Here is a 288358-nt window from a genome sequence, read left to right as displayed (position 1 = left end):
AACCATGGGCAAGTTCAAAGAGACAAAGGAAGAGAAGGTCAACTTTTATTAGGTTGCAGGAGGACATTGGGAGAGGGTTGTTCTGAGTAGAAGCTTGTTGGAGAAGAACAACATGAGTCAAGGTTGTGGCGGGTTCTCATTGGCTGCAGGTGGTGGGTAGTGTGTTGTTGCTGGGCAGGGAGGGTCCTGCCTTGTCTTGAAGGAAGGAGATCAATTCGTATGTGAAAAGTGCCTTTCCTGGTGGAAATAATTATCTTCCTTTTTCCTGCTGGTTATGTGGCTGCAATGGATGGTGCTTATAAGAGAATACTTGCTTTGGGGTTTCCTGACTCCCCTTTTAAATGAGGTTTCTTTATTTATATTCACCGTTCTTTCTGCAGCACATAGAAATGTATAGTTCTGTTTACCCTAGCGCATTATACACTGAGAGCTTTAGTTGTGTGTGGCTTTGAAAAGAAAGGATCTGATGGGGAAGCAGCTGAGAGGAGGACCAGGTCAGGGGTGAATGAGTCATACTTCCAATGGGACTTGTGCCAGCTCCTCGTTCAAAGTAAATATATCCCCTACATCCCTGAATTAGTGGCCTATATGGCTGGAATCAGACACAATTTTTTCTAACAGTTTTTAGGCCTTCTATATTCTGGTGGGGTTTATGGAATATATTAGAAGGCCTTTGGTTTCTAGTCAATATCTGTTGAATGTTACCATTAGTAAAAATGTGATTTGGGAAAAAATGACTTTTCAGAAGCTTTGATGTATATTGTCATTACAGGGCTTTGCCTTTTCATGTATCTTTGTGGACTGTTAGTGCGGGGCCTTACTACTAGGCTGATACCCTACCCATCTGGGTGGTTTTAGTCCCACTCTGAGCCTGTATATGTATTTAGACTACCTCCTTCCCAAAGGATGTGAGGTCTGAAATGTAAGAGACTGTGTCTGGAGAACAACTGGAGGTATGGAGTTCATCAGTTTATCAGTTTATCTAACAGTCTGTCATCTAGTATCAGAAATGTCAGTAGCTTTTTGAGTTGAGAAGAGGAGCATGTGCAAAGGACAAGGAAACCCCCCAGTACATCATGCCGGGAAAATGACAGAAGCCGAATGTTGCTCGCTACTGTTTGAACCTCACCCTACTCCAGCATGGGAGCCGTGAAGGTCATGAAGCATTGGAGAGACTTGGTTCTGATTTATATTTTAGGAGATCAGTAACTGAGGCAGCCACTAAGAGCTGGAAAGTAGAAGAAACACAGGCAGAAATACCAACTTGGGAACTCTCGTAACTTCGCTAAAAGTTAATGAGAGCCCACGGGAAGAGGGTGAAGAGGACAGAGGAGGAGGAAGATTTGAGAAATACTTAGGTTGTAGAACAGATGAGAGATTTGATGTGATAGGAGCAAGAAAGAATAGTGGAGGCTTAGACTGATGTTCCTAGGCTTGTGTTAATTTCTCACTGCACACGGAAGGAGCATCAAGGATCTAGAGATTGGCCTTGTGACATTTTAAGTTTGAGGTTTCTGAGGGAAAGGGATTCACATTTATTTATTTATTTATTTATTATTTTTTTAAAAAAAGGTTTTATTTATTTATTTGACAGAGAGAGAGGGAGAGATATCACAAGTAGGCAGAGAGGCAGGCAGAGAGAGAGAGGGCGGGAGGTAGGCTCCCCGCTGGGCAGAGAGCCTGATGTGGGGCTAGATTCCAGGATCTTGAGATCATGACCTGAGTCGAAGGCAGAGGCTTAACCCACTGAGCCACCCAGGCACCCCAGGGATTAACATTTATTAACTACTTCCTGTGCACTGTGCTGGAAACATTACACCTATATTTTCTTTTTATTCCCCCCAATATTATGAAATTTAATAATTTTGTTTTAGGGGTGTCTGGGCTTCCTGCTCAGTGGGGAGCCTGCTTCTCCCGCTCTCTCTCTCTACCAGCCTACTTGTGATCTCTGTCTGTCAAATAAATAAATAAAATCTTTTAAAAAAATAATAATAATTTCATTTTACAGATGAAGAATCTACCTGTGGTCCAGCTTCATTAAATTGCCCGATTCCTGTGAATAACACATTTCCATGATTAAGGTAGTAGGTACAGATCTGCCAGTGACTATAATTCACACACTTCCAGGAATGAGTGCTGGAGGCTCAGTAGATCCTGAAACCAGAGTGTCTGGGTTCATATCCCACATGTGCCAGTATTCAGCTGTGTGCTCAGAAACAAGATCCTTAAACATTATGTCTCCTTTTCTCTTTGATTTCAAGAAAAAAAAAAAAAAGGGTGGGGAGGGAAAGAATGGTACTTACCTCATATAGTTGATTTTTGAAGTTTAAATGAATATGTGTGTGTCATGTGTATATCATGCGTATATGAATAAGTACATGTATATATATCATATGCATAGTTTTAAATATGTGCCAAGTTCTAGTAAGTGACTGCTAATACTATTACTATTACTAGTGCTATGAGTTGTGCATTTAAGGTGAAATTATTTCTTAGAGATTTGAGATAAAGGTACTGAAACCGGGAAGAAAGGTTAGGTTAAATACTATAATATAGGTCATGATTAGAGTCACTGCTCTAGAAGGTACTACGTTCTTTTTTTTTTTTTTTAAACATTATTTTGGATGTATAAAAATATGAGTTTCTAGAAGAGCGCTTTCTTTTCTAACATGCCTTATATTTCCAATACAGTAATTCCTCCAAAAGTTTATACTTAAAAAATCTTCACTTGTGCTTTTAATATCTTAAAACTCCCTTTGGTGTCTTTGATAAATTGAGTTTATTGAGGCTTTTCTAGAAATGCTTTAGGGACTTTAGTGAGGAGGGGTGGGGGAAGTGGTTTTTGTATGTAAGCATAAAGCACAAAGCAATCTTTTTCAGAGTAATATAATAAGAGATCCACTGAAGCCCTGATGGATTCAAGCTCCAATTCCTGCACAGTATTTCAGAAGAAAATTATAATAAAAGGAAAACACGAGCACTATAGATATATGAAGCTTGGATTTGCTTTCAGAATCATCTTAAAGGGATAGGATCTGGTAACCTTAATTGCCCCAGAAATTCTACCTCTGTCCAAGCTGTTGTTATGGTAATACTATAAACTCTTGATTTTGTTAATTTATTTGTTGATTTGCAAATATCTCTTAATCTCCTTTTAGGTTCCAGATATTGTGTAAAGGGCTCAGATACAAGACTGACCAAGGAACCGTTGCAGTTAATAAGGGATTAATAGTCATGTGAGAGAGACAGCTATGACAGGGGTTACTAAGCACCTGGTGTTAAACGTTACACAAAATAAGGCCTAACACTGTTGATGGGTAAGAAAGTCTTCCTGGAGGAAATGACAATCAGTGGAGTCTTTAAGGATAGGCAGGGTTAACCAGATAGAATGGAGGAAAGGAGGGAATGATGTTTTAATTAAGGGTTAAGAGTGAAGTTAGGGTAAGAGGAAAGTCATGCCAATTAGAGATGGCCCCACAAAGCCAGGAAATTCAGCCTTTCACATTGTTGTTGGAACATAAAAGGCAAGGCTTAGTGAATTCCTGGTGAGAGGAGGAGAGTCTCTCCACCAGTAGTGGAGAAGATGGAGGCAACAAACATGGACATATGTTAGAATTATTTACTGTTTTAGCAAAGGAGACTTTCTCAGCTAGATACAAAATTCAGAAGATAAAATTGCAACACTTTAACCACATATTTTTTGACAAAATTTTGTTCAGCAAAAAACCGTAAAGCCATATGCAAATAACAGACAAAGATGTAAATTTCTTGGTGTGCAAAGTGCTGTTAAAAATCAATAAGGAAGAGGCCCCTGGGTGGCTTGGTTGTTCAGCCTCTGCCTTTGGCTCAGGTCCTGACCTTAGGTTCCTGGGACTGAGCCTGCATCAGGCTCCCTGCTCTGCGGGAAGCCTGCTTCCCCCTCACCCACTACCCCTGCTTGTGTTCCCTCTCTCGCTGTCTCTTTCTTTGTCAAATAAATAAATAATATCTTTAAAAAAAAAAAGAAATCAATAAGGAACACCCATGCTAAAGAATGGATTCTTCCTCCGCCAGGAAGAGAGGGGTCTTGTCCTTCTGCAGACCTAAATCATGAAGCAGGCTTCTGGGGTTGGCCTGAATCTTCTCTCTCTTACCTGCCAGTAGCAGCACTATGTCATCTGGTTAAGATCGTAAGTTTGCCAGTGGGCCCCCAAGCCCATAATAGAAAACTACTTAGTTTATCATGTCCTCAACTAAGTGATATGTGTAGGTTGATGTATACAATGATCATACATTTCATGTCAACTATGGGGTGTGTTAACTAAGAAATATATATAGGGTGATGAAGAGAGTAATTATACATCAATTATACAAACTATTAACTATATTTCTAATTTACAAAGACAGGAAATAACCTTCTCATTGGACCAGAGTTTTTTTTTTAAACAAATATTTCTATATTAAAACACGAGGATAATATGTTTTACAGATTTAATTCCTCTTGGAACTGGTATCAGCAGACTTATGGAATTTCCAAAAATAAAATTTTAATTTAAGAATTGTAGGGGTGTCTCTATCCTACCTCACTGGATGCCGAGGCAAACATCCTTCAAATGTATGACCCAGAGGGGAGTGAGGTGTGCACCCTACCATTAACCTCACACATGGTCCAGTTTATTCATTTCTCCTCTAGAAGAAATATGTAGCTTCTTCCTTCTTCCTGCCTCTCTAAGATACTGAGATTAATCTGTTCCTTTGTATAAGAGCAGCTGCTTCAACAAGGCAGTATACTGGATTTTCATGGCAAGGATAATTGGTCAGAACTTTGTATGTATTTACTTTGATTTCCTTTTGTAAGATATTAGATATACTTTAATAAAGGAGATAAATTAGAAAGGGTCATAAAAGGAAACAAAATACCATTTCCTATTACACATATTGTATATATTTTCAATATCTTGTGTTCTCAATAGAGGATTGAGTCCCCAGATCTCATTGGAAAATATAGATTGCGTTTGTAAACTGAAAGTTTGGCTGTAGTTTGTGAATTTAACTTAGTTATGAATTTTCTAAACTAGAATCAATTCTGTTCTCACTCTTAACCACAACAGAAACGAATATGTATTTGAAGTCTTAACTTGCTTGCCATACTTTAGACAGCCTTGAATGAAGTGGTCAAATTCCTATATAAAATTATAATTGAGAAAGGGAAAAAAAAAAAAGGCAATAAAAACCAGAACGGTAATCCTTAGCAACAGTGTTTCAGCTAGGTGCTGCTTGAAAATTCAGGAGACTGTCTTCAGAATACTTTTATATGTTGCTGAAAGAAAGTACTGAAGCTAATAGAGCTGCAAAGGAGAAACAGTTATTCTTAAATGTCATCTATTTGCTGGACCTGAACTGGGTAAGGATTCAGACTTGATTCATTCAATTATTGTTCCCAGCAGTGTTCTCACCAACATATTGCTTTTTGGCTGCTCAGGTTAGCTGAAATAAGATTGGGCTCTATGCAAGAAGGACTGCAAGGAAAGAAAGAGGTTACTGGCTTTAAAAACTACCAACAGTCCATTTTATAACTCATGTTATTTGAATGAGTTCAAATATAAAGCTTTTTTTTTTAAATTTCAGAAAACAAAGCTTATAGGAAGTCATAAAATTGATATTAAATCCAAAATATGAGTCTGAAGTGTTGTCTTTTTTGGATTTCAAAGTAACACTCTAGTTTTGTGATATATATTTTATAGCATACAGTGTCGGAAAAAAATGCACAAGTTAGAAACTAGTAGAATTAGGTAAACATGTTTTCCATCAGTATTATACCATTTTCTCTTAAAAAATCAAATATTTGTAAAGATGTCTCATGCATCAAAACTACTTGACCATATTTGAAATAGTTTCCTGTGTTCCTAGAAAATAATTTCCTAAAGGTGTCTTGTTTATTAATTTTTGTAATAAGCCTTGTTTAGTATAGTTCTAACTATATAGTAAGTTTTTAGTAAATTTGCACCAAACTGGACAGATTTGAAAGATTTCTGACTTTGACATAGTCATGGGTTAAGTACAAAATTAGCACCATAGTAAAATTTACGTGAGTAAAGTAATTACGTGAGTAAAATAATGCAAATGTAAAATTTGCATTATTTGCAAATTTAAGAAAGTACCTATTAGGAAATTATTGACTGTGGATTCATTAAAGTTACCCAGACAAATAATTATTTGGCATCTTTTCTCCCTAATGTGCCTAGATGTATATTTTAAGAGTTATTTTACTTCTAACCTTACAGCTGTACTTAGAATATTATATTTCACCAAGTAGATCTCACTGATAGTTCAGTGTTACAGCTGATTGATTATTAAAGTTATTGTACTGGTTCAAGACTATGCCAAAAATACACAGAAAGTAAATTTTGAAGGAATCTGAGCCACTTTGTGATGAGAAAAACCTCTCCTGTGAGTCATTTCCTGTTATTATCTCCTGTAGGGAGTTTTAGAATTTTATAATTTTAATGAAGTTTATAGAAGAGTACTTCCTTAGAGGGTCATTAGTCACATATAAGAATTCTGTCAAGTTTGACAAATGAGTTTAAAAAATAAATAAATGTTGGTAAAATGTATTATTTATAGCTGTTTTTCTGCTCAGTGATTTTTATTGTGTTGCCTCTTTTCTACCTCAGTAATACAGAGTTCCTTAGCCCCTGGAGAGTGTAGATTTCACTCTTGTTCTTGTTTGTCTTACTGTACATCTTCTCGTGGATTTACAGATAGAATTACATCCATTAAAACATAACATTAATACAAACTAGGTATAGTGAAAGCCTTTACAAATCATAGGTAGATGATGAAGTGAATATTAATCTTCCTCCACAGCCATTTTGTTCAAGGTGTTTCCCTGGTCTGGGAGTTAGATAGAAAAGATTGATAACATTACTGGTGGTATTTTCCCCATCACGTTCTTGGGAAAGAGCCCTGATGACCTTCAGAGAGTACCTGTTACCAGCCCTAATGGAGCCTAGTGCTCTTTGAGGCTCTGCTTCTCTGCCTTGTAGCCCCAAATTAACCAACCATTACTGATTATTTTGATTGTTAATTTTCCAACATTCCACAAGCTTATTACACTAACTCAATTTAACAGAGTAGAAGAAGACAGGTCTTATTTATCTAAAAGAGTTAATGAGGGTCCATAGTAAGTCACTGTGATGTCCAAAGTAGACCAGCTTTAGGAGCCTGGGAAGTTGCTTCAATGCTATAGAGTCCCAGAATTTGATACAAAAACAATTTAAAGTCTTGATTAATTCTATATCTTTCCAGGGACACCTGACACACTCATAGAATGGACCTAAGTCCATAAAAATAACCACAGTGGCTTCACATCTGATTTTATAAGACAAGGATGATTGCAAATATTTGATTCTAATAAATATATTCCAAATGTGTTCTGAAGTAATAATGCTGAATAGGATTCCGAGGTCAAATAATTATGTTGTTGTTGGTTGTGTGAATATTTAATTAGGTATCTGAGAGCTTTTTATTATGCTCATACACATTGTGATTCTCCAAGCCTTATTTGACTATAGATCTTTATTTTTTATTTTTTAATTAAGATCATCCACTTACTTGGGAAGTTCATCAGTAAATATCCTTTTCTACTTCTGGTGTGGGCAAGGGGAGGGTGTATACATAGCACATTTTCTCAGCTACAGATTTCCAAGGCATTGAAAATAAAGAATTCATGATCTCGTGTAGTGACAAAAGCAAAGTTTGTGCATCTGTGGTTTAAGCACTACAAACCACAATGTTAGCAATAGATTTTCCATATTAAACTGTTCTTGTAATGAACTATGTGGTACAAAATGTTGCTAAAGCTGTCTTTAATTCTCTTACTGCTTTGGCTTCATTCTTTCCTTAAGGCCAAACATTCAACTTGAGATTTGGAAAATGTCTTCATTATGCTAGAATGTAACTGTTCTTTCAGTTCCTAAGGAGGCAATAAACATTGCCAAAGATCAAGATAACTATTGTATAGTATTGTGCCAGCCCAACAGAGGTCATCTGAAGTTGATAAAATCGCTCCTGTGGGAACAGGGACCTTTAACTTAAACAATGAAAGCAGCTATAATGTCTCCAGTGAATTGACCCACTCTATAAAGTTGTTTTAAAATAAAAAGCATATTTTTTCTGGTTGGGATGATCTTTTCTACCAAGAACTGTCTTGAAATTTTAAGTGAGTTTAGACCCCAAACCTTTCAAAATGAATTCGTAGTACTTTTGACTCATTGGGTAGTAGTTCACCTTTGTAGAAACTGCTAGAAAAGCCCATCTGTGGCATCTGCAAAAAGGCTGGGGCTGCCACTCTGCCAGACTGCAAGTGAAGCTTCTCTTCCACCCCTCCGTGTGCCTACTTCTTTCTGTCCTGCACCATCCTCTTAACACTTGTGTGGCAGCATTTCAGGCATATGAAAAGGCAGGGATGGAAATTCTTGGGAGCTGGAGCCCTGACCAGTGTTCTGAATTTCAATACCTTTTCAGGAGGTGGGCCTGAATGAGGAGGCTCTTAAGCCCACTTTAAATGGATGGCCATACTGCTGTTTATTAGCTCTATTTTAGCAGCAGCCTTACTATTCAAGTAACTCTTATGCTAATGGTAGCTAATTTACTTTATTAGATGAAAGCACTAATGGAACTGTTTAAGGTGTCCCAATTGCATTTGGGTAGTCTGTTTGTCTGTTAGTCTGGTTTGCCAGGTGAAATGAAGGTGAATGGTGAAAGGAGGTAAGGGAACCCAGGAAGGTAGAGATGACCTCATGCCAGAAAAGGCATCTGTACTTACCCAATGATGTCCCCTTTGTAACTTGTGCTATCATTCATGCAGCTTGTATTTACAGGGGATCTAGAACTCTGTGCTGCTTCTACCCATGGAATCCAACATGAGTGTCAGAAGATGGCGTGTTTAGGTGGCTCATAGTCCTTCTTTGCCCAGGACTGAGGGATTTCCTGGGACACAGAAAGCCTGGGTGTTAAATCAGGGTAGTCTGGGGCAAGCTGGCCATCCTGGTCGGTAAGCAGCTAAATACTCGGGCTTCCCCTTTCTCACTTCCCAGCGTAGAGCTGTGGTAGTTCAGTGGAATGAAGAGATCATGGGTCATGATTTTTAAAAAATCAACACATCATCACTTACTTTGTGACTGAGAGAGTTAACATTTGTGACCCTCAGTTTTTATATTTGTAAAATGAGGATGATAAAGTTTATATTTCACAGGATTAAAGGAGTCAAACCTTGGGAAAAGATTCCTACCAGAGAGCACTAAGTAAATGTGAACTTCTTATTTTCACAAGTGTTGTGATCCTTGAAGCTGTAAGACACCTTATTTTTTTTTAAGATTTCATTTATTTATTTTAGAGAGAGAGAGAGCGAGCATGAGAGAGAGCTTGAGAGGAGAGAAGTCAGCAGGAGAAGCAGACTTCGTACTGAGCAGGGAGTCTTAACGTGGGACTTGATCCTGGGACTCCAGGATCATAACCTGAGCTGAAGGCAGTTGCTTAACCAACTGAACCACCCAGGCGCCCCGCCCCCTGCATTTTATTTTTTTTAAACAAAATACATGTAAGTCATGTAAGTCCACATTTCCAGTGTAATACTGACCCACTACAGGCTTTAAGATTGGACACCAGAAATGAAGTCTTATATTTAGGAGTTATTTTACAGTCCTTGAATATATCTGAGCAGTGGTCTGTGAGATTTTGTCTTACATTAGGGGGACAATTTTTCCAAAGAAATTGTCTGCATAGCATCAACCAGTTTTGGTGTGGTTAGCCTGGTAGCAGTAAGTCAACTTCTTAAATTCACAGTAGGAAAAAGTCACTCACTGCTTTCTTGATTTTACTGTGTATGTTGTGTCAAAGTGGTAGATCTGATAACTCTAAGGTGAACCCTTGTGAATTCACAGAGCAGCTCTGGGTTATATATGGCACATTTCAATGAAGACATACCATTTTATCTTACTTCCATCAGCCCCCACTTTTCAGGAGTGGACTAGACTCACTAAGTCTAAAAATATAGCACCTTTCTGGTATAGAAAACACATCTGCTCTGTGATTCTTAATGATATGTGGTCACATATTTACATTTCTGAAATTTGTGGATTTTTTCCCTCTACATACTTTTGTTGATCATGGACTTTAAAGTGTGTAATTTTGCACATAATTAGACATCTTAAAGACAAAGAAGTAGAGTTTAAGCTTATATCAGTAAAAAATCAATGGACTTTGTCATTCTTTAAACATTTTTTTTGATCCCTGTGGTTCTATGCATGTATTTACTTTTTAAAATGTCAGCAGATATTATTAAAAGGCAGCAATATTAAAAATTTGGTATACAGATGTTTGATACGGGGAGCCATTGTGGGGACCTCTCATATATTCCATCCTCCATCACCCTGTGTTCCATCCACTCTAACATTGTAACTGCCTCATGCTTGTCACTGCCTCTGGCTTTTGCACATGCTGTGCTCCCTTCCTGGAATGCCCACACTACTCTCTTAATTACTTAGCACATGTTTATTCATCAGTCACTACCTAGCTCCAGTGATCTCTCAGTATAAAACTTTCTCCAGGAAAATTAATGTAGTGACTTTCTGGAATTTTTACCCAGGGCTATGAATACCAGGAGATAGGGATTAGTGGAGATCTGTTTTGGGGCTGCCCACCATAACAGGTGTGTGCCAAAAGTTGTGCTAGAACATCTATGATGAGTTTCTATTGTCTAAATGTCTTTAAAATAACCTGAACAATGGGGTGTCTCGGTAAACTAAGACCTAAGTGAAGAAGCCTCAGTTCATAGGATATATCTTCTAATAAGTTTGCCATTAAACTTATAGGCTAGCCTGAGCCACCCATACGTATGCACTTGACAACCAATAGAAACTCATCACCGATGTTCTAGCACAGCTCGTAGCACACACCTATTATGCTATTGGTAGCCTTGTGTAATTCCATTTTCTAGAATAATTTGCTTCCAGGTCTGTACCTCAACCTTTAAGGGATACCATTTCTGCTATTAGATTTTGGAAGGTTCTCACTTTTGTTTTGGTAGCAGACTCTCTCCTTTGTTGGCTTTGATGAATCAGCAAGCTATATGGAGAACATCTACATGGCAAGTAACTGAGTCCAGAAACCTGCAAGAAATTGAATCTTGCCAACAGCCACGTGATCTTAGAAGCAGATACTTCCCAGTCAGTCTTTCAGATGAGTTGGCAGTCCTGGCTGTCACCTTGACTGAAGTTGTAGGAGAGAGATCCCGAAGAAGCCAACCCAATGAAGGGTGTACCTGGACTCCTGACCCACAGAAGCTGTAAAATAATAAACATATGTTTATTTAATCCTATAAGTTTGTAATTTTTTTACATAGAAATAGTTAACCTACAATACCCCTCCCTGATTTATTCATTCAACCATCTGTTCATTCACTCCACAAATGTTGATGGACTATTTATTATATGCTAGGAACCATGTTGGTATTGAGGATGTGACAGTGAATGAAGCAGATATGGTTGTTGTCTTTTTGGAGCTTATTATTTAGTGAGGACATATTGTCAGGTAGTAAGGTAAAAAAGTAGAGAATGAGGATCATGGGACACTTTGTGTGTATATGTCAGAAAAACCTGACTAGCAATGTTGGTATTAGAAGGCTTTATCTAAGAAACTGACCTTTCATCTGAGGTATGAAGAGTAAGTAATACGTCAAATGAAACATGAGGGAAATGCTCCAGGGAAGAGGAAGGCATGTTTGATGACCTAGAGATGAGAGTTTCAGGAAAGCATAGAAATTCTCTACCTTTGGATCTGAGAGAGATAAGCCTATTAAAATAGGGGTCACATCTTGAAGACCCCCCAGAAGCCCATTTTTCAAAAAGAAACTATCTTGAAATGGGGCATCATAGACTGCTTTTGACAAGTAAAGAACGTGATCACACTTTGTCCTTGGAAAGAGCATTTTGATTGCCCTGTGAAGAATGGTTTGTTAATTGGTCAGAGTTCAGTTGAGGAAGCAGTGCTATAAAGATTTTATAGGGTTAGAGATTTGCTATAGGAAATGGGCTTTATACAAATGTGGGAGAACCAGGGACCAAAAGATCTGGAAATGGAGCTCTGTGAGAAAATCTGAGAAACCAAGTGTACCCAACCACTGGAGGGAGACTGAAGGGGTTGTTTATGGAAAACTCTATGGAAAGTGATTGTCTCTGTGTAGCTCTTTCCTCTGGGGTCCATAGAAAAGGATCTGATGGTGGACCTCCGGTGGGAAGATGAGCTGGGCATTCTCCTGTTCTTTTCAAATTTTTCTATTGTCTGTAGCACTCATCACCTGCTAACCTACTACATAATTTCTTTCTTTATGGTGTTTGTCTTCCAGTTAGAAATGTAAGCTTCATGAACTTAGGGATATTCGACTGTTTTGTTTATCCTTTTGTCCTGAGTAGCCTAAACATATCCTAAAATAGTACTTGGCTCATAAGAGACAAATAAATAGTAAATTTATGTAATTTGTTATAAAGGTGTATGTGAGGTTTTCTTTGGGGGGGGGGGTGATAATTCTCCAGATTCGTTAATTGGCTCTATTTTGCTTATGTAAAAATGATAAAAAGTTATCTCAAATATAGAATTTTTAAAATGCTAAAAGTTTATATATTGGATTATAAACATTTTAATATTTTTACATGTCTTGCTCTAGAGTTGAAAATCAACCTAATTTGTCAAAAAATATATATTTTTTTAACTTCACAAATTCAGGTGATGATGACTACATGTATTAAAATGAAAGGAAATTATGCTCCTGGGAACAAAGGATGCATATGGGAACAAAGATCATTTTTCTTTTTCTGTAATATTTATTTTCAGTTTATATCTGATCAATCTATTTTGGATGATTCACTTTCCAAAAATGAAGCACTCTTTGTGGTTCTGCATTTCCATATTATTAAACCCTTCTGGCAGTGGTAATTTTCCTAATCTCTAATCCTTGTAAAATTCTTATGCTTGTTTTGTATATTGGGACTTAGCTCAGGAAGGAGACATTTTCTGTTTCCACTAGAACTGACCTCTTGTTAAAATAGAATCAATTTCAATAACTTGTTCTCCTGAGATAAAGCCACTTTGAAGCTTTTTGAATAACTTGCCATCATATTTCTCTTTATTGGTGCTCAACAATTTCTTCTGCCTTGAAGTCTTAATCCATATTAATGTGTGAAGATGTGCCTAGTTTTGATTTATAGATTCAGGTGTGGTCGTTCACTCCTTGCCCCTTGGGAGGCCCAAAGAAGAGGTCTTTTTGAATATGAGCTTGTTTTCATACATATACAGTGACTTTCTGGGACTGTGTTTGTGAAAATTTTGCTGGAAATGAATGCAGGGATTATGGAGTGGGGGTGGGGTATCATTAGGGATGAGGATTAATAGTCATTATTATATCATTAATTATGTCATTAATTATATCTTATACCTTCTTTGCTTTGCTCTTTCTCCTTTACCTCTGCCTTCATCCTAATTCATCTAGTCCTGTGCCACAACCCAGAGCTCTAGACTGGCACTGGAGGATGAGGTGGTGTGATGAGATAGAGTTTGGGTTAAATTGTGGCTTTGCCGATCTCCCGTGGATCATGCAGTAGGTTTTGGATTGCTCTTCTACACTTATTCTTGCCCTTTTCTCAATTCAAAACATGGAAGCCAGCATATTGTTTTTGCAATGTGAATCTGATTTATCCTCACCCCATCTCATAAAATCACTTTTTAATTCCATAGCTATTAGGATGAACAGAATTCTTAACATTTTTTATACAGCCTTCTATGGAATGTCATGTAAGTATGTCTCCAGACCATTTTGGTACCACACTTCCTCCTATTATATTTGGAACAGCTACACTAGCCTTAAAATTTTTTTTTTTTCTTCATAGTGTAGATTTCCTTCTACATGCTGTTCCTTCTGCCTGGTATACTTGCATCACCCTATTCAACCTTAGCTTAGCTAACTTCATTTCTTCAACTTTTCTTCAGAAAAGTAACTCCTAATCTCCTTGGCCAGTCAGTTATCCCTTGAAAGCTCTTGTAGTTTAGTGTACATCTCTGTAATAGTATCGGTGGCTATTGTCAACCAATAGGTATGCAACTTGACAAAGTTGCTCTTTAATTGGTAAAGTCCAGAAGAATAGGAACACTGTTCAATTTCTTATTACTGTCTAGCTTCACCACCTAGCACAGCTTCTCGCACAAAGTAGACAGCCAAAAAAAAAAAAAAAAAAAAAAAGGCATTTGAATGAGTGAGTAAAAGCACTAAGTGAGCACTTTTCAGATTCCATTCCTTAATTTCTAGAATAGTAAGTGTAAATTCCAATCTTCCCTTTATGGCTAAAGCACTTGAAAGAATAGAAGTATTGGAAGAAAGTGCTAAAAAGAAAATAATGAATGGGCTAGATATCAGGCGATGTAAGTTTTGGCATTGAATCTTCAATCTGATACTTAAGCCACCTTAAGCAAGACTCTGCCCCAATGTTATCTTTAACATGGAAATAATAATAATGACAATAACAAGAGACTAAACTTTGTGAAAAATTTACTGTATGTGGCACACATCAGACTAAATGATGTAAAGACATAATCTCTATTCATCCTCTGAGTCCCTATGAGCTGCATATTAATATAAAAATAAATAGTAGCTTCTACCATTCATCTAGTACTGTGTGCTCAGCACCATTTTCAGCATGTTGTATAAATTACTTAATCTTCTGTAGTAGAATCAGATGAAATATTTATGAAAAACACTCATAAAGTATACATCAGAATATAGGTGTCAGATAATTATGTCTGTTTAATCTGATTAAAAAGTACATTTTACATAATATGGATATTAGTGGTGCTATATTATAGCTAGTATACTACTTGCTTCTTTTGATTTAGAAACTCAGAATAAATTCTGTATGCTTAAAAGTTTCTGGACTAAAACTATTTTTCTTTTATGCCCTCTTTTACTATGATCCATTGCTACTCAATTTTCAGTTGTGAGAATTTTGGCATATTTGACATTGCATATTTAGTATTCACTCCTTTTTAATGCTGCATGGCTAGAGGGAAATACTGTTTTACATTCTTACCATGTGAGGTAACTGCAGAGAGTCGATAAATTATTTTTATACCCTTGAGGCCTATAAAATTAAATTTTAAATATGTTCACAGGCTTAAAACTCAGAGCTATTGGCATATCATAAACAGGTTTCTCTTACATGTATTCTTGAGATATTTCATTAAATTAAAAATAATTACTCATTCATTTCACCAAACTGTTTGAGATAAAAGAGACAAATGACCTCTGGTCATTTTGAATTATTGCAGAAAATACTTTCAGTAGTAGCATCTTTTCTTAGACTACATAGAATCCTATATTTAGGTTGAATATATTTTCCAGTTATGCACTAAATTGCCTTCTGTATGAAACCTTATGGGAAATAAGAAGAATGGAGGAAAAGTATTAAAATGTTAACTTATTTATTGTATGAAGACTGCTTTTCTATTTTTCTTTAAGTTAAAAGTGTATAGCTTAGAGCTTTCTTCAAAGCACAAGTTCTTTATTAACCATATTTGTGTCAATCAGTACTTTAGTAATTACCTCGAAGTATTGCTTCATCTTTGTTAAAATTTTTTTTCCTAGCAAATTTTTCATAGTCCCAAATTGCCAGCAGCAATAAAAATAGTGTGTAAAATTACATTGAGTTTACTTCCCCAGTAAGGACAGTCTGGGAAGAGAAAGACTTGGTTTTAGTTTTACTGCATGCATAATTGAGTTTTTATATTTCATCATGTATAAAACAAGGAAATTGTACTAGAATTTCATTTACTCACCAGTTAAACACAGGATTCATGAATCTTACTGGGTACCAGGTGTTGTTCTAGATCCTGGGAAAGACAAAATTCTTCATGAAGCTTACATTCTAGTAGAAAGATAATTAATGATAATAATGATAATAATAATCATAATCTATGATGGAATAGCATTCTGCTATTCCCTGTTTTTTTGTGGAACTATTTTTCACCTTCTTAATTTGAATAGGATTTTGTGTTTACATTTATAATTTCACTTAAGTTTTGTCATATCACTTGTTTATAAGGAGAGATTCTCTTTGTTATGTCCTCAAAAATTGGAATCACGTTCTGAGAATTTTTTTTAATAAGTTGCAACACTCAATGAAAGTTTGTTGAATAGATGAATGCATGGATAAATGAGTTGATTAGTGGAAGAGGAGAAATGAGTAAGATTTTTTTTTGGGTATAATCTCTGGGCCATAAACTCTGTGTGTAGACTATTCATGAGTTTCTCAGTTAAAGCTACATTCCTTTACCTTAGTCCCTTAAGAAAGTAGAATAGTGCACCCCACACATCTTCTCTCTTTAATATTTTACTAGCATTCTCAGAGAGGTTAAATAATTTTGGTAAACAGTGAGGATCCATGCACATATACATACATAAAAAATATAAAATTATATATGTATACACACACATATATATAAAATTTAAATTAGATAATCTCTAAGAAATAAATATGGAAGAAAGGCTCAAAGTCCTTATATATAAAATTTCTTAATTTTACATGCTTTTTAAACTTTTTAAATAATTCCTATCTATATGGTATTTTCTTCCTCAAAATCTCATAAACCACCATTTTTCACATGACTAAGTTAATTATTCTGTTTTCTTATATTCATTGATCATAATCACTTATTTGGCAGTATGATGAATTTAAAAGACTAAGATATATAACCATGATAAATACAACTAAGGGCTATTTAAAAATTCGTGAATTAGAAGTGGGCTTGATGAACTTTTTTGTGAACAAAGATAATCAACATCAGTAATAGCCATTCTCTTGATTTGGTGCAACAGGAATTGAAACCTGGCAGCATGTTATCAGCCAGGCAAGAGGGCATGGTCATGCTGGCATTCCTATTGGTAAGAGAAAGAATTGTAATAAGGAAACACCAAATGAAATGCCAGAAGACCTGGCCATCTTTTCTGATGGACAGTGAGTCCTAAAACATTTCAGAAAGACTCTCTTTGACATTTCCTCTCCCTTACATAGAGGAAGGCTCTCATTTTTCATCTGCACAGTAGTCAGGGTTGCTTAGGAGCAAGGCTACTCTTTCAATACTGTTAAATGTAAGAAAAAATTTTAAGGAATAATTACTACTAATTATATTAGTTTTATGAATATACATTTTATTGTTTTTAAAAATGGCATTACTTATTTTTCACTCTCTTTTTGAAAAATTTGTTTTAAAGATTTATCCATTTATTTGATAGAGTAAGAGAGAGAAAAAGAGCATGAACAGGGGGAGGAGCAGAGAGAGAAGTGGACTCACTGTTGAGTAGAGAGCCCATGTGGGGCTTGATCCCAGGACCCCGGGATTATGAGCTGAGTGGAAGGCAGACACTTAACCAACTGAGCCACCCAGGTGCCCCTATTTTTCATCTCTTAAATGCATTTGGATTAGTAATTTTATAAGACACCTATTTTTGTATGAAATCTTTTATTCCAAGTGCCCTTTTATATGTGTAAGGATGTATATGTCTGTCTGTCTATATCTATCAAAAAGTGAAATCAGGCAAGACAAAGAGGAACAAGACTAAAACAAGCAGAAGAAAATGAAAAACAAAAATTAGAGCAAAAATCAATGATGTTAAAAACAGGAATAAAAGAGAGAAAATTAAAAAAAAAAAGTGAAATCAGTAAATTACATGAGCATTGGTAGAATTATTCTCCCAGAACTAAGTTCAAAGTGTCAGATTTGAATGGCATTATGCACAAGTCATGATGAAAGATTTGTGCTTTGTTGGTGCTAGTGGGATGGAGTTTTATCTAAGGGATATAGTCATATAACAAATTCAAATACCAAATGATAAAATCTAATGTCCTTTTATGGTGAAATTTGTCTTGATTAAAGCCTTGAAAGACAACTTAAAGGATTTATTTAGTTGAAGGGTATGGCAATAGGAAATCCAACTCTGTTTTTTTTTTTTTTTTTTTTCAAAATAATTTGTTTGGCATAGGACTTTTGTAGGTAGTTAGGATATGGTAATAATGGTTCGTTATTTCCACAATGTGAACCATCAACAATTAGACCTACATCCTGGGCTTTAATCTAGGGAGTTGGGTGTCTTTCTTAGGTTAGTTTGTAATGCCAGTATTACTTCATATTTAACTACACATTTACTCATTCTGTTACTCTGTTCTTTCTGATGTTTCCACGTTTCCATCTTGGATTATTTTTATACTTTCCTAGTAACCTCCCTTTAATATTCCTTTTTGTGCAGATCTCTTTGGTGGAATTCTCTCAGTTTTCTTTGTTTTGTCACATCTGAAAATATTTTTATATCATCTTCATATCTGGAGAATATTTTATATGTGTGCGGGGCACCTGGGTGGCTTGGTGGTTAAAGCCTCTGCCTTCAGCTCAGGTCATGATCTCAGGGTCTTGGGATCGAGCCCCATATCGGGCTCTCTGCTCAGCAGCGGGCCTGCTTCCTCCTCTCTCTCTCTGCCTGCCTCTCTGACTCCTTGTGATCTCTGTCTGTCAAATAAATAAATAAAATCTTTAAGAAAATATTTTATATGTGTGCGGAAATGTAAATTGGCAACTTTTTTTTTTTTTTTTTTTTAGTACTTTAAAGGACTTGTTCAATTGTCAGTTGAGTTCCATCATTTCTATTAAGAAATCATCTGTAAAACTCTTCTGTCTTATTTTCAGATTTCCCCATTTGGCTTCATCAGGTTTTCTATAGTGAGACTAGATGTGATTTTCTTTGTTTTTATTGTGCTTAAATGCAGTGCTTCTTGAACATGTGGATTGCTATCTTTCTTAGCTTCTGGAAAATTCTTACTCATTTGCTCTTCAAATTTCTCTCTCTCTTTTTTTTTTTTCTTTCTGGTTTCTTTTTTGATCTCACTTGACCACATTCCACATCTCCTATGTTTCTTCTCAGTTTTTTCATTTTAAAAAAACATATATTTTTGTTTATATATTTTGACTATTGCTATTAAGATCTCTGTTTAAAGTTTTACCATTTCTTTTTTCATCAGCTTTTCCTTTCAAGAACATTTTCTTTCTTCATGAAACAAAGTTTTAAAATGCATTTAGTAATTTTTGATGGCATATTTTACAGTTTTTGTTTATTGGAAATATTTTAAAATTTATCTTCATTCTTAAATGATAGTATTTGGTATTAAATGAAATATTGGCAATTATCTTCTCTCAAGACTTTGAAAATATCATTTCACTGTCTTAGTATTCTTTTAATCCCAGTGGCATTCCTTTATATTTACTCTGTTTTTGTTTATTTCTCTCTGGATATCTTTTTTTTTTTCTTTTTAAGATTTTATTTATTTGACAGAGAGAGAGAGACCACATGTAGTCAGAGAAGCAGGCTGAGAGAAAGGGGGAGAAAGGCTCCCCACTGAGCAGAGAGCTGATGCAGGGCTTGATCCCAGGACCCTGAGATCATGACCTGAGCCGAAGGCAGAGGCTTTAAACCACTGAGCCACCCAGGCACTGTATATCTTTAATTTTAGTCATAACATTTTTATTTCTAGAATTACTATTCACTTATATTAAAATATGCCTTTTAAAAAACAATTTTCTTGGGGTGCTTGGGTGGCTCAGTCAGTTAAGTATCTAACTCTTGATCTCAGCTCAGCTCTTGATGTTAGAGTTGTGAATTCAATTCCTGCATTGGGCTCCATAGTGGCCGTGGAGCCTACCAAAAAAACAAAAACAAAAACAAAAAAAATAAAAAATAAAAAAAACAAAAAAATGCCAATTATCTTATTGTTCTCAATTATTATTCCATTGTAATCTATTTAAAGCTTTTAAAATACTTCTTTTACATTCTGAATCTTATAATTATATTATATGATGTTATAGGATATTTAATTCTGCTATTGGTTGTTTCTGCTAACTCTCACTGATGGTATCTTACTTTTCTGAAGTGTATGTAGTCTTATGTGTTTACTTTATATGTAGCATGGATATTTTTCCTCCAAGAATCTAAAGAGTTCTTGATATTTCTGTGCTTCTTTCTTGGGAAATTTGTCTTTGATTCTTCCAGATGCTACCACTTTAATTTTCTCTTAGACCTTGCAGATAGAATAAAATAGAGTTACATGCTTAGCTGTGATTGAAAAGTTTTTTTCATCTAGATTCTACAAAATGGGTAAAATTTCCTTTTTTTTTCTGTTTTCTGACAGTATTTTTTTCTTAGTTTTACTAAGACTATACACTCTGAGTCTTCCACCTTTTCGTAAGGATCTCATTTCTAACACTCCACCTTATGAGATCCAAAATTCTGCTACTTGTACTGAAAATGACCAAAAACCAGACTCTGTTTTACTGAGATGAATAAATCATCCTTAGTCATGCCTTTGGAGTAAGTGTATATTCTTACATATCCTTGTATTCTTCCTGGTTTTGCCCTCTTAGTTTCTTAAGAATTCAGCCATGTCTTTCCATGACATTTGCTAAACTTAAATTTTTTGTGTTGGAAATTTGTCTAGGTATCTCTTTTGCCATATAGAAACAGAGGTTTTCTTATAGAAAAAGAGTATATTATTGAATATACTCTTTTACCAGGTAGCTCCTCCAGCAATTAACTGGAAGTTATTTAACTTTTTTTTTTTTTTATCAGTAAAATAAAGATGATCAACTTGTCTATTTCTTATGCTTTAAGGGTCTAATGGGATAATACATACATGTAAAGTTCTCTGAATAATGCCAGACACATAATAAGTTGTCAGTAATTGTTTGCTATGACTACTATCTGTACCATTACTGTTACTGACCCTTTGAAGAGATTGATTTCCAGGTATTTCATTGTTATATTGACAATAATGATTGATAATATATTGATGAATGTTGATAATAATTACTGATAGCTTTCCTATGCCACACTTTTCATGAGTGCTTCAATCCATGATGCTAACTTATCTTTGTTTTTTTCAGTTTGAAAATGTCATCTATTCCAAATTCCAACCCTTTATAGTAATGTCAGACAGATTACCATCCAGTCTGTCTTAACACATCCCTGGATGTGGAACTAAAGGAATATATTTTGTTTGTAGTTATCTCCTATACTCTACTTTCGCCTATCCTTCTGTGTCTGGCTTATGGAAGTGATACATACAATAATATAATGAGCCAGAAGTTAAGAAAAAGGATGTGATTTCTAATAGCCATTGGACCATGACACATCATTCCCTAGGAAAAGAGAGAAGAAAGCTCAGTGAAGAAATAAAGAAGCATGTTGTTTCTCTCATTTATCTTTGGACTTTTTCAGGCAGCAGCTCAGAATGGTTCCTAGACCCAGTGAGACTGTATTCCTGCTGCTCATGTGCTTTTAAAAGGTCAAATAAGAAAAAAGTACACTTGAGAGTGTTTCTGTTGATTCATTTAAGATTCTTTTTTGATTTAATGCTATAGAGGCCAGGATTAAATATCCTTTGAGGTTATGCTCATAGATATGCCATGTTTTATTGACTTAACGCTTCCCAGGCTAACACAGTAAAACAGGTGTAGTTTTAAGCCTGATTGAGTTTAGGCCAGTTAGAACATCTAATATTTTTGTTTCTTATTGGGTTACCCTTACCATGGCATTTTCACTGCTTTGCTTAAAAATATGAGAATGAGGAGAATAGATTCTGTTTTATTTCTCTGCTTCCGGCATAGTTTTAAAACTCTCATAAAATAATCAGGGAAATTGTGTCCATGAACAATTATGAAAAAAGCTATTCAAGCTGAATGCCTCTAAGTGAAGCTTCAAGAATGTTGTTAATTCATTGTAAGACACATTTCTGATGAGAATTAGTATAAAGGAAGACAAGAGGGCATACCAGAACTCTAGAAGCCCTAAAGAAGTAGAAAAGCACTCATACAACAACTTCCTTTTCCTCCTTCAAAATTTTGAATGGAAAATATATGTCTCATTTTCACTTATTGTGAATGAAACAGGCATTCTCAGATGAAGCCTGGCTCTTTTAAAATGTAAGCTCTCTCCTTCACCATCACAGCAGAGATGAAGCCTGCCACTTTTCTGACAATTCCAGCACACGGAGAGAATATAAGTTTTCACATCAGCACTTCAAAAGTTCCATTTTCTGGTATACTATTGTGATTTTTCAAGGATTAGCAACATTTTCAGTGGTGTTAAAAAAAGACTTTTTTCCCCCCTTTCCTGCAAAGAGTACATCTATAGTAGGAACCTTTTTTTTCTTTTTCTTTTTGAGAAATCCCATTGATTACCATTTATTCATGAATGATTTAAAAATTTTTTAATTTTGGAAGCACAGACCTGTGATTACAGAGGTTTTCATTTGAATGTCACAGGGATTTGTTGTGTCTAAATTTGAATTCCTTGTCTTTCACCAAACTCTGCTCTTTTCATACTGAATGAATATTTCAAATTGGACACACTTCCACCTGCCCCATCTACTAAATCCTTTCTACTTTCTACCTCCAACATAGATCTTAATCTTCTCTCCATGCTGATCTACCTGCCGTTCCTGCTACTGGACCCATGGCTTCAGATCTCACTACCTTTTTATACCACTTCCTTTGCCTGGAATTAAAGTCTCCTTCTGGGCCCCTTTGTGTCTCCTGCTCATCCTTTTGGATTCCTAACTTTTTAAGGAAATGATAATTTAAGATGTTCTTAGTCCAGAAAGAGAGACAGGCAGATAAAAGAATATTTTAATATAGAAAAATGTAAGAACTCTGTTACAGTAATTTGCTTATATAATCCTTTCCTCTTTGAATTTTTAACTTTTTGAGCTCATGGGCTGTGTCTAATTTATTTTTGTATGTTTGGAGCTTCACATATTAATAAATATTATATGTTTTTTGCTGAATAGATATACAGTAAATGTTTACTGAATTACTGTAATTTCCATGACCTACAATTATAAAAATAGTTACTTATACAAGTATTAGTAATATTTCTTTCATTCTCAGACAAGCTCTAGTCAGCAGCTCACTGACAAAAGATTCTTATTTACATAAGATTGTAAATTCTGAAACAGAATCCCAGGTGCTTTCCAAAATTAGCATAATATATTTTACAGATTCCACCACAGACTGTTTTTCAAATGCAAAGTTATAGCATTAAACTACAGATGAGTCCTTAAAAGTGAATTTTTATATAGATTATTTCTTCTCTACACAAGGCAGCCTTCTTTCCTTACAGACTCTATATCGAGTTGTATTTTGCTGTTGGTCAAAGGATTAGAAGACCTAGTTTATAGTTCTGGCTTCTCTACATGTTAGTTATATGGTAAATGAAATTTGCTTTTGAGGTTCAGTTTTCTTAATCACAAATGTAATAATAGTATTTGGCATGATTATCTTGGTGAAGCCCAAATGAGCTAATTAATGCACATAAAAGTATTTTGAAATATGTAAGTTGCTGAGAAAGGACAAAGAATTTTGATTAGGCAGAATGTACTAGTTTTGTTATAATGATCAAAGAGAAGAAAGTAAATATCTTAGCATAAAAATAGATAATATTTCTGAATTTATTTGATAAAAATTCTTATCAATACTTATCAGTACTTGTATTACCATAATACCAGTTGTTTTACTGCCCGTTGACAGTGAGCTAGAACTCAGGTGAATTACCTCATTTAGTTCTAATTACAGATGAAGGAATGATAACTGTGGTACTTAAATGGGGTGTCTCTCCTGATGAGATGAGGGCCCCAAATGTGGGGTGACTGATGGGTGGAAGCTGGTGGTGGGGGCTGTGATAAGAATTCACTGAGGCAGAACAAAGGAGATAGAAGTTTCCTGATTATACTGCCAAGAGCAGCAGGCAGGACGGCAGAGGAGAGGCTGTCTGCCAGGAGGCAGTGGGTAGGAGCCATTTTTAAAGAGAGCAGGTAAAGGAGGTATGACAATGTATAAGAATTCTCCCTTTTTTGGTAACTGTGCCTGTTCGTAAGTAGCCCATTGGTCTCTTAGGGCCTATGGATATTCTGAGGTGGGTCGCCTGATGGACCTGTCTGTATGCAGCCAGATGGTCACTGTGATCCTTTCTGCATTCCATTGCTCAAGTCTGTTTGGCTAAAGCAGCCTCTACAATAACTATCCCATAACTACCCTATAAAGAAACTGAGTATTATAGTTTACTCAACGATAAGGTTACTCTGCGCTATTGCCAAACTATAGCATCTGCTAAAAAGAAAACCACAGGCCCAAGATGGCATCATTTAACATAATACCTAATTTAACTGCAGTTTCATCCTCCCCCAGAAATGTACTCTTAACCAATGAGTTTCAGGAATTTTTCAATCAACACCAATGGTTTCTACCACATGGACTCTCTCCATCTTCCAAAGGAAAATGAAAGATGAGGTCATTTGCAGGATAAGACCTCCTGCTCCTCTTCTCCCTTGCCCCAAGAACATGACCTTGCCTGGAACAGTCATTTTCTCTTGCTAATAATTTCTTGCCCCATTCTTATTCTAGAGAAACCTTCTATTTCATACAGCTCCTCGGAGTTTCCCTCTACCTCCTAGATAGAATGCTGCCCAATTCATGAATTGTTTAATAAAGCCAATTAGATCTTCAAATTTACTCAGTTGGATTTTGCTTTTTAACACATTCAAACTAATTTTACTCTGAGTTTTATAGTGGTCATTGTAAAGGGTGGGGGGAAGCTCTAAAATACAAGAGTATGTTCTTGCTAGTCTGTGAGTTATTTACTTTTTGCATATTTTAACAAGCATTATTCTAAGGTGAATAATACATAAGATTACTCTGAGCATATGTGCACATCTCCGATTAAAAGAAAAGAAAGGATTCCAGTTATCTAAGAATAGGGTATAGTATTACATTAGGGGAGAGGAAAAAAAAAAAACTTTTAGAAGGAATCTATAAGGGATGATAAACTTTTCCCTTAAAATTTTCCCTAGAGGCATTTCTTTCTATTTCTTTAATCAGAATGTTCTGTCCATTATCTTCCCTCTTACTCAAATGAGAACCATTTGGATTATTATTTAATTTTTCTCTCCCTCATTCCTCCTTTCAGTCTTTATTCCATTCAGTCAGTTACCATGGACTAATCTACCTTGAACATACTGCTGGATTCAGCTTTCTTCTCTTCATCTCCTTTTCACTACATTAATCCAAGCCAAAAATGGCACTTGGCTTACAACATAGCAAACGTCTTTGAATTTGTTCCATTGAATTACTTTTTATTCCTTTTAATTCATTCTCTAACAGCTAGATTGAAGTTTTTACATTGCAGATTAGATCGTGCTATACCTTTGCTTCAAAGTTTGTAGATTGCAGTTATTCTTTGAATAAAGTTTAAATGCCTTGACATAAGCTTTGAGTCTCGGTATGATGTAGTTTACTGAATCTCGTATCATACTATTCTTCTCTCACTGTATGCCTTTTGGTCATATTTGCCTAATTTCAGGTTAGCCAATGCCCGTGCTTCTTCCAGCACTGGAAACATATGCATGTAAATTCCTCTGCTTGGAATGCTTTGTCACCCTCGTCCTGTCATCCGGCAAATATTCACTTGTTCTTCAGGCTGCACTTTACATGTCAGTTCAGAAGGGAAGCACTGTTTGATCACCCTAGGTTAGCTTAGATCCCTCCATTAGTTGCTCTCACAACATGCTGTGTTTTTCTTTTTTAATAGCCTATATCACAACAGCTTTTAATTATTGGAGAAATTATCTGTGTAACTGAAGTAAAACACAAACATTTTGTTTTCCTTATATCCTTATACTTACAACAGAGCAGTGTGAAAATAGAACTGATTCCCCTCAGAAGATAAGATTATAAATAACTGTGCTCTAAAGTTTCTTCTGTCATTCCTATGTAATATGTATTAGGCAGGATTTTATTTATTACTGTGTCGTATGACTATAGAAAAGTGCCTGACACAGAGTGGGTGCACAGTGACCATTTCGTAAATGTGAATACATGAACTTTTCTCTACAAATCGTCTAGAACTCTTGAGTTCTCCCAAGGATAGAATAAAGTATCATGCAGGTATTCCTACTCACATGAATGGAAACTATCCCTTATTAAGTCCTTCTAAGAATCAAGGGCTTTTCTAGATATGATACCTAATATCTTATAATTTTCTCTTACTTGGATAATTAATGAATTTGTGGGTTTTTAATCATTTAATTCTGGAGATACAGTCTGAGTTGGATGTTGTTTTTACAAATGAAAAAAACCAAGTATTGCAGAGACTTCCACCTACTCTCCATAGCCTTTCTCTCCTTCCATAAAAATAGAATTCTCGTGGGCACATGGCTAGACTACATTTCTTTGACTCTCTTGCATTGAGGTCTGGACAGTTCTCTCCAATGTCTTGTAAGAGAAGCACCTTGTGCCACTACAGCCTGGAGCTCTTCAGAGAATGGCTGTGCTTCCTGCAACCCTGTAAACAGGAAATAAACATCCGGTATACTTGAGCTATTGCAGTTTAGGGTTCAGTTTTGCAGCAGTATGGAACTCAAGTAAACTCAGAGGCTTCTTACTCCCTGAGGCCACCAGGTGGCAACCAACCTCAAGACTGCTTGGCTCAAAGACCATCCCTCTCTTCCAGGAAAGGACCTCTCCCTGTGGATGTAATTTGGAAATGTCTCTAGTTTGTGCGCCTGTTTAACCCTGGTCATCTATTGTAGCTTTTATGTTATATTTTTCCCCTGCAATGTACTTTTTAAGTGTTAGCATGTTTCAATTATTCATTCAGTTTCTTCAATTTATTTTTAATGAATGCCCTTCTGGAATAGAAATAAAGACCAGTTAAATAGAGTCCCTGCTCTCCAGGAATTCATACCCTGTCAGTGGCCAGGAGGAGAGGTAAAGATTGTTAATAATGAGAACACAATTTAAAAAATAGTAAAATAGTTCATACAGTAGAAATGTGAATACAGGTTTAAATGCTACAAGAAGGAAGTGCCTGTCAGGTTTCTAATAATATTAGCTGATGATTAATTAGCCAATATCCTGCTTAATTTATTTTCTGCCTTACAACTCAGTAAGGTCAGAGCACTTCTGACATCTCTATTAGGACCAGAGCAGATTTAAGCTTAAAAGAGGGGGCCTCTGATGAGATTCTAGCCCTTCATCTTCTTGTAACAACCCTTATACACTGAAGCTCTACAGGCTACTAATGAGATCTAAATTGTGTCATTAGGCAGGTAGTTTGGTTTCATTATCACCAATTCTTTCAATATGGCACAGCTAATCTTTCCAATTAACCAAAGAGAATCACTGCCAACCAATCATATAACTGGACTAATGAGAATGGTTACTCAGAAATGATTGGTTAAACCATAATAGTTTGTTCAAAAGACTTTAGAAGAAATAACAATTCAAGGGACAAGTCTAGACATCAGTAGTTTTAAAAATAGATCTGAATGTGGGCACCTGCGTGGCTCAGTTGGTTGAGCAACTGCCTTCGGCTCAGGTCATGATCCTGGAGTCCCAGGATCAAGTCCCACGTCGGGCCCTCTGCTCATCAGGGAGCTGGCTTTTCCCTCTGTCCCTTGCCCCTTTCATGCTCGCTCGCTCTCTCTCAAATAAATAAAATCTTTAAAAAAAAATAGATCTGAATGTTGCATTCATTTATTTTGGAAAACTCACAAAATAAAATATTTTCAGAGGTATGATGAATTATCTTACTCTTTGAACTCCTGCATCTTTTCTCTGATTACATAGGCATTCTTAACCATAGATTGTTACCTCCCCACACACATTCAAGTCACATACTCACAATACACTTTCATTTTATAGTGTTGTCTGTATCATTAAGAGAGAATTAGTCCAGGCAAACCGAATTTTAAGCACATTAATTTTCTTTAGTTGACCTGATATTTAAAATTAAAATTAAAGTTTATTCCATTAAAAAATAAAAACAAGAGTTTGATATCGACTATCTCCGGTATAATTGCTAATTTCCTCATAATCTTTTGCAGAAAAGCGTATCAACTGTGAATCAATAAATATCTTTAAAGGTCCCACTTAAAGTAAACTTAGACAAAAATACAGACATGACCTGTGAGGCATCAAGTTGAAATCAGCTTGTAGGACCGTCTAAAGATAATGACTCAAGGAATAACTCTTATTTCATCATCTTAACCTCAGTAAGACCAATGATTAATCATTCCAACAGAAGTATAGTTCTCATAACAGACTATGTTAGTCAACCAATTTCTCTTGCTATGAAAATGAATACCTTACATTGCTTCAGCATTTATATGTATAGCAAGAGACCATTGAGTAGTAAAAATAATTTACTTTGGCATTAGTTTTTAATTTTACTGGAATTTTAGATGTTGATTCTTTTGCACATGGAATTGGAGAGAAACAAGTTTTCCTACTTGAAACCCTATGCTTTGTTCGTATATGTAAGGTAAAAATGATGACAGACTTTATCATCCACCCCATATCATCATCCTTTTTCAACTTTATTTTTGTCTTAAATCTTACTGTTCCACTACTACTTTTTTTCTTTTTTTAAAGTAGATTCTATGCCGAATATGGGGTGTAGACTCATGACTCTGAGATCAAGAAGCACATGCTCTCCTGACTGAGCCAGCCAGGTGCCTCTCCACTATTACTATTTAAGATGTTTCTTATGTAATCCTCATTCTTTACATGTTCTTCTCTTGTGGTTATATAATACTTGTAAACTAAATCTCACATGCCTATATAGTGTTAAAATTATTTTCTCTAGAAAGAAATGATTTTATTTATTTTTTAAAATATTTTATTTTTAGGTAGTCTCTACACTCAGTGTGGAGCTCGAACTCACAACCCTGAGATCAAGAGTCATATGCTCTACTGACTGAGCCAGCCAGGTTCCTCTAGAAAGAGGTGTTGTGCTTTGTTTTATTTTATTATATTATTATTTTATTTTTTAAGATTTTATACATTTATTTGAGAGGGAGAGAGTGAGAGAACATGAGAGAGAAAGATCATGAGCAAGGGGGAAGGGTAGAAGGACAAGCAGACTCCCCACTGAGCAGGGAGCCTGATGTGAGACTATCCCAGAACCCTGGGTTCATGACTTGAGTTGAGGGCAGATTCTTAACTGACTGAACCACCCAGGCATCTGAAGCAGTTTTAGAGTGATGTCTTCTGTACTATCTTTGACTCATTTGGGACTAATTTTTTGAGACTCAGTAAGTTGTTTTTTTGGAACAAAATGAACCAAAGGGCATGGATTGCTTACCTAGTATTAAATACAGTTTCTTTGGTCTTACCTATCTGTTCATGTAAAGATTCTGTCTGTCATATATGTTTAGGCAGAGAGTTAGAGATGATTGAGAGAAAACAGAATTTAACGGTATTAAGTGACAATTTCAATGAGGAGCCTGAGGACAGACCAAGAGCTCTAATGGGAATTTCTTCCAAGAGATGTGTTTAATTGGGATTGGAACATGTTTTAAAAGCTGAGATGAATAATTATCCTAGGAAAAATGCATCTAATAAGTAAAATTACTAACTGAACTGTAACACTGACCATTAAAGTAACATACGTGATTAAGTGTGTATGATCAGAGTGGTTTTCCTGTCTAGACATAAGGCTTTTAAGTGTTTCGTTCTTTACTTATTGACTTCGGTTAATATATTCTGTGGATTTTTACTTGATGTATTCAGGAAAGTAGAAAATAATTAACCACTACATAGGTTACTGTCAAGAATGATGAAGTAACAGAGATCATAAGGCTTTTGTGGACCACTGGTTGCACCATCTTTTATTTAATTTGATTTTTTTTCTCCCTTTAGTATCACACTTACAGTTTTTTGTTCATTTGTTGATTTATTTGTTTCCTTTTCTTATATTTTGGATCTTTTTTTTTCCCCTTTTCCATTTTCTTTTTTCCTTCTTTCTTATTCTTTGGAGTTAGGCTTATAGTTTTTTGTTTGTTTGCCTTTTTGTTCCTTTTCCTTTTTTCTTGGATCAAATTTTAATTTTTTTTTTTAAATCAGGCTTATCTTAACAAATAAATCAAAGAACCTCTAGTTAAAGGTCCAGACACTCCCCACTGCAAACAAGGAGGAACTTTGTAGAGGACTGACTTGTGTGAAAATAAAGCCAAAACACAGAAGAGAGTGCACACAGCATACGCCAGAAAGCTTTCCTGGAGCTTCGGGCCCTGGACAATGTATGGTCCATTCTTAATGTATTGTTACTCTCAGGAGCAAGAAACATAACAACCTTTCATAATATACAAAAGACAGGACTCTAGATGTAATGACAAGATAGAGATTTTCTCCAAAATAAAGATTAAGAAGAAATCACAGGTAGGGTTTTGCTCAAAATAGATATAAGCAATATATCTGAACAAGAATTTAAAACAGCAGTCATAAAAATACTAGCTGGGCTTGAAAGAAGCAAAAAGACACCAGAGAAACCTAACTAGAGAGAGGAGATATGTAAAAGCTGGTCAGAATGAAATAAAAAATTCCATGACTAAGAAGCTAAACCAACTGGATGTAATCACAGTGAGGAAGGAAGGAGCAGAGGATCAAATAGGTGATATAGAAGATATAATTATGGAAAATAATGAATCTGAAAATAAGGAAAGAAAACTATTAGAACATGCATAAAGACTTAGAGAACTCAATGATTCCACAAAGCACAATAATATCTGTATCGTAGAAGCCCAAGAAGAAGAAAAGTGGGAAAAGGGGCAGAAGGTTTATTTGAACAATTATACCTGAGAATTTATCTAATCTGGGGAAGGAAACAGACATTCAAGTCCAAGAGGCACAGAGAACTCCCCTCAAAATTCATGAAAATAGGTCAGTACCAAGACATATCATAGTGACATTTGAAAAATACAAAGATAAAGAGAGAATTCTGAAAGCAGCTAGGGAGAGAAGGTCTTTAACCTACAAGGGTAGACACACGAGGTTAGCAGCAGATTTGTTCACAGAAATCTGGCAGGCCAAAAGAGAGTGGCATGATATATTTGAACTGCTAAATGGGAGAAATATCCAGCCAAGATTACTTTATCCAACAAAGCTGTCATTCAGAATGGAAGGAGAGATAGAGTTTTCAGGACAAGCAAAAACTAAAGGAGTTTGTGAACACTAAAACAGCTCTGCAAAAAATATTAAAGGGGACACTTTGAGCAGGAAAGAGAGACCAAAAGCAACAAAGACTAGAAAGGAACAGAGACAATCTATAGGAACAGTGAACTTACAGGTAATACAGTGGCATTACATTCATATCTATTAATATTTACTCTGAATGTACATGGGCTCAGTGTTTCAATCAAAAGACATAGTGTATTAGAATGGATTAAAGAATAAGACCCATCAATATGCTGCTTACAAGAAACTTATTTTAGACCCAAAGATATCTCCAGATTGAAAGTGAGGAGGTAGAGAACCATCTATCATGCTAATGGACATCAAAAGAAAGCTGGAGTAGCTATCCTTATATCAGATAAACTAGATTTTAAACCAAAGTGTGTAATAAGAGATGAATAAGGGAACTATATAATAATAAAGGGGTCTATTTAACAAGATGATCTAACAGTTGTGAATATTTATGCCCCCAATTTGGGAGTAGCCAAATATATGAAATAATAACAAACAAAGAAACTCATTGATAATTATACAAAAATAGTAGAGGACTTTAACAGCCCACTCACAGCAAGGGAGAGATTATCTAAGCAGAAGATCACAAGGAAGACAAAGGCTTTGAATAACATGCTGGACTAGATGGACTTAATAGGCAAGTGCAGAGCATTTCATCCTAAAGCAGCAGAATGTACATTCTTTTCAAGTGCATATGGAATATTCTGCAGAATAGATCATGTACAGGGTCACAAATTAGGCCTCAACTAGTACAAAAAGGCTGAGATAATACCCTGTGTATTTTCAGACCACAATACTATGAAACTTGAAGTCAAGCACAAGAAAATTTTGGAAAGACCACATATCCATGGAGGTTAAAAAAATTCTACTAAAGAACGAATGGGTTAACCAGGAACCTAAGGAAGAACCTAAAAAAAAAAAAAAAAAAAAAAATACAGAGAAGCAACTGATAATGAAAACATGACAGTTCAAAATCTTTGTAACATAGCAAAATTGATTCTAAGAAGGAAGTACAGAGCAATACAGGCTTTCCTCAAGAAGTAAAAGTCTCAAATACACAACCTAACCTTACACCTAAAGGAGTGGAAAAAGAATAGCAAATAAAGCCTGAAACCAGAAGAAGAAGGGGAAATAATAAAGATTAGAGCAGAAATCAGAAACAAAAACAACAACAACAACAATAGAGCACATCAACAAAACTAGGAGCTGGTTTTTAATAGCTCTTAATTCACAAAATTGATAGACCTCTAGCCAGACTTATCAAAAGAAAAGAGAAAGGACTCTTTTCTCTTAATAAAATCATGAATGAAATAGAAATCACAACCAACACTGCAGAAATACAATCAGTTTTCAGGGAGTATTATGAACGATTACATGCCAAGAATTGGTGAATCTGGAAGAAATGGATAAATTCCTAGAAACATAAACTACCAAAACTGAACCAGGAAGAAATAGAAAATTTGAACAGACCAATAACAGCAAATAAGTTGAATCACTAATCAAAAATCTCCCACAGGGGCGCCTGGGTGGCTCAGTGGGTTAAAGCCTCTGCCTTCGGCTCAGGTCATGATCCCAGAGTCCTGGGATCGAGCCCCGCATCGGGCTCTCTGCTCAGTGGGGAGCCTGCTTTCCCCTCTTTCTCTGCCTGCCTTTCTGCCTACTTATGATCTCTCTCTTTCTCTGTCAAATAAATAAATAAAATCTTAAAAAAAAAAATCTCCCACAAACTATTGTCAGCCAGATGGCTTCTCAGGGGAATTCTATTAAATGTTTAAGGAAGAATTAATACCTATTCTTCTGAAGCTGTTCCATAAAATAGAAATGGAAGGAAGATTTCCAACTCATTCTATGAGGCCAGCATTACCTTGATTCCAAAACCAAATAAAGATCCCACTAAAAAGGAGAATTACAGACCAATATCCCTGATGAACATAGATGCAGAAATTCTCAACAAGATATTAGCTAATCAAATCCAACAGCATATTAAAAGGATTATTCACTATGATCAGGTAGGATTTATTCCTGGGCTGCAGGCATGATTCAATATTCTCAAATCAATCAATGTGGTATACCACATTAATAAAAGAAAGGGTAAAAACCATATGATCTTCTCAATAGATATAGAAAAAAGCATTTGACAAAATACAGTATCCTTTTTTGTTTTTTAAAGATTTTATTTATTTATTTGACACAGAGAGAGTGAGAGAGCACAAGCAGGAGAAACAACAGAGGGAGAGGGAGAGAGCCTTAACACAGGGCTTGATCCTAGGACTGTGGGATCATGGCATGAGCCCAAGGCAGACACTTAACTGATGGAGCCACCCAGGTGCCCCTACAGAATCCTTTTTTGATAAAAACCTTAAAGAAAGTAGGGATAGAAGGAACATACTGCAACATCATAAAGGCCATATCCAAAAGACCCACAACTGATATCATCCTCAGTGGAGAAAAACTTCCAGCTTTTTCCCTAAGGTCAGGAATATGACAAGGATGTCCATGCTCACACCATTGTTCAACATAGTACTGGAAATCCTAGCCTCAGGAATCAGACAACAAAAAGAAATAAAATGCATCCAAATCATCAAGGAAGAAGTCAAACTTTCACTATTTGTTGATGGCATAATACTCTATGTTGAAAACCCAAAAGACTCCACCAAAAAACTGTTAGAACTGATACATGGATTTAGCAAAGTCACAGGATATAAAATCAATGCACAGTAATCTGTTGCATTTCTATTCACAAATAATGAAGCAGCACAAGGAGAAATCAAAGAATCAGTCCCATTTACAATTGCATCAATAACTTTAAGATACCTAGAAGTCAATGTAGCCAAAGAAGTAAAAGATCTGTACTCTGAAAACTATAGAACACAGATAAATGGCAATGAAGATGACTCGAAGAAATGGAAAAACATTTCATGCTCGTGTATTGGAAAAACAAATATTGCTAAAATATATATACTACCTAGGCAATCTACACATTAATTGCAATTCCTATCAAGATACCACCAGCATTTTCCACAGAGCTAGACCAAACAATTCTAAAATTTGTATGGAACCAAAAAATATCCCAAATAGCTGAATTAATGTTGAAAAAGAAAAGCAGGGGTGTCTTGGTAGCTCAGTGGGTTAAAGTCTCTGCCTTTGGCTCGGGTTGTGATCACCAGGTCCTGGGATTGAGCCCCGCATCGGGCTCTCTGCTCAGCAGGGAGACTGCTTCCTCCTCTCTCTGCCTGCCTCTCTGCCTACTTCTGATCTCTATCTGTCAAATAAATAAACAAAATCTTCAAAAAAAAAAAAAAAGGAAAATTAAAGCAGGAGGCATCACAATACCAGTCTTCAAGCTGTATTACAAAGCCATAATCATCAAGATACTATGGTACTGGCACAAAAACAGACACATAGATTAGTGGAATAGAACAGAGAACCCAGATATGGACTCACAACTCTATGGCCAACTAATCTTTGACAAAGCAGGAAAGAATATCTAATGGAGAAAAGGCAGTCTCTTCTACAAATACTGTTGGGAACTAGACTGCAATATACAGAATGAAACTGGACCACTTTCTTATACCATACACAAAAATAAATTCAAAATGGATGAAAGACCTAAATGGAAGACAGGGAACCATTAAAATCCTAGAGGAAACAGGCAGCAACCTCTTTGACCTCAGCCAGTGCAACTTCTTACTAGATATGTCTCCAGAGGCAAGCGGAACAAAAGCAAATATGAACTATTGGAACCTCTCAAGATATAAAGCTTCTGCACAGTGAAAAGAAACAATCAACAAAACTAAAAGGCAACCTATAGAATGGGAGAAGATATTTGCAAATAACATATTTGATAAAGAGTTAGTACCCCAAAAAATCTATAGAGAATTTACCAAACTCAATGTCCAAAAACCTAATAATACATGAATAAACACTTTTCTAAGAAAGGCATCCATATGGCTAAGAGACACAGGCAAAGATGCTCAACATCACTTATCAGGGAATACAAGTCAAAACCACAATGAGATACCATGTCCATCTGTCAGAAAGGCTAAAATTAACAGCACAAGAAACAGGACATTGGTGAGGATGCAGAGAAAGGGGAACACTTTTACCCTGCTTGTGGGAATGCAAAGTAATGCAGCCACCCTGGAAAATAGTATTGAGGTTACACAAAAAGTTAAAAATAGAATTATTGTATGACTCAACAATTACAGTACTAGCTATTTATCCAAAGGATACAAAAATGTTGCTTCAAAGGGGCACATGCACCCCAATGTTTATGGCAGCACTATCAACAATAGCCAAATTAAGGATAGAGCTCAAATGTTCATCTACCGATGAATGGATAAAGATGATATAGTGCATAAATGTGTGTGTATGTGTGTATGTATGCATATATATATATACATACATATACATAAATAAATATATGTTCACATACATACACACAATGGAATATTATTCAGCCATCAAAAGAATGAAATCTTGCCATTTGTAATAATGTGGATGGAACTAGAGTATATTATGCTAAAGCAAAATAAGAAAGACAAATACATGATATTCCTCATATGTGGAATTTAAGAAACAAAACATAGGGGAAGGGAAGGAAAAATGAAATAAGATTAAAACAGAGAGAGAAGTTAATCATGAGAGACTTCTAACTATGGAGAAGAAACTGAGACTTGCCTGAAGGGGGTGGCTTGTAGGGGAATGAGCTAAATGGGTGATAGGTATGAAGGAGGATACTGGTTGAGATGAGCACTAGTGTTATATGTAAGTAATGAATCACTAAATCTTACTTTTGAAACTATTACTACACTGTATGTCAACTAATTTGAATTTAAATAAAAAAAAGAATCTCATTACTCTTCTATGGAAAGCAAATTAACTAATGATTTTTGAAAGGATATGCTGTATACCATGGATATACATTTAGCAAATAGAATTTTCACATTATGAAGTAGCACTATTTATTGATTAATTGATGGACAGATGTAATCATTGGCTTGCTTGGTCAGGTTAAATAACTTCCTTAAAGTCATAGTGCTAGAAATCTAACACAGGCCCATATGGCTCCAAACTGACATTCAGTGCAACATTCGTTAGAAATGAAGGCAATAGATTTCAATCAGTGAAAAAGAGTGGAAATTGTCACTTGATGAACAGAAAGCTTGGGGATGAAAGTGAAGACAAAAAGGAACAACTTTGACAAGGGTAAGTTGAAACAGGAAGGCTTTAACACCTGAGATACTTTGAGGCTCAGAGTGTGGGCTATTTTGTAAAGAAAAAAAGACACACATTTTATATTATCTGCTATGTTTCATTTAAAAGTGCAGAAAATTTGAATAGGTGCTTTCATTTTCTACTTTGTTCTAGGAAGAAACACACTTAAAGTCAGGTGTCAAGTCAGATAGAAACCGGCTTTATAATTGTTTTACATATATTGCCTACTTAACATTCTTTAAGTTATTTCATACTCACATGATTTAGCATTGTTTTTTACATAATTAAAATAGGATTCACTGTGGAGCTCATACAGCTACCACCTTCAGCTATTAATTAAGAAGTCACGCAAGTCAGAGTGGTGAAAATTTGATGCTGAGTCATTTCTCATTTTGTGACTATCATCCGAATGACCCAGAAAGCAAATAGTGAATTATTTCAAGTTGTGCAATACAATTATTTGGAATACAAAAACAGTTTGGTATTTCAAGTCAGTCTGTGTCCATATATATGCTGAAAATTGGTTTGGGTGTGACAATAGCAATTCACACGGTGCTTTTCTGGTGGTTTGAACATCAGAATGATTTACCACAAATATGTCATTGTGTTTTCTCTGATACTTATTTTTTAAGAGTAGAACAAGTAATTGTGAACACTGCCTCAACCATAACTTTCATGCATGGCCTCTCAATTTACTCATATTTGGAGACCCTACTAGCATGAGAAATAGATGAGAAAACAAACAAATGCATTTACTTTCACTTAGCTCATAAAACAGTCAACTTTTCTTGTTAGAAGCCAGAGTAAATGCTTTCCACTTTCCTATGGTTTGTCTTTGTCATAGTAGCTGGACTCTCACTGGAGAGAGGCAGCCATGGATAGGACATAAACAAATAGTTTTGTCATATTTCAATAAAACTTTATTTGCAAAAACAAGTGGCAGGAGCATTTGACCTCTGACTGTAATTTGCCAGTCCTTAAATTAGATCAACAGCTAATCTCCTGGATAGACAAGGCTTATAGGAATCAGGATGTCAGAAACAAGAAATTTTAGAAGTTTTCTGGCATTCCTTATTCATTTTTGAATGAGAAAACTAAGGTCTGCAGAGAAGGACTGAGTTGCCTACCATAGCGCACGTACTCAGTCACAAAAAAGAAAGGAGAAAAATCCTCCTTCATGATTCTGTCTTGGTTGCCCAGGCAGCCACAGAGGAAGACGACCTACCTGAATGTGTGGAAGGACTCTTTTGGTAATCTGGTAGTGCATTTTTCCTGCACGTCAATATATGCAAATATATGCTTATTTAAATGGGATATTTGGCAGGACTTAGTGAACCCCATTTAGCTGCTACTAAGGAAGTTATCCCCCAAGAATACAAACTAGAATAAAATTGTTCCGAAGTCTGATTAATTTTTTTTTTGTGGTCTGCATAGAGCTGCCTGCTCATTTATCCAATTCCCCAAGCTGGATTTCCTCTGTGGTCCTTTCTTCATTTTTGCAAAGATCACACAGCAAACATGCTCAGACTCATCCCTTTCATTCAAGCACACAGCCACAATGGCTCGCTCAGGCTTTGTGGTCCCTGGTGTGGAGGCAGATGCTGTAGCTCCTTTCAAGCTGAAACTTTTCATGTTTGGAGTTGAGTGATTTTTTTTAACTTGAAGTGAGTTCTGTGGATTAAAGGAGGTGGTTGACTTTGGAAACTAGACTTATTTTAGAGTAGGAGACCAAAAGTGGCAGCAATTTCCTTGCAATCTTTTTCTGTAGAGAAAATGCCTTGAAAATACTAAAGGCAAACTCAGTAGTTTAGACAATTGGGTATGAACATGAGTAAATCAGAACAATCATAGCTTCTACTTACTACTTGCATGCTATCCAAGGCACTATTAAATAGAAGAATACACATTAAAAAATATTAGTTTTTTAATGCTTATTTATATGTAAGGAAACAGGAATATAAGCACTATAGAGAAGCTCTTCCAAAGTAGATGGAAACCAGGATTGAATATTTGCATAAAAGAAAGGAGAACTACCAGAATAAAAATACAGTTTTTTTAAAAAAAGGGATATTGGAAAAGGTCTCGATGAATGGAGACTGAGAAAAGACTCTTTGACTAATAAAGAGATCATCAAGAAAGCATTTTTAGTAGATTAGTAGTAATAGAAGACAGATGTCTAATAACTACCTAGGAAATGAAAAAGCAGGTTCTAGGATGTAGTCATTTAAGTAGTTTCACTGAACGGAATTGGCCATTTGCAGCTTTAGGAGCAGTAGAGGGTTGTGATGTCCAGACTTCAGAATCACTATCAGTTACCTGTGTTATCCACACTCAATTCTTTTTTTTTAAAAGATTTTATTTATTTGAGAGAGCAAGAGAGAATGAGAGAGAATGGGGGAAGGGGCAGAGAGGACTCCAGGCTGAGACCATCACCCGAGCTGAAATCAGGAGTTGGGCACTTGATTGACTGAACCACCCAGGCTTAAAGAATATCATAACACTAACACTTTTTTACTTACTAACTAAACATAGAACATTCAGGTTTCAGACAATACCAGGTCTCTAACTGGGGCCTCTTTGCTCTATTTAAGCATTGTTTGATTTATGGCAGAGTTAGCATAATGGCTACATATTTCTTTTTCTTTTATTCTTTCAGTTTTGATAAAAATAAATTAAAATTTAATTCATACAGTGTTTTTAGTATCTGGTTTAGCTTTGTATTTTAAAGCTGGGAGGGGAGTTTTAATGGGCATGTTTGGATATTAGTGAAGAAAAGTTCAATTTCGAGATTTGTAAATAACTAAGAAAAAAAAGTAGGCAGTGTCACACAATACTTAGACAATTATTACACTTTGCTTAGGCTTCCAAAGATTTTTGTATTACTACTTAGTAGGATTCATGAAATTTTTCGCATTATTAGGGCATGTAGTCTAACAACTTCTAGCTTTGGGGATATGAGGGAGTTATAAATTTTTTTTCAAAGTTAGGAAACTGATATAGCATTATCAAGGCATTATTTTGGCAAAACAAGTAGATTGCTGATATTTCGATTTAACTCAGTATTACCTACCTTCTCTCTGGTAACCTGTACCCTGATTTTCTTAGGGGGTCATCTCTTTCTTTGATTACTCCATTTTGTTTGTTTGTTTGTTTCTTTTTTTTTTTTTAAGATTTATTTATTTATTTGTTATTCCAGAGAGAGAGAAAACACTAGAGGGGAGAGGGTCAGAGGGAGAAGCAGACTCCCTGCTGAGCAGGGAGCCCAATTTGGGACTTGATCCCAGGTCTCTGGGATCATGACCTGAGCCGAAGGCAGATGCTTAACTGACTGAGCCACCCAGGTGCCCTACTCTATTTTTTTCTGAGGGTCTGACTCTACCTCTGGGCTTATGAATGAACAATTAGACCATTGTGTCCTCTGGTTAAAATGATTGGTTCAGGGTTAGTCATGTGACTTAAGCACGCCCAGGAGGACTTTTCTGGAGCTAGTAGGAAGGTCATAAGTTTTCTTCCTACTGGTAGGGTTAACAATAAGGATTATATAAGCACGAATCATCATCATCATCATCATCTTCTTCTTCTTCTTCGATTTATTTATTTATTTTAGTGGGAGAGACAGATAGCATGAGTGCACACAAGCAGGAGGAGGGGCAGAGAGGGAGGGAGGAAATCCTTAAGTAGACTCCCCACTGAGTGCAGACCCCTTTGGGAGGTGTTCCATACCAGGATCCTGAGAAAATGACCTGAGCTGAAATCAAGTTGGGTGCTTAACTGACTGAGCCCCCTGGGCTCCCGGAGTATGAATCCTCTGAGGCTGCCCTGCGAAATCTGAGGATATAGTTTTTAAAAAACAAAGCAGAACCCAAAGATGGAAAGGGAAATAAGTCCTGATAACATCAGTTGAATCCTGGATCCAGCTACATCTGAACCTATGATCATGGATATATATATATATATATATTTGCTCCATGTGCCAGTAAATTCTCTGTTCAGCTTAAACTAGTTTAAGTTGGATTTTAGATGTGTGCAACAGAGGGAGTTCAAATAGGAAGAAAGACCATTTAGAACCATTTTTATCCCCATCACTTAATTTTTAAAAACTATTTCACACAAAGATAGGACAGATAAAAGGCAATCCTTTAAAATAATAATTATTTACTTTCATAAGATTATTGCTCCTTAATATTTTTATTTCTCAGCAGACAAGTGAAAATCTTACCACAGGGCACTAGGAATGGCTGGTCCAGTAGGAGAGTAACAGATCTGAAACTCAAAAGAGAAGGTTTAGGTTTCAGTTTTATAAGTAAGTATTATATTTTATCAGGGAGTTATTTAAATTATCTATATCTTGACCCCACATTTTTAAACTGAAATAAATGATTTCTGTATAGCTACCCCATATGCTATTTATGAGGAGAAAAGAAGGCTAATTTGTATGAGTATGTTCCAAAGTTTCAAATCACCATAGTGCACAGTTTTTACTTACCTATTATTATGACTTGTGAACTGGAGAAGTCTTAATTTAATCTCTAGTGATTTTGGCAAATCAAGCTCTGCTTCTGCATTCATGCAGAATTTTTCAAATATTAAAACATGCATAGCCATCACTATAATATACGGTTTTAATTTTTTGCTAATGTTTTGGGTACAATTTTATTTTGATGTTATAAAATGGACATCCATTGAGAATGTTAGAGTTAAATGAAATAAAATGATATTTTCCAAGAATGCTCACATTGTGTGAAGAAATGAACATCTGTTTTATAGGCTAATTATGTGATGTAGAAGGCTTTTTGTTGTTCATAGCTATGTTTTGAAGGATTGATCAATGAGCCATATCACAAACACTGTTAAAATGGGGTTTTGGTACATGAATACATCAAATTCTGTTCTCTATTCTCAGCAGATCTTTTAAAAAGACTTGTTTTTATTTTCTAATATTTTATCTATTTATTTGAGACAGAGAGAGAGCACAAGCAGGGGAGTGGCAGGCAGAGGAAGAGGGAGAGGCAGACTCCCTACTGGGCAGACAGCCCAATGAGGGACTTGATCCCAGGACCCTGGGATCATAACCTGAAACAAAGGCAGATGCTTAACTGACTGAGCCAGCCAGGCACCCCTAAAACAACTTGTTTTTAAGTGCATTTTGTAACCTGAATGAAACAAATGACTCTAAATAATTACAACAGATACAAAGTCTGAGTCAGTGAAGCCCAGTGCTTCTTTACCAGGTGACTGAGGTTATGGGCAATAAATAGTTTCTGTGAATTTGGGGCCAGTGAAGAGAGATGCAGTGTGTTTCTGTGAAAGAAAACCTGTTTTATAGTGGAGGATTGCATCACGTCCAATCACATGGGCAGAAGAAAGAGGAAAAATAGGAAAACACAGAAAGCAATCGCTGAGACTGCTCTGGATGCCCCTGAAACTCCTCCTCCCAAGAGGAGCACTGGGGGTCAGTTACATTGTCTCTTTCTGGCAGCTTACCATTCAGATGACTGTTTCTCCTCCTCTCAGTTTGCCTTTGAAGTTTCCTTTTGCAGGGACCAGAGGTAATGGGCCATTTTGCGCAGTTTATAGGAGCGAAGTGAAAGCAGCATTTTTCCTTCAGAAAGCTACTGAAATGTCACCTGCAGTGAACATATGTTTGGCAACAACAAGGTCATGTACTAGACCATTTAAACAGTTTGATCAAAACAAAAGAGGCCCAGATTTTTGGAAGGGCTACAACTTTACTGGAGGTATTATGACTTGGCCCAAATATGTCGCACCTTTTTTTAGAATGGAGATCTGGTGGGCACTATTTTGATATTTTTCTGAATTGGGCTGATCCACTAATTCTGCCTGTGCTGAATGTCTTTTGTCTCTATGACTTTGCTAAATAACATGGACTTAGCTGCTTTTTAGCTTCTGTGATAAATAATGTGGTAGATAAAGCACACAGACTCTGAAGCCAGATTGTCTTGAGGTTCAAGTTCTGGTTCTGTCACTAGTTAGCTGTTTGACTTTGGGAATCTAACCTAATCTCCCTGTGCCTCAGGTTTCTGACATGTAAAATGGGGGCAAAATTTAGTTGTGAGGATTAAATAAGTTGACCGCTGTGTAAATGCCTAGCATGTTGTAAGCCCTCTATCAATGTAATTATTATTATTTTAAATTATGATTAAACTTTGATACTTTACTCAATCCTTTTTTTCTTTCTTTCTTTTTTTTTTTTTTTGGCTGATCCAGAAAAAAATCACGATGTCGCAAAATTGATTCTGGAATATTTATTGGCTATATATACATAAATATGTAAAGTCCTTATCATTGTGATATGTGCTGTTGAAGATAGTAAATCAGATTATTAGTTCTTGAATTTCTGTGGTGATTTTTGACTCAGGGATATGTGTGACACAGAGTAAACATTGGCAGTTTCCAAGAGACCTTTGCAGTTTGTTTTGACTGAATCAGTTAAGCAAGCAAAACATTTTTACCACTTGATGCTTTATTAAAGGCACTGAGCAAGGCATTGGAAGGTCAGAGAAACAAGTTCAGTCCTTTTGGGTTGATTGAAACCTGTTGAATCTGAGGCTCTCATCTCTGTGCATTAGGCTTAACATAAGGACATCTGAAGACAATGCCTGACACAAGGTAAACATTTGCTGAATACCTACTATAAATTTACAAAGCAATTTCACATACACCATCTCATCCAGAATTTCTCCAGCTTGGCACTATTGACTCTTCTGGGCCAGATAATTCTTTGTTGTGGAGGATGGTCCTGGGCATATAGCATGTTTAGTAGAATCCCTGGTCTCTGTCTACTCAATCCACCCTCCTCCTTAGTTGTGGTAACCAAAAATATCTCCAGGCCTTGTAAAACATCCTCTGGTGGGCAAAATTAACTTCATTTGAGAACCACTGATTCTCATTTTATCCTCAGACTTTCTTGTGAGAGTGATGGCCATATCAGGTTTCTAGTTTACAGCTGAAAAAAATGAAATTTTGGTGTTTAAGTGACTTATGTAGTGTCTTTTGGCTGTGTCCTGTAGAGCTAGTACTTGAACTTGGCAGGGCTTTTGACTGAATCTTATGCCCTCTGGCTTAAACGACCACACGTAGCATAAAGGTAAATTCAACTGAAGCAAGCAGAGTTTCCATTACTCAGTAGCTTGCAAAGGCCGCTCAGCTGATTCAGCTGGGCTTTCTGGAGTCGTGACCAGACAGCAACTCTTCAGCTGTGTTTCCTTTCTCAGGGTCATCTTTGGAAAGAATAATGAATGGCCACTGTATTGTTTCTGGGGATACTACCAAAGGGAATATTCTGTTTCCTTTTCTACATCTGTCTACTAGTGTCCTTAAGTTTTTTCTTGGTGATAGACACAACTTGTTGGTATGGAAGTACATTCTGGTTTTATTTATATTTGTGATAGTCTAATTTTCTTTCCTTTCTCTTAGGGAACAAAATATTCAAATCTTTCCTGGTGGAGCGGGGGGAGGTAAGGAAAAGAGTGCCTGCTCCCTAGAGTCTGGTCTAAATCACTTGTGCATACCAGCCTGTGAAATACAATTGCTGTGGCTTCCAAGAGGCTTTACAGACACAAGAGATCTAAATTTTACAGAACTGCGAAAATAAATTAGGGCTTCTCCAGACGATGCTCCCTGAACGATAAATCTCCTCTGCAGCTTCCAATTCTATCTAAACAACTTGGCATTAAAATTCATTCACTCAGATAAGCTGGGCTAGAGCAGGTGTAAGCAATGATCACGATTCATATAAAGAGGCCAGAGAGAAAGAGATAAAGTAGAAAAAACAGACACGGGATGATGAAGCTGAAGAGTTAGAGGACACCATGAAAAGGAATGTGTAAGAATGATTTATATGAAGAATTTGTTTAGAAAAGAGAGAAAGGTGAGAACTCTCAGTTTTTAAAATCTGATCTCTTTATATGCATCCCAGGGAACTTAAAGGCACTCAAGACAGATTTTAGCTAAGACAGTAGACTCTGACTTTGGAAATAATGATAAACGTCTGTTGAATTATCTTGTGTCAGAACACAAGATAATTCAACAGACGTTTATCATTATTTCCAAAGTTATTAACAGCAGCATCAATAAAACATTCATTCATGACATCCACACCAAAATCAAGGTACTTAAAGCAAAGATGGCACTCAAAGCATTGAAACCAAGGCTTTAACATAAATTTAACTCTATGAACTTAGACCAACCGTTCTTGGTTTTTAGCTTAACTTGAATCATATGGAGGGCTTGAATCTAGTCTGTTTATAAGCCTCCACCTGGAATTTCTGATTCAGTAGGTCTGGTGTGAGGGCGTAGGATTTGCCTTTATGACAAGCTCTCCTGTGAAGTAGATGACAAGAGTCCGTACTTTGTGAACCACGGGCTTAGATCATCATTGGACCTTGTTTTTGCTGGGCATTTAATGTGACTGAGGACTGTGTACCACCACTGTATTTATGTATGAGAAGTCTTTTAAAAGTATAAATTAAAAGTAAAATCCTTTTAGCTGCAATCTAGGATTGTTCCACTGATTTGACTTATTTTATTGGGAACATAATCAGATTATTCTAGCACACCAAGACAATCATTGCTAAATTCCTGTGTCTTCCTGATTATTTTTTTTAAATTTTTTTAGTTTTTTTTTTTTTTTTTTTTTTTGCAATTACATGAGGGTTTATTTGACAAGCTTAAGCTTGGGCCCAAGTATACCTGACACAGCAGAGTAGGGACTTGGACCCCAAGAATAGTTAAGGCAGGGGTATATATGGGTTCCTATTACTAAAGCAGGGTGGGGGTTTCTGGAACCAAAGCAGGGTGGGGGTCTCTGGAACTAAAGTAGGGTGGGGGTCTTTAGAACTAAAGAAGGGTGGGGCTTCCTGAAACTAAAGTAAAGTAGGGGAAAGTTCAGCCCTTGAGCACAGGGGTCTGAGATGGCTATACTTATGCTAAGGCTAAACCTGAGGTGGGATGGCCTTAGTTTTTCTCAGCCTCCACATTTCCCCCTCTCAGAGGAACCTAAGAAAGGACCCAGTCAGGGGTTCAGGCTGGTCTCAGGAACAAGGTCTGGTGGCTGGTATTGCTGTCTGAGTACCATGGGCTTAACTGTACTGACTCTGTCTTTGACAAAAGTAAGCAACATTAGTGGCCTACATGAAAGCTGTGCAGTCTTAGCTTTAGGGGAAGGGACCCTACATTGTGATCCTGACCACTCCCACTGCTCTCAAGGTCAACGGGATTACTCCCTGGGTCCACTACACCCATGTCCGACCAGCTGACCCACACGCCATTCCCAAGGACTTTGTCCCAGAATGGAAAAGTCAGCCCGACAAGGACAATTCCTGATTATTTTTTATTATCAAAAAATGGACATAAATTTTACTTATTTTTGAGGGGCAGAATATTGGCTCTCAGACCTTTTAAGATGGCTCATCTCTGGCTATGCTTTCCATTTGCTTTCTGACTGCTTTTGACAGAAAATGGGAAACACTTTTGTAACAGACAAATCATGGAAATAACCCTTTCACAGATTATTGATAATCCATTTTTCAACTTCTCAAAATTCTAGATCACCAATAAGTACTATCCTTCTATGTAGTGTTATCTTTTATACTCCCATACTAACTTATAAGCCCACTTTGTAAATGACCCATGGAGACCCTTAATTTAGAGAGTAGCACACCTGAATTATATAGATTTCTAAAAGCTAAAAAATGTTATTAATTTAAAAGGAATGATGATTTGAGTATTTTACTCAAATTTTACTCTCAATCCTTTATGCAGTTACATAAACAAGAAGAGACACTTCAGACATCTGGGAAGTCAAATTATTATTCACAAATTTGGAGGGATCTTCTACATGTTTAAACAAACATATTGAGTTATGCTATATTCTAGGCACTATGCCAATTGCTGGGGAAACATTTTTAAATGAATAATTGATCCTAGTTTTTAAGAAGCTTACAATATATGAGGAAGACAACTTACAAATCACTAATTATGTATAGCAAATAACAAGTGAAAGCTGCTGCAATGGGAATATGTACAAAATAGTGTGGGAACAGATAAAAGAGAGTGAAAAATACAGTGTAAATGGGAAGCTGTTATTAGAAAAAAAATACCTCATCAGTTACCAAAGAAGCCTCCAAAACTACTTAAGTTGTTTATAAACATAAAGACTATTATCGTTGATGGGACTAAGCAGCCCATATAAGAAACTGCCAGGAATTTCTACGAGATTCTTGCTTTGCAAACTCTGAAATTCCAAATAATATATTCATACTTTATTGCCATATCTTTCTATACATCCTTACATACTTCAGAATAGTTCTAAATAGTTCATTGCATTTGAAATAATGACCATTTACTGATGAGTAAAAGAAGTCTATCCTGATACTATAATTTACCATTATGTTTTACTGTTATTCCTCAAACACATATATTGAAGTGCTTGTAATCTTTTAATCACAGATATTTTTGAATCTGAATTTAATAATAAAAAATAAATAATAAATAATAAATATAATACTGTATAATAAAATATTATAAATATAAATATATAGATACAGAAATAAAAATATAAAATATTAAAAAAATAAAAAATAAAAATAAAAATAATAAAAAATTGCAGAGGTTATATAGTGTCACTGAATGTCAGATCTAGGACCCAGTTTCAGATCTCTTGATTTATAATATGAATGAAATTTCTTCTATATAATATTGTTTCCTTTTGGAAATTGAAAATGAGTGTATTTTGAACCTACTAAAGGAGGAATAGGCCTCAGATGAGGAGTTTTTAGGCTTGGAGTGGCAGTTGTACTGGGTGAGTCTGGGTAAGGGTACACTGAAGGGTGGAACTTAAGTAAAGTTGAACAGTGAACCACAGAATTAACCTCATTTTAAGAAAGTAAAGATTTTTTTTTAAATATTTTATTTATTTATATGACACAAGTAGGCAGAGAGGCAAGCAAAGAGAGGGGAAGGGAAGCAGGCTCCCTGCTGAGCAGAGAGCCCAATGCGGGGTTTGATCCCAGGACCCAGTGATCACAACCTGAGCCGAAGACAGAGACTTTAACCCACTGAGCCACCAGGCGTCCCAAGACAGTAAAGATTTTTTAAAAAATTTTATTTATTTGAGAGCGAGAGTGAGAGAGAGAGAGAGCATGAGCAGGGGGAACAGCAGAGGGAGAAGCAGGCTTCCCACTGAGCAGGTAGCCTGATTTGGGGCTCCATCCCTTGACCCTGGGATCATGACTTGAGCTGATGGCAGATGCTAAACTGAATGAGCCACTCAGGTGACCTAAGGAAACAAAGATTTAAAAAATTTTTTACATGAGTATATATGTCATGTCCTTTCTGATCAGGGTCATTCCTGTGTGTATGGCTTCCTGGACATAGCAATAGGTCTTTCCTTCTATTTTATTAACAAAAATGGAAATTACTTGTTATTGGTTGACTTGTACCTCCCAAAATTCATAGTTAAAGCCTTCACCTCCAATGTATATGGGGATGGGATCTTGAAGGTTAAATGAGGTCCTAAGGGTTGGGCCCTAATCTGAAAAGACTGAAGTTCTTATAAGGAGAGGAAGAGACATCAGATATCTCTGTTTGCAGGTAGGGAAAAGTCTATGTGGGAACACAGTAAGACAGCAGCCATTTGCAAGCGAAGGAGAGAGGCATCACTAAAACAGAAACCTGTTCACACCTTGTTCTTGGACTCCTAGCCTCCAGAGCAGTGGGAAAATAAATTTCTGCTGTTTAAGCCACCCAATCTGTGCTACTCTATTACGGCAGCTGGGGCTCAAACCTTATTTAACAATGAGAAATAGCATAGCTTGCGGTGACTGCTGGCTCAGTTGGTTAAGTGTCTAACTATTTTGGCTCCGGTCATGATCTTGGGGTTGTGAGATCGAGCCCCACATCAGGCTTTGCACTGGGTGTGGAGCCTGCTTAAGATTCTTTCTCTCCTTATCTGCCTACCCCATCTGTGTGTGCTTTCTCTCTCTTTTGCTCCTCTCTCTCCCTCCCTCCTTCCTACTCCCTCTCTCTTAAAAAAAAAAAAATTATCTTGATTCTATCCTTTTGACCTTATTGATCTCAAAATCTGTACATTATGTGACTAGATGAGACTGGAATGTACTGTTTTCCAAATGGATTGCTCTAAAAATGTTATTTTTGAAAGGACTTAAAGGCTCATTGTTTGAAAGGTTAGAAAGTAATGGTAAGAAAAACTGCCTGGTGACAGGGATAGGATGATTTTATATAGTAATTTAATATGATGATGGGCTTTTGCCCTTGAAGATATCTAAATATTCATCTGTTGGATAATGACTACTTCCTGGTATATTTTGACTTTGTTTGCTCAGTACACTTCTTAAATTCATGTATGGCATGTACTGTGACTAATGCAAACAGAGCAGCCGTCAGATCCATTTCATTAAGAGAAGATTAGGTGGAGATTCTGAAAATTTCCCATGAAACTTTGATGCACCATTCATCCCTTAATTAAAAGCAAACAGTGTTGCTTTCTGGGATTAGACCTCCTAATTATATAAAGAAAAAAAAAAAAGAGAGAGAGAGAGAATATGTTGATTAAGAGTGTTTTAGTAAAAACAAAAGAAAAACAACCAGACTTTGCCCCAAATGAATGTCATTCCAAAACATGTGAGGCAAGAATGAAAATCAAGAATATTTTTTTAATAATCTGTGGTTCAACTCCCCCTATGATTTACCCCAATCCATTTTTCTTTTCCTTCTCCTAGTAGAAAGGGGAGATGAATTATGAGAGACTGTGGACTCTGAGAAACAAACTGAGGATTTTAGTAGGGAGGGGGGTGGAGGGATGGACGAGCCTGGTGGTGGGTATTAAGGAGGGCACATATTGCATGGAGCACTGAAACAATGAATCTTGGGACATTGCATCAAAAACTAGTGATGTGAGGGAGGAGGCAAGATGGCGGAGAAGTAGCAGGCTGAGACTACTTCAGCTGGCCGGAGATCAGCTAGATAGCTTATCTAAAGATTGCAAACACCTGAAAATCCATCGGCAGATCGAAGAGAAGAAGAACAGCAATTCTGGAAACAGAAAAACAACCACTTTCTGGAAGGTAGGACCAGCGGAGAAGTGAATCCAAAGTGACGGGAAGATAGACCCCGGGGGGAGGGGCCGGCTCCCGGCAAGCGGCGGAGCAACCGCGCACAAAATCAGGACTTTTAAAAGTCTGTTCCGCTGAGGGACATCGCTCCAGAGGCTAAACCAGGGCGAAGCCCACACGGGGTCTGCGTGGCCTCAGGTCCCGCAGGGTCACAGAAGGATCGGGGGTGTCTGAGTGTCGCAGAGCTTGCGGGTATTGGAACAGGAAAACCGGCTACAGAGACAGAGCCGACAGTAAGCTCACAGCTCGGTGTTACCTTGAACCGGTCGCAGGCTCGGTGAGCTCGGAGCGCGGCCGGAAGTCAGGCAGACGGGAGTAACTGGGCGCTGTTCTCTGAGGGCGCACTGAGGAGTGGGGCCCCGGGCTCTCGGCTCCTCCGGGCCGGAGACCAGGAGGCCGCCATTTGTATTCCCGTCCTCCGGAACTCTACGGAAAGTGCTCAGGGAACAAAAGCTCCTGAAAGCAAACCCGAGCGGATTACTCACCCCGGCCCCTGATAAGGGCGGTGCATTTCCGCCTGGGGCAAAGACACTTGAGAATCACTACAACAGGCCCCTCCCAAAGAAGATCAACAAGAAATCCAGCCGAGACCAAGTTCACCTACCAAAGAGTGCGGTTTCAATACAAAGGAGAGCAGCAGAATTCCAGAGGAGGAGAAAGCAAAGCACGGAACTCATGGCTTTTTCCCTGTGATTTTTTTTAGTCTTGCAGTTAATTTAATTTTTTTCTTTTTCATTTTTTTTTTTTTCTTGCCTTCTGGTTAAATTTTTTTTTAACTTTTACCTTTTTCTTTTTTAACTAGTTTATCTAATATATATATATTTTCTCTTTTTTATATTTTTCTTATTTGTTTTCTTTAATTCTTTTCTTTTCTTTTTTTTTTTTCTTTTTTCTTTCTTTCTTCCTTTTTGAACCTCTTTTTATCCCCTTTCTCCACCCTCACGATTTGGGATCTCTTCTAATTTGGTTAAAGCATATTTTCCTGGTGTTGTTGCCACCCTTTTAGTATTTTACTTGCTCCTTCATATACTCTTATCTGGACAAAATGACAAGACGGAAAAATTCAACACACAAAAAAGAGCAAGAGGCAGTACCGAAGGCTAGGGACCTAATCAATACAGACATTGGTAATATGTCAGATCTAGAGTTCAGAATGACAATTCTCAAGGTTCAAGCCAGGCTTGAAAAAGGCATGGAAGATATTAGAGAAACCCTCTCGAGAGATATAAAAGCCCTTTCTGGAGAAATAAAAGAACTAAAATATAACAAGTTGAAATAAAAAAAGCTATTAATGAGGTGCAATCAAAAATGGAGGCTCTCACTGCTAGGATAAGTGAGGCAGAAGAAAGAATTAGTGATATAGAAGACCAAATGACAGAGAATAAAGAAGCTGAGCAAAAGAGGGACAAACAGCTACTGGACCACGAGGGGAGAATTCGAGAGAGAAGTGACACCATAAGACGAAACAACATTAGAATAATTGGGATTCCAGAAGAAGAAGAAAGAGAGAGGGGAGCAGAAGGTATACTGGAGAGAATTATTGGGGAGAATATCCCCAATATGGCAAAGGGAACGAGCATCAAAATTCAGGAGGTTCAGAGAACGCCCCTCAAAATCAATAAGAATAGGCCCACACCCCGTCACCTAATAGTAAAATTTACAAGTCTCAGTGACAAAGAGAAAATCCTGAAAGCAGCCCGGGAAAAGAAGTCTGTAACATACAATGGTAAAAATATTAGATTGGCAGCTGACTTATCCACAGAGACCTGGCAGGCCAGAAAGAGCTGGCATGATATTTTCAGAGCACTAAACGAGAAAAACATGCAGCCAAGAATACTATAGCCAGCTAGGCTATCATTGAAAATAGAAGGAGAGATTAAAAGCTTCCAGGACAAACAACAACTGAAAGAATTTGCAAACACCAAACCAGCTCTACAGGAAATCTTGAAAGGGGTCCTCAAAGCAAAGAGAGAGCCTACAAGTGGTAGATCAGAAAGGAACAGAGACCGTATACAGTAACAGTCACCTTACAGGCAATACAATGGCACTAAATTCATATCTCTCAATAGTTACCCTGAATGTTAATGGGCTAAATGCCCCTGTCAAAAGACACAGGGTATCAGAATGGATAAAAAAACAAAACCCATCTATATGTTGCCTCCAAGAAACTCATTTTAAGCCCGAAGACACCTCCAGATTTAAAGTGAGGGGGTGGAAAAGAATTTACCATGCTAATGGACATCAGAAGAAAGCAGGAGTGGCAATCCTTATATCAGATCAATTAGATTTTAAGCCAAAGACTATAATAAGTGATGAGGAAGGACACTATATCATACTCAAAGGGTCTGTCCAACAAGAAGATTTAACAATTTTAAATATCTATGCCCCCAATGTGGGAGCAGCCAACTATATAAACCAATTAATAACAAAATCAAAGAAACACATCAACAATAATACAATAATAGTAGGGGACTTTAACACTCCCCTCACTGAAATGGACAGATCATCCAAGCAAAAGATCAGCAAGGAAATAAAGGCCTTAAACGACACACTGGGCCAGATGGACATCACAGATATATTCAGAACATTTCATCCCAAAGCAACAGAATACACATTCTTCTCTAGTGCACATGGAACATTCTCCAGAATAGATCACATCCTCGGTCCTAAATCAGGACTCAACCGGTATCAAAAGATTGGGATCATTCCCTGCATATTTTCAGACCACAATGCTCTAAAGCTAGAACTCAACCACAAAAGGAAGTTTGGAAAGAACCCAAATACATGGAGACTAAACAGCATCCTTCTAAAGAATGAATGGGTCAACCGGGAAATTAAAGAAGAATTGAAAAAAATCATGGAAACAAATGACAATGAAAATACGACGGTTCAAAATCTGTGGGACACAACAAAGGCAGTCCTGAGAGAAATATATATAGCGGTACAAGCCTTTCTCAAGAAACAAGAAAGGTCTCAGGTACACAACCTAACCCTACACCTAAAGGAACTGGAGAAAGAACAAGAAAGAAACCCTAAGCCCAGCAGGAGAAGAGAAATCATAAAGATCAGAGCAGAAATCAATGAAATAGAAACCAAAAAAACAATAGAACAAATCAACGAAACTAGGAGCTGGTTCTTTGAAAGAATTAATAAAATTGATAAACCCCTGGCCTGACTTATCAAAAAGAAAAGAGAAAGGACCCAAATAAATAAAATCATGAATGAAAGAGGAGAGATCACAACTAACACCAAAGAAATACAAACTATTATAAGAACATACTATGAGCAACTCTACGCCAATAAATTTGACAATCTGGAAGAAATGGATGCATTCCTAGAAACATATAAACTACCACAACTGAACCAGGAAGATAGAAAGCCTGAACAGACCCATAACCAGTAAGGAGATTGAAACAGTCATTAAAAATCTCCAAACAAACAAAAGCCCAGGGCCAGACGGCTTCCCGGGGGAATTCTACCAAACATTTAAAGAAGAACTAATTCCTATTCTCCTGAAACTGTTCCAAAAAATAGAAATGGAAGGAAAACTTCCAAACTCATTTTATGAAGCCAGCATCACCTTGATCCCAAAACCAGACAAGGATCCCATCAAAAAAGAGAGCTATAGACCAATATCCTTGATGAACACAGATGCGAAAATACTCACCAAAGTACTAGCCAATAGGATTCAACAGTACATTAAAAGGATTATTCACCACGACCAAGTTGGATTTATTCCAGGGCTGCAAGGTTGGTTCAACATCCGCAAATCAGTCAATGTGATACAACACATCAATAAAAGAAAGAACAAGAACCATATGATACTCTCAATAGATGCTGAAAAAGCATTTGACAAAGTACAGCATCCCTTCCTGATCAAAACTCTTCAAAGTGTAGGGATAGAGGGCACATACCTCAATATCATCAAAGCCATTTATGAAAAACCCACCGCAAATATCATTCTCAATGGAGAAAAACTGAAAGCTCTTCCGCTAAGGTCAGGAACACGGCAGGGATGTCCATTATCACCACTGCTATTCAACATAGTACTTGAGGTCCTAGCCTCAGCAATCAGACAACAAAAGGAAATTAAAGGCATCCAAATCGGCAAAGAAGAAGTCAAATTATCACTCTTCGCAGATGATATGATACTATATGTGGAAAACCCAAAAGACTCCACTCCAAAACTGCTAGAACTTATACAGGAATTCAGTAAAGTGTCAGGATATAAAATCAATGCACAGAAATCAGTTGCATTTCTCTACACCAACAGCAAGACAGAAGAAAGAGAAATTAAGGAGTCAATCCCATTTACAATTGCACCCCAAACCATAAGATACCTAGGAATAAACCTAACCAAAGAGACACAGAATCTATACTCAGAAAACTATAAAGTACTCATGAAAGAAATTGAGGAAGACACAAAGAAATGGAAAAATGTTCCATGCTCCTGGATTGGAAGAATAAATATTGTGAAAATGTCTATGCTATCTAAAGCAATCTACACATTTAATGCAATTCCTATCAAAGTACCATCCATCTTTTTCAAAGAAATGGAACAAATAATGCTAAAATTTATATGGAACCAGAAAAGACCTCGAATAGACAAAGGGATATTGAAAAAGAAAGCCAACGTTGGTGGCATCACAATTCCGGACTTCAAGCTCTATTACAAAGCTGTCGTCATCAAGACAGCATGGTACTGGCACAAAAACAGACACATAGATCAATGGAACAGAATAGAGAGCCCAGAAATAGACCCTCAACTCTATGGTCAACTAATCTTCGACAAAGCAGGAAAGAATGTCCAATGGAAAAAAGACAGCCTCTTCAATAAATGGTGCAGGGAAAATTGGACAGCCACATGCAGAAAAATGAAATTGGACCATTTCCTTACACCACACACGAAAATAGACTCAAAATGGATGAAGGACCTCAATGTGCGAAAGGAATCCATCAAAATCCTTGAGGAGAACACAGGCAGCAACCTCTTCGACCTCAGCCCCAGGAACATCTTCCTAGGAACATCACCAAAGGCAAGGGAAGCAAGGGCAAAAATGAACTATTGGGATTTCATCAAGATCAAAAGCTTTTGCACAGCAAAGGAAACAGTTAACAAAATCAAAAGACAACTGACAGAATGGGAGAAGATATTTGCAAACGACATATCAGATAAAGGACTAGTGTCCAGAATCTATAAAGAACTTAGCAAACTCAACACCCAAAGAACAAATAATCCAATCAAGAAATGGGCAGAGGACATGAACAGACATTTCTGCAAAGAAGACATCCAGATGGCCAAGAGACACATGAAAAAGTGCTCCATATCACTCGGCATCAGGGAAATACAAATCAAAACCACAATGAGATATCACCTCACACCAGTCAGAATGGCTAAAATCAACAATTCAGGAAATGACAAATGCTGGCGAGGATGCGGAGAAAGGGGAACCCTCCTACACTGTTGGTAGGAATGCAAGCTGGTGCAGCCACTCTGGAAAACAGCATGGAGGTTCCTCAAAATGTTGAAAATAGAACTGCCCTATGACCCAGCAATTGCACTACTGGGTATTTACCCTAAAGATACAAACGTAGTGATCCAAAGGGGTGCGTGCACCCGAATGTTTATAGCAGCAATGTCCACAATAGCCAAACTATGGAAAGAACCTAGATGTCCATCAACAGATGAATGGATCAAGAAGATGTGGTATATATACACAATGGAATACTATGCAGCCATCAAAAGAAATGAAATCTTGCCATTTGCGACAACATGGATGGAACTAGAGCGTATCATGCTTAGCGAAATAAGTCAAGCAGAGAAAGACAACTATCATATGATCTCCCTGATATGAGGAAGTGGTGATGCAACATGGGGGCTTAAGTGGGTAGGAGAAGAATCAATGAAACAAGATGGGATTGGGAGGGAGACAAACCATAAGTGACTCTTAATCTCACAAAACAAACTGAGGGTTGCTGGGGGGAGGGGGTTTGGGAGAAGGGGGTGGGATTATGGACATTGGGGAGGGTATGTGCTTTGCTGAGTGCTGTGAAGTGTGTAAACCTGGTGATTCACAGACCTGTACCCCTTGGGATAAAAATATATGTTTGTAAAAAATAAAAAATTTAAAAACAAACAAACAAACAAACAAAAAATACTAGTGATGTGGGGCTCCTGGGTGGCTCAGTGGGTTAAGCCTTTGCCTTCAGCTCAGGTCATGGTCTCAGGGTTCTGGGATCGAGCCCCGCATTGGGCTCTCTGCTTGGCGGGGAGCCTGCTTCCCTCTCTCTCTCTGCCTGCCTCTCTGCCTACTTGTGATCTCTCTCTCTCTCTGTCAAATAAATAAATAAAATCTTTAAAAAAAACTAATGATGTATTTTACGGTGACTAATGTAACACAATTAAAAAAAAAAAAAAACCCGATGGTAAGGAAATCTGTGGTTCAGATTCTTCTAATACCTGAAGAATAAAAATCACTGATGGTCCAGCCAACGGGCAGGAGTTGAGCTGATAAGTTGACCTAGGGAAAAGTGCAGAGGATGAGAGATTTTTGTTTCAGACTATAGAGAACATTTTGCCCGAGATTTCCGGGTTTATTCTGACCTCACTGCTAACTCGCTGTGTAACCACAGGCTAAGTGAGTTAATCTTTCTGTGGCTTCATTTGTGCCTTTGTCAAATGGAAATAATAACACCTATTTCATGGGAGTGTTTGGAAGTTTAATTAAATTAGTGCTTTCAGCTTCTTAAATGAAAGTTGCTATAGAAATGCAAAGCGCAATTATTGAAGTCATTTTTTTTCCTTTTCTTGTAGGGAACATGATGATTGAAACACATTTATTTTAATTGGAAACTTGACTAATTGCCTAAAGAAATCTTTCCTCATGGCATGTAATACATGTGACAATAGGTCAAACCTCTTTATAATAAATTGGATCATAATTTAATTCTTAATTTGACCAAAAAATCTAATCTGTGTTAATAACCAGTTATTTCAGAAATCTTTCAACATGTAAAAATTCTTCTATTTTGCAGTAATAGCAGTGAAATCTGACTTATGGTCTGGTGTAGGAATGTGGGGTCTCCCACACCACTATTTATAGGGTTGATTGATTGCCAGCAATATTTCTGGTGAATTGATTAGTTTTTGCTTTCTGGCTTAAAAAAACAGAAAAACAGTGATGTTTAAGAAAGGAGGGTGTCAACTCTTTGAAGAATGGAAATTTCCACCAGAAAAACAATTTGATATGTAGTGTTGTCTGGGGTATGTCCATGTGAACAAGTGGATCACTGGTAGAAAAGAGGTCACGGAATTGAGAGGCTCTGGTATTGGAAAATTCTAGAGTGATAATATTAGAGAGAGTGATGATAAGCCAGGGTGCAAAATTCTGAAAACAAGGAGTAGGATCTGAACGTCTACAGATGATTCTATAAAGAAGGGTAATGAGTGGTGCGGTCTGATGACAAGAGATTAAAAACTGAGTTATGGCCCCATTAGGGGCAGTTAGGATCAATGGCAAATGAGTAGTAATGAAGAGCGGAGGGTATCCATACTCAGGTTGACACTCGGGCATTTGGGTCTCTGGGAGAGGAAATATCCCTCTTTTGAAAGGAGCAGTTGTGTCCTTCAGCGAGAGCTAAGTTTCCATTAGACTCAGCAGAGGTTCTCAGCTGAGAGCACTGATATATGGTAGAATCTTCTTTGGAACTTTAAAATCAATACGACGGCTGGGCCCCATTTCCAGATCAATTACATCAAAATCTATGGGGATAGATCCCAGAGAACAGAATGAAAAATCGAACAAAACCCCAAATACTTCTCTCAAGTTGGCTTTACAAACTAGGACTGGAGGCAGATTTCAGTTAGATTAAGAAGGGGAATGGCACATACAGAGGAGAGGTTAGAAAGGAAGGGGATTCTGCTTAGATGGACTTTGACTTCTAAAGGACACTCAGTGGGAGTGAGAATTCTGAAAGTCCTAGGATTCCTGAACCATATGAATGACCATAGGCTATGAACATTGGGCAGTTGGGGTGGCAGGCAAAAAGTCCTTGCCGAGTGTATGCCAAGTAGTCTGGCTTCCCTTTGACTCTTCACCAGTAGGCGCAAGGATAATAGGGGAGAGAAGAAGTTTATTCTCAGCAAGCAAAGCCCTTTTTTACTACTGCCAGTGGGACTAGTGATGAGTATAAACACAGTCCAGACTATCTTTTTATTTACTTGGCTTTATTTCTATTTTTTTTTGATATATATCCAAATATCAACCTTGTTGCCTATCTCTGTTTTCTTTAAATTAGCATTGATTAATATGCCTTATAAACATTGTGAATTCTTGTTTCATGGTCATTTTTGAGGCTTAGAAAACCTGCATCTCATGCAGGTGAACTCCTTAGGCTTTGATGAATGGAGATTCAGTAGTAGCCAGTTTAGGGATGGCATTCAATAAAAGTGAAATCATCTTGGCACAGCCTGCCTGTTAATGATAGAAAGGTAGAAGCAGGTCTCTCTGCAGGGGATTAAAATTCAGCTAGATTCTTCTGAGGATTAAATTCTGCAATCTGGCCACTTGAATATTGTTAAGTTGCTGGTAATATGAAACTACAACTTCTGTGTCTCCGAAAGAGTAAGTTATAGAAAGGAAAATCTACATCAGTATCAACTGAAGATGCTATATGGTTTGATTTAAGAATTTGGAAAGTCAGTAAAGTGAACATTTATAGGTAGAGGGTAACTTTTGGGATCTTAACTTTTCTTATCCTCTTTTTATACCCTAGTACTTTTGTGGCATTTAGGGAAAACATAACTTGTATAGTTCTATTTCTAACTATAGTTAGATATATGTATAGTTCTATATATAGTTATATAACTATAGTTATATGGGAAAACAGAACATATATATATATATATAGTTATATATATATAGTTATATAGGGAAAACAGAACTTATAGATATATATAGTTATATAATAGATATATATAGAACTATAGTTATATAACTATATCATTATATATATAACTATATAACTTTTGGGAACTTAACTTTTATTATCCTTTTTTTTTTTTAAAGATTTTATTTATTTATTTATAGACAGAGATCACAAGTAGGCAGAGAGGCGGGCAGAGAGAGAGGAGGGAAGCAGGCTCCCCACTGAGTAGAGAGCCCAATATGGGGCTCGATCCCAGGACCCTGGGATCATGACCTGAGCTGAAGGCAGAGGCTTTAACCCACTGAGCCACCCAGGTGCCCCTCTTATCCTCTTTTTATACCCTAGTACTTTTGTGGCATTTAGGGAAAACATAACATATAGTTCTATATAGTTAGATATATATATAGTTATAGAACTATATATATAGTGTATATAATATATATATATTATATATAGTGTATAGTGTACATATAATATATATTATATATATTATAGTGTATAGTATATATATAGTGTGTATATATATATAGTATAGTATACTATATATATAGTATGTGTATATATACACTATATATATATAATTATATATATAGTTATATAACTATAGTTATATATATATCTATGTCATATACACCATTGCAAATTTTATAACTTCTTTATCTGACTGTATTCTGTTCCTTCAGACCATCACATCACTCTCACAAGACATTTATCTTATTTATTTACTTATTTATTTTGATTGACGTATTGCGTGTAGGCAAAGCTCTGCAGGTTGTTCTGGGGAGACTCTAATGGCAAGTTACTTATGAGTGTAACAGATGTTGCTGAGTTTTAGGGAAATGCTGACTTTATATTGTGAATCTCTATCTCTCTTAGGGAAAAATAAGGAATTTCCAAATGCCTGCTAGCTATAAGAACAGAAGGCCTAAACAGCCTAGCTATAAAAATGGAACACTAAAATTCTGACAAGTTAAAAAAAATGGTGACATCCCTTTTCTTATTAGGAAGCAAATTTCTCTCTCAGTTGTTCATTATTTGGTTATGGCTCTACAGACATGATTAAAGAAGAGGTAGAACTTTAACCCTTAACTGAAAATACTTGTTTAAAACAAAACAAAAAGGCTGACCACAGGGGTGCCTCAGTGGCTCAGTGCGTTAAGCCTCTGCCTTTGGCTCAGATCATGGTCTTAGGGTCCTGGGATCTGGCTCTCTGCTCAACAGGGAGTCTGCTTCCCCTGCTCTCTCTGCCTGCCTCTCTGCCAACTTGTGATCTCTCTGTCAAATAAATACATAAAATCTTAAAAAAAATAAAAAAAAACTGATCACAAAAGTGGGAGTAAACACAGTCTTCCGTACTATTCTTAGTCTAGCATTGTTATTAGTAGTAGGAATTTTTGTGGGAGTTGTTCTAGAAAGTCTAATAAGCATAGTGTTCCACTGTTACCTCTTATAGGTAAAAACCTGAGATATTTGGGTTTGTGTTGTTGCAAACTTAAGACTTGGAATTTCTCTTAACTTGGGCAATCACTGTGTTTAAACAAATATTTGATCCTATTATAAATATAAATATAAAAAAATTGAAAGCAATTCAGAAGTTGTTGAGGAAATAAGCAACTAGCATCAGATGTTGAGATATATAATCTGAAGTTTTGGTTGTGATAAATGTTGATTATTTACTTATTAAAGATTTGTTTTTACTTATTTTAGAGAGAGAGACAAAGCATTTGCATGTGACAGCGGGGTGGGGTGGGGTGGGGAGGAGCAGAGAGAGAGGGACTAGCAGACTCCACACTGAATGCAGGCCCAGGATTGTGCCGGAGCCAAAAACAAGAGTCCAGCACTTAACTGACTGAGCCACTCAGGCATCCCAAATGTTGATTTTTTTTTAAACAATTGATAGCTTCATTCAATCACTTAACAGTTATTTATTGGGAAACCACTTTATTCCAGGCACTTATTTAAGCACTGCTGATAAAAAGAGAAGTAAGGGGCACCTGGGTTGTTCAGTGGGTTAAAGCCTCTGCCTTCTGCTCAGGTCATGATCCCAGGGTCCTGGAATCCAGCCCCACATCGGGCTCTCTGCTCAGCAGGGAGCCTGCTTCCTCCTCTTTCTCTGCCAGCCTCTCTGCCTACTTGTGATCTCTGTCTGTCAAATAAATAAAATCTTTAAAAGAAAAACATGAGAAGTAAGACAACCGTGGTCCCAGCCATGATGGAGTTTACTTGCTGTTTGGCAGTGTATGAAAATTAGACAAAATAAGCAGATTCAAGGACATGAAATTGAATCTAGCAGCTGATTCAGAAGCAGCATTTAACAAAGTACCAAATGTCTACTTCCTGTTTTTATGAAATTCAGAGAATACCTAGTCAAGTACTATGCTCTGCAAAGTTTATAATAGGCCTAAGTCTGCCTGTAAGTAATATCTGAATCCATAGTTTATTAAATAGATATGCTGTAAATACTTACTAAACAAAGGAATGCATTGTTGCAGCTGAGAATCAACTTGTGTATAACCTAAACTTCTTGTTTTCTTATTAAAAGCTTTATCTTTTTCTTTTACCCATTTTTTTTTTCCTCTTCCTGTCTTCATTACACCTTCTGATTTGAACTGACTTCCTCTGTTTTGGGGGAGCTGAAATATAGGGTTCCAGGAAGCTCTTACTGGGTGCTTTGAAATCAGTCTAAGGACAGCCTAGGGAGGTTAAGGTCCTTAAGTAGGAATTTCAGTGTAGTCCACATCTGTTTATACTATAATAAATACGCTAATTTCCTTTCCTTCTGTTTCTGAGGACCATTAGAAGTTATATCATTCCTCCAGAGGAACATACCCAGTAGGAGTTCATGCAGTGAAATATTGGTGCATATATGGGGTTTATTTGAAGAAATTTTATAACATCATTAGTCATTTTCTACAGAGGTTGGTCTAACAAAAAATCTCACACGTATTTGGGAAAGTGCTTAATTGGACTATAGGGTCAAGGGTAAGATTTTAAGTCTGTTTTATAAACATGTGAGCTGGTACTTCTCTGAAAATCATTTCACCAAGACCACTGTATACTTCTGCAGAGACAAACACTACATGTTTCCTTGCAAATTTCTCTAACTCCTATTCTCTATTACTTTTTCCCTTTTTTTAGTTGAGGTTAACATACAATTTTACATTAGTGTCTGGTGTACAACATAGTGATTTGACAAGTCTATATGTTATGCCGTACTCATCACAAGTGTAGCTCCCATCTGTCACCATACAACACTATTATAATACCAGCGACTGTGTTCTCTATGCTGTACCTTTTATCACTGTGTCTTAGTCTGTAAGAGGAAGCCTGTATCTCCTACTCTGCTTCACGTATTTTGCCAGTTCCCCTCTCCCGCCTCTGGCAACTACTAGTTTTCTTTATTTATGGGTCTGTTTCTGCTTTTTGTTTCTTTGTTTTGTTTTTTAGGTTTCACATATAAATGAAATCCTGTGGTGTTTGTCTTTCTCTGTTGTACTCATTTCTCTTAGCATTATACCTAGGTCCACCCATGTTGTTGTTGCAAACGACAATATCTCATTCTTTTTTATGGCTGAGTAGTGTTTCATTGTATATCTATGCACACACACACACACATCTTCTTTGTTTATGGATGGACAGTTGGATTGCTTCCAGTATATATAGGGGTGCATATATTGTTACATATTGGCTATTGTAAATAATGCCATATATATAGGGGTGCATATATCTTTTTGAATCAAGTATTTTCATTTTCTTTATTTTTTAAAGATTTTATTTATTTATTTGACACAGGTGGCAGGGAAAAGCAGCCAGAGAGAGAGGGAGAAACAGGCTTCTCGCTGAGCAAGGAGCCTGATGTAGGGCTCAATCCCAGGATACTGGGATCATGACCCAAGCCAAAGGCAGACGCTTAACTGACTAAGCTACCCAGGTGCCCCAGTGTTTTCATTTTCTTTGGTTATATCCCAGTAGTGGAATTAGTGGGTCATATGGTATTCATGTTTTTAATGTTTGAGGAACCTCTATACTGGTTTTTTATAGTGGCTGCAATAATTAATGTTCTAGCAACAGTGCATGAGGGTTCCTTTTTCTCCACATCCTCATCAACACTGAACACTTATTATTTCTTATCTTTTTGATTCTTGCCATTCTGACAGGTGTAAGATGATATCTCATCATGGTTTTGATTTGCCTTTTGCTGATGATTAGTGATGTTGAGCAGTTTTTCACCTGTCTTTTGACCATCTGCATGTCATCTTTGGGGAAAGGCCTTTTCAGGTCCTTTACCCCTTTATTCATCATATTATTTGGATTTTCTTTTCTTCCTTCTTCTTCTTCTTCTTCTTCTTCTTCTTCTTCTTGTTCTTCTTTTTTGTGTTGAGTTGTATTAAGCTTTTTATGGATTTTGGCTATTAGCCCCTTATCAGATATATCATTTGCAAATAAGTTCTCTCAGTCAGTAGGTTGCTTTTTCATTTTGTTGCCTATTCATTTTGCTGTGCAGAAGCTTTTAATTTTGCTGTACTCCCAATATTTTATTTTTGCTTTTGTTTCCCTTGCTGCAAGAGACATATCAAGAAAAAACATTTCTATGGCCTATTTCAAGGAAATTATTGCCTATGCTTTCTTCTAGGAGTGTTATGGTTTCATGTCTCACATTTAGGTCTTTAACCTATTTAGAATTATATTTTTTAAGATTTATTCATTTATTTTTTAGAGAGAGCTAGTGCATACAGAGGGGCAAAGGGAGAGGGAATGGGGAGAGAGAAGCTCAAGTAGACTCTGCACTGAGCATGGAGCCCTACATGGGGCCCAGTCCCATGATCCTGAGATCATGTCCTGAACCAAAATTAAGAGTTAGATGCTTAACTGACTGAGCTACCCAGGTGCCCCTTGAGTTTATTTTTGAATATGGTATACAGAAGTGGTCCAGTTTCATTCTACTGCATGTGGCTGTATAGTTTTCCCAGCAGCATTTATTGAAGAGACTTTTTCATTGTATATTCTTGCCTTCTTTGTTGTAGATTAATTGATCATATAAGTGTACATTTATTTCTGGCCTCTCATCCATGTGTCTGTTTTGTATCCATTGCAATATTGTTGTGATTACTACAGCTTTTTAGCATAGCTTGAAATCTATGTTCTCCCTTCCTTCTTAATATTAATGATTCTCCTTATGGAATTATTTGGACTGAGTGGGCTTTTCATCGGGCCTAGATATGTAAGCAAAGATTCTGAAGGTAAGACAGGAAAGACAACATTCAAAATGTGGATGTAAACTTAGAGGAAAGAAAAGTAATATTAAGTACATGAATAAGGAGGAGGGCTTTATGACTGGATTAGTGGAAGTACGTTGGGTATTAATAGAAAATAAATTTATAAACATCAGGTGCAGTCAATCAGAACAGCCTGAAATTGATGTAGTGGGAAGAAGAAAACTATGGTTTGCTAAAGAACAAGGAGTGTCATAATGCTTTATCAAGGTGACCCTGACAGAAGAATGCAGATTAGATTTTTGTGAGGACAGGTTGGAGACAGAGATATCTGACAGCAGACTTTTGTAGTACCTTTTGTAGGTAGAAGATGGTGAGATCTTGTATCACTTGTGGCTCTGGTGTGAATCAGGAAGATGGAGGAAAAAATCCTTTGAAAGAATAAACAACAGATATTTGTATTTTAGTAGGAGTTTGAGTATAGGAAATAAAGGTAATAGAAGAATTAACGATGTCTAAAACAGTGATATTGGTGAAATATAATGGTTTGACTGGTCAAGCCAGCAACAGTTCTCTACAGCAACTGTAGAGAACCTACAGTTTATCAGGGAATACTATGCTAATCTGGATGCCATTTATGACCTCAAACGCTCATTGTCCAGGGTGCAAGGCAGACAAGGGAATAAACACTCAAATATAGGAAAAGTACTATAATTGAGGCAAGTATAAGGTAATATGACAGCATAAAAAGAGATCAGGGAGCATAGCTGAGGAGCAATTAGGAAAACTTTCTAGATGAAACAAATTGTTTCATCTTTGAAACACAGGTAGGAATTAATCACATAAGAAAGACACTGCAATTAATCACATAAGAAAGACACTGCATCTTTCTATGGGTAGAAGGAATTACAGGAAAGGAATGTTGAGGAGTAAAACCTCAGTGTTTATTTGTTGAGCTAAATGATGGATGGTTGTATTGTGTTAAGGAGAGTAAACTTCATTGCCTAGGGAAATGGGTGTAGGGAAGATTTGCTCACCGATAATTATGCTATCTTTAAATTAAGAGGACATTTGTGTATAGGTATCATTTAGATAGCTAGAAATTCTCAACTTGGAGATGTAAAAATGGATTTAGAAGTCATTCAGTAAAGCTGAAACCATGTGAGAGGGTTAGTTCTTAAAAGAAGGGTGAAGAGGAAAGAACCATAGATTTCAAACTGAGCTGTCTAAGTGGGGGAATAGCCCGAGATAGATAGCAGGTTTTAGTCTTAATTGGCTAAATGAACAGTATGAAATGTTTGTCTTAGCTTTTTATATAATATAGGTAATTCTCTAGAAACTACTTGAAAACTTTTGGAAACTGAATTAAACTTTCATTTTTGTCTCTCCTTTCCTTCTTGTATTTTACCTTTCAATCTGAGCTATACAAGGATCTGAGTCCCAGTTCATGCATAGCCTTTATTGATCATTTAGAATAATAGATAGGAGAAAGAGCTGAAAGAAACCTTGGGGACCATAGAGTTAAGTGGTTTTCAACTTCTTTTTTGCAACAACAAAAAATGTTTCCTGACAATAAAACCTAAACACAGGAACATTTTAAAAGGTAGATAAAAGTGAAGTTGCTTTTATTGGAAGCAGCGAGTGAAGGTTGTGGCTCATTTTCCCACCTCAATTAAGTGTGTCTGTTTTTTCAAGGTAGACTCAAAAGAATCCCTACAGAAACCACAAGCTCTAAAGGGCAGCTTTTGAAAACTGCTGATAGAGCCTCCTTCTTTCGTTTATAGAAACCAAGACATACAGTTAAATGTAACTTCAGAACTAATATTCTGCCTTTGCAAGACTTGTTTGCAGTAGATGAATAACCCATCTTCACTCTTGCTACTTAGAAGGCATTACAACTTGCATTTACTTAGACTCACGGGCAAATGAATGACCATCAGATTTCTTGTTGGTGCGTCCTTTGAAAACACAGGATAAGGAAAGAGAGGGTAACCGGTGAAGAGGGGAGAAATGGCTCCGTGACTTTCTCCTGGCCTGATAGCACATGCCATTTTGAGAAAACCCTGTTGTGCCAAAGATGAAGTATATTCCTAAGAGAAGTCTTTACTTACAGGAGAAATGAAGGCAAAATAAGAAATAGGAAACTGAGTGGGTGAAAATTAAAATATTTTTTCCTTTTTAGAAATTAGTAATCTTTAAAAAAAAAAGTAATCTTTAAAAAAAAAAAAAGAAATTAGTGTGAAGAGGAAAAATAAGGCAAATAACTATGGTGGCCCTTTTAAGGTATTTTGTCCTGTAATAGAATTCTGTATCATGGAGAGAAAAGTCACCTGAGAGCAAGTTAAGCCATTTTTATCTTCTTGACACTTCCTGTATTTAAAATCTTACTTTAGTAAGAGATAGGAATCTATTTCCAATAAAATAAATTTGGAAAAGTTAATTTCTTATGATGTTCTAAGAATGAAAGTTTTTTGTGTTTTTAGATATGAGAAGATACTCCATCTTATACTTCTTTGGTTAATACCATTTACTGTGGGATTATTCTGTGTTAGAAACTGCCAGGATAAATAAGGAAAATAATTAATTGCTCCTACTCTTGGGAAGTCCATACTAACTTGGAGGAAACAAATAATGTGAGGTGATAATTTCAGTAATACAAGATTAATACTTTAAGAACACAAAATAATGACTTTTTTATAGACTTATGAAATAAGATAATGTTTTTTTTTAAGATTTTATTTATTTATTTGACAGAGAGAGATCACAAGTAGGCAGAGAGGCAGGCAGAGAGAGAGAGGAGGAAGCAGGCTCCCTGCTGAGCAGAGAGCCCGATGCGGGGCTCCATCCCAGGACCCTGAGATCATGACCTGAGCCAAAGGCAGCGGCTTAACCCATTGAGCCACAGAGGCGCCCCTGAAATAAGATAATATTTTAAGTGAATTCTGAATGATGAATAGGAATTTAATGAAAGAGAGTAAGATGTCAGACTTGAATGTGGATTATGAAGGAATGTATAAAATTTACCCTTTAGTCTGACTTGCAAAATGAGGGATTGCTTGAGTCAGGGAGCATTTCATAAAGCCATGGTTGGTGGAAGTGTCCCTTGGCCAACGCAAAAGGTAAAACTGATTACATAGGAGAAATCAGAGGTCCGTATTCAAAAGAAGCTTTTCCAAACAGGCCACCCAATTCTGAGTATGGAAATGGAGAAGAGAGAGTTGATTGAAGAGAGCTAGAAAACACAGAGTGAACCGAACAAACTGGAAGTAATTGTTGAGAACAAACATTTGAAATAGGCACTGATTCAGATTTTAGATATGCTTAAATTTTGTCCTATTTTATTGGTCATGAGAACCTCATAATGTAAGGGAAGGTGCATTTAAAGAGCCCAAGATGTGGTGGGAAGGAAGGCCGGGGATCGGATGATATTTCTGTTAACTGAGGTGAGAAGGAAAAGCGGTGGGGGTTGAGGGGCAGGCGAGGGAAAGAGACGTACTTGGGTCTGGAACATATTAAGTGCCATGGACTATCTATGGAGAAATATAAACATTGAAACATAAATGTTCTGTTTTCTTGTTAAGGATAAAAATGTTTGCCCTCCCTATTCTGCAGAACTGTTGTAAAGCCATACATGGAAGAATAGAAATGACACAGCCTTGAAAAATAGAAAGCAAGGTACAATGGAAAGAGTTCTTTTGGTTATGTTCAGCGCACACGTTCTAAGGAAGAATGGCAGGAAAAGCTAATCACAAATTAATTGTGCATTTTAGCCACTTTGCTGGGCCAAACTTTACCTGAAGGGCAAGAATATCATTTATATAGAAACTCATTACTCATATAAAGACATATTCCGTTTCTTTGTCAATGCATACTGCATATTCCAAGAGTAGTTTCCAATGGAGTTTAATAAAGACACTGGAGGAGAGAGAATAGAAATACTTCTTTTTATTCTTTTTGGTTCACATTAAAGTAGAAGCTAATGAATGTCTTCTCAAGGTCTTTGGGTGGGAGGGGGGAAGAAAACATCACTGACAGAAGTTGCTTCAATGCTTTACTCAGCATCACTTTATAAACTTGACTGGAGGACTTTTTTTTTAATAAAAATCTTTTTATTTTCTGTAGCTGTAGATTGCATACATATCAATTACAGTAACTTCTCAAGCAAGACAAGTGGTATAACCTTTCGTTTTCGCTGTTTTTGTGTTGCCACTGTTGCTGATTTCAGAAGAGGAGTTTGCCGTTCAATTTGAGGAAGCACACGGGTCTGCTCAATATCAGTCAGATTCTAATGGGGCTGCCAAAAGGCTGTGCAAGAATTATAAAAAATATTAACCAGTTTCAGGTAGTTATAAGAGTCTTAAAATAGAGAGTCTGGGTCACTGAATCTGGTAAGAAGATGCCCTACAGACTGGATCACAGAAAAATAATTAGATTTGAACAAAATATTAAGTCCCTTTAAATGTTTTATAGAGAACGACTTAATCTTGAGTTCTTCTGAGTAAAAAAAAAATTACCCATAATATTAGGGTGTCGATTTTTTTCCTTTCTGAAGCAAGCTGAAATTTTGGGATTGCAAGACAGAGGACAGACATTCAGTGCTTATCATAAAGACGTTTAGTAAATTTGGGATTAAATTAGGCTGCCTTGACATGGTGGTGATCTTGGGTCATGGTTCTTTGGGAATGTGATGAAGGCTCTGAAGTCTCTACATGAAAGAATGTACAACCACATATATACACTAAATTTAGCACATATTTTCAGGGTTCAGCCATGCCCAGAAGTATATCCTTACACTCCAAGTTAAAAAAATAACTTCTGTAATAGAGACATATTAAGAAATGCTTGGTCCATGGATTTCTAGGAACATAAAGGAAGATGTTAAATTTTGTACGTGGATTAGATTTGTGACATTCATTCTTCGACTAAATTTGCCATGGCAGGCTGCTTCTAAGAGAAATCACTCTTTACTGTTCCCTCTTATACATCACTTCCTACCCCAACCCTGCCCCTAGCAAACATTCACTCACTTTTAATGACTTAAAGTATTTATTTCCTTCACAACAATTAGAATAATCATAACTTTTTTCCTATATATGTATATATATATATATACATATATATAATTATTTTTTTTATAGTCTGTTCTTACTAAAATGTAAGCACATGAAGAAGACCTTATTTGTTGACAGCTCTATCCTGATCATTTAGAAATTGTCTAGATACATAGTTTTGCTCAGGGCTTATTTTTCAAATAAATGAATAAATAATGCAATATTACCTAGTTGGAAAGCCCATAAACTACGTATTGGTAACATATATGAGTTCATGAAGTTAAGAGTGACACAGACAAAAAGCTTAGCTGGGTATGTATTACCAAGTTCAATATGATAATTCTATAACATGCTTAAATTTGAAATGGCTAATGCTTCTTTTAGTTAGCTCATTTTTTGAGGTCTTTTCAAGACCTTTGTCATATAATATTTATCTTCTGGAAATGTCTGCTGAAAATATGATATTTCCAGGTCTGATTGTGGTAGGGAATGATATATTATGTCAAAATTTATTTTTTTAAGAATGTGGGTGTGAGCTCTTCTAGGCAGATTATACCATTGGTAGGGATGCAACCCAAATACAACCGTATTTGTGTGTATGGTATCAGCAAATGTCTTGTATCACTAAGGTATTCATGAGAACTTCTCCTTATTTACCACATTGCTTCACATCTCTAATTAAGAATAATGTTTTAAGATGGTTATAGTTATGAAAAATACTAAATATTCTTGGCAAGGTACAGTGTTAGGTCCTTATATCATTTTCAGGACATGCTTAGTGATAATTATACTTGTAAAACTTACTTGGCAACCATGAAATGGGCTTTAAAGGGTAACCAGTTTGACATTTTGGAAGCAAAGCAGAATCCAAACAGGATTAAAATTATTCTAAGTCTAATGGAATAGTTCAACCAAAAGGCAAAAGCTGTATAAAATAATTTTAAGATGTGAATCTGATAAATCAGCTTGGTAAAGTCAGTTTGGGAGGTTTTCATTTGGATTGGTTAAAAGAGTAGAACAGTTTTCTATTAAAGAGATTGTCATCAGTTGGATTCATTATTTCATAGAAAAATAGCTAGAAGATTTTGAAGTTGGTGTTCCTTCTATCAACTAATGTTTTCATTGTATTTTTTCTAATATAAGTTATATTCAAAACAATATATTTTACTAAGCCCCAGACCTTCTCTGAGGAGACACTGATTATGAAAAATTATTACCTAAGAGATTTATTTATGTTAAGCTTAGTTAATTTTAGAACCAGAAACCATTCCATGATCTTGATTTCAGTATGGATATAGTCTACTGAACTGAGTGATATTTAGTTCCTCTGGGACTCTCTAGAAATCAGTGTCTCTACCTATAAGCAGTCAGAGATTAAGGCTTTGTGTCATCCTATAACAGCTAATTTTAATTTAATTCTCCCTGCTTATAGTGCAAGGTAGACCACTTTATAGTAGTTCTTGTGGTCCATTTATCATGTGGTGGTAGAGAAGGCGAAGTAAAATTTGTCTGTAAATGCCCTTTCTTTTATAATGTCATAGGAACACAAGGTGTGCATAAAGGATATAATTGTACCTTCCTGGCCAAACCAGCAAGTTGCCATTTTTCAATTCTTTTTTGAAAAGTGTCTGATATATTTCTAGAAGGCTTAGCTTTTAGAAACTCTGCACTATCTAATTTTTCATATTCGCTCTAACTCAAAGGAATAGTTTTAATTTTGCTATCAGTTGCATTCAGACTTAGCATTTAGAGAAATGATTTGGTAATCTTGGGTGCTAAGGAGACCAGTAGGGTTTTCTTTTTTTTCTTTTTTCTTTTTGGAAATAAAGTCTTTAAGGAGAATAAAGGTAAAGGACTATTTTATGTAAAACTTACCTTAGTAGGAAAATAACTTTTACTTTTAGGAGAACAGAAGAACAGTTTTGTATAGTTATATTTAAAAAATAATTCTTCTGGGGGCATCTGGGTGGCTCAGTGGGTTAAAGCCTCTGCCTTTGGCTCAGGTCATGATCCCAGGGTCCTGGGATCAAGCCCCTCATCGGTCTCTCTGTCAGCAGGGAGCCTGCTTCCTCCTTTTTCTCTATCTGCCTGCTTGTGATCTCTGTCAAATAAATAAATAAAAATCTTAAAAAAAATTCTTCTGGATGAAAAATTTATACTTGTAAGTTTGGTAGTGATTTGAAAGACCATTTTCTTATTAGGATTAAATTGTTTTTGAAGAAAAGATTTCATTAGAAGGAGTAATATGGATTATAAAGATGAAATGACTCTGAGTACAGTGATAAAAACCAGAGATTCTGAATTTATGGTAAATTTTATCTAATTACTTGTAATGTTATATTTAGGCATATCACTATTTTCTCTTTTATCCTACATACTGGTAATGCACTGAAACACTATAATTTTATGAACTAATAGATATATGTGTAGATAGTAAGTATTGTGATTCAAGGGCCACAAATAAAAAGGTCACACAAACACAATCAGACCATGTCATGTTATTATTTGAAAGACATAGAAGTTTGTTAATGATCTGGTTAATTCAGAAAATACCAGTTGCACAGTTCATTTAGGATTAAGCTTGGATTTCTTTACTGATAGGATTATGTAAATGATTTTAAAGTACTAAATTATTTCCCTCATAAAATTTATTTGAGAGTTAAAAATAAAACAGTAATTAGAATAAGTTCTTATTTCAGGCACAAAACTGATAATAATTTATTAAGAAGAATGTTTTTAAACGGTAAATGTTTAATGCAAATCACATTTTTAAATTCATGTTACCCCCACTTCTATGACAATAATAAAATCTGTGCATGCCCTAGCAGCACACACACTAGAAATTGGATGTGGTGATGATACCTTACATAGAAAACAATAAAGTGCTTTACAAGCTGCACATCTCACAAAAAAGCTGTGATCATCCAGGTTTTGAATGTATGTGATACTATATTACATCATTTTTTTAAAAAACAAGTAATGAAGACCCAGATATCCATCAGAGGCCATCTACTTAAAAATTCATTCATTTTTTAAATTGACTTTCTTTCTTCATACAAACTCTTGATATACAAAGTATTGGCTGATTATTTTTGTGGTGTGTGTACAATGACAAGTGAATCCTCTAAATTTTCTAACTCTCAAAAGCAGAGGAGAACTTATAAAAACATTTTAAAAGAGAAGACAACATTGCAAAAGGACCCAGAGTGGTCACTAAGTCATGCTAACTTTTTGTAGGCAAAAAGTAAAGAAACCGTTGTTAAACTTGAACAATCTCAAGATTGAGCTATTTAATTCTATGACTTTGACAGTGAGATACTTGAGAATTATGTTTTACTTGTGACATTTGAAATGAATTACTTAAGTGTTAGCATTTCTTTACACAATGCTCTATCTGAATTATTATATCCTTACTTTACAAAGGAAATTATTATTATGTATGTGTGAAACTAAACATTTACCACAATTTAAGTTATACATTATTTGTTATAGAATATATTTTTTCAATTGTAAAACCAACCCACACTCTAGTTTCTGTAAAATTGCCTTAGGTAAGTATTTTTGACATATGGAAAGGACAGCCAAACTTAATGACATGTTTGTTAAATATCGATTGTATGTTTTTGAGATTATTAACATAAAATATTATTAAAACTTTCTTTTTTGGTTACATTATTTCTGCACACATTATGAATCAGGGTAACAAGGGGTTGCCCTCCCATCTTGTTTTCTGAATTGGTATTTTGCACATTTAAACTGCGTAGACAGCTCCCAAGTCTACCCATCATTTTCTTTTGCACTCACATTGCCAGTAACTCTCCAGGGCTCATAATGTAAATCTAGATGACCTCACAGAAATTTTATTTTTAAGAGTTTCTATATGTGCTTCAGGTACTTTCAGAGTCCTGACACAAGTAATTAAATTATTGCAAGTTGTGTGTAAAGTTTAAGTTAAAACACTAATATACTTATTTAGGATGAACAAAATTGGGTTGGTTGTATAATAAATGAGTAAAGTCAACTCAAATCCAAAATTTTCTGACTCAGTTGCATCTTTGCAAGCAACAATGTGGGTTGCTTTCAGTGAAGTGAATGGAGTAACTTATCTGTAGTTAGTTTTAGCATTCAGTGTTAGTGATCCAATAAACTTGGGGTAAAAGAAATATTCTATGTAAGGGATTTAGTTTGATTTTTCTTCCTGATTATAAATTTAAATAAAGGGATAAGCCGAGAAGATATTTCATCCTGACCACACTTGAAAATTGGCCCATAATAATTACTGAGATTAAACTTCAGTGTATTTTATAAAAAATATTACTTACTTTCACAGAAGTGAAGAGATACAATTGCACAATGGTGGTTACAATGGTAGAAATACATATTGCCAATAAAATGTTAGCAAGAGATTTAAAAATGACTGTACAGCACCGCATCAGAGAATTCTATAACAGCAAAATGAGTAATATATTTTCCCTATAAATAAAATCCTTAAATATTTTTTAGAAATAAATGGGAGGAAAGTGCTTTTCCCCCCTAATTCCTACCAAAATATTTCCTGATGTAGAGCAAAAGACAGTAAAAAAAATGACAGAATTTAAAAAAAAAAGACATTCATGCATTTAAGCCATCATTAGTCTCTGACTCTAATATAAGGCAGATCATTAACCTTTTGCAAAACTATAACTTTAGCCGCCTAAGCTCTTTTTAGTGCTTTTCACGACAAGGACATGATAGGCCCCGTAAATTTAGGAGTTAAGATGTGTTTCCAACAGGTCAATTTAGACAGGCTCGGCTGATTTTTGACAAACCAACTTTATAATTAAAAAAAAAAATGCTTTGGAGAAATGATGAAAAGTTACAATAAAGGGAAAACAGAAGGGGGTTCTATAGAGTTTATCACAAATGACACGATTTCAATCAATGAAAACAAATTACATTTGCTTATGTGTCATCCTCAGTCTTAATGATGTGGAAAAGGGTGACATTGAATAGGACCTGGTGACCATTGTTCCAGGCATAAAGAGCTCTATCTCTTGCGTTGTAGTCAAGCATGGATATGTGAAAGTATTGGTTATGAAAGGGAATGTCCGTGTACTCATATGTGGAGGTTTTGGTGGAATATGAGTAATACACCTTGGCTCCTGTTAAGTGGGAATTGGTGACATATAGTGTCCCACAAATCATGAAAGATTCCCCTGCACTTCTCTTGGGGTAGCCAGTGCTCCAGCTCTTCATCACCTCCAAGGTGTCTTGGTTAAGTTGGCTGATAACTATATTGCCGGCATTTTGGTTCGTTGCATACACAGCCCACAGCCCGATCTCATCAGCCATTAGGTCAATGTCCGAGAAGCCACCCCATGTGTAGGGGTAAACATTATGAAATCCAGCATACTCGAGGCTTCGTTGGGCAAGCACTCGCCCCATATCAAAGCTGTATTTGATGATGATGTTACTCTGATACTTGTTAAAATAGAGTGAGCCATTATAGACAACATGGTTGGTTCCTGCCCATTTGAATGGGAGGTTGTATGTCCGTGATTCAGCCCCGCTAACGAAGTCTGCCATTGATTTGTACTCCCGAACAATTTTATTGTTGGTATAACTGTCCATGTACCAGACCTGAGGGAAAGGGAAAAAAAAAAATAGAGGAGTGACTAAATTCTGTAGTTGTCTGAGATTTCCAAAATGAAGACAGTGAGAGTCAGCACATTTTAATACCTCCATTCTCAGGATCTGAAGCCACTTATTATCTTACTGCTGACCTCCTGCAATGTGATAGCACTGCAGGTAAAAATTGTGGCATTTTCTATGTGGAAAGCAAACAACTGAATTCACTGCCTTGAAGTTGATTTGCTTTCTGTTCTTTTTATTATTTAGTTGTTTCTCTGACCATTCAGTGCATATCATCAAGTGAACTAAACATGTATCAATTTTACTTTGTTCAGCTGAAGGAGCAGTGTAATCAGTGATAATGACAAAAAAATACTACCTTCAGCAACTATATTCTTTTGCTCTGAAAAAAGAGCAACAGGTCTAATTTTACTCATTTATTTCTCCTTTATGGATACCATAGAAACTTATGGTAACGCTTGTTAATTGGATCACCTTATAGGTAGAGCTGCTTTTTAGTGTAACCATTTTATTAATTTAGCTACTAATCTCATTTGCACGTAACCCTTGAGAATCTTAATGTGAACTGAATTTCGTGATAGACCATAAATAGCGCTATGGTAAGTTTCCAGTATATTGATTTACATAATGCAGACATTGCCAACTTAGGAAAATATACTCCAAAATTTTCAGTACTATTTACTTTAAAATTACCTCTAGATTCCAGGGATAGTTCAGCTTGTTAGTGAATCAGTTGCTCTTGAGTTTTTCACTTACTTAGTGTTTTTTTTTTTCCTCACACTAAGGAGCAGGTTTTAGAAGTGTGTAGAGACTTTTTTGTGTACTTGTAATTAGCTCTTTATTAGCATAAAACAAGACTAAAACGAATAAAAATTGGACTAGCTTTACTGTTGAATTAGAAGATGGAATATTTTACTGAAATAAGGTTGCTGTAGATATGTTCATATTATCAAACTGAGAATACTTGGCAAATAACGTTAACACTTTTCAAGTTGAAACTAATATTCCTAAAGAAAATAAATCATTCAATAGACATAAAGTGCAAATAAAGTATGATTCTAAGCAAAGGTGTTTGTGGAAACAACATACTCTATTATTTTTTTCAGATGCTAAAGGGTCTGTCATCCAAGCGCCAAATCGGGTTCCAGATGTCTTGACTGTAATTGGGCCTGTGATTTTCATCAATTTGCCACATGCTGGAATCAGAGAAACATAAACATGTTGGGTGAACATGACCAATGATTGCAACACACATATTTATACCAAAGTCAAACTCCTACCATACTCAAGAGCAAAGAAAGGGATCCTGAAATAAAGCAAATCCGTGAGATTAATATCACATATTCTGAATGAATGATCAATCATATTGGGTGCTGTGCCTTTAACTGTAACTTGAACCATGTGTAGCTGCTTTTTCAATGCTCTAAATCCAAAGAGTAGAGGAGTTTTAAAATGGGAAATGGTTTGTACAGTCTGGAAAGAAATAGTGAGGGAAGTCATTATCATTATATTGAGTTTACAGCTGCTTCATTTAAGTAAAGAGGTCAGAAAAATTACACAAATTGACCATGGGCCTGTTTACCTGATCACCAGCTCTCCTACCTTTCCCTCTCCCTTATGGCTTGAGACTTTGGACAATGTATACAAGCTAGAAAGAACTCTATAAGGTGATTTTAAGTATTGGTGAATGAGCAGCTCCTGTGAAAGATATCTTTCTATAAAGATATCTTTATATATATAAAAATTCAACCATGATCTACCTGAAAGAGGTAGAATTTTGAAGGGCAAAAGCCTTGTGCAGGTAGCAGGGCCCCCTTGTGCAGGTAGCAGGGCCCAGTACAGCAGCCATTGAAGGTGCAAACAAAAAAATTCCAAAAAACGTAAGTCCTCAAGACCTAGTAAATACATGCAGCAAAAGATGTAGAGTATCAGTCAATTCAGTACCTGTCAAAAAATTAATGACATTCTTGAAAAATTGTAATATTCTTATCAACATAGCTGTAGGATCTTAGGAAAACCTCAGACTTTATAAATGCCCAAACCTAAGCCAAACAGAAACCCAGGCATTTTCTAAGATTTTAAACAGCAAAAATTAAAAGTGACTTATACACTGTGAAAGGCAATATGAGTGCCTATAAATGTTGACCTTTACTCTATAAAAAGGAATACCTTCTCCATCCATTTATGCCCCATTTTCTCCCTTGCTTATTTTTTGGTTCTGTTTGTTCAATGTTTCTTCCATTTTCTGCCTATCCTTAGAACTTATAAATTTCCAATTAGTTCCTATTCCCATGTGTTTGTAAGATAAAGAACAGATCACCAAAGCAGATCAAGGACATTACTAATTATAGTTTGAAGCTTTTTTTGACTCCTTTATCTCTATATGAGTTTCTCAAAAGAATAATATGTTAACTTGTAAAATACTAAGCTGTTCAGTTAGGAAGATGATGGATGATAATGTTATATTTTCTACTATTATTTCTGTGATAACTACAAATTTAGTAATCTCTAGCACTTCATGAAACCTGAATGGAATACATTTTTTCTCCTTTTGTGAAAGAAATTGGATAAGATGGCTTTTTTATATACATTATATAAATGAATTACTTTATAAGTTCCTTATACCTAATAAACTAAGCAAATAATTAAAGAGACTTTATTGCATTATCTGTATTGAATAGCAAAACATTGGCCTAAACCTGCTTAGAATATATCAACTCAACTTGGTATAAACATATGAACAGTATGTTCATATGAACAGTATGTTTGTTCATGTGGGTAAGTAGTATCAGTTTGAACTAGGCAAAAGCAAATACATTCTGAATGAATCTCATTGAGTATATTGTTTGCAATAAGTGAAAGTAATATGATCCTTAATGATGTCCTACATAAATATTTCTAAGTTCATAGATGATAAGTGCAAGAAAATTTCAAAAAAATTAAAATAAATAGGAAGATATTCTATCCCCTGAAAAATACCACAGAATGTGTTTTTCCCCTTTAGGTATGAATAATAAATTCTTTTGTTAAAATACACATAACAAAATGAAGTAAAATATGAAAAGTAACCCTGGCTTAATATGATGGACTAATAACATGTGTTTATCTTCTTTTTTCCTAAGATGAATTAAAATGATAGTAAAGGAGTAAAACATGGGCGGAAAAGCCTAAAGCAAAGAGAGTGGTATCGGAATCTTCAGTAGAGAAGAAAGTTTAAATAATTTCTAGAAGGCAGAAGGTGGTAGAGTGGTAATTAAAGATGTAGGATAAGATAAGATGCATTGTGTCTAAGCAGGAAAGGCAGTTGCTGAGGAGGAAGCTGCAACTGCCTACAGAAACATAGTTACTGTAAGGGTATTGGGTGAGATACAGGGCATTGAAAGCATGCCTGAAAAGCAGTCAATCCTGTCTTCATCTCTAGATCCAGGACCCCAGGAGGCAGCTTAAAAAAAAAAAAAATCTACAAATCTGTGTTAAATACTTGAAAAGGATTAGGGCAATTAATGTAGGCATCAGAGCTCCAGAACAAAGGCTCCAGCATTGACACTGGTGGTCTCCTGCCTTTCTCACTATGGAATAAAGCGGCAAACCCTAACTAAATACACAGTTTCCAAGCAGATACATTGTTCAGATCTTTGAGAGTGAAGGAGTAGCCAAAGATTAGCACGTGTTTTCAAAAACTTACAGTGAGAATGACTAAAGCGAAAGTGCAGAGAAAACAGATCCTGTAAGAAGAGAGAGAATACAGAGCAGAAGAGAAATGAAGATACTAAGATCTGTAGAGAGTTTTGTATATTATAGACCATTCACTGTAAAAGGAAAACACAAAAGAGCTACAAGAAGTTAGAAATATGATTACATTTTTAAAAATAGGAGCTATCCCAAAAACTAAAACAAAAAGACATAAACATAGGGAAAATATAGATGCATGTAGGATCAACTTAGAAGCTCATTCATCTGAAGAGTGAGTTTCTACGATGAAAGGAAGGGAAAAGAGTAAATTTTCAAAGACATTCTATAGGGTATTTCCCAGTTACAAAGAAATTCTATAGGGTATTTCCCAGTTACAAAGAAATTCTATAGGGTATTTCCCAGTTACAAAGAAATTCTATAGGGTATTTCCCAGTTACAAAGAAATTCTATAGGGTATTTCCCAGTTACAAAGAAATTCTATAGGGTATTTCCCGGTTACAAAACCTAAATACAGGTATCATGTGCCTTTCAGAAGTCTGTGTTACCCTGAGCGGTGAGAGTTGCCCCACCAAGCTCCTTTCCTGGAAACCATACTCAGAATCTCAGCACTGAGCTGCTGTAGCTTTGAACTGTGACTATGAGCACCCGTGCTTTATGTGGAGTTATTTTGTGCATCCGTCTTCAAGATGTGTCCTAAGGTATCAGGAAAGCCTGAAAGAGGTTATCTTCTGGGTCTGGAAATGCTCAAGAAATTTTCCATACAAAGTAATGCTTATGAAAAAAGATTTAGTCTTAGAAAATTACGGTGAAGTTTTAGATGAATAATAAAGAAAACAACTTTTCAGAGAAAGAATGTGAGATGATCACACGCAAACAGGTAAGAATTAGACTGGCATTGGGCTTACCAATACTGGATTCTGGAAGACAATAATCAGTGATTTCATATTAGGGAGAAAAATCAGAGGAAGCTGTACTAGGGATATTGTCTCTCAGACAAACTTCCCAAAGTTTACCTACAATTTACTTTTTCTTAAGAAGTTACCTGAGCATATGTTGAGCAAAATAAAGAGTAAACCAAGACAGGAGAAGACATGAAATCAGGAAAACATTTTTGTCCCAGAATGACAGCTGTGCTGTAGACCTTGAGAGTGGTTAGTCCAGAATGGATAGACATGGGCCAGAGGGAGGTCTCAGGAATAAGAGGAATTGATCTATGGAAATACTGTATGAGATCCTCTAAGAAACACTGGGTATGGTGAAGTCAATTATTGAAGTACAAGCATTAAAGGAAAATTCATTTGAACTTAATTCTAGAAATTTTGCCTTTCGAATGGCACAGATGATAGGAAGTTGGACTCAGAGGAAAGAAATACAGCAGAATCCTACAGCAGAGTCCCCGCTTAGCTCCTCACATGAAAACCATCATGTCTGACTTGTAGAATCAGCCCATAAACTAGTTGTAGAATATTTGAGATATTTCATCTACTCTGTGATTACAGAAACAACACAATGTTTTAAACCATGATAACACGGAAGACTAGGTAAAGTCCACAGTATGAAAGAATTAAAAATTAAGAGAGGAGATGAAAGAAAGATGGAGGTTAACTGACATCATACTTAAAAATAGGGCATGAAGAGAGCTTTCCGGTAGTTGATGAAAAAATAACAAAGACTTAAATCTGAGGTGTGAAGTTCTAACATTGGTAAGGGTTGAACTGTGAATAGTCATAAAACTGTATTTTGAGGAGACAAAGAAGTGCCTTTGGCTAAGTGACTTAGGTATGCATTTTGTTTTAGCAGAAAGTCAGTAAACCATGTCCAAAACTGATTAGCCCCCTGAAAAAAGTAGAAAAATAAGTATATTATTAGAGATACAGATTTAAACATCTGAAGCTCTAAAATTAAACTTAAACGTGGTTGCCTCAGGAAAGGAGACTTCCTTTTTATTCTAAGTCTTTTTTATTCCAAGTATATGATTTTCTAGTTTTGTGCATATAATATTTAAATTATAATTTTATTTTTTTAAAGATTATTTATTTGTCAGAGAGAGAGTGAGAGAACAAGAGAGTGTACGAGTAGGGGGAGTGCAGGCAGAGGGAGAAGCAGGCTCCCAATTGAGCAAGGAGCCTGATATGGGGCTTGATCCCAGGACCCTGGGATCATGACCCAAGCCAAAAGCAGATGCTTAACCCCCTGAACCACCCAGGTGTCCCTAAATTATTATTTTAAAAGCCAAAATAGTTATAAAAACTTAATTAAAAAAGCAAAGATTGCATTTGTGTATTGCTTATGGAAAGGTTTTTAATTGCCATGCTTCCTTGCAGGTCTAGGAAGTAGGTGGAAATTAAAGATTGAAATAGTCTGCAAAAATGAAAGGTGTTAGTATTCTGAATTTTAATTAGGCTTCAGTCCTATAAGGACTAGTTTGAAATTATCTTCTTTAAACTTCCACTTCTGTCTTACAGTTGACAATCTCTTTCCTTCTAATTGTTTCAACCTTAAAAAAATTAGAATCCTTACTATGAATTACATTTACCAGTTATTTCATAGAGATGTTAAGAAAAGCTAATATGTGATTACATTTGTTCGTACACGTGTAGGAGTTAGACTGAGATATTATGCATATGATTCAAGTAGAAATGCTGTACATTTTAAAATTTTCAAAATTGTGACTATGACCTAAGAAAAATATGCCCCACTTTGCATAGGAAGAAAAATTAGCCTAAAATTTCTTGAAAAATACCTTATCTTTATTTTTTAATAGTTTTATTGAAAGTTGTATATAATATTGTTCTTGCATCTTCTCAATTGTTTCTTCCTTATATTTGCCCTTTTGTACTTGGTGAAATTTGGCTTTTTATTCAAGGAATTGTTGTGGTTTTTATCCAATTTTAATTTGGTGATGACCATTTTGCTAGGGTAGATGTCCACACGGGGAGCTGGGCCGTTTGCCTTCTCCCACTGTACTCATTGAGTGTTGATGTCGACATCTTTTGTCCGGTAAAGCTGGGCTACTTTGCAAATTTGCTGACCTTTGTAGTGTCCTCACCCAACCTGCACTTTATCATCTTTTTGTATGGGCATACATTGAACGTTGTACTTCTGTCTGAGATTTTGGAAAGAAAGGAAGACCTATTCTTCCTGTAGATGTGAGAAAGTGCATGAAAGTGCCTTTTTACAGTTCTTGCTCAAGTCAGAAGTCACAGAGGGACTGAATTTCATTTTGGCCACTGGCCAATTTCAGCAATGACCACAAAAGGAAAAAGTGAACATATCTTTTAACGATGAATGAACTTTTGAAAAAAAGACACCTGGCATCTCAGAAGTCAGTTAAAACTAAATCTGGATGTAGATCAATATAAGGTCTCAATATGAAACATAAACATAATGGAATATTCATTTCCATAACACTTTATATCCAGAGGAAATGACCAAATGGAAACAAAGGAAGAAATTATAGTGACCTCAGGTTGTTTACTGGTACTGAAAGCGAATGGAGATTTTGTAGTCATGGAGTTTTACTTTAACGCTTTCGACGGCCAGACTCTACAATTCAAACTCAAAATGAGATTTTTAATCTTCTTTATGAGCCAAGCCAGCTCCTCTAATATAGATAGTGTCCATTGCCCCAAGGCCGAAGCACAGTTTGGATACAGCAAGAGCACGCAAAGCCCATATTTGCCTCCAATAAGTGCATATTTCAAGTGTTGATTCAATTTATGGGTGTGAGTGAGGTTCTGGACACCGTTTATGTAACATAACGTTAATATGAATTGAGTTGGATGGATTGGTTAAAACCTGTACAAGAACTATATTTGGGACTAGGAATTGTGCCATGAATCTCATATAATCAACATTTCCAAAAACTGACAACACATCAGTCGCTTGAGGTGTCTTGGCTTCTGTGGTGTTTGGACAGAACCCAGCATTGTATCCATATGGCAGAGGGATACTGCTGAGCTTAGATCACTTAGACCAGGAATTAAGACAGAATTTACAACAGGACTTAAAAGCTTGTGACATCTAAACTAAAAATGACTTTGCTTTCTCCTTGTAGCAATGGACATTTTCTCTGAAATACACTAGAGGGTAAAACCAATTCTATTTATTTATTTATTTATTTATTTATTTATTTATTTTTGACAGAGAAAGATCACAAGTAGGCAGAGAGGCAGGCAGGGCGGGGGGAGGAGGCTCCCTGCTGAGCAGAGAGCCTAATGATGGGCTCGATCCCAGGACCCTGAGATCATGACCTGAGCCGAAGGCAGAGGCTTAACCCAATGAGCCACCCAGGCGTGCCCCCCGCCTTTTTTTGTAAAACCAATTCTTAATATTTAAATGTAAAATAATTCATTTATTCACTTAGCAACCATTTACTGAGTACATATGTACCAATATTGTGCTAGGAATACAAGGGGAACAAGGAGATAAAATAGGCCCATGTGTTGTACCTTCTCAAAGTACTATTGCTTATCCTTTCCATTTATGATGGAAAGCTATCTGAGAATTTTAAGAAGTCAGGGGAGTGACAGAATGTGAGCGATACATTTTAAAAAGATCACTCGAGGTAGCATATGGAAATTAATTAGAGGGAATAAAGTAAAGGCAGAAAGACCAGTTAAGAAAGAGATTATCACATTGATCCAGGGAAGGGATGATGGAAGCAGTGATGGGGATGGAAAATAGTAGATGGTTTGGGTTATGTTTTTTGGGATAAAGTTCATAGGACTGGCTTCAGAATAGTTGCTAGAATGGGAAGTAAAAAGAGGAATTGAAGAAAACCTTATGTTAAAAAAAATAGTCCAAGATAATATCCAAATTTTGGCTTGTTCAGCTAAGAAGATTGTATTGCCATTTACTCACAGGAAGTGACTGAGGAAGGAATGGATTTGGGAGAAAAGATCAAGAATTCAGTACAGATTATTTTAAGTTGTTCATGACTGGTTTGCATGCCAGTGGAGGTGTAAAGAAGATAGTATAAAAATCTAGGGAGCATAGACACCCTTTTGAGATGAGTTTTAACAGTCTAGGGAAAGCCAGAGGCTAAAATTGCCTTAGAGGGAGGACATACAGAGAAAAGAGAAAAGCATTTAGAACAGAACTGTGAGGCATGGCGACCCAGCAGAAGAGCTCAAAAGAAGCAACAGAAAGCACCTAAAAATAGTGTAGTGTTAAGGAAAGACACACACACACACACACACACACACACACACACACACACAGGGCCTTTTAAGAGGATGAAGTACTGAATTGTGAGGAATGCCACTGAGATCTCTAATAAGCTCACCGAAATGATCATGGAAGTTAGCAGCAAGAAGTCCCTGGTGATCACAGAATCAAATGAAGACAGTGTTAGGAACGGAAGCTGGGTCACCGTTGGTTCTGAAGACTGTAAATTAAAGCAGCAGCTATAGGAGATTCTTTCAAAGGAGAAAAAGCAAGGAGATGAGGGTAGAGAAATAAAGGATCGTGGGAAATTTTTACTATTGTGCGGATCTCATGAAGAAAAGCTTGTTTGCCTTTAAGAATAATCGAGTAGAGAGGGGAGATGGGAAAGAGAATAATTAAATAAATGAACCCCATGAGTAGATGGTCATCTATTTAGGAACCGAGTAACCATGCCTCTATCTTTTTATACATTTTTGGGGGTGGGGGGTGGAGAGGTGTCTTTGTTTTTATTCCCACAAAATTCTCAGATGTTTTCCTAGGAAATGTTTCTGTGCTATATTCCACCCAAGTTAGAACGCTGAGGTGGGTGTTAGGAGATCTGGTTCCTAATCTAAGCTACAGCATTAAATCATCATGTAAAACTGGATAATGCACTTACTCTCTGGGATGGAATTTTCTCATCTCAAAGATGGAAGTTCTGAAGCTTGTCATTTTCTTAGTCTAATTAAGGTGACACTGAGTGGATAGGGCATGCACAAACTTTCATGTGTTGCTGGGAAGAAGGTGGTATTTGTGGTTGTGGTAAAACATGAGGTGATCAGGGTTATCATCATCTGCTCTTATTCTTGGGAAGCCAAAAGCAAGGCTGTCCATGTTGCTTTCTTCCCATCTGAAATGTATCTGCTAAATATTTATTTGATTCCAAGCTAAAATGCATCTTGATAAGTGAAATTGGTAAAATTAAAGGTGCAAGAATTTGTAAGCAACTGGCTGCTTTTTAAATTATAATTTTACAGATATTAATGTTAAGTGAACCACAGATATTTTCAAATTCTGATGGAATACAGAAATCATAAAAATAAAGTAAAATAAACAATAGAAGTCATTTCTATTACTTGGCTCCCGAAAACTAGGTTTTGTTCAAATAATCATTATCGTTCTTACTTCACTCTCACTTTTTGTGAGGACAAAGGCAGACAGAAAGGATAATTTCCCCAAATGCCTGGAAGACAAATGTTCTTGCAAAAGTGGATGGCAAAGAAGGAAGTTAAGATACTTGCTTCATTGATTTTCTCCTGCTGTGCGTCTCTGACTACAGTGAGGCACAGGAGAATATTAGTATTTTATAATATATTGATTGTGTATATTCAGAAAATATACTGAATGGATAGTTTAAGAAAGTGACTGCTTTATTTCCTGATGACTTTTAGACAATAAACTTTTTTACAATCAGTTGCAATTCATATTTATCAATCAGTAGCTCAGGAAAATATATCATTTGGGATTCAGAAGATTTGTTGTTTGGATCAATGAAGCATAAAAACCATCTGTCTTTTGTTTATATCTTCAATATATAATTGTATCTTGTAATATATAATTGTATCTTGTAATAGCTTCTGGATTTAAATCCTAAGGCCATGCCCATATAAGTAAATTAAATGGAGTAGTGACTATCTTTATGACAGAATGTTATTTCTTTTTACTTAAGGCCATTGGAGAACTCATGTAGCAAGAAGTAGATACGATTTGATCTTTAAAGTCTATAAAACTACTGAAAATAAGTTTGTACTATACATAGTGAATTTTAGTAAAGTATAGTAAAAATCTATGTATATTACTTAAAATTTTATTTTTATCTTTAGTCTTGACATTTACATTACCAAGAGAAAGGTGATGGTAATGATGGATACAATTGATTATTGGATAGGGCACTAGATTGAGTTTTTGCTGGGTGTCTCGTAAATAAGGCCAAAAATAATATGTTTCTAAATACCTGTGTTTTTCCAAAATTGTTTTAAATTTATTAATTTGTTATAATTAGCATTTTATGATATATGGCATGTGTATAGTTCTGTATATTCAAAAATACAATGATTAGGTAGTTGAGAAAAGTGACCTTTTTATTTCTCTTGATTTGAAAATTTTAAAATTATCTTAACTTTTTTGGGATAGAGCTTATATTATGAGGATATGTTTAAGGAGAAGCCTATTTAACATCCAGATTGAATGGAACAGAATCGTATTACGAAATCTCAAATATTTTGGCAATTCATGGTTGCCTTTGAAAGCACAATTTTTTTATATATATATATATATATATATATATATATATGTATTTTTAAAAAATACTTTATTTATTTATTTGATAGAGATCACAAGTAGGAAGAAGAAGCAGCTCCCTCGTGAACAGAGAGCCCGATGCAGGGCTTGATTCCAGGACCCCAGGATCATGACCTGGGCCAAAGGCAGAGGCTTTAACCTACTGAGCCACCCAGGCACCCCTCTTTTTTTTTTTTTTTAAAGATTTTATTTGTTTATTTGACAGACAGAGATCACAAGTAGGCAGAGAGGCAGAGAGAGGAGGAAGCAGGCTCCCTACCGAGCAGAGAGCCCAATGTGGGACTCTATCCCAGAACTCCGGGATCATGACCTGAGCTGAAGGCAGAGGCTTTAGCCCACTGAGCCACCCAGGCACCCCTGCACCCCTCTTCTTAAAAGTCTTAACATTTGGTTGTAATCTAAGAAAATGTAGGACATAAAAAGAAAGATAAATAATAAATCAATTTATGGTAAAATATACCAATTACCTAAAAATGTGCTAAAATAATGAGGGTTTGAGGATTCTGGAAGAATAAGTCATCACCAAGTACTTGGATACTGGAGCAATTGCATTCTGTATTACAGTCTAGAATTTTAGGGAAAGTAGGACTGTCTTTGCTAAATAACTCATCTGAGGTTCTTCTCAATTTAATTTGTGGGGTTATTCTTGTAAATTTCCCCTATTAAATTTCCAATTTAAATTTCACTCCACTGTGTGGGTACACAGTTTGGTTTTTCTATTAATTTCTGCTTCCACTGAGATTTTCAGTGTCTCTTGTTTTAAGTGCTAGGTAGAACCAAATACTGTGTTTTGTAATGAAATGTTGCATTGCCATTGAAGAGAGGACAGATAGCAACAATAACAAAGGTTAAGGAAGGCTGTGCTTTTATTGTCTTTTTTTTTTTCTCCAACGAGTTTCGACTTCATAAAAGATAAGACATTCCATATTTGACCGTCATGATTCAACTTCATAAAAGATAAGACATTCCATATTTGACTGTCATGAGATAGTGCCCTATGTCAGTCTCCATGCTCAGTGCAGAGTCTGCTTAAGACTCTCTCTCCCTAGGTGCCTGGGTGGCTCAGTGGGTTAAGCCTCTGCCTTCAGCTCAGGTCATGATCTCGGGGTGTTGCGATCAAGCCCTGCATTAGGCTCTCTGCTCAGCAGGGAGCCTGCTTCCCCCTCTCTCTCTCTGCCTGCCTCTCGCCTACTTGTGATCTCTCTCTGACAAATAAGTAAATAAAATTAAAAATAATAAAAAATAAAAATAAAAAATATTTGCTCTCACTATTTGACACTAAGTTTTATCTACTACGTTTCAGGTGTTTTATGATAGTCTTCAAGAATTCAACTGGAATAAGACATAGATGGTCCCTGCCCTCTCAGAGAAGAGACATCTTATCTTTAAGGGGGTGAAGATTTAAAAAATTTAAAAGAAACAAATGGAAATTTTCTGAAAAGTGTGCCAAGTTTCATGGAGAGTGGGGTGGGTGACTCTGGGAGACAGTCTCGGGGTAGCCAACCACACACAGGAGCAATCAGAGAAGGCTCTATAGGAAAGTTGATGTCTGGTGTGTAAAATGCAAAATCATTAGAGTTTGGATAGGTAAGGTGGAAGAATGTTCCATTACAGGGTATAAGGTCAGTGTCCAGCCAAGAAAGCATGCATGACCAAGGAACTGAAAGATTAGAATGGCTAAAGCTTATGGTGAGTACATGATGAGAACTTGTGAGAAAAGGGCTGGAGAATTAGGCAGATTCCATGTCATCAAGACAGACCAAGAAAAGCTATTTGGATTTAATTTTAAAAGAAAATCATTTAAACATAGGTGTAATATGATTCAATTTGCATGCGGGAGGCCATGGTAAGTCTTGAGACGGGGACCAAACCAGGCCCTGACTTGTGCCTCCTTTAAAGGCTGAATAGCCGAACAAAAAGCTAAGGTCAATAAAGTCCAGTAGCACTGAGAAGGGGTGTGTGCTATGTGCTGTGCGCTCGCCTACGTGACTTCCCACACGTTTGCTAGTCAGATAGAGCCGATTTGGCCGGGGTCAGAAATTCCTGGCTGGTCCTTGCTGTCCTTGCACGGGCCATAGACGACACCACTGTAAGACTGTGCTGTGCTTACACAAACTATGTCTTGAGTGGCCTTGAAGTCAGTACATCTGGTGCTAGAAGGTCTGCTATTGATGTTTAGGAAATAAATAATGGGAAAGCTTGAAGGATTTTCTGTGCATGTTGCAAACTCTTTAGTAATCAGCTAAAAATAGATACTTTCTTATGATTGTTTCTGTTAGCTGTATAATGCCTCACAGCCTTGAATAAAATCGGCACTATTGGACATCCTCCTTGGTGCTCCTCCTGCCCCCATCTCTTTGTCTCTTAATTTCTTTTCACCATCCTCTTACCCTCACGTTTCCTGGTCGATTTGTCGCACCGGCTGTGACATTTGCATTTGGAAAAGACTATTTTAAACACCTCATGTAGTGGCGAGGGAACGACTTCAGGTTAAGGACAGTGGGTAAGAGGCCCACTGCAGTCGCCCAAATAAGAGATGGTGAATGATGATCTGGGTCAGGGTGGTGGAAGTGAGGCTGCAGCTCAGAGGTGGTTTCAAGAGATTAGTTGGAGAGAGAAATGATGTGAGTGCATGTGAATGGGGTTTAGGGAAGGATAAAAAAGACTCTCTAGCTCCTTTCTTTCTATGGCACAAAAGAAGGAAATCTGGGTATGAAATCTGCCTTTGAATTCAGAAGGAACTTGGGTTTACAGATGCTGCCTCCAACGTGTACCTTTGGTAATTAAACTCTCTGAGCAGAAATTGCCCATAATCATGCCCAATCCAGAATTCTTCCAGTGGTTAGAACAGATAACATGCAAAACAGCTGGCATACTGCTTGTCAAACAGTAGGCCATCAGTATTGCTCTAATGATCTACTTTTGTGCTCATTTTTGCCACTAAAATGCAAACTTCTTAACAGTAGAGGGAGACAGTGTGCTACTCATCTTTGTATCACCCAGTACCTACCAGAGTGCCAGCACACCCTGGAGAGTCAATTAGCATTTGTTGTATGAACAAATAAAACTATTACACATAGACAATTGGGTTTTTCTTTTAAAATCTCATTTGGTATAAACATGCCGGTAATCCAAATTCCGTACTTGTGATCAAAAGTTGTGACCTTCAAAAATTAAAAAAAATTTTTTTTTAACATTTTAATTGTATATTTGACAGAGAGAAGGAGAGAGAGAGAGCACAAGCAGGGGGAGCAGCAGAGGGAGAGGAAGAAGCAGTCTCCCCGCTAAGTAGGGAGCCTGATGTACTATATATAGATATATACAGGGCTCATTCCACCCCGGGACCCTGGGATTACCGCTGGAGTCAAAGACAGATGCTTAACTGACTGAGCCATGCATTCGCAGATTTAGAGTTTAGATTTTAGATTTTAAAATCTAAATTTAAGATTTAGATTTTAGATTTTAAAATCATGCAGATTGTAGATTTAAGATTGGAGTGCGATGAGTGCTACGGCCATTCCCTTGAACGTGAAGCCTCAAAACTGTTAATAGAAAGACATATCCTGAGCTTCACTAGATGGCCCCACACAATTGCCCTAAAATAGAACTAACTTGAGGGAGTGGAGGGAAGGTGACTGGAAAGCCTGATTATAATCTACGTTAATCGTCTATTGATGCTCTCAGGGTGTGCGTGAGAGTTTTAACTGTGCTTCTTTCAGCAAATTCTCATGTGCATTTAATTACACTTCGCATGTCTAGGAATGGGATATTTAATGAAGCACGTGGGACTTGACCGTGTCTCTCACAGGAGAAAATTAAGCAGTTAGGAAAGAGCATTACTGTACCTCATTCAGACCCACTAGGGTGCACCCTTGTTAAAACCTTTTTTTCTTTCCCTAATTTCTATTTTCTCCAAAACTGTAATTCTCTGGTAGAAATAACGCTGAATGGTGCCCTGGTGTTCTCAGTGACTTGTGATTCCTTTAGAGCCTTACTTACTTTTGGGGAGTAACTTAGTTAGACCTTGCAGGCAATGAAGCTAGTTTGTTTTTTAGTCTCTTAAAATTTATGTGATGTGCATTTTCCCTAAAAGCAAATTCACTGAAAAGTTGAGCGGAAATGCATTCATCATTGTTGCAGTTTGATTCTCTTGCCCCGATCCATTTCTGCCCTCTGCTAATTGGCTGTGTGTGTTGAGAGGCTTTTGTGAAGACTGAAGATGCCGTTGATGGGTGAAACTTCCTGCTCCTGTACTGTATTGAGGATATACCATGATTATCTAATGTCTCGGTATAGATCCAAAGAGCAGAAGAGCTGGATTTTAGATGCTTTGGAACATTGAGCCCCTCATTTTTTTTTTTTTTTCTATCTATCTCCTATTAATGGTCCTGATGTTGATTAACATTTGTTTTCTGAGTCCATGTGTTCTGATATTTTGATAACTGGGCAGTTAATAAGGAGCATGGAGTTTAAAGGTTCTCAGAAATAATGTCATCCAATCTTTATTTAAAGTTCCAGAAATATAAGTACAAAGTAGTATTAGACTATTAACTTAAGGCACCGCTCCCAATCATGTGTTTGTGTTTTCTTCTGCAAATACATGTTTCAGATACTTCCTTTCAAACTGGAGTAATTTTTTAAAAAGGACGATATGAAGATTCCTTTATTTATTTTTTTTTCAGGGACCATGGAACTTCATACTTCATGGCATTAGGGCTGTCTGTCTCTACCTGGACAGGTGCTCTACATTGTAATTAATGGTAGTGATCCTGCTGATAAATACTTTCTCTGCTTAGGAGACTCTCAGTAAGTCGTTCTGATTGTTCTGTAGATCTGTTGTGATAGAGAAAAGTACCCGGCTCTTGGGACAAACAGCATAAATGAGTTACAGTCATTGTGGCACTAGCCTCTCTACTCCGTAAGTAGAGACCTCAGAGCTACTAATAATCTAGGAAAGAGATTATAACATGTCCAAGTTATTTCTAATCTCTTGTAAGGTCCTATCAATTAACTCAAATAGCAACCATCTCATTAAATAAGAAAGTTGAATACTATTTTATTGCTGTTAGACATTTGCATTAGTGGCAAGGTTTTGTTTTTAATTAGTAAAGATAAAATTAAATATTAACTAGTTAATGTAGTTAATTTGAAAGTTATATTCTTTCAAACTTTGTTGTTCCTGAAGGCAAATTAGTAAAAAGAGCCTTTGATGTTAAAAAAATATATGTATTGTGGATCACTGTCCTAAGGCCTCAGGGCATCATGGAAACATTATCCATGGTTCAGTAAGAAGGAATAGAATGAATTTGTGTCCACTTACATTAATCCCCTTTGTCCCAGATATCATTTTCAATATTGAAGTAGGCTGTGTGTGGGAGAGTTCTATGCGGACTGAACAAAAAACCAAAAGAGATTGTGAAAGAGCTGAAAGGAGTGTAGCTTTCATTTCCAAACTGCAACATTATTTCTAGCTGAGTCAACTCAGAGGTAATATGTGTTAGAAGTGAAATTCATTTCTAAAGTTAAGCAAATTCCAAGAATTTTCCATGCCAGTCCCTCAAAAACCTGACTGGCACACTCTAAGTTCCAAGGTATTTACTAGCTAGAACGACTCTTTTGCCTGTCCATTCTTTTGTAGAGTGTAGGTGTACTTAGCAAATTTATCTGGTCTCAGTGTACAAAGTTTAGGCTTGGGTTTATTGTGAGTTGCTTGGAATGACTGAATATATTGATTCTCAGAATCTGGAGTGATTCATCTGTAACAAACAGACCTCTTCTAAAGTAAGTCAGAGTCCTACACAGACCAATCTTATGCACTGTCATTTACAGAACATCTGTAATCAAATGTTTTATGAGCTACTAAAAATGCATCTGGATTTTTTTGGTAACCCCCAAAGTAATTTAGTCCAATTCTTGGACTGAGATTTTCTTATCTGGTTTGGTGGAGACATCATCTGGCAAGCTATGTAATTAATATGTGCATTACACTAAAGGCATTTTTTGATTTAAAAATAAAATATAACAGAACTCACTTATGTCAGTAATATTTTACCTACTGGATATTAGCAATAAACTTTATAACATTAATTACAAAAGAATAGCATGTAAGGAGGTATTTAAGTGTTATATCAGATAAATAATTCCTCCTTTACTTACAGTCCCATGCCATGTGACTCAAATATGTGGCTTAGAGAGTTTTTTTTGTTTTTTCCAAATAAGTCTTGAAATAGCTATTGTTTACTTTGTTGAAAGTGTGAAGTTGTTACCATCTGGCTCCTTATAGAATTAATTTATTTGTCAAATATTTATTAACTTTTCTTTGTCAGGCAGTTTTCCAGTCATTGAGGGAATACAAGTTTTAAAGGGAGTGTCACAGATATTGTTCTTGTTCTGATGGAAAAAAATCTAGAAGGCAGCTATCCAGTTACACATGTAGTGGTAATGAAGCATGAAAAGTCCAGTCATGGGACTGGACTTTTGTCCCGTGGGTTAAGTCTCTGCCTTCGGGCTCAGGTCATGATCTCAGGTCCTGGGATCAAGTCCTACATCGGGCTCTCTCTTCAGCAGGGAGCATGCTTCCTCCTCTCTCTCTGCCTGCCTCTCTGCCTACTTGTGATCTCTGTCAAATAAATAAATAAAATCTTAAAAAAAAAAAAAAAGAAAAGAAAAGTCCAGTCATTGGTGAAATATCAGGGTTCGGGTGAAATATCATGGTGAAATATCAGCCAGCTGGGATACAGTATACATAGGGAGCTTAATGAAGGAGTCTAGCCAAGACATGATATTTAAACTGAGAACTGAAGGATAGATGGGAATTTGTCTCATGAGGCCAGTGAACATGTGTTGACACAGAAAGGATAAACAGGAAAGAGCATTTCAGGAGAAGGGACAAGCATCTCAACACTGCCCTGTGATGAGAAAGTGTGGAACACACATGACTCGGGTGTAGCATGTGAGGGGAGGAGTGGCAGGACCTGAGGGGAGAAGTAGGGCCGCATATGGAGGGCCTCATAAGTTGTGGGCTATATGCTAGGATTTTCAGCAGCGCAGATTAATTTCAGATTTTTGCTTCAGATAAATGCCTTTGGCCATAATGTGTGCAATGGGTGAAAAGTGCAAGAATAGGAGTTGTGGAATCTACTGGAGTCATGATTGTTAGAAGAAGAGTTATAGGTGAAAAGGTGTGGGCCTTGACTGATGAGGAATAAGGAACTGGGGATGCCTGTATAAGCATTTGGCTTTAGGGTTTATGTTAATTGCCTTCTGAGTAATTATGTCAGAATCTCTAGGAAATCCTGGATGGACTTCAGTGGAGCCTCTGATCTGGTGATTCCCCAAATTATTTTGAATGGTACTAAATATAATGTTTTGTACATTCACTCTCTTTTTTTTAATTTGGATTGCATTTGTAGAATAATCCTTAAAGTACGCATCAGCCATCTAAATATTAAGTGTTTATATCTATTGCCTGAAGAAGTTGTCTTTACTAGAAATTATCTTTTCCAACTTCTTTTTCTCTCTTTTTAGTTTATTTTCTATTCCAGATAAGTGTTTCTTTCCATTGAGGGAACACTTTTCTATAGTATTTCCCTGACCTCCCTGACATGTCCCTTCATGTCAATAACTGAAATACTGTTCCTAAATGATCTAACAATGCCTCCTCATTCAATCTGTGACCATGTATTTACTTTGCATTAAATTACAGCCTAGTGCCATGATGATTTCAGTTGAGTAATTAACTCATGGATGAAGTGAAGGAGTTTGGAAACTTAGACCAGGTTGAACCACACATTTCAGGACTCAGGAACTGGAGTCCATATCCCATGTCATATGCTTGACCCCTTGCAGAGTAGCGAATCTATATTTGAATAGGTTCCTCCTTTTAATTTCTTGTGTGGATCAGAACTGCTAGCTAATGGTAATTCTCTATAGTAGAGGAATTGTTTTTGTCCAATTTAATTACTGCTATTTCATATTTGGTCCCAAGGTAACTACATTTTTCCCAGCCTCTAACTTTCTCTACTAATAAAAATGTCTCGTCTCCCTTTTAGTCAAGTAATGATTGACCATCCCATATTATTGCTCTGTAGTAACGTATTGCCATTATTGTAGCCAACAGAATTGTCCATATTATTTCAAGCCACCAAATGGTAACAGGGTACTGTGAAAATTAGGCAGCCGTTAATCAAATAGCACTGATTACACAGGCGTGCTTAAGGCGTTAAGGAATACTTACACTGAGAAAGCAGACATTGGTTTCTCTATAATTAGATATTCATGACTGTCTGCAAAATGTAAGAATGCAGTTTTCACTGAAACCGCTAAAAACACAACTTAAATAAATGAAATTGTTCTACTTACTCAGCTTTTTCATGCAGTCACGAAGCCTGGTTTCCAGGCTGAGAACCCTTTGATGCAGTTCTTCATAGTCATAGGCACCGATTTCCTCCTGAATCCCAGTGAGGACGGCAGACAGATTCCGGATCTCCTCTTTGAACTGGGTGATTAACTTGGCATCTGTTTTGTATTGTTCCAACACCGGGATCAAGGGCAGGAGTTCATCCATCTTCTCTTTCAACTCCTGCGAAAAAGCAGCCAGTTGTTCCGGAGAGTCATTTAAATAGATCGAGCAGTATCAATATGATACTTAAAGCAGATTATTAAAACAGATCCAAAATTCCTTTTTTTTAAAGTAAAGGAAAAATTTTATTAATGTGTAATCAGGATATAACATTATATTAGTTTCAGGTTTACAGCTTATTGATTCAACATTTGTATATCAAAATTCTTATTGATTTTTGGTTGAAACTAGGTGCTTTGTGAGAACATAAGTGGCTACATGATCATTAGTAGTAAATCCATTTGTCACAATACAAGAACCTCTCTTTAAATGGTTATGTGCTTTTTTTTTTCTTTAAAATTTTACTTATTTATTCATGGAGGCAGAGACAGAGGGAGAAGCAGGCTCCCTGCTCTACAGGGAGCCCAATGTGGGGCTCGATCCCAGAACCCTGGGATCAAGACCTGAGCCGAAGGCAGTCACTTCACCGACTGAGCCACCCAGGTGCCCCCGTGCTTTTTCTATAGAACAAATTGATCCTTATCATCATTATAAAAACTTCTTATGATAGCAATTAATGGTTAATGTATTATTTTACCTTCTGGTAGCATTTTATAAAGTGAACAATACATTTTTTAAGAAATATAATCAGGGTCTATCTTCTAATTATGAATTACTAGAAATAGGTCAAATATCCTCTATCTGTGAACTCTAATTACTTACTTACTATCTATGTTATGGGACTACTTACCAGAAGAATTTCTCTGTCCCTGTTCCAGTGCACTTAGATATTCCTTCATTCTTTTTAACATCCACCTTAGCACAATGTCATTAGGAAGGTAAGTTCGGCAAGCATCATAAATCATGCAAAGCTCCTCAAAGCTCGTAGAAATGTATGTTGCTGTTTACCATTTTGAATTATTACCCACATTCTGACTCCATTTGCCTTAGCATAGATAATCCAGAGCTCTTTAAGTGAGGCAGAATTGCTCACCCATGTAGTGAATTAACTCTTTCAACTCTTTCAAGGACCAAGGTGCTCACAGTTCATGTAACAAAGGAACTAGTTGTATAGGGGCACTTGAAAATTTTTTTTTTAATTTTTTAAAATTTTTATTTACTTATTTATTTTTAAAGATTTTATTTATTTATTTGACAGACAGAGCTCACAAGTCTCCCTGCGGAGCAGAGAGCCTGATGTGGGGCTCGATCCCAGAACCCTGGGATCACAACCTCTGCCTAAGCAGAGGCTTAACCCACTGAGCCATCCAGGCGCTCCAGATCATTTAAAACTTAAAGCTGATTTTCATCTGGAGAACAAGAACCGTGTTTTGCCAACCCAGTGTCTCTGATTTCTAGCATCATGGGACTGAGCCTCACCTGCAGTTTCACTTTCAATTTCTAGGTATGTCATCTGTCTTCTTTTCCTTTAATTTGGTGCTAGTGGTCAGTGGAAATTTCAAGGGTGTGAGTCAGCTGTGAGTTTTTTTTAACAGATGATCTCATTTGTGGAAAGAGCTGTCACTGTTATGATCATTTGAGAATAATCCATAGGTACTGTCAGAAACAATGCTGTACACTAACTAATTTAAGGAGCTGAAAATTGCATTTTAAAATTACATTTGGAAGATGTTATTACTATAAATGCATTAAAATAGCAGGAGTTCCCATTGCTGCCCTGATTTATGGGCTTATGTTTCTTGTGGGGAAATTTTCACTTACTCTGTAAGCTCAGAATTTTTCGATTTAGTCTGTATGTCCATGTTGAGTGGGAGGGGACTGTCTTCATAATGAGAAAGATTCATAAGTATCACAGTGAAAAGGTAGAATTGCATAACTTTACTCATTTTGGTGGCTCATTTGGAAATACACTTATTAGTTTAAGCATCTTACGGCATCCCGAAAGGAAGACACGATTGCTTCATTATGATTTTAATAAGAAGAGTTCTGTTGGTAGCATTTGCTGCATATTATACAGTTACAATGAAGAGTTTTATGTTACATTATGGGAATACTGAAAAGAGAGCAATTCAGTGTCACAATTTTGGGAACTTTTTTTCCCCTGAACTTAAAAAAAAAAAAAGCTAATTGTGTTTCAGGATATTTTCAAAAATTCATAATTTGATTATTGGTAATCACTTTTGAAACTTGTAACACTAGTCAGAGAGCAATGGAAATTTCGGCCAATATACATGGGAAATACTTAAAAGGTTAAAGTAGAATAGCACAGATCTGTACTTACTAATTTCTTCTAGAATTTCACTGTCTACTATGTCACTCTTACAGCCAACGTTGTAGCTAGACTCTCTTGCCCAACCATGATCTTTCCTGTAAGAATGATAGTTTCAGGGCACCTGGGTTGCTCAGTGGGTTAAACCCTCTGCCTTGGGCTCGGGTCATGATCCCAGGGTCCTGGGATCGAGCCCTGCAACGGGCTCTCAGCTCAGCGGGAAGCCTGCTTCCCTTCCTCTCTCTTTGCCTGCCTCTCTGCCTACTTGTGATCTCTATCTAGCAAATAAATAAATAAATAAATAAACAAATAAATAAATAAATAAATAAAATCTTAAAAAAAATTAAAAAAAAAATGATAGTTTCAAGTATGTTAACTAAAATAAGATTTTCATATTAGTCAGATTTTCTTCCAATTTAAAAGTATTCTCTGATGTAAACTTACTTTTGGAATGTTCCAGTTCTTTGTCTTAAATATAGCACCCCAGCCCCTAGGTGTTGAGTCACCATCTGACTCATGCTCAGACTCAGTGAATACATAAATTCAACAAACATATTTAGCATGTAATTATTATTCTTAAATTTCAGAAAGCTATTATCTACTTGGGAGAGGCAGTGTAGAACTGGTATTAGCTGGCTGACCTCTACAGCTGGATATTGCTGTTCTGAGGCATATTAGGTATTTCATGCTGAACAAATTGTATCAGTTTCTTCATCTCAAGGACGGAGATAAATATGGTGCCTACTTTATAGTATTGTTGAGAGGATTAAATTAACTAATATATATTTAAAGTTGTCAGAACTATGTGCTGAGAATGTATAATTCTTCAGAAAATTATCATTGCTGTTTGGATTTTTACATACAACTGAAGTATCCACTTGGATTATGTGAACTACTAATCAATCAAAATCATGACGCCCTATGGTGCTGCCTGAAAATTAACTCTTCTTATTGGTAGCCTGGCTGCTGCTAGGCAAACTTCTAGAAAAGGAAAATTATTTCCTTGTGTTTCTCTCAGCGTTGAATCTCTTTGTTTCTGATCATCTTCCAAGAGTTCCCACAGATGGACATGCTTCCTCGTGTCCCCAGCCCTGCCAGGCCTGGCACCCTCTAACTCTCCCTTGGCATCACAGAGTTCTGGACTGCCCACCTGAGCTTGAATAATTTTCACTGTGCGCCAGACACCCTGAGCACCTCTCCTTCTGTCCTCCTTCCTTTCTGGGAATGCTCCCCCTGTGCTGTCGGTGCCAGCTTCCATCTCCTACCTTGTTGATGACCTCAGCATACGGCTTATGGTACTCCTCTATGGCCTGTACCCTAACCCTGAACCTTGCAAATGTTCTCGTCTTCTTGAAGTCCTCTGGGATTTTGGTTGTGTGTATGTGTGTGTGTGTGTGTGTGTGTGTATGTTGCGGGGACTAGTCCAAAACTGCTTTCCTGAAAATGGCCAAATCTTGTAACTCTTTCCCTGATCTTCTCTGAATAAAATTAAACAACCTTACTCTTCCCTTTGTGCTCTTCAGTAATGTTTGTGCTTTTATTTACCATCAATTTTTACCTGCCTGTTTTAGTCGTCTTTCATAGAAGAGAGGTCATTACATATCCAGTAGCGGGCCCCGCTTGCACACAGTATGTGCTCGATAAATGTTGGTTAACATGAACTCATGTCCTCCTCAGCCTTATATTTTTTGTAGGTTATCATTCCCCTATAAATTCTCTATTCATCCAGTTCACTCATTCTCTCATTTCCTGTAATATTTACGTTTATTGTATCTTTTAAGCCTTACTTTAATGTGTTCTAATTTTTTAACTTCCTGGCTTTGTTTAATTTTCTCTTCCACTCAGACTTCAGGATTCATTCCTTCAGCCTCATCTCCTATCAATACCCTCAACTTTCTCACCCTGTCTTCCTTCTGTTGTACCTTTCTGGTAAAACTTTAAAACTGGTTCAGTGCAAAAACTGTTTTCTATACCAACCTACTCAGACTCCTGAGAACCACTGAAGAAAATGACAAAACCATGGAAATTTTTGCCAAATCAAAATGTGCTATGTGGAGATCCTGTCACATGTCCCTGACCGGCTCTGTGCCCATTACGGTTATGTGTGAAAAGCACTTCTGATGCTTAAATTCAGGCCCTTTCTCTTACTGTCAGCAATGAATTTCACTGAAGAAGGGAAGGAAGAAAGAAACTATTATGCTTATTAAACCACAGTATGTTTTATAAACTACATGCTATCCCTTTGGAGGCCGATGATTTCTTTTCAATAGAGGCTCATATGGTGTTATCATAGTCAGATTTTTAAAAATATGGCACTGTCATACATAGGTACTAAACGTCCACATAGCATGCTTAAAAGCACTATTTCTACATTTTCAGTGTTTTTGGATAATTGCCAAAAACAACCTGAAGTCTAAGAAAAGACTTTGTATCAAATTATGAAACATTCTTCTTTTTATTCTTGTATGCTATGATTAATGGTATTATCACCTCTTTTAATAACAAATATTCTCTATATGTCTTCTCAAATTAGTAGGGCATAAAGTCATCCGAAGAAGCTTTGATAAATTTACTTATTAATTCTCCTTGATTTTCCCCTTATCTTAGATATTGAATTGCCTATAAATATATCTAGAAACTCCACCAAGCTCTAGGAGGATTAGGCTCTTTTTATAGCAAGTCTGCTCTGCATTCCTACCAGCTAATGGTCAGTTTCATTGGAGAGATGATTGATGTCCCCAGAGAGTCTTTAACCTTGCTCGTATGGGCCAATGCATAGTTATTTCTAGCTGATTGCCATTCTGACTGTCCATTACACTCAGTGTCTGATTTGGATTGACGAGATTGCAGAAGTCAAACCTACTTGAAAATGCTTGGTCATTAGTGTCTTCCGATCATCTTCAATCTGCCGAAACTTGGCCTTCAGCCCTTTCATTTGGGTTTCCATTTTTAGAACATATTGGAAATCTCTCTGAGTTCTCAAGTTTAAGACTTCAATAGACTGGGACATGTTCTGAACCTGTTAAAAAAGAACATTGGCTATACGTTATCGTCTGTGTACAGAAATATGTGATCACTACTGAACTAGCAAAAATGACATTAGCATAAAGAACTGCCAAATGCCAAATCCTGATTTGCATGCCCACACAATATGTTTTCAGAAGAACAATGATAAACATTCAAAAAATTCAGAAAGGGAAAATTAAACCTAAGTGGGAATTAAGAAAACTGACATTTACCATTAGAGATAAATAAATTGAATTTAATAAATCAGAAAAGTAAATTTTAAAAACAGAAATTTCATTCCAAGACTTTGTAAGCTCATGATGCCCCAAGCTGTTAAATGTTAAAATGAGTTGTTTCTGTAAGTGCTAACTCTGAGTTCTTTAAGATCGGGATGTTTAGCAATTGTGGATAGTAGTGACATGTCCAATAGAGTTAGAATGCATTCATTGTAGTACAATCACTTCAACATCTTGAGTTCTCCCAGGGGTGAGATTGAATTGACCAAGATGCATGGTGGCAATGCTGGGACACCCACAGACTTGGAGAGCATAGGGTTTAAGAGACCTGAAAAATGGCAGCTGTATTAAGTGCTTGGTAGGTAGATAATACACCGATTAAGCTGCTGGTACCTACTTCGGTTTGTTGGGCCCCAGGCTATGTAGAGGTAGGAAATGGGTGACTTATAAAACTTCTAGAAACAAGGAAAGAAAGGCTGGGTACCAAAAATCTAAAAAAAGAAAGAAAGTGAGAATGTCTAATAGTTGGTGAGCTACTAAGTGAATTGGGGAATGGAGTACAAATATACTTTTTTAAAGGGTAAACTAAGTTTCTGTACTTTGGTACTCAAAGTATTGTCTACAGAGCAACAAGTTTGACATCACTTGGGAGCCTGTTAGAACTGCAGACTTCTGGGGCCTGGCCCAGAACTATTGAGTCAGAATCTGCATTTTATCAGAATCCCTGAGTGATCCCTGTGTTTATTAAATTTTGCTCAACATGGAGGAATTTCCATGAAAAAAGCAAGTAAGAAGAGCAAATGTAACAGCCTTTATATAATTTGATCTTTTATTCTAAATCAAATTCTTTGTGTGTGTGTCTCACACATAAACACATAAAAGAAAATGGGGCATATGGTGCATATGGGGCATAAGGGTAAATCATGGTGGAGAGAGGTATGTAAGGATTAGAAGAATACATACTGGGTTGTTAGTTTTTTGGTAGGAAGTGAGACATGAGTGAGAAGAGAAGTAATGGATATCATAGAAAGGAGTCCCTGCTAAATAGAATATATGTAAATCTGCATAGAATTATAATTTTATTTGCATGAAATGAATATGTGAAAGCACCAAAAATACACTGTGGTGGAATTTCAGGTGAATTTTAATTTGTTTCATACATTTTTATGCATTATTCTTTTTATTTTTAAATAAACATGTATTATTTATGTTTCAGTAACAAGTTATTTTCATTGCAACAATTGTGAGTTACAAATGAGGAAAGAGTAATTTATTCAATTTTGTCATCATGTATGTCACAAAGCTCAGTGGACCAGCTAGCTATAAAGAGCCTATTGTTGGTACATTCCTCAGAACTGGAGCATTCTAAAAAGGCAGTGAATTTTGCTGCCTTGGGTTGCCTATTCTTTCTACTTATTAAAGAAGATTATATTTTCCTATTTTTTTTTCCTGCTCTTTCATCCATAGTCCTGCCTTTTATGAATGCCATCTTTTCGGGATATATTACAGTCTAGCTTATATTAAAACTAATTGTGTATTTTGTGTGTTGGGTAGGAGAACAGAAGCAACTGCCCTTGTGTGAACTCCATGATGTTCAAAGCTGCATCTTATTCAAATCTTTTATTTCCAAGACCTTACACAGAACAAAGCTGCATGTTATTCAGATCTTTTATTTCCAAGACCTTACACAGAACCAGGCACAGAATAATTGCTCAATAAATATCTATTAGGTAAAATTATCTTAGACTTCCAATTGTAGTAATAGGTAATTAGTATTTTAATATTTTAAGGAAAATTCCCTTTTTCTGTTACTATTACACTATAGCATTACATCATTCCCAAATATTTCTTAATTTACTATCATTCCTACTTAGGCAGCTACATTTTTTTTTTTTTTTTAAAGATTTTTATTTATTTATTTGACAGAGAGAAATCACAAGTAGATGGAGAGGCAGGCAGAGAGAGAGAGAGGGAAGCGGGCTCCCTGCTGAGCAGAGAGCCTGATGCGGGACTCGATCCCAGGACCCTGAGATCATGACCTGAGCCGAAGGCAGCGGCTTAACCCACTGAGCCACCCAGGAAAAATATTGAAGCACAAAATTACCGAGACAACACTGAAAGATGGAGATGGTGACTGCAACTTGAATAAATTTAATGCTCTCAAAATAATTTTCAGCTCTGTTAAGTTTAAGCATAAATAAAGAAAAACCACTGGTATTAAAGAAACTATCTACACATTTGAATACAGTATATGTCTCCAAAGATAACTATCATTGGCCTGTGGCCTGACCAATATTTTCCTAGGAATTCCATATATGTAGTCAGTCTGTACAGTTAAAAAATGATAGGCAAATAAGGTATTCTGGATACAGTTAAAATAGCCTCTCACTCTCTCTTTCTCTCGGTCTCTCTCTCTCTTTTTTTTTTTTTTTTTTTTTTTTTGCCTCTGACTAACCCTATGGAGTTAATTTTCAACTTTATTTGTGTTGTGAAAAATAGCGCTGAGAGTTTTTGCTGAGACTTGATTGTGACTATCTATATTGTAGAAATGTGCATAATTATAAGAGCTACCTGGTAATGGATAGAGGTACAGCAGTCTAGTTAGAAGGGATTTGGCTCTGGGCTCTCTTTTGCTTTTCCTGCTGGATATCCCCAGGAATGTTAGTTTCCTACTGTTTACAGAGAGCCCCTGAGCATGTTTCCTGATTGTACCTGAGACTGGATTCCCATGGTTACGCTTGTAGGACGGAGACTTGTGGTTCCTCTTCTAGTCTGTTCATCTCTCATGTTCTACAGTTTAATTTTCATGGGTGTCCCTGTGTTTAGATGCTCTGTCCATCATCTGACAAGCTCACTGTCAACTTCATTGATAATTTTTTAAACTATTTCTCTTGGTTCTTTGCATAAATAAAATATCTGAGGCACTTCTGACCTTAAACACAAATTAACTTAGATTTTCACTCTATTTCATGAATACTGTGGAGTATTCATAATTACTGTGGAGACCATCTTGGAAAAAAACGCAGCCCTACAGTTCAATATGTTTGGTCAGCCCTGGCATTAACAAAACTAAACAGATTCTTTGCTGTAGGTCTTCCCAGAACCTTTAGCATTAAACAGTGTGGTGGAAATCAAGAGTGAAGTATCATGTACAGTGTTTCTTAAAATCATTCTATGGGGAGGATGCCACTGGCAACCTCTTCCAGAAATCACACTTTAGGAAATACTATCCTAGACAATGCAGAACATCTTCAACTGTACAGAGAAGCCTCATGGCTAACAAGCATTTTTAAAGCGAATAGTTTTAGTTTGGGCATACAAAGACCAGAAATATTGTGAAAGCAATTGTAATTCTTAAACTATTAAGTAATATAGATACTGATTAAAAATGTTTGACAGAACATCATTCAAGAGTGGGTACGACCATGACATCCTGGTTGACACTAGCATGATGGTGAGAAAATGCCAAACTCATCTGGTAAAGCCCCACAGCCTACTGGTTAAGTGACTTCGGTATGTTCTTTAACCTCAAAGAGCAGTTTCCTTTACGTACACTTAGAAGGGCAGGGACCTTATAGTGAGTGGGCTGCTTAAACTCATGCACCTGTTTTTACATCTGGCACCTTAGATAGATGGGAAACTATAGAGAAGTCAGGAAGGAACTTGCTCAGTCTGAATAAGAAGTGCTTGTTTCACGTGGCTTTTCTTTGGGTCAGTGCAGCAAACCAGGGCTACTTCCTTCCTTCAAGCCACGCTCTGTACTCATGACTGTTTCTCTTGACCTATGATACTCTCCAGTGAGGAATTTAATAAACATAACTTATGGAAAGCTACATTTTAAAATAAATTTTGTGGATTTTTGGGTCACTTAAATACAATGATTTTTTAAGGTGTGATCTTCTAGAATTTCTTTTAAAATATTAAACATGTGCATGGGGTGCCTGGGTGGCTCAGCGGTTTAAAACCTCTGCCTTTGGCTCAGGTCATGATCCCAGGGTCCTGGGATTGAGCCCCACATCAGGCTCTCTGCCCAGCAGGGAGTCTGCTTCCTCCTCTCTCTCTGCCTGCCTCTCTGCCTACCTGTGATCTCTGTCAAATAAATAAATAAAATCTTTAAAAAAAAATTAAACATGTGCACATTATATGGAGTGGTCATGGACATTTCAGTGATTGCTTTCAGCCAACCTCCTGGATATTTTATATATATATTTATATATATATATATATATATATATATATATATATATATATATAATCCAATATTGCCTTATTCAGCCTACACTAATTCCTGATTTTATCGTATTTCTGGAATATACTTCACTTTGGAGCTGTAGAGGGTATTATCCACTTCCTGACACTTTATTTGAATTTTTTTGACTGATTTTTGAAGAAATGTCTGAATCTGTATAGGGATGTGTATTGTGTAATGCTTTACTGAAAAACAGTGATAGAAATAAGGTTACAGTGTTTAATGATGTGTTTCTTATACCAATGTAGTTGGTATAGAGAAAAGGTGCTTTTGCACAGAAAAGAATATAGAAGCAGAAAGTCTGTAATTTGAGAAGAAATATAGTTTAATAGAAAAGAGAAAATTGGATTTAAAAAATTAAATCTTTTTACCAATGTAATTAATTTCCCTAGTAACCAAAAAATATGAAACTATGTATTTGGATTTTTTTCATAGAAATAAAGAAAGTCAGGATTGGTAAGTGAGCAATACCCAAGACAAATCACAGTTCATATGTCATGATTTCTAATAGCTGAGAAGTACATTAGCCAGGGTCGTTAACCTGAATGAAAATGACATTTGCTCTTGTCTGGGAGACAGATATTGAAAGAGCAAGGGAAGATGGGATCTTATAAAAAGAGACTTAAGAAGAGAGAGCCAATAGATTGATGACATCTCTGAGGAGAAGGGGTGGAAAAACAGGACTAATCATTGTATAAAAAGAAGAAAAAAACTTTCTTAAAATCTTAGCACATCAATAGACTTCCAAGTAATGTACATGGAGAAAATTTATTTTCATTATATGGCAGTAGAAGGTGGTTATTGTTCCTAGACTTGGAATTGCATAAAGCCGTCATGTCTGTATTAACAGATTTGATGCTTTCATTTTTCTAGCTTCTTTTAATTTTCCATAAAAAGTTCCTACTCACTGCCATCATTGCGTGAATGATCATGAGAATGATATTGCGCGGAGTGAATCGTTGAGTACCGTGTCCTTGAAAGCACATACTACCTAATTTATCTTGTTATCCCTGAAGGTATTTAAAATTCCAACATGTTGCCATCTTTCCATCAGTCTGGCTACCCAGCTGTCCTACTATATTCAGAGCCCAACACAGTGAAATTCTGAATGAGAATAATTGAAAGAACCATTCATTGTTTTTTTTTTTCTTCCTCCTCAAACTAAACATAAATAACCCTTCATGAGTTGACTGTTATCTGTAAAAAAGAATAAATCAAGGGTATTCTGCGTTTGATTGTTATGGATCTGGCTTAAGTAAATTATATGGAGAAAATGCTATTGAATGAAATTGAAGAGCTTAATGTTCAAAGGAATGGCTTAGAGAATGATGATAAATACTTGAAATTATTCATTATCTGTTCAGATAGCTTGCGTATTGCATTCCATTATTTTAAGTTCCTTGCAAGGTTGTTAATGGGATTCAAATGCATGAGCTCAAAGAGCCTAGTGCGATCCTGGGAGTTGAGGATAAATTTCTGTCATGGAAATGAGACCGCCTATCTTTTTTGTGTTTTTTTTCTTAAGGAGAGACCAACTGGATATTAAAGCATATGATAGCCAGTCTTAAGAAGGTATGATTGAGAAAAATACAAAGTAATATAAATAGAACAGAGCAGGAAACTTGAGGTACTCTTTTTAAGGAAGAGGGATAAAAGTTTGAGAAGGGCGACAAAAATTGGGAGGACATTCCTCATCAGTACCTGCTTCCCCACATTTCCTTTTCAAGGAATGGTAGTTTAAAAAAAAAAAAAAAAAAAGTACATGGAGGACGGGATACCTACCTTTTCCAGAAGCTGGCGGAGCTGCCTGCTTTTGGCATCCCGGGAACACAAGTTTTGTTCTGGAGCAACCACTGTGCATATGCACCGTCCATCAGGATCCTGGGCTGAGCTGTACACTTGCCACCCTTCTTTGGGACTAATCTGAGTCTGAGGAAACCAATGGCAAACACACAACACAGACTTCCGTTACAGGATAAAGAGAATGCGGGTTTGTGGCATTTTAAGCAAAACATCTTTTTTGATAATTCAAGTTTCTGTTTTTTATTCTATCATGTTAGAAAGAGATAAACAACTTCTATAGGCAGCATAGCTTCACTCAGTTACACCTTCCTTATCAGTGCCCCAGAAAGAGAATTTTTCTTTCTATATGCTCATATTATTTTTTTAAAATATTTTATTCTTTTATTTGACAGACAGAGATCACAGGTAAGCAGAGAGGCAGGCAGAGAGAGAAGGGGAAGCAGGCTCACCACGGAGCAGAGAGCCCAATGCGGGGCTTGATCCCAGGACCCTGAGATCATGACCTGAGCTGAAGGCAAAGGCTTAACCCACTGAGCCACTCATGTGCTCCTATACGCTCATATTATCAACTGCTTATTGACCCAACAGCCCTCCCTCATGTTTTTTGTCGTATTTGGACATTTTAGTGCAACTTTAGAAACATCTGATAACCACTGAATCACGTATCACCAGTCTTTCGATATAAGATCTGTTACTTTGTCTTTCTCAACGGTGAATGGTAGTTTATAGTATATATATATATATTTTTTTCTGATTATTATTCATATGTGATATTCTGAAGCAAGGCCTATCTTAAGGACCTTCCTGTGTATTGAAGGGCCAATGAGTAAAGCTAGAAAAGTAGCGTATGAGAATTTAGGATAAAAAGAATTAGATCAGCATGGTTTTGCAAAGGAAGCAGAGTCCCAGAGAAGTTCAAGAGAGTATTTTGACATAGTCTGCCATGTTCATCTTCTTAAATTACTTCTGTGCACTTACCACCCTACCTCTCTAGAACCCTGGCCTAAAGTGGCTTTCCTATCAGTAAAGGAGGCAGCTTAAAGTCAGCCTCTTATTTATGTTTCTAGTTTTTCCTCCTGTATCTTCCTATAAGAAACTTCTTTCCAACCAATTGGTCTATTTGTGTCCTGAAAGTATGCCACCTTGATTCATATCTTTGTATGTCACTCATTTTGTTTCTCCTGCTTGGAATACCTGTTTTATAAACCTTTGGCTTACTAAGCCCTTATGGTTTTTACCTATTCCAAAAGATTGTCTGTATCATTCATTAGGCATTTAATGCATATTGTCTAGTATTGCTATTTGCCTTTCATCTGTTTTATTTCCACACTTAGTTTATATCCAGCCACTAGATATTTCCTGTTATAGCGAGTACATTCTATCAGATACAAAGGTAAGTATCCCCATTTTCCATCAAGTTACTTTTCAGAAAGAACTGTGCTTGAACATATGCTCTCCATCATACAAGCAGAAGTCGTTGTGGATGCCCAAAGAGGCACTCATTCTCAGAGCCGCTGAAATTATCAGTAGCTTGACTCTCAGTTGAGTTTCTCTTTGGGGATTGCCTGGACTGAAGAGTGCAGCCTGTTCAAGGTCGGGCCCTGTTCCAAAGGACAGCTCACATGCATTGACTTTGATGATACAGCAGTACAAAGAAGCACCCTGAGAAGCAGAAATTATTATTTCCATTTCACAGAAGAGGAAATTACTTGGGGACACTCAGCTTGGATGTAGTAGAGCTTCTGTGAAACCAGGCAGTATGCTCGGGGGCAGTACTGTCTACTGGAAATGTAATAATTTTAGCTTTCCTAACAGGCTTGAAAAAGGAGGAAGAAATAATATTAACCTTAATATATTTTATTTAATCCATATATCTAAAATATTTCAACATGTGATCAATACAAAAATTATTTGTGAGATACTTCACGTTGTTTTTTTCTCCTTTTTTTGGTACTGTATTTGAAACTGTGCATTTTGTGCTTATGACTTAGCTCAATTTGGATTAGTCACATCTCAAATGCTCAGTAGCTACATGTGACCTCCTTACTGGAGAGTGCAGGTCTAGATCCTGCTTTTAATTACAATGTCCTATCAGTATGATGTTGAACAGCCAGATAATTGTTTTTAAAGGTCAATCATGGATATTGAAAAACCACCTAACAGATGTTATACAGACAAACCATCTAATTTGATCTGAATTTGTTTTTCCTGTGGAAATATCAGATAAATCAGTAATAAGTAATAAATTTCCTGCATACGTAAGCTCTGGCTTACTTGTACAGCTAGGATCTGAAATTTATCAGCCTTTCTCTGTCATTTTGGGGTTTCAGGGATTCAGCAGATAGGTATTTCTTGTATGATCAGGAGAAGAGGGAAATGAATTTAATTTAGAAAATAAGGTATTTAATGAATCAGATTGGAGGACCAAGGCTGAAGAAGAGTGAGAGAAGGGTTAGGGGTTGAGAACTGAGATGCGATTAGGAACCGGGAGGTGAAGGGGGGCCAGCAGAGGACTGTCTTGCACAATGCCCAGTGTTCCTGGACTCAGCTGTTTGCCTATAGACCTGCAGTGTTTTGCCAGATTGAAAGCAGACTCTTTAAAGAACTGACTTCCCTCTTTACAGATCTGACTTGCCTCTTTACAGAGGTGACTTCCTCTGACTACAGGCTGACTACAGGCTGACTTCCCTCTTTACAGATCTGCTATCCTCTGTGAGATCGTCTGTGTCTCTAGAATTGATAGCAGAACAGATACTGTTTCTTATTTATCCTGTCCCAGGTCCCAGATCATTACATACCACCAACCAACACACAGTTCTTTTTCTTTTCAAAGTATCTTGCATTACAGTTTGTTTTTCTGTTTATAAGATCCCACCCTTTGTATCAATCTCACTTTTTCTTTCAAGGGCTTCAGCAATAATCACTAGAGGGTGCTGATGGGCATTCCAACAACAATCAAGAACAAATATCAGAGAAGCTGTAAGTTGTAAACTCAGGAAACTCTGGAAGATGTCATAGTCCTTGTACTTCATCTATAATGAGAAGCAAATGGTGCCGGTGCTCCTTTTAATCTCCCTTTTCAGATAATTCATGGAAGCTTCCTATGCTGCCTTTTACTTCTGAAGCACTGGATTCATTATTATTTCTTTCTTTTTCATTCTCTCATCCCTTCTAGCATTTATGCTTGAATATCGAGTTAGGATAGGAAGATGTACTTAAAATTGTCTACTATTAGAATCAGATAGCATCTTAAAGATTATTGTGTTACAATGTTTCTTAAAGAAGAAAAAATTCAGAGATTATAGAATGGAGTTAGGAACAGCTTACCAGAGTAAGTGGTACCATTAAAGGTTTAAACTAAGTAACAGTGTGGGGTTTAAATATCTAGACACAGGTCCTATAGTTTCCGTTAGAATTCACCTCCATTGGACACAAATTTCAGATATGTCAGAAAATTAAGTCTTGTCACTAGGATAAATTTAGCTTTTGGATAAAGGAGCATGGGTCACCCAATTATAATATTAAAATATCTTTAACAGCAGTGCAAACACTGATTATTAAACCTGGCAGCATTAATATTGGTGTTCACTTGCCAAGTGTTTGGCTAACTAGTGAGGAGCTTATCATGACAGGGCAAGGTGTCAGTTGCTCTCTGGAATGAGGGAAACAGGAAAGGTGAATAGGGTTTGATGTTCATTTAGCATTCTCCCTCAAGTGTCAGCTTAATAAAAGCAGACTCCAGCCTTGTTTGTACTTCCAATTGTCTTCTTGTAAGAATCACTGAAAAGAGCCATGACCTTATCTACTGTAGAGTTAGTCTGAATGATCTCAACTATAACAAGTTACCTCTTTGGCAAGAAAAAAGGTAACTCAAAAGAGAAAAGAGCTAATGTAAAAGATGAGTGCCTGACAGTCCCCTGGGTTTTGATAGAGGCCTCTTTGTCAGGGTCGGTGATAAAGAAAGAAAGCTTTATGTGCATCTCGGGTGCTCTCTTTTAGGGTATCTACAACTGTCATTGAAAAGAGGATCAAAGTAAAACCACTTAGACCTCAGGGGGGAAGGAAATATTTAGAAAATTTTTGGATACCAATGAAAAAAGACTTGCCATTTTAACTTACAAGAACAACTATTCAGATATCTGTAAAGCCCACAGTAATAGCAACTGTTGATGGAGCTCTAGCCATTACTTGGCAGTTCACATGTACCACTGTCTTTGAATATCACACTAACCTTATGGACGAGGTTATGTTATTCCCCCCCATTTTATACATGAGGGTACTGAGACTTAAAGTCCGTCAGGAACTTGCTCAAGGTCATGCAGGGGTTAATCAGCAGAGCTGAGATTTGTAGTCTGATGTCAGTATGTTGTCCAGTCTGAAAGTTTAGCCACCACACTGCGTCACCAGTTATCTGAAATTTCCTTCTATAAACGCTAAAGATAACTTTGAAAGCTTTTTCAGAACTGCTGTGAAGGCCAGTACTTGGACCTGGAGGGTGCATGTCGTTTATTACTATCCAAAGCATCTCTAATCGTAGTGGTTACTGATGCAGTCCTCTTTGAACCCTTTGTGTTAATTAGAAGAACTAAATGAACTATCTAGCAGTTTTTAATATTGCAGAACTCATGAAATATTTAAGAATGCTCTAAATAAGAGAATTAAAATGATAATTTTAACAATTAGATTTCAAGTCTGGATTCTTTCCTTATAATTTAATTACCAAGCTATGCTTTATAAATATAAAACTACTGTGAGAGTTCTCCCAAAACTCCAAGGGCTTTGTACCAGAAAAGAGAGATCCTGAAGACTGAGGTAAAAGTAAAAATAAAGAAAAACATCATGCATTTCCGTTTGTTTTTCTGTTTATAAAATCCCACCTTTTGATTCAATCTTACTTTTCTTTGAAAGAATGACCCTTCCTTAGACATTGACATTATTTTACTTGTGAGGAAATTGAAACTCAACATAAGCAATTTTTTTTTTCAAGTCATCCATTTAGTCAATGTCACGTATAGGACTTTAGACCCAGTTTTCTTCAGTTGTCAGCACTGTCTTTTTTTCTATCCTCTGCAGATAAATGTGGACAGATATTCTATGTCCATTTACCAAAAGTCAAAAAATTTGCTATGGAGGAGAGGCATGCAGGCGGATGGAGGGCATCATCTAAAAAGTATGGAAATAAGTAGCAGTTGGCACCCCGGAGAAGCTGTTAGCAGTAAAGGCTCAGCAAGACAACTGGATGTCCCTGTGGTGGGCTCTGCAATCCTTTATCAGGACCCAGGTAGACAGGCAGACAAAAGACAGAATTTTGATCCTTTCAAGGGAACCGAATCAGCGAGTTGAACATTGCTAGGTCTTATGTTTTATCTTGAGTTTCTAGGCATTTCATAAAAGTACAGACTGAGGAAAAAAAAAAAAAAAGAATAAGGAATCTATTAGAAGTGGTGTACAAGGTAGGGGAAAATAAAGCAGGGGAAAAATTCATTTGTTAGATCCTATTTGATTTAGAGTGGGGATACTGAAGTGATGATGAAACGCCTTACAGATTTTTTCGTCTGAGGGTATGTTTGATCTCAGAGAGTGAAATGTGGTTTAGCATGCTAATGACTTTAGTTGTGAAGAAAGGAGAAGTGTGAGGAAAGGAATGGGAGAGATGTTGACAGACCACACTGAAGGAAGCTGTGTTCTAGAGGTTGTGTTAATAAAGAGGTCACTGCATAGCAGTTTTCTTCCTGTTTCTTACGAGACTAGGTGGAACTGAAATAAGAAATGCATATTTTCCTTCAAGAAAGCCTCAAGGCTCCAAGAAAAACAGCTATTAAAACAACAACAACAAAAACAAGTGACAAACACAAAAACCTAAAGATAAAAATTTAGGTCTGTTGAACACCTCTGTTCATGTTCTGGAAATCACAAAGACTTAGAGTTGGGAAAGACTCAGTCAGAGGTATATCCAGCCCTGTGTCTCTCCACTCAGTCACGCTTCTGTCTTTTCTTGTGCTTCCACTCGAACTCTGCACGGTAAGAATTTCGCGGCTTCACAGGCAGCCCCTTCCACTGGCGGCAAGCTGAGGGGCTCCATCTGAACTTCTGTCTTTGTCATTTTCCCCTTTTGGCCCTACTTCTGCTTTAAGGACTCACACAGGAATACATCTACTCTTGTATCCATGTCACCTTTCTTCTCTAAAAAGGCAATTATCGCTTTCTCTGTGGCTCTCAAGATTTGCAGTTCTGTTTTCTCATCCATCTCCCACTCCTTAATTTGCTTAGCTGCCCTTTCACAAGAGGGATACTGCCTAAGGATCTGAGGGAGAAAAACTGTAAAAGAGAACTCTGGTGTCTTCATGCAGACTGAAAAAAGTCGGTGAGTTGAGAATAAGAAATGTAGAAAGTGTGGAGAGTTTGCGTCAGGGTATTCTCATTTCACAGGACTTAAAACGGACTAACTCAGTGAAGTAGTTTATTTATGAGGAGAAGTCAACTAGATGTTTGAAACTGTAGCAAAACAAATCACTTAGGCCCACGGGTTCCCTTTGAGGCCTCTTCCCACCCCAGCAGTTGGGCAGCCTGGGAACAGCTGGTGGCTGCTGAATGTCCTCTGCTTATTTAATTGCTCTTTTCCAGGTTCTTCCTGGTGAGGAGGCCACAGCGTGGGGCATTTTTCAGAAGCTCAGCCTCAAGGGGCAGTTACTCTGCATCAGAGAGAAGTGCCAGAGGGGGCCTGAGCTTTCTTAGAGCCAAGGCTTCACCTCTGCATACACTAGCCTCTCCAGTGGCTGGTGGGCCCAGTGATAAATTGGAAGGAAAAAAAGAAAGGAAAAAGAGAGAAAAACAGGGCCAAAGAGGACAATAAAGAAATGTTTCAAGATTCCAACAAAAATGAGAGGGAGTATATTCCCCTATTAAGGAGCTGTATTTAACAAAAATATCTTGGAGATTTAAAAACCTCTTTCAGCTTTTGAGACAATCAAATGTACACTGCCTATTTCAGAGACACTTGCTATAAACAGATTTAATTGCATTTAATCACTGAAATCCTTTTTTTTTTTTCCTTATTTTTATTTTTATTTTTTTCAGGTCACTTGAAACTACCCTTCTAAAGAAAGACTTCATATTTGTGTAAATCTGCACTTTTTGCCATCTGCACATCCCATAAACAATCAGAAAACAAATTTTAAGACCTACTCTTTTTTTCTTTTGTTTTGTTTTGATGTTTACAAATGCAGGCTCATCTCATTCATACTGTCTAAAGTGAGGACATTCAGCAAGAAAGTTAAAAGGGGCAGGATATCCTAGCTGAATCTACTAGGAAGGGCAATGTTAACCCTTTCATAGAAGGGAAGTAGAGTTTAGGGTTATGGGAAACCATCTGATTAGGGCAGAATGAACCTACTGTGGTGCCAGGGCCAGGAGGGGTAAGGACTCGTAAAGGATGAGACCACTCCTCTGATCAGGACTGCAGTCAGGGGACTTTCTTCTACCTGTGGCTCTCTCATTCACTAGCTGGGGGAAATATGTTTAGTCACTTACATATTTTGGGTCATTCCTCCCAGTTGCGGCATGAGGAGGTTGGATTAGATTATTCATGTTTCCAACTGAGCCCTTGAGTTCTGTAAGTTTTCTCTGGAGGAATCTTGTCTAGGACAAGGGGTTGATTGTGTGGGGAGCGAGCAGATGGTGGGGGGGGGCAATAAATGCCCTCCCTTAATTTAATATTCCATCCATGACCTGTTTTACAAACTGGATTTCCACTTCAAGTTTCACTCAACAGAGCGTGTATTACATAAGATTTAGTTTGGGGTGGGGTGGGGTGGGGGAAAGGTACCACTGCCAAAAAGAGTGTGAAGATAACTGGCCTGGATGGTTTCAGAAATCCTTTCCAGCATTAACCTTTTATGATCTTAATCTAGGAAATACAGATTCATTCATTTGTCACCATGGGAATCATAAGGTATAAGCCATCATCTTGAATAACTAAGGTAGGGAAGTGCCATAGCCATCGTCCTGTAAAGTATGCGACTTCTGTAACACATTAAAAAAAATAGCTTTTTCAAGCTGGTTTCTCCTTTCTAGTGAAGAATAACATAGTGTAAATGTCCCTAATTTTTTTTTTTTTTTTGGTCACCCAGAGGTGGATTTGGTCATATCAGAACCTTCAGAGACCACGGCAATGCTTTCTGTTTTTTAGCCAATAGATTACTAAGCAGGAAGTAAAGAAAATGAATTTACTTTAACCTTACAAGATAACTAGAAGTCCTAAAAGAATCATGCATAATTTTGGAAATTTGATTCTTCTCCATCAACAACAATAGGAAATAAGAAAACCAATGTCTACATACACAAAAAATAGACATATCAGAACCAAGGTACGAAGTTTGTGATATAAATCATTCATGAATATCTTAGTTTAGATTTATTTGCTGAAAGAGTTAATTCAACATCTAAATTGTCGAGAACTATCAGGTTCTTTGAACATTGAGAAAATTTGGCTCAGTGTATAGTAGCTAATGTAAATTGATTTTATAATTGTTTGTTGATGACATATCATGTTTTCTTTACAACTAGAAATCTTTTTTATATCCCTTCTGCCATACATACATCATGCAGGAAGGGAGGGGAATTTCAACAGTAGAGGCAGTGAGGTGACTTAAATGATCTAAGGGAGGTAAACATAAAAGTGGGTCATAGTATGCCTCACATGTGCTCTGTCCATGCCCTAAGAGCCAGCTCAATCTAGCAAATTATATAATCGATTTGATTTGGCGCTACTCAGTTACACATCGATAGATTAATTAATTATTTGTAGTACCTGCAAATAAGTCTTGAAAATGGAAGGTTACTTTTTTTTTAGTATCAGACTTTTTGATCCACTGGAGTAATCCAGTGGTAAAAATAGATAAAGATAAGAAGGTAAAGAGCTCCAAATGCTAATTGTTTCTGTATCCTTTATTTGATAGCAGGGAAAGGATTTTTTTGAGGATATTCCTTCTGTTTGAAGGAATAACTTCTGTCTGAAAAACCAGCATTTTCATTTTTATTTGAAAGGTTTTAGAGTATTGCAAACTAAACTGTGGTTCAAACTACCAGAAAATATTTTGTTATAACGTGGGAAGGGTTAAAAAGACATTAATTTCAGGTAAATGAAGACTACAGGAGCTAGGCTTATGATAGGAGAATCTTTATAAAAAATTAAACAAAGAGAGATAAATCATCAAGTAAGTTTTATATTGCTTGTGTCTCTTAAAGTCTTTTTGGCAGGCTTTAAATTGCTGAGGGTTTTTTAAAATTTATGTTTAAAAGAGGTTGGCTTCTCAGACCGAAGGCATTGCAAACAGTCCTAAGAATTGAATTCCAGGGAATAGCTTGCTATAGGAAAACTAGATTAGATGGAATATACTCTATAGCATACTCTGCAGGTAAAATTATGGGAATTTTACAGACATAAAAGAAGAAGCAAAATGATAAACAAACAAACAACAAAACACATTTCTTAAAGAATCCTTCCAAACCTTAGGTTAATATAGTTTAGTTAGAGTTTATCAGTCTTAAGAATTGAAGGAGTCAAGTATTTCCTTTCACAGCTAATTTCTCAGACAGTACACTTATTATTATTATTTTTTTTTTTTTGGTGTAGCTTTAAAGTGTTCACAAAGAAATACCCATGACTAAAGTTAGCACATAAATATCGAATCCGTGAAGCTGCCCTGTAAATAGAGAAGCAAAATCTCAGCCTTCGCAGTTTAGAAAATGAAGCCCACTGGTTTAAAGCACTTACTTCCCAAGATGGCCAAACCCACCGGAGTGACTTACTAAGGTATCTGGCGTCGACAGCCTCGTGGTGTTCAGTCCTACCAAGGATGGGAGAGTTTGGGACATCCAGTTTGAGATCATTGCCATGGTACTAAGCACAGCGCCAAGCTTCAGCAGTGGAGGACTCATTGCCGTGAAGCTAATGAGTTTTCATAGTGACTGATTAAGATCCCGGAGCTGGGCTGGCAGTGGGAGGCGTGACTGCAGCTCGCCACATTTACAGCATGAAAAGAGATCAGCTTTTCCAGCTCTAATCGCTGGGGAAAGCTCACAGAACCTCTTTGCCTCACCCTCATGGGAAGTGCCTTGCTCTTCCTTCTCCCTCCTTTCCGGACACTTTTCTGGCTCATCAAAGGAAATATGCTTGATAGGGCTTGGTTGGTAATTTGGAGAGCATAGGTTGGAGGGAGAGGGAAACTTGAGCTCTTTCTGCTCCGCTGTTGGGAGTTACCATCAACAGAGTCTATTTCCTCTGGGGTTTTTGTGAGTCTAATCAGCTGCTCTTTATCCTTCATAAAAAATACACCTTTGGATGGAGGTCTGCCAAAGTGCACATTTCAAACATCCAATTTAATATCTACGGATTTCGCCAGGCGTAGACAGAGTAATTTCAGGCAGAGCATGAAAACAAGTCTGCAAAGAATTTCCAAGATGATCAGATATTGAGAGTAAGATATTTTTATTTTATGTTTTTTAAACAGTAACCTAAAATTAGCATTGTTGCCTCTAAAAACAAAAAAACAGTCAAAGATGAATAGCTACTGCCTCTGGAAAACACTACCTTAGGCAACTTACTTGTGAACTGACAGAAAAGGCAGCCTTAGAGGAAAGCTTCTGTTATGGAAATTTCATGTTTCCAATTTTACTTTTAAGAATGAGGGCTTCTTAAGTTGCTCAGACAAAAGACAAACTCTGTTAACTGTATTTTCACCTTGTGCAGAATGACAGACTGATAACCAGGAGTCACAAGAGAACATGTGACTTATTAAAAGAGAGCCCAGAACTTGGATTTAGGGAGCCTGAGGGTCCAGTCCTATTCTTCTCTGGTTAGTTGAGTGACTGGCCAGTGACTTAACATTTTTTGGCTTTCATTGTTTTCAGATTTGGACCCACGCTCTCTAAGGTCCCTTTCAGCTTTAAGACTCAATGATCTGTTTATTAGAGTTGGATTGGCAAATGTGTATTTTGAATTTGGGGCTTATGGATCGAATTATTATATTCTTTTTACAAATACTATGAATTGCTCATATCCAAATCTCAGGTCCCGAATGGAATAAATTTGAGGTGGTTGTCTTGTACAATATATGTGTTCTAAAATTAAAAAAAAAAATGTGGAGAGAAGACATGAAGAGAAATATGGCTGAATGAAAATTAAATGAAAAGGAACCTGTTATAAGAAAGAAACATACTATTTTGATTCCTTAGGAGAATTCTGGAATTGTTTGTAGCTCAAATTCTCAGCCAAAGATACATATTTTTCATAAACAGTTTTGGCAGCAGAAATAAAGGAAATGTCTTTAATAAAATGAAAGAGATACATATTTATAGAAGTGTGTATGCCCTTTATTCTCAAAAAGAGTTTTAAGTTGAATACTGAGAGACTCCTTAAATCTTCCTTCTATTACCCAAGAATTTAGGCTTTTTATTTTCCCCTTCAAAATACATCCAAATGATTTTAGTTGACTCATTTTTTTTAAACCACAGGTCTAGAAAGCCTAAGCCTGTGGTTATTATATATTATATGTATATTATTATATAATATGAGAAATCAATAAGGATAAAAGCACAATAGTTCATATATTAAAGTTAGCCTTGCATAAGAGTATTCAGAGAAAGGACTGTGCAGTTTTACACATATTACAATGTGGCAATAACAAAAAGCAAAGTGAATTTATAAATCTAATTATTTGAAAACTACACCTGGAATTTTACCTGATTTAGGAGGGGAAGTATCTTTTCAAGAGCGTAATTTCCAGATTGAAAACTAATATACATGCAATGGCTAGAGAATTTAAGATGCAACATGGAGATAGTAATTATAGTTATTAATGAACTATCAGTCAGCAAAATAATAGCATCTTTAGAAGAATATAGGATAGATTGTCAGGGGAGACAATGCTCTTATTTAAAAAAAAAAAAAAAAAAAAAAAAAAAAAAGGAGAGGAGGCTCCTGAGTGGCTTAGTTGGTTAAGTGTCTGACTCTTGATTTTGGCTCAGGTCATGATCTCAGAGTTGTGGAATCGAACCCTTCATTGGGCACAGAGTCTGCCTGTCCCTCTCCCTATCCTCTTTCCTCTCCTCTCTCTCTATCAAAAGAATAAAGAAATAAATGTTAAAAAAAAAAGAAAAATGCATATTGAAACAAAAAGAAGAAAACCAACACAAATGTAATGCTTCTAGTAACTCCAGAAATAATTCTAGTAATTCTAGAGATGCAAATAACTTAAGAATGGAAAGAGATAGTAGTCAAAGTGTATAATTCAGTGGAGTTTATCAACAACATCAAATCTATAATGTGTTGTTTTAAGAATAGGTTTAAATGGCACACATTGAAATAAAAAAAGCTTATATTATAATGACTATTAGCTGTGGGAAATAAAAACAGCTACTATTTGTAAAGAGCTAAATAATTTTCTGTGCTCTCCTAATCTAGTGAAGTGATTATCATTATAATTTCCATTTTAGAAGTTGAGTTCTAGTTTGCAGATGAGGGAGGTGATGATTTTATGTAGAAGTAACAACCTGTTTTCAGGACAAGAAACCCCATGGTTATAGAAGTTCCAGAAGAATAGTGTGAATGGTGGTGATGGAGTAAGTAGCAAGAGATGAAGTTGAAAATGCTAGCAGTGACCAGCTCCCAGACCTTCAGGATCACCTAAAGATGTCTGGAAATGATCTTATCTGTAATTCAAGAATTTAGAGCAAAGCAGTGAAGTCATTAGTTATTGAGATTTGCATCTCAAATTATTATTACTTTGGCATTTTTATGATACAAGGTAGACAGATGGGTATTGCAGGAACAGCAAAGTAAATCCAAGACAGGCAGATCACTTAAGGCCATGGTCTCCAAGTTCAGGCAAGAGTGGATGAGGTCTGGAAATAAGAAACTCCGTGAACTTCAAAAAGATGGATTCCATGAAGATTTGAGGTAGAATTGATAACACTCATTGATTGAATACATGTAAGAAGTGAGGGAGAGGAAGTTACCCCGGGGGAATTTCAGATTTGGGGTTTGGGTGGTGAATATTCATCAGGATGAGAAATACAAGTGGAAGTATGATGTAAGAAGAAGATAAAGTTCGTTGTCACATACCAGATACGGGTCTTCTATGGTGGAGAAAATCCCTGAATAGTAATTTACCAAACATACAGAGTTCAGAAAAGAGTTAATTTCACTAGACCACAAGGGCCTAGTAAAAATAATATGTCCTACATAGAAGACAAAAATGGTTAATTTAGGCACACAGTGTCTTAAACTACCAATGATTTTATTTAGACTTTAAGATAATAATATCTAGATTTAATTACATGATTACCTATACATTTCTCTTGAAAAATAATTTTAAAAGTTCCATCGCTAGTAAATAGTGAAAATATTACTATATCTAACAGATTTCTGTTAGTAATCTAACAGAAAACATAACCTGACTACACACTTATTTACTTATTTATTTATTTGGAATCTTAATGTAGGTCAATAACTGTAGAACCTGTAACAGTGCATTATTGCTTATGACCTGCTGAAAGATACTGATTAATGTATATATTCATTAGATTTTTTTATGGTAGCCTGTTTTTTATTACCTAGAAAATATTTCATGGTAAACCTATATGATAAATAATTAATAAGCAAATATTGACCAAGAAAGACTTACAGGTGATCTTATGTAATATCAGCATATTCTGTCATTGGAATTTTTTCCCCTTGATATGGAGCACAAACATTTAACAGTGCTTTAATGCTCAAAACACTTTCTAGTTTGGGGCTATTTGTGTGGCAGGTATATGTGGGGGTTTGGGGAACCCAGCTTTGGAAGTAAGGAAATACATGAAAAGTAAATGCATGAAAAGACCTGATGGCCACTTATAATATGATAGAAAACCAAAAAGTTTGGGGCACCTGGGTGGCTCAGTGGGTTAAGCCTCTGTCTTCGGCTCAGGTCATGATCTCAGGGTCCTGGGATCGAGCCCCACATCAGGCTCTCTGCTCAGCAGGGAGCCTGCTTCCTCCTCTCTCTCTTTCTACCTGCTTCTCTGCCTACTTGTGATCTCTGTCAAATAAATAAATAAAATCTTTAAAAAAAAAAAAAAGAAAACCAAAAAGTTTAACTTTAGGCAAAATGAGAAAGGGATTGATGTTACTTGTTCAATAATAGAAAATTTAAGAAGGAATAGGCTACTCATACTTTATTTTTATAATTGAAAAAAAATTAAACTTTGTGGATGGTTTAGGAAATAGAGGAAAATAGCATATTAAATGTGATTGTGAAGATACAGCTGTAGGGAGTAAAGTAATCATTGATGAAAAAGAAGGAGGAAGAAGGGGAGGGGGAAGGAGGGAGGGGAGATAGGAGAGGGGGAGGAGACCCGGGGAGGAGGAGAGAGTAGTAATTGGGTAGAACACTGACATATGACTTGTACTGATTGGCTAAAAGAACGGTTAAACCAAAGTAGCCTCTGGAAAAAACAGAGTGGACTCCTTTTAGCCCCTTAAGTAAAAAAAGAGGGAGGAGTGGCATAAAATTGAGGAAAACAGAGTGCTTGTGTTGAAATCACTTTGGTGATGCTCTATTCCCTGGAGAGTATGGCATGTGAATGATTAGGTAAATAAACATTTCTACTTACGAGTCCCCCGTTTTCCCATCTGTAAAATAATGGATACATGAATCGATGCGAAAGGACTGAATGAGAGAATATATTTAGAAGTGCCTGTAGCATGGCAGATGCTCCATAAGTGGTAACATTGTTTTTGGTAAGAAATGGCATGATTGAGGCAGGGTCAGAAAGTGTAGATCAGTTTCAGGAACATTAGGCCCCGAAAAGGTGGGAAGTTTGTTTTTGCAAAGGGTGACGGAGTTGGGCTTGGAGTATACAAAGACATTAATACAACCCTGCTATGCAACACAATGGCACTCTGGGTCTCTAGAATTAATAGTCCAACTCAAAGCAGAAGAAGGGACTAGTATTCTCGCTTCCTCCTTCATTGAGAAGTCAAAGTAATAACTAGAAAATTTCTGTTAGGTCACGATCATACCTAGTACCTCACCTAAGCCCACATATACCACCTTTTCTCCTGTTGTTATAGATGAATTGTCTGTGTTCCTAAATAAGGTGGATCCATCACCTGTGTACTAGGTAATACCTTTCACACCATTATGCTTAGGAATTACCTAAAAAGCTTATGAAGACCCAGATCTTTAGGTCCCACCCTTAAGAGTCTTATTTATTGGCTCTAGCATAAGGTCAAATAATTTGCACTTCTGGCAGTCTCCCAGCCATTTTTGGACCACCCTTTGAGTAGCCTGCCCTAGATCACATTCATCTGACCCACTCAAAGACCACTGTCTTAATTCTTTCTGGCATCAAGAAATTTCCCTCTTTAATGGATCACTCCCTTATATCTCTTATTTTACATACAAACAGTGTTTTCTTGATCCTACTTTCTACCCATTTATTTCCCTATTTCTCATGTCTTTAGAGTATACTTTCTTGAAAGAGTTGTTTATACTCACCATCTTTAGTTTCTTTCTTTCTAATCAGGTTTTGTCCACACTTCTCTACTCTGCCGGTACTACTTTTATCAAGGCTACCAATGATCCCACATTGCTAAATGATCCCACATCTTGCAGTCAAGTCTCAGACCTCAACTTCCTTGACCTACGAGCAGCATTCATTATACTTTTACTTTCTCCTCCTTGGAGTAATTTCTTCTGCTTGGCTTCAAGGATATCACACTCACTCACCTAGTTTTCCTTCTACTTTCTGACCTCTCTGTCTAAGTCTCTTTGTTGAATCTTCCTCATCTATATGCTAATGACTCCCAAATTCATTTCTTCCTAGCAGACCTCTCCTATCAATTCAGACCTGTATATCCAATTATCTACTTGACATCTCCACTGGGATGTTTAATAGACATCTTAAATTAAACATGTTAAAAAATGAGCTCCTTTCCCATCTCTAGCAGACAAAACAAAACTAAAAAAAAAAAAAAAAAGAAAAAAGAAAAGAAAAGAAAAGAAAGGAAGAAAAGAAAAAAAAACAAACACATACGCAGACATTCCTCTAGTCTTCCCATTTCCAATCCATGATTTAGTTGGACAGGTCAGAAAGTTAAGTTTCAAACTTAACATTTTTTTTTTTCTACATCCCTTTTCAATTCCATGAACATGTCTTCTAGTCTCTACTTTGACAAATATATCCAACGTTTTACACCATACCACACTGCCACCATGCTGCTCCAAGTCACCATCATCTCTCATTTAGTTTATTCTAAAACCCACCAGTTGTTGACCCTGTACTACTTCAGTCCATTTTTAACTCCCTGAACCAGATTCTAGTAAACTATGTCAGATGTTATCTCTGTGCTTAAAACTCTTGGATAGATTCCTATCTTGCTCATGGTAAAAGTCAAAATGTTTAGTATGAGCTGTAAGGTTCTAAATAATCTCATTTCCTTTTATTCTTCTGATCTCATTTCTTAGAACTCTTCCCTTTTTTTCACTGCACTGGAGCTACTATACTCTCCTGGATATTTTTCTCAGAGATACAAGATAATCTTCCAACTCAGGAACTTTGGACTTGTTCTTCTCTGGTGGAATTTTAATCTCTCAAATCCTTTTTGTTTTATTTCAAAAATTACCTTTTCATCAGGGTTTTGCTGACCATACCATCTCAGATTTCTTCTCCTTTCGACTGCTTACTTCTAATGTCTTTTGATACTTTTTTTCCCCTTAGAATTTATCACAAGTTAGCATCTCAATATATTTTATTTATTCATCCTGTTTATTATTATTGTTTTTTCCCACTAGAAATGAAGCTTCACGAAGGCAGGATTGTTACCCGTTTTGTTCGTGGGAGTCAACGTTTAGGTGAGTGCCTAAATATAGAATATAGTAAGAACTAGAATATAGTAAATGCTCAATAAATATTATTTATTAAACAGATGACTAAATGAATATGTTATTGTTTTCTTCATAACTTGCCCTTTGTTTTAAAAGGAGATAATTTTCAGTGTGGAATTACAATAGAGCTTACTTTTTGTAAAATGAATCAGTATAAAATATGGCATTTTGCACGTGTCTTTTTATGTATATAATAAGGCTTTTTATGTGTGTAAGAAGGTTTTTTCTGTCCAGATTTTAGATTTAGAATGCAAATACTTTTGGTCTAAACCGGGAAATATTGTTTCTAACTCTTGTGATGTCTTCTCTTGATAAAGGGCTCAAACCACTGGAACACTAAATAAATATTGCCTTTGGTTAATGAAGTTTGTCTCTAATAATGTAGGGGAGGTGGAAGAGACTGTAGGCTATGGAAAGGATGAGTTTAGACAAAATGATTTAGAGAAGCTGGGGACCTGCGTGTCCATTCACTCAACTCCCCTTCATTTGGCTCTTGGCAATCAGTTAGGGACCACTTGCAGCTCCCAGAATTTAGTGCTTTGCTTCTCTTGCCTTGAGTTTTCAAGGTTGTCTTAAAAGTGTTCACTAATGAAAGAGTGAATTTAGAGTGAAAAACATTAGCAAAGTTCTTTAAAGGAGGGATTTCCGTCTTTTCATCTTTGCCTTCATCTGTGAAGCCGACTGATGCTCTCTAAGCCCGGGGGATCCTTGGTTGGCAGCTGTTGTTGCTACTTCAAAGGGGAAAAAATGGATGTGTGGGGGAGGAATATATTCAGGGCAAACATGTTTTTTCCCCTGACTTTCTGCTCAACACTGAGTAAGTAGGAAAATATAAATCCAGGATTAGACTAAAGGAAAGGAGAATGCAGTGTGGTGTGACAGAGAGACCCTCAGACTAAAGCAAGAGACCTAGATTTTACATGAGCTTAGTCACTGTCTTGCTCTAGGTTCTTCAACTGGGAAATGAGGATATTAAACTGAATTTCCATGTAGCCCCTTCCATAATTAAGTGCCATTCTTAAGAACTCAGCGTCTATCCCTGTAGTCCCACAGACATCTCCTCATTCTCTGCTCTGACACTTCTAGTGATCTCTGTGGTCTCCCAGAGCCTTGATTTCCCTGTGTGTAAATTGGTGGTAATAAGAGAATCTGACTCCTTAGGAATTTGTGAGAATAAAATAAAATTCTACTATAGGACCGGATAAACAAGAAGCTTTATTCTAGTGCAAAAGATATTTATATATCTTTTCTCCATCTTTGTTGGAAGAAATAAATAGATATAAAAATTATTAGTGATAAGTAGTAAAGATCATCAAACTTTGTGAATTATCAATATAGAGGCTTTAAAAAGTTTTAAAAAGGCAAAATATTTTTTGATTATAATATGGTTGTTTTATAGGGACTCATGGCTAACAGTATTCTAGAAATATTCTACAACATGCCCATCCTATAGGAAGCCTTGAGGAGATGTCTGTGGAAGTCTGCCTGCCTGGCAATGTTCTAAGAACTTCACTTGTACAAACTTATTTAATTCTCACAAAAATCTTATGAGGTTGGTTTTGTTACTAAGACTAGTTTATAGATGAGGAACTGAGGCACCGAGATGTTAAATAAGCTAGCCGAGGTCACACAGCTAATAAATGGCAAGGCCAACACTTGAACCCCAACGGTCACATACTAAGTATGTTCTTGACTATTATGCGCACATGCGTGTGCACACACACATGCATACACACACACATGCGTGCACACACACAATATTAGAGCAAATGCTGATGTCAAATTTTGTCTTTTAAAAAACTAATTGATACTACTTAGGGAAAGCAATGAAGTTTTGTCACTGGCATGTCCTTGGTAAATGAATTCTTATAGCTAAGCACAAAAAAGGAAAATAACATGTCTTTATTTACTGAGTTTCCATTTAAGTGTGACAGAACAAGGCTCTCATCAGGGAGACACCGACTCTCAGGTAAGTTCAGCCCCTGCTGCTTTTCACTATTTTCAGATTTTTAAAACTCACCTAAATCATCAGGGCTGACTAAAGCATTAAATTATTGCCAAAAGCTTTTCCAGAAGAAATTGTTTAGGAAGAGAAATCTCAAAGAGGTTGAAAAATTGCCTGGTGATCAGAAAGAAGGCTGATTTCAGTGGTAGCACGAAAGAATGAAATTGGATCCTCAAATGTGCAATTTTCTGAAAAGTTGTTATAAGTTGTCTCATGGAGCTTATATCTGTCATGAAATTTGAAGTGTATGTTTAGCAGGAATCAAAAATCGGGTGGTAGTAAATAACCCCAAACATCAGAGTATGAAAGAAGATTGAGTTTGTCACTGGCCCTCTAACAAATTCACATGAGAACAGGAGTTCTGCAGAGCTATTCTTAGGTAACAGCATTAGCTAAATTATTTGTCAGCATCATCCCCTCATCAGTATGTATGGGCAAGGTTGTTTTCTGATTTGAAAGCTCTGGGCAGACAAACATAAACATAAATGTCTAAAGATCTGGACTTGAAACAAGTCAGGCATGCTTTGTCACTGAAAGTGTTGTGAGTTTTGCGGTTTTAGAAAAGGGGGTCAGAAAAACAGAGAAGGGAAGGTCATTAAAACAACCACCACATAGATGAAGCTGTACAAACTCATTACCTCATTCCTTTTCCTTTTTTGTCTCAATACAATTAAGAACTATTAACCTTAAAAACAGTAGGATGTAAGTAATACATTCGAAACAGCTCCCTTTGTGAATACTCATCTAAAAGGGGCTAATTGACATACATAAGGTAGGAACTTGACAATAGGTGAGTAAAGGAAAAAAGTGTTGACAAAGGTTGTCTCTTGTTACTGACATTAAAAAGATGCTATTTTTCTGCTTTGTAATTTTCTTCTCTACACATTTTCTAGCTTAACTATATATTAATTTCTGCCGCTAGAAAAGCATAAGGAGAAGTATGTTATTACTCTCATTGGCTTTTAAAGGCACTGATGTATGAGACATTTATTAAGTGCATTCTTTGGGCCAAGAACTGGGCGAAACTGACAAATGCAAGATTAGTATGATATAACCTCATCTTTGGAGTAATTTATCAATCTGCACATTTGCGTTGAACAGTAATCTTGTAAGTAGAAATACAGTGGAGTAAAAGGAAGGGAGGGTCAGTACCACATGATGAAATGGTCAGGAAAACCACCACTGGAAAAAAATAGTGCTTGAGCTTGTTTTAAAACATTTCTTAATTTCTTAATTTTTAATGCCCTTAGGGAAATGGACTGTCATTTTTTTATGGGTCCTTTAACAAGATAAAATTTAAGACATAAGAAATTTTGTTCTGGGCTTCAAATCTTAGAGATATTTGTACTTCGACCCTTCCGTTGTCATTTTTTGTCATAGTATTTTACATCTTGACGTCTCTTTTGATTAATAAAATAAAATCATGGTGTTTACCCATGTTGTAATATCGGGCTACTGAGTGTAAAGGGACTATGAAATGAAAGTGGACATTATTATGAAAACAGCATTTTTTTTCTTGAGAAGGGAGACACATAGAAATACTGGAGCTCCTGAAGGACCTTGCATTATTAAGAAAATGGTTTTCAAAATTTTATGCATATGTCAGTGAGGAGTAGTTTGAATTCTAATATTTACATGTAATCTGAGTGGTAAAGTATACAGCCCCAAACTTAATTCTAGCCAAGAGGCTTCTTGTCAGGTCTCCACAGAAAGATATGCAAGCATGTGATCCACATGACGAGTGTTGAGATAGTGGCCATTATTGGAAGAGGATTGTTCTTGTGTTGCATTCTCCCTCTCTTTCTTTCTCACTCCTTTTCTTGCACCTTGAGTGGACCCAGTATTTTCATGGGGCTTTCATCTTCCTTTCTTCATTCTCATCCCCTTTCCCTTTCTCTCTTTCCTTTTGCTATTTTTCTCTGTCACTTTCAGTGAACTTGATCGAGATTTTGGGTGTCCTACACTTAAGTAGGATCTGAGTTTGGTTTGCAAGGGCTCCCCTGGTGATGTTGGTCTGTTCCTTATTTTTGAATGATTGCCTAGGTTGTATGTCTTCCATTTAAGCTTGGATAATTCTAATATTTTGTACTTCAGATTGAAAGTTTTATGTTTTCCCTCTCTGCCCCTTCAACAGTATTTGAAACAAACAAACAAAAATAAAAGTTCTCTTAACATTCAAGTGTGCGTGCTTAGGCTGTAATCTACCTCTTACTGCGGTTCATAAGGTTTTCAAGACGGCATCGAATTTGGGGAACAGCTCATAACTATAACTATAACCCCGTAATGGTGGTACATCATTCACGTGAACCTCATTAATAACTTTTTCTTCCAAGAGTAATTAATAAATTTGTCAATAATAAAAAATAAGTTTCCTCTCATGTATTTTTGCATTTAGTAATATATTTTTAATATCTATCAAAATACACACAAGTTTTTGTGTGTATTTTTCTACAAAATTACATTTAAAATTATTTGAGGAACAAGGTTTATTTCATTGTGAATCATTTACGCATTCAATAGGCATTCATTGATCATCCTCCATATGGTAGACACGGAATGCTGGAGACCAAGAATATATAAAATTCACTGTCATTCAAGATCACCTGTTCTGGTTGGGTTCTAATAAGAACAAAGAAGAAATACATCTCTAAAAATTATTTCAATATGATTTGATATGTAGTGTGTACAAAATGCAATGAAACTGACACTGGTTAGAAATTAATTCTGCTTGGGTGGGATAGAACAGGCTTCCGGAGACTGTGCGTTTAGGTGGATTCAGTAGAATTTCCTAAGTAGATCAGGAAGGAAAGACCATCCTGCCCTGGAAGGGAAAATGTGAAAATGTACCACCGAGGTCACATCTTTTTTTTTTTTTTTTTTTAAATTTTATTTATTTATTTTATTTTATTTATTTATTTATTTATTTTATTTCCAGCATAACAGTATTCATTATTTTTGCACCACACCCAGTGCTCCATGCAATATGTGCCCTCTATAATACCCACCACCTGGTACCCCAACCTCCCACCCCCCGTCCCTTCAAAACCCTCAGATTGTTTTTCAGAGTCCATAGTCTCTCATGGTTCACCTCCCCTTCCAATTTCCCCCAACTCCCTTCTCCACTCTAAGTCCCCATGTCCTCCATGCTATTTGTTATGCTCCACAAATAAGTGAAACCATATGATAATTGATTCTCTCTGCTTGACTTATTTCACTCAGCATAATCTCTTCCAGTCCCGTCCATGTTGCTACAAAAGTTGGGTATTCATCCTTTCTGATGGAGGCATAATACTCTATCCCCAGGGGTACAGGTCTGTGAATCACCAGGTTTACACACTTCACAGCATCTTTTTTAGGGAACTCTAAATAGCTTGGAGTGAGGGCAGTGTAGAGTGAGTGGTGGGGTGGAGGAGGGTGGAGATAAACTTTTAGAGCAAGAACCAGCAGATGCTTGTGGTTCTCCTAGGAGATTAGATCTCATTATTTACTAGTTTTTCAAGAATTGTAGAAAGGAAATGATACCAGACTCCTTTGATAGAGGAAGATCACTCAGAAAAGATATAGTAAATGTTGGGAAGAAGGGTGAGAAGGAAAATGACAGCTGGGAAAGCAGGATATTGGTGCCCTAGTAAGAATTAGGAGAAAGAGAATGGGGACCTTTGGTATAGAACTTTGTGAATTATTAGATGCAGAGACAAGACTGACCTCTAGATTTCACAAAATTGCATCAAATGTGCTTGGGAATATTCTAAGACAGTGGTACTTAAACATTAAGGTGCATATGAATCACTTGGGGGTCTTGTTGAAATGGGGATTTTGCTTCAGAATTGGGGAGCTAGGCCTGAGGTTCTGCTTTTTTAATGAGAGAGAGAGAGAGTGTGTGTGCAGAAGGAGAGGGGGAAGTAGACTCTCTGCTGAGCATAGTGCCTGACACAGGGCTTGACCCCAGAACACTGAGATCAGGACCTGAGTCAAAGTCAAGTGCTTAACTGACTGACCCACCCAGATGCCCCGTGACTACAAATATTGTGCCTTACACAACTTCAAAATGCCAATATTTGGGTAATTATCCTTAGATAACTGTGACTCAAGGTTGATTTGAGATTTAAGCAGGGTAGGCAGTCAGCCTTTTACTCTGATTTTGGGCCGGGGTGGAAAAGGAAGAAATGGATGACAATTTCACATAATTCACTTATTGTAGGAAATTAGTATATTAGAGGTATCTAGGAGGTTGATGCATTACATTTCAGCCCCTATGGGAACTTGAAAAGCATTAGTTTGCTTTGGTTAAACTCTCATCTGTCATAAAGAGGAACTATGTGGAGTTCTGGGTATTGCCTGAAGTTACAAGTGTTAGAGTCTTAGTGACGGTTCAAAGTGTCCCAAAAGCCCTATGAAAATACTGGGTCCACACAAGGTGCAAACAAACAAGAAAGCCTGAAAAATTCCCAGTTGACATAAATAAAAACAAAACTACCCATGTGATGAAGGTTGGAAGGTCAAGATACCAGGATTCCAGTCCTAATTCTTTGTTTAAAGTTAGCAGGATGGCATGCCTTAGCTTCCTTCAGCTCCAACATTCTCTGATTTTATGTGCATTGCGTAAGAGCATGAAGAGTTTGAAACTAGATAGACCTGGGTTGGAATCCTAGTTCTGTCACTTACTATGGAATCCTGTGTAAGTTTTTTCTGAACCTTATTCTACTCAACTTTTTTTTTTTTTTAATTTTTAAATTTTTAATTTTTTTCTACTCATCTTTAAATTAAAGATTATAATAGCTACTGATAAAGCCCATCAGATAAAGGATCCTAAGGATATACCTACACACCAATAAAGTTCGGGTTATCAACCTGTTGCAACAATAAAGATTGTACAACAGAGGAGACAAGGGACATCTCATCAAGCAGGGGAAAATACAGGGTTAAAAATAAGTCTGAGGAGAGACTAGAGTTTAGACACTATTTATATAGAGCAGAATTTTGATAATGCCAAAAAAGAGCAAGGCTGTAATATAAAAGAGTTAATATCAGACTTGCGTTGAGAAGGGGACTCTGGATTCTGTTTCCTTGGAAACTACAAAGTTGAGATAAATGCTGAACATTATGTCCGAAAAACCCTTATCTGAAGTTTTGCACCTGGGTTGAAAATTGAGGCTGCCTCTCAGTGTCAAAGTGACTTGAATCCTCCAGGCAGGAGTGGACTGTCCCATTTTAACTGATCTGATTTCAAATAGCTAAGTTTCTGAGCCTGTGATTTTAGGGAACAAAGTGTCTCAGCACTACATCTCTCAGCAAAGTAACAAAAACAGTATTTAGAAGTTGACCTTATAGGCTCGTACTAATAAAATTAGACCAGGCATACGAAGTGCTGAGCACAGTGCCTGTTCTATAGCAATTATTACTATTATTAGTAGTCGTAGTACTACTGTTTGGCTGTCCTTTCACAAATATACCTCTCCATAAGAGAATTGGCTGTTGAGTTAAAGTGGCACGCTAGTCACTAAAAAGCACAATTTTGAAAAGCTACCCAGCCAATTAAAGGATGGATTCCATTGTCTAGCCCAGAGGAGCCCTGGGCTTTGAACAGCAATCGGATGCAGCACAATTGCCTGTTGCTTTTGAAAATACAGATTTCTGGCCCTGGTTCACCAGAGATGCTATTCAAAGGGCTTGAAATGGAACATGTATTTGCACTTCTCAAAAGCTTTTGATTTTGATGTACAGCCAAATTTCAGAAATATTCATATAACCAAAAGAACCAGGGGGAAGGATCATCACAGTGTCTATGTCACTCCCCATTGGTTAGTAGAAAAAGTTTAGAACATCAAAGAGTGTGGTTTCAAGATCCTCTAGTCCAGAGGCGCCTGGGTGTCTTAGTGGGTTAAACCTCTGACTTTGACTCAGGTCATGATCCCAGGGTTCTTAGATTAAGCCCCGTGTCGGGCTCTCTGCTCAGTCGGGAGCCTGCTTCCCCCTCTCTCTCTGCCTGCCTCTCTGCCTGCTTGTGATCTGTCAAATAAATAAATAAAATCTTAAAAAAAATAAAGATCATCTAGTCCAGATTTCACTCAATCTTGAAATACATTTTGTAGCATCCCTGATACATTGATTTTTCAATTTGGATAGCTTCAGTGGTGGTAAAATCAATTATGTGCTACTGGATGCTTTGGTATCAGATGTTTCTAATCAAGAGTAAGTCCTTGTTATCACTCTTTTCATTCACTGTCTTAGTTCTGCCTTCTCAGTACCAACTGCAAGGTCTTCACACTGTTATAGACTGGCCCTCTAAAATATCAAGATTTCTAAACTTGTCTTTTTTCAAGAAGAATATACTCCACCTTTTCAACTATTCCTCTTATGGCATACTTTAAGGGCTTCTACATTCCCGGCTGTTCTCATCTGGGCACACTCTTGCTGGTCAATATTGCTAGGCTAAGAACAGAATAAAATTCTTTGAAATACTCTAGGTTGGTCAGCTCAACCTGGATTCAAAAAAAGTAAAAAGGCTTATTCACAGAAATGATGATATATTTTTCCTTTGTAGGATTCACAATTAAAGTATATTATCCTTTCTTTAAAGAATTGTGATTATGATTCTAAGAATTATAAAGAAAACATTTTTCACTCTAATGCAACAACTGCTGTCTGTTTCCCAGAGCATGGTAATTTTGCACTTGGGCTAATATAGATCTTACTGACAAATCAGGTTAAAATTTTCTCACCAGTTTACAGGATGATTTAAGATACATTGTATTTTTAAATCCTAGTAAGGAGTTGGTAGGTTAAGGTTTCCAAAGTAGCTGTTTATACCTAGAGTTTTAGATTTTGGATCTCCAGGCATCTTGTGGTTTTAGAATTAGAATTGGACTGAGGCTCCCACCAGCTCAAAGGCCACCAGGGCTTCTTCTCTTCTACATGCCTTTGAACTTTAGATTCAAATTCAACACTCCCTTCCCCCCCATTACCTAACTTTCCTAACAAACTCAGCGTATTGGATTAGCTGATACCCAATTGGTTAATTCAGGAATGATGTCAATATAATGTGCATTTACATTTGTTCATACACACTTTTTTTCCAACTCGTTAAGATTTTACACCAGAAATAACAGAAGCAAAGTATAGTAAAACAAGTGAGGTTTGACAGGTCTGATATAACCTATGATCCCATAACCCTTTTTTTTGATGCGTGACTTCAGAAAACATGATGTTTTCTTCAGGAATGTATATTTTGCATTTTATTTGCAGATTGATCAGGAGTCTCCCAACAAGAACACGTTGAAACTGGGGTTTGAAAGGTTTTATGGGGCAGGGGTCCTTGGAACTTTACACAGCTTAATGCCTGTCCTCATCTAACTCAAACATTTGGGATCACCCTCAATATTAGTGCTAATACATATGCATTACTAAATGTGAAAAATTAATGGCTCAAAAGATGACACTTTTCGGGGCACCTGTATGGCTCAGCGGGTTAAAGCCTCTGCCTTCGGCTTAAGTCATGGTCCCAGGGTCCTGGGATCGAGCCCCACATCGGGCTCTCTGCTCAGCAGGGGGCCTGCTTCCTTCTCTCTCTTTCTGCCTGCCTCTCTGCCTACTTGTGATCTCTGTCAAATAAATAAATAAAATCTTAAAAAAAAAAAAGATGACACTTTTCTCTCTCTCGGGAATTGTAAGCCACCTGATACCATTATACACAGAGGTTGGTTCATGAAAACAGTTTCTTAGGATTCCCACATTTCTCTTCCATCTCGAGGAACTCTAGCCCATTCTGCTCAGTATTATCCAGTATGACTATGCTTTATCTTTACTGCTTGGCTACAATCTCTTGTCTCAGACCACCTTAGTTCATCAGTATTTCTGTCCCCTCCATATGTGAATTCACATTGCCTTTCTTCAGGTGTTTATACCATGGATGATCTGTATGGTTTCTTGTTTATCTTCCTTGCTCTAGTTCTAAGCCCTTTGGACCCTGCTCAACTGGGCTGAGTATTCAGCAGTGTCTCTGCTTGGAACAGACCTGACCAAGCCTTAAGATGAAGTTGATTTAGAAAGATTCTGCCTCAGGAGCACATGACATTTTTGATCCTGCAAGCTTACTTTCATAGTCACTGTTAGTTTCCAGCAAGGCTATGTCTTTTTACTCTTTGTATCTGCAAAAGTAATCTATTTATTAGCGCAAACTCAAAGTAGAATTCAGTCTACACTGCAGGCCCCTAGGCCTTTGTTTTTTCTTTAAAAATGTTTTTTTAAAGGTATTTTATATTCTGGTAGACCTGAGTATGTCATATTATTCTATATATGGGAGGAGATTTGAATAGAAGAATCATTAATTCCTTTACATCAGTGGCAGGTCATTCAAGAGGATTTTGTGGCCATATAACAACTTCTTAATCTAAAATCGTTAGTATTTAACCTAGCATATCTAACAGCTCTATAAAGTCACAGCTTAGATCCTCGGAGACACTGACTGTGGTGCCATCAGTCCAGGGCTGGTAAGGTTCACATTAACTCAGGAGTTGGCAAGTTCAAGGACCAACCACTAGGTGAAAACATGAAACTCTGAAACATTTATCTCTACTAGATTTACTCTTAAAAAGCAAATAAAGAGTTTTTATTAAAGTCTTGAAGAATTCACACCAACATTTCTAGCTGCTTGAATGTTCATTTGTTTGGTCAGAATCTTTGTCAAAGAGAAAGTCCAGTGACGTGCCATTATATGTAACAAAGCTGTTTGTATTTCCAAATGTGCACAGAAGAGAAAATAGCAATCATATTCCATCAGCTGAAGGAATATATCAATATGTAGAACATTAATGACCATTCATTTGTGTATTTAAAATATAGCCAGATGAAATAAAATGTCTCTGATTCCCAGAAAATTGTTTCATCAGCCAAATGTATTTAAGGAAACATTATTTATGTTTAGTAAATATAAATGAATATGATACAATTATCTCTACTTTGAAAACATAATTGCTCTTTTGGAAGTAGAAGCTCAGTACTTTTTTGTTTTAGTCAACAGAATCATCCATTTGGATTAAAAATTTTTGTGCTGGTATCAAATTGAATAAAACTGTAACTATATCTATTCCATTTATATTTTATCAAAATTAAATACTTGCAGTGTCATTGTTCAAATACTGTAATTTGCTTGTTGAATCAATAGATAATAAAATTTTAAAACATATATTGCGGTATCTTTTTAGCTTATAGTGATTAGTACATTAATTTAAATGCTTGGCTTCATAAAATCATTAGTAGTTAAATGTCATAGTGTATTAGGAATGCAGTCTGCACTTCGAAATCAGGTTAATGTTAATTTAAAAAATAGCTAAAAAAACGAGGAGAATTAAAGAACATTTAGTAGTACTTAATGTAAATTCAGTAAATTATGCAAGTAAACATTCATCTCTTCATATTAATGTTTTTATATATGCATTCTGCATAAAAATTTTGCAAGTTAGGTAATAATTGAAATGCAACATGTAATGATCACTTATCATTTATTCAAATATTTGAAGTATGTATCTTTTCTTTTTATAAATAGTAAGCATGGCTCAGTACTGGAATACAGCTTCACTAATTTTAAGTTTTGTGTTTGTGTGTGATTTAAAATATTTATTTGGCTTTACTATGTCTTTTGTCAGAGAAAAAGCAAGCAAGAACATTAAATTTTGGTGATGCTGGAGGAGGTTGAAACCATTCTTTCAACTTGAAGCACTTAATTCTTTGCTGACATGGACAGTAGTGACAGGTCTGCCTTTCCTGTGGTCCTGGGGACAACACTATGACAACACACTGAAAGTAGCACTTCTGTTTTCAAGCACCCTACTAGCATTTGCATTGCTTATCCATTACAACACCCTTCTGTGGTAGATTCGTGTTGTTAAACCCAATTTAATAATGAACAGTTGGAGGACCATTGAAATTACAAAAAAAAAAACTGTCACAGAACGAAGTAGCAGAAAGAAAAATCAAACCTTTGATTCTTTGATTAGGAGATTATAGGTATTGGTAATTTTATTCTTTGTGATCTTCTATGACTAAAGTGGTGGGTTTTTTCTTTTGTTTGTTTTTGTTTTGGTTTTGGTTTTGGTTATCAGAGCATCATCACTAACCTAATAAATGACAGACTGCCATTTCAATCTCATCAAGATGGTGGTGTGCTCTTAATTTCCATGGAGAGTGCCACTGAAGGATTGTGGTACTCTGGCAACCACAGAGTCCTTATAAAGGGAATCTACACTAAAATATTATTCTGGAGCCATTTGTTTTCATGTTAGGCAGTATTCTGTTCTTCGGAGAAGAGTGATGTTCATAATGATTTATCCTATCATGTCAGTATAACTCAATGATAAAGAGCTTTGTTGTCTAGTGTCAGCCAGACTTGGGGTGTGAATTCTGGCTCTGTTACCTAACTACTGTGTAATTTATTTATTTATTTAAAGATAGATTTATTTATTTATTTATTTATTTGACAGACAGAGATCACAAGTAGGCAGAGAGGCAGGCAGAGAGGGAGAGAGGAGGAAGCAGGCTCGTCACTGTGCAGAGAGCCCGATGCGGGGCTTGATCCCAGGACCTGGAGATCATGACCCAAGCTGAAGGCAGAGGCTTTAACCCACTAAGCCACCCAGGCACCCCAACAACTGTGTACTTAGAAGTACCTCAGTCGCCTTACCTTTATAATAGTAATTAATACTGGTGCTTAGCGGATAAAGTTACTGTGAGAATTACTGTAGAATAATTGACCAGCTAAAATGCTTACTGTAGTGTCTGAAATATATTACTATTAAAAATATTAGATGTTACCAAAATGGAAGGCAGAAAGACAAGAAGGGATCAGAGAAATCTTCAGAAACAAACACAAAACCAGTGATAAAATGGAAATAAATACAAAGCTATCAATAGTTAATTTGAATGTAAGTGGACTAAATGTACTTTTGTACATTTGTACAATGTCAGTTGTACAATGTACTACATCAAAAGACATAGGGTAACACAATGGATAGAAAAACCAGACCCGGGATGCCTGGGTGGCTCAGTGGGCTAAAGCCTCTGCCTTCGGCTCAGGTCATGATCTCAGGGTCCTGGGATCAAGTCCCTCGTCAGGCTCTCTGCTCAGCAGGGAGCCTGCTTCCCCCGCCCCTTCTCTCTGCCTGCCTCTCGGCCTACTTGTGATCTCTCTCTGTCCATGAATAAATAAAAATCTTAAAAAAAAAAACAAAGAAAAAACCCCAAAACCAAACCCCAGATCCATCGATATGCTGCCTACAAGACTCATTTTAAAGCTAAACACACCTGCAGATTGAAAATGACAGGATAGAGAAACATCTGTCATGCAAATGGATGTCAAAAGAAAGCTGGAGTAGATATACTCATGTTGGACAAAATAGATTTTAAGACTGTAACAAGGGACAAGGAAGGATACTATGTAATAATAAAGGGGACAATTCAACTAGAAGATTCAATAATTGTAAATATTTATACACCCAGCCTAACACCCAAGTACAAAAAGCAGTTAATAACAAACATAAAGGAACTAATCAATGATAATACAATAATAGTAAGGAGCATTAATACCCCATTTACATCAATGGAAAAATCACCTAAGCAGAAAGTCAATAAGGAAACTGTGGCTTTGAATAACACACTGGAACATATGGATTTAACAGATATATTCAGAATATTACATCCTAAAACAGGTTGCACATTCTTTTGAAGCATACATAGAACATTCTCCAGAATAGATCACATATTAGCTGACAAAACCAGCCTCAAACTGAAGAAAATCAAAGTCATACCATGCAACTTTCCTGACCACAACACTATGAAGCTAGAAGTCAACCACATGAAAAAATCTGGAAAGACTAGTAATATATGGAGACTAAGTAACATGTTAATAAACAATGAATGGGTCAACCAGGAATATAAAGAAGAAATTTTAAAAAGTACATGGAAACAAATGAAAGTGTAAACACACTAGTCTAAAACCTTTGGGATGTAGCAAAAGATACTTTAAGAGGGAGATTTATAGCAATATAGGCCTATCTCAAGAAGCAAGAAAAATCTCAAACAACCTAGTCTTATACCTACTTGAGCTAGAGAAAGAACAACAAACAAAACTTCAAACGAGCAACATGAAGGAAATAATAAAGATTAGAACAGAAATAAATGATATAGAAACAAAATTTGAAAACAAACAAACAAAAAAATAAAACAAGAACAGATCATTAAAACCAGGAGCTGGTTCTGTTGGTTTCACCTATGCCTTTGGCTCAGGTCGTGATCCCAGGCTCCTGGAATCATGCCTTGCATTGAGCTCCCCGCTCGGTGGAGAGCCTGCTTCTCTCTCTCCGCACCCCCATCCCTGCTCATGCTCTCTCTCTTTGTCAAATAAATAAACAAAATCTTTTTAAAAAAATTGATAAGCCTTTAGACATACTTATCAAGAAAAATAGAGAAAGGACTCAAATGAAAAAAAAAATCACAAATGAGAGAGGAGAAATAACATTTAACACCATAGAAATATAAATAACTGTAAGAGAATATTATGGAAAATATAAGCCAATAAATGTACAACGTAGAACAAATGAATAAATTCCTAGAAACATACAAACTATCAAAACTGAAACAGGAAGAAATAGAAAATTGGAACAGATCAATAACCAGCAAAAAAATTGAATCAATACTCAAGAAACTCCTAAGAAACAAAGGTCTAGGACCAGGTGGCTTCACAGGCAAATTCTACCAAACATTTAAAGAAGAGGTATTTAAGTATCTATTCTTATCAAACTATTCCAAAATAAAGAAGAGGAAGGAAAACTTCCAAATTCATTCTATCAAGCCATTATCCTGATACCAAAACCAGACAAAGATTCCACTAAAAAAAAGAACTACAGTCCAATATCCCTGATGAACATAGGTGCAAAAAATTCTCAATAAAATATTAGCAAACAGAATCCAACAGTACATTAAAAAAATTCACTATGATCAAGTGGAATTTATTCCTGGGTTCCAAGGATAGTTCAATATTTGCAAATCAATCAAGGTGATATATCACATCAATAAGAGAAAGGATAAGAACCATCTGGTCATTTCAATAGACACAGAAAAAGCATTTGACAAAGTACAACATCCATTTATGATCAAAATCCTCTACAAGGTAAGGATAGAGGGAATATTCCCCAATATAATAAAGTCCATATTGAAAAACCCATAGCTAACATCATCCCCAATGGGAAAAATCCTTGAGACCTTTTTCCTTAAAGTCAGGAGCAAAACACAGATGTCCACTCTCACCACTTCTATTTAACATCATTCTGGAAGTCCTAGCCATAGTAATCAGAAAACAAAAAGAAATAAAAGGCATCCAAATCAACAAAGAAGTGGTAAAGCTTTCACTCTTTGCAGATGATGTAATACTCTCTATAGAACACCCAAAGACTCCACCAGAAAACTGCTAGAACTGATACAGGAATTCAGTGAAGTCACAGGATACAAAATCAATGTACAGAAATCTGTTGTATTTTTATGCATCAATAATGAAGCTACAGAAAGAGAAATTAGGGTAAAAATAGCACTTATAATTGTACCACATACAGTAGGATACCTAGGAATAAATCTAACCAAAGAGGTGAAAGACCTGTATTCTGAAAACTATAAAACACTGATTACAGAAATTGAAGATGATGCAAAGAAATGGAAAAATATTCCATGGATTAGAAGAATAAATGATGTTAAAAATGTCTATACTACCCAAAGAAATCCGCACATTTAATGCAGTCCTTATTAAGATACCACCAGTATTTGACACAGAATTAGAACAAACAACCCTAAAATTTGTATGGAGCTACAAAAGACCCCAAATAGCCAAAGAAATTAAAAAAAAAAAAAAAAGGTAAAGCTGGAGGCATCACAATTCCAGATCTCAAGTTATGTTACAAATCTGTGAACTGCATGTAAACAGCATGATACTGGCACAAAAAATAGACACAGAGATCAATGGAACAGAATTGAAAACCCAGAAATGAACCCGTAAGTACATGGCCAATTAATCTTTGGCAAAGCAGGAAAGAATATCCAATGGGAAGAGGATAGTCTCTTCAACAAAAGGTGTTTGGAAAACTGGACCACTGTCTTGTATACTATGCACAAAATAAAATCAAAATGGATTAAAGACCTAAATGTGAGACCTGAAACCACATAAAAATCCTTGGAGAAAACAGAGGCAGCAACCTCTTTGACATCAACTGTAACATTTTTCTTGATATGTCTCCTGAGGCAAGGGAAACAAAAGCAAGAATAAACTATTGAGACAAGATAAAAATAAAAAGCTTTTGAACAGGGAAGGAAACAATTAACACAAAAAGCAGCCTTTGAAATGGGAGAAGATATTTGCAAATGACATATCTGATAAAGGGTTGACATCAGAAATATGTAAAGAATTTATAAAACTCAGTACTCAAAAAACAAATAATGCAATTTAATGACGGGCAGAAGACATGAAAAGATATTTCTGCAAAGAACACATGCAGATGTCCAAGAGACACATGAAAATTGCTCAATATCACTTACCATCAGGGAAATGGAAATCAAAACCACAATAAGGTATGACCTTACACCTGTCAGAGTGGTTATAATCAACAACAGGTATTGGCGAGGATGTGGGAACACTTGTGCATTGTTGGTGGGAATGCAAACTGGTGTAGCCACTCTGGAAAGCAGTATGGGGGTTCCTCAAAAAGTTAAAAATAGAACTATCTTATAATCCGGCAATTGTGCTACTGGGTATTTACCCAAAGAATACATGACTGCAAATTCAAAGGGATAAATTCCAATGTTTATAGCAACATTATTTACAATAACCAAAATCTGGAAGCCGCCTGTGTCTATTGATGGATGAACAGATAGAGAAGAAATTATACACACACACACACACACACACACACACTCAGGTATATAGACATCCATCCATCCATATACATACATATATGTATATGCACAATGGGATACCACTCAGCCATGAAAAAGAATAAACTCTTGCCATTTTAACAACGGGGATGGCACTAGAGAGTATTATGCTAAACAAAATAAATCAATCAGGGAAAGACAGATACCATATGATTTCACTCATATGTGGAATTTAAGAAACAAAACAAACAAAGAGAAAAAAGAAAACAAGAGAAAGAGATACAAATCAAGAAATAGACTCTTAATTATAGAGAACAAACTAATAGTTACCAGAGGGGAGGATTGTGGAGGGATGGGGTAGAAAGGTGATGGGGGTTAATAGGACACCTCTCCTGATGAGCATGGGTGATGCATGGAAATGCTGAATCACTCTATTGTACACATGAAACTGATATAACACTGTATATTAACTGACTGGAATTAAAATGAAAATTAAAATATTAGTTGTTACTAATATTAATATTCCTGTTACAATTTTTGGACAAATAGTTTCAATAAATAGCATCTAGTCAGTGAATACTTGTGAAAGTTTACTTGGTCAGTTACAAAACAATTGCTTCATCTTCCTCACATAGTGTAGAGACTATATTTTTGGACCTGGACATTTAAATAATCTCTGACATGTCAGTTGCTCCAGGGATGTTGCTCATGGTCTTAGAAATCTTCTATAATTTATCAAGAACATTGTGCCCACCTTTGCCTTTCCCAGCCTTCAGTGACACCTGGTTTCAGCTACAGTGCACAACAATGACCTCATTTGTTTTACTCCATTGATGTCGCTGAGAATAATGAAATAGAAATGATCTATGCTTGAATTAGCTACAAACAGTTTGGGTTGCCTTGACATTTACCAGTGTGGGATTTCCAGTTTTTGATAAAGTTATTAGTAGACGTCTTGCACTTAAAAAATCTTTTCTTTCTCACAGTGATTCCCAGTGGAGAAAAAGTCAGAATTACCAAGGGACTAGCGAGGTTTTGTTTTGTTTGTTTGTTTGTATTATAGACTGGAGTTTCTCTTCCCCTGAATGCCACAATTATGAATACAAGAATATATAATATAAAAATTTCCCCAGGTACTTCTAATAAAACATCCGCTATTTCATCCTGTTGCCCCATAGAGAAACACTGATTTTGAGTTTATGCCTCTTATATACCTGGCTAGGGTGTAGTCACGTTATTTGTCACCTCACCAAACTTTTTGAAGGCTTTTCACCTTTTTTTAAAAAAATATTTTACTTATTTATTTGACAGAGAGAGAGAGAGATATCACAAGTAGGCAGAGAGGCAGGCAGAGAGAGAGAAGGAAACAGGCTCCCTACTGAGCAGAGAGCCCGATGCAGAACTCGATCCAAGGACCCTGAGATCATGACTTCAGCTGAAGCCAGAGGCTTAACCCACTTAACAACCCAGGCACCCCACCATTTTTATTCCAAGAAAGTATAGTGCTATGCACTTGATGGAAATTAATCAGTAGATTTTTTTCCTGATATATGAATCAATATATTTTAGGACCGTATTACATGTTTCATTGTCACTTAAGTCAGTATTTCAAATAGAATAAAGAAATTCATATATATTTTTTAAAATCCAATCAGGAAAAAAAAATCTAAGCATTAAAGGGCAAACATTTTGTTTCATAAAAAGCCCCCATGCCATCATTGACTTTTATTATATACAGAATTATAATAAGTTTAATTTGCTTGTGTTCTAGCTCACAATAAATTGAGTAAAAATTTTTTGAATGGATTTGGTTGGGATTTTTTTTTTGCAGAAAGATGCACCTTTTTTAAGATTAAATAAGAACTAACAGTTTTTATAATTTTTTGTATTATGACAATCTTAACAAATGTAGATGTGTTCTGACTTTAGTTTTAAGTAAAATAAATTTTTAAGTGAATTGATTAGATATAAAATAGCATTTTTAAAAATTATGTTCAGTTAGCCACCGTATAGTACACAATTAAAGCAAGAAATGATAGTGTAACAGGCTTTCGGAAGACAAACCATAAGAGATACTTGATCTTACAAAACAAACTGGGGGTTGCTGGGGGTTGGGATAGGGTGGCTGGGTTATGGACATTGGGGAGGGTATGTGCTATACTGAGTGCTGTGAAATGTGTAAGCCTGATGATTCACAGACCTGTACCCCTGGGGCAAATAATACATTATATACTAATAAAATTAAAAAAAAAAAAGAGAACCTACGTTGATCCATTGAGATGGCTGAAAATTTGTGTTCTATTTAAGCAACAAGTATCTCTATAGATATGTCCTTCAGGAATAACAAAAATAAAACAAATGCCTAAATATAATGACTCTCAGTTGTATTAAAATGTGAAATAGTTTATAATCCGTTGAAAATAAAACAGACATGGATATTCATTGATATACCTTGAATATACATTGAATATACATATAATACACTGAAAATAGAATTTACATTAAATGACAAAAAAGTACATATATCAGCTCTCTGGCTTAGAACCTGAGTAGCACAGAGAAAAGTGAGGTAGATATGTATGCATCACATAATGTAATGAATGCTGCCATAGAAGAATGATCTGTTCCCGTGGGATCACAAGAAGAGCTGCTCACTTTGAGTTGAAGAGTTACCAGATGCATTGGAAAGATGATAATTAAACTGCATCTTTAAGAATGGGCGGCTTTCATTATTATGTAACATGGTACTAGAAGTCAGAGCCTCAGGAATCAGATAACAAAAAAAAAAAAAAAAAAAAAAAAAAAAAAAAAAAAAAAGAAGGGCACCCAGATCAGCAGGGAAGAAGTCCAACCTTCATTATCTGCAGATGATGTGATGCTCCATGTTGAAAACCTGAACAGCTCCACCTAAAAATTGCTAGAACCGATACATAAATTTAGTAAAGTCACAGGATACAAAATCAATGTTTAGAAAACTATTGCATTTCTATACACCAATAATGAAGTGGCCAAAAGAGAAATCAAGGAATCAGTCCCATTTACAATTATACCAAAAACCATATGGTACCTAGGAATCAACCTAACCAAAGAAGTGAAAGATCTGTAGTATGAAAACTACAGAACGCTGATGAAAGAAAATGAAGATGATACAAAGAAATGGAAAACAGTCCATGCTCATGGATTGGAAGAGCAAATATTGTTAAAATGTCTATATTACTCAAAGCAATTTACCCATTTAAAGCAGTCCCTCTTAAAATACCACCAACATTTTTCACAGAGCTAGAACAAACCATCCTAAAATTTGTATGGGACCACAAAAGATCCTGAATAACCAAAGTAACATTGAAAAAGAAAAGCAAAGCTGGAGAATCATAATTCCAACTTCAAGCTATATCACAAAGCTGTAGTCATGCAAACAGTATGATACTGGCACAAAAACAGACACACAGATTTTGGTACAGAATAGAGAATCCAGAAATGGTTAAGTAATCTTCGACAAAGCAGGAAAGAATATCCAATGGGAAAAAGACTGTCTCTTCAAACGGTGTTTAGAAAGCTGGACAGCCACATGCAGAAGAATGAAACTGGACCACTTTCTTACATCATATACAAAAGTAAATTCAAAATGGATGAAAGATCTAAATATAAGACATGAAACCATCAAAATCCTAGAGGAGAACACAGACAGCAACCTCTTTGACAACAGCTATAGCAATTTCTTACTAAACACATCTCCAGAGGCAAGGGAAACAAAAGCAAAAATGAACTATTGGGACTTGATCAAGAAATAAAGCTTCTGTACAGTGAAGGAAATAATAAAGAAAACTAAAAGATAACCTTTGGAATGGGAGAAGATTTTTTTTTTTTAAGATTTTATTTATTTGACAGAGAGAGATCACAAGTAGGCAGAGAGGCAAGGAGAGAGAGAGGAGGAGGAAGCAGGCTCCCTGCTGAGCAGAGAGCCCGATGTGGGACTCGATCCCAGGGCCCCGAGATCATGACCCGAGCTGAAGGCAGAGGCTTAACTCAGTGAGCCACCCAGGTGCCCTGGGAGAAGACATTTGTAAATGACGTATCTGATAAAGGGTTAGTTTCCAAAATCTGTAGAGAACTTACCAAACTCAACACGCAAAAAGCAAATAATCCAGTTATGAAATAGGCAGAAGAGATGAATAGATGTTTTACCAAAGAAAACATCCAAATGGCTAACAGACACATGAAAAGATACTCAACATCACTCATCATGGAAAATATAAATCAAAACTACAATGAGACATCACCTCCCACCTGTCAGAATGGCTAACATTAGCAACACAGGAAGGAACAGAGGTCACAAGGATGTGGAGAAAGGGAACCCTCTTAGATTGTTGGTGGGAATGCAGAGTCATGCAGCAGCTGTGGAAAGCAGTATGGAGGCTTCTCAAAAGGTAAAAATAGAAATACTCTAGGACCCAGCAATTGTACTACTGGGTAATTTATCCAAAGGATGCAAAAATACTGATTTGAAGGGACACATGAACTCTGATGTTTATAACAGCATTATCAATATTAGTCAAATTATGGAATGAACTCATTATCCATCAACTAATGAATGGATAAAGAAGTATATTACTCAGCCATCAAAACAGTGAAACCTTGCCATTTTCAACAACATGGATGGAATAGAGTGTATTATGCTAAGCAAAATAAATCAGAGAAAGACAAATGTATGATTTCACTCATAGGTGGAATTTAAGAAACAAAACAGAAGACAATGGGGAAGGGAAAAAAATAGAGAGGGAAGGAAATTGTAAGAGACTCTTTTTTTTTAAATTAAATTTTTATTTTTTTTTATAATGTATTATTAGCTCCCGGGGTACAGGTCTGTGAGTCGCCAGGTTTACACCCTTCACATCATTCACCACAGCACATACCTTCCCCAGTGTCTATTACACAGACACCCTCTCTACCCCCCTCCCCAGGCAACCCTCAATTTGTTTTGTGAGATTAAGAATCTTATGGTTTGAAGAGACTCTTAACTATATAGAACAAACTAAGGGTTGAATGAGGGGAGGTGGTTGGGGGATGGACTAAATGGATTATGGGTATCAAGGAGGACACTTGTGATAAGCAATGGGTATTATATGTAAGTGATAAATCACCAAAGTCTACTCTTGAAACCAATGTTACACTATGTGTTAACTAATTAGAATTTACATAAAAAGTTAAAAAAAAAAGAACAGGTGGTTTTCTAGATAATATTTCATTGGAGTAAAATCAGAAGCGCAAAAGGAGAGCCTAGAGTATGTGGAAAAGTTCAGTGTATTGAATCTTAGATGACTATTAGAGATGAGCTGGGAGAAGTTGAAAAGAGATAGACTCATAGACCATTCTAGAAGGTCTGAATCAGCACTAATGGTAACGGGGAGGTAGGAAGGGTTTTTTTGTTTGTTTGTTTGTTTTTTAGCAAGGTGATGATGTGATTAGATATATTTCTTTGTGTTTTGTTAAAATTAAATACAAAATGGAGACCAGATTTGAAAATTTCCTGAACAGACAAAACCAGTTAAGCCACATAAACAAAACCTAATTTAGCTTATCCTGTAACACAAGCAAAACTGAATGCCATTTCTTGAGAAACTCTCTGATAATCTTAAACAAAATCTAAATTGTTTTCCAGAAACAGTGTAAGATAACCACTTTTAACCAATCCCGTCATTTGTAGAAACTCCAATGCTAATACCATTCATTATGAAATCGAATAAATAGCTCTGTGTTTTCATTATATAACCTCTTCTAGAATGACATGACTTGGAGCTTCATTCTACCATTGGTTTGAAGACTCCCATTCATGAACTCTTATTCTATGAACAGTAAACACTTACTAAGTATGATTTTGTTGTTCTGGTTTTCTTTTTGATAGTTTCTGGATTTTGACAGTTTGCTTTATTCAGGGAACTCCAGTGAATGAATAGAGAGTGGCTTTGGCAGGCTTTGGCCGACTGGCTGTCTAAGTGGTCATGCAAGAGTTCAGGAAGAGTTTTTTGGTTTTGTTGTTCTTGTTTATTTAGTTTGTTTTTAAGGCTTGAGAAGACCTAAAAGAGAATTGATATACTAAAAAATTACTTAGGATTGACTTAAGTGAGAAAAACCAAGAAATGGTTGGAACTATTAAAGATGACCCCTCATGGAGATAAGAAAATCCAGATGAGATCTACCAGATGAGGTTTTGGCAGAGAGAAATACTGGCGGTTTTAACAGTGCTAAACATGGATGAAATGCCAGTGGGATACCCCAGTGAAAATCTTTTATAAATATAAATATAAACTAGAGATCTGTGAATTTGGTGGAGCAGGAGATACAGATTTCATCACTTTCACAGAAACGGATGAGTACCATTGAGAAAGAACATATAGAATGAAAACAAAAAAGATGATATAAGCAGAGAAAATAGGGTGAGCCAATGCCAAAAGAAGCAATGTTGCAAAATGTTGGAAGAGGAATAGGAGAGAGTTTTGTCCTGTGCACTAAGTAGAAAGTGTTACATGTTGCAAAAAAATGGTGTAGGGAATGGTTATTCCATGAGTGCAGAAGCCACTCATTAGATAGATAGCCTTCTGCAGATTAGAAGAGCCAGCCCTTTAAGTGGTGCAGATGGAGGAGCAGGTGGGAGCCTTAGATGTAAACAACAATATCAAATCATTTAACAAACTTATTTATTTTTTATTTTTTCAAAACATTTTATTTATTTATTGGAGAGAGAGAGTAGGAGCGGGGGAGGAGGGAAAGGGAAGAACAGAGGAGGACGGAGAAACAGACTCCCCACTGAGCAGAGAGCCCACCTCAGGGTTCCATCCCAGGACCTCAGGATCATACTTAACTCACTGAATCCAGGAGCCCCTATTAAGTCCTTTTTGCAGAAGTCTGAGTATGAAGGGGCTCAAAGGGAAAGTCAGATGAAGTTAAATTATATGTGGGAATTTTTTTTTGCTATATACAGAGTTTTGAGTGATTCTGAAATTTGAGGTTTTTCAATAGTTTCTTATCCTGCCTGCAGTTCGTTCAGCTGTAGTAAATATATATCTGTTAGAAGTTAGTGCTATACTTTTTCTTAGAGAAGATTTGATTTTAAAAATGAAGATTTTAGCTTAATTTTCACCTTTTAAAAATAGTAAGTGTCTACAAAAGCTATTTATCTCTCTTCCCTGGAAAGATCTCACTTGTTCTAGTTTACTCTGATTTTCCTCAGAAGTTAGTTTCCAAGTTAAATGATGATGAATAATTATTCTTAATGAAACATCACTGTAGCCTCAATAAGTTAAGCAGCACAGGATGTAAATAAAATTGTTGTATCTGATTACTGTATTTTAGTAATTAAGGTTAGCACTTTGCTACATTTTAGAATTCAAAAGCCTTGTTCTATCATTTTTGCTTTTGTATCAATTCTGTTGAAGATTGTCTCTCACTCTATATCCTAATGAGTACATTGTGAGAAATCAAGAAATTACAGAAAGTTTGAAAAACTTAGTGATTTTCAGAATCTTTTAATTTCCAGTAAAGCTAATTTTTAATGACCACAGAGCCATAGGTTTGACAGCTGAATGAGTACATGGATTGCATGGTCATAGGACACTCAAAAGCTGACAGCTAAAAAGTCATGCTTCAGTGAATACTGTTAATTTTTTAGATTTTTCAGAAAGAGAGTTACTAAAATAAGATTAAGTCTGTCAAAATATCTCTATAAAAAAGACTTCTTTCAATATGAGTAAACTTGGAAGTAGGACCAATTAGTACAGGTGTGATAATAGAAGTATTAGCAAGAGAAGAGTGTCCAGTGTCTCCTCACATCTCCTGCCGCCTCACCTCCAGATGCTTTTCCTTTTGAGAACGTGTATTCATTCAGAGAATGTGAAGGGGAAACATCAGCCTCAAGAAAATCTCCGAAATAACTTAACATTGTGTTCCTGTTGTTTTATACATCACAATTTATTTCGTAGGGGGCAAATTGTCTTTGATATTTCAAATTCAGGCTTGCATAATGATAGGCTAATCACAAAGTTTTGTATCAAAGATAAAATAAAAATATAAATATCATATAACTCACTTGTACAAGTTTTTACACAGCAAGCTATTTTAATGATAAATGTCAAGTTAGAAACTTTTGTGGCTTTTTCTACACATATGTCAGATTGGCCTAGAAGGAAACCAGGAAAAGTTCTACAACACATGTAGTTCCTGGTATATATTTAAAAAATGCTAATAATTTATATTTCCTCTTGCAGCTTTCAGAGTCTTCTCATTTGATCCTCAGAACAATTCTGTGAGATCTATAGGAGCCCACTTAAAAAAAAAACAAAATAATTGTTTTAGGAGGGTTGCCATTTTTCCACGGTAATGAATAGTGTATGCTAGCTCTTTTTTTTTTTTAATTTCTTTTCAGTGTAACAGAATTCATTGCTTATGCACCACACCCAGTGCTCCATGCAACACGTGCCCTCTGTAATACCCACCACCTGACTCCCCCAACCGCGCACCCCCCGCCCCTTCAAAACCCTCAGATTGTTTTTCAGAGTCCATAGTCTCTCATGGTTCACCTCCCCTTCCAATTTCCCTCAACTCCCTTCTCCTCTCCATCTCCCTTTGTCCTCCATGTTATTTGTTATGCTCCACAAATAAGTGAAACCATATGATAATTGACTCTCTCTGCTTGACTTATTTCATTCAGCATAAATCTCTTCCAATCCCATCCATGTTGCTACAAAAGTTGGGTATTCACCCTTTCTGATGGAGGCATAATACTCCATAGTATATATGGACCACATCTTCCTTATCCGTTCGTCCATTGAAGGGCATCTTGGTTCTTTCCACAGTTTGGTGACCGTGGCCATTTCTGCTATGAACATTGGGGTACAGATGGCCCTTCTTTTCACTACATCTTCCCTATGACCCTACAATTGCACTACTATGTATTTACCCCCAAGATACAGATGCTAGCTCTTAATATTACATTTATTTCTTCTGATTCCTAATGTATTTTTCTACCTTGGAATGAAGGATAAGTGAGTGTAGGATCTTTGTAACCCGATGTCCTGGGTTCAAATTCTGTTTTTACCTTCAACTGGCATCGTAGGTTACTAGTAGATCTTTTTCTCTTTTCTCTGATAATAGAATGGAGAAAATAATGGTACTCAGAAAGTTACTGTTTGGGTTAAATAACGTAACACTTGTTTAACATTTTAATTTGGCTAGACCAATTAATTTAAATACTATTATTTAATACAAGTAATTTAAATTTTACTTATTAAAATAAGTTGTCTCCAAGTTCATGAGCTGGAAAAGAAAACATCCTAACTTTTGAAATGTAGTATTTCTTCTCCACTCTAGTTTTTCATTTCTTCCTCTCACCTACCTTGATTAGTATGTGTAGGTGTCCTAAAAAGAGGGATGGATAATCACCATACCTTTGTAATTCTCTAATTCTTAAAGACTTGGAACTTCAAAAATATAGTTCTACTATCAATGGCTATTTTTGAAAATGTCTTCTTTTCTGCCTCTTTACCATGTAGTTTCTAAAAACTAATTGTAACTAATTGTGGTAGAATAACTATTAGATAGTAAATAGACACATGTCTAATTAACCCAGAAGAAAGCCAGAAGAAATTCTAATAAATATTTCTTGAATTTAATGCTATCTCTACCACTCATATACTCTACTATATTGATGGTACAGCTAACACTATTCATGTCTGGGATGGAAGTTCTAATACTTCTTTTGATCATTTTTGCCAGTGCTATAGGCAACTATTGCTATACATTCTTCTTTGGATCTCCACTGTATAGTAAAAATTCTAATAACATAATGATGATAACAGTGACAAATATTAACTGAGTGTTAGTTAAATATCAGGTACTATATTAGGAATTTTAATATACTATGTAATTTGATTATTATAGAAATTAAGTGAAGTAAGTGTTACTATGTTATTTTTACAAATAAGAAATTTGAGGCTCTTCAATACCAAGTACCTCACCCAGAGTCATACTGTAAAATTGGTACTATTCCATATCCCATGTTGGAACTGCTGTTTTAACTGCCTTGTGATACTGTATAAGATTGGAAGGAGAAGGCAGATTTTCCATAAGTCTCACTTTAAGAAGTATTACTAGGGATCTGGTCTCACCTACCCAACTTTCTGATTGGCTGGTCAGCCTGTAAATTTTTTGAGCCTGATTTAAGTAATAGATATTATACTGAAGTCATTGCAGAGGTCTAAATCCCAACTTTTCTTTTTTGTGGATTAGACTTTCTGAGTCACAATGACTGTGAATCCTCTCATGACTAACAATTTCACTAAGTGCAATAATTTCTGAACTCATAGTTCTGGGTAAAAACTATTTAAAGCAATTGGTTTATGAAACAAAGTAATTAAATTCAGTATTAATGAAAAAAAATGGAAGGATTCTGTATACACCAGAATTTTTTAATCTTTTTTTTTTTTATTGTGTTCCGTTAGTCAGCAGATAGTACATCATATTTTTGTTGCAGTGCTCAATGATTCGTTAGTTGCGTATAACACCAATGGTGGGTACATGTGCTCATCCTATACCAGAGTTTTAAAATAATCTTCCTTAGGGGGTGGGCACCTGGGTGACTCAGTTGGTTAAGGATCTACCTCTTGATCTCACTTCAGGTCTTGATTTCAGGGCCATGAGTTCAAGCCCCATGTTGAACTCTAAGTGGGAAGCCTACTTAAAAAAACAACAAAAAAATATCCTCTGTACAGGGAGGAAAATTACTGGGATGTAAGTTGGTGAGCAACCTGAAAATGCAATTAAAAACATACTATATTATGGAGGTGAAATTGTTCTGAACAACATCTTAATGGTGGGTACATGTTTTTAGACTTTTGTCAAAACCCATAGAACGTACAACAGAGATAGTGAAGTGTACTGTAAACTACTGACTGTTAATAATAATGTATAAATATTGGTTCATCAGTTGTAAGATAACATACTACTTTGTATTCCTAATATTCCTTAGTTTGGGTTGTTGTAACAAAATACCAGAGACTGTGTGTCTTAAATAAGAAAGATTTATTTTTTCCCAGTTCTAGAAACTGAAAAGTCAGAAATCAGGGTGCCAGCATAATCAGGTCCTGACGAGAGCCCTGGCTCCAGTTTGCAGATGGCTGCCTTCTCTCTGTATCCTTTCTGACAGAGAAAGAGTTTTATATCTCTTCTTTTTCTAATAAGGGTGCTAATCTCATCACTATGACACCATCCCCCCATCTCATCTTTCTAAACCTAATTATCTCCCAAAGTCCCCATCTTCAAATATGATCCCATTGAGGGTTGAGGCTTCAACATATTAAATTTGAGGGGGATGCACTTAAGTCCGTAGCATATATTAATGCAAGATGTCAATAATAAGGGCAGCTGTGCACGTGTGTGTGGCAAAGGGATGTATATGGGAACTCTCTGTATTATCTGTTCAATTTTTCTGCAAGCCTAAAACTTCTCTAAAAAACAATTCTATGAATTAAAAAAAATGTAAATACATATTCTAGGACACAAGAAGAACTAAAGGAAGAAATGTAAAATGCATATAAGATGTAGCAGTTTATAATCCCTGTAAATAAATTTTATAAAAAGTATTATTTCAGGGGCACCTGGGTGACTCAGTGGGTTAAAGTCTCTGCCTTTGGCTCAGGTCATGATCCCAGGGTCCTGGGATCGAGCCCCGCATCAGGCTCTCTGCTCAACGGGGAGCCTGCTTCTCTTCCTCTCTCTGCCTGCCTCTCTGTCTACTTGTGATCTCTGTCTGTCAAATAAATAAATGAAATTAAAAAAAAAAGTATTATTTCAAACATGCTGCCTTTTTTTCCCCTATCCTTTGAGCCCTTGTTCCCATTTTGAAGCAATGATGAGCCCTCAAAATGTTCACATGGAAGGAAGTTGGAAAAAAAATCATCGATTTTTTTATGTGACTTCTATTAATCCAGCAAAAATGGCCTTTCCAATTTTGAAATAACTATGAGCAAAGAATTTAACACCATCATTTAAGTGAGTGTCACAAACTAGATTTTAGATGACTAGCAAAATGATTTAACTTTGTTTGAAAAATAATTGGCACAGAAATGAGTAAACTACATAAATGACTGGTTTGCTCATACTAAAGAAAATCTATCAGAGTCTTCTGGCGGATTCAATGTTAGTCTCCTAATTTATTTACTGTACTTCAGATTAAAGGATTTCAGAAGTAACACAAGGAGGTTGTAAATATTTAAAAGATGATGCCTTAAATCAGCGATTCCTAAGTTTCTCTCTGTTTAAAATTTATTTTCCCCTTATACTTAAAATGAAGATTGGGATTGTTCATAAATATTCATTTCATGAATATCTTTCCACAACCTTCTTCCTACAGCGGAAACCACCTGCTCCGAGCAGCCTTCATGGGCAAAGTGTATTAGAGGGAATTGGCAGATGCCAGAAGGCAGTGGTGCCAAGTGTTGGATGGCTTCTCCTTCCTCCCTATAGCAACTCCCAAGGCACCTGGGCAATGAACACAGAAATGGTGGCTGCTGGGCCACTATATAATGGGATACCCTCTAAAATACTTTTGCAAACTTATGTTTACTAAAGCAAGTCTATATCCTCTGGGATGAAGAGTGGCTAAAAGATAAATGAGACCTCCTTCAGAACAGGGCAGACAATCCCATAGCTTGAACTCCGTTATTTTGTTTGTACTTGTTTTAGGATAAAAGCGAGTTTAAGTCTGGCCAAGATAAAAAGTAATTTAATGTTAAAATTCCTAATCAAATATTGCCACTTATCTAGTTTGTTAAACTTTTGATGTTTCGATTTTTTCTTTTTTTTCTTATAATAACAATTCTATCTTAATTCTATATGTCAAAACCTTTTAGGAGACTGAACAGTTTTGTCTAAGTGTTCAGCGTAGTCTGTAACAAATAAGTGCATTACATAATTGTTCTTATATTGTCTTGTGGGTCATAGTATCGTATAGTAGGACGGACACAGGATAGAATCACCATATGAACATCCCATATCTAACTAGACCTTTCAGTCTCTCAGGTATGTGACTTGGGTTAAAATTTCAGTTTGTTAACAAACCTAATTACAGGATATCAGATACATATTTGTTGGTGTTAGATCCTTCATTGAGCCATTTTATTTTATTTTATTTTATTTTATTTTATTTATTTTTTAAGATTTTATCAGAGAGAGAGAGAGAGAGGGAGAGAGTGCATGTGCACATACAAGGGGAACAGCAGGCAGAGGAAGAAGCAGGATTCCCCCCTCTGAGCAAGAGACTGATGTAGGACTTGATCCCAGTAGCCTGGGATCATGACCTGAGCCAAAAGCAGATGCTCAAATGACTGAGCCACCCAGGCATCCCATTACTGAGCCATTTTAAAGAACAAATGAGCTTTACATGATTAAGTTCTTTGTAAAGAATAATGTAGTATGTAAAGATTAGTTATATATGCAGCTAATTGCAATATTTAGTTATCAACTCTATGAGTCATGGTTATTTTTAATTCACTGATAATTTAAAGAAGCCAAAACCTTGAAAATATTAACCCTTCTGTTCATTTAAAATAAACCCACAAGAATGGCGGAATCAGAACTCTTTAGGGAAAAACTAGGTCCCTCTGTTTTCACCCACTTTCCTCCTTAGTACTGACAGACTTCCTGACATTGGATATGGTACCTTGACCTCTATTTTATAGGCTGGAGAGCAGTAGATCAAGATGTAGAACCATGTGTTTTGTTCTGGTTAAAGATGTCCATATGTTATTGATGCCATTATTATATCTTAGAAACTAGTTTTTTAAGGAGCTGTATTTCCAAAATAACATCAATAAATAAAACTTAAAAATCATCACAAGTTACCTTTTTATATTTTAATGTTTGTGAGAAAGTATTGTATAATTATTTTGGGATATGAGAAGGAGATTAGGTAAAACCTAATCCAGACTTGAAATTTTCAGTTCTATTTTCAATATGTTTATTTTTTTAAATTAAGCCAAAGATAAAATGTTATAGGAACAATCTTACTAAAACATGATCTTAATGTAAGTATTTTAAGGTAAATTAGTGGGTTACATGGTGTTTAAATATTTAGACTTTAATGAAACACATTTCTTTCAGATTTTATTTATATGACATATTTTTCATTAAAGCTTAGTTGTGATTTTAATATTGTTACAAAGTGTTAGGACTGTTGTTCAGATTTGTTTGGAGTTTTCTCTATTTGATAATTATGAAACTGGGTACAATGCGTATGGGAGGTGACATCACTTTAGGTGAAGTCAAGGAATTGAGAAGACCTCATGAGCATGCTAGGAAGCACAATGGGAATTTAAGTGCCTTTCTCAGTCCATATCCCAGAGAAGCCACAACTGAACACCAAGGCTTAAAGACTAATTTTTTTGACAAGACTTTGGAGAGACTCAAAGCTGGATTTTATGCTTCAAAAGAGAGATAATATAATATTATCTAAAAGGAGAAGCCTACATAATGTGTTTAATTAAGGGGATGATATAGAGGATTGTTAATTCCAAGTCACTGGTTCAGTGTTAAATGCTTCATTTGGGGGTATTGACTGGTATGGAATGATAGTGCACCATTCCTGAGCCAAACCTCTGCCCAGATGGTTCTCTGCTATGGAACTCATCATTGCCAGAGGAAGCAGGTAGACAGTTACCATGTAGAACCCACAACTCACATAGGCATTCATATATGTTGGGCAGCCCATTAAATTATCATAACAGAGGGAAATAGACTGCCAAAAGTTGATAAATTTGTATCCAGCGTCATCTGTAATGGTGAATAATGGTGCCGTCTGCAGTATTGAGGCCCTTGTCTGGGTTGAGATTAGTGACTGTTGGTAACAGCAGGGGTGGAAATAATAGAGGCAAGATTTCAGTATCAAACAGGGCTTATACCAGAAGCCACTACCTGTGAGCTATCAGTGTCCTCAGTAGTAACACATCTTCTCAATCAATCTTCTGAGCAATGGCAGCTGAGTTCTAGGACGCAAGCTCATGATGGTCGCAGAAAACTTACACAGAACTTCCCAAAACAAAGGCAATCAGAATCCCTGAAAACTGATTCTGAATTAGCTTCACTACATATTTGTTTGTGCTTTCAGGATCAGGTGTAGTTCAATTAGCAGAAAGCAGTTATGCAAATAACATTTAAATAGACCTCATATGGTTTCACTTATTTGTGGAGCATAACAAATAGCATGGAGGACATGGGGACTTAGAGTGGAGAAGGGAGTTGGGGGAAATTGGAAGGGGAGGTGAACCATGAGAGACTATGGACTCTGAAAAACAATCTGAGGGTTTTGAAGGGACGGGGGGTGGGAGGTTGGGGTACCAGGTGGTGGGTATTATAGAGGGCACGGATTGCATGGAGCACGGGGTGTGGTGCAAAAATAATGAATACTGTTATGCTGGAAATAAATTAAAAAAAAATAAATAGACCTTATTATGGATTTTTAACCAATAATCATTTTGCCTCAGAAAAATAATATCAACTGCAAATATATATATAGTTTTATCATATTTGTTGGCATAGTGACCAGCAATAATTGTGAAAGTTCTGAGGAATGTCGTTAAGGGAGAGAAATATAAAGGGGTAATTTGGAATTAGCTGAATTAATCCCTCAGCCATGAAGTTCTAACAAAGTGAAAGGAAAACTATAAAACTTATGCAGAGGATGTGATGGGTCTTGGTAGACTGTGGTACCATTCTTTTGTCAAAGAATAATGAGAATCCATTTTTGTCTGAAACAGAAAGCATGGTTTAGGGTTTGTCTATTAATCATTATATTTTCCTTTCAGTATCAGTTGAGCCAATAGACTCAACTATTTATGTGTGCTGGTGACTCTACAGCACAGTTGAATGGTAACCTTCTGATTTTACTCATAGTTCTTCCTGTTCTTTTTTTTTTTTTTAAAGATTTTATTTATTTATTTATTTGGCAGAGAGGCAGGCAGAGAGAGAGGGGGAAGCAGGCTCCCCACTGAGCAGAGAGCCCCATGTGGGGCTCGATCCCAGGACCCTGGGATCATGACCTGAGCTGAAGGCAGAGGCTTAACCCACTGAGCCACCCAGGCGCCCCAGTTCTTCCTGTTCTTGATGGTATCTCTACCTTATACAAAGGAGAAACTATTCCTTAAAGTAATAATCTTTTTTCCCATTCAATATTTTAGCTATTTTGCTTCATCTTAAAGTATTTGATGCTATGATGTCACTTCATCTTCTTTTTCTAAAAATTTTGTTTGGTATTTGTTAGAAAGTTTGAATGTCTGTCTTGGATTTAATGAGCTGTTTTACTTTTTGATACAATATACTGGGTCTGGCTCCAAAATCCTTTTCTCCTATCTTTTATCATAGCTGGGATGTTACTAATTCACATAACAAAAGTGGATTTATATGGAAGACTAGATTTAACTATGGGTTGAATTTCTTAACTATTGAGAGTCAGCACTTGGATGAGTTTGTAAGAGCTAAAACTTCAGTACCACATTTTCCCTAACTTACATTTTTATTGTAAGGAAAAGTTGTTTGTAGTAGATTAAAAAAAAAAAAAAAAACTCCATTTAGGGAATGTCCTTCATCCCCTAAAATCTGGGACTATAAAAAGAGCAGCTGATATAAGAAACATTCAGTTATTTTCTGTCTGAAACCCATGTTTTTCTTTACTCTTGCCTGAATATTTCAATTCTGCCTTTAGCCTTCTTAGGAAAACATGTTGAGATATTAACTATTTCTTCACTTATTAATAGTTTCATTAGTTTTATCTTTCATACAGTCCATGGAAAGTTCTACAAAGTATATATATATAAAATTGATTTTAAGATACCATTGAGTGTAAGATGCAGCATAAAGAAAGATTAATAGTGTTTTTGAAGAAAACTGTATTAAATAAATATTGATTGTGAAATAATCAAATTTTCAGAAATGTTATATCAAGAAAAATAGACTCAACAAAAATAGCCTTGTGTTATTTCTACTAAGTATTAGTGCACGTATGTATTTCCTGCTAGTTCTGATATTGTTATGTTATCATATACTCAGTATCCATGTATATATTGGATTAGGGTAACCCTAAAAAATATCAAGATTGATTTATTGATTGATTGGTTGATTTTTAAGATTTTACTTATTTACTTGACAGAGAGAGACACAGTGAGAGAGGAAACAGCAGGAGGAGTAGGAGAGGGAGAACCCAGGACCCTGGGATCATGACCTGAGCCGAAGGCAAATGCTTAATGACTAAGCCACCCAGGTGCCACTCAAGCAAGCTTTAAACCAAACCCCTTTTTATGTTTGTGACATCCCTAGTCAGTGCAACCTCCCATTCCTGCAGTTGTGGCTGCCTACAAGATAGGACTGATCTCGTGTCATCAGAGCTTTAGGAACCTGGAGAACTACTTTAGCTGCAGGGACAATGCTGATGGAAGCCTGGCAGGGCATGAAGAGGTAAAGGATGAGATTCTGGCTCTCAGTTTGACATCTGCTGCATCTTTGTGTCAAAAAACCCCAATAATCTAGACCCTCTATTCATGGTTAAATGTCACTGTTGCCAGTGGTGAGCAGTTTATGAAGGTCTAATCAGTCTCAACAAAGAAGGGATAGTTGCCAGGGATGGTAAAGTTCAGGAAAATATCTGGAGATCTTATATAGTCCACCATCCTGTAGAGGAGTCCAATCACTCCCTCTAGAGCAACACCAGTGAGAATGATTCCTGTGTAGATCACACTGAAGACCAGATACCCTCCAGTGAGAGTCTAAATAATACTAATGCCTGGTATTACCATTTTAGAATAAATAAATAGTTTTCAAATCAAGAAGGTGAAGTTGGTCCTAATTGTAGACTATGACAAAAGTCTTCAGGAAATTGTCAAATATCTGTAGTTTCTATGTAGAAAATATCCTGGAGATGTAGAATACCCATTGGTATTCTAGTTGTCTATGAATTATTTTTTTTAAGATTTTATTTATTTATCTGATAGAGAGAAATTGTAAGTAGGCAAAGAAGCAGGTAGAGAGAGAGAGGGAAAGCAGGCTTCTCACTGAGCAGAGAGCCCAATGCGGGGCTCAATCCCAGCACCCTGAGATCATGACCTGAGCCAAAGGCAGAGGCTTAACCCACTGAGCCACCCAGGTGCCCGTTCTCTGTGAATTTGACAAGAGCTTGTATTATACCAAACCCATGCATTTCCTGGGGACCAAGAGTCTTTGTGTATAGCCATGGAAACTACACCTTCTCAGGACAAAGTCAGAAGTTAAGTGATCAGAAAAATGACTAGCACAAAGAAATTTCTTCCTATGTCCTGTACCATCACTATCATATGCATCTCCCTTTGCATGTCCCATTGACCCCATCTGTCAGAATCTGAAGTTGGAGCTGCCAGAGGGAGAGTCGACACCCCCATTCTTACCTCTTTCTATTATATTTTAAGTATATTTTACTTTAATACCAGTGCAGTTAATACACAGGGTTATATTAGTTTCAGGTGTATAATATAATGATTCAATAATTTCCATATATTACTCAGTGTTCATCAGATATGGAAATGCAATTCATAGAATAAGAAATAAAAATAGGGAACAAATATATGACAGTATATTTAATTCATTTAATGTATATAATATGTTTAACTTCACTAATAGGGAAAAGGAAATTTGAAAAAATCTTTCTAACCTTACTAAAATGATAAGATTAAAACATCTCTTAAGTTAGTTTAACTGTCTCTTACCCAGCTTGGTTTGCAAGAATAGAGACAGGAAGGCCCTGTAAAACTGCTAAAGTCTCCTATAAATTCAGCAGTGTCTATTAAAATTCTGCTAATCTCACAGTTCAAATGATTACAGAGGAAAAATCATCAGTACTTAAGAATGTATGTACCATGCTTACTACTATCAAGAAATATGAATACTAATTAATAAGGTAGTTAATTACATAAATTATATATTTGTGTTGCATGGTAGTATGTAGCTAGTAACATGAATGTATTTTATATACAGTTATTGACTTGGAAGTACTCTTAAGTTTTATTTTTTAATGGGAAATTATAAAATAAAGGGTAATTATGGCATCATTCATTCTTATTGGTTAAAAGAAGAAATAAAGAGGAAATATATATGTAATAAATTTGTATAAATACTTGGGTATAGTGATTGAGCACAGGAAACTTATGTAAAAATATACATAACATTGTTAGTATTTATTAAGGGTAACATTTGAGGGAATAGAAAGATGCTTACTTTTTTCTCTGTATATTTGTAATACTTAAATATATTATTTTCATGACTTTAAATATCTTTTAATATTATTTGAACCAATAATTCCACTTCTCAGAAGTCATCCTAAAAAAATAATTGAAAATTCAGGGAAAAAATACAGAGCAAATATTTTCATCTATATTACAAATAACTATTAAATTAGGAACATCCCCCAAATCCAAAGAGGACTGATTAGATCACATGGCAGTCCTAAGTATGATATTCATGGGCATTAAAATTGTGCCTTTAAAAAAGCTTTTAATTATCTTGGAAAATGGTTATGAAAGATATATTTTGAAGATTTATTTATTTGTTTGATAGAGAGAAAGAGAGTGCGTGTACTCATGAGCAGGGGGAGGGGCAGAGGAAGAAGGAGGGAGAGAACCTCAACCAGACCCCCGGCTGAGTGTGAAGCCCAAAGCTGGGCTCCCAGGACCCTGAGATCATGATCTGAGGCCAAAACCAAGAGTCAGATGCTCAATCAACTGAATAACCCAGTGCCACAGTTACAATATATTAAGTAGCAAAACAAGGACAGGCCCTGCACACAGGTAATCATTGTAATGGTTAAGACACACACATCCTATGCACATGCTCATATATAGTCGCATCTGTATATGCATACAAAAAACAGAAGACAATCTGGACATAGCAACTGTGATGAAATATTTTGCTAGGAATTGGAGTGATATTATTTTCACTTCACTTTTTAAACTTTTCTTCTATACCCTCTAAAATTTTTGTAAAAGCATCTAGTGGTTTTTTAATTTCTCAAAAGAAAATATAGCCAACATGAAAACATCAGAATGATCAGAAATTTTGTGAATTGTTTAAATGGGAGTTGATTATTCTTCTAATCAATGTAAAGTTTCTGATATCTGTATAAAAGAGTTATTATTTCACAGGTTTATACTCTATGGTCATTACGCAGAAAACAAAATTAAACACACAAACAGAACCCAAAAAGGTTTGTTTTCAGTGTGCTGAGTATAGAGAAAAATCTTGAATTCTAAAACTCTTTCTAAAGAAAGAACCACTTGATTCATACTTAAATCATTATAAAAATATAAGGCATGAAATAATTTAGAAATATAGAAATTCAGAAAAGGGGTCATGGCTCAGCAAATCTGAGACAACAGAATAGGTTATTACCTTTGAAATAAATTAATCTCCAAACAGCCAATATTTCCACTTTATACCTGATAGTGTGAATCTTTCAGACCTTATTTAATACAGCATACTTGTAATCTAACCAAACATTTGGCTAATCTGAGAATTTGATTTAATAAAACAGTCTCTCGTCCAATAAGTATTAGTAAAACATCAGTTTTCACCATGGTGCAGCAAATTTGTCTTCCTAATGATTCTGGTTGAACTAATGTCAGAACCCTGCCGATAGGTTTTTGATGGGAGAGCATATTACTTCTACCCAGCTCTTAGAGTTAAGAAGGATTTAGCTAGAGATTTTAAATTTGCACATAATCCACCCCATGAATCAGTAATTTAGTATGTAAAATGTGTAGTGCCTTCTTGTTTGGGTTAGGCAGGGCAATCTAAATCTTTTGCAGAGACTCAAAAAGGAAACTTTAAAATGGTCATTAATTCTGAAAGAAATAATAACATACTTTGTCAAGTATTCCATACAAGGAAGATAGACACAGTATAAATAACATGCTAATTATTGCTAGATGAATGCATTAAAATAAAAGCAATGAAAATAAAATGTAAGCTGTAGAAGAAACGAACAAAAATATTGATGATCCACTGACTGCCATTACTCAATTTTTTATATTTGGATCAGTTTCTCCCATAATATTCCCATTTTAAATGGATTTGTCTTTTTTTACTTACATTCAGAAGTGCTTTTAATACTTTCATGATGTGATAAAATTAATAGTGATCAGTACGTACATGCATTAGATCATCTACATTAATGCCAGCTTCATTTTTGTAAAGCTAAGTATGGTCCTTAGTTATTAAAGAAAATAGATGTTAGTGGCAAATTTTCTGATGAGTATATGTGAAACTATCTACTCTTAATATTCATATCTGGTATTTAACATTTTGTATTTGGCATGAACATTATTTACTGTGACAATCATGAGATGTAGTGATATTTCACTATGTAATAGAATCATATGAAATTGCCATCTTTTAAAGATAAAAATGTTGAGTATCGTCAACTTTATATTGTTTAACTTAATCTTTATTTCTCACAAATTCTCAAATTTGCCTTTAATACACCCTGTATAGTAAAATGAGGCACACTTTTAGGACAACACTTTTTATTTTTTTCTAATGAGTGACTAGTTTAATCATATACAAAGCTCACAGGCCTTATTAGCTCAAGCTTTATATTTTCTATGTCTCTGCTGGATAAGAATTAGAGTCTATCTTGAATGAAACTATTTTGGTAATAAGTGGTTCTGCAATTTACACCTAAAAATGGTGTGCAAAAGCAAGAGAGACATTAAGTCTGGCCTCAGTTCTGTACCAGAATGCTTGGAGAAGCCTGGGGACATGATAAAAGTTTTTATATTCCCTGACTCCCCAACTCTTCTAATAACATGCTGGTTAATATAAAAGACCTGCAGCAGATAATTGGTCAAATTTATTGTTCTTTTCAAAGATTTCATCCACAGAAGCTTGTGAATAGCAGCAACTGAGTAACAGATTCAATAATTTATTGAATAATGAAATTAACAGTTGCATAGTTATCTAACAATTACCCTTTCCAGAATTTTCTTTTTCAAAATATGACATTTGTAGGAAAAAAGTGGTCACTTTTTAGTCTTGAAAACTGAGTATTTTTACTGGAAATACTGAGTTTACAGTATGTTCACATATCTTTCCTCTTCCCTTCCTATTTTCTACCCTCTTCTGTTTCTCTCTGTGCCTTTGTTTCTGTATCTTTTCATTTTAATGTCCAAGACTATTGAAGTGGACCAAATAATCTTGCCTACTTGTGTTTTTAAAATGATGAAAAATTGGGGCACCTGGGTGGCTCAGATAGTTAAACTCCTGCCTTCAGCTCAGGTCATGATCCCAGGGTTGTGGGATCGAGCCCTGTGTCAGGCTCCCTTCTCAGTGGGGGAGCCTGTTTCTCCCTTTCCTTCTGTCCCCCTGCTCATGTTCTCTCTCCCTCTCTCTATTTCAAATAAATAAATAAAATCTTAAAAAAAAAAATAAATGGTGAAAGTTTACATTACATGCAAATTGTAGTAACTGTTTCATCGATGTCCAAACCTACTTGCTTAACACCCATGCATTGCTCTTCACCATTATCCTGGCCTCAGTAAAGAAACCACAGAGTCTGGTAGAACTCTTCAGAAGAGGGTCTGTTTATACCAAATATTTGCCCTTCTTATTCCCCTTCTAATTACTTAACAAAGGCAATTGTATTCATAATTTGCTATTATTTTTATCCTTAATATATTTGATGAAAAATAATAGAGAAACAAGATTTGAGTATTTCCAAGTAGATCGTATGGTAGCTTGTTCATTCCGTCATTCTTTTTTTCCCCCTCATTTGAGAGTAGTCATTTATTAACTGGCCAGATTACAACAATAATTATGGTGGATACCTTAGTTCATCCTTCTAATAAGCCTGATGGTCTTGTCTTCCCTGTTGCTGGCATCTCCACCTTCTACAAAATGAGTGGTCTTTTTTTTCATTCCCCCTCATGGGGAAGATAATTTGAAGGGCCATAAAAAGTTGTTTGCTTATTTAAACCTTTTTTTTTTTTTAAAGATTTTATTTATTTATTTGACAGACAGAGTTCACAAGTAGGCAGAGAGGCAGGCAGAGAGAGAGAGGGGTAGGTAGGCTCCCCACTGAGCAGAGAGCCCAATGCAAGACTCAATCTCGGGACCTGAGATCATGACCTGAGCCAAAGGCAGAGGCTTAACCTACTGAGCCACCCAGGCGCCCCTGAAATGTTTTCTAACAGTATAGATCTTATGAATCAGATCTTCCATGAAGATGATGCCATATTTGCCAAGAGATCAGGCAATCACTACATTATCTCTCAGGGCAATTCGCTTCTTGTTGATTTTGCTTTAACCACTCTTGCAGATCAGTTCATTCACTGGCTTCAGCCACCCCCATGCTGTGTATGGTTGCACAATCCTTAGCATGTTAACTGAAGCCTTGTTGAGCTTGACAAAGGTGCCATAGAGGATCTGGTGAAGGTGAAGAAGCTGCAAAACCATTTGAACTTTTGGGCTCACACCACTGATACCTTTGATCCTGGTGACAAACGCCAACTTGGGTTCCACAGGAACACAGAATTTGCCAGCTTTTCTTGCCATCTCCGCCATTTGAATCTTAGTTCTGTACATCTGCCTATATTCCTTGTGGTAACGCTTAGCATTTTCATGCATAAGCTTCCTCCTTGCCTTTCGAAGCGTCTTTTGAGCAAACTCCTTCCTCAGACGCTTGACCTTTAACTCTGTGAAATTCCTTTGCTTCTTTTTAAGGGTTTCCAACATGGCAGGAACCTTCTTTTTCTTCTCTTCTGCACCCTCCATAGTTCCAGCCAGGAAAGAGGAGGTTCATTTGTTCATTCTTTCATTCATTCATTCTACTAATCAGCCTTAATCCCTAAATGCTTGATCTCTCTTGTAGGTAAAAAGATCTTTAGAGATCTGTAGGAGCCAATTTGTGGTGGGTAAGAAAGCTGTCAAGCTGACAAAGGTGAACACAGTCAACAAAGCTACTTCTCTTGTGCCTCAATTGGTTTAAATTTGGTTTCCAGAGTCAGTTAATAGAAGATATTCCAGAGACCCAGAAATATAAATTAAGTGGCAGACTAGTGAGATGTCAGAAGGAATGTGATTATTGTAATATGATATTTTGTAGAACAATCTCTTTTGAGATATTAACAATATATATACACTGAGACTTAAAAAATTGAATGTATATAAATTATTTGGTTTATTAAATCAGTGTTGAGATTTAGTCTGGATAATTTAAACCCTTAGAATAATTTTTTTTAGGTGGATTGACTTCTATTCATTTTATGCTGTGTAAACTCAGAAGAGAATTGCACTTTCTCAGAATGTGTCACTTAATATTTTCTATTTTAAAAAAGAAATAGAGTTTATAGCATAAGAATTACTATTTTAATATTTGCCTCTGTGTCACATTTAAATTCTCCTTTTACAATTCATTTTAAGTATGTTTCTCAGCCCAGTGACTGTAACAATAATACAAATTGTAACTGTATTTCAACAACTTAAACTATTTGTTCTTTAAGCATCTTTAACACAAATCACATGCATTAAAATGACAGTTAGTTACCTTGTTTGAGCTTGCCATTAGTCTACTTGGAAATGTTTTCACTAAGTGGAGCTGGAAATACACTTACGATAAGCACCTGAAAGATTTATTTTATTCAGAACTCTCGGGATATAGAAGTCATGACCCCAGTATTGAGCTGTTTACCTTTCACAAAAAGAATAAATACAAATACCAATAGATATAAACACTCTGCTTACTTTCAGGTCAGCTAGGGGTGGAGTGACTAAGTAAGATGAATGGATTCAGGGTTTTAACATGTTTCTCTGTAAACCCTTTTGTAGGAATCTTTATGTCCTTGCACATGCTACTGAACTTTTTTCCAGCCTCAATTAATGGGATTGATTTCTTCTTCATCAATTTTACCACGGTCCTGGACTCAATTCCTCTATTGGCTTATTCGTTTGCATTCTGTTGTCTTGTTTCTAGTGGATTCCCTACAACCCTAAGCCTCCAATTCAGTCGCTAGAGATAAATTATGCATATCAGTACACGCTGACCAAATTGCTTTTTATTAAGTCCATGATTTTGACCTTAGACTCATGCGTTATTCTGTCTTGGTAAGCCTCAAGGAGATTTAAGTGTGTGTGTGCTTAAATTAAAGTAGGTCTAAATTCCATGCTTTGCTCATTTTCCAGGAGGCTTATACTAATGTTATAGAATAATGAGAACTTTTAATGATTTATTTTTTCTTCCATTGAAAACTCTGTCCCCTCCTCTTGGGCCTAATTCTGGACCTTTGGTCCACACTGATACCTTCTGAGAATGGTTGGCATGGTCCTGGGAACAGTGCTTTACAAATTGTGTGGTTTCACTATTATATCATTAAATTAATTTACTTTGCCATGATTGCCTTTTGAAATGGAAATGGAAGAGAATATCAGATTAATTTCATAATTTTTACATTTGTGGAATAGAAGTATGAACTGAGAAATTTCCAATATGTTGTATGCTTCTTTGTGGTGAATGTATATCATTTATTCTGCTTTGTGTTTGTGAGGCTTTAAAGCACAGAATAAGGTTTCTCTGTTTAGAATCTTCAAATGGATCCATCTAAAGGGTAGATGATGATGATGATGATGATGATGATGGTAATAATAATAATAACAGTAAAATGGTGGGTAACATTGTTTGCTCAGACTGGCTTTTGTAATATAATGTATTTACAAACACATATGCAATCTGTGTATAAAGATTAGGGATAAATTTATTATTCATTTTATTCTTAAATAACTAAAAAGTGAAACAATTGAACTAAGACTTTAAAACTACAATAATAAAGTTTAAATTAATAACATTAATGTGGCATACACAACTACTTTCTTGAATTTAATATGACCAGGCTGGGTTTAATAATATAATATATTAGCATTTAAAAATTCTCATTTGGTATTGATTTTATCTTTTAATTTTATGACGTTTGTGTCATCCTGGAATCAGTGTCCTGGTCATTGTAGTTCTTATGCCCACTTACTGGGACTCTTACTACCAAAAAATTGCTATAATTATGTTGGTAAGTTCTAGAAAGAGTGGCAGCAGTTCGTTCACTCACAGTTTGCACATGGTACTAATTGCGATTCTCCATGTCTCTCTCTTTCTTTCTCTCTCTCTCTCTCTCTCTCTCTCTTTTTTTTATTTGCATGCTTATCCCCTCTGTACATATGTAGCCCCATTTTCTGGTCACTTTTTTCTATTTGAACTGAAAAATTTTTGTTTTATGTCATTCCTTGACTTCATTTGGCCCTCCCTAAGAGCAAATGCAATAAAAAGCAAAAAGAAAGGTAAATGCAAAAAATAAAATCATACTGCAAAACCAGGATAAAAGATGCCCACAAATAATCCAGAACATAATTGGATTTAACTCCTTTTTCGTTTATATTTGAAAGAAAGAACCCAAAATTTCAAACCTGTGTTTAGAATCTTTCAGAATATATTCATGGACTGAAGAAGTTCATAGACCTCAATATGGAAAACTTGTCCTAGAGAATTCCTCCAACTTTTTTCATTGCAGGGGTGTATGTGTGTGTGTGTGTGTGTGTGTGTGTGTGTGAGAGAGAGAGAGAGAGAGAGAGAGATGTGTCTCAATTACCTGTACAAAAATAATCTGGTAACAAGAATATTGAAAAAAACAAAATGGTAACAATGTATGAATTTGTAAGTTCACAACTGGTACTATCCATTATCCTAAAAATACATTATTTACTACGAAATATTTTAAAAAACAGATACCATTACCAGCACAAGATAGCAGTTATGACCTTTTGATAAGAAAAAGTTTTATGACTTAGTAGAATTCCAATAATTTGCATTTGCGTATGTACATGTTAAAGTTTATAAAATGTTTAAGTGTTATACGACAGAACACTAAATTACAATACTAAGTCAAGTCCCCAGTTTTAATTTGTGATTCCTAAATTGTACTCTTTTAACAAGTAACTAGGGTATTCCTCAAGTGAATATGAAAATGAAAACCAGTGGAAAAGGTATGAAACTAAAGTTTGTATTCTAAAAAAAATCCACTTGTATTTGCAGGAGTCTTTGTGGGTAGTGAATTACACACTAGGAAATGCTGCACTAAGAGTTTAGTATAAAATTAGAAAGAGTTATAAATTTATCAACCTTTAGGAAAGTAAATTATTCTACATTAAACATAAAATTGACCTATATGTAATTAATCAGTTCTGTAATTAGTACAGCCAATAATATATTAACCTAATCTAAGTAATTTATCTGATAGAAACAGGAAAACCATTATTTTTAAAGTAAGTACAACTTTTAAGTTTACAATTAGGAATATAGTTTGTAAGATCATAAAAGGAAAAAAAACTCTCTAAGGTGACTTTCTGAAATATCTTTTGAGATAAATCATATTAACAGTTAGTACATTTCTATTAAGTATCTACTCAGCTTGAAAAGCTGTGTTTGAAAGCAATATGTATATTATATTTATATATGGCTTTCTTTTAATATCTCTTTTAGGCACTTATTTATTTTTTTTAATTTTAATTTTTTATTTAATTTTTTAATTTTTAATTAACATATTATGTATTGTTAGCCCCAGGGGTACAGGTCTGCGAATTGTCAGGCTTACACACTTCACAGCAGTCACCATATAGGCACTTATTTATTTGTTAGTTTTGGGATAGAAGGGATTTTCGAAGAAAATGAGTCATCCTCCCCTAATGTTTATCCATATTGGAAATATCCATAGCTTACTAAAAAATATTTTAGAGAGGTCATTCCATTTTTTGTTTTATAGAGGATGATTTTAAAATATTAATATTTTGAGCAACTATGATGTAGGAGATAAGATTGGGTAGAAAATCTCATTTCCTTATCGTTGGAGATTTTAATATTGAATCACATTGCATTGCTTCCTTGATGTGACTTTACTTGGAAAAGAGTCTATTTATTTCACAAGTAGGATTTTCCCCTTAGGTTTATCATTTAAAAATAAATAACCCTATTCCAAGGGGAAAATATTTTTTAACTATGTAATATGTTTTTGGATGGTTCCAGGGCGTAGAGAAAAATAACAGAAAAGTTACATATAGTTGTTTGGTATTTTCAAATTGCATCACAATTTCAAAATGATCTTTCAGGAAAGAACTTAAAGAACTTGATGGAAGGACAATTCCAGTTGGGAAAATTAATGGCGATTCTCTGTCTTTTGGTATTTTTGCATGCTAGACAAAAAGAAATCTGTTTTTTTTTTTTCCATTTTGCAAAGCTTCAAAGACCATAAACAAACAAATGATTTAAAAATACTTCATGATAATTCCAGCTCTAGATTCTAACCTAAGGTAGAGATTCTTAGGTCATATAATGGATTAACAGATTCATATGACTGGCTCACATACACTTCAGAGTGTATTTTTACTTGTAACTTTCAGTCTAGGTTTCAGAGTTTTGCAAAAAGGACTTTTTTTTCCAGGATGTTTTGCTTGGGTCCTAATTATGACAGCTACATTTTTGCTTAGTATCAGTCAAACATGTTACTGAATTTAACCTTTATAAAAAACTTTCTATGGTGGGTAATATAATCCTTTTTGACAGATTAGGAAACTGAAAGAGCTAAATAAGTTTAAGCTACTTACCACAGGTCATATAACTAGTAGGTAGGCTTGGTTTTGGGCTGATTTCAAACACTTAATATAACAGCGCTTCTACTTGTGAAGTGATGAGAAGTTTTGAAATTGTAGTAGGAGAGTAAATGTAATTCTAGATGATGTTTTGATCTGACTTCTTGATGTTTAAGCGATTCTATTTAATACTGAGAGATTTGGGAAACTATTTTATATCCGCAAGTATGAATTTCTAATTTAAAAAAAAAAAAACAGAATTGGATGGTAAGAGTAGAAAATCCTGAACATTTATTTAATTCATTCCACAATCATTCATATGGCTACCCTAGAGTGTACAAAGGAAAAAGGCAGTTATATTAGGTTATCTATTGCTGTGTAACAAAGCACCCCAAAACTTAGTTGCTTTAAACAACAAATATTTATTATCTCACAGTTTCTCTATGTCAGGAATCTGGGTATAGATCAGCTGGATGCTCTATGTCAAGGTCTCTCACAAGGCTGTAATTAAGGCTGGAGTTGTGATCATAACTGCAGGTTCAAATGGGGGAAGATCTGCTTCTGAGTTCATTTGTTGTTGGCAGGACAGTCTCACAGGTTGTTTAACAGATGGAGCATTTCCTCGTGGCGATTAGCCTGAGGCTGCCCTTAGTTCCTTGCTATGCAGACCTAGCTTTATGGCGGCTCATGATCTGATAGAACAAGAACAGGTGAAACAAGAGGCTGGGTAGCAAGACTGCAAAGTCTCTTTGTAACCTCATAATGAAATTGTAATTTTATCACTTTTGCATATTCTGTTCATTAGGAGGGAGTCACTAGATGGGGCCCATAGGGTTACATAAAGGCATGAATAACAAGCAGGGATCTTTGGGGGAAAATATAGAAAGTTCCTACCAAAGCAAACAATATTTGTTAGTGGCTGGTTAACATTTGGCAATTGAATTAAGAGTCTGACCAATTAGCATATCTTTCATCTCATGAGTTTAATCTATAGGAGTCTCCCCAATGAAAATGATTCTCATTCAAGAATAATTTTTAATTGCAGAAAAGGAATTTTCAATAAAAATAGATTGAATAAATACAAAATGGATTGAACAATACATGTGTATGTGTTCAATATGTAAATAAATAATTTAAATGTAGAAATTTATATATGTTTTATTTAACATTTAATATGTATTTATTAAACTTCCTGTTTTTGTTCTCATGTTAGCTCCTGAGACAGAACTTCTCTACATATTAGGGCCCTAGTATCTTAGGTTGGATCATAGAAGTTGAATTGTCACAAGAAATTTAAAATCCTTCTTTCAAATAGGACATTACCTTACTACGCTTTATTTTTTTCCTGTTGCTTATCATAGTCTGATACTATATTCCCCATGAACTTACTTCTGTGTTCAATATTTCCCTTACTAGAATGTAAGTTTCAGGATGGCAGGAAGTTTGTCTGTTTTGTTCATTCCCATGTACCAAACATCTAGATAAGTCCATGGACATAAACTTCAATACTTACTCAAGAAACAAATGAAATGCATGCACAGATTGGAACACAAGAGAAAATACTTCATCAGCCTGCAAGTCCATGTCATGTTTGAAAAGGAAACTTTTCCCATAGAAAATGATAGTTGAGCTAAAACAAACTGGAGTTAAAGGAAGGGAAGGCCCTGAATCCATAGAAGCAAATTGGTTGCTAGGGCAAGAAAGTATTTGGAGTGGGGAAATCATGCCATCAAAGCTAGTTAGTGAAGGCAGCAAAGCCAAGAAGGGGCTCATCATGTAGAAGGAAATTGTAGAGTCAGTGGATTGAGAAGTTCAGTGGGGTCAAAAAAGAGGTAAGACAGTTGCATTTTGGAGGTTCTGGTTGAAACATGAAGCATATTTGTGGTGAAAAAGGCAGAAGGGGTCACGGATGTGAGTAGCTACAGTAGGTTGGATTCGAAAGTTCATGGGATCTATTTTGAGTTTGTTCTAAAATATTCATTTTATAGATTTAATGAAAATATAGAAGTTTCTTTCAGAAGTGGATGTGCTACATATATTTTCTAAATAAGGCGAAATGCAATGGATATTCATGACACTTTTGGATTCTCTATGTCCTTTTGCTTCTATTTATATTTAACCATATTGCAATACATAAGTCCCTGTCAACAGGTCAGTTTATTACTATTCTTCAGAGCCTTTTTTTTTTTTTAAATTCTTTTCAGCATAACAGTATTCATTGTTTTTGCACCACACCCAGTGCTCCATGCAATCCGTGCCCTCCCTAATATCCACCACCTTTTTCCCCCAACCTCCCACCCCCCGCCCCTTCAAGACCCTCAGGTTGTTTTTCAGAGTCCATAGTCTCTCATGGTTCACCTCCCCTTCTATTTTCCCTCAACTCCCTTCTCCTCTCCATCTCCCCATGTCCTCCATGTTATTTGTTATGCTCCACAAATAAGTGAAACCATATGATAATTGACTTTCTCTGCTTGACTTATTTCACTCAGTAAAATCTCTTCCAGTCCCATCCATGTTGCAACAAAAGTTGGGTATTTGTCCTTTCTGATGGAGGCATAATACTCCAGTGTATATGGACCACATCTTCAGAGCCTTTTATATGGTATGAGAGATACGAAGATAAGTACAATGATATCTCTACTTTTAATAAACTGGTTAAGAGTAATACTAGTTAAGACAGGCAAACAATATTGTAAAAGGTTTACATTATTTTGGACATGCAAAATAAACAGGTGTCATACCATTTGGGAGAATCAAGGAAGACTTTAGGAAACTAATATTTGAGCAGCATTTGAAGAATGCATAGAATTTCATCAATCATGTAGGATGAAGTAGAATTTCAGAAGGAGACACATACCTGAGAGAAGGCAGTGAAGATAATCAGGTATGGCAGGCAAGTGGAAAAAAGTGAGCAGATGTATGGTGATGCAATGCCTTTGTATATGGAGTATAGAGACATAGAACTGGAAAGGTAAGTATCTTACCTCTATACTAGAGCTTGAAGCTTCAGGAATGAATTTAGACTTAAAGGAGTGTCTAAAGATTTTCAAGATGGCTAGTGGTATGATCATCAAAATATAAAATGGGTAAGGAAGCAGATTAGAAGCAGGAAAACCAACAAAAGGATTATTGTAACCACAAAGGAAAAATAAAATCCTGAACTAGCATAACGGAATTATGAGTGGAGGAAGGTATATAAATGAGAAATATTTGGTGATCTGTAGACCTGATAAATATTGAGTTGTGTGAGGGCAATTGGAGAGTGGGACATTAAAGATAATGCCTTGATTTGGATGGAGATAATGGTGGTACTTTAACAGAAATAGGAAAACCAATAGAAAAGCAATAGAATGAGTTTGATTTTGCCTGATTTAATTTAAAATGTTACAGGTAAATCAAAGTGGGAAAACACAGTGCACAACTGGGAATTGAGTTTCAGATTCATGAACTATCTCAACAGAGAGAAGAGTCAAAAAACTTCAGAATGAATGAAGTTAATTGGTAGAGGCCAGAAAGGGCTAAAAACAGAACACATCTTTGATAAGAGAGATTACTGATAAGAGAGAGTACCTGAGACAACCAAGGAATATTTGGAAAGAAGACGTGAATGATGATGGTACTACATAACCTGGAAGAGAAATGAGGAGAGATTTTAAGGAGGAGGACATGACTGGTGATTAGAAGGTCAGTAGTGGTTTAGAGAGAATAATTTCAATATAATAGTCCATATACCCATTCAATAGAACAGGTTCACACTGAATCCTGATTACAAGGGATAAACTTGAGGAGTAAATGAATTTTGAGTAAGTGGAGGCTTCAAGATGCGCTCTTTTTCCATAGTTTTGGCAGCAAAATAAGGGGACAGATGGTGTGGAAACTTGAAATAGTTGCATCACAAAGAGGAAATGAGAAAATTGATCATGTTTATCACCCGAAGAGGAAAGAACTATGAAGAGGAAAAGAATGAAGATGGAAGTGCAACTAAAAGGAACTAGGAAGTTTAGAAAAGACGGAATTGAGGAGTCCAGATTAAAAGAGAAGTTGGTGCAAGAAGGAAAATCACGGCCATCGGGTCATACAAAAAGTGAAGTGGAAATGCCAGAAAGAACTTATGTTGAGGAAACCCCAGTTGTTTGGTCCTAATTATAGTAATCTATAAGAAAATAATATCTACTGTTTGTTTAAGTGTTACTGTTTGCCGGGAGCCATACTCTGTATGTTTATTCAGTCGTTTACATGCACTAACTCATTTGGTATTTCTAAAGGTTCTGTGCAGTATATGCTGTAAATACTCTCATTTAAATGTAGGAAACTGAGGGGCACCTGGGTGGCTCAGTGGGTTAAGCCTCTGCCTTCCGCTCCAGTCATGATCTCAGGGTCCTGGGATCAAGCCCCACGTTCGGCTGTCTGCTCGGCAGGGAGGCTGCTTCCCCCTTTCTCTCTGCCTGCCTCTCTGACTACTTGTGATCTCACTCTCTCTGTCAAATAAATAAATACAATCTTTAAAAAAAATAAATGTAGGGAACTGAATCTTGAGTGAAAGTAATTTGTTTTAAGCTCTAGTGAGAGATCAGACTGGATTGAACTGAAGACTCTCAGGCTCCAAATCCTTTACCCTTGATCGTCATGCTCAGCGGGTAGATTGAGAACTTGAGGATACAAGGGATTTCTCAGAAGCTGTGGTGATTTAACTCAGACAGCATGGCTCGAAATGTATTTAGTCTGGTTTTATGGTTTCTTCCAGAAGAATCTGGCAGCCCTAGGACAGAGAAGATAGTAGAGAATTTCAGGAATTGCAGGATAAATATTGCAAAAGGACAAAGGAGAAGAAAAGTCTGACGTGAGAGCTGACACTTACTTGAAATGATTGGCATTAGAATCCAATCTGAGGAGGAAAAGAAGAGAGGCCAAAAGAGAGTAGGTAGTTGGAAGCACTGGGAGTAACAGGGTTCTGGGCTTCAGCAAGATGGACAAGGATAGAATGAATAGGTAAGAGAGAATGAAAAAGTGTATTGAGAGAAGTTTCATTCTTCCAAAATATCTCATGCCAAATAACTGCTATTGTGATAAGCCCTGTGTATATGAAAGTTAATTAGACAGTTTTCTCCAAGAGGAAAAAGGTTTAATGTGTCTGAAGTAGGGTGGAACTGGGGTTGTAACAGTTATGGAGTTAAGGAACATGAGACCAAGGATAGGCAAAGATTGTAGTCAATGTATGATGTTAATTACTGAGTTGGTGAGATTGGTGATACTGGCTTAGGTAAGTTAGACACAATATAGCTTCTAAATTTTGTTATTTTATACTTTATGATTAATGATGCTTAAGAACTATTAAAATCTATGGATTCTCTCGTTTCCTATCAAAGAAAAACAATTCTTGAAATGATACAGTGAACTTACAGTTTTATGTATTTGAATATAGGCCCTTCTTTATTTTTTAAATTTATTTTTTATTTTCAGCATAACAGTATTCATTATTTTTGTACCACACCCAGGATATATGCCCTTCTTAAGGGAATTTGAAATCTGAAAATCTCTTTGAAACAAATTATTTTTGTTCTTTTAAAAACAAATTCTTGTATTTTTATTTTTAAAAAGATAAAAAGCATTTCTTACCATAATAATCATTAAGTATCACAAATTATTTCTAGTTTATTTTGAAATGATTCTCTGATTGTAGCAAAGTAACGTGATTGTGTTTTATTTATTAATATGCTGCTGGAAATATCTATACTCCATTCTGCTTTTCTGGATTTAAAATCCTATGTTGTTGTTCAGACAGCCTTGTATACAAAAATAAGGTATCATTTCAATTTCCACAAAACCAAGCTTTTGTGAACCTTATTGTTATTCACTATAACTATATCACTATATATTATATATGTGTATATATGCATATATATAATATATATAAAAAACATGTTATGTAAAACAACTATAGCAACTATTATTTACTAGAGAATATGGACAATTATGGAATATTTTTTCTGTTGATTCAGTTATTGTTATAGTTTGCCAGCTTATAGTTCTTTATATTATATGGTCCACCATCGTAGTTTCCTTGGAGAAACTATTCAGTATCATCAAAACATAAACCTGGTGATTCACAGACCTGTACCCCTGGGGATAAAAATATATGTTTATAAAAAATAAAAAATTAAAAAAAAAATAAATGGAAGAAGTTTAAGAAGTAATATTCTTGAGTGATTGAAGATAGCAAAGGATATGGTCAGGGTAGTTGGAACAGAGCTTCAAAACTAATCATGCCAAGTAGGAGGAAAGAAAATCTTGACTTTATTTTAGGAGCCAGTCAGAAGTTATTTGTAACATTTAGCAGGATGGGGAAAGAAAGGGATGTTCCATTCTTCATTTCTGAAAATGCAGCTGCTGGCTGCAAGTCCTAGACTGAAACATGGTCTCCAGTTCTATAAAAAGAGTGAACAAGAATGAATTTGTCAATTTCTAATTTTTAAGTAACTTGGGATATGTTGTTTATTCTTTAATATGTGGATGAAAGCTAAATCTGTTTTAACCCTTCAATAAATGGCTGATACATGTATGAAAATTGTGTACAAACAGAATTGCCAGAAGCTGGTGACCAACAATACAATTCGCTAATGATAAATGACTCTTTTCCAAAGAGATTTTCTTCTTGGAAGGTGAAAATGGATAGTAAACAAACCAAGGCAAATAACTTTCTATCATTGAAAATAATTTAGGATTATGGAAATCAGCACCCAGAAAAAATGATACTGCTGATGTCAATTTTCTTCCCATCTATTTACCTTTACTCCCCAAAACTCCCCAATAAGAACAACCACCAGCACCCAGTTAATATTTTAAATAGCTTACTGTCAGCACATGGTGAACACAGACAAAACTTGCGGTCTTTGGACACAGAAGAATGATAAAAAAAAAAAAATGAGGTGGTCTGAGGAAGTATTGGTTAAAAATTCTTTCATTATGGTTTCGATAAAAGGAACCTTTCCAAAGATTTCCAAGACAAGGTTTTGGTAGGGATGTCATGGCAACAAGGTTTTGATGGGTGTGCACGTGTCACAAATATTTTGCAAATTTCAGGGTTTTTAGTTTTCACTATAAGCCTTCAATCAGCTACTCTTTATCCTAGCATACATTCTTCCACTCTCCCTGCCACCTCGTCTTCCTTATTGCAGTATTTCAGTGCAATCATAGAGGAAAATGTGCTCCCTCCCCCCCACCCACCCCCCGTTTTTAAAACAGCGAAAGTCATCTCAAGACAACCAAATACTCATTGGATTGCAACGGACTCCAACTGAACTTCCTGGAACATCAAAATCTCATTAAAACCAGTCATTGAATAAGAATATCACTTATGATACACTCAATTGAAGGACTCAGGCCAAATGTAATTTAATACTCAGTACCCAGGCTGGATATGGGAAACTGTTAGCTCGCACAGGTGTTAGATGGCTAAAAGAGTTATTTTACTTTTGATCTGTTTACTTCTTGAGGGAAGCCTACAGTTTGCTCTGGAAGGGTTCTCCTGCTGAGTTAAGAAAGTTGTAAAGTAAATTTCTCAGTGGGGTGTGATCATCAAGCTAACAGTTGGTTTCCAGGGAGTAAATAAAGCCCCTGAAACTTATGATTGACAGCATCACAAGGAGGTGGGGCTCTAAAAATTGTGATGACCAGGTTTCAGAATTGGGATTGGCCTTTAATGCCTGAAATCACAGCTGCAGTCAGTGTTTTTAAGACAGAGCTACCAGCAGCAGCTAGGTCTATGAGAACACTCAGCAACTGACTAAAAATTGCCTTTAAGGTCTAATGAATAATTCAGAATCAGAAATAATCTGCCTCTGACGTGGTGCAGAGGACCACAGTTCTCAGCAGGGTACCCAGGAAATGATGTTTTCATCATATTAGCTTTATAAGGGCTTTCCCCCGCCCCCTTTCCTATCTGGTTAAATCAGTAGTAACCAGTGAGGATCAGGGAAAAACTCATCCCTCCACATCTCTTCCATTTTCTAAAATGAGTGGGAACAGAGCTGAATTCAGAATGCCTGCTCCTTAGGGAGCCAAGGAGAGGAATAGCTACCCCTTCCTCCTCTCCCCTGTAAAACTAGAGACGTTTCTTTGACTGGTAAATCAATTCCATAGAAACTAGGGTCTAGACTGTCTTGGAGGAATGACATATAGCAATAGTTCCTCTTAATGATTTGGTGTTAAATACACTGATAAAATACACCTGATTTCTTATACCATGGCTAAATTGTTGAATTAAAACATACATACATTTATAAATGACGTGGGCCTAAGTTTAATCCAAAGCCTAGAAAATAGTGGAATAATTTAAATGTCTGAATACAAGTCATAGGTTTCAGTATTTCCAACTGTGCGTTGCCGAGAAATGTTCTCATATTTAATCTCGTGTTTTTTATTACCATGGAGATCATCATAGAGATAATTTATTTTAATGCTTTCATTATACATGTGAGAAAACTGGGGTCCAATGAAGTTAAATAGTTTTCTGTAATGAGATAGTAAGTGGGAATCTGGGTCCAGGATGTAGCATCCTTAGATTCTGGCCTACTCTTTCCATAATTATGTGACTGCCATATTTTAAAACAAGATGATAAAACCATGGAAAAACCTCATACTTTCCATGTCCTACAGAACTAGAACAAGAATGAATCTCTTATCCTTAGCAATGGCAGCTTGTAGGTGCAGATTATACAGAATTCTTGGCGAAAGCTAAACTTTGAGAAAAAAATGAAAATAGACTTTAATGAGTTAGAAATCTGACTGCTAGATTCACTCGCCTGACTTTCAGTCATCTTCACTATTCTCAGTGACCAGATTTGTATATGATATACATATATATGCTAATATATATATATGACCAAATATACACATGCATTTAGAATATGATATGTATGAATGCAAATGTGCACACATATATGCAAATTTACATGCATACATATATGTCTGTATGTTCTTAAACTAAACCAGTAGAGAGGTCTTTCGGGTACTCACTGATTACTTTTCTTATTCACATTTAATTTTTTTCATGCTTTAAGCATTTTGGAAATAAAAACATTCAGTTTTCCAACCATCTTCTGTGACAAAAAAAAAAAAAAGATTGCAATTGAGCTAAAATATAAATGACTATTTGACATGTAAGCTTGAACTAGCTTCCCACTATAATAGCAATTGAAGTTTTTTGTGCTTTTCAAAAATTTTGCCATGGGATCCAGATAAAATCACAAGCTGATTGAGATATTTAAACAATCACTTAAACGTGGTAAGAGGGGAAATGTCAATGGAATTTTAAGTTTTTCATCTCTGCAAAGAATATGTTAAAGCACACCTGCCTATATACACACACCATCACATGTCAATTATTAGATTCAATTATTAGAACTATTTCTATATATGTTAAAAGCAGAATCATCATAGTGAAATACCATTCTCTGCCCAGGTGGAATTAAATGCAGACAATGGAATGCTGGTTTCAAAATTTGCCTTACTCCTGCTGACTGCTTGACCTCACTTGATCTTATCTGTGCAGACTATAAAGGAAAATAATCCAGGTTACCCTGCGTTTGATACTTGTTTCTGTGGTTTTAATTAGCAGAATTGCAGAAGGGAGCCAGCCCACCCAGCAGCAAGGCTAACAAAGGGAGGTCTCCAGGTGGGTTCCAAATAACATGTTTATAAATGTTTATTTTAAAGGTTTTTTTGGTTTGTTTCTTTTTTTTTTTTTTAACCTGTGTTATTGGCATTAATGCAATGTCAGAGCTCTTTTTGCTCTAAGGCTAAGATGAGGGGCAAAAGTCTGTGATCAATCTGGGACATCTCTGGTTCTCTATTTTAAGCTCACAAGGTTCTTTTTGCAAAAGGCAGAAGGTCGTTGGGATCATTAGGAAGTTTCATTTCCCTTCAGAGAGACCCTTGAAAGTAATACTAAGTTACTTAAATTTTGATCAATATCAAATGAAATATTCTACATGCCCATCAGCCTCCACTCACATATTGTTACGTTACCTATATGCAGCACCCAAATATATTAACTGTGAAGATATGTTAGATGGAGATATTTATTATTTGAAAAATTAATCAACTTAGAACTTATTTTCCTCATTAAATATGGAGATATTCAAAATTTAACACTCAAATACCATTTATTTTTCCATTTGTTTTCTAGATATTAAAATCTGATGTATCTGTATAACTTCATTTAATCATCACACATGCCTTTGAGGGAAAATATTTTAACCTCAAATTGTAGGTGCAAAAAATGAGTCTTAGTTTAAGTGATTTGATTAAGAAAAGTGATAAAACACCTCACCGGGCAGAACTAAAGCTTTTCTCAGTGACGTTGCTGTTTTTGACTGTGCTATCTGTTGGCACCAACAAAAACATCTGGAATTAAATCAGTGGAGGGAGATATTGTGAATAACAGTCCAGACTAATCAGCTAATAGTGAGAGAGGGTAAGTGATATGTGCTCAGAGTTCTCGAATAGCTTTATACCTTTTGTTGGAAGAAGAAGAAGATATAGACAGATAAACTAGTTAGCCCAGCTGTTTCTCAGGGCAGCGGTACTGCTCACATGAATCTCTTTTGGATATCCTTAGAGGCGGTTTTGGTTGACACAATGAGGCATGATAGAACTGCAGCCTGGAATGGAAAGAGGTTTTGGTGAGTTGAGTGGTGGCTCCCAGAAAGGTGTGTCCATGCTCTAAACCCTTGAATATGTCAGTGCTACCTTATTTGGAAAAAGGGTCTTTGCAGGTGTAATTGAGGTAAGGATCTTAGATGAGGTCATCGCAGATTATCCAGGTGAACCCTAAGTCCAATGACAAGTGTCCTTATAAGAGACACACAGAGGGACACAAACACACAGAGAAGAGGAGGAGGTAATGTGACCACAGAAGCAGAAGCTGGAGTGATGGTACCAGAAGCTGGAAGAGCCCAGGAATGGAGTCTCCCCGAGAGGCTTAAAGAGTCCTGTGGCCCCGCTGATACCTTGATTTCAGACTTTTGGCTTCCAAAACTATTAGGGAATGCATTTCTGTTATTTTAAGGTGCCAAGTTTATGGTAATTTGTCACAGCATCCCCCGAAAACTAATATAGAAGTATGTCAGAGACATTTTTTTGTGTCTCATTTCCACTTTGCCTGTACCTTCTTTTCTCAGCACTTCCTGTAGATTTGCTGCTTCGATTCAGCACACAATCTATCTCTCTTTGTCCTTGGGCTTCTCTGTTGCCATTTGTGGGACATCTGTGCAAACCCCATCATAACTCTGACAGCTTTAACTGGCTAACCAGCAGATAGGCCACATGTCTTGCAGATTGAAAGACAGTCCTAAATTTAAAAAAAAAAAAAATCCTGGACTCTTCAAGGCATTTTAATATTTGAATAGACACTAACATAGGCAAAAATCCTGTTTGTAATTATTTGATCCTGGAGATAATACAATTTTTTTGTATAAATGGAAAATATTTTGACATACTTTTAATATAAGCTGAGTTTTCTAGGAATATAGTTGCCATGTAAATTGAAGGAAGAATGTATTTTGTTTAGTCTGGAATTTTACCGAGACCATTTTACCATTTTTTAAATTTCCCACTAACTAATAGACGTGTTTCATTGGCAACAGTATGTGAGTTGTCTATACCACACATTTGATCAGTCTTCATTTGTGACCCTCACACTTCTATATATACAAGTGTAAGCATTTGTTTACCTAATTATGTCTTTGAACACTCAAAGGCATAGTGTTCCATTACTATTACTTGCCATATATCTCCATTGTATTATAATTAGGTCATTATATTAAGTTTTAAAATTTGAGAGCCAGTAGGTTATGTTGTCTTCTGTGTAGGTTCTTTTTCTTCAAAGAATTGTTTCAGGGCATTAAAAATATTTCTGATTGAAGTGTTTATATTGGTTGGGAAGATGTTAATGTCCCCTGAGCGAGATAGATGTCTTTAAATATTTTTTTTAAGATTTTATTTATTTATTTGACAGACAGAGATCACAAGTAGGTAGAGAGGCAGGCAGAGGGAGGAGAAGCAGGCTCCCCGCTGAGCCGAGATCCCAATGCAGGGCTCAATCCCGGAACCCTGACCTGAGCGGAAGGCAGAGGCTTCAACCTGCTGAGCCACCCATGCACCCCTAGATAGATGTCTTTAAAGGCAGATTTAATTCCAAGTAAAACATAGAGTCATCCAGTAACGTTCTGTGCAACATAGAACATAATACTTTTTGAGGACACCAGACCATGTCTTGTGATTTTCATGCATAACATTAAGGAATTTTTTTCTGTTATTCTAAAGAAGCTTCCTCTCAACATTTAAATAATCCTTTTCCTCATCACTAGATGTTTACCAAGTGTGCCTACCAAGTAAAAATACATTCTGAATGGACTATAAAAAGTAAAAATTCAGACTTCTGTCCTGAAAAATTTGTCAACAGTGTGAACTGAAAAACATATACACATGAATCAGACTTAAAATCATGGTTAACTGTGTCATTTTCCTAGCTTTGTTCTCTGGTTACTATTTGTGTGTCCTTTTAATTCTTTGTGTGTGTGTGTGTGTGTGTCAGTATTTTCTTAGATTGTGAAGTCCTGGGGGTTTGGACCATATTTAAATAATTCTCTTTGTAGGAACCCCAAAATAGCACAATGCAGAATTAGTACTTTAAAATTCTTTTTGATGAAGGAATGAAATTATGCCTAAATCCCTGATAGAAATCACCACTATTTCCAAATTATATAACGGCTATATTTAAAGCTTCTGAAATGGAGTAATTAGTAAAAACTAAGATTCAGTGATGCCTTTGGGGAAGTTGGAGTTCTAGAGAGCAGTTTTTTTTCAGTCACATTCCAGAAAAGTTGTTCACGCTATAGAGTTACTGGCATTGTAATGTCAAAATATTTGAAAGGAAAACAGCACAACGGCATAGCAAGTCATAATGGTAATATTTTATGAATCTCGTTATTATTTCATGCATAGCTGCCCTGTGAATAGAGGAATTATAAATGCAGTTAATGATTTACTAGGGAACTCACTGGGTATCCTTTGAACAAAATAGAAGCAAATATATGCCAAGGGCAAAAGCATAATCTGCAACTTAAATAATGTGATATTTAGTGAGTGGCGAAGAAGATAAGGGGAAAAGGGTGGTAGCGTATTAGAATGGGACTTTTTAATTTAACCAAAGAAAATCAATATTGAAAACTGGGTAGAAGACCAACATTCAAGTCCAGAACTGTGAGTTGAGGCCTCATGGTGAATTCAGAGGCTTATATGATAAAACAGATAAATGTCTAGAATTGTGTGGATGTCTTGCTTGCTCTGGGCAGAGAGAAAAAAAAAAGATTTTCTTTAAGAACTCTGATGACATGTCTACCTACTTAACTAATACAGTGGAAGGAAAAGAAGCAAAATTGATAGGCTATAAGATTTATTTTTGTGCTTGTTGCCCAGTTTGAACCTTAACAACAGCCCTCCAAGGTTGTCAAGTGGGCACCAAATTACTAATGGAGCACTTACTGTAAAGAGAAAGTAATGAGCTACACAGACACACTTAATGGTTTATGGAATTAATGCAAAAAAAAAAAAACAAAAAAAAAACAAAACTGCCCAATTCTTAGGGAAGAGGAAATCCTATCTAAGTCAGATTAAAGAGCCAGCCCAAATCCACCCTCTGTGAATTACTGCGGGAGGATTTTAACTTGTGTCTAAAGATTTATTTGAGTCTTACACTCAAAATTGTAAGATTTCAAATGACTTCTTTGAACTCTCTCCTGTATTGTGAATATCTAACCTTAACTGGATAATTTTAAAAGATTTTATTTAAAAATTCAAGTTATATTGTTAATTTCATATTGAGTACACACATTATTAATATTAAAAAATCACAAGTAGTGAAATTTTGGCGATGAGGCATGACAGGTGCTCAGCCAGGAGGGAAAGAGGGTGTATCAAACACCTCTTTGTTCTGCCTGACATTATCTTGATCCGCATATTTATTCTAGTTATTGGTCTGGCAGTGAACTGAAAGCATCTATTTCTTGGCTACATCAATGACTTTTTCCAGATTTCTCTGCTTCGGGGCTTCTCTTACTGCTATTCTTCGAAATGCCTGTGGGAACCTACTCATATATTTGCAAATTTGAAAATGCATTGAGTTTAACACGGCAAATCTTCACCAATAGGAGACCTCAGCCAAAGGATAAAGACTCTTCCCTCAGCCCTTTGTGTAAGCAGTTTCAGGTGCATTCAGCATGGTTTCGCAGAGGGTCTTCAGCAAGTTTGAACCTTGGCTATCATCCATTTAATCTTTACAACAACCTTATGAAAGAAGTTTTAGTATTATCCTGACTTTAAAGATGAGGAAACCAAAGTTTAGAGATGTAAGCCAAAATGCTCAAAGTCAGAGTTTCTTAATGGAGGTCCTGGGGTTTTGAACCTATATCTATGTGATTTCACAGACTACCCTCATTCACTGAAGCAATGCAGTAAGGCTGCATCTGTTGGTTATAGGGACTTAGCGCACAGGTTGAGAAAGCCTTGGGATGCCTACAGTGTGTGAGAGAAAAACATTCAATTAAGGTACATCAAACCTTGTATCTGTTTTTTAAGATTTTATTTATTTGTTGGGGGGGGCATGGAGAAGTGGAGAGAGTACAAGTAAAAGCGGAAGGACAGAGTGGGAGGGAGAGGGAGAGAATCTTGAGCAGACTCCACCCAGAGCTCAGAGCCCCACGTGGGACTTGATCTCATGACCCCGAGGTCATGACATGAGCTGAAACCAAGGGTTGGATGCTTAACTGACTGAGCTACCCAGCCTCCCCAAATCTTATATCTTCCATATGGTATGATTTGAATAAAACCTACATGCTCGATTCTACCCATCATTTTACATCTGCTACCTTCCTTGACAATCCAGATTTTCTCTATTAAATATTTTTCAGATCTTCAAGATCTGTTAAAATGCAGGTGCTTTTTGGAAAGTTATAAATCCAGCTCTGAGAGGCTAGTTGTCAGTCAGCTTAGAGTAATAGCTTTGAGGGAGTGGAGTCCATTACCAGGATACCAAAAACACAGGGAGGTTACTGACACTAAAAGAGGTGAAGGAGCCACAAGGTAAGATATCACTTTCATTTATTTTCTTTAAGGTTGTTCCTATAAGTAACTGTAAGGAGTAAGCAGAGATTACTTTAAAAGCTACTAGCAGAGATTACTTTAAAAGCTACAAGTAACTGTAAGGAATAAGCAGAGATTACTTTAAAAGCGCTACTTTCTCCCTCCTAACACAGTATAATGCCAACCTGAAGATTAATTAGTAGGAAGGCCTTCTGATTCAAACAGTCCTGAAAGTGTTTAAGGAGCAAAGCAATTTCTAAAGCAGGACTCCAAGTTTAGCTTTCTAACTTTAGTTAGGATATAAAGAAATAATTATATATCTGGCTTAGTTACAATTGCACCATCTTCCTCTTATGAAAGGCTACAGATTATGTAACTGCAACTATTGATTTTCTGCACCAGACACTTGAATTGAAAGGTTAAGAGGAAGCTGGATCAGCAAAGTTTGAGGTTACTAATTCTGCATTAAATAATTTGGGACTTAAACTCCCTTAACAGACCAGAGGCCAAGAAATTTATAAGAACAATTTCACTTCTTGGGAAAGGAGTATTACTATTACCAATCAATGGAAGATATTTAAAGCCTGGACTGAAATAAAAGACATGAGCTCTATGTAATCTGAGCTTCCGAATGGAATATTCCGACATTATTTGGCTTTTTACTGATTGTGATATGGACCGCAAAAGACCCTACTGCCGCTTTACAGCTGACAATGTGTTTCAGTGACACTGACATTTAGTGCACTCAGGTGAAGAAGATGGTGTCGGAATGATCATGTAGTAGCTATTGGCATCCAGGTTCAATGCTTAATCTTAAAAATCCTACAGGAAAAAAAAAAAAAGTCAATATCGACTAGTTACCTGCCAAAAATACTGATACCCAAGACCAGGAAGTAGCAATAGAAAGCAATAACTTCCATCATCATTAGGAGTGGAGATGACCTGAAAATTTAGCACCACAATACGATGATTAAAATGCTTCAGGGAAAAAAAATGAATTGAATGAATAAATATAAAAGGGACTAGGAAAGATCAAAGCATTATGAAATCTAGACATTGCTCATAGGTCTCATTGTGAAACTCCAAATCTGTTCCCTGTATGTTGAGTTAATTAATGGTATACTTGAGGCACAAAACTGAAAATGAAATATAGAGAACCAAATATTTACACTGAGACCCTTCTAAAGAATTTCAATTAATTTTTTAGTCAGTATTTTCCAAGTAGGCTGTATATTACCAATGTCCTCTCCCTTTCATAAAAAATTGAGACATACATAAATAATTAAATCAATTGCTTATTGAACATTATGGTGAATTGACATCTAATAACTCTTTCTTGTCCTGCAAGTCTGCCTCACTAATGCATCAGCATGAAGCCATTCCTGATGCTTTTGTCTGAATTGGGTTTTGCATCTCTTCTTTCATAGCATGCTGTGTATACCACATTATTTTTGAATTTAAATGTCAGTCTCCTCCTGTATACTAGGTGCGTAATTGAGGTTAGCAACCATATTTTATATAACTTGGTAATACACTGTTACCTCAGTATTGCTTAGTGGATGACAATGTCTGGTATCCAACAATAATTGTTAAACTGGACTGGGTCACAAATTTGGGATCTTACCCATCCAATTCCTCATCTCTGACATCCTAGTTTTTAGAATACTGTTTCAATGGGATTGGGTAATCTCATTATTTTGCAGTAAAGTTCCAGGGACCTGTGCCACCACAGATATCCCTTCTAATAATGCTGTGATACCAGAAATCATTCAGGGATGAGAATATGCTAAAGCAGCGCTCGAACAACAGGATTTAACACTGTGTAGATGTAGCTGTAGGAGTGAAAGCCTGCATGGGGCTCTTTCCAGGTTTTAATATACGGTAGTGGTCAAAACAATAAAAGAGTGTTTCCAAATGGTCTGAACAGAAGCACTGAAGTTATAAACACATACACTCATGGAATTCAGCTGTGAAAACATATTTGACAGAAAGAAGAAATTGGGAAATTTCCTTGCGGAATAGTAATTTAAATGTTTGACAGTTTGAGTAATGTTTGCATTATTCATCACTATGTACTCAATGTGGACACTTGTTTTCTGTCATGGTTTTATTATGCACTTGGTCTACTAAAGTATATATACATATTTCAAGTAAAATAAGCAAACATTAATAATTTTAAGAGCTCCATATAGTGTGCATTTTATGTGTTTGATACATGTTATTGATGAATTAATAGAATGTATTAGAATACCAAGTACAAAGTTGCATGAAAGAAAATCAATTTGATTTTTAAGTGGCAAGAAATATAAGCGAATGTCAATATTTTATGTATAGTTGGGCCAATATACTATCAGGGTACAGAAAATACTTTAAAACTTTATTTGGTGTCCTTATTGAACAAGCTGGAATTATTATCTTTTAAATAATGTCTAGTTTAGTTTTTTGAGAATTTGCTTTGAATGAATTTTATATTGATTCTCTTAGGATTTGAACTGTTCAAAAAAAAAAAAAAAGCCACGAAAGCATCTTTAAAACAAGTAAAAGGGACTGATAAGGGGAGTTCTGTTATTTTGGGTAAATGATGAAATTATGCCATTGAAATAGTGAAGCACTTTATCTTAAAATTCCTGCTTATTTCTCTACTCTTAAAGAACTTAAAGATAATGATCATAATCATTGGATGGAGTTAAAACTGTAAGAACTCTCCTGCCTTAGAAATGGCTCCAAACCCCTCCTAGAAAATAAGTTGGCAAATATTCAAAACATGGAAAAATTGATGAATGTTAAAATAAAGTAATAATCATCTTTGCAAGGTAGAATGGATTCATTTCCTATTGCTGGAGACTGCACAGAGTTGAGGATATTCCAGCTTTGGCATCCTTTCAAAAGTGTATTCTATACACTTGCCAATTCATTGGGAACTTTCTATCCTGAAAATAGATCATTGTAATGTTCTCAGTAAGACAACCCATTGTTGTGAATTAATGCCAGATTTATCTGTGCTATTAAAATTATTATGAGTATTAGCACAGCTATTAATAACACCACTTTGTGGTTTTCAAAGAGCTTTTCATTTGTATTGCCTCATTTGATTCTTTAGCAACTCTGAGAGGTACAAAATACTGGTTATTATTATCCTCATTGTATATGTGGGAAACTGAGTCATAAAGATTGAATTGATGTAGGCAGTCACACAAGTAGAGCTGTGATTCATTGATTAAGAATATTTCTCATTTTAGGGGGGCCTGGGTGGCTCAGTGGGTTAAGCCTCTGCCTTTGGCTCAGGTCATGATCTCAGCGTCCTGGGATTGAGCCCTGCATTGGCTCTCTGCTCATCGGGGAGCCTGCTTCCCCCTCCCTCCTCTCCTGCCTTTCTGCCTACTTGTGATCTCTGTCTGTCAAATAAATAAATTAATACATAAATAAAATCTTTTAAAAAAGAGAATATTTCTAATTTTAAAAGCAGTAGAAATATTTATTAAACATTCATTCTGGGCAGTCACTCTGACTTCCTAAAATAGTTACTGTGTATTACATGTTTACTTTGTGTCCAATACTTTGACAGATCTTATCTTTAAGAGTGAGAACTAACTTCCAAAGATACATATTGTTATCCTCTTTTTCCAAGTAAGAATGCAGAGAAAGGTGACATATTAGGTTTTAAATTTAGGTTTGTCTAACTTCCAAGTTCAAACTCTTCATCCTGAGATATTACTTCATTTAATTCTCACTCTGTCCTTCTGAGATAAGTTAGAGTGGTCCTCTCTTTTTATAATTCTGGAGGCATGTTCAAGAGAGTTAATATAATATATATATATATATATATATATATATATATATATATATAATGTGGATATATGTATGCATATGTATATATTTGTGTATGTGTAGGGAATTGACATTCCGGCTGGCTGAATTTTCAGTTTTCATGATTGTTAACAATATTTTTGAAATATATAGTTAAAATCCCTGCCTTCCTAAACATAGTAAGAGTAATTGAAGTTTTTGTTACTGATGGCTACCTTTTAATTCCTATGGACAATTATTTTTATTTATATTTTGCATTATGTTTATATAGTTATCGAAGGTAACAAATTGGTTCTATTCTGTACTGATATATATGACTGAATGTTTTTAAAAATAAATCATTACTGTTGAGGGGCTTTTATCACTGAGAGATCTGGGTAATTTGTTTATTGGTCAGCACCTACTATGAGCCAGATTTTAAGTTATATATGGAGTATACCTATCCTTATTTACTGAGCATGTACTAAGTATACCTGTATACTGAGTGTGTGCTGACTGCATCTGTCACAAAGGAGACGCATGAACAAACTAAACACATAAACTAGATTTTACAGTGGCAGGGACATTACTGAATTCTGAAAATGATCAAATGAAATCTTTAATAGATTTTAAGTTTAGTATGAAGAAAATGCTCCACTAAGCTTAGAACAATATAATATTGAGTAGTATGTCTAAAGGAATCACGAGCAGGAAAGCAGTTAAATAGACTTACATTACTTGTTAAATATAATATAATCGTCCAGACAATTTTATTTTCAGGTAATTTATTTTTTTTTATTTTTTTTTATAGGAATAAAGTGTTTAATGTTTTAGCTGCATTGAACAAATTTTTATATTATGAATTTTAGTTTTAATTTATTTTTATTTTTTAATTTTATTTTCAATTTTATTTACATATGGTTTGATAGTACAATATTCTGTTATATGTGTTGAGAGGTTAGTATATTTCAGAGTTGAATCAAAAGTTAAGATCTCAGGGGTGCCTTGGTGGCTCAGTGGGTTAAAGCCTCTGCCTTTGGCTCAGGTCATGATCTCAGGGTCCTGGGATCAAGTCCCAGCATAGGGCTCTTTGCTCAGTAGGGAGTCTGCTTCCCCCTCTCTCTCTGCCTGCCTCTCTGCCTACTTGTGATCTCTCTCTGTCAAACAAATAAATAAAATAAAATAAAAAAAAGTTAAGATCTCAGTGATTTTTATACTAATCCTAAATTACCATGGTATCATCTGTGGTAGTGACAGTATTGCAATGGAGGGCTGAAATGGAATACAGCAATTTCTTATAAAGATAGTCACAGACTGTTTTGTATAATAGGAAAGTTTTCAGAAAATACTTCTTTTAAAAAAGATAAATTATTATTTCATGTATTTTTTGGACACAGTGCAAAAAATAAAAATAAAAGCAATCAACATAGTTTACACATCATAATAATAGTGCTTACATTTTAAAGAAACATTGAATTATGTTATTAATTCTGTGATTAAAAATATACAGAAAACATACAAATCCTAGCAGGCAATTCTACTAAAAATTTGTGGAAATCAAACAGTGTATTTCTTCTAATGTTTAGGAATTATGGTAGTATCCTCCTGAGTAGGAAAGGGTCACAAAATTTATATTCATACAAGGTGTCTTTTATTTACATTGAAAAATTCATTTTTTCTTGAAAGAACATTAAAGATAAATAACACATTTTATTATTTTCTCCTGTGGGAACTCCTTCTTCACAGACATTCTTATAATTACTGATCTAGTTTTGATACAATACTTAAATATTAATTTTCCAAAGAAATTCAGCATTTATTGAGCACCTGCTGTAGGCAAGGTATTATGGAGATCTATAAGAAATAAAAAGATAATCGAGACCAGAACATGTCTTCAAGGAGTTTACATTTTCCTGAGGTCTATAGACAATTACAGATCCCTAATGGTACTTCAGTTATCTGTTGCTACTATTATAAATTACTACAAACTTAGTGACTTACAGGAACAAAAATTTATTATCCTGCAGTTATCTAGGTCAGTGGTCTGAGATGGATTTCCTAGAGGTAAAATGAAGGTGTTAGCAGGGCTGTGTTCCTCCTCAAGGCTCCAGAAAAGAAACTGCTTCCCTGCCTTTTCTACCTTCAGAAGTCTTCCTGCCTTCCCGCACTCATGGTGGCTCCCTTCCATCTTCAGATCACGTGATTCCAGTCTCCACTTCCATCATTCTATTTTCTCTGAGTTTCCTGACTTCTTCTTTGTTCCTTTCCTTTATAGAGACCTTCGTGACTAAATTCAGCCCTCCTGGATAATTCAGGATAATCTTTCATCTCAAAAATTTTAACTTAATCACATCAGCAAAAGCCTTTTTTTCTATGTTAGGGAACATAGTCCCAGGTTCTGGGGATTAGAATCTAATCACATCTGCCTACTAGAAATGGTGATATGCTAAATAGATTAATACCTATATCTTAAAATTTCAATGTAGACATGGACACACACACAAATTCAGTGTTAAGGTTGTCTTAATCTATTCATACAGAAAATATTTAAATATTAATAGAGAAGATTATAAGACCCATAGTTTAACATATTCAATTAAATAGGCAAAGGGAGGAAGGAAATTTATTGATAATTTATAGATTTAGTTAATGGACTTAAATATGTATTTTCAATTCACTGTCATATGCCAGCTATTGAACTGACCTTTATTTTATTGACAAAGTCTTATTATCAGAAAACAAACACAACCAGATAACGGAACGTATTCTGGTCTTTATATGATTCCTTGTGATGTATTGTAAAACAATGAAATAGTAGATTTGAAAGAAATTTTAATATGTGAAATTATCTAATCATAAATCTTTAAGTATCTTTATAAACCTCTTTTGGTTCCATGTATAACCCTACCAGACTGTTTCTCTGTTCCTCTCAGAGGTAAAATGCCTGGAAAGAGTTCTCTGAACTATTTCTATTCTTTCCTTCCCATCCAACTTTTAACCTCTTCCGGCCACGTTCTCTCCCCTCGACTCCGCGGAAACTTTCGAGGTCTGGGACCAGTGAGCACTGCACTGCTAAAGCAGGGGTCATCTCAGTTCTCACTTTCTTTGCTCTCTCAGGGATATTTGACACAGATGTTCATCCTTCTTTCCTTGGAATAGTTTCTTCATTTGACAACTAGAATTCTTCCTTCCTTCTCCTGCCCTCTCACCATCCTGTTCTTCTCAGCTTCTTTCGTTTCTCTTCTTCAGTCCCCTGAACTTGGATGGTCGACTCTCCAAAAAATCAGTCTTTGGATTCTTACTCTTGTAAGCTTGTCTGCTTGTCTTACTCTTGTAGCTTGTCTGCTCATTTGTTAGTGATGTTATATAGAAGGCAGATACTGTTAAATACTGTCGGAATCCTGCCCTTAAAATTTTACTTCCAGTTTGGATCTCTCTCCTGAGCTCCAAATTCATTAACCTAACTGCCTATTTAATATATTCTATTGGATCTCCACAGACATCAATCATATAATCAATATATTCTAAATTGCATTTCTTATTTCTGTCCCATCCTCTCACAAAAAGAAAACAAAACTGCTCAAGTAGTCCTCCCCACCTCAGTAAATGGCAACTCTATTCTTTTTTTTTTTTCTTTAAGATTTTATTTTTAAGTAATCTCTGCACCCAACGTGGGGTTCTAACTTACAACGCTGAGATCAAGAGTCCCATGCTCTACCTTCTAAGCCAGCCAGGTGACCTTGCAACTCTAGTCTTATAAATACTTGAGCCAGAAGCCTTGCAGTCAGCCTTGAGTCACACCCTACATGCAACTGGTTGGCCAATCCTGCTGACTTTACCTTAACCATGGCTCCAGAATACGAACACTACTCACTACATCCCCTTTTTCTCTCACTTGAGATTATTTCCATGGTTTCCTAACTGGTCTCCCTGTTTGTACACTTACTTCCCAACAGTATATTTCCTTTCTTTCTTTCTACCTTTCTTTCTTTCTTTCTTTCTTTCTTTCTTTCTTTCTTTCTTTCTTTCTTTCTTTCTTTCCTTCTTTCCTTCCTTCCTTCCTTCCTTCCTTCTTTCTTTCTTTTTTTTAAAGATTTTATTTCTTTACTTGACAGAGAGAGAGATCACAAGTAGGCAGATTGGCAGGCAGAGAGAGGGGGGAAGCAGGCTCCCTGCTGAGCAGAGAGTCTGAGTGGGACTCGATCCCAGGACCCAGAGATCATGACCTGAGCCGAAGGCAGAGGCTTAACCCACTGAACCACCCAACTGCCCCCACAGTGTATTTTCAACCAACAGAGCAATCCTTTAAAAATTTAAGTCAAAGAATTAACCTGCACACAACCTTACAAAATCTTCCCAACTCATTCTGAGTAAAAGCCAAAGCCATTACAACGATCTGTAAGCCCCTGCATTGCTCTGACTCTCTTACCTCCTTGAGCTCAACTTCTATGACTCAGCCAACTGAGCCCCCCAGGTGCCCCTATCTGTTTTATGTTTGCAGTTTCAAGACTAGATGGGTGTGGTGAAGGCATTCAGTGAATGTTTGTTAAGTGAATTAATATATGTAGTCCAAAGCTTAATGTGAAGTAAAATATGTTTACTTCTTACTCTCCCACTTAGAAAATCTAATGAAAACAAGCATACAGATTTTTTGTTTTTTCCCCTGCTGTGTTAGGTAGGCTCTGATTCCAAAGGAATATACCGTCTGGGTGTTGGGAAGTCGTTAGGGACGTGCTTGTATTTTTCCAGTCAGGGTCCACTTGCCAGGTGATGTAGGTATGGGGGTAAGTTCATATGTGCTCCCATCAGGGCGCCTTAATCAGCCAACCTTAGTGTTACCTGTGGTGCTGTCATGTAAGTAAGAGAGACCCATAACCAGTTTCCTCTTCACTGTCAGTCTGGCCTCACTGTCAGTCAGCCACCAGGTGGGTTCTGATTTTTGTCTGTATGTTTTATTTGTATATTTAAACATCCCAAACTATTACAATTTCTTTGTTTTTCTGAAAAAATTGTTCCTCCTTTGTGTTTTCATTACTTTTATTATCTGTACAATATTCTATTAATCAATTTGTTTAGGATATTCACTTTCCTTTGCCCTCATTGAGAATTCTTCACATGCCCAGATAGGAATGCCTTTACTGCTTTTCTTGTTCTCAACATGACACTTAACATTTGGAGATGTTCAGTGTTGAGTGAAATATACAAGATAAAGGTTGGTAATAAAGCATAATAATAAAATGTTTGATAAACTCAAATTGGAGATACGATAATTAAACTTCCAAGTAATTAATAATATATTTTTAGTAGGATAAATCTTGAAATAAATAAGCTTTTGAAACTAATAAGCTTCTGTTAAGCTTGGTGGGCCTGATGATCTCCTTTAGAGCAATTTTCCTATAAGACAATGAGGCTACAGGGATCAGATGCTTGACTCTGAGATACAGCCTCTAAACCTCAGGTGCAAAGGAAACATTTGGAAGAACAGAGGCACTGCAGGGGTCTTTGTCTCCTTCCAGTGTAGAGCCTCACTGGGCTGGAGAGAGAGGAACCACAGTAGGGAAGTGTGGTTACAACTGGTGTCATTGCAAAGAGGCTCACAGTTGGCCCTTTGTTGGGTAGAGTGATGTTAGAACCTCAGAGAATCTTGGAGCACAGGGCAGTTGGGCTCATTTCCATCTGGGACCAATGACTCCATAAGCCTTAGAGTTCTCCTTTATAAGGAATAATCATACAATTTGCTGAGCATGACAAATGTAGTGAAGACATTATCCAATTTTATCTTTGCAACAAGTGTGTATGAACTGATGAAGGAAACTGACACTCTGAGAGTTTAAATAACTTGCCTGAACTGGTACTGCACAAGAGGGTGTGATCTCCACAGTCAAGCTCTGTGGGTGTGAATTCAGGCTCTACTTCCTAGCAGGTTGTTCATGGGGAAAGTAACTTAATGCTTCCATGCTTCATTATTTTAATGCTAATAATTATATCTGTCTTACATAGTTCTTATTAAGATCAAATGAGTTAATATATGTAAAGTGCTTCAGTTTTAATAGGTAGTCTAACCCATACTTTGAAGAACACATGTATGGTTCCAAGATTAACTTCTTATTTTAAGGATTGAAGAGGAATGGGATCAGTGGACTTTCTTTTTTCTTTTTTTTTTTTTTTTTTTTTTTAGGAAACAAATTTTTTTTTTAATTAAAATATTCTTGGTACAATTATTATGAATAATCATGCTCTTAATGGACCATTTAGACAATCCAAGGTAAGACTTTTTACACATTTATTTATATAGAATAACAGGGCAACTTTCAAGCTCAGGGTTCTTCCTTTAGTTCATATCCCTTGTTACAGATGTGGTGTACATGCTTCTTATGATGCTTAGATTCAGAAAAAGGGCTCATTTACCTGTGTCTGTACTACTTAGGTAGATAATATATATCAATGATGGATGAAAGAATGGCTCAATAAATAATAAATTAAGCCATCCAAATCAATATCTAAGACCTATATAATCATAAGTGTTATGGCTGATTACTCTCAAATCCTGAAGAGTACAGGCAATTATTGTTGTTTTTTTTCTTTTTTTTTTTTTTTTTCTCAAATTTATTTATTTATTTATTTATTTTTTATTTCCAGCATAACAGTATTCATTATTTTTGCACCACACCCCGTGCTCCATGCAATCCGTGCCCTCTATAATACCCACCATCTGGTACCCCAACCTCCCACCCCCCGTCCCTTCAAAACCCTCAGATTGTTTTTCAGAGTCCATAGTCTCTCATGGTTCACCTCCCCTTCCAATTTCCCCCAACTCCCTTCTCCACTCTAAGTCCCCATGTCCTCCATGCTATTTTTTAAAAGATTTTATTTATTCATTTGACAGAGAGAGATCACAAGTAGGCAGAGAGGCAGGCAGAGAGAGAGGAGGAAGCAAGATCCCCACTGAGCAGAGAGCCTGATTCAGGGCTCGATCCCAGGACACTGAGATCATGACCTGAGCCGAAGGTAGAGAGTTAAACCACTGAGCCACCCAGGCACCCCATGAGTTGACTTTCAAGAACAGCAGCTCCCTGATTCTGGCTAAGTAAGGCTGTTTGAGGTCCAAGCTGAGGTAGTTAGGCTTTTCTTTTATAAGGATATATTTCTGCTTGACTTCATCTCCTCATTTCTTCATCCTTTCTATGGGTAGTCCTGGAGCCATTTAGAACCAATTTCCCCTGTGAATATCTGTCAGGCATCTCTTGTATTTGTCTTCTGTAGAGTAAGAGGTATTAAAAAATTCTTACAGGGAAAGCCCCACCTGTCTCTAAAAATGGATTGTTTCCTGGGACATTTTTCCTCTCAGAGACAGCAAATGTGCCTATGATTTGTAAGCCGTTCGTTTGAATCAGGACCTGCAATAATGTGAAGAGGAATTTGTGAGATTAAATTAAAAAAAAATAGCTAACGTATATAGAGTTTATGAATTGAGTTACTTTTCCAAGCAACTGGCATTCAGTAACTCAGTCCTCACAGAAACCCTACAGATTATTTGCTGTCATTTCTCCCAAGGTACACATGATTAAGTAAAAAGTAACTGGCCCAAACTGGTAAAGTTCTAAAACCTGAATATTATCCAGGCAGTCTGCTTACAGGGCCCCATGGTTTAACCATGAAACTCAGAAGCATCTGTCCACATATTTTCTGGATGTCAGGTAGTCTTGTGTGACTGCCAATGCCCTTTATTTTTTAGGCATGTTTCTCTAGAATCACTGACTTTAACCTGATTGCCCCAGTGAATGCTAATTTTAAAATTTACACAAGGATATGGTCCTTCCTGTGTGACTTTTCCTTTGCTTTTCAATATTTGCTCCTGAATATAGCATAAGGAGTTTGGCAGAATTTATAAATATTTTAAAATTCTCATGTGGCCATGTCCTTTTAAATCTGTGTATATATAATCTCAATCAAATCACTTATTTTTAACTTTATTTTGCATTAAATTCTATAGAGGAATTTCAAAACACTTCAGCGATTCTGAATTCTGAACAACCTCGAAATAGGGATGTCTGAAATATATTCTTAGCTTCATCTAAGAGCGGAGTAATTAAAGCATGGGTAAAATCTGTTTAAAGTTCATGTAATTAGCAAAGCTTGGGGGAAAAGTCCTCTTTAAGTCTAACAAATGAAATGTATATATTTTTAGTTATGCACAAAAGTAAAAAGAGAAATTGAGTCAATAATCAGAAAGACCTATACTCTAAAAGTTCTTTCCTTATTTGGATCCTCTCTACTCATAATTCTCTTGATAATTTGTTTTTCTAATTCAGTTTATGTATATAAATACAGCACTTAATCAGCTATGATTACAGTGGTTCCCCTTCAATGTAATACTGGGGATGTGTTTTCTGGTGGTTGTACTCAGTGATATTTTATCTCTAACATCTTTGTGCATATTTTAAAAACCTACCAGTTTGTTTTTGCTTTTCTTTAAAAATAAAAATGTCATAATAGAAATTTTAAAAAATAATAGTTGAGTTTAATATTGGGAATCAAAATGTTCCACTTGATGTCTTTAATGTTTACACCACCTGTGAGATCTGAGCATGGTCTCAAGTGCAGTAAGCCAGTGTTTGGAACTGAAAATTATTTTCATTACCTAAGAAAGAAAACCAGAGACAAAATACAACCTTTAAAGAGAATGTTTTTATTGTACATATTTAACTTAGGAAGTTAACCAGCTTTGTTAAATTTAAATAGAAAAGGACATGAATATATCAAATTTGCATTGATTATCAAAATTTTATAGCAAAGTCTTTGCACAGTAGTGACTATAAATCAACTTGGACTTTTCAGTAGAAGCAAAGGGAAGCAAACACCTACTCTCAAAACCAAAGAGGAATTCACAACTCTAATAGCTTCTCTTTCTACAAATAAGAAATCAAGTGTATATTACTTTGGTTTCTATGTCCAGTTTGTAGTAACAAAGTAATGAAGTAAGAGTGACATGGAGCTTAATAGGAATCTCAGCTGTGTTAGGCATTTTCACTACGTCACGACCGCAGTTTGAGATCTGGAAAATGAACTGCATTGTATCAGATTCCATTTGTATGGTGCAGTATATCTTTGCAAAGTATATTTGCTTTTTTTTGGTTAACCCTTATTTGACATATTGACAATTCTGTGTAACACTGTCATTTGCATTAAATCTAGTGAACTAGTTCTACTTGTACCCTCCAGGTCACACTCAAAAGGCTATTTCTTGGGCTATTAAATTTAATTTTTATGAAAGTTTTTTAAAACTCTTGTATTTATTTAATCTACCGCTACATATCTGTGAATGTTATATTTCTAATCAGATCAATGCCCTTTAAGAATTGGAATTAATTATTCCAAATTCAGTGATTATTTATTTAGTTGGTATATTATTTAGTGAGTATTTTTTAGTTGGTATAGGTCAAGTAATGCATTCAGGAGCTGAAAATTCATAGATGTGTAAGATACTCAAGAAGCATGAAGTGAATTTGTGTACTGCAGTGTGCAATGCAGTGCAGTATAGATGACTACAGCCCATGGGGAGATCTCAGCAGAATGGACAAATATCTTAGGACTGAAAGAAGTGAAGGGATGTGAAATAAAGTGTGCAACATTCATCTTTTGCTTTGGTGGATGAATGGAGGCATTTCTGCTGACTAAGGAGGAGGTCATAAGAAGTAAGACCAGGTTATGGGTTTTTGAAGAACATGGTCCGCTTGGGAGGAAGAGTGAGTAGTGGCCTATGGTGCAAGGATGCAGGAGAAGAAATGGTGGCGGGTAGTGTTACAAGGAGGGAAGGCAGTGAAGGGCCTGAATATTGGTTTTTATTTTTTTCTTAAACATTTGTATTTACCTTGTAGGAAACAGGTGGGTGTTAATCTATATTAAGTAGGAGTGTTTAAAACTAAATGTCACTTTCTGTCAGAAGCCCTACTATACTCTCCCCCTCTATATTAGCTAACTTCTCATGTTTTTCCATATTCCATAGTATGTTGTACTTAGTTCTACCATAGTAGTACCTATCACAGAAGGGTTGTGTTGTTTTGTTTTTTTTTTTTTTGCCTTTTAGTTTATTATTATTTTTTTAAGACTTTATTATTTTAGAGCCGTTTCAGATTCACAGCAAAATTGGGAGTAAGGTACAAGGGCTTCCTGCATAACTCTCTCCGCACATAGACAGCCTCCCCCATTGTCAACATCCCCCACCAGTATAGTATGTTTGTTATAATTGATGAACCTATATTGAGACATTATCATCCAAAGTCCATAGTTTACATTAGCGTGTATTTTATGGGTTTGGACAAGTGTGTAATGGACAAGTATTATACAGAGTATTTTCAGTGTTCTCACAATCCCCTGTGCTCCAACTGTTTCTCAGTCTCTCTCCTCTTCTTACCGAGCTTTGAAATTGTTTGAATACATCTGTATTCAACTGCAAGCTCCAAGAGCACTCTGACAAATCTTAGTCCCTGTTATGCCTCCAGTACCCAGCACTTGGCTTAGCCCACGGTGGATTCTTAGTAATTATTTGATGAATATATTTAATCACATTTCTTAAGAGAATAACTCTGACCCAAGTGTCAAGGATGAAGAGAAGTAAGGCACGATAGTCGAAGAAGTGGCCAAGTCTGGATCTGGACCTGAGCCATTATTTTAAAGTGTAGAGCAGTGAATATGCTGTACTCTTGCTCCTAATAAATAGCTCAATATTTAAACCCTTAGGTTAGTTTAATTGAACTAGATCGTAAAAATATTAGAAATTTCTAGCTATAGGCTTAAGCCAATTAAGCTGTATACTCAAGCACATTGAACTATTTGATCATAAGCCTCTCTTTGGCAATAGAGATGGTACTACAATAGAGATGTTATCTAATCTCTATCTAATAGGGTAGTCTGTATCACAGACAAAATCATGTTTGCAGTATTTAGTCTTTTTTTTTTTTAAGATTTTATTTATTTATTTATTTGACAGCAGGCGCGCGCGCGCGAGAGAGAGATCACAAGTAGGCAGGGAGGCAGGAAGAGAGAGAGGAGGAAGCAGGCTCCCTGCTGAGGAGAGAGCCCGATGCGGGGCTTGATCCCAGGACCCTGAGATGAAGGCAGAGGCTTAACCCACTGAGCTACCCAGACGCTCCTACAGTATTTAGTCTTAAGTCTCTTATCTTTGATAGCATGGTTCAGTTCTCCAAACTGTTTTCATTCATTCTGTCACAATATTCATGTCAGCCTCTGATCAGTCAATGGTTCAAGGCAGCCTAGTATAACATGAAGAGCTCTGTACTAAGATAGAAGTCTCCAGTGGGGCACCTGGGTCGCTCAGTCAGTTAAGCATCAGACTCTTGATTTTGGCTTAGATCATGATTTCAGGGATGTGAGATCAAGTCCCATGCCCGGCTCCTTGCTCAGTGGAGAGTCTGCTTGAGATTCTCTCTCTCCCTTTCCCTCTGCACACCTCCCCACTAATTAAAAAAAAAAAAAAGAGGTCTTCAGGAAAACTTTCAGTTCTGCATTTAAATCACCTTGTGACTTTGGATAAGTCATCATGGCTTGAATTGGGTCTAATGACTCATTTCAGGTTGGTGATCAGATTTAAATGAGGTGAAATAGATAAAGCACTTAGAGTAACTGGCACATTGGAGGTACTGGTTTTTTCCTCTGGTCACCTGCCTGAGTTCTTTACTGACTCAAATAGGAGGATTAGTTGCAACCATTTCTGGTGTCTTTATGAGCCTATAAATCTATAAAGATGGGCAAAAGTTATTTACATTTCACCTATGGTAGACAATTGTCTCTTAAAAATGGGAGAACATAAAAAATAGGAACTGAATGAAGTTTTCCAATTTTGGATTAAAAAGATTTACTGTTTTTATTGCATTATAAAAAAAATTCTTTTAATTCTAGCATTGCCTATTGGTAAGTGAAGGCCAGGGCATTCCCTAGAATTGAAAAGCTTTTGAGAGTCACACTTAACTTGAATTCTTATAAAAATTATTTAGCTTATTTCAAAGGAAGGATGGCTTTCATTTTTTTTTTAACATATAACCACTTTTGCCTTTTAAAAACTAGATAGAAGGACTGAAAATGGCAGCCCTCTATAACCCTACGCTTTAAAGGCCTAGAGAGGAATTCTGAGAAAAGAGGCAAAAACTGCCTGAAATGGTCTGATATAAAATGGCATTTTTTTTCCCTAAAATGATTTTGACTTGTTATTCAAATTTTTTTGAATGAAACAGAAAGGAAGTAGCTTTCTATTAATCTAGAATGCATTAAAAAAAAATCCTTTCTTGAAAAATAATCCATTCAAACATTTCTTGGCAAAATCGAGGAAGATTTATCACATCACTGAAAATTTTCTTTAAGAAGCCCTGTCTGATAAATTCAGTCCATCTTTGAAGATTTGGGGGAATAATGACCATCTGCTAAGAGGATAATCAGGTTAAAGCTGGCAGCTTTGTAGAAAATTTCCTTTCATGATTCTAAAAGGACTATTTGTTTTTTAGGTTTTAAAAACCTAGAGATTTATTCCCAACCCCCTTTCTTTTAAATTCAAGTTAATTCAGAGACTGCAGACTTTATTAAAAAGAAATATACTTTTTATACTATAAAAGAAATATGTGCTAAATATTAAAGATTGTATAATATAATGAGGTTTTTTAAAAAGTAGTGGTATATAAATATATATAGATATTAGAGAAATTAGAAAAATACAAGCCACACTATTTACAGTGTCAGTTTTGCAGAGAATGAGATGATAAAGTTTTCATTCTCCATATCTTTTGAATTTTATATGAGAGTGTTAATGAATTTCATGTTTATGAATTAATTTTATATATGAATTTATATATGAATTTTATGAATGTTATATGAATTTTATATGAGAATATCTTCAGTAATTAGAGATATCATTGAAAAATTAACAGGCCAACATAAGAAGAGAGTAAGAAAGTATAAACTGCCTAAACATAGGCTGTTTCTGCCTTACTCACTCTTGTGTTTCACAGCCCCTGACTCACAGAAGGCACTTAATAAATATTTAGTAAATATTTTGGAATGAATGAATGATGAGTGAATGAATGAAAATATTAAAGGAAGCTGCCACAACTAATTTTGAGGCTGTCTTTAGAGATCACATAAACTCTTAGCTCATATGGAACATTTGCATTTTTAGACTAGAATAAGCAGTTTTCCACTCTTTAGCACAGAAAATGGGAGAAAATCCGCTGAGTTGGAGATTTTCGTAGTCATTCCTGACGTTTTCTTCCGGCGCAGGGATTCCAAGGGCAGAATAAAGAGTAACTTTTTGTTTAGATATATCTGCAATTACAGAGGCAGCAGCAAAATACCATGTTCTGAAGGCCTATTGTATGCTTGTCACTATAGTCATTTTCTAATTTAGTTTTTCTAAAAAAGAAAAAAAAAACCCCTAAAGGTGGGTATTATTGTATCCATTTTTAGATGGTAAGATTGAGGCTTAGAGATATTAAATTTACTCACACAATACCTGCATGGAAATGACTGACCTGAGATTAAAATTCTAATAGCTCTGGATGTAAACTTGAATGCGTTTGTTGTTGTTTTGTTTTGCATTTTAATTACAATCCATTGTTCTTATGTCTTCACTTGCCAGCTGCCCCTTCTCTGTAAAGATCATGCACATCCTGAGAAATTCTGATGGAAATTAGTACGCAGTCCTGAAATGCCAGGACTTGGCTTGTACTCCAACTGTCACATGCTTTCTAGCTATGATGTATGGGCCTGAACTCATTAGTGATGGATGCCTAGCGGCAGCGCCGAACAGGTAAAACTTCTTAACTAAGCAGATATTCCATCATCCTGGCATTGTAAAATGTCATAAGTGCTCCCAGTGTAATCATCTTTGTGTTTCTTTGCTACATTTGGATGAACAAACTCAGGAAGCATTGGAGGAATACCACACCCTACCAAAAGTATAGCCCAAACATAGAGGCATCTGGGGAAACCACCTGTTGGTGTTCCACTAAGTTTCCTTGGACCTGATTATTTAATGCCATAAGTACTAGTTGAGTTGCAGTCTTGTTCATTGGAATGCAGATGAATAAGTGGGCTGGGCTTTTAGTGGAGGTTTACCTTTATGTCTGGTCTCTCCACTCTGGCAGTACTTCATCTATCTCTATTCCTCAAGCTCTGGGAGCTTGGCTCCTTGCCAGCATTCAACTCCTGAGACCGCCTAATGAAAGTTAATGGACCTCCAATTTAGGTAATTCACATGAATTAAAAATAACTTTGGAAACCATTTAGGGCTCTGTAAAATCAAATTTAAAATACTACATGCAGAGGTCATAACAGTACAGTTTGAACTTTCAGTCATACAAAAATAAATAAAGTTTATTTGAAATTCATCTAAAATATCAAAAAATTATCAGAAAGTTGGAGAGAATAGATTTTCCCCATGTCTTATGTAAAATAAATAATCCAAATAATGCTTTCTTTCTTGGTTTGTTCTAAATGTTCTAAGATTTTATTTCGAGATGGCTTACAAATTACAAGGTATATGTAAAAAAGACTTTCAGCGGAGGATAAACTTATAAGAAATTATTTCACAGTTTCTAATAATTCTGCAAAATAGGATATATGGACTTTGGAGGAGAAAAAAGTCATATTTGTGCAGAAAGCACATAAAATTCTATGATGGATTTAAGTGAATTGAAGGCACCTTGAGTTTGCTATAAAAGAGGCATAATGATCTTACTGCTGATAATCATTTAATTTTTTTTTGTTTGTTTGTTTTGTTTCCTACAGATAGAGCCACAGTTAAAACAACCCAGGGAGAATATTGTTGGACTCTCTTTTGAATGCCAAATTCCTCAATTTCACAAATATTCGTTAAACTAGGCATTATGAATTCAAACACAAAGATCAGTAATGTGTGGTTTTATCCTGAAGGAATCTTGAATTTAGTTAATTCATGAGGCAAGTACTGTCACCTTACAGGGCAAGGAAGAAAATGATAGTGGCCACAGGCAAAGCATAAAATGTCTGTGAACTTTCTGTAGGGAAACTGTATCATGCTGAACTCTGCAAGGTAGATTGAGAAGATTTAAGATTGAGCTTTAAGTCCTGGCTTTTCTCCCTTTTAGTTCTGATTCTAGGCAGATGATTTAATATTTGGAGCTTTAGGTTCATTTTCTGTAAAATGGTGGTAATAGGAATGTAAGTGTTTTGCACAAGATGTTCCTCATTCATTCATTCATTCATTCATTTATACACAAGTATTTATTGGGTGTCCACTGTTTGCCTGGTTGCACAGATGTACAGTGTATAGTGTGGGTAGAAGCAAAAAGTATGACAGGTGCTACAGATGAAAAGGACATTTAGGTTACAGCAAGACTTTAAAGAAAAGTGTGATCAATTCCACAAAAGGAAGATCCAGAATCTCCTCATAGAGGAGGCTGTTACTAAAATCCTTACATTATAGACGAGAAAATGAAATCTTAGGATGCTTAAGTAATTATCCCTGGAGTGTATAGTTAGTAAGTGGCTGAGCCAGGAGCCAGGTTTTCTGCATTCTTACAAAACAATCAATTCTGTGTTAGCTTTGAAAGGGATTACCAAAACAATGGGACCTAAAGGAATCATTTATGTCAATAGGAATGTGTGTTTGCAGTATCTCAGAGGATTTCAAAGACATTGATATTTGTTTTGTAATTACTTTCTATAATTAATGGTACGTCTTACCAACTAAAATAACTGTCATGCAAAGTAGGCTTTTAAGTAATATATGGAAATATTTCAGGGATCTTCTTGTTTTAGGTTTCTTTCAAGGAAATTTTGTCTACAAACTAGATCAGCAAAAATGAAATCAACTGTCTTCTGTATTTCCTTAAGAGGCTCTTCATGACCTCGACCCAATACATATTTCTGTCTGACATTAAAGCACTGGACTCCAATAAAGAAGGATAAGGCCAAAAAAGAGGTGTTTTTTATTTTTATTTTTTTTTTCCCTTCCATTTTAAGGCAACCTTCGTATAAATCAACCCTTCCAATGGGGAGAAATCTACTCCCCTGCTCCTCCTCTCTCTCTGCCCTTTCCCTTTACTCTCACACAGTTTTGAAAAGTATCCCTTGGTGAGTTCTTCTGTCCTTGCATCCCTTCCCTTGTTTCTATTGTCAGTGCCATGTGCTAGCAATCACAAATAGAATACACAATAGAGTCCACGTTAGAGTTCACAGAGAAAAAGAGATCAAGGTGCCCATAGCCATATGGAGCAGATGCCTAGTTCTTAAGAAGTGGAAAAAGACCGAAAGCTCCTCACACTCACCAAAATCCACAGGTGCCTTGACTTGTGCCCCTAGTGTAGATTGTGGGGAGCTCATCAATATCCTCCCATAATAATAACTGTCAATCTACTGAGGGTACCTGAGTTTGGCCTGTTTCAGGAAAGTAGGCACGAGAAATTTCTGCAGCTCTGTTGGGCAGCTAGATACAGATTCAGAATACTTACGGCACTTAGCATAGTATAGTAGAGAGAAGCTGAGTCACTGTGTTGTACACATGAAACTATTGTAACATTGGTGTCAACTATACTCATATTGAAAAAAACATTTAAAAACTTATGACAATTTATCCTTGCCAGAAACCAACAGGACAACCTATCACTTGGGGATAAGCTCATCATCTTTTTCTCACATAGTCAAGTAAGTGAACTGGTGTTTTTTTTTTACAGGCTGTGATTGTATTAAAGTTCTTGGGGGCTCTCATGGCAAAATCTGCATGGTATGGATTATTTTACTTAATGAAAAGTGCAGGAAGTGACTTTTTTCCTACTGCAAAGCTTTCAAAAGCAAAAATTGATTTTTTAAATTTTTTTTTGTGGAAATCTTACATTTTCTATACTGACTAAATATGGAGGAGGGTGTGGTTCAGACTTTCCAGTGCTCAAGGACTTTCTAGAATAATTTAAATTTTTTAAAAATTAGATTAGTGGACCATTCCTGCATTCTGCTTCATTAGTGGACCATTCCTGCATTCTGATTCATTAGTGGACCATTCCTGCATTCTGATTCATTAAGACATAAGTGACTCTTAATCTCACAAAACAAACTGAGGGTTGCTGGGGGAGGGGGTTTGGGAGAAGGGGGTGGGATTATGGACATTGGGGAGGGTATGTGCTTTGGTGAGTGCTGTGAAGTGTGTAAACCCGGTGATTCACAGACCTGTACCCCTGGGGATAAAAATATATGTTTATAGGGACGCCTGGGTGGCTCTGTTGGTTAAGCAGCTGCCTTCGGCTCAGGTCATGATCCCAGTGTCCTGGGATCGAGTCCCACATCGGGCTCCTTGCTCCGCAGGGAGCCTGCTTCTCCCTCTGCCTGTGCCTTCCACTCTGTCTGCCTGTGCTTGCTCTCTCTCTCTCTCTCTCTCTCTCTGACAAATAAATAAATAAAATCTTAAAAAAAAAAAAAAGACTATTGTGGGGCCCAAGAGTATGCATTTTAAAATAGGATCTGGAGTCACAAGACTGAGATTTGACTTCCAGCTCTGCAACCTCTTAGCTACATATCTGGACAAAACATTCATTTTTCTTGAGCTTCAATATCTTACCTATAAAGTCAGAATACATTCACACTTAATTTCACAGTATTGTTGAGCAAATCAAAGAATACAATAAGAGCAGCTAACATTCAGTGAGTTAAGCGTATACTGTATCCCAGTCAAGTTGTAAGAGCTTTACATGTGCCTACCCTATTTTCATCCCAACATTTGAGGTTGGCAATATTTTTAATCCCAATTATATGGATGAAAAATCAACATACAGTGGTTAATTAATTCTTCTAAAGTCATACAACTGATGGATGGCAAGCAAGATTCTAAACCTAGGTAGTCAGAATCCTGATTTGGAGCTTGTAGGAACTCTATTATATTCCTTTAAATGAAAAAAATAGATGTGACTTAGGTAAGTGCTACATAAGGATTATCATATGACAGCTTGTAGATTTGGTGATCACATGTATCTGGATTTCTTGATTAGTTCTGATTGTAAATAATTAATTACATTGTCCTGGTTACTCTGATTACATAACAAGTTCCTCTAGAAATTAATGGCTTATACATACATCTTTCCTGGTTGCCGTAGGTTAGGCACTGAGACAGGTTACTGGGAGCATGGACTGTTTTTGTTTCATAATATTCGGGATCTCATCTAGAAGACACAAAGATCTAGATGGAATGGAATCATCTGAGGGCTCTTTTACTCATAGTATAAGATAAACTTCCTTTTTTTTTGAGATTTATTCATTTATTTGAGAGAGAGCACAAGACAGGAGGGGGAGAACAAGGGAGTGTGGAACAGAAGGAGAGGGAGAGGGACAAGTAGGCTCTGTGCAGAGCACGTAGCCCAGTGTGCTCCATCCCATGACTCTGAGATCATAACTGAGCCCAAACCATGAGTCAGATGCTCAACTGACTGAGCCACCCAGGCACCTCAGAAACTTCCTTTTAATAGGCATGGGAATAATTTAGAAATAACATGATCCAATGCTCACAGGTACATTGTTTTTTAAATATTTTTCTATATATAATCTATATTTATAAATTTCTAATAACAGTGTACCTATATTCTAGTTGTCTCATAAAATAAATTAGAATCATTTGTTAGAATAAGCTGTTTATATGAAGCATAACCTTCACAGTCCTTTATACTTCTGAGTCTTTGTTCATGTTATTTGCATAGTATAAATACCTTATTTTTCCCCAAAGTAATTCCCACCTATCTCCCAAATTATTTCAAATGTCATTGTGTCTTAGGACATGTTACCCAAGACTCACCCTACCTCCTCCAAAGTTAAGAATATTTCCTCTGAGATACTCACATGAGAACTTACAAAAATGTCCATCAATCTCACTTTGGTGGAGGCTTGTAAATGGCCCTTTTTCTCTATTCTTCCAGCTGTGTAGGAAAACCCTACCTAATAAAAATGGCTTGCTTGCACTACTCAGAGTAGAAATTCCAATGGCTTCTCAGAGGTTCTGCAAATTATATAGCATGTAATGTTCATTGCAGTTTTCTGTTAATGCTCAGATCTGGATCTCTTTATATCTTGTCTCCATCATTGCATTCTCCTTTCTGTGTCATATTGGTCCAGGCATGGAACAGAGTTCCATCTCCTTCAATTACCCCAAACAACGCTAACACAAAGCTATGCTGATTAGAGACAAGGATGAAGTTTGTGGAGTGTGCATTCTGCAGAACACAGAACAAAAATAAAACTGAATATTAAATAATTTGCTATTACCATCTAAACTCCCATCAACCATGTCCTCTCCTGAAAGAATTTGTTTTACATGCTCTTTGGTTTCAGATTACTATTACTTCTTGGACCTTGCTCTCTAGAACCTTCAACTCTCATAGTTTCTCAAGCCTCTGTCTCTCATGCTACTTGGGTTCAGGTGACAGCTCTTAAATATAGGCTACCATTCTATACAGAGAAAATTGGTTTTCCTCTTTGTTTTATTTTCATTCCATACTGGTCTAATAAATTGGGTGAGTTGGAATGAAAAATTCAAGTTTCTTTTATTCAAGGAACATTATGACAGAAACTTTTAAGCACTATTTGATGATTTATATCATTAAATATTTATGTCATCAGCTATTCAATATAAAACATGGGTTCACAGATGGACAAATGGACATTTCTTCATTTTCTATTATATGTATAATATAATGACTGCTTATTTTAGAATGGATTGCTTTACCATTTTTTACTCAGTCTTGCCCTTTTAAGAGAAGATTTGGATTGTTTTTACGTTATGATAATAATATTAATACTAAGTAACATTTATTGAGTGCTCACTATAGTCAGGATACTTTAAATGAATTTACTTGGTACTTGTAACAAAATTACGATATAGGTGCTATTATTATCCCAATTTACACATAAGGAAAGTGAAGAGCAGAGAGGTTAAATGTTATCCTTCATGATTCTGGACTTCATATCTTCAGTTTCATATACTCATTTTCACCTCTTTTCATTTTGGTTATCGTTGTTCTATTTCCTGACGGCCAGCTTTGAGGCTCAGCCTTTTCCTGGCCACTGAGTGGAAACTTGACTGTTGTTAGTCCCAACAAGACCATCAGCACAAACATTCCTTAATGTTATACACATCACAGAACATGCTGCTTTTGCTAAAGAGGAAGAGAGGCTTTGGCCCCCTTGTGTTAAAGGTTATTGGGGTCCCTGCTGAGTTTTCCCATTCACTCAGTTTCTTGTATTGCTCCCTAGAACATATTAGAGGAAACTCTTATTAGACTCACGCTCTCAGTTTCTTACAGCTGCATCTCTCAAGGTATTTGTAACACATTTCCCTGAGGCTGGAGAGAATCTGAGTGTCTCTGTCAAGTATTCATCCAAATCTTCTTCCCATCCTAAGAATCAGTTTCTTTGCCAGGACAAATCCGAGATGCTTTTTCTCTCTCTATCTAGGGTAAATTTCCTATGCACCTGAAGTCTTTGTGGAAAGACTGATACTAGAGAGAGCAGATTCTTTTTGTCCTTGTTTTGGTATATAGTCCAAATTTTAGTATATTTTATACATCACAGTGCCAAGGTAGGTCTCATTTTGTAAAATTTCTGCAGTGGCTTGTAAAAACGAAACCCCAAAACTGTCTTTAAAAATAAGCCAGTGCACAACTGGTACAAACACCATCTGGTATTACAGCCAGGTAAAAAGAAAGATGGTAAGTCAGCTACTAAGTCTCCTAGAATTTTTATTCCCAAGAAACTAAATCACTTGCTGGTTTGTTTGTTAGTTTACAGACATTTTTCAAAAAGCTAAAATTGGATGAAGAAATCATATAGGGAAGTAAATAGTTAGAGGTAATTTATATTAGAAGCATTTTTTGAAAGTAGCTTCTTTTGTTCATTTGTTCATCCAACAAATATGTTCATTGCTCCTTAGTAGTAAGACATTTTGGACCTGCAGAGAGGATCATACACAGTCCATGCCCTCCAGGACTCATAGCTGTAGATACAAATCTAAATCACACTCTTTAAGAACCTAATTTGCAAATTTGAGTGTATCTTCATGAAGGCAATGATACTGGTAAGACTCTTTGGAACAGCTGAGGGAAAAAATAAAGTTCATGAGGTGTAGGATATCTGTCTCTATGTATTTGAAAGGCTGTTATGATAAACGAGTGGACTCTGTGTGTGTTGCTTCAGAAGACAAAGAGAAACAGACCTGGACCATTGCAAAGATATTTACATTAACTAGTATTAAGAAAAAATGGGGAAAAGTATGGAGTCTTAAAAAAAAAAATCAGTGGTTGTCAAGTGTTGGGCTGGGAGAGAGATAAAGAGATAAACAGGCAGGACATAGAGGCTTTTTTAAGGCAGTGAAAATACTTGGTAGTATTAAACTGATGAGGATCTCCATCCTTGCACATTCATTTAGTCCCATGGAATATACAACACCAAGAGTGAACTCTAAGGTAAACTATGGATTTTGAGTGATTATGATGTGTGAATGTAGGGTCATCCTTGGTGGAAGATGTACCATTGTAGTAAGTGATTTTGATAATGGAGGAGGCTATGCATGTATTCGGAACAGGGGAGTATAAGAAATCTCTGTACTTTCCTTTCAACTTTACTGTAAACCTAAAGCTCTTCTTAAAAAATGAAGTCTTCAGGGCGCCTGGGTGACTCCGTTGGTTAAGGGTCCAACTCCTGTTTTGGCCCAGGTCATGATCCAGGGTCCTGGGACAGAGCCCCACGTCAGGCTCCCTGCTCAGCAGAGAGCCTGCTTCTCCCTCTCCTCCCCATTCATGAACACTCTTGCTATCTCTGTCATTCTCGCTGTCTCTCTCTCTCAAGTAAATAAATAAAATCTTTAAAAAAAAGTCTTTAGCAAAAGAAAAAAAGAAAAGATGGGCTTCCTTAAGAAGAAAACTCCCCCTGCCCTCAACACCAAAATAGTAGAAGAAAGCTCCCTTTGGTGAAAGTTTTCAGGCAAGGTTGTAATAGAAGTCTTTTGTTGTTGCTATTGTGTTTGGTTTGGCTTTGTTATTGGTGGGGGGTTACACTTAAATTACTGTTAGGATGTTTTGGGTGATGGGACTTTATAGGTGACTGAATCCATGAAAAGTATACAGTCTGCTTTTTATTTTCATCTTAATTTGATTTAAATCTCATAAGCATATACACATGGATACAGGAGTTTTTATGGGTTAAAAGGAGTGTAGAAGTGCTCTGAATGTATTTGTGATAGGTGAGTACATGTCTTTTCCCTAATGTTCAGAAACAAGTTATACAAAGATATTTCCAGACAACAGTATAAAACAGGAAGACCTGGGCCAATAACAGACCGACAACAGAACATGGGACTTTGGGGTTTACTTTTGTTCTTAGCCTTCACTCATTTTTTCAGAACTATGATAAGGCTGTGTTAACCTCAGGAACCAAAGCATGTTGATATGCCTTTCAAAAGAACATTATTTTTTAGCTCTGTGTTCAGATCCCTTTCATATTCCCTCTCTTGAGCTTTGAAAAAATCTGAGTCTTGATTTAAAATTTTTTTCACCCATATATGTGTTACTTTTGTTCAGTAGTGAGTCTCAGTAATGATGGAGGCAAACGCAGATTTTTTGGTGGCACACAGCCCTTGACATTCCCCAATACTACTAAACACTAGCTATGTATATGTATGTCTATATCTGTATAACTATAGCCATATCCATAGCTTGATCTCATCTACTTTATATCTATCTAAACGCATCTATGTGACTACCCAAGCTTTGGAAACTGACCATCAAAATGGTGGTTACAGGGGCATGTGGGTGTCTCAGTCGTTTGAGTGTCCCACTCTTGGTTTAGGCTCAGATCATGATCTCAGGGTTGTGGGATCAAGCCCCATGTCAGGGGCTCTGTGCTCACCAGGGAGTCTGCTTGGGGTTCTCTCCCTCTCCCACTGCTCTTCCCCCACTCCAAATAAATAAATGAATCTTTAGAAAAATCATGGTTATAATGCAGTGTGGTGTTTGTTCTGAATCTACGTCACGGGCACGTTTGTACTCTGGAGAACACTAGGCTGTAGGTCAAATGCAAAGAGTTGACTCTCTAAATCCTACAACACTGTGGGACCCAAGGAGCACTGCTGTGAGACCCTCTTAATAGAAGGAAGTGTGCCTTTTCCCATGTCATGTTAAAGAAAACTGTGAAGGCAAGATGAAAGCCCCAGCAGGTCGGAAGCCCAGATCCCATAGGTTTGACAGGAGCCTGCCTTTGCAGTGGAGATCAGCCAGAGCAAGGGCAGAACTTTTGGCGGAATGGTGACTAAGGATGTTTGAGGCAGAGCTCCACCCCGTTGCATCATAGTAGGGAGAGTGAAAAGCAGCAGCACGGTTGCAGCAAATGGTGGTGTGGCTGTGTGGCTTAGCAGGGCGTCGCGGGGCAGATGGTTATCCAGATGGAATCACAGACTGAATCACAGACTGTGAATCTCACTTGAGTCTCCTCCCTTGTTCAGTCCCAAACAAGTCCCCCAGAAATATGCCAGTGGGGAGAGAATTTTATAAGTAGAGCTGAAAGACTGTAGTTAAATGTTTGGCAATAACAAGTTCACGAATGTGACCTTATTCGTGTCCACGAATGGAGCTGGTGAGGCCAGTGTGACCTTAAGTTACCTCTGCTACCCCACTACTTATGCTGTGACCTAATGATGACATTGATGGCCTTCAGAGCATGCTGCTCCACAATACGGCATCTTGGGATATTGAATCTTTTCAGCTGAAGAAATTTGAGACACGGCAAGTGCAGGAAGGACTTTCTGGCCTTCACCTGAAGCAGGTCGTTAAACCCTCATGTGAGAGGTGCCCTCCCTATGCCCAGAAGAAAGGAACATCCCTAGCTCCGAAGGTAGAGGGACAGGCCTTGCTAAGCTTCTCCCCCTTTATGACACTTAGCTCATACTTCTTATTCTCTCACATTTTTTTTTTACGATTCTGTACTATTCATTGAAACTACCAGAAAAATGCTCAGGTTTCAGTTTCTTAAAGTCTTCAATCTCTTCATTTCCTTTCCATGTAATGTAAAGCATGTATTAAATAAATGCGTAGGCTTTTCTCTTGTGAATTTGTCTTTTGTTACAGGGGTCCCAGTCTAGAACTTAGAAAAGTAGAGGTAAAGGATTATAACCTCTATAAGGTTATAAAAAGAAGGAAAAAACTAGCAACCATGAAAAAGTTAAAATCCAACAGACATTTTTATTTATTTGTTTATTCATCCACTTCTAACGATTTTATTTATTTGAGAGAGAGACAATGAGAGTGAGAGCACAAGTGGGGGTGGGGGACAAGGGACAGAGGGAGAGGGAGAGCCCCACGTGGGGCTAGATCTTAGGACCCTGGGATCATGACCTGAGTCAAAGGCAGATGCCTCACAAACTGAGCCAACCAGGCGCTCCCTGCCATAGACATTTAAAAAACTTTGAAGTATATGGTATTTCAGAAGTTATAATCTATGATGTGATAAAGAAATACCAATGTTAGAACATAACTAACACTTGCTGAAACTGAAGTATAACTTTGGTTCAAAGTAGGACGTTTATATAAGCTGCTTCTTCAAAGCAGCTGGGTAACATTTTCAAGCTGTTAGAGCTCTCAGAGTAGAAGACCAGAAGAATACTCTCTTACCCTTAAAAAGATACCAATAAAAATAACTTATGTATGTAAAGCACATTCATATTTTCCACATTCATATTTATCATCTCATTTATAATTCGCAATAGGCTTTTCAAGAAAATATTTTCACCCCAATTTCCTAGATAAGGAAATCAAAGTTAAGAAAAAATGAAATCACCTAAGGTCACAAGAATTTTTAATTTAAGTATTTGGATTCTGATTATAACTGCCTAGTTATGAATATGGGCTTATGCCCAGAGTGTGTCTTAATCATTTTAGGGTAATAGAATATTTGGGAAACTGAAGAAAGCGATAAATCCTCTTCTCAGGAAATTACACAGGCATGCACATATACAAAATTGGAGTATTCTTTCAGAAACAATTCTGAAATGGATTTACGAATACCCTACAGATCTAAACACCCCAGGATAAGAAACCCAGGCTGAGTCAGTGGGTTATTGTAGTGCTGGAACACTTAGTTTCAATAAGTGGAAAGGTTATATGAAAAAGCAACGCAAAAAAACAAAAAGATATAAAACCTCTTCCCTCCCTCCCCTAACCCCATAATCGCTCAAAAGTCAAACAATTTAACTTAACAATTGACACCTCACGTCCTGAGTTCTAGGGCAATTTTACTAAGTGTTTCCTCCTATTGGAATTTAAATGATACTGGGGCAAGGAGTTTCCTGTGTAGTTCTTGTTTCCCTTCTATGTATCCTCATGTCACATCTTTCATCTTTCTCTGATCCCAGTGCAGTAATCCACATGATCACTACACGGAGCAGTCATTTGCTGTTCCATTATTTTATGAACCTGCTATGATTTTTCCAATTACTCCTAGACAATTGCCTGTCATAATTTCTAGCCATAGGGTAAACTGGTCTTTGATGCATGTGGTACAATACGAGAACTGTTAAATTATTTTCTTCCAACAGTCAATGAGTAAATTCCTGGAGAGAGATCTTTGTAATGCCCTTGCACTGAAAGAATGTACTCTTCCATTCTCACTTTGTTCTTGGAAAAAAGAAGAAAAATAATTAAGAATGGCCTTTAGTCTTTTAGCAATTAGACCATCATTTCCTCTGCTAATAGCAGTGACTGCTGCAAGCAACCATTTACAACTCTGGCTCGTAGAGCACCTTAGAGACATCTTAGACCATCTTAGATGGAAATAATCTATGGATGTCTGAGCTCAGAAACATACAGGATTGACAAAACCCTCAGCTTTCTCGTCCCATGTCCCTTAACAGGACACAGGGCCATTATGATGGTCTTTTCGCGGGTCAATTCAGCAAGGCTGTAGTCCCGTTTTCTTCTTCTTTCTTTCTTTTTTTTTTTTTTCTTTTTAAGATTTTATTTATTTATTTGAGAGTGAGAGAGACAGACAGAGTGAGAGAGCATGAGAGGGGAGGTCAGAGGGAGAAGCAGACTCCCCATGGATCTGGGAGCCTGATCTGGGACTCGATCCCAGGACCCCGAGATCATGACCTGAGCCAAAGGCGGTTGCTTAACCAACTGAGCCAGCCAGGTGCTCCCGTAGTCCCGTTTTCAATAAGACATGAATCTAGGTGTTCTGTTAAAATATTTTGTAGATGTGATTATAGTTCTTAATATTGACTATAAATAAAAAGGGATGCTATTCCAGATAATCTAGTGGGCCTGAATCAATCAGTTGAAAAACCTGAAAATTGAGCCGAGGCTTCCCTTAAAGAAGAAATCCCACCTGTGATTAGCAGTTTCAGTCCATCCTGTGAGTTTCAGCCTGCCCTTTATGAAAACCGGTCCTACAGATTTTGGACTTGCCTATCCAGCAATGATTGTGTATAAGAGAATTACTTGTAATAATTCTCTTATATACCTCCTATTGGTTCTGCTTCTCTGGTTAAACATTAACTTACACTGGAACATATATACAAATATCAGCTGAGCTAGAACAATAACTTCAGGTATCTACTTAGCCATCAGGAAATATATAAACTCAGCATAAGGAATGACCCTTAGATAGACAAAAATGATTTCTTGTACTTTTCAAAGCACTGAACAGGTTTATATTAGAAAGTTGCTACTGTAGATACACTGCTTTCTCTTATTCTCAATTTGAAAATATATTTTCAGTCTTAGTTGTAATATTTTCTTAAGCAAAAAATATAGATGTACATATCTATGTCAGTATTTATATATCATCTATTGTATATCTCTTGCTATGTATCTAATATCCCTCAAAATGAATTTGCATAGGAATAGCCAAAGAAGAATCATTGCTATTGCATACTGGTATATTTAATGACATTATTCTAGTTAAAGTCATAAAACTCTAGAAGTAAAATTTATTTGTATCATATTTCTACCCTAATCTTCTGATTAAGATAAAAGTTTTGCTGTTTGCAGTATTGCCTACTAATTTATGGTAAAGTAATCCTGACACAATATTTCATTGAAAGTTATGTCCCTACTAATTTTATTAATAAAGCAGTGGCTAGATTTTTGATATGTCAGTGTCTTAAAACAATCTGTCCTTATGTCTATTTTATATTTCATTATTGAACATGGATTATTTGTATATTAATTATTTCTTTTAAGATTTTATTTTTAAGTAATCTCTACACCCAATGTGGGGCTTGAACTCACAGCCCTGAGTATGAGTCATGAGCTCTACTGACTGAGCCAGACAGGGGTGGTCCCATAACATAAATGATATTAAATTATGGCCAATATGTAGAAAAATAAGCTCTGAGAATGAAACAATGTATCGATTTATCAAAACATATGCATAGAAGTTTACACCTAAAGGTTCTTAAGTCTATAAGAATTGCCCATCACTGAGGTGGCTGGATGGCTCAGTTGGTTAGGAAACTGCCTTCGGCTCAGGTCATGATCCTGAAGTCCCAGGATCGAGTCCCGCATTGGGCTTCCTGCTTGGTGGGGAGTCTGCTTCTCCCTCTGACCCTCTCCCCTCTCATGCTCTCTCTCAAGTAAATAAATAAAGTCTTAAAAAAAAAAAGAATTGCCCATCACTTTATTGTATTAATGATTTAAAGAAAGATGCAGAAATTAGGAGGAGCAGGTGCTGGAAGTGGGCAGAAGAGATAAAGAAAAGAGTCAGAGACAAACTTAGTACCTTCTCAAGCATTGCTTAAAGAAGGAGGTCCATTGAGAAACCTGTTTCTAATCTAGAGGTAGATGAATATAACTCTCCTTATTTTGATTCCATATGTACATCTGCCCATCTTCTCTATTCCTTATTCTGACACACCCTGACATTCCAATAAGTACCTGGGGCAGATGTTATTGATTATCGTGCATGAGATATATGATATGATTGTTAACTATGTTCTAGTCACTATGCAAAAGACATATGTATTATTAAATTTAAAGCTGACCATAAAACTGTTGTCATCATAATATTTTTATACACCATATATAATCCTAAATGTGATGATCTTAATTTTATAATTATAAAGTAGTGATTCATAGAAGTAAAGTTACTTGACTAAGATTACATAGTTTACCTATTATTATACATTTATCTGAATTCGTTTTTCATAATGAAAAGACACAAATACATACAATTATGAAATTCTGATTGTACTATAGGATCTAACAGATACGTAATTTGACCATGTGAGCATATAGGGGACTACTGATTCTGATAAAGTTGGAATCACACAGAACAGACTTAATCTCCCTTCTGATAAATTTTGAAATTTGATAAAATATGTACAGCAATGACTTTCAGTAACATTGGACACTAGGCTACAAAGGATAATAATTCCAGAGAGACTGGAAAAAATCCAGTTTTTTTATTTGCCCAACAAGAGGATAGACAATATAACTTGTAGGTTCTATTTTAGGTTAAATGACAGTATATGCTATGAGGATACTTTAGCATATAGTAAATCTTAATACATGGCTTATATTACTGTAATAGTCCAGGATAGGCCAGCAACTATTTGGATTAACATAGCTTTTTAGCACCTTAATATTCCTATTCTAAGTTGCATAAGAGTCAGTTTTACCTGATAAAAATCTGTAACGACCACCACAACGTATATTTTGGAAGATCAAATGAGACAAGTAAATAAATTTTGAATTAGTAATTGTGAGTGCTCTGAGAATTTATAACTTATTTTTTTCTTGTTGAATTATTATTTTTTAATTTTTTTAAATTTAATTTTGTTTTCAGAGATCCAAAATTCATTGTTTATGCACCACACCTAGTGCTCCATGCAATACATGTCCTCCATAATACCCAGTTTATGCAATAAGAATACACAAAGACAAAGGTATTCATTTCTTTTTTTGGCAAAATAATTATTTTAAATGAAACACAGTGGTTTCTTTCCTATATTAATATTCCAGGTGTATGCGGCTTAAACCTTATAATAAACTAGAGACTGAGTTAATGAATCATTCATGATTAGTTTGAACTAATCATCAGAATGATCACACGTTGGCAGGGGTTCTTGAAATGAAAGGAAATGATCTACTATTGTGAGTGCTCCAGCATTCTGAAGGTTCTTCGCTTCTTTTTTTTCCTAACACTAGTCATTCTCTGCAGCCATTTATCTTGAACAAGCCAAAAGAAGGAAAGGTCAGCCAGATTCAAGACTTCAAAGGTGCCATTTCTTTAACAAACATTCTCTGTTCTTGATAGATTTTGAAAGATTCTGCATTTATAAAGGATTCATTCAGAATTATAAATTATAAGATCTTCCAATTTTTAAACTTAGATCATGTTTTGAGCTTGAGTCAGCAAAACCATTCAAACTCAGCTTTCTTTGTCTAATAGTAAAAGGATTGTCTTTGCTGCAATAGATTCCCATGTTTTATAGGGACAATAATTTTCCATTTTTCTATCCCTATGGTAAAGTCATATTGTAAAATGAAAGGTTTTGATTGGGATAATTGTTTTTTGATATAACACTAAAATATACGTTTGCTTAAATTTCTTCAAACAACCCAAGAAGATTTTAAATATTCAATATATGGCTATCTTTTTTTTTAAGTATTTTATTTTTTTAATTTTAGTTTTAATCTGTTTAAAGACTTTATTTATTTATTTGAGAGAGAGAGTGAGAGAGGGTGCATAGACGGGGGGAGTGGAAGAGGGAGAAACAGGCTCCCTGCTGAGCAGGGAGCCCAATGGGGGACACGATCTCAGGACCCCAGATCCTGACCTCAGCCAAAGGCAGGCACTTAACTGACTGAGCCACCCAGGCACCAATATATAGCTATCTTTAAAACAAAACAAAACAAAACAAAACCAAAAAAAAACTTACTTGTCCTCTTGACTATATAAATTATTATTTAAATAGTAAGTTGGCCATACTATTTGCAGCTGAGCTGCTTAAGAATCACATGCTCCAGCTTTCAAGACTTAGCTCAAGAAAACGGTCTCTCTGATTCTTTCCATCCTCCTTTATTGGAATAATTTTTTTACATATCAGTAATTTTTGGCTAATTTACAGAATCCCTGATTTACTTCACCTCTATTTTTTAGTTAACTAGTACTTAATACAGTTCTGTGTTAGGGCTAGATATTTTATTTAATTTATTTTTTTATTATAATTAATTAATTATTTTTAATTTAATTTATTTTTAAAGATTTTATTTACTGAGAGAGAGAGAGGCAGAAGGGAAGGGCAGAGTGAGAGGGAGAAATAGACTCTCGGTTGAGCAGGGAGTCCACCTTACGGTTCAGCCCAGGATCTGGAATCATGACCTGAGCCAAATGCAGATGCTTAACCCACTGAACCACCAAGAAGCCTCCATAATTTTTAAAGCAACACATTTTTGTGAGGGAATGTTAAATATAATTACAATCACATTTAATACTTACTCAAAAAAAGTTATAGAGCATACCTGTGGAATGAAAGAAGAAAAAGCATGTAGGAGAAATACTGTATCACAAACATATTCAGGGTAAATCCCCTTTTTCAAAAAATTTGCAATCTAGTAATAAGAATACCCATGTGAGTAAAATGTATAGGAGCGGATGATTTTAGGCACTTAGTATGTTAGCATTTGTTCCATTGTTCATTCATTCATATATTTATTCACACTTTAGGTTGGGCTCTTTAGGTTGCCAGTAAGAAGATATTCTCAGGCTGTCCTTAAAAAAATGCTGCAATTGAAAATCATAAGGACTCTGGGCATCACAGGAGACTGGAAATTCTCACCATCTCTTTCATGGTCTAAAGCCACATAGGTCAGTGTGATGGTCACTAGTGGCTGTTTAAGCCCTTGAACCCTATCTAGTCTAAATTGGAAGTTTCTCTCATCCTAGTTGAAAAGTCTAAACTGGGAGGTCCTTTAAGTGTAAAATGCATACTGGGTTTCTAAGATATAGTATTGAAAAAGAATGTAAAATTTCTCAAATTTTTTTTTTAGTAATGACATTAAGATGCTAGCATTTTGGACACATTAAATTAAACAAAATATATTAATAAATCTAATTTCACTTCTTCATTTTAACTTTTTAATGTGGCTATTAGAAAATGTCACATTACATGTGTGGCTTACATCACCTTTGTTCTGGACAGCAGTACACTAGAACAGAGACTGACAAACTACTGACTTGTGGATCATAAAAGTAAGAGAGTGACATATATTGATCCTTGTGGTCGGAAACAACCAGCTCATATTCTAGTCCTGGAGAGAGTCTTTAAGTGGAGGCTCTACGAAGAGAAAAAGTATTGGTTGAAGAATAAGAAAGTAGGGGAAATTGTTCAGCTTTCAGGCTTCTACCTTGATGTTTATGAATTATAATGTTAATATTGTATTTAAAATGGGGTTTATTCCTAAGATACATTCATATTTGAGTATAAATATTTATTCTAACATAAATTTTAAATGACCACTGGATTACCCATTTAAAATTATTTTAATGATATCACCATTTCTTTTATAATTAAGGACTGACCAAAGTGCCTACCCATTTGAATAGAGTTGTAGCCAAATGCAAATTACTGTTCTCTTTTGTTACAAAATTAAATAAACTTGTCAACTTTCACTGTAAGAAGATTTACTTCAAATTCAGATGTAGGGATGTGTAACTTCTACTTATAATTTTTATTTTAGAGATAACATGAGTAAATGTGCAAAATTTGATTAATATAGATGGGTATATATTACAATCACAAAATCAAAGTGAATTTCATTCAATTTCTAGAGACATGAAATACTGTTCCTTGCTTGTACCAGAAAATGTTTTAATTTAAGTTTAGAACATCCCTGAATAATTTTATAGCTTTCCTAAGTTGAGTTCTGTAGGGTCAGTATAACTTTTGCTTTGAAGCAGCAATTCTAACCATTTCAAACTAGATGTGATCACCTAACATGGAGATAAACTAAGTGAAAAGTAAAAAACAGTGTTTCTGAAGTTTAGTCAATAGGTCATAATTGACTCCTTCTCAGGGAGCAAGCCCACTTTATTTTTACTCCATCTTAAAGGACAGGAGTGGTGATCTGGATCAGTCGAAATTTAAAATACCTTATTGGATAACTGCTAGTAAGTGACATTTTCATATGATCTCTATAGCTATTTCTAGGTTGTTCTGTTAATGGGTGTTGTTCTTTCCCATCATGTTTTGAATCAGAATACACTGTGTTGTGGTGATGTGTGATCATTAGGTGTATCGAACTCAGTTTGAATGCTGGAAGTAGGGGAAAGGGATGGAAGACTGAGCTGACCATATGGCTTGCTTCATTATGAGGCTGTTTCTGCAGACTAGATATTATACAGAGTAAGTTCACTATAGGGCTCCTTTGGTATGCTAAAATTCTAAAATTTTGAGATTGAAATCTTAGCTTATAAGAAAAAAGTTAAATTGTTTTGCTGCTGTGGTATCTAAATCTCCTTTGGGGACTCAAAGGGAAAAATAAGTGATTGGATCAGGGCAGGATTCACGTATTTCTGGATTTGCTGAACGTCATCATGATGCTACTTCAGCTATTTTGGAATTGGGAAATAGAGATGAACCCAGTTTATTAAAAAAGTTCTCTCATCTAAAACACTATTGTCCTGGGCTATTCCTTTTTCAAGTTAGGACACTCTATATCTCATTCTTTATCAAACCGACTTGACTTTCATTTTTGGTTTAACCTGCCTCTGCTGCTTTATGGAAACACTAAGGTTTCTAACAAACTCATGATCACCAACTGGGAAAACTTGACTTCAGCACTATTTGACTTGTATGTACAGTTTTTACTTGTCCATCCTCTATTTTTTTTTTCCACTCTTGGTTTCTAAGACAATTCTCCTTTAGAACTTTGTCCTTAGATCTCTAACCTTTTCTGCTGTGTTCCCCCAGGGGAGCCTTCTCCTTACCTGTTGGAGTTCTATAGCTTTTGATCTTTTATGTTTCATTTCTGACTATGAATATATGTTAAGATCATCTCATTTATTCAGTGCTTTCAACTACCTTCAATGTGTTGATGCCTCTCAAATTTGTGTTTTCAGTCTTGAGCTCTTTATATGCTTTCCATCTAATTGCTTCTTGAATATACTTCGGTTTCTTCAAATACTACAGGTACCAAATTGAAGCATCATGATTTTCCATTACCACCACCTCTGAAATCTATTCCTGTTCTTGTATTCTCTATTCCAGCTAAGGACATCACCATCCACCATTAAGCTACAAATCACAGAGTTACTAAGGTTTTCTATTTCTCATATTAGTCACCAACTTCTGTCAGTTTCACTTCACAGTTCTTTCTTATATCTACCATCACTCAGTCCAATAGCATACAGTTTTATAAAACACCTTTTCAGGAATTTTCTTGGAATTTTCTATTACTAGTCCTTTTCCTTCCAGTATGAATTCTGCAGTGCTACCATGGTAGTCTTACTAAAACAAAATCTTCTTAAAGTCTTCCTTTAGTGCTTTGATTACAAGATGAAATTAAGATTCTCTTATACACTGTGTAAAGCTTTACAATCTGTTCCCAGCCTACTGAGCTAGTCCAATCTCATCTCTCATCACTCACTTCAATCCATAAAACCATTTGCTCTTAGCTCCAGCTACACCACACCACACCTTCCACTGGGTCCTCAAACATCAATTGTTTTAAAACCCCATGCCTTTTTCCATATTGTTCTCTTGCTGTTAATACTCTACGCTTGCCTTCTTTCCTTAGGAATTACCTATTTGCCTTCTAATAGTCAAACATTCTGTTTTTTCCATGGAACTCATGCCAGAGCTCTACCTTCTTTGGGCCAGTGAACACATTCAATATTAAATAAAAATCTGGCTTTGGGAATTTTGAATGTGCAGATGATAGTTTATTTATTTTACCTAGCCTAGCTAATATCAAGGGAAAGCCCTGATATTTTGAACGGACCTTTGCAATTCTTCAAATGTCTGTTTTGCATATACTTTATAGGAAATGGAGGAAAAAGGGAAGTTTTTTTTTTTTCATCTTTTTGTCTTAATCTATTTTAGGCCATTGTCCATACATAAGACTATCATACTGTGTTTTAGCAAATGCTTTGTATCTCTCTCTTCCCTATAGGATAGTGAGCTCCTACAAGACAGAGATTACCCATACTAATAATATCAAAGAAAACTTAGAGGAAAAACTCAGGAATGTTGGGCTCAGTTTTTTTTGTTTGTTTGTTTTTGTTTGTTTGTTTGTTTGTTTGTTTGATTCCACAAAATCTCTTTTGCCATGATACTTGGAAGAATCCCTCTTTCCCTCTAAATAATAGTCTAGTACATGGTTAGTGTTCAATATTCATTGATAGGTCAAAGAAACTCAATTGCATGGATGTCCTTCTAAAGACATTCTTTGGGAGGGGCTATCATAAGGGATACACTTTTGGAAGCTGGTCTCTTATCTTTATAGATTAATTCTAATAGGCAGAGATACTTGTGATTGACATTTTATCTTTTTAATTTTTAATGTTTTTCATCAAACCCATCAAACTCATACCTTACAAACCTAGTCATGTTTTACTTTTGAATTATTGCTTTTAGCTAGCTTGCCTCTCTTCAGCCCACTTTTGGTGCTGGTGTTTTGAATTAGAGTAGAATGGTTAAAATGGCAAAAAGTGGATGTAGCAGGCAAAATCAAGAGGAATGAAAATGGAATGGAGAAAGAGAATAAAGGAGGAGTTTTCAGGGGTAACTTTTGTGTTTCTGGCTTGCACAAGTTGGTGGATGGTAGCATTCACTGGGGCAGAAAATTTGAGTCCATGTTAGGTTCTGTAAGTCAATTAATTTGTTTTTGTACATATTAAATTTGAGGTACTTCTGAGACATCTGCAAGGAGATGCCAAGAAGCTGTTGTAAATGTTGGCTTAGACCTCAGACCAGAGTCAGTAAACATAACTAATTAACTAGCTAGCTATCTAAATTAACTAGCTTTCTAGTTACTTTTGATAGTTTACTAGTTACTTATTGATAAATGGATGAAACTGATAATTTATGAGACCCTACCAGTATTGGGGATTCCATAATAGTTAAAATAATTTCATCTTTCTTTCTTTTTTTTTTTATTTTGTTTATTTTTGTCAGACTGAGAGAGTGCACAGGCAGGCAGAGTGGCAGGCAGAGGCAGAGGGAGAAGCAACCTCCCTGCTGAGAAAGGAGCCCCATATGGGAGTCGATCCCAGAACGCTGGGATCATGACCTATAACTGAGGGCAGCTGCTTAACCGACTGAGCCACCCAGGAATCCCTAATTTCATCTTTCTAAGGGTTGATACTCTATCCAGAAAGACAGGCATATATATACAAAATATATAAGTAGTTATTTAGCCATACCATGTGTAAAATAAACCAAGTGCCATGAGGCCCTATGGAAGCAAATAATTCTGTTAAGTGGATGAGTCTGTGGTATAAGGATGAGAAAATGTAACAGAAATTAGGTAAATTTAACTGGATCTTGATAGAATACTGAGCATTTTCATTCTTAACTGAGTGAACAGATTAAATACACTCTCAGAAGCATTAAACTCATGATATACTTGAGTACCAGCAAATGTTCCTTTTGGGAAGGATATAGTCAGGTGAGGGATGCTTTTCCTGCATCTCTAATTGCTGGGAAGAGGAACCCTTGAAAGCACCACTCATCAATTTTTCTCTTTCCGATAAGCTTACATTTTGCAATTCAACCAATTTTCTTATCATAACAAAATTAGGTTGATAAACTTCTAGACTCAATTATCTCCTTTTATACATGCACTTATGTCTTTGTAAATATTCTGTGGTTTTAGGCATTCTGATTGTATCTGATACAAAATGCCCATGTAGTGCTTTGAAAGGCTTATTATCATAGTGCATGATTTCCAGTAGGGAATCCATGTATGCCTGATAATATAAAACATATAGGTATGCATTCATAAGACAATTCCAGAACTAATTACTGTCTGATAAGTACAAGATAATTTTACAGATGGAGTTTCTGCTCAAAGTGTAGTAAGTAAAGCCTTTCAGTTGATTTTTTGATTGCTGCAGTGAAAGATGCTTGAAGAACACTTAGACTGAATGCTCATATAATGTACTCCATCACAGTACCAGAGAGAGTGAAGATCAGAAGGTAAATAGGTTAGGAAGCACCAAAGGGACAGTATGAAAGCTACATAGCAGCAAACTGAATACAAATGAAAATTATCTTTACCTTCACACTAAACCACATAGAGGAATTCATAGACTAAATTAAAAAATTCGGGCACCTGGGTGGCTCAGTGGATTAAGCTTCTGCCTTTGGCTCAGGTTATGATCCCAGGGTCCTGGGATCGAGGCCACATTGGGTTCTCTGCTCAGCAGGGAGCCTGCTTCCTCCTCTCTCTTTGCCTGCCTCACTGTCTACTTGTGATCTGTCAAAAAAATAAATAAAAGTCTTTAAAAAAATAAAATAAATAAAAAATTTTAAAATCCAATCTAATTTTCTGTTAAAGCAGAGTTTAACAATATAATTGTTACTATTTTGTCACCAAATAGGACTGAAATAATAATATGTATGACTAGCTATTACACCAAAGAATAGCTACAGAAATTAAATAATAGTATTTAATTTGCATGTACTTTCTCTTTCCTTTTTCATGATTAAGAAATATATGTATAAAGAGTAGATGTCACAGAAATGAAGCCTTTCTGTGAAGAAACTGAAAAAGTAGGAAGTGAAAGGGTAATTCCTAAAGCTGTATGTTCTTCAAAGACTGCAAAGTATTAACACTGACAAATCACCACTTCTGAGCATCGTATATCAGGAATAGTAAGGAAGTGAGAATGAAAATTAGAGAAACTTTAGACAATACTTACTCCTTAAGTGTGTTCAATTGAGGAAATATCCCAGTAGAGAGAAAGATGGTAATACAATGCTTGCATTTAGCTGACAACCAGAGCAAAATGTAAGTGCACAGCAAAAAGGGATACAGCAACTATGGATTAAGCAACAATTAATATGGCTAAATGAATGAACTTTAGGGGTGCAGTTGCATTCAGGAAGTGTCATTGGTGAGTAAATGGTTTAGATGACCTGTTCTGCCTCTAATTTTGAGCCCACAGTAGACAACCTAATTTTCCTGAAACATTGAAACTTTTAGAAGTATGATGGGAAAACAGACTTTATGCTTCATTTAATACTGACAATTTGAATTACATGTTAATTGTATCTACTGTTTTTATTAGCTTGGAATTTTTTTAATTGAATTTCACATTTAAAAGTCATTGCAATTTTTGTAAGTGATACATTGTTTCATTTATGTAACCCATCATAATTGATTAAGTGGTTCTTAGTAATTCTTTTCTACACCATGAAGTAGTGGGCATGACTGATATTACTGGTTCCATTTTACTCAGAAAAAATAGGCTCAGAGAGGTATAATGGTTTTTCCAACTCAGACTGTTTATTAACATGCAAGTCAAGATTATTCCACTAATTCAGAGTCCTTTTGAAATACTACATTGTAGATTTGTAGGTCAGAAGAGCATAAAGTTTAAGATGCATCTTAAGTTTTCTTCAGAACATAAGTAAGCTTTTTATCATAATTTTAGAAAGTGGTCATATTTGTTCTTTCTGAGTAGACAATGAAGATTAGATTTGGAGAAGACATAGGAAGAATTTCCTAGCTAAAATGTATGAGCATGAGAGTAGATTCTTGAGGAAAAGGGATTCCCCCCACTCCCTGAAATAGAGCATCTATGACATCAATTGCATTGAAAAATGCAATTTTTGGTGAGGTAGTTGTAAAGCTTTCTACCAAAAAGGATGGCTCCAGGAGGTGATTTGGAACCCCTAAGAACTGCATCTGTCTGAAGTTACTGTATATGTAGACATGTATACTGCTTTCCTATTAAGCAATACTATAGAAATAATTTTTTTTGGTGTTAAATATGCTAGGAATTGGAAACATAAAACTGAACTAAATATGTCCCAGACCTCAAACCACATACTTCCAAATCCCAGTGCATTCTTGCTTCCTTCTTCCGCCGCTTTTCCCCTTTATTTTTTAAAGTGAAAGTTGAATTTAGAGGCATAATAATGGGAAAGGACTGGCCCAAATGGGATGTATTGCTTATCATGAGTTATAACAATAATGCATATACTTTATCAAGCACTTCTATATTCCAAGCACCATACTAGACTTATGAAACATTCACAGTAACTCTATGAAATGGGTATGTAAATATCATTTAATTCAGAATATTAGGCTTAGGTAGGTTAAGTGATTTATCTCAAATTGGGGATTTGAAACAAGATTAGTCTCTCTTGTGTTTCAGTACAGAAATTAGACATTTAAAATGGTTGCACAGCAAGTTAGAAAGGTGGATCAATCCTGAATGAGGCTGGATGAGTGTTAGGTCAAGATATAACAGGATGGTATTAATCTCTCTTTAGTTTCTTTGAGTTCAGAATCCGGTCTTTAGAACTTTAATCTCATTTGTGTCTAAAAGTTGACTGAATTGTTGTTTGTTGATATATGTTAACCAAATTCACAAAAGATTGTAATGTACACTTGTAATTTCCCATGAGAAATATGACAGGTAGATTGGATGTAGGCATTGGTCTGACCTGTAATTATCAGAAGTTGCTTCAAGTGAAGGAAATCAAGGTAAAGCTTAGTTATATAATCCAAATAACACCAGTGTCTGATACCTTTTACTTTCTCTGCAGATGGTATCATTGACAGGTGTTTCTGTTGTAATATGATACTTGGATTCTTGAAAGACTCTGTATTCTGTAAAACTGTGTACCAAAAATCACAGGGCTTATGGAGAAAATGGAGTTGGGACAAACCACCCAAAACCTGTGTAACTCTATGTCCAGAATACTAACAAAAAATAATAATTGGTACCTTGAGAATTTGCTTGAATAACTAGGGGTAAGAGCTTAAAATAGTTGGAACTTGTACCATGACACTATAAATGCCCAAAGACACTCAGCGTAAATGCTGACTTGTGAGACTGGAGCAATGCGTGTGGAAGCATAACTTGGGGTCATCGTCGCTGCTTTTTAGCTGGGCAACGTGGTAAATGCAACTTTCCACAACCCAGAACAAGGCCGGGAGTACACCTTACTGGGAAGGTGACCTGTATACAGGGGCCCATTATCATTCCACTCTCATGATTACAGATCTACATGCCTAGAAAAAAAAAAGTCATTTATAAAGCAACAGATTTGTGTTATATTAACATTACTCCTATATTTGCCAATCATATAAGAGCTACTTGGTCTTAAAGAAAATGTGTTGTAACAGAATGGTCTGCTTGTGTTTGAACCCATACCCCTTGATAGTTCTCAGAATGGGGGGATGCATTGTCAAATTGCCTCAGTGATTCTTTTTTCATATTTATGATTGGTCAGTTCTCCATATTGATTGACACATTCTTTTTTTTTATTATTTATTTTTTTTATTTATTTTTATTTCCAGCATAACAGTATTCATTATTTTTGCACCACACCCCGTGCTCCATGCATTCTTAAGCTCTGTCAGAGCATGTCATTGTCATCCTCTACAGATGGAAGAAGATTAGAGTTACGTAGAACCGTAGACCTCTGCCATTTCAACTGAGGAAATCCTATCACAGCTTCCATAGCCCATGTTAACCAGTCTTTGCTTGAACTCTTACAGAAATGGGGAGTTCACAAACTCTGAGCTCCAGTTTTTTATCTACTCATAAAAAACGCATATGTTCAGGATATTTCTAAACTTTTGAGTGTTTGGAGAAGACATAATATGTTTCAAAAGGGTCTTTGGTTTAAGAACAAATTGAATAGAAAGAAAATCTGATTCTAACAATTCAGATCCCCTGATGAGATTTATGTAGGTAATATATATAAAATGCTCAGTGACTTCAGGAGACATCTTTCTGGATATGACAGTTTGTCACAGGAAGGCTCATCTAGAGAACTGGCAAAAGAGGATGATGAGGATAGCGAAAATGTCCCTAAAGTGTATTTTATAAGATTAATGGCTTATAAAATCCTCAAGCAGTTAATGGTATTTTTTAAATGAAGAATCTAAAACAGAAGCTAATTTTATTCGATGTAATTTTACATCTAATTTGTAAATAGAAGAAATTTTAGTTGGCTAAACCAAATGACCCAAGTCTTTTGTAAATTACTGTAACATATTTAATATGATACTGTATTCACTAATCTATTAATTTTGCCTTCAGTACTTGATTCTTAAACCTCTTATATCCCATGTGTCAAGCCCAGTTAGACAAGAAGAGCAGAACTGTAAGTAATCATTTTTAACATTAGATGTCTTTGCTGAAAAAGTAATACTTTAAAAATATTTGATTGTAGTAAATAAAATGAAGTTAGAGATAGAAGAAAACAAGTATAGAAATACTTTCCCTAATGACATTGGTAACTGAAAGACTAAAGGACTATATAAAAGGAAGTCATTAATACTGTTATAATTTGTAATCTTGCAGTGTTTCACAAAAGAGAAGATAAAAGATTTACTGCAGATAGCAAGGGGAGACCATGCATTAGTAAAAAGCAAATTCCCATAATAGACTGGAAGTGATAGAGTAAGCAGTTAGTTAGACAGGACCTGGAGGCAAGAGCAGTTAGAAATAGGTTACACATTAGAAGCCTGAGGTCACAACATCCTGACTTTGTGGCTTCCAAGACCCCGCAATATCCTGGCCTTGTGGCTTCTGAGACACTGGGGCTAATGGACCATGGTGTAGAACATACACTCTCCCTTTCCACCTCTGACTCAGGGTAACACTTAGACTCATTATGATGAATTTGTATTGCAGTTTTAACTTGTGCTCTTTGAGGAAGGGTGCATTGACAGTGCTGGTACGAACCTTTTAGGGTTAAAACCTTCTCTTCCCAACCTGTGAGAGGAGTTTCCCAAATGATTGGGAGCAGCCTGCACTAGAGACCACATTGTCCATGACCCAGAACACCACTCATATAAAAGGTTACCCCTTGTAACCCCTTGGGGCAGTTGGTACCTCTGGGCCCTCCCACTCTCCCTTCTTGTGAGTATACTGTCCTTAATAAACTGTTTTGTGCTTCCTACTTTCCTTCTGGCTATCTTTATTTTAACACAGATCCTCACATAAATCTTTTGTGGGGAATCCAAGAACTCAGACCTCCATTCCCACAACGCAGACTCTTCCACCAGTAACAGAAGGTCAATAACCAATATATTTTCATGACTGAAAGGTATAATTTATAAAATAATCAAGGAAACTGTATGTGAAACATCACAGAAGAGTTGAGCTTTAGAGCTAGTATTTTTTTAAAAACTAGAAAGTAAGCAACTATATAACAATGTATATGTTCAGAAGAGTGGAAGTTCTGTGATGACTTCAGGGTTGAACTATTTAGCTTCCTTTCACATCTTCTTGGCTTCTTTTCTAACACTCCTAATAGCATCAATTTCATCTATTCACACTCCTCTCAGGTTTTTTCATTTATTCTCTAAGATCCTCGAATTACCCACTTTTTTTTTTTTTAGCACCATTTCTGCCTTCTAAGTAATAGGTGTAGAAGGTTTTTCTGAAGTTGAAAAGTTCACTATTTCAGTCACTTCTTATTAGTCATGAGCATATGCTTCTTTTTTTTTTTTTTAAGAATTGGTATTACAAGAGGAAGGGGTGGTGGTTAGAAATACAGGGAGTGCAATGTTTGTAGAGATTCACAATTCAGTCCCATGAAATGTATGGAATTTCGACTAGATATACAACTTACCCTCCCCCACCTCTATTTTTGATATGCACTACCTAGCAAAGCACTTCCTTCTAATGGAGACTTTGACAAATGATTAGTTAATGTAAGTCATGATTAGTAAAGTCAGTTATGTTGTTTTTTTCCCCTTTTTTTTCAAATATGGAAACACCAAATTAAAAAAAATTGATTTCTGATAATGACTTTTGTAGAATGAATTTTGCTTTCTTCTGTAACTAGTTTGCTGAACGTAAAGGATATGTGAATTATGATCAAAATGTAACTTTCTTCTGATTTTAACTGGTCCTCAATACTTTGTTCAATGGGGTGAACTTCTCTGTCCCAGAATATATGTTCTAGCAGGTTCCAGGGTCTTTACATTTTGACAAAGTAACAGAAACTCTAACATTACTTCAAGTAACAGTCCTAATTCAGAAATTAGCGTGTTCTCTGCAATGACTGAAGAATGGAAGCTTCTCTGTGTTAAATGCTCTCTTGCCCATCTCTACCTAGTTTTACACTGAAAGCCTATAGCATGGTTAGTAGTTCTTCACCCTTTCAACCTGTTTGTTTCCATCCTTCTGGGATAGTTTATTCCCTGCCAAAATTGAAGTTTGGGGGTGGTGCATAGAGAGGGAGCAGCAGTAGGGGATAAACCCATTCTTACTTAGCTAGCTGTTTTGGTGCTCCTTGGGCTGCCAGCTAAATTTGAAATCCCTATGTGGGGATACAGTTGGTGAAAACTGATTGTCTCATTGTGTGACTTGGTGGGCTCTCTTGTAATTCAACTAAATTAGTAGATGTGCCATGTGTAGACCGTGTGTAGTTCTTTTCTCTGTCCTAGACAGCTAATAATATAACTGCAGACCCCTTATGTTGAAGTCTCCTCAGGCTTCTGGGCCAGTATTCAAAAGCTTCCTTAATGCGTGTCTCCCCATTGCCACTCAGTGTGTGGGAAAGTTTCATGTGTCCTTTTTCCTGACAAACACTAGGAGTGCAGGCACATTCCCTTTTCACTCACAGAAGAAATCTCTCCACCAGTTTGGAGTTTTGTTGTTGTTTTTTAATTTCCCCTCTCAGAAACTCTACGTCCTTCAGCTTAGGGAGGGGTCCAAGAGATGGGAAGAGATTTTAATTCATTTCTTCTGTAAATTCCTCATATGGGGTTGGAGGTCTATCACTCATCTGAATGGTTTCTCAGTGGACACTGTGGAAAAGAAGAGATTTTTTTCTAGTATTATTTTATACTGTCACCACAGCAGTTATCAAATGTGTTATAAATATTGATTTAGAGGTGAACTTATTCCACGAAGCGTAACTATGGGCTCTTCTTACACATGTTTATATTTCCAGGAACTAGTACAGTGCCTGTGATGGATAGATATTCAAAAACAATCGTAAAAACAAAATTAATGGCCATGTTGCATGGCTTTCACTTTCAATGACATAAACTTGATCATTGATTGTTCCTTCAGTTCAGCTAGTATTGAGCTAGCTATATTGAGCTAGTTCATGGAGGGATTCCTAAATTGGTCTTGTAGCAGATTGTAGATGGTGGTGGTGGTGGTAAATGTGTGTGAAAGCAGGTTTGGGAGGAGCATGGTATATATTTCAGGCCAACCGAACAGCAAGTGCCAAAACATGGAGGTGTGAGGAGGAGCATGTTGGGACCCTTGGATATTGATGGAGTGGGTGGCAGGATAAGAAAGGCAAGGGGTGAGATCAGGCAATAGTATGCGGGTTTTCTGTGTGACATTGAGCTTTGAATTTTTATCTTTAGGATAATGAGGGGCTTTTGAAGAATTGGAAGTGGAAAACATGTTAATTAAGGGTAGAATATGTTTTCATTAATTTGGAAGTGAAAGACTTAATGTAGAGAATTTATTAATTGAAAGTACAGTATGTCTTGAAACATTCATCATTAAAGCCTTGTGTTTCTGTTGGCAAAATATGAAAAACTTTGAATGGACCTTCTCTATTATCAAGCTATTGTAACTTTTTGACCCCCAGTTTTAGAAAAAAATATATTGGCTATTTTCACCCCTTAATCATGAAGGGAAGGACCTTGGGGATTTTGCTCTTCATTCCTTGAAAGCTGATCATTTCTGTAAGAACTTATTTAATTCTGAATAAAAGAAAATAAAATTCAATACAGGGAAATCAACATGCCAGTATTCAGGAGAAATGCATCTTTATTTTAAACAAGTTGGTAGAAGCCAAGGGAGGAAAATAAAAACTAGATAAGATGAAAGGCAAGCCTACAAGGAGACTGGTGTTTATCCATATCCCTCTGTCATGTATATGAGGGGTGTATCCTGTAAAGTATAAGTATAGTAAAGTATGAAGGGTCATTTCTGAAATAACAAATGAGACAGTACAAGCAACTCAAATCTGTGTCTGGCTCAAAAGAGGAAGATCATTCATAACTTGTTTAAATTGTGATGCCATTTAATAGCCAGAAAATTACACAGATAGCAACTCTTTTAGTGGGGGAGCAACACTTAAGGCCATTAAAGGCTGTTAAAAAAATACAGAAGTAGTAATTGGAATTTCCTCAGTGCTCAGGAATCAGAACTTTGTTATTTGTAGCAAAAGTTCTTCAGATCTCCTGAGTGAGTGCACTATAGTGTGTGTATATGCCCAGGTTAATAAGAACTGCCACTCTGGGACAGAAAAGGATCAAAAGAAGGATGAAGGTTACAGAATTAAAGTGTGAGCTGCTAAACAGGGCAAAGATGTTGAGGGAAGGCAAAAAAAAAAAAAAAAAAAAGATATTTCTGGGGAATTAGCTATTAAATCATGCACGTTTATTATAGCCAGACTTGGCAGTACAATTGCTGGTAAAAGCATGTCAAAGGTTTCAATATAAAATTCCTATTAAAAGCGGTTATTGTGTAAAATTAGCTATCCAGATCTTGGAGCATCCCACACCATCTGGCAGGCACGTACAAGCCCAGATGTCCTAAGTCTTTATGCAGAGTTTAGAGTCACTAGGTATCATACCAAAACTCACAGATAGCTCATTCTGGGGAAAAGCTAAGTTTTTTTTTTCACTGCTTCAGTTTATTCTATCATTAGTTCAAATAATATGGCATGTTTATTTATAGTAACCACTATACTATAACCAAAATCTTCATATACTGGAGAGGTACCTATTTTCAATTTGCTCCTCCAGATCCACTCTCTAACCTTCTCCTGCAGCATGTTTTGGAGCAAGGCTGCTAATAATTCACTCCTGGATGGATTTGGCCAATGGGAGATACTGGTAGGACATCAGAAGGCAGAAGGAAAGTGAAGCTGATATATTCATTCCTTTCTGCCTTTTCCCTAAGTCCTAGTTTATTTTGGGTGAACCTTTCTCATGGGTGTGTTTCTCTCCAGTTAAGGTAACTGCTAATTCTCTGTCCCTCTTAGGCTTGGAATAGTCCTTGCTCACTTTTGCGGTTAGCCCCAAGGCACTAAGCCATCTCTTGTTGGTTCCCTTAACTTTCAAATCCTTTGGTATATGAATCTTTAATTAAAGTTCCTCATTTGAATCTGCCACCTGTTTCTTTCCAGGATTCTGATTGATAGGTATACATTTACTAAAAGATAAAAGGCTTAGTTTCTGAGGAAATATTTTCTTGTGGTATACTGATCTGTGTGGGGAAAACATAAAAGATGAGAGACCAATTAGTCCAAGCAAGAGAACAGAGAGTTAAGTTTTGGCACTCTTTTATACTTAACAAAGTGTTTGGAGTTCTTTACGGATATTTTGGCTTGGTGGGCGCCTGGGTGGCTCAGTGGGTTGAGGCCTCTACCTTCAGCTCAGATTATGATCCCAGGGTCCTGGGATCGAGCCCCACATCGGGCTCTCTGCTCAGTGGGGAACCTGCTTCCTCCTCTCTCTGTCTACTTGTGATCTCTGTCTGCCAAATAAATAAATAAAATATTTTAAATAATAATAATAATGATATTTTGGCTTGGCATTTTCTTATTTTCACACACTCATTTTAACACACTCATATGAGGGCTTAATTATATATGAGCTTCTGAAATTTGAGGGATATATGTATATTTCAAATACTGTTCCTTTTTTTATTGTTAGTCTCATTTTAGTTGAATATGTTTATTATATATGGCAATTAGATGAAACTCACATATGAAAATGAATATAAGTTCCCAAAGAAAAATGTTCTGAATGTTTGCTGTGGAGATTAAGGCAAATACTGTAATTTCATTAATGTTTTATTTCTCTACCTCTCTGGCTATTACTTCGCTGTCCTGTTTGTTAATTAACTTCCACCAATTTCTATTCATATTGGAGTTCCTCTAGCTTACACTGACCTGTCCCTTTTTCATCTGCTATACTAATTCTTTTGGGATCTAATACACATTCAGGATTTCAGTAACTACCTATATTCAAACTACTCACTAATTTGCATTTGCTTATATCTCTGAGCTCTAATCCAACTGTCTACTGATACCTATTTATAAGTGTCTTCCATGTATATATATGTAATTTATTTATTTATTCATTTATTTAAGAGTGAGAGCAAGCAAGAGAGAAAGCATGAGTGATGGGGGAGGGGCAGAAGGAGAGGGAGAAGCAGGATCCCCACTGAGCAAAGAGCCTGGTGCAGGGCTTGATTCCAGGACTCTGGAATCATGACCTGAGCTGAAGGCAGACACTTAACCAACTGAGCCATCCAGGGGCCCTGTTTTTGTTTTTGTTTTTTATTTTAATGTCTTCCTTATTCTTTAAAGTCTGTAACAGTTTCCCATTTAATTTTGACTAACACCCAAATACCATGACCTCTCTGGTTGTATTTGGTTTGCCTTCTACTTTCCTTTGATAGAGTGAGGTCTAAGCTGATGTATCAAAAAGACAAGAAATAGCTTAAGCAAGGTAGAAGTTTACTTCTCCCTTATGCAGCAGTCAAATGTTAGTTGTCCGGGGCTAGAGTGGTAGAAGCTTCTGCTAATCACTTACACACAGCTTTCCTCTTTGGATCCGAGGTAGTTGCTAAAGGTCCTGCCTTATCATTTATACCATAGTCAGTAAGAAAGGGAAAACGGTGAGAGGACTAGAGAAGTACATACCATCCATTTTAAGGACATGGCCTGGGAATGACATAACTTAGCAGAAAAAGAAGGTTCCTTGGGAACCCTGTTATAAAAGTTACACTAATGGGAGTTCAGTTTCCATTCCTACGCTAGACTATATTTTTCCATCCCAATACTTCTGAATAATAGTGCTGATCTAAGTAAGCCTAACTCTTTTTCTTTTACAGGTGTTTGGGTGGTTGCTGTGTGTCAGTCATTGTTCATAGTCCCCTTCCTTCAACTCCCAGGATCTTCTTTTATTCTTTTCACCTTTTCATTGAAGTTAGTTGCCCGTTGCTCTTGGATGAAGCATGTTTGGAGGCCCCTAACTTGTGTGTTTCGTTTCAGGAAGTCAGGTAGCCAGCTGGTTTATTTTGTTCATTTAATAGTAGTTTCATGATGCCCTGACTGCAACAAGGTGGGAAGAGGCAACAAAACCAGAGGTAGTCATCCTGTCCAGGTATTACAAGCTTGCACACCGGAAAGGATGACATATAACTTTATGTGATTCCTTGTATTTTTTTTTTTTAAAGATTTTATTTATTTATTTGACAGAGAGAGATTACAAGTAGGCAGAGAGGCAGGCAGAGAGAGAGAGGAGGAAGCAGGCTCCCTGCCGAGCAGAGAGCCCGATGCGGGACTCGATCCCAGGACCCTGAGATCATGACCTGAGCCGAAGGCAGCGGCTTGACCCACTGAGCCACCCAGGCGCCCGATTCCTTGTATTTTAAGAGTGTCTTAATTCTATGAGTTTATACCTTCTCTGTCTACACAATATGTTTGGCACCAACTTCAGTGATCTTATGATTTTTATTCACAGTTACCTTACTCATAGATAGGAAAATATCACATCATAAATAATTATGCTTCAAGAGATTTCCAAGTCATTCAATTGGAATGCAGAGAACATAGCTTTCATAGAAACGATAATCTGAAAGAAGCTTAGGTTTTCTGACTAACACACAGTATCCTATTAAATCCACAACATAGCTAATATATAGCACTAATTTTAGTTCTGGGTCGGGGGCCATTGAGTAAAAGGAGCTTAATGAGAGGGAAGAAGACTTTCTCTCTGATTGTTAAGGAAAGAAAATGGCTTTAGAACTCCTTCCCCATTGGTATGTGTATCCCTGCTGTCATAAGGCTATTCTTTGGAAAAGACAGAAATAAAACTAACTCCTCCTGCACTACTGGGTCCTCCCGTTGCCTTCACATTAGCTGCTCCTCCTACTCAAACTGGCCCAAACTCTGAATAACTTCAGTCTGAAAGGGACAATGCTATATGATTGAATAAACTCCACTTATGGGTTAACAGAAAGCAATAGCTAGCTCTGTAGCGTTCTTGGAGATAATTGTTGTTTTCAAAGGATGATGACTTCATCATGAATTTCTTGATTAGTAGAATTATGGTAAGGATAACATGGAAGTCAAGTGAAATCAGGAAGCAGAGATACTAGAAATGTAAACTGGCAACACTCCTGCCTGGGGCAGCCCCACTGGGACTTTCTCTGCATGTTTATTGCTTCTCCAGTCTCTCCTTCAAGGTTTACCGGTTCTCTGAGTTTTCCAGTTGCTCTTTTAGCAATGGCATTGGTGAACAAGAGGGAGCAGTCTTCATGTGGTAGGACTATTTTTGTTCTTGGCTTGTGAACTAGAGAAGCCATGTCTTACATTTCTCATTATTCTCATAAAGGGCCAAGCACCTTGACCTATTCAAAGAGGTACCCAATTAAAGGTTATGGAATAGTTTAGTCCAAGTACTTAAGATTTTTTCTTCATTTAAAGGATCCATTTCCTTTCTGACTTATTCAGACTTCAATAATATGCAGCCAATTCTAACGTCTTCGATGGAATTTTCTATTTCTAGGTCCAGCAATCAGTAATGTCATCCATGAGCATAAATCTTTTTTGGATCTGCCTTCTTATTGATTTTATTCCCCTTTGGGCTGTTTTATTTTTTTTATTTTTTTTTTTTTTCCCTCTACATAGAATATGCTGCATGAAAGTCTGGGAGGAGGGTGTCAGCTTCAGAATCCTGGTGAAAAAAAGTGAGTCAGAGCCATGAAAAAATACTGGGAGTAGAATAAAGGAAGTGGTATTTCTAGATGGAGAATTAAATAAAAATGGGAGCTTCTTGGGACACCTGGGTGGCTCAGTCTGTTAAGCTTCAGAGTCTTGGTTTTAACTTAGGTCATGATCTCAGAGTCCCGAGATTGAGCCCCATCTCAGGCTCTGCACTCCTTGGGAAGTCTGCTTGGGATACTTTCCTCTGCCTCTCCCCTCTCCTCCATCCACACACATACTCTCTCTTAAATAAATAAATCTTTCAAAAAATGGGAGCTTCTTATCCCTCTTCCTAAATTAGCAAGGGAGGTCTGGGATTTTTGTGGACACCTGGGTTCACTCAGGGTCCCCTCATGTACCTTTCAGGCTAGAGGTTGCTGTTTTGTCACAACAGACTCTTGATATTTTCTTTCATTTTAACATTTTCCTTGGTATTTATTGTCTTACGGTATTACTATAACAAATATTTGGGGTAGGGGATGGGGAGAAGGGGGAGAAGATAATGTTTTATCTAAACACTATTCCCTACTAAAGAATTACTTTTTTACTTTCTCTCTTCCATCTGTCACTCCTGCTTTCCTCTCTCCTCTCTCTTCTTTCCCTTCTTAATAAACATTTACTGGTGTACCTGCTTCCTGTCAGGCATTTTGCCAGGCTCTGGGGATGTAAATAATGAACACAGGACCCTGATTCACATCTTTAAGATTCTTACTTTCTAATGGGGAAGCAAGCACAAACATAGGACGATTATAATAAAAATAGCTTTTGTAATGATTTTCCAAAATACAAAGGAAGAAAAGGAATTCCCCAAATTTTCTGCTAGAGTAAGATTCACACAGAGGAATAGTTTAAGTAGAAGCACAGGTAGAAATTTGCAAGGTAGAATAACTTGGGGAGGAGGATATTCCCATAAGAAGGAATTACTTATGCATTTAAGTAGAAGATGGCATTGCATAAAATCTTGTTTTGAATTTTTAAGTACATTACTGCTAGGCATCATATGTGGGGTCGCTGAGTGATGGGAGATGAACAATGTATAACCAGAGGATAAAAGTTGCATGCAAGAGAAGGAGTTTAGATTTTGTTCTGAGATAATGAAAATGTTTTCAAGGCTTTTGATTAAGATTCTGAAATAATTAACATTTTCAGCCATTGTCAGAAAGATTATGCTGAGAGCAGTGCTGAGGATGTACTGAGAAAATAGAGTGTTGGAGACAAGTAGGCATCAATTGTTCTGGTCCAGGTGAAAGGAAATGAGGTCCTGAGCTAGGGCAGCCACAGAAGAATTGGAGTGGCAGGGCAGCTTTAAGTCAGATTAATAGTGCAGATATGAAAGGGATTGGTGATCACTTGAATGTGAGATTAGGGAGAAGGGGATTTGAGATAACTCATGCATTAGGATTTAGGAGGGCCCTAGGCTTTTCTTTTCAACTGTATTCAGCCAAATGAGAAATGTGGAATGGCAATTTATCCTGAAATAGTTGTGAAGACTTCAGAATGCCAGAACCTCATTTTCAAGTCAGCCCCTCCCCCACCACACACTCTGTTTTGGTAAAATCATTTCCTTATTACTAAATAGAAAATAGCCACACTCATTGACACACCTCTGATGACCAGACTGCAGTCTTTTTTTTTTTTTTAAGATTTTATTTGAATTTTGACACAGAGAGAGAGAGAGAGACAGCAAGAGAGAGAATACAAGGGGCTAGGGAGAGGGAGAAATAGGCTTCCCACTGAGCGGGAAGCCTGATTTGGGCTCAATCCCAGGACCATGGTATCATGACCTGAGCTGAAGGCAGATGCTTAACCAACTGAGCTACCCAGGTGCCCCTCCAGACTGCATTCTTAATAATTTACAAAAAGGAAAAGTTTCAAAGTTCTGAAAACTTGAAGTAAACCAAAACAACTTCTATATTCAATTTAGATGTTTGTTGAATAAATGATTTAATTGAAGTATATAGTATTATTTTCAACATTAAAACTATATTTGAGGCCAAATCAGATCAGCCTTTAGCATGAGCAAGAGATGTCCAGGATGATGCTATAGTTCAAGAATAGAGCTAACAGAAACATCTTAATTTGGTCAGGTCATTTTTTATTTTTATTTTTTAAATTTATTTTAAGGTAAGTTGTTAGGGGCATGAGAAATATTCCAAAGGGAAATAGAGGAATAGCTTTCTTTTATGTAATTCATATGCCAGTAGGATGAAATCTAATTTAGTTTTGTTTTAAGTATTTTAGGTGTGTGTTTTTGTGTGCATACAGTGCGGATGTGTGTGTGTTCCTAAACTTGACTTTAAGATAAATTTTAAAAAGTCAATTGTTGAGTTCATAGTTCAGTAAATATTATTAAAATATTTTATTTGAGAGAGAGCATGAGAGAACTCACACACAGGTGCATGTAAGTGAGGGGGTGGGCAGAGGAGGGGAGAGAAAGTGGGAAAAACGCCCCAAGCAGACTATGTATTGAGTTGAGCACAGAGCCTGATGCAGGACTAGATCCCATGACCCTCAGATCATGATCTGAGCCAAAACCAAGAGCCAGTCGCTTAACTGACAGTCACCCAGGTTACCCCTCAGGAAATATTTTTTAAATTGGATTTTTATCTCTGCATATCTATAACAATGTGGCATAACTGATATTTTTTAAGTTTATCGTTCAGTTTGTTTCAAGTCCCTGACATTTAATTTTACTGCTTTCATAGTCCTTTGAAAAAGTAATGGTGATATGACACCTATTGTTCCTTGGGGAGGCTGGATGTTACTGTCCCACAGAGGACCATCCTGTGATATTTCCAGGAGGATATTTAAAACCTCTGTTTATATTGGAAATTGTGCCTTTTTAAATATCAGACATCTTTATGATAATATTGTAAGTTCGTTATTCTTCATGCATTTCAGTGGCAGAAACAGAAAACTAGTGCAATGATCTTCATATACAAAATGTATTTCTTTTTCCATTTAATGCATATTTTTTCCAGTGGATTATTTTAACCAGTTGGAAGGTTTATTATCTTTCATTGGGTAATTCTTGAGATAGACTAAATCCTAATGTTGGTCTGGTTGTTATTCTGGGGAACATTTTAGACATGATTGAATCCAATCTCTTTACTTTCTTATGAAGACGTTGAATTCCAGAGAGCTCATTGAAGGTATGCTGTTGAGTCAACACTGCTGACCCAGGACTAGAACTTCAGTGCTCTGGGCTGCTGTCCAGTACTTTTTGCTGTGTTGGTCCTTGATATGAAGGGTCTGCAACTGTTAGAAAGAGGAAGATCTACATTTTGTTTTATAAGATTAATTATTTTCTAAAATCATCTCTATGCTGAAAAGTTGAGATCCCTCTCACTTGGAGAGAACAAGTATTGCTTTACTGAATTTGGACTGTTTGTATCACAAAAAGTGAGTTTCTAGATGTATCAGTCTTAGTTCATGCAACAACCACTTACTGAGAAGCTACTTTGTGCCTCCTCTGGGGTGGTTGCAAAAATTAAGAACGTCAGATTTCATCTCATGACATTCATGAGGGAGTCTCACACATACCAAGTGACTCGAAAAATTAGGCTCTTTAAATGTTAGAGAAAAAATAAAAACAAAGTTCTGTGGTTCCATGGAAGAAAAAGCAAATTCTTTCCAGGCAAAGTGAAACCAAAGGGTCAATAGGTTTTAAGAGTTAAAGAGTAGAAATATTGGTCTTCAAAGCAAAAAATAAATAAATAAATAAATAAATAAATAAAATAAAATCACAGAACGAAGAAATGGAAACTCTAAAAGCATAGATAGTTTTCAATAGTACATCTTTTGGTAGAGCTATGGCAGAAAGTGTCAAGGGACTAGAAAGAGAGATGAGATGACTGTGTGGAGGATTCTACGTGGAATGCCACATTTTTTTCTGAAGAAAATTTAGGATTCTTGAAGGTTTCGGTAAGAGGAACAGATGGAAAATAAACTTGCTCTGACTTCATGTTTTCCCAGGGCTTTTGAAATCACGTAGCCTAAACTTTCTCCTCTTACAAAAGATCACTACATTCTAAGGTTTGTTGTTCACTTGCCAAATTCCTTTCTGCTCAGCTTCAAGACCCAGTTCATGTCACAGGTATACAGTATTTTCTTGACTCTCTGATAGTGCTTTTCATTTCTGTTAGCTCACACAGATTCTTTACCACTAATAAAGGATTTAGTGCCTGGAACATGACAGGTGCTCAAAAAATATTTGACAAAATTAGCAATTATTGCTTAGATATTTTCACTTGCTGCTGAGTCTAGGTTTTATGCTTCCTTGTCAATGACTAGTATTTTACTCATGGTTGTGAAGTAAATTAGTGCATGAATGCATGATTTAATGTCTTCTAGGGTTTGGGGTATTTCTGTATAAAATATATTGCTTAAAATCAGTTTATTCATAGTTAACTAATTTTAGGAGCTGTAATGATACTGGAAATATTTTGGTGTCATTCCCCAGATCTCATGATTTTGGAGTTATAGACATAATGCCTTAAAGATTCTGACACCTCAGTTGTCCCAATGGTACCCTTATTTTCTTTAGTTTTGGACATTGTTTCAGTGTTGCTCCATCCATAATTTTATCTTTATGCCACTGTGGAGATGTTATAAACTTCCTCTTACCCATGTGGTAAGGACCTATAATGTCTTGTGACTTTATTATTGTGCTTCTGGTGCATTTTTTGATGCAGAGGTTCTGCTTTAATCTAACCCTGACAGGGTCAACTAATGCTACATAACTCTAACACTTCCTTATGCCTGTACTTTGACTCAGTCTTCTGACGGACAGTTTGCAAATATATGTCATTTTGCTCTTTATTTATCTATTCTTAATTCAGTCTGTTCCACAACTAAACTGTAAGCCCCATGAATCCGGGACTCCCTTAACATCCTCTTGAAGCATGTTCTTTGAAACAAGATGGAGGGTGAATAAGAAATGAGAAATAACTCTATTTTTTCTACATGGTCCCTCATTCGTCCTTTCAAGAAGAGGAAATTCAGTAAAAGAGCTTCATGTCTTTGTTGTTTTTCATGTGGCTGATGCCCCTGTTGATGATGTCGGAAAGGCTCTTGCTCTGTCACCTCTACCGTGGAACTTGTCTACTGAGTTGATTATGAATCAACTCTAACTAATGGGGAGTCAGTGTGAAGTTATCAATAGATGCTCCACATCGGGATGTACTTTACAGACAGAAGCATGGGATTCTCCCTGTTCCATAGAAGCAGATTATTTCAGTGATCTAAATTAACTCCATATCCGTATTTCTCCCAGGCAGTTACTATTTGGAGACAAGTATGTGTGCAAATGTAGATAATACCCCATAGTATTTGGATTAACATTTAAATTGGCACCGCAACGTAGTTACATAGTCCCATGGCCAGAAAGTAGTTGTTAGGCTAAATCACGTGTATGCTTTAAATTTTTAAAATGAATTTTAGCTTATTATTTGTGCACTGAGGTTTTTACCTGTATGGAACCATAAGGAATAGCCTTTGGACATTAAAGAATGTCCAAAAGGAAACACTTTTTAAAAAGTTTTATTTTGTTTTGTTTTTGAATTATGTCATTTTCCTATAGGTAGAGAAGTTCACAAAATAACTGAAATAATTTGCTTTGTTTCCTAAAGGAAACATTTTTAAAAAAGATTTTATTTATTTATTTGACAGACAGAGATCACAAGTAGGCAGAGAGGCAGGCAGAGAGAGAGGAGGAAGCAGGTTCCCAGCTGAGCAGAGAACCCGATGCTGGGCTCGATCCCAGGACCCTGAAATCATGACCTGAGCCGAAGGCAGAGGCTTAACCCACTGAGCCACCCAGATGCCCCCTAAAAGAACCTTTTTTTAGGGGGTGGTTTTCTGATTTATATATAGCCAATCTTCCCCCCACCAAAAAAAAACTATCAATGTTTCTTGAGGATAAAAATAGCCCCATTTCAGTCAACAAAAAGCCATTTGGAACTGTAAGTGACCGTTGTCCCATTGTCACAGAAAAATGGAAACCACTTATTATTAATGCTTGTAACACAATGATTTCATTACAGATTGTTGTTTTCATACAGATGGAAATTATCAAAAAGAGATAATAAAAGTAAGAGAAAGGCAGCAGAATGTGACTCATTGCTTAGAAGATACACTCTTAAGGAAAAAAAATATTTAGGAGAACACAAGAAACAATGGGATATGCATATACAGAGAATTGTCAAAGGAGGGGAACACAATATATAACAATGACAGAAAGAGCATAAAAGAAAGCCATGTAGGAAGGAAAGTACAGGAGGAATGAGGAGCAAGATTAAAGAATTTGCTATAAGTTAACAAAAGAATAACTGTACTTTAGTGAACATTATTTCAATGGGGCATTTTAAGCTCTTTGAAAAAGTAATAAGACAAGACAGAAAAGGACATATGATTAAGAGATAGAACTTCCCCAGACACTAGGTCACAATGTAATTTGTAATTAGTGATATGTGTTTGTTTAGATTTTTCATTAGTCTTTTAAGATAAATTTACCTAATATACAACTAGGTAATTTCCAATTACTTTGTTTTATGGTTAAATCCCACTTATGGAACTCTGACCTGGTATTATGTGCAGGAGAATTAAATGTGTCCAGGTGGATTGTAGTGACCATCTGGTCATTGGATGGATGCCCAGGAGTGGACAGACTACTGCTGATTGTTAGCTGCACCCACTCCTTTTCTACTCTGTGAAATGCTCAGATGGAGAGGGCTTACATAATGGGTAACCTAAAAAGAGGTTACACGTATATGTGTGTATTTTATATTTTATGAGTTACACACATAAATGTACTAATACTAATAATATAATTAGCCATCAGGCTATAATTGGTAATAACATCTTTATTGTCCTTATCTTACTGTGTTTCAGATACTTCCAAGAAATATCTCATATACTTCCCCACACAATCTTATGAGATATGTTTCACTTTACCCTGGATTTATATATCAGTAAAATGAAGTTTGTAGAGATTAATTTCTCAAGGTTCCATGGCTAATAAGGAGAAACTCTTGATCAAATTCAATTCTATCTCATGAATTTTTAGCTACCATGCTATATTCTTTCAACTAAAAAAAAAAAAAAAAAATTGAGGGTTTTATTATATGTTGGACTCCAAGAAGGATAACTTTTCCATCCTTCCCCTATTTATTGAGCATCTTAAAACCCTTTATACATTTATAAATAGACCTACTTTGCCTAATGTAAAATACACTTTGTTAAGAACTATATAAAGAAGAAGAGGGAGCCATTGCAGTATATATCTCTATTTCATGGACAGTCTGGCCTTACATATTGGTATATTCAAACAACCTTCCCTGAGTTATTTGCTCTTAACAATGCTTTCAATAAAATTTGGGTAATAGTAAACAAGAAATTTTACTCTGTAAAAATTTCAATGGTAGGTATACAAACTATGTTTTAACAACTGTGTTAGTGGTAGAATTAACATCCTTTATTAAAATGGAAGAGTCCAAAATGATTGGTAACTAAATAATATTCAATTGGGAGTTTTAATCAACCTTTTCCTCATTTTCAACATTTTCACTTTAACAGTTGGGAAAAGTTCTCAGATGATCCAGTGACTGATTTTATTCTATTCTCACATCTTTAATGAATCTCCAAGTTGAGATATTTTATTTTGCTAAAATGCTGGACCACAGTTAACTAAAATTTAGATCTGTGTGTATTTCTCTTTTTCATGAACACGGACTATGATTCTAGACAAACACCAAATGGACATGCTTACAAAAAAGAGCATAGAAAATTTGAACAAACTAAAATCACAGCATGTGGGGGGCCTGAATGAACATGTGCTTCGCAAAGATTTGTTGAAATGAGACACCATATATCCCAGCCCTGGAAGAGGCCTTAGGAGGCATTTGTGCAATTCTGTCTTACTTTCTGCAAAAGCATTTCAACACAACAAGCTTTGTTCAAGGGATGAGAGATGATCTGTAAATGAGTAAGGGTAGAACCTATAAAATTGCCTCCTTCCAGTCCTTGTTTGTTAATACTATGGGAAATCATTGGTTATTATCTTTTTTAAAAAATAATTACACTCGATTTATTCCCACAGACATAGCCTTTTCTATTTTGAAGGGTCTTTGTAAAATACTTTCTTTTTTTTCTTTTGTTCTAAATATTAACATGTTCACACCACTCCTTCAAAAGATAATCTTAAAACAACAACAACAACAACAAAAACTTTATGAGAATGGTGCCAGAAGTGGGTAGAGTTTCTGAAAAGAATAGATATCTTTTATTTTTTCATAAGATATATTGGAAATCTTGTAAAATTGGATAAGGTGAACTGAATGAATAATGTCAGGTTACAGATTATTACATTAGTTAAGAAGTAGGACATACAGCACAAAGTTTTTGAACACTAATTACTGAAAAATAAGCTGCCATTCATTTAGCACTTACTAAATGCTAAGCAGCGGACTTGGTGCTTCAAAATGCTATTTAACCTTCATGTAGTCCCATGAGGGAGATATTATTTTCCCATAACACCAAGAAATACATGATTTAGACAGAAGTAACATGCTTCAAGGAAAGCACATAATTTCTTATAATTTCAATCAAGAATGTTATTTACTGCAATTTCCCATCATTTGGATCATATAGTAACTATGATAGAGGTTAAAAACAGTGTTTTCTTTGCATAAAAGGAAAAAAAAGGCAGAAAAGCAAGGAAGGAAGGAAGGAAGCTTTTTTATTATAAACAGTTTTTTGATGGGTAATTTAAATCACCCGTGCTCATTTAATTGATAGGATAATTTGAAAGTGATCTCATCTATTTTTTCAATGAGTTCTAAAGCTTTCTATTAGGCAACAGTTCAAGTAAAATTTGTGGGACTAACTTAGATTATTATGTGAATTGGAAATAATCAAGCTACATTTAAAATATTTTATAATTCATGCTGTTGATTTATATAATTTATGTAATAAGTTTTGATGGTTGAAGTTTTACTTTAGTAGTTGCCAGATGAAACTTCCCCTTCTTTACACACAAGCACACATATGCACAAATACATCAGCACGTTTTAATTTTTCTATTCCCGGATTTTTATTTCAACATCGTTATATTACCTTACAATTCCCTTTATTCTATTACAGTGTTAACTAATAGCAAGAAAATGAGAAGAATCTCACATAGATCTTTTTTTTTTCTTTTGCTTGCTTTAGTCACATAAAATTAAACTTAACATTTTTCTTCTGTTATGTTTTTTGGATAATTAGAAAGACATTGTATAATAGATTAAAAGACATATGTGAGCCATGTCTCCTTTAGACATATGCCAGAGCAGAAATAAATTGCTAAATATAACAAGCTACAAATTTCTTTGCATTAATGTAGTACATTGAAATAAGATTTTATTTTGGTCTCGGGATTTGTGGAAGAAACAAAAGTGAACCCAGTTTTCTTGTATGTGTTTTGTGGGACTATTACATATGTTCTCATGGATGTGGGAAAATTGCTAATTGGAAGACAGCCCCCATATCAGTCAGCAATACAACTTTCTTGTGTTGCTTTAAAAATGTTCCAAGGAAATTTTCAGGACAGCGGTTTGGCCCAATAGGGTTAAAATATACAATCCCACTGGCTGTCAGCTGTGCCCGTCTTTCCTGGTTATACCATATCAACTTTGAAGACTCAGTGGTTGAGTCTTCCCTTGAGTGTGCTATGACATCTAAGATAAATCTGGCCCAAAGTGTGGGGGAAAGAAGTGATACATCTTTTCACTTTCTATAATACTCTGTGTTGAATGCCCTTCAACTAGTTTATGGCTTTGTACGTTTTCCACATCAAGAGAGATCTGAGCTTGCTAAACTTCTTCATAGACTCAGTGAAAAAAATAACTAGTTCCTGGGGAAAACTCAGACTTGTCTTTCAATGTACATGAAAGATTCATTATCGATTTAATGCAGACAGCAACATGTGAGAAACTCACAATCAATCATTAGTGACATTCCCTCATGTCTACTCTCTTCTCTGAAAATTTCTTCACCTTTTTACTTTTATTGAAATCTCATTCTCCCCTGAGTAGACAGCTGACTCTAAGGCACTCCCAAGCCCTTTGCCACACTTCTCTATCACAGCCTGACAGTGGAAAAGCTGTCCTTTTTGCTCCTAATTGCAGTTTTCAGGACATTATTCTTTTCTTCTTTCTACCAGTAACCCATCATCACTCTCAGCTGATGACCATGCTTTCTATTTCACTGAGAAGATGAAAGCAATGACAAGAGAGCTTCCATGTGTCTGCACTCCCCTATCTAAACCACAAAGAACATTAGTACACATACTTTGTCTTCCCACCTGTTCCCATAGAAGAATTCTCTGTGATCCTATTTAAAACCATTCATGATTATTTGTGATTATTATCAGCATTACAACGTGGTGTTATTTCTTCCATTTTAGACTCAACAAAACCAAGCATGTCTGATACCATATCCTCCTCTAGGTTTACCCCATTTCTCTTCTCTTCATGGCAGAACTCCTCAGAAGTCTTATTTATATGTTTGTTATCTATAATTCTTCCTTTATGCTTTATTAAACCCATTAAGATGAGGACTTGTCATCATCAGTGTACTGAATCCATTTATCAATCTCACTAGCGATTCCCTTTCTAAAGACGATTCATTTTCGATTTTCATATTACTTGTTCCAGTTGGAGCGTATGAAAATTTAATCATTTTTTTCTCCTTGAGACATTTCATTCACATTATTTTCAGGACACTATCTTCTCCAACTTTTCCTCCTGTTTCATAAATTCTCAGTCTCTATTATTAGTTTTCCCTCAGCATTTTGCCTTCAATATTTGAGACTTAATTAGTGTTCAGGCCACTTCTCTCACCTATCCCCTCCAGTTTTATGGGCTTGAGTACTATCTATGTATTAATGATTCTCAAAATGATACATGTAGTTCAGACCTCTCCATTGAGCTCTAAACACCAACTGCCTACTCAAAAACAACACTTAGATATCTAATTGACATTTTTTCCATTTTATTTTATTTTTTTCAGTGTTCCAAATTCATTGTTTATGCACTACTCCCAGTGCTCCATGCAATACGTGCCCTCCATAACACCCACCACCAGCCTCACCCAACCCCATACCCCCCTCCCCTCCCAAGCCCTCAGTTTATGGACTCTGAGAATCTAATATGCATTTCAGACTTAGCAACTCTAACATATAACTTCTGATCTCTTCTCCCAGTGGGTTTTGTATCTTGAGAGACTTATTTTTTCCCAAGTGCTCAAGCCAAAAAACTTCCATTGCCAATTTTCAACTCATTGAATAAATTTTGTTAGCTACCACCACTAATTTAATTTTTTATACCACCTGGTCTCTCTTCTTCCCTTATCACCAGAAGTAAAATAACATGTCACATCTGTGCTCAAAACACACAAGTATCTTCCCATCCCACAGACTCCTTCAAACCACTTAGAGGAATCCACGAGATCTTTCCCCTGCTAAACTGCTGATCTCAATTCCTGTTAGTTTCCTTTTTGTTCATTTCCCTTGCTCACTAGCCTCCTTGCCTTTTCTCAAACCTTCCACTTGTGTGCTTTTGCTTTTCTGAATTTGTACTTAAAATTTTTTTTTGTTGTTGTTCTTGGAACTCTTTTCTTCCAGATATCTACATGGCTTACTCCTTCACCTTCATGTCTCAGCTCAAGTATCGGGTTTATTGTGGGACCTATTTTGTCCCACTATAGTGGGACCTTACAACATGTCTCTGCTCTTACTTACTCTTCTTTGTTTTATTTTCCTTCCACATAGTGTGTTATCATGTGACCTACAATTTGCTTATTTGTTTGTTATTTTAGTTAGATTTTAAGCATTATGAGGGCAGAGAATTTTATTTCATTGGTCACTCCTGTATCCTTAGATTCCAAGGAATACTAGGTGTGTGGCAGACATTCTAAAAATCATTGAATATCTTCCACCATAAGTCCCTGGTGATGCAAATGTCATGTTATTGGCATCTAGCTCCAACTTCAAGAGCAGGCTTACCCTAGCCATTTGGTATTTTGTTGCAACGTGGCAACCAGTTTTACATTTTTTTGAACTTTTCTTCTCCAACTTTTACATTATGATGGGGTTTTATTGTGTTTTTTTGAATGAATACAAAAAAAAAGAAAGGAATAAAATAAGAAGGAAGGAAGGAAAACAAAAAATAAAGATGAAAGAAATTCCAAGATAAAAAACCTTTGCATAGTGAAAAAACCTGGTCAATAGGATTTGAATTCAGTATGCAACCTGACTAACGGTTTTAGGTGATGTCCAATTGCAAGCCAATTTGACCAAGCCAGAATCATCTTATAACTAGATCAGAATATAGTAGAAGATCATTTGTGTGTGGGACTATCTTGGCAACAGACTTGTTCTAAGAAGATTTATCATAGTTTTAATTATCTTGTAAGAATAATTTTCATGTATGATGGTGGTGATGTAGTCCACAGTGTGCAAGGAATCTTCATTCACAGTTCACAGGGGAGCTTAATCAGTATGATATGGATTAGGCAGGGAGAGACAATCACCATGAAGTCATAGAGATCTTGGGGTAAAATGTGTTGGGGTTCTTCTCAGTAACTTAACGTTTTGAGGATTAAAATAGGTAGCTAGAGATGAGATTGGATAGAAAGAGATAAAATAGAGATGCCTAGATATATAACCATATATATATATATATATATATATATATATATATATATATATACATTTTTTAATGTTATTATGTTAGGTAATTTTATGTGTCAAATTGACTAAACCATGGTGTGCCCAGATATTTGGTCAAGCATTACCTTGAATGTCTCTGTGACAGTGTTTTTGGATGACAATTGAAAATCAGTATACTAAGTAAAGCAGATTCCTCTCCTTAATGTAGGTGGGCCTCACCCAAACAGTTGGCATCCTGAATAGAAATAAAGGACTTAGTAAAAGAAAATTTCTGCCTAACTGCCTTTGAGTTGGGACATTGATTTTTTTCCCCCTATCTTTGAACTCCAAAGGAAACATTGGCTCTTTCTGGGTCTTGAGCTTATAGGCTTTTGGATTGGATTGACACCATGGGCTTTTCTGGGTCTTCCCCTGGCTGACTGCAGGTCTGGGGAAATATCCATTGTGTGAGCCAATTCCTCATCATCAATATTTTTATATATTATGTATGATATATATTCATATATATATATATATATATAGGCACATGAGTGCACTCACACGCATGTGCACACACACACACACACACACACACACCCCTACACATCCTGTTGATTTTGTTTCTTTGTATAACTCTAACTACAGTAATACAACTACATTGTGTTTTATTTCTTTGTTTTGGGTTAAGGTAATTAAAGGCTAGAAATATGTTTAAATCCGGTATAGGTCAAATCTAGGACACTTTAGGTAATCATTTTTCTACCATTTTAATGCTACCAATAGCTCTCTTTTTCATTAACTTCACCTACTTCTCATAAAATTAGTAGTAGAAGAACTCAAGTCCTGTTGAAAGTTCTAAAGTATTTCACATGCTTTTTTATATCTCTGTGACTTCATATGAGTTGCTTTTTAATGGAAGCCCCTTTCTTCCTTCATTGTCTTGCTGATCTTCCTTTAAGCATCACTCCCCCCAGGAAATTTTTTCTTATGCCTAGCCTGCTGTAGATGTTCCTCTATCCCTGACTTGTGTCAGATGCAAGTATCTGTTATAGGACATAGGTAGTACTATAATTATTAATATACCTGATTGAGTTCTCTGGTAGAAAACATTAAGGGCTTTTTGAGAGTAGTAACTATATACCTTTTAAAAATTATTTTATCTCCAATTCCTACAATATTGCCAGGCATGAGTGTTTGTTGAAAATTTATCCTAATATGAATGTAATATAAATATAACATGTATTAATTAAGATCATTGAGAGTAATTAATTTCTGGACTAATTGTTTTCTTCACTTTGTATTTTTTTCTAAAGCTAAAACCAAATCCCAATTATTTAAAATTAAATAAGCAAATTCAACAACACAATTTTCTTCTTCAACTGCACACTTGGTTATACGTTGTGGAATATCATTAAACAATCATCATGTTTGACCATGCCTTTATTGTGCAACATGCATTGGTTCTCTAAACAAATTTGCTTTCATCTAAAGACATACAAGTGCCTTTGTTAGATCAAATTTGACTGATGAAAACAAGGAGCTGTCTTCATCATTTTACTAAATCATAAGTAGACAATTTATTTGTGATTTCACTATAGATGACAAATCCAAAGAATGTGGCATCAAATGCTTTTAAGATCCTGGGTTGGCAAAGAAATGAAATGACAACCACTTAATTCTTAGATTGAGAGTGAGATTCTATAGGCAGATTTTACCTAACAACAACTGAAAGACTCACTTGTATCTTATAAATGTCAGCTAGGGAAAATGGTTATCTATCATGTAATTAAATTAAGGTTATGAATAATCTAATTAGTCTTCTTTTTAAATAATTTTTCATTTCTATATTATCTAACTTTATTTTTTATAACTCCCTATAATTTTACATCTATTGTTTCTCTAATGTTAATATTCAAAAGCACAGACTGTAGTGTTATTTGGCTGACTTATGTTTCATGCTTATGTAGTAATTACTGTCATCTAGAATCATGTATTAGTTTCCTATTGCTGCTATAAGGCATTACCCTAAACTTAGTGGTTTAAAACAACACAAGTTTGGTGTCCTACAGTTCTAGAGGGCAGAGATATAAAGTTCTCTGAGGTTAAAACTGAAGTGTTAACAAGGCTATATTCCTTGCTGGAGTCTGTAGAGAGGCATCCATTTTCTTGGCTGTCCAATTTCTAGAGGCAGCCCACATTCCTTGGCTTTTGGCCCCTTCTTCCATCTTTAAAGTGACTCCCTCCAGTCTCTGTTCTGTCATCCTCTCTCCTTTTTCTGATTCTAAGCATCCAGCCATTCTCTTATAAGGTCCTTTTTATTACATTGGGTCCATCAGAAAATTTAAGAATGTTCCCATCTCAGAATTTTTAATTTAGTCACATTTGGCCAAGTAAGGTAACAAACATATTCACAGTTTCTGCGGATTAGGATGTGAACATCATTGGGGAGGACATTATTCTGTCTACCACTGTCCATATGCATTTTTTGTACTGTTTTTAGCCAAATAATGAATCATAATTCAGTAGCAGAAAATATCACTGGAAGTCATAACTTAATTTAAAAAGAAACTTTGTAATTATTTTTTGATTAAAAATAATCCAGTCCCTTGACTATTATCCCTGAATACTGTCCCACTCCCGAATAATAAAAACATATGGATAGAAGCTTGCTAACGATTCTTCAGTTATGTCATGGAGGTTATTCCTTTATGCAAAAATAAAATAGGTCTCTCTATTTCTTGTAACCCTTAGAGTCTCTTTTTTTTTTTTTTTTTTTTTTTTAGATTTTTTTTTTCTTCTTTTTTTTTTTTTAATATTTAATTTATTTTTTATTTTTTTTTTTTTATTTCCAGCATAACAGTATTCATTATTTTTGCACCACACCCCGTGCTCCATGCAATCCGTGCCCTCTATAATACCCACCACCTGGTACCCCAACCTCCCACCCCCCGTCCCTTCAAAACCCTCAGATTGTTTTTCAGAGTCCATAGTCTCTCATGGTTCACCTCCCCTTCCAATTTCCCCCAACTCCCTTCTCCACTCTAAGTCCCCATGTCCTCCATGCTATTTGTTATGCTCCACAAATAAGTGAAACCATATGATAATTGACTCTCTTAACTACTGTCAGATAAAGAAACACAATGTCCTTCACTCATTTGTTTTTCACTGAATCTTCAAAAGCTAATAACAAGGAAGGATACAAAATAAAGATTAATATTGAGATGTGAAATGAGCTTATATATTTTACATTTATTTTGGTGTCACTATGTATATGACTAAGTAACCATGATTTTCTTGATGACAGATGATATTAACTTTGATTTTCAGATGTAAAGTAAAAGAGACCTAGGTTTTCCTCTTAATTTTAAAAATTTGAGAGTCTATGAGCAGAAGGAAGGATGAAAGAATGATGAGCTACATTTATAAGATATGACTGTGTCCCATTTTAGGAGGATCTACCCATAATAAAAGAGCATTTTGCTCAGCATCTTCATTTAGTACATGAGGAAATGGAAACCAAAAAAATTTAATGAGTTGTCCAAAGCTATATAACTAGACAGTTGCAAAACTGGTATTAGGCCCCAGCTTTTTAAATTCCTAATTTAGTACACTGTCTATAACACTGAACTTTCCAATTTCCTAATTATTATGTACCTTGCTTTGATTTGGTTCTTCTCTTCTTTATTTTCATTTTATATGTTAAATTAGTATTAATTATGTTGAGTCCCCTGAGGGGTATCTTTTCCAAAAGAAATGATTACAAATGGACAAAATACAATCACCTTTCTATTGCCTCTCTCTTTGCAAAGGTAAGCTGCAAGAAAGAAAAAGGAAATAAGGATGTTTTCATTGCTTTTTCCTCCCATTTCTTTTTACTAAGATATATAAAGATGAAGTGAACTCAGTTAGAGACTTTATTCTAAAAGTGAATGCCAACAGTAAGAAAATGGTAACCAGTTCTCATATTAATGAATGCAATCATTCTGTGTGGGGGTGCAGTAAACCACTTGAAATAACTCAAACGCATGTTGGCAGATGAACATACCATCTGTAAAAGCCTCAGTCTATGCTAGTGTGTAAACAAATACTCCTCCCCTCTCAACCCTTTTTTTCTTTTAGCTATATGAGTGTATCTACCTCTTTGCCACATATAAGCTCATTTATAGTTTCATCACTTCTTACAGTCTTATTCCATTCCAAATATTTAGAGTTGGAGTTTTTAATTGCTTTAACTGACAGGAAAGTCTTGATGCTTTGGAACAAATAAGGGCACCATGTGTAAATTATTGATTGATCCCATCTACTTGACTCCTTACTCTCACATATCTTATGCCCAGTTTTGAGTTATATTACAATAGCTCCTTTTTTTGGCATGAGCTTCATAAGTCTCTCTACATTTCCTCCTGCTTATCCTTAGAGGGCTTTAAGGTATATGCAATCAAACTGGAGTTATTTTATTCTCTGACTTTGTCTAGCCTTCAGCTTTCTGTAAAGAGTAGACTATATCTGTAGCACAATATAAATAATAAATGGTAAGTATAATCAAAAGTCTTCTGTGGGTCTTGAGCCAGATAATATTTCTGTTTATTTAGTACTATAGTGATACACACTAAGATATAGTTATCATGCCACAAAATGTATGTAGGTGTAAAAATACTTACCATGGGTACTAATTCCAGATAAACAATTCCTTAAGCATCCATAGACATAGATCATTCCCAGAAGTGTTATTGTCTTTTTTAAGTTAATATTTCACCCATGACATTTTGGTGCAGTGAATCAACATTTCCAGTACTGATTCTCTATTTGAAGAAATCCTGCCATCTGGAATTGGTCCCTCTAGTAATGCTATTTAAATCGTCATGGGATTGCTTCTTAATCACCTTCAACTTAGTTGGAAAAATAAAAAAGATCATCTATTCAATTTATGCACTCCCTTTGGGGTTATCTAGGTAGCTGTTTGTTTGTGCTGTTAGGACAATTTATTACGGACATTTCTTTCCAGAGCATTTGAGCCTACAAAGTTAATCATGAAAATATTGAATTTTCTGATGATATTTAGAAGTTAAAATTCAGATGATTTTTTTTTCTATTTTTAAAGATTTTATTTATTTACTTGAGAGAGAGAGATAGCAAGAGAGAGAGCATACAGGCAGCCAGGAGGGGGAGAATCAGGCTCCCCTCTGATCTGGGAGCCTAACATGGGACTCAATCCCAGGACCCTGGGACCATGACCTGAGCTGAAGACAGACGCTTAACAACTAAGACACCCAGGCACCCCTCAGATGTTTTAATTTTACTCTACCTATATTTTCTCTTAATCATTTAATATTGTTCTGTATCATGGTGTTGTGCTCATTTAGTAATATAGTACAAATATAGAGGCAATATTACTTTTCTTTATATGGTACTATTATAAGAACATGTAGTAAGAGAATAATTTTAAGAGAATATCTTATATTCTTAAAAAAATAATGGAGTCCCTACAAAGAGATGGAGAAATATCAATAATATACTAATTTATCAGATAAGGCTAAGACATTACATAAAATAAAGTAGTCAAGACGTGGGTACACATTGCTCTCTTCAGACTTATAAACCTATGCAAATAAAATGCATGCTTATACACACACCAAGAAATAAGAGGACATGCTAACATTACTACCAAATATCAGGAAACACAGCAGGTAATTCTTAAGAGTATTAAGGTTGTTGTATCCCAGAGAGCTATGAAAAGTCAAAAATAGCACTAAAGATGGTAAGGTAGGACAGGAAATTAATCAAAAATTTAAAAAGACATAATCTTGCAACATCCTTTAAGATAAATAACCAGATACAAGAGGTCTAAGCCCTTGAAAAGATTCTTAAAATTTACTTTTCTGCCCCTAATATCTTTTCTAGTGGGGGCGTGGACCCTAAACACCTATTATATTTAACCCAGGATTTTGAGTTCTTTTAGTGTTCCTTGACTTATTTTTTTCTTCATCTATAAATTTCTTCATTCAACAAATACTTGTTAAGTATTATACCTGGATAGATACTACGCTAGTCACTAAATGGGAAAAGATAAGATAATGACTAAGACAGGATCTGCCCTCAGTTACCTTACAATTTATTCAGGGAGACATAATACACTAAATAACCAACTGGGGGGGGGGTGGAAAGTGTACTAAAAGTGATTAGAAATAGAGTGCAATAGAGGAGAGCAAATTTTGGGGGAAAAGAAATCCAACTCAGTCTGTATTCACTGAACACCTATTCTATTTCAGAGACAGTGTAGTGGCTATAAATGCAAAGATGAATAAAACATGATTCTTTTCTTTTAGGAGTTCTTAGTTTATCAGGATTACCTCTTCCTCTGGGGTATGAGGAGTGTTAGGGCAGGATGTATGGAAGAAGTGACATTTGAGTTGCATCTTAAAATATAGGTAAAATTTTGACATATGGAGATGAGGGAAAGAGCTTTCCAAAGAGAGGCGAAAGGAGGAACACAACAGCATCTGTGATCCTCTTTCTGAACTTATTTTTATTCTCCTGAAGGCTTGTTATAAGAATGACGGAAGGTATAGCCTTATGATATATACTTTAGAACACTTGTTTTTAAATTAAATCTTTATAATTCCAAGAATATTTTTGAATATTTTTATTAGTAACATTCAAATTAATGGCACTCTTGATAGAGGTGTTCTTATACTGTTCCTATATTTTTGGACCCCCCCTTCCCAAAAGACTTTGCCACCTCTTATAGCAAGTAACAGAAATAAGTTAAATTTCACTAAATGATGGTGTGCAAGTATTTCTGAAATAATACATTTCTTAAATATTAATTTTTCTTGATTAGGGTCTATCCTAAAAATTATATAGTTATCTATTTTTACCCGTTATATTATTTACATCAGTTGAACTGAGAAAGGAAAGAATGAATTCATGAGTTACTCAGGTGGACTTGCTTTTGGATGAATAACATTAGAAGAAGTATTATTAAGTGGCTAATTAAGGGTTAGGTCTTTTCAAGCACTTTGTAAAAGTCTCTGTTAAAAAGAGCAAGAAACCCAGTATTAACAGAGGGACTACGAAAGCAATCCGGGAGATAAGAGCAGAGAAATTATGTTCATAAAGTTGTCATTTCTTCATGACTGCTATGTTCTTGACATTTATGTCCTTCCTACCTGCCTAAATTGTTGATATCCCAATGCCCAATGTGATGGTTTTAGGAGGTGGGGGCTTTGGGAAGTGATTAGGTCATCAAGGGGAGCCTTCACTGAATGAGATTACTGCCCTTCTAGAAAGACTCCACAGAGCTCCGTAGCCCGTATTACATGTGAGAGTACAATGAGAGGGAACCAGCTAAGAACCAGGAGAAGGACCATTTCCAAAAGTTGATCATGCTGGTGCCTTGATCCTGGACTTCCTAACCTTCAGAATTGTGAGCAATAAATTTCTGTTGTTAACCCAGTCTGTGGTACTTTGTTGTTGCAGCCTGAATGGACCAAGACAATGACCTTCTGCCCTGAACATAATTAGACGGAGTAACTTGAGAAAATCCCTTTCTAAATTTCTTTCTTTAATATTTTTAAATCATAGAGAGGATTTAACTACTTGATAGGGGTGACTGTGTGGCTCAAGTGGCTAAGCATCTGCCTTGGGCTCAGGTCATGATGCTAGGGTCCTGGGATCGAGCCCCTCATTGGGCTCCTTACTCAGTAAGGAATCGGTTTCTCCCTCTCCCTCTGCCTGCCACTCTGCCTGCTTGTGCTTTCTCTTTCTGTCCAATAAATAGATAAATAAATAAATAAATAAATAAATAAAATCTTAAAAACAATAAACTGCTTTATCATTGGCATACTTTGCAAAGACCCAAGAAGCCTACACTTGTCATGCTGGTCAAAAAAGCAATTTTATCTGTTGATAGATCTTTGTTTAAATATATCCATCCTCTCTGTGATATACTCTCCATGATTAGTTTAAAAGCTCTTTTCTGGATGTAGTTTGGCTTTGATATTATGGAACCACTCTGCATGTCTTGTATTTTTTTCTAACAAATTTGTAAGCAGGGCCTTTTGGGCTATAAGTATGATGTCAATTTTCAAGGTGATATTTTGAAATTGGAGCTTTGACCAAAACTATGGGCTGATTCTGAGAAATTCTGCTGATCACATAGAAACATGACATTCACTTTTCTGAAAGCTGAGAAGAAGGAATAGCAAAGAAAAAAAAGTAATGAAAGGTCCTTTTCTACTACAATCTTAATATGTGGTACAAAACAGACTTTAGATCTGGTTATAGATTGATGTTACGAAATATTTATATAAAAACTTATGGATTTACATATAAACGATTTATGGTATAAGTGACATATATACAATTATATATATATAATTAATAATGGTATGAACTATTGCTATTCCATCTAGTCCATAGCTAAGAAAAGTGAGCTTTAGAGAGATAACTGTCTTACTGAAATGTTGCAGTTACTCCTTAAAATCACATTAGGCCTTAAAGCCATGATTTCATGTCCAGTTTGCCTTTTTATGTTGAATTAATTTGGTATACAATTTAAAAATTATATTGGAGAATTACCATGATAATACTAGTTTCATAGAAAATCTCCTTCAAAGTTTTTAATTGGTAGGTGGCATAGACTGAGTAAATGGATGACTAATTTCAAGATCATCTTTTGATTTAAACGTGGGATCTAGGTAGTAAATGTTTACATAATTTTTGATGTTACTTTAATATATTAATGCCACTATGAAATAATCTGTTTCTATATATACACATATACATATTTACCTAAATGCACAGATGATCCAAGGACCCACGGTCATCTCATCTAACCTACAAAGACAGCTGTCTGGTTTTGTTTCTCCTCTATTAATTTCACTGATGCCAATTTATTTAAAGTAAAATGTGACTACTTAACACTTCAGTAAATCAAATGCCAAGTCTTAGCTTTATCCAGTCTCATTTATGTGTTTTGTTAGTACAAAAATTGAAGTTTTGTAATGATTGCAAGTCCGAAATCCTTAAGGATGTTCCTGCTTGGGAAGAGTCAGCAAAGATAAGCAGGACCTTTTATAATTAGCCCTCCCAAATACCTCCGGCGTCTCATCACACTAGCAATTCCCTTCATGTGAGAAATAAGTTCTTGCTTTGCTTTTCACTAGAGAATTTTTCATTAAACAAAAGACTTAGAGATGAAGCAAGAAACATGTTGGTTTTCAGATCCACTCCACGCTTTGTTGGGTGAGTAACGTTTGATGGATAAATGAATAAACCCGAGTACATGAATCATGTATGGGGAGATAAGAGGGAAGGAGAGAATGGTTCATGAGGAAGTAAAAAACCTAAGGCTTTATTGAATGCCGAACACAGAAGAGGAAGACTTCATGATATTATCTAGGCAGGCTGATCCCCTGATGTCACATGATCTTAGATCTCATGATCTTAGATCACATGATCTCATGATCTTAGAAGCTATACCCTACAAAACGATTTGCTAATTTTTCATGAATGATCAAATATGATTAAATAAAGTATCACAGTCTGTGGGCTCCTGTAACGAAGTTCTCCACTGAGTGGCTTATAAACAGATATTTATTTCTCACAATTATGGAGGCTGGAAGTTTAAGCTCTGGGTGCCAGCATGGTCAGGTGGGGATCCTCTACCTCCCCAAAGCCTCAGGGCTTAGTACCCTCACTTTGGGCATTAGGTTTCAATATAGGAATGGGGTTGGGAGAGCTGGGGACCCACAAACATGCAAAGCGTAGCTTGGGGCCTCATAGAGTTTAACACAGAACTTTTAAGAACATGTAGGCTTCACATTTTTTAGGTGAGATCACAGCTTCCTCAGTGTTGTCCTCATACACACACACACACACACACACACACACACACATCTATACATACATACACACATGCATATATACATATATATACACATATACATACACACACACGCACACACACACGTATAGTGGCAAAAGGGGGGTGGAGAATAAAGGACCCTGCATCCTACTCTGCTTCTCACTTTTGTGCCACTTTCCGTCCCAACAGGGAACCTATCAATCATCCCAATAGTCATTTTTAAAGAAAGTAATTGCAAAATTACATGGGATAGAATTTTAAAAGAAAAATAAATGAAAATAGTACAAATTTAACCATTTCAAATTGCCAAGAGAGTGAGAAGGAATATTTACTTTCTCTAAAATAAGAATTCAATTGGTTTAAGGAGAATGGGATAAAATCAGAGTAAGAAAGTAATTTGTTCCTTCAAAACATGGATGGGCTGGGTTGAACTTTTCACTTTTTACCATATCAGGGTTTATGGGTGTGTGATTACAGGTTTTGTCAAATGCCATCGATCCACATTTTCTGTGCTAATTTGAGTTGGTCCTGTTGTATAGACGGTGTGCCTGGCATATAGGAGATTCAGAAGAAGATTTTAAAGTGAATTTTACAACAAATTTATCTCAGCTTGTTTCCCTTGCTGCTTTTGCTTTTTATTAATTTCATGTAAAAGTTGAAAGAACAAGAACTTCAGGTTTATGTACAAAAGCCACGATAGCCAAATGCAAAGGCATGTATACCTGGTGAATTACATTATGAAGCATTAAAAATATAATGATGGAAATTCTCTTGTTTTCCATCATCTTTATGTGGCTTTAAAGCAACTGTCTTATTTAATGCAAGAGTTCTAATTAGCTGCGCTGTTTTGGACAGAAAGAACAGTTTGGTGTTGGACATAATTGCTGAATCACTGTTACATTTTATTATGTTTGTGGTATGAGCAAGTAGCATGGTGATAAGTTCTTTAATATATTTCTAGGTAAGGAGATAGTGAATGTTTTCTCCATCTAAGTGTGCTAGGGCATTTTTCAATCTATTTATCCCAGAGGTACAACTACCTTAAAGTTCAACAGTCACCCCAAAGTGTGTCTATGCCTATGTCACCGCTTTTTAACTATTCCTCAAGTATCTGACTCTGGTATAAATGTTCTGTTTAAAGCCTGCACAGCCACATTTATTTCTTCCTTTCTTCCTGTTTCAGCACTGCAGAGCAGAGAAATTCATGGTTCTGATTCACAGGAATTACTATTTTGTTATAATGTTCGAATAATGGTCTGCTAAAAATCTTCTTGTAAAAGAAAAAGAGGTTCACTCTCCTAATATCAAGGTCATTACTGAACTCAGTGTGTTTAGTTTAAAAGCACAGAGATGCCATCTAGCAGCCATTCTCAGGAATTTCTAGCACTGGAATATTCCTTTCTCCATAAAAGTAAGCAATAATTGAATTCCTACAAGCTTTCAGGTTTTTAAAAATTTACTTTTAAATGATTGATAGTTTGGCACATTGCCTGTAATTCAGGCACTCCATTACAAATAAAATTAATTTCTCTTAAAATAGGTAAAGTAATATACCTACAAGTTTTTCTAAATGAAACTAGAAACTTGTTAATAAGATTTTAATTAAGAAAGCATAGTTCTCATAATTTTCTGAGAGGAAAATTGATAACCTGTCTATAAAAAAATACAAATAATTAATGGTGAATTGCCTTTCTTTGCTGAAAGAAAATACTAATTTAGCCAATTTTCTGATACATCAAATGAGAGAAAAGAAAGTGAGAACATGCTGAAAGTAAGTCCATTCTATAAATATAAAAGTTTGGGGATTTTTTTTTTTAATTTAAAAATAAAATTGACTTTCAAGTAACTTATCTTACCATAAGATGGCGATAGTTAAGTACTTTATAAATTGTCATATAAGATCTGGAAGTTTCAATCTTAGGAAAAATGATCATAAACATAAACATTATCTAGTCTCCAGGAAATGGAATTGGCACTGTTATTAGAAAGCCTTATTGTTTTTAGATTAATTAATATGCAATGATCACTAGGGTTTAGATTTCCAATATTTGATCCATGTGGCAATCCTATACCTGAAAAAAAAAAAAACCTATTCTTAAGAGCTCTCCTATTTTGCCAATCTGTGGGTCTCCATGTATGATTATACGTATATATTTACTACAAAGAAAGTGTAACAATATAGAAGAATATTTGAATGCATTTATATAAAAATGTGTTTTTGAAATATATCAGTTCTAGCATATTAGTATATTAAAAAAAATCAACTGTTTAGAATTTCTGTATATTTAACTGTCATCAGTTAATTATTACTTATTGTCCAAGAACTGTGGTCTTATACATTTCTGTATCATTGGATTTTTATTTAAATTTCATCACACATAATTTGCATTATGAATGCTAATTTTATTACCTAAATCCTTAAGTAGCTCATGCAATAACAAATAAAATTTGTGAAAATTTCTAGTTCATAATCTTTTTTTTTTCTAGTTCATAATCTAATTGACAATTATTTTGAGAATTCATTGGTACCATTTATGATTTGGTTGGGAGGTATACTTATAGTTTGGTGATCAATAACAGCTTGCTAAAACAGTAGCTTTTATTAACTTTTTAAAAGCAATATTTTGTCTACTAGTCCCCAAAGTTTTTAGACATTAAAATCATTTGCTCTGAACCTTCTAATATTTTCTATAATGTCATATATGGTGTAGAACAAAATATCATCTCTTCTTTACACACTGTATTGCAGTATCTAGAATCTGAAAAGGACAATTTGAAAAGTTCATGTATGTGTTTTCCTTCCCTGGATTTCTCAGTTTACTTGTACTAAACAGCCCCACTACGTCAAAAGAAAAGTTATATATAGTTGAATACACAGACATAAACTTCTTAATACTAGAAAAGATCATATTAACTAAATTGGGTCATTGGAGAATTTAACAGCTTTTTAATTTAGTAGCTGTTTTTTGTTTATATATATATCTAATTTGGGAAGGAGTGGGGTTCAAAAATTCAAAAAGGTCTTCTGACACTATACATACCAGACACATCACATCACACATGCAGTTCCTGGTAAAGCTCTACATTTCTGAATTCTTTTTAAAGAATGACAAAACTCACTTTAAGTGATTTTTTTTTTCCTACAGTAGCTCAGTAATTGGCTTTGCTTTAAAAAACTATTTTTATCAAGAATATTCCAAAAAAGATACATAATGAATATGTTCAAAAGTGGTAACCAATAGAGTATAATGAGAGTGGCCGTAGGATGTGTCACTATAAATCCAGAGAGAAAAAGAAAAAAAAAATTAAAAATATAAAAACAAAGTCAACACTTTTTACCTGGATGTAAAGCTACCCCTTAGTGTATAAAATAATCTACTAAGATCATTAAAGTGGAATTCACACACTGTGTGGAGATTTCACAGTGACAATATCAGCATAACTGTACCTTTAAAATAAAATTATTCTCATCAGGTCTCTCTAAATATGAAAAATGCAAAGAAATAACTACAAATATATATGATATGATTCTAAGTTTTCACTGTATACTATATTCGGCCTAGAAATATTCAATCAACCATAATACTAGATTATGCTTGGTCACATATTAGTTCTATACAATTAGGAAAAGAAACTTCATTTCTCTACACCACACAGATAATGTTAAGCTTTTAAAATAACTTTACAATATTTTCAAATGCAGCTTTATATGGTTTTGTAACATGGTATCATTTTTCTTTTCTGTTTTGTCCGAGTGCTCTTGACAAGCTAAATAAGTAAAATTATTTCAAAAATTGTCTTTTTTTTTTTTTAACCAGATGCCTTTATCTCTTATTTTCCAGGTCATTGTGATTTTCTAAGAATGCTGAAGCTCTCCCATTATCTCACTTTATTGTCAAGACGTTTCTCGCACACAACTGAAAATATTTCTCCATATTTTTCTACCTTTTTATCAAAAGAGGTTAGCGTTCACTTTAATTACCAGTACTGGATAATTTTCGGAGTTCAAGAGCTATGAGACAACTCATCCTTCCTCTTTCCCTCCCTAGTTTGACAGGGTTCTCACTTCCTGTTTCTTAACACTGGTAATCAGAACTTCCCCGGTGCTTCCTAATTTTCTTAATAAAAAGAAAGAAACAAATAAACACAAGCTCCTTTCACGAACGCCTCTCAGCCATGGCAGAGTATAGCTCTGCTGCTCGGCCGTGTGTGTTACCAGCAGCATCCTAAATGTTTTGGACACAAACCGCAGCACGTCTGCGATGGGAGTATTATTGACCAGGAGCAGCTGGAAAACGCTTCTCTGCTTTCAACAAAGAAACAGTGCACCATCTCCTAATACATGTTTACAAACTGCATTGTTTCAACTGCTAACTCCTTTGCATTACCCGTCCGACTTCACAAGAGAACATTAAGCACTTGGATACGGAATAAGCTAAATTCCCCAGAGAGCCGCATAGTCCTCTGCCCATACACATTATATTCGCTCTTGGTCCCTCCCCCAACCCCTCCTCGCCTGGACTCTACCTTGAGGAGCTATTCCTTCCGTAGTTCACCTTGTTATCTTAGCAGTAGGGATAAGCCAGGCACCTCAAGATAGCTGGGAGAGCGGTCTTTCGTGCCTCCCCCCCCCCCATATTTATTTGCATTTTTGGTCGGTTTGTTACATATTGCACATTTATTTCAAACAAGAGTTAAATATTGCCCATACCTTGGAAGGGTCTAATCCAGCAAGCAAAGACAGCAGCAGGAGATTGAGTAGGTTGGACGTCGCCTGCATTCTGATCTGGGTTTTTGCCCTCTCTTTACTCTCTTTTCTGTAGCCACTCCACTCTCACTGCAGAGACCTTTCCCTCGTCAGTTGCACTCTCTGCCTGCCAGTCAGAGCAGAGTAGAGACAGAGGCGGTGGCTGGAGCACGAGCAAGAGCAGCAGCAGCGGGATCAGTAGCGGCGGTAGCAGTAGCGGCAGCAGCGGCAGCCGCCCTGGGGGGCGATCATTCCGCAGGCATTCTCAGAGCAGGGAGTCCGCGCGAGCTCAAGGGGGTGGGTTGGGCTGCAGTGGGCGCTGACCGAGGTGCTGAAGCTGCTCCAACCCGAGCCCTAGTTTACCCTCTCTCCCGCTGCTATCTAGATAGCCCACCTCAAAAGTTTTGACCCAAGCAAAAGACACAGGGAGTAACTGCCGAGAGAGGTGTGGAGACCTGGGCAACGGATATGACATCACTACAACTCCTGGGGGCTTGGGGGTATATATTGCTGGGAATTTGTTAACCAAACAAGGATTGACTCTCACGCTCCAGTTCAGCATTTGGTAGCAACTTGACTGCAAAGAAGTAAAGAGTCAGCTAGATCCAGGATTATGAAACAAATAGTGCCTGGAACCTTCTGCTGTCATTGACAGAGGACTTGATATCGTATTTAGTGCTTTAAACAAAGTTTGCAGTACAGACCATCAATGTGAGTTTTCCGTTCAAGGCATCCAATTTGTAGCTATTATATATGCATATATGCACTGTTATTTATAAATAGTCTATTGAAATAATTTGTTTGGTTAGGTATTAATGTGTATTTTTCTGTCTAGGACTTTACTATGCATATATAAATGAGAAGCTTTCTTTTTTATTATAAATGGGATATTCCATTAGTGACCTCCTCCACCCCCACACGCAGCTGAAATCCCTCTTCCTCACACTCAGCCACAGCCATAGCCAGAAATATAATTTCTTTGTCTATCTGACTTATGTTTATGCCTGAGGAAGAATTCAGTGATGGATGGACAGTGGGATGGGAAAAATGAATATTTCTAAGCTTCCAAATATTTCTGTTTTCCCAAACTCAAGAGAAGAGGCAGAACACCTGCCTCACAGGGGCAAGAAAGGGTAAATAAAAAACTAACACTCTCATACACCTTACATTGTTTAATTATACTCAAGTGACTTCTTTTCTTTGAAGCTGGGCAAAGTAAGTGTTTGCCATAAGATAAAAACATGGAGAGGAGTTTGCAACCACCTTGAATCCTCCCTCTCATATGATTATACCTTTAATGCTCCTTGAGTCATGTCTTCTGTTGAGTTTTCTAGAAATGTTATTTCCTAAGGATTAAAATATATGAACTGATGATATGGCCATTGCTTCCACTGTAAAAAAGAAGATAAATTGTCTGAGATATTTGACACACACCGTGTACAATATTTCACCAATCTTTTACTGAAAAGTCTTCATATTTTTCAATATATCTCAATTAGGAATCAAATGTCTTAGAAGTTATAATCCCCAAGGATTTGCATCATGTTGCATCTATTTTTATCCTGATATTATGAATATGTATACATGTGTACGTCATTACCTGAGTTCTTTTTTCCTTATGAAACATAAATAATAAGGAGAAAAGTAAATATGAAAATTCCTTTTGAAGAAATAGATCATGCATAGAAAAGAGATTAAAGAATAAGAGAAAGAAAGTAGAGTTATCTGAAGTCTGTTAGTTTAATGATAACTCTAGCAATCATAACAACAGTTGGAAATTCCCATTATTTCCATGCAGAAAGAGATAAGGGGAGGTAATAGATAAAATTACAGAGTTATGTCTGACACCCTTTGGGATAGCTTTCTAGAGCATATTTGGGGTGTCTCCCCCTTTTTACATTTGTTTCTTAACCTAATCTCTATTTTTATCCATCCATCTAGGATAAATCAGCATAGATTATGTTTTTTGATGATTCATACATAAAAATTGTTGAAAATTGTATTCCATTTCTAAATGGAATTTCTAAACATTTCAAATCATTGCACACTTGGGAAATGAATTGCAAAGGTGCAGTAGCTGTAATAGTACATTTGTATTATCTATACTAAATACAACATAATTGTTTATTTTTATGCATGCTCTTTTCTCTTCTCAGAGTATCTTCTACCATCTTGTTCCACCTCCGCCTCTCATCACACAGTGCGGCTTACTTATTTGAATATGAGGAACTGTGCTTAACAGACATACAAGAAAGTAATATGAGATCATAATCATCATAAATATAAGATCAATAGCTGTTCTTTTAATGGTACTGCTTTTCCTAGGGATTAAAAAATATTCTGAACTCATACATAGTTCACAATATTAATAACTATTGGGCCAACACTCCTATTTTTTCCCTTTAAATATCCATTTCCCGAGCTGCCTGAGTGGGTCAGTCAGTTAAGTGTCTGCCTTTGGCTCAGGCCCTGATCCCACGGTCCTGGGAGTTGGACCCCCTTCTTAGTGGAGAGTCTGCTTCTCCCTCTTCCCCTGCTTCTGCTCTCTCTCTCTCTCTGTCTATCTCATGTGCCCAATTCTTTCCTTAATAAATAAATAAATAAAATCTTTTGAAAAAATTCCCTATTTCCCTATATTTTGTGGCACTATATCATCATTTGTAACAAGAAATTAATAAGAATACAAAATCTGTGGCACTTTGAGAGAAAATATGTGATGGAAGATGGTAACACTTAAAGAATGCACTGTATGGTAATTATGTTACAAATGAAAACAGATGACCTTAGTATACTTTGAACACATTGCCATAAGAAAAGCTTGTCTTTTGTAGAGAACAACCAAGTTTAGTAACCAAAAACTTTATTAAACATACCAGTGAAAAACAAAGCTGTATCTAAGCAGCACAAATGCACCAATACCCTACTACTTCACTCTCTCTTTAAAATAAAACAGAACAAGATGGAACTAGAGCGTATCATGCTTAGCGAAATAAGTCAAGCAGAGAAAGACAACTATCATACGATCTCCCTGATATGAGGAAGTGGTGATGCAACATGGGGGCTTAAGTGGGTAGGAGAAGAATAAATGAAACAAGATGGGATTGGGAGGGAGACAAACCATAAGTGACTCTTAATCTCACAAAACAAACTGAGGGTTGCTGGGGGGAGGGGGTTTGGGAGAAGGGGGTGGGATTATGGACATTGGGGAGGGTATGTGCTTTGGTGAGTGCTGTGAAGTGTGTAAACCTAGTGATTCACAGACCTGTACCCCTGGGGATAAAAATATATGTTTATAAAAAATAAAAAAATAATTAAAAAAAAATAAAAAATAAAACAGAACAAACTGAAATTAGTTTTCCTAAAAGGAATTTTGAATACTGTTTTTAGTCATTTGTTTTATAATCAAGCTCCTTTATAGTACATTTTCATAAAATGAGTTTTATGAAAAATATCAATTTAATTTGATGACATTATAGACCATACTGTATCTTATCTGTGCGTAGCAATTTATACATCATTTCTCCTTGCAAAAAAGTACAAGAAGCTCTTCCATTAGCTATCCAAAAGAGTTCTGTGATGGAAAGGAAATGGTGCATCTACTTTTGTCTTCATAGTCACTCCATATTGCTTACTGTAACTTAAACTGGTAACTGAAATTTAGAACAAAATGATACAATATGATGCATAGCATAGATTTAGAAATATTACATTTGTCCATATATGAATGAGAAAACATTTGATATTTATGTATCTAATTAAAGTTAGCCTTTGTGTCTATAATAGGTATAAAATTTCTCTGAGATTTATAAAGCACTACACACATTTTAACCAATACTATCTACAGAGGCATGCATGAAAATAAGCTTAAATGAAATTGTGTACATATGTAATATCTAGGGCAAAAATGTAACCTTTAAAAATTTATTTATTTATTTATTTATTTATTTATTTATTTTTTATTCATTTATTTTAGAGAGATAGTTGGGGGGAGGTAGTAAGGAGGGAGAGGGGAGGAAGAAGGAGAAAATCTCCAGCAGACTTCCCGATGAGTGTGAAGCCTAACGCAGGGCTCCATCTTAAGATCCTAAGATCACGACCTGACCTGAAACCATAAATTCCCAGGCTTAATTAACTGAGCCACCCAGGCACCCCAAAAGTGTAACTTTTTAAATATCTATACTCAATATTACAAAAGTAGATTCTTAGTTATCTAATAGTTTATTAGATAACTTTTTTAAATATTAGTCTTCTTTTGTAAAATATATGACTTCTGAATGTGTTGTATTGCTTCAGCGTTACAGAGATGCTACATTGTGTTAAAAAATTTTCTTACCTATATTGACTTTCACCTATCATTTAACATTGATGGACTTAGTTATCTTAGAATAATAAAAAGAATTATCCAACAGATTATATAAACCCTTAAGAAAATTCTCACCTTCATAAAAATGAATATATTCACTTTTGAATATATTTGGTCTATGAAAGTACATCTGTGCCACACTTCAATTTTTTGCCTTGTTCTCTTCTATTCCCTCTTGAGGTGACTTTTCTACCTTGCTTGCTTTTAAGCCATTTCCATCTAGAACCCCTACCTCCCCTAACTACCCAATCTAAAATAACAACACAATAATCCTCTATTTATGTTATTTTTGTTCTTGGGTAGATTATTTACTGTCTCTTTTATTATGGTATATTTAATAAAGTGTCCTTTTTTTTTATATTCTGCTATAATGCAATCACCTAGAGTAGTGCTTGGCACCTGGTAGTCACTTAATCAATAATGATTTAATGAATGAATGAATGAGTGATTTTCTGACCCTAATTCCGTCATGCATGATAATTATATATCCAAGGTTTGCTAAATGTCATTAACTTAATTTTTGCAGGCACCTCAAACTCAGTATTTCAAATCAATATTTTTCCTCAATCATATTAGTTTGTAACACAATTTTCTCTATATTGCAAAGCAATAAGCATGGAAGTCGCACTTGATTCCTCCCTCATTTGCATTCAATCCATCAAAATTCTGTTAATTTTTCCTCCATTTTTTTCCTCCATATTATCTCTACATCCTTCCCACTTCTCCATGCATACCTAGGTCAGGACCTCATTTTCTATCATGTCAATTATTCCAATGGTTTCTTTCCCCTGCCTTATCACCAGTATTTCAACCTACAATTTATTTCAACCTACAATTTATTGTCCACACAGGACCTGAGATGGTTGATTTAAAGACTAATTTGGCCAAGTTACTTCTCAGATTAAAGGCCTTCAATGTCTCTCTGTCTTCTACATGACCAAGTGCAGACTCTTTAAAATGGCCTATTCATGTCCCTGCATGATATGGCCACTTGTTTTTCTCTTCAGTCTCAATTCTCACCATTGTCTCCCAATAATTTGAATCCAGTAAAATTGTGATGCTTGTAGTTCACTTAATAGTGTTCTCCTCTGCCATTAATAGCTTTTCTTTTCCTTGAAAAAAAATTTTTATTTATTTACTTATTTATTTATTTAGCTACTTTTAAGATTCATTCTAAATGTCATCTCATCTAGAAATTATTTCTTGGGCCCCAAGTACTCTTTCTCAAGGTTTTTCTTAACACTTGATTATAGAGACCTTTTCAAGAACTATTATTTTAAAAGACCTAGGCAGAAACTTCAAGGATTCTTATGACATAGACCTAAAAGTCCCAAGAGTCATATTTGCTGCATTTTTATTTGTTTGAGCAAGTAACTAAAGCCAGCCTAGATATAAAGGGAAGATAATTAGGCCCTATCTCTCAGTGTAAGACATAGTATGTGCTAACAGGGAGGGAAGAAGTTGATGGTATCTATATTTGAAAATATATAACAAAAGGAATTATTTTACACACTTAATTTAAAATCTCCATTGTGTCCATGGAGCACTTGGATGGTTCTTCACTCGGCCTCTGCCTTTGGCCCAGGTCGTGATGTCAGGGTCCTGGGATTGAGCCCCACGTCGGGTTCTCTGCTCAGCAGGGAGCCTGTTCCACCCCCACCCCCACCCCCACCCCCACCCCCATCTGTGTCTCTGCCTACTTGCCATCTCTCCCTCTCTGTCAAATAAATAAATAACATCTTGGAAAAAAAAAAAAGAAAAACCTCCATTGTGTCCTTGTTAATCACTAATAAGTTTGAGCTAGGATTTTGAAGATGAATATTGATTTTTATATAATTTAACAGGGATATAGAAAAAAAAATCATGTAAAGAATTTTGTAAGGAAGATAAGAAAGTAAGGAAGATCCACCTACTTATCAATAAACACCAGTATTACAAAGGACTTTGACTTCTAGTGATGGGAGCCTAGGTAATTATGACCAGCTCTCATCACTGAGAATGACTAGAAGAGCCAGGAAAATACTAATGCAACAATTTGAGGGCCTTGGAACACTAAAATGGCAATCATGAAGTATGGGACCAAGAACTGGGAGAGTAAAAAACAGAAAAGAAACCTGGCATTTATGGCTAATTTTACATTAAAAGCACCTGCCACCTTCAGAAGAGTCTGCCTTGAGACTAAGAAAATTAGCAGAGCTCTGGTGGCCACCCTCACAGGGTTAGGGGAACACAAATTGAAATTTCAGATTCTCCCATTAAGGTAGTACCCTCTAATGCCTTCCTAAACCCCCATCCCAGCTTTTGTCCTTAGCTTGAGTGAGATACTGAAGTACTCAACACCACCCCCACCCTGCCAAGCAAGGGTGAAGCCAGAAATAGAACAGTCTTCTAATCATCTCCATCCCTAATAGTGTATTAAGATGGCTTGGGATTACTAGTAACCATAGAACCCTGACAAAGGTCTTTTTGGTTCTCATTCTGAATTTAAGTATCTATTTCTTCAATACTTACTTTTAGGATTATCTGAAAGAACTGTGTGCCTAACTGATAAGTAGATAATTGTAAGTTAACTGAAATCCCAATGTTGTGCATAAAATGATTTATCAGTAATTTTAAAAAAATCATAAAGCACATCTGTTTTATTAATTTTGGGAAAAGTGGGGAAAATATTTGTTGGCTTGTTAATCAGGTTGGCTTTGAGTTAATGAAGGAACATAGGATCAGAAAAACCTACATTACAATTAATTCAAAATGTAATCTTTCAGTATGGGAAATAAACAACATATGGGTTACATATATGTAGAGAGAAATTCTGTAGTCCATCACTTATAACAGTCAAATTATACGGTCAAAAGTATCTCACCTTATTATAATTTTGTTTACATTATTTAAAATAAAATCTCTTCCTGAAGTACTTAATACCGGTTAGACTGCTTTTTAAAAATTAACTAGAGCAGCAGAAACATTTCATTTGATTATATACTCTGTAATTAAAAAATAAAAATAGATGAAAAGAAGTTCAACTTCACTAGTAACCAAAAAAAAAATGAAATTAAAAAATGAGATAAAATTTCACATTCCTAAATTTAGAAAAAAATGTAATAATCTGAAAAATTTAAGTGTTAGCTGGGATGGGGGGAAAATGTAGTGCTCATATACTGCTAGTGGAATGCAATCTAGAGAACTATTGGGAAAATAATTAGGTAATATAAAGTTAAAAATGTGCATAGCCTGTGAAATAGAACTTGTAATACTCTGTATATACTTTAGAGAATGTATCACACATGGGCATAAGGACCATTTAGATGCCTTTTGCATAATCGATAGTAATAGGGAAATTAGAAAAACTGCCTAAATATTTCTCAGTAGTAAAAGAAAAAATAAAATATTATAAATCCATTTCTAAAACAAATTAACTTGGTTTAAATAAATCAACATAATAAGAGGATAAAAATAAAGCTGAAAATATATGTCAAGATGATGCAATTTATATAAATCAAACATGCAAAAATGTTACTATCATCTGTAGACACTAATAAATAAGAAAGATTTAATAAGGTGGTTTGGAAAGTAACAAACTGTAGTCTTGATTGCAGGTGCCCCTGGAAATAGAGGGAAATAATGGTTTCAACATGATTAGTAATGTTTGATTTCTTTTATGCATATTATACGTATTTACAAACCATAAACAACTAAAATCCATCAACATATTAATATTGGGTGTGAACTTCTCTGTATATTTTTTAACGTTTTCAAAATAAATGTGTGGAGAAAGCAGAATTAAATTTGCATGCATTAAATAAGGGCAAGTGTCAAGAGCCATAGGGTATGATCTTCTTAAACAATAATCTTATGAAATCTTGTAAGTACCACTGGGAGGACTATATAGCAATCATATAACTTTCAGGTAATTAGAATTTCCAAACATCACACATCCCATTTTTCCATTTAGAACTAATCTTTTATGTGTTAGAAGCTCAGGTCATCCAAGGTTGCTGAAGGGCAGTACTATGTTAATAACATTATAAGCCACCATATGCAAATAAATAAATAACTTAGGGAAAGTGCATTCTAAGTTCTTTTTGGTACTCTATAGACCTATTTTTAGGCTGCTGTGTGAGGGAAGGTGCTTTCTTTTTTCATCTCAGTCCTGAGTTTTAAGTACCAAGAAGTGGCTTTTTTGTCCAGGACCAATAATTCCTTCAGGCAAAAAACTAGTTAGAAAGGTAAGAAGGAGGAAAAGTTCTAGTAGGCCAAGGGGCCAGAGAGTATGACAGCAATACCTTCTGTTGATATAAATTTCTAATTAGTTATTTTGTTTGGCATTACTTTCCTTCTTTTTTTTTTTTTTTTTTTAGCTTCTGGAATTTGGCATGTGGCATTATAATGTGTTATTGCATCTTAGTTACATGTTTCCTTTCAATGGCATTAATTAGGGGGAAAAAACTGATTTCCAGAAGGAATATTCAAAATATGTAGCAAAGGTATGGTGCAGACCTGTGGAACCTTTAGTTACTGGTGTCTGCAGATATCCTAGAGATTGGTCGGAAAGGCAGAGGTCCAGGTGACAGTACAGTCCTATCTGTGGAGTGACCTGTAGGGAAATCCAGGTATTTTTGTCATAATGTTGAGTTATTACTTATGGTTTTGTGTATGTAATATTTATATGATTAAATAGTAATTGCTTTATATACACCATTATTAATGTCTTTATACACTATATATTCCTAGTGGGGCAGCTATTGATTAATTGGCAAGGAAGTATAGTAAAACCCAGCCACATTGTAACAAGCAGGACTCTAAAATTTGTGTTGCAAAGATGCAAATTTGCATCATTTTGGAGTTTAGAAAATAACAGATAGAAACCTACTGTAGGGGGCATGTGCAAAGAACCAGTCTGATTATATGCAAATTTGCATTTTATGTCAATATTTCAACAACTGATGGACCTTACCAGTGTACTTGTGGCACATTACCAAGATGAATATTGATTATTCCTGCTCATTCCCATCTCCTTGCATTTCCATGAAGATAGACTTTACTAGAGAAACATTTCTGTCCTTTCTGCCTCCCCTTATTCACTTACCATTATGCAAGGAAGAAGGAAATACCTGATAACTGAATTTGGGAGATGTCAGTGGTCATAATTATTTAAACCCTTTTCTGTCTTTGTCTTTTTGTTTTTGATATCTGTCTTTGATATCTGATATATATCATATATATATTATTTGTATTATATGTATGTCTCATATATATATATATATATATATATACACACATGCATTATAAATTGTATTTTTATTTATTTATTTGGTTAAAAATTCAGAGGCTTTAAAGACTTATGCACCAAAAAGATCAACTGAGATGCAATATAGAGTCTGTGCATTTACCTATACTGTGTGCCAATAGAATTATAGGGTTTTGCAGTAACCGAACAGTTTAATAGTGTTACGGGACTTAGCTTAATGAAGAAAACACTTTTAGCCCTGACTCCACTGAAAAGGTAATCTTCCCACCCCAAAGCCATACCTTTGGCAGAACAGAGGGAACAGTGAGAGCCATAGGGAGATGCACAGATAGGCAATTAGATAAAGGTAAATTTCCTATTGAATAGTTAACCAGGGATGTCTATTTCGAAGGGGTTGTTAGAAGAAAGCAGTACTGAAGATCTCTGCCTCTTAAAATATCAAAGAGAATAAATATAGAAGAGATAAAAAATTATTTGAAATTAACTCAACACTCATGACACCAGGACATCTAACATGCATTCTCACATGCAATTAGAACTTCAGAGAACACAATGAAAGTGATCTGTAGAACCTGTGGAGAAAAGAAAGAAAGAAAAAAGAAACAATATGAATCAATGGCTTTTAAGCATTTCCTACATGCCAGGCATTGTGCTAAGCCTTTAGAAGGATTATTTTACATCATCTTCACAAAACGCATTGAAAGAGGTTCTGTTTTAGTTTCCATTTTACATATGAGGGATCTGAGGCACGGAGAAAATTTTTGCCTTAACCATGATCACACATTTAGTAAGCGAAGGAGTCAATGTTGAAGTCAAGCAATCTAATTCCGTAAACTATGTTTCTATCTTCATTAGACTGCCTTATACTATTCACATTGCACTAGAACCATGACATGTCTCTTTTTTCAATATTTCTTAAAGTTTAGTCCTTAATGAATCAACATCACAATTATCTAAGACATTTTTTAAAAGAACAGGTTTTCCAGCTTCACCCAAGTCCTTCTGACTTGGAATTTGTAGTTTTTAACAAACTTTCCACACGTTGAAGGGATATACTAGTAACTGAGAAACATTTAAGTGAATTCTGACCAAAGATTCCAATATATTTAATGAAGGTACTATTATAATTCAGATTCACATTATTAATATTTGGGGGATAATTATTATTATTTTTTTATTTGAGAGAGAGAGAATGAGAATGGGGAGGGTCAGAGGGAGAAGTTGACTCCCTGCTGAGTAGGGAGCCCTATGCAGGACTTGATTCCGGGACTCCAGGATCATGACCTGAGTCGAAGGCTGTCGCTTAACCAACTGAGCCACCCTGGGTGCCCTGGCGAAATAATTATTATTAAGTATACCAAATAGTGTGGTGCAATCATGGAATTGAGTTCTGGCAATTTTAGGTAATCTTAAATTTTGTTTTTGTTTTGTTTTTTTAGGATTTATTTATTTATTTTGGGGGGAGGGGGCACGAGAGATGGAGAGAGTGAATCTTAAGCAAGCTTCATGCCTAGCATGAAGCCCAGCACAGTGCTTGATCCCCAAACCCTGAGCTAAAACCAAGAGTTGGATGCTTAGCCGACTGAACCACCCAGGTACTCCAATTCTAGTTTGTTTTTACCAACCATATGTGTACATGTACATACACATAGAGTTCTTTTGAAATCTTTTAAATCACATTACTATAAATTACCCATGGGGACACATGGACTGAGAGTAAAAATATACCCTGCTCCTACTAATAGATTTCTTTTTTTTTCTCTTTGATCCCACAATAGAAAGAAAAAATTAAACATACATTTTAACCAGTTGTCTTTTTACATTTTACATTTATATTACAGTTCTTATAGGAAAGTCCTCTTCATTTATATTTTAGAAACAAAATCACAGATTATGTCAAATATTTTATCACAAGCGCTGGGATGAGGAAGAGGTTGGAAACTCTACTTGGAAAAGAGCTAATGGAAGAGGAGATACTTTGAAATTCAATTCTTGTTATATATTTCTAGTACCTGACTCTCTGTCTTTTTTCTTGCAGCTATATTTTTTCTTTTCAAAAATTCTGTCCCTCAGATTAGCCTTAGTACAAGAAGAGGACTGAAATGTCTTGAGAGGGGAGGTCATAACAAGCATCAATCAGTAGAGAGTCGAGGGAAAAAGAAAAATTTCTCCACTGCGATAGGTGGCTACGTGTGCATTTTAGTGTCCATTCATAAACAAGGAAGCAATGGGATCAAAAATTCAGGAAACACCTCTAGTTACTGTCCCAGGTCTTTCAGGCATCAGCATAGTGGTACCTAACCCACGGTTTAAAGAACATCTGGAGTCCACTAACATTTTCAATCAATGGAACTTATTTAAATTAAATCCTATAAATAAGTATATGGGACCAGAAATTGGAGCTTGAGGGATGAATGGTGCAGAGTTAGAGAATAGGCAGTTCTTTCTTTGCTGCATAGTGTATAAGAGTAAAAATGACACACAAGCTAGATCTGTGCAAAAAAAATTCCCATAATCAATGGGGAAATATACTAATTTCCCATGGCTTCTAAGTTTGTTGTTGTTTTTTTTCTTTTTTTGCCAAACATTAAAACTTTCTTCCTATTGACTGTAAATGTGTAGGTAAATAAAAATACAGTAAAACTAATATACACTTAGTATACTGTAATTTTTTAAAAGATTTTATTTATTTATTTATTTGACAGAGAGAGACAGACAGAGATCACAAGCAGGGAGAGAGGCAGGCAGAGGCAGAGAGAGAAGCAGGCTCCCCACTGAGCAAGGAACCCGATGAGGGGCTTGATCCCAGGACACTGAGATCATGCCCTGAGTTGAAGGCATTGGCTTAACTCACTGAGCCACCCAGGCACCCCAGTATACTGTAATTTAAAACAAATGGCAATTAAAGGGTCTTGTGTCTATTAAAAAATATATATATATATATAGGTTTTTTTCTTTTTAAATTTTTTTTAATTTTTTTATAAACTTATAATGTATTATTAGCCCCAGGGGTACAGCAGGTCTGTGAATTGCTAAGTTTACACACTTCACAGCACTCACCATAGCACATACCCTCCCCAATCAATGTCCATAACCCCACCACCCTCTCTCTCCCCCTCTCCCCCCCAGTCCCCTCAGTTTGTTTTGTGGTATAAAAATATTATTGAGAGTACTTTGAATAGGCCTGCTTTTTCTCCTGGTATAACACAGTACAGAGTGGGGCTCTTTTGACACTTTGGAGGATTGTCTTACTCTACTCTAAGTTTGAAAAGGCTTCCAAATTTTTGTGGCTTTTTGCAAATTCAATGTCCTAAAATATCTCTCAGAGTTGCTTTAATGTGAAGTTTTCTGATATTGTCTCTTCATCTGAAAGTCTCTCCCTCTTCATCACAATCACTTTCTTCCTTTAAAATAAAAAAAAATCAGAGAAGGAGGGAAAGAGGGAGGGGAAGAGGGAGATGGAGAGAAAATCTTAAGGAGGCTCCGTGCCCAGCTTGAAGCCCAACGTGGGGCTTGATCCCACAACCCTGAGATCAATACCAGAACTGAAATCAAGTGTTAGTCGTTTAACCACTAAGCCACCAAAGGGCACTGAACACTTCTTTAATGTCCCTGGGTTCGCTTTTACTAATTCCCTTGGTTGCTTTTGAGCCATGATGTTGTCAACATTGCCACAGTCAGATGTTTCATATGTCACTTTATTTACTTGGGATTTGAATATTATTTCTACCATTATCACTTTCCATTTATTTGCTGTACTTTCATCTTTCCTGGCCAATTCCCTTTTTTGATTATTCATTTTATAAAATGTGAGTTTATCACTTGGAAAAAAGGAAACAACACAACTATACTTTTTGCTGAGAAGGGAATTGTAGATGAACAGTGATCAGCCATTCATAGACTTTGAAAAAAGTGATGTGATTGATCACTAATCATGTTGTACATCTCCTATGTGGAAGGTGATTTGTGGACTAAAGAGTAGGATCAAATCAATTTTATTTTTTTATTTATTTATTTTTTAATATTTTACTTATTTATTTGACAGACAAAGATCACAAGTAGGCAGAGAGGCAGGCAGAGAGAGAGAGAGAGAGAGGAGGAAGCAGGCTCCCCACCAAGCAGAGAGCCTGATGCGGGGCTCGATCCCAGAACCCTGGGATCATGACCTGTGCCGAAGGCAGAGGCTTTAACCCACTGAGCCACCCAGGCACCCCATCCGTTCCTGATTAAAACACTTCAAAGTATAGGGATAGAGGGAACATTCCTGAACCTCATCAAATCTATCTATGAAAGACCCACAGCAATATCATCCTCAATGGGAAAAAGCTTGCAGCCTTCCCGTTGAGATCAGGAACAAGACAAGGATGCCCACTTTCACCACTCTTGTTCAACATAATATTAGAAGTCCTAGCAACAGCAATCAGACAACAAAGAGAAATAAAAGGTATCCAAATTGGTAATGAAGAAGTCAAACTCTCTCTCTTCGCAGATGACATGATTCTTTATATGGAAAACCCAAAAGACTCCACCCCCAAACTACTAGAACTCATACAGCAATTCAGCAACGTGGCAGGATACAAAGTCAATGTGCAGAAATCAGTGGCTTTCTTATACACTAACAATTAAAATACAGAAAGGGAAATTAGAGAATCGATTCCATTTACTATAGCACCAAGAACCATAAGATACCTGGGAATCAACCTAACCAAAGAGGTAAAGGATCTGTACTTGAGGAACTACAGAACACTCATGAAAGAAATTGAAGAAGACACAAAAAGATGGAAGACCATTCCATGCTCTTGGATCGGAAGAATAAACATTGTTAAAATGTCTATACTGCCTAGAGCAATATATACTTTTAATGCCATTCCGATCAAAATTTCACCGGTATTCTTCAAAGAGCTGGAGCAAATAATCCTAAAATTTGTTTGGAATCAGAAGAGACCCCGAATCACTAAGGAAATGTTGAAAAACAAAAATAAAGCTGGGGGCATCACGTTACCTGATTTCAAGCTTTATTACAAAGCTGTGATCACCAAGACAGCATGGTACTGGCATAAAAACAGACACATAGACCAGTGGAACAGAGTAGAGAACCCAGATATGGACCCTCAACTCTATGGTCAATTAATCTTCGACAAAACAGTAAAAAATATACAGTGGAAAAAAGACAGTCTCTTCAATAAATGGTGCTGGGAAAACTGGACAGCTATATGTAGAAGAATGAAACTCGACCATTCTCTTACACCGTACACAAAGATAAACTCAAAATGGATAAAAGACCTCAACGTGAGACAAGAATCCATCAGAATCCTAGAGGAGAACATAGGTAGTACCCACTTCGATATCAGCCACAGCAACTTCTTTCAAGATATGTCTCCAAAGGCAAAGGAAACAAAAGCGAAAATAAACTTTTGGGACTTCTTCAAAATCAAAAGCTTCTGCACAGCAAAGGAAACAGTCAAAAAAACAAAGAGGCAACCCACGGAATGGGAGAAGATATTTGCAAATGACAGTACAGACAAAAGGTTGGACTGTATGTATTCCTTAATAATGAAAAGTCATAAATAATTTAGAAATGTTTAAATAAATGTTTAAAACATATACTGAGAGTATAAAAATAATAATGTTAAAGAACATTTTTTCCCTTTTTATCTTTTTCTCTACCACTTTCAACTCAGGTTGGAGTGAGGATCTGATGAGATAAAGAAGAAAGAGCTTTGTTAACATAATGTGTCATTAAACCATATAATAAAGATTTATTGTCCACATATATACCCCACTTTTTAAAAACGGTAAAGCCTCTTTCTGAAATGGGAACTTACAGCAACCCTGAATAACATATATAGCGTGTATTCATAATGGAGGTGATATTGTCCCAAGGAGGTAAAAGTTGGATTTGGGAGGAAGAAAAAAAACTTACATATTACAATGTATCGTGGCCTTCCAAAGTGCAATCTTAAATGACAAAATCTTATTCGTTAGTACTTAATTATACTCATTAATTAGTATCTTAAGGTAAATTTTTGTCTTAGTGCAGCAAAAATGAAGTATGAGGAACCCTGAGCTGTAATAAAGCTTAAAACATGAAGAGTCTTGTAAGCTTTGTTGAGTTAGAACTTGAGGAAGGAGAGAGTGAATTTTAAAAAGACTAAGCTACACTAAGGAAAAACAAGTCAAGAAGGCATCCTTGGTCATCTACTTGAGGTCCACTCCACAGAGACCTCATGGGGAGAGTAAAAAATTGTTAGCACTATTTTTTGAACACTGGGTGTTTCTGTGATTAATTAATAGAAAGATTGTTGACTTTCTGATAATGAACTGTACCTGCAAGCTTTTTTAGACATTGTGTGAATTAATTAAATCATCAATCAAATATTTAAATTTCTGTTCCCTATAAAGCCTTATTTTATGGATAATACGAAGTCCCAATTTTTACAAACTATACCTTAGGTTGAGAAGACAGGTATTAGTATCTGAAAAATTAGATAGCACACAAAGACCAATATATCCCAGTGCTGTGCAAGATCAATTATTGAGTAAATTCTTAGTTCATAAGGGCTCTGAGCTCAGAGAAATGAAAAATTTTTAAATTGATTTTGAAAAGACTTGATCTAGGCTTTAAAAGACAATAGACAAGAATTTTAAAATGTTCTAGAAAAAAATATTAAAGCAACCTGATTTTTAAAAATACATTTCAGGATCTGATTTTTAAAAGTTTAGAAAATCAATTTGGAAACTACAAGTCACTTTGTATTTAGATTAAGCTCTATAAATTTAAAAAGCAACTTTCTGATTGCCTTATAAAAAAATAGGAAAGATTTCTAGCTAGACTTCCAGGTTATCTTTGCCTTTCACTGTTTTGACTATGATATTTAAAACCCTGGAGAGATAGAAATTGATCTGTAGAAAAATTGGTAGCTATGCAAATACTTCTTGTCCATAGAAATGCAAAATTTCTCTGGTGGAGGACCAAATGATTTTATCTAAAAAAAATCACCTTGAGTATTTTTCCAAAATAACCATTTTAATGGGGTACAGGCTATAAAATGATATTTTTGTAAGTGTGCAAAAATCATGCCTCTCATAGAAATGTAAAATAAAAATATGTCAAAAATTTTTATTTAACTTATTAATTAATAAGGGCACCAGAAAAATGGTTTGAAGGAGAATCCACAGAGTAAAACACATGTATAGGACATTAGAAATCCTGAAATGAATTTGCTTAACAGGTGCAAACTGACTTTTTCTATAGTGGGAAAAGGTAATCAATTGGACTTCCCCCCCGAGAGATTTTTGCATTTCTGTAGACAAGAATGATTTGCATAGCTATCAATTTCTCTACAAATTAATTTCTATCTCTCCAGGGTTGTACAGTAGTATAGTCAAAACAATGAAAAGCAAAGATAACCTGGAAAGTTGACTAGAAATCTTTCCTATGATTCTTTTACAAGATAATTGGAGAGTTGCTTTTGAGCTTTATTAAGCTTAATCTAAACACTAATGAATCTGTCATTTACAAATGACTTTTTAAACTTTTAAAATTAGATCCTGAAATACTCCCAGATATGCCCTGTGAGAGGCAGGGCTTAAAACTCCTAGAGGGTACTTCTAGCTATTTACTGTATGAACTGGACATGGAATCTCAAGACACCAGGACCCAGGAGTGACAGAACAATCAATAACTTCAGGAGGCTTATTAAAGTGTACAGGAATTCCAATAAGCTAAACTTACTCTGTTCCTCTGACAGTATGTGGCTTTACAAGGCTACTATGTGCTTTTCGTCAAGAAAACTATTCAGGGAATGACACTAGAAGCACAGGGAACAACATCAAAATATAGATAAACTGGACTTTATCAAGATTTAAAATTCCTTCAAAGTACAGTATCAAGAGAGTGAAAATTCAAACCACAGAATGGGAGAAAATATTGGCAAATCATATGTCTGGTAAGAGATTAATATCCAGAATATATAAAGAACTTCTATAACTTAAGAACAAGAATAACAAAAACCAACCCAATTTAAAAATGGGCAAACTGCCTGAAATCTAGATGTTTCTCTAAAAAGATGGACTCCAAATGGTCAATAAACACATAAAAAGATGTTCAACATCACTAATCACTAGGGACATGGAAATCAACCAGTATGGAATACTACTTCCCACACAATAGGATGGCTCTTATAAAGAAAGCGGGGGGGGGGGGGGTAGAACATTACAAATGTTGTGAGGATGTGGAGAATTTGGAAGCCTGGTACATTACTGGCAGGAATACGAAACGATGCTTTCACGGTGGAAAACTCCAGGACAGTTCCTCAGAAAATTAAACATAGAATTACCATAATGACCCAGCAATTCCACTTCTAGCTATGCACCCCCAAAGAACTGAAATCAAGGGCTCAAACAGACACTTATCCACAAATGTTTATAGGAGCATTATTTATGATAGCCAAAAGACGAAAACAACCCAAAAGTCTATCAACAGATGAATGGATAAATCTAATGTGGTACATACATACAATCAAATATTATTCAGTCTTCAAAAAGAAGGAAATTTTAATAAATGCTACAACATCTATGAAACTTGAAGACATTATACTGAAGTGAAATAAGCCAGATACAAAAGGACAAATATCATATGTGAAGTCCGTAAGATAGGCAAGAGACAGAAATAATAATAATAGAGGTTACTGAGGCTGGGGAAAAGAAGAGTGGGGGTGATTGTGTAATGGGTACAGAGTTGGTGCTTGGGATGATGAAAAAGTTCTAGAAAAGGATCAAGCTGATGGTTGAATAGTATTGTGAATGTATTAATGCCACAGAATTTTACACTTAAAAAATTGATAAAATAGTACATATTTTTGTTGCAAATGGATATATATATATATTTCTAGATGATGGTGTGTCAATATACAGGAATGCTATGTTCAAATGAAAGAATGCTCATCAGTAAGTATATGCTTACTTATACCAGTATATACTAGCATCTAAAAATGTTTTCTCAAGGGAGTATATTGACCATTCTAAAATACAAAAAAAAAAAAAAAGGTCATTTCTTTCCCTATCAGTTAGTTAGACAGAGTTATAGAAATTTTGCAGTTTTTATTTGTAGTTTTCTACTTATTACTTTTTGTAAAAAGTGTTGCCCTCAGCTTTTGAAGTCAAGTTAAATGGACTTTCATATTCAGTACTGCAAATTTATATTTGGGGCCCCCAGACAAGGGCAAACATACATTCTGTTAATAGTTAGACAAATATTTCTATAGAGAAGTTAAAAGAATCTTTTTCCTTTTATGGACTCTACTTGACACCTTGGTGATACTTGCAAATTGTGTTCAGTGCTTAGCCTTTATGATCTTTTAAATGAGTTTGAGCTTGGAAAGGGGAATAGAAGTTTGGTCACTATTAACAATACTTAATGCATTAGTTTTATGACAAATAAATGCAGTGGAAGGAAAAAAGGCAGTTTTTGTACTTTAGTCAAATTCTACTTTGTAGTAAAATGTATGTAAAAATGCTATTATTCTTCTCCTACCCACTTAAGCCCCCATGTTGCATCACCACTTCCTCATATCAGGGAGATCATATGATAGTTGTCTTTCTCTGCTTGACTTATTTCGCTAAGCATGATACGCTCTAGTTAAAGCACTTTCTAATAACCTTGACATGTTGGTTTGAAATTATTTTCTATGTTGGGTTTTATATAGTATAACCCAAGGCTTATATCATTTTATTATACTGGACATTTGTTTTTTTAAAATAAGGAACTTTTTGCAACCAATATTTTTAACCAGAAAAAAAATGCACCAAGAAACAAGAAGGGCAAATAATTATTTTGTGAAAATTTTAAAAATATGTCCTTTAATAAGTCAAGAATAAGATACTTTGAGGTGTGGGATGGTGGTTGTTGATGTCAGAAGGTACTCAGAAACTAGGGCTATTAATACAAATGGTAATTTTAGAAAATAAAGTTCAGCTGAAATTAGAGAACCAGGTCTGAGCCAGTCTTTGATTAGATGTGTCTAATCACAGAAAAATAATTGTCTAATAACATAATTTGAATCTTCTCATTTATAGAAACCTTAATCTCATGCATTTTAAGATCCTTAAAATCTGTAGCTATTAACTTTGAGTATTAATTGAATATTACTACAATAGAATCTCACCCTCAAACAAGGAAATCAGACTTTTTCTTTTTGCCAAAAAACTTAAAAAATTTTTTGAAAGAATTTTTTGAAGTTAAAGAACTCTCATTTTTAATTTCATATTTGAAAGAATACTTGAGCAGACCATTAATCAACTTTGATAAGACCTTGATGATCCCAGTTACCAAATAATAAACAACATCATTGTGTGAAGTGCAAATCTTATAAAACTAATAAAATCTTAAGATGGTGGACCTGGTAAAGGAAGTTAAAAAACAAAAACAAAAACTTTGAGTTAGCAAAGAGATTTTGATTTGGTCTTGGATGACAAATGATCAATTTAGAAACAGTCTAGGTTAGGCTCACTGTATAAAAATAAATCCGTGGATTCACCACATGACTTACTTTTATCTATACACTTTGTTCCATTCAACATCTGTCTTTCTCCAACCCATGGTAGTGTCTTGATTAAGATTTTTGTGGGGAAACTCATGGCTTGATATTTTGGAAGTGTTTAAAGAAGAAAAAATTTGCTGAAATTTGGTGTAGATTCTGAAGCTTGCCAGAAGGATGGCATGAAAAATTTTTTATTTTTTTTTCTTATGGTTCATAGACCTTAATATCCAGTCCCTTATTAGTCAGACATGACAGAAATGTAAATTTTTAGGGTTATGCGGTTCTGCCATGGGTCCATTCTCTGATTAGCCTTAATCTTCTGCAACTCCTTGAATTCAGGTTCAGCAAAGAGACTATTATTTATATAATCATGACTGAGCATTTGGTAAGAATGCAGCCTTTCCAAAGTGTAAATCCGATCCTTCTGAAAATTCTTTAATGGCTCCCCATTAACTCCATGACAAAAGTATATATTTTTCAGCATGGCAGACAAAAGTTTCAGCGTTTGGACCCAACTGTCTTCTCTAGAAACAAATTTCCTAGTTGTTAGGTACAAATAGTCTAGTTAATTGATTTGCTACTAACTTCCAGAATACCACACACTGCCTCACAGTGGTCCCTTACACAGATAGCTCCCTCCACCTTGAATATCTTTTCCCAACTTTTGTTTTTAGTTTTACATCTCAACTTGCTTCTTTCCTATTTCCTTCAGAATGAATCTAGCCCTTTTCTAGATTTCTCTGATGTGCTAAGCTTGAGTTTGCCATGGCATTTATCACATTGAATTATAATCATTTGTCTGCATCTCTTTACTAGACAATGAACACTTTCAGACTTGAAAATGTATCTTTTACATCTTTTTGCACAACATTTAACATAGTGCTCAAAGTAGGCAATAATGAAAGATTAATGATTTAATGGTTTTGCATTTATACCCCATAACAACCCTGTAGGGTAGGTAGTTTCATTCTTATTTTAAATTTAAGGAAACAGATTCAAAAAGAACTAGTGAAAACTCTCTTTTTGTTACCTAAGGGGATAGAGCCAATGAGTGGTAGAATCAGAATTCAACACAAACCTTCTGATTCTATGTAATGCTACCACCCAAATAATTCCTTCAAACATGTATCCAAGAAAAATAGATATGTATAAATTTCTCATTACTCAGATTTTGCCATTCAAAGAACATTGACTATTGGGGCACCTGGGTGGCTCAGTGGGTTAAAGCCTCTGCCTTTGGCCCCTGGTCATGATCCCAGGGTCCTGGGATGGAGCCCAGCATTGGGCTCTCTGCTCAGCAGGGAGCCTGCTTCCCTTCCTCTCTCTCTGCCAGCCTCTCTGCCTACCTGGGATCTCTGTCTATCAAATAAATAAATAAAATCTAAAAACAAAACACCAAAGAACATTGATTATTGAAAGGAAAGCAATACCATTGTTTGTATTTGGTGAGTAAAAACTATTATTTTAAAAAAAAAAGATTTATGCCTTATAAATATCACCAAACATTGACCATATCTCAGGCAGAGGCTTCACAATTATATATTAATTACTCCTCTCTGCACTAATATATGGATTGCAAGAAATGCTATTTTAAATATTGGCTTCCAATGAACCAGTTTTTCAATGTAAACAACAGAAGAAAAGCCTGTTCTTTTCTTTAAGATATTGTTGAGCTTTTTGACTAAGAAAGAGAGGGTCCAGATTAGCCTGATATATTATTTTAAATAAAACATGGGGGCTTAAGTGGGTAGGAGAAGAATAAATGAAACAAGATGGGATTGGGAGGGAGACAAACCATAAGTGACTCTTAATCTCACAAAACAAACTGAGGGTTGCTGGGGGGAGGGGGTTTGGGAGAAGGGGTTGGGATTATGGACACTGGGGAGGGTATGTGCTTTGGTGAGTGCTGTGAAGTGTGTAAACCTAGTGATTCACAGACCTGTACCCCTGGGGATAAAAACATATGTTTATAAAAAATAAAAAATTAAAAAAAAAAAAAGTAACAGGAATTCTTGTTTTTTTCTAATGGTTTAGAAGGATTTTATTAGTTGGGTATGGGGGATTGGATTAGAGAGATGAATTTAGAGATTAAAAAAAAGAGGGAAAAAATGATTTTCTTTAGAGAGGGAACAGTATCCTAGCAATATGTCATAAAGACAACATAGAAGAGGGTTATATGAAAAGAAGGTGAATGAGCTAAAGTAAGCATGGTATATAATATTAAATATATATATATATAATACAATGATTATATATTCATGTTATATGTACATATTATATATATATGAGGCAGAAATTAAGTGCTATAATTTCACTTCGTTACACCCCAAACATCAGTAAATTATCTGCTACACTACAAAGCATTTGTTGGTGAAATTTGGTAGTAAAAAATTATTTTTTGTGTTTGTAATTTTCTTAATATTTACGGGCAAAAGTCAATCAGAGAAAACAGCATGCAGGATCATCGACAGCTAAACAACAGAAGATACAAATTGAGCCAAAAGAGTAGGAATTTGGGAGATAATTGGTAGGCATATGATAATGAAAACAACACCTCTCAACTTCACCTTTCATCTCATCCCATTGAAAAAAGTTTGTTGGAGTGAAGTTTCAGTGACTTTTTTGATATCAGTAAGTAGTTTTTGGGTAGGTTGAGGCTGTTTGTAGTTGAAAAATGCTCCCACTGAGGAAACTAAGGCTTCATAATACACAAAACCCCCATCTGATTAAATATATCTGAGAGTTGTATTTAAAGACTAGTTTGTAACTTGTAACTCTTTTTCCTTGGGGATATTTGCCAATTCTGAGCATTAGAATCGGGGCTTGGGCAGATACGCTGCTGGAACAGAGAAACCAGCAGAGCTTTTGGCATTTCTAAGGAATTGGAGTGACAAAATAGGGAGTTTTAAGTAGAATCAATGAACAGCTGGTTTCCCCTGGCAGACATTTGCCCAATTCTGAAGCTCTGCAAGGTGGTAGGGTAATCAGATAAACTGAAGACTTCTGAAAAGCAGAGAGGAATTACTTTCACTCTAATGGTGCTCAAGAGACAAAGATGTACTAGGATCCAGAAACTTATTGAAAACACTAGTTGAAAGCATGAAGGACATCATCTAAGATCGGGGGAAATTTGGAATACTCTTAGTTTTAGCAAAGTTGTAGCCTAAACTCAACTATTTTCTAGATTAAAATGCAAACAACCCATCATTTATTTGCTAAGTAGAAGTAAATGTGAACCCACTCCAATCAAAGATAACTTCGTATGGAATTACTAATGTTTGTATTACTGTTCCTGGCATTCAATCAAAATTACTAGGCATGCTAATAGAAAAAAAAATAGATAATAGAAACAGATGCATAAGACTAAGATAGTAGAAATAACAGGAACTTTAAAATAGTTTTTGCAACTAGGTTACAATAGAGAAAAAGGAAGGTGGACAAAATGAATGAAAAGATCACAGAATTTCATCAATAAAATGGAACCTGTAAAAAACTAAACAGACATTCTTAAACTTGAAAATTATAATGTCTAAAATTATGATTTCATGAAATAGGATTAACAGCAGCCTAGAAACAGCAGAAAATACATCAGCAAATTCAAGGGAAGTCCATAGAAAATATACTTGTTGGTGGAGAAATGCAAAAATAAAAGGAGTGGGAGAAAAGAGATCATAAGACAGATGTGGGTCAGAGACAACTAAATGTGTTTCAGAATCCCTAATGTATATATTACTGGAGTCCCAGAGGGTAGGAAAGAAAACAGTAACTTACATAAAACTTAAGGAAGATAACCAACAGTTTCAAGATGCTCAGTGAGGCTAAAGCACAACATAATAATCCTGCTGGAAACTAAAGAAAAGAATTTTACAATTAGCCAAAGGGGGAAACTACTTTCAAAGGAACAACAGTATTTCTCAACACTAAAGATTTAGAAGCCATATGATAGTGAAAGGACACTTGTAAAATGTTAAAAGATAATTCAAACCAAACCCATACCCAGAAAAAAAGATTCAGAAAAGTTAAAAGTAAAAGGATAAATGCCGTTCAAACCTTAACCACAAGAAGGCTCATGTAGACTCATGCAGATATATTGCTGCCAGACAGACAAAGCGAATTAGGCATCACTATGAATTCAAGTTATTTTTTTATTTAAACGTTTATAAAACGATTCTAAATCTATATTACCTAGTAACACAGTTCTAGATATATAAAACAAAAATGGACAGAATTAAAAGCAGGTATAGACAAAACCAACATCAGACTGGGAGAATTTCATGTCTTTATCAGTAGCTGATAGAATAAAATGGCAAAATCTAAACAACACAACTTATACATTGACCTAATTGACATATTTAGAAACTGAATCCAATAATGACAAAACCACATTACCCTCAAGTTCATGTGTAATTTTTACCAAAATTGATTATATTCAGTAACTTCAGATTCCAGGTCTTCGTACTGGTTTCTCAGAGCTGCGTATCTGATTTGTTTGGGTCCTCCCTAGTTCCTTCTTACTACTCTCTATAGTATCCTTAGCTATCTGTCTTGCTTTTCTCTTTCATAGGTGAGTACTTCAGGCTTTCAGTAGTCTTCAAAATACTATATTATTTTGACCTATATAGTCCCTATACATTCAAGGCTTTTGGTTTCTTAATGGTTTCCTGGTCTGACATTTCTTTTTACTATAAATTTCAGGGTTCTATCAGGAGCTAATGAGTGATTACAAGTATATCTTCCCATTATCCTCCTGAAATCCAGACAGAGCAATGAGAAAAACAATCTATTCTCCTTTTTTTTTCCCCAAATGACATTAATATTTGGAAAATCAAAAATAAGTATACATATGAAAGTATAGATATATAT

At 35.9% G+C, this 288358-nt stretch overlaps 1 protein-coding gene and 2 pseudogenes across 2 annotated transcripts; all 3 read right to left on the bottom strand.

Moving 5' to 3' along the window:
* Positions 1-70787: 70787 nt before the first annotated feature.
* On the bottom strand, positions 70788-263797 carry OLFM3 (olfactomedin 3). 2 transcript variants are annotated; one of them, XM_032302690.1, is made up of 6 exons: positions 263308-263797; positions 105603-105749; positions 99193-99348; positions 93901-94120; positions 75427-75533; positions 70788-74325 (listed from the first exon to the last, which is right to left on the bottom strand). In XM_032302690.1, exons 1-6 carry the CDS (start codon positions 263374-263376, stop codon positions 73648-73650), a joined length of 1377 nt encoding a protein of 458 aa, XP_032158581.1. In that variant the 5' UTR covers positions 263377-263797; the 3' UTR covers positions 70788-73647. The 2 variants fall into 2 exon arrangements, with proteins under 2 accessions (XP_032158581.1, XP_032158580.1); XM_032302689.1 differs by lacking the exon at positions 263308-263797 and adding an exon at positions 115434-115577.
* On the bottom strand, positions 80819-81252 carry LOC116567287 (annotated as a pseudogene).
* On the bottom strand, positions 162003-163304 carry LOC116567566 (annotated as a pseudogene).
* Positions 263798-288358: the final 24561 nt, after the last annotated feature.

This window comes from Mustela erminea, chromosome 10 (genome assembly GCF_009829155.1).
Source record: "Mustela erminea isolate mMusErm1 chromosome 10, mMusErm1.Pri, whole genome shotgun sequence".
Classification (NCBI taxonomy): Eukaryota; Metazoa; Chordata; class Mammalia; order Carnivora; family Mustelidae; genus Mustela; species Mustela erminea.
Note: the sequence above shows the minus strand (reverse complement) of the source record. Positions and strands in the feature narration are given on the sequence as shown.

Bases quoted from the DNA above. Each gene is read 5' to 3' on its own strand.
- OLFM3 (XM_032302689.1), bottom strand. From the start codon at position 115,562: ATGAGTCCTCCACTGCTGAAGCTTGGCGCTGTGCTTAGTACCATGGCA. The intron at 99,349-105,602 runs GTAGGTATCCCG...CTTTTTTAACAG, and splicing joins TCCGCCAGCTTCTGGAAAAG to GTTCAGAACATGTCCCAGTC. The intron at 94,121-99,192 runs GTAGGTTTGACT...GCTTTTTCGCAG, and splicing joins TAATGACCAAGCATTTTCAA to GAGTTGAAAGAGAAGATGGA.